Consider the following 288,358-nt stretch of genomic DNA (forward strand, 5'->3'; position numbering starts at 1 on the left):
ATGAGGTTCTGGTTTGACCTTATTTCTAAGTCCCGTATTCTCACAAACTACAAACGGAGATTAGTGCTAAATTACAAGGCTAATTCGATCAAATAAAATTGTCTCATTCTTAGATATGCATCTGAAGAAAATGTTTAACTACCAGGTATGTATTCACATGCAAACAATCACAGATACCCATCTGGAAGAAACAGTTCATAGAGGGAGCAGATAGTGGTCGAAGGGAGACTGTACAAACATTTTCCTTAAGGTGTCTGTTAAAAAAAAATTCTCTGCTAAATCCAACCAACTACAAACAACACTTACTTAAAGGCTGTTATGCAGATGGATGGTTTTAAAATATCAAAGGTTTATTTTGAAAATTTACGAACAGCAGTAACATCTCTGCTATTGAAACCTCCACTAACAGAAAGTGACCACAGCTTAGAAACCAACGGCTTGATTCAAAAATGTATTCAGGATTATAGAGGAATTTAATCCCAAACTCCTCGACGATGTCTGACATTAATTCTCATTAGAAAATAACAAAACCAACAGCTTACTAACATTACTCCAAGCAGCATTACAGCTAATGCTGAACATTAAAAAAATTTTCCTTTGCTTGCTTGCTTCTGGTGTGAAGGAGAAATTTTTACTTTGACCCACGTTTCATTTCAGTTCTCATATCCTCCAATGCAGAAAAGCCATATTTACACTGTTATTGGTTTTTAAGGCTCCTTCAAATATAATCTCACTCGAGCATAACTACACCCTGTGAGATAGAGAGAACAAGGCTACTGGTATTTTGCAGGCGAGGAAACTTATTCTAGGGCACGATGCATTCAAGAACCGAAACTAGAATTTTGATTGACTCCAATTCCAGTGGTCTTCCTACGGCCTACTCTCAGCTGAACACCACTGGTACAGCTCTGTTCCCAGTTTCCTAAAGGGATAGGGGTCCTCCAGCTTCCAGAATTATGTTTTACCATAATTGGCAGCAACTCTGTAAAAAAGATGTTCACATTACACACACAGCTCTTTGGTTCCCCTCACAATTCAGTAGCTACAAGCATTTCAGAAATTTTCTAAAAATCAATCTTTTCATCTGATCCAACCCTGAAACGCTTGCACCTGCCTTCCCCTCTGCACATTAAAAGACCCAAATATGAGAAAGGATCCCCAGTTTGTTTCCTAGGTTCAGATGTAACAAAATCAGAGAACCTTTTATGTCCTGGGACACTGCTAGTGATTGAACTTGCTAAGAATCACACAAAGGGGAGGCTACCTGGGGCTGTTCCTTTCCTGAGTTTATGTCTTGTCTATTTCACTTAGACTATGAGTCGGCTTGGCAAAGACTGTGTTGAATTCTATGTTTGAAATGCCCTTAGCACACTGTTGGCACTTAAATGTAATTATTCAAAATGGAATCATTTAATTAGATAGGAAGAGAAATAGCAAGCCCTGAGATAATAAAGAATAAAGCAAATATGCTGACCGACTGAAGCAAAGCAGCAGATAGATACTGATGCACACTCACAAGATAGCTCTTTCAGTTTTCCAATTCAGGGTGCATGTAAGGGGATAAACACATTGTTATATACCTTGCTTTTGCTGGGTTCACAGAAAACACAGACCACGACTAATATCCATAACTTCGTAGAGGGATAAGAATTAGCTGTCTCATGCCTCATATGACTTAACTCCTTGGGAAAGCTGGAGGAGGGGGGAAATGGTGGAAGGTGATGGAAGAGGGAGTGACTGAGACTCCACAGACCACAAGTGAGTTGTGTATCCATCTGGATGGGACAGGTTATTTACACCAATGAAATCTACTTGGTGGGCAGCTGAAGATCAGGACAATGTGAACTCATTCACTCCGTCCTTTAGAAGCATGATATTCTGAGTGCCAGGCATGGAAGCCTACTCTACAGAATGAAATGCTCCTTGGAAATTGACCCTCAGTGCACCTTCTACTTTTGGGCTATAAAATGGCCAATACTTCAGGGTGTACTTTAGACCACGAGAGGGCCCAATCTTACCCCTCCTCTGGCTAAATTCCAGAGCTCCCTAATGAATGTTAGTTCTTACTTATCTTCTGTTCCCTCCACCCCCGACCCCTACCAGTCTCCAACCACTGAGGTACAAAACTTGAAAAATTTTTTTTGTTCAAGAAACACAACAGAAGACTTTCATGTTAAGGAGCCTTGTACAAGGCACCATTGTAGATGCCCAAGGAATAAGACCTCATACTCAGAGGCCAGATATTACAATAAAGGTTCTCCTTAAACAAATTCTTATCTCAACAAGCAAAAACAGTCTTAGGTCAGACATTGCCATCACTCAGTTACAAAATTATGTAAGTTTTATACTGAAGTTTGCTCACTGATTGTAAAGGGCTGACAATTTAATAATACTCTTTTAAACTGGTTTTTAAAAAAACCTATCCATTTAGACGCCACCCCCAAAAAACAACTAATTGAAAACTTTGGAAAAAAAAAAAGAAAACTCTTTGAGACAGAAGCAGCCAGCTTTGAAGTCCTCTCCAAGACTTCCTTGCCTGGTCAGTGTCCTTGGGCTTGACTTGAGGAGATCGAAGGAACAGAAAACGTTGTTCAGAAAGGGTCCCTTTGGCACTGTGTCCTCTCTCGACTCTCTGCTGCCTTGACTGACTTGAGCTATTCTTTTCACAGGCTCCAGACTATTTTATAAGAATGGTGTCATCATCAGTGGTCAAAAAGCTTTTATTGAGTGCCTACTATATGCAAAGATTAGAATTAAGTACCTGGTCTGAATTCGTTACAGTACTGGGAAGCAAAATGGTACTGAATTCAAGGAAGGGAGGCTGGGTAACATTACTCCTAGACCTTGGGACAAATTATTTAACCTCAGTTTCCTAATCAGGAAAATGGGAATAAACAACAGAACTTACCTTATTATAGGGCTGTAGAAGGACGGAATGAAAAGTACACAGCATAACAAGTAGTAAACACTCGGTTAATATTAGTTATTGCTATCACTATCTTAAATTGTTATCATCATTTTGACATGACAGTGAAAGAACACAAGGTTTTCTAAATGGTCTCCCATGGGAGCTGGGAGGGGGAGACAGCGTATGGGAATCTGTTTATTTGTGGAATTTTCTCCTCCTCTAAAGCAGTCACTTTTAATTGGCGTTACATTGGTGCCATTAATTTTCTCCTTTGAGAGTACCTGTGTGACACTTTCCTCAAAAAAGAGCTGAACTGCTGCTCAAGCCACAAAATGGCACCTGCTTTTACTCTAGCAGGAGTGATATTTTTATATTACAAAGCTGAGGCCAATAAACTGAAAACAGACAAGTGCTGTTCTATATTACCTCTCTGAGTAATGGATAATAAAAAAGAAAATGGTGAAAACAGAAAGAGAGAATCCTGAGGAAACACTTTCCAAGGTTCCAACATTAAGAAAGACACTTATGAGATGGGCTTTTGGGGCAATTTCTATTTTCACACCTTTGAACATATTCACAAGACTGCTCAACCTCCAGCCCCTTTCCCAACCTTACAGACCTAAGCTGAGCACTGGTATGACTACAGCTACTTCCTGCACTTATGGTTCCTTTCATCTTGGGACTCAAAGCACCCAAGTTAACATAACTATACAACTTCAAAGAAATAGGAAATGAAAGTTTTAAAAAAGACAAAAATTGAATTATGGTTGGATTTAGCAACAACTGTGAAACTTTCCACTTTCAGATATTTCTTTTTGATCCATCCAAGGCCACAGCTAGAATGCTTCCAAGATCAGAAGTCTTCTCTGTTATTGCCCAGGTGGAACGCAGGACAACAGTGATTTGGGATGTACTGGAAGTATAACTAGATCACTTGCCCCAAGCTGCTTGAGTCACCTTTGCCTTCTCTGAAAGAGTGACAACACTGCACTCAGGAAAGGAAGGGAGGAAACATCTAAAGACTGGCTGCCACATTCAACTTTCCTGTTATTCACAATGTCACTCAATTCTGTTACCAACAATCCATTCCACTTGTTGATGGTATTATGAGGATGATGAAACTGCTTTTAAAGACTCGGTAAAGTGGACTGATTTTTTTTTTTTTTTTTTTTTTGACTAAGAGAACACTGTCAGTCAGAAAGCTGATGAACTAAATGATAAAGAGATTTTCTCTACCAGGTATAGAGAAGTCAAACTCTTTTCTTCTTAAATCTCAGATACTGTAGGATGCCACATCAGATAATTAATAAATATTTACTGGATACACACCATATACTCTGAAGTACCATGCTGGCAATAAATCATGTTTCTGATCAAGCAGTGATAGAGCAGATTCTACTAAGGAAAATAAGAAAAAGCCCCTGGAAAATAACATTAATGAAATGTCATTCCAGGTTACAAAATTACAAATAAAATAATTCTGTAAGTATTTACCTCATCACAAGCAAGATGTTACACTATTAGAGGTTCTAACAAATATTCCAGAAGAATTCAACTACAAGGCAGTGGATGGTAATGTTGGCGGAAGCTGAGGATGTCCAGAAATTTCTTGTTCCCAATCCAGAGGATCAATGGTTTAAGTTATGCATTTGAGTGTAGGTTAGGTTTGTAGAAAGATACTTTAATAATATACTACTTATTTGTTTCTCTGAATTTCAGAATACTCAGGATTTTACTAACAAACTAGGCCATTTTAACAAATATTTTTATGTTACATATTAATTATATTCCTTCAAGCTCTGAGTGAATCGGTGTTCTCTATGGTATGATCATGTTTTAATCTCTACCATCTCTTTCTTTACCATATGGACTGCTTTTCAATATACTTGAGTTTACTGAACTCCAAAGAAGTAAAAGTGACCTCTATACAGTTTATAATTCCATTCAACAATGAAATATAAACATTGATTTATCTGAAATGTAGAAGTACTTTGCTTGATTTAAAAATCCTCACAATGCTTTACTCAGTCTCACTGATGACGTTCCAGATTTTCAACTACATGTATGTTAGGGTAAGTTTTCTTATAGTGGCTGAACTACAAATCTGGATCTCTAATATATAGCTCAGCTCTGGGTTCTGTTTTTAATTATGACCCTGGAGGGTACCAGAATCTATGAAGTGAGTAGCAATAGGTTAGACTGGAGAAATTATAGGAAAAGTGGGATCATAAGAACTAAGAGAGAGTCTTGAGTAGAAACATTTTAGAAACAACTGAATAGAATCTCTACTCTTTGTGAAAGGCTATATTCAACAGTAATAGCAAAAAACCTCCACATACAGAGATTTCACCTACAGATGGTTGAACAGTGATTTTCTAGGATCCCATAATACTTTATATAATCATCTGTAATTAAATTAGCACAAGATAAAAATAATCTACTTAAAATAATATAAAGTATTCAAAACAATTGCTACGCTAAACAACATTCTTTTTCATAAAAGAAACTGTCATAGACAACCAAGTGGCAAAAACAGAATGGAGTGAGCTGTGGTTGAGTGTAAATCCTACAGCAATGAAAGTCATTTGTATTATCCTTACTTCTTTGAATAAATTCAGATGACAGCCCTGTTTCATTTCTTCATTCGGTTTGGAGGCCAGATGGCATTAGAATCATTTACTTCACCTTGTTGTGCTTAATTACTACAATAAACACACTATTTTCCAAATTAATCATAACAAAGTAATTTCATTAGTAACACAGCAGGCTGTTGAATTATTAGCATCATAACAGTTTGCAAACAATTAAACTTTATTTGAACCTTAAAAATTTGCAGAGTGGAACATTATTGTAACATCTAATGGCAATAGAGTACAAATTCAGTACAGGGCAAATAATCAAGCAAAACGCTATGTAAAATATGACTTACAATCACCTTTGAAAAAAATTAGCTCTCTGTTCATAGAAAAACAAATAAAAGCTACGCAAACATAATGAGAACATAGCAATTAGCATATTTTCTAACAAGCCATGTTGTTTAAATTCACATTAATGATTACTATTATGATCTTGAAGAGTGTGTGATATATTGTCAAGGGTGTAAAGAAAACTTTCTACCTCCTAGTATACAGATGATTTCACCAAATGAATACAAAGTAGTCATGCGTTGAAATTAATGATTGTTTTTCCTGTCAGTCCAATGAAAAATTTTTTGTTTCCTTTCTCATCTCCCACCTATATTCAAGTGAAAAAGAACAAAGGCCAGAGGAGCTCTGGACAAAAGTTAATACTTTTTTTCTGTACTGTCACCATTCCAGAGACTATCTGGCATCAGTTGGCAAAGGACTCCCTCTCCTGGATTAACTGTAAAAAGAGGCAATAATCTTCTAAATACTTTACGTTTGGAGTGAGTCTGTGCCTGAGTGGAGGAGGGGTTTCCAAGTGGGTTCCTGTGCAATGAAAAGCTGCTGCCATCTACTGGCCCAAGACTAAAATCTTCATTTAGGCCAGAAGCACAAAATCTGTGTCCACAAGGAAGTCTACATTTTCGGTGGAACCCACAACTGCTTTCACTTTTCAATCTCTCAGGCTTTGAAAACCAATCCACTAAATCCATCTCGAGTTGTCTCACTTTTGCCAAGATGATTTCAATCTATTCCAATGGCTCTATACTAGGAAAATTTAACAAGTGCATAAATTAATTTCTGAAAGCTTTAACTTGACATGGTCTAATCTATATCAACTAGAATTCACTCACAATCCCCCAAATTAATATATATTTTTTACATGTGAAATCTGATAATCACAGTACAGAGGGGATAACAGTAAAACATATACTCTGAAATATTGCTTGTAGATAGTTTTTATAAATAATGGAGGTTTTTAAACATTATCGGCTCCTCTGCATGGTTAGAATCTTTATCTTTAATGCAAAGATCTGAAAAGTTCAACAAAAGTAGTACCTTCTAATCAAGGATTCAATATTAGCAGATTATATTTACTTCAAATAATTATCCAATCAGCAGTATATTTTGATATATATATACCATAGTGGTACCTTGTAGACATTTAAAATACCTTTGATTTCAAACATACATGAAAAAGTAATAATATAACTCCACAAACCTTGCTCTGGAGTACAACGTACACCTCCAATATCAGACTAACACTACCCTTCCATTCACCTGTACCTGGGTACATGTTCCCACCGGATTTCTACACCCTCCTCTCTGAGCCTTCCTTCTCTTCTCATTGCTTTCAGAGGTGCAGAGTGGGCCCAAATCTGGACTTTCACTGTTTTGTGGTGTGACTTTAATAGCACAGTAACAATCAGGCAGGGTAAGAGTACTCAGTTATGTCTTCTGACTTTGAGAATACATTGAGATTCTTTATGCCATGACATTAGTGGCAGAATGGGACCTCTCACCCAATTTTTGTTTCATTAAATTTAAAGAAAACTACAGTAGAAAATGTTGGCAAGCCCATTATATAACCGGGGTATTTATTATTGGTAAAGGGCTTTGCACAAACCATGGTTCTGGTCCTCACGTGTGTTGCAGAGGGTGACAGTATACTCCCCATTTGCCATTCTATTGTTTTTCTTTCTTGTGGCTATATTTAACATAAAGTAAATTCACCAATCAGTAAAAGTTCTTTCATGAAAACATGTTACTACTGTTTGAAAAATAAATACTAAGATAACTCACCTACAAAGTTTTAACAAAGCTACATTCTTTAGACAGCATCTACCAAAAACTTGCATGATACATTCAATTGAAATTTTTATGAAATTATATATTACATTCTAAAAAATAACTGATATCCAGTATTAAGAGAAATCACAACTCTTACTAGAAGTAGCAATGGTTATGTGATACATATAAAATAGTGCTGAATTTTTCACACAAATCAAATGAGTAAATAAACCTATGATTATTTCTTTGAAAAACAGCAACAGGTATAACTTTACTGCTTGCATCTAATTTACATTAATATCCTTCATTTAATTTCACATCAGAGGAATATTATAATGAATGCATAAAACAACAAAGACAAACGATGCTCAACAAAACAAAGAAAGGTTATGAGCTGTCACTCATGCTTTCTCGATGATTCTCAATCCAAAGCATTTGCACACTAGCAGAGGAATCTTCCTTTTCTGCAGGCAGAAAGGGAAAGTTGCATTTTAATTTTTTTCTTCAGGCAAAATGTTGATTTTCCCTGCTTAGAAAAATGTTACATTTTTAGCCAAGGAAAAAAATGAATGTTTACGCAATATTTTGTCAATTCAGCTCCTCAGAAAGGCCATAAAAGTGGTATTTTACTAAAGAGGAGGAGGTTTGGGAAAACAGCTGGTTATTATCAAAGGGATTTTCTCTAAATAATCTATTTATTTCCAAAGTAAATTCTATGAAGTTATTTTTAAAACTAAACTAGATTTTTTTTTTAAAGAAGAAGATGATTTGGGAGCATAATCTTTGTGCTATCAGAAAACTACAAAGACTTTTAAAAAGGCAAAGACTAATAATGCAGAGACCAAGAGAACATATGAGCTATTACAGAATATTGGATTAAAATGTACTTACCCAGGACTCTCAAATATCATACATCTCCATTATGTAGGCTTTCGGCACCAAGCCAATGGCTCCCTTCATTTCTCCTACCCACCAGCCATATCTATTGTATTCCTAATTGAAAACAATATGCAATATTAACCTTCAGACTGGGTGTAAGTACAATGTTGTTTGTACGCAACTTCTTAGAAATGTTATTTCTTTTTATAAAGTTATAGGAGCTTGAGCTGCAAATTGAAACATTTTAATCTTTTTTTGTTTCTGAACACTTTAAAAATGCTGTTAGGCAAAGATTTAAATTAATGTATAAGACAAAGCCTGTTTATTTCACAGTGTAGAACACAGAAACAGTCACTTAGGACAGAAACCTAGCAAATGAAACTACATAAGGAAGTCCGCTCTCTGGGCCCCTTTCCCTCTCTCTCCCCCATCTCTCTCTCTTACACACACTCACACACACACACAGACACACACACAGACACACAGCCTGGGGGACACCTTTTATTATGCAAACACCAGTGTTAGAGGCTCCGGAGATCATAGCCAGGATCCTTAGGATACTATCTTTGCCTTCAAGGAGCTTATCATCTAGCAAGGATAGACTTTTTTTTTTTTTCACAATAAACTACTTAATTCCTAGTTAAACTCATATGACTGAAAATGATTTAGGATGTAGAGGTATGCCCCTTCTTAGGAAAATCTAAAAATGAGTATAGACGTTTTAAACAGATAAATTAGAGAATAAGGAAACACTAATAATGCTTCCCCCAACTGGCTTTCCAAAATAATTCACAAAAGGGCTCCTTTTCAAAAGCTTCCCAAAGGCATTTATTGTTCCTCTGATTGATCACAAACAACATTAGGTAAAGGATGAATGGAAGGAATTTAAAGGTGGTATTAGATTCACTCTTATGGGGGAAGATCAATAGGAAATAAAAGTATCTCAAATTATAAGGCAAAATATTAATCTAGCTGTAAAAAAAGACTGATTGATGAGTCACTTTTGCGTTCATTTTGCAGCGTGAGCTAATCCTGTGCCTCCTTTTCTTCCCTTTGCTCCGCTGACAGACACACCACTGCTCTAGGCATAGTGAACACTGTACCCGGTCTCATTTGTCTGCCAGATTGCCTAATGTATTTTTATCTCAAATTTATTTATGTTTAGTGAGATACAAACAAAGTAAAATGAATTACAAGTTTCAAGAATAATATCTCCCAAAAGCAATACTCTGAAAAAGCACTGTAGGACCCAAATTTAATTTTTCATATAAGATAAATTTTTAAAATCAATCCCCAAAGTAATTCAATAGGCTATGATTTCCAACATCTGAGTCACAGATAAATGTGCATATGCATACCGAGTTACATGTGGGGAGGGAATGTTAATACCAGTACAGATTTAACATTTGTACTGATGACTAACCAGGCTACTCACCATCAGAAAGGAAAATAATACAATTTTTCCATACAAATGTAGCAACATTCCCAGGTGTGTACTGATATGTAGTCTATCAATAGAGAGCTTACAAGATTAAAATCTATAAGTACTTTTTTAAACAATGGGATGTATCAGAATTAAGTTTTTCGTAAGAATAAGATGGAAGGAAAATGGGGGTGGAGGAGAAAGGCCTGATTCTAATGAGGGCACAGCTCTGGCTTATGAGGCAGTCGACTCAAGATTTTAAAAGTTTCCTGATAGTGTGAACTTAGTGGACAAAGTTCTCTAAGCAACGAAAATAGCCTGATGCCCAGAACTCAGTGAAGATGACTCTAATCTGTGTAGAATATATTTGTCAGAAGAAAATACCAACTTACTGAAAGCTATGATTAGTAACCATTATATCCTAATAGGTACCTAATAAAACTGCCCTTTTCAATTTTTTAAGGCAATGAATACAATTAGTGCCTAATGCTTAACAAAACAAATGTATTTCACCTTGCAGAGGCCAAAGGCCCACAGTGTAAGATTTCAAAATGGATACTTAACGAAGTAAGCCTAAGTGTGAAAGCTCTTATCCAATGCCCATCTAAGATTTTTTTCAGCTGATTACTTGGAAAGGGTAAAGGAACTAGGCCCCCAAAGGCTAGGAAAACAGAATACATTTAGTGAGAGGGCATATTATGACCCAAACCTGCTTTCAGAGAAGAGCCTGCAATCTGGGTTTCAACGTTTAGATTCAAGTTACAAACCAGAAAGTTCATATTACTTTATAATATTCTGTTTTGAAATTATAATCTACACTCTAAATTAAGGGCACATTATTGTTCTCAAAAAGCTCACTCACATCCAAATTTAAGAAATTGATTTCCAACAAATCACTTCAACAAAGGACCAATGACATACTTCACACATGGAGAGAATTTTGCATGATGGCAACTGAGAAGATTCATTAAACAGAAAGTACAGTAATAAACAGCAGAGGAGTTTATTCAGCTGTAAACAAATCCCTTAAAAGTAACATTCTTGGAAAAAATTAAGTTTTAGGCTAAAATAATCTTAAATGTTTCACTAAATTAATTTAAAATAATTGAAAGGCATACGAAACACACACCTCATAAAAGTACTCTAAAATATAACGGGTTTAAATCAGAAAAGAGTAAAAATAAAAAACCAGAATGTTTATTACTTTACATTTGTAAAGAATTCCATATAGCACTCCTGTGTGGAATTAAGAGGTAAGATAAAACATAGTGAGGTAAAAATCTAGTAGGCAAATTTATGGATTTACACTGCAGCCATTAGAGTATGTCAGCAAGACTGCAAACACAGAAGCTTTTACTTTTATCATTACTATCCTCTGTATGAGCCTCCTGAGCAACATGAATCCCAATTAAACCATTTGCAGCCTATAAATTGGAATGAAGATGCATCTTGGAGTACGGTATTCTAAACTCCAGCCTGAAGGTTCAATAGCATACACGCTTTCCTTTGGAGGAAGAAAATCTGCCTTCCTTTGCTTTCCCTGTTTGCTGTCCCCAAACAAATGTGATTATGAATGATATATTACTTACAGTGGAAAATAATGCAATCCATACAATGTTGTCTCGCTGTCCACATACTAATTGTAGTATTGGTCTAAAAGTCAAGGGTGGGTCATTAAAAAAAAAAAAAACCCTCACACCTTATCTTGTTAATAAACAAAAAATAAAGAGACAAAAGTCCTACCAGGCTGCCATCTAAATCTCTGAAAGGTTAGGAAGCATCATGTCATCTTGATGGCACACGAGATCTCAGGTACAAGAAGCTCTGCCATCTGGTATTCTTCACCCCACTCGGCTCTTAACATCAACTGAAATGCTAACATAGGCAAGTGACTGTACTTCAGGAGGACTGATAAAATAATGAAGAGTCCTTTAATCTACAGGAAACCATTCTAGTCAATTTATAAGAAATATTGCATCCCTTTGTAGGACGTGTAATTATTTTCTATTAATCATGTGCTATAAAGCTACATTATGCAGTTATTCTGTTATCACTAGAAAGAGGCCTGCAGTCAGCTTCTGACAATGTTAGGTAATTACTAACACAAAGCTTCTTTCTCCTCCCGTAGTAATGCTATCAAGATCTAGAGGTATAGTGATGCTTAGTGTATAAAAATAGTACTCAAAAGAAATTTAATATCTGCAAAATGGATGGCTTCAAGGCAAAATGTAATGTGGCAGTCAAAGAAGCAAGAAAGCTGAACTTGCCCAATAATCTGAGAAAATAATCATAAAGCAGCACTGAACAGTTGTGATCTAACTCCTCTGTTTTCAATTTTTATATCATTAAAATAGTTTTTGTTTTATTTTATAGTTAAAATTTTAGGCCTCAATTAATCATTATTAAGCAATAAATTAAAGTGATTATGTAAAAAGGCAGGAAAAAAAGGGCTAGTTTTGATAAAGTGAAACAGAGACTTTATCCAACACAATAGCAAACATATGTCCACATTTACTTACTAACTAAATCTTCTCTCTCTGCCAGTGTATTATTTTACACTTAAATAAGATGCCAACATTTACTTAAATCCTTTTCAGCACCACGATTCTCATTTCTCAAGTATGTTAATCCACTTTCTACAAACCATATGGTAAAAGAATGCTGCCTTAACAGAAACTTGAAACATTAGTAAGATTTTGTGATGTACCACCCCTTTCAGAAAGTAGTTACCAATCTGTTTGAAAGCAACAGGTGTTAGAAAGGTTAAAAGACTATATTCTTTTCTACAAACGTATATCTGTGCTTCAAAACATACCAGCCTTGTGCAGAAATAAAGGTAATTTTATTCACAAAATATAAACTACATTGAGTTTCAGAACCAGTGGACTTTACCATTGTTTTCCAACTATTCACTGTGATATGTTCGATTTTTCAAATTGTTCATAAACATTGTAGTAGCATGAAAACTAGACAACTATTTAAAATATGGAAATGCTTTCTTCAAGGCTACCTCTTCAATCTCTTCCTTTTTACTATCTCCAATTAGAACCTTTGTAAGAAGCGTTTCTTATACAACCATCGTTTCAAAAGTTGTCTTAAAATGCACAACAGGTACTTGACAACTTCGTTTTTTTTACTATTATTATCTACACTTTAACTGCTTGAATCTTAGTCTCCTAACTCATTCCTTAAATGAGGAAATGGACACTAACAATTTCTAAGATCCTCCCTGATGTTTGAATACCACCATCACGAACCTGCTTTACCAACCTAAGTCTCTTAGCAGCTCATGGAAATCAACCTCACTACTTTATAATTTACTATGCAAATGTGACTTTGAGTTACTCTAATTCAAAGAATTACTATTTTTTTCCTCCGTGCACTGGATCTTCCCAGACCGGGGCATGAACCCGTGTCCCCTGCATCAGCAGGTGGACTCTCAACCACTGCACCAGCAGGGAAGCCCCGCACTCCATTTTTAAAGCGAGAGAGACAAAAGACGAGCAAGGAAGGTGATAGTAAGAACTTAATTCCTGTAACAAATTTTAGTTTATATTCCAGAGTCAAGATACACTTAATTCAAATTTCTACACTGTCAACATTTACAATGGCATAAAGTAAAAACTGATTTGCAGACTGATGATTCTTAGATATTGTTAGGCAAAGAAAGATCAAATCATGCTCAGTAGTGGGTGGCCTTGGTACTCAGTGTATTTCACCAACCAGTACATGACTGATAACTGTTCCAGTTCAGACCTTCATCGCCTCACCCTGGATTTTTGCATCATCCACTCTGCCTCTCTGTACTTCCCGGAAACGGCCTTTGTCAGTTTACTCGGCTGCTCAGGAATGTATACTAGCCCCCCAGTGCTTTAACTACAAGCTCCTCTCACTGCTCTGGTCCCACAGCCCAACCTTCTGTGCTGCACTCATTCCTGCCTCTGTATGTCGCACTCCTTCCCCAAGGGGTATCTCCCCTCCCTCATCCAAAGCCTATCTAGTAACTAAGACTCGACTCAGGTTACCCAGCTTTCATGAATTTTTCTCTCAATTATCTAATCCATACTTACATCTCCCATTTCAAGCTGAGTATTTATTCCTCAGTGGAGTTTATGTACTTTAGTTTTGTCCGTTCAACTAAAATAAAGTAGAAACTCACTGAGATCATGGCAATGTCTTACACTCAAACTGTATGCCCCACACTCCAGGATGTGTAAAAGATGTTCAATAAATATGCACTTCATGACGAAACAAACATAGTTTTTCTTCATTTTGGATGATGCACCAGATGACCCTCCTAAATGTTTTCTTAAGAAGGGTAATTTCCAATAGGAATATATTTTCTATGTGTATATTGGACATACTTGAAGAATTTTAGTAATGACTAAACAAACATTTGTTCTGAAGTATGTTTAGCTTCACAATATGAAGTGTGCTGCTCCTCGACATGGCTGGCTGCGGCCCGTCACGTTTTCCAATGTGCTGTATAGCATACCTTGTCTAAAGAGCCTAAATTCCACTTGCAGAAAGAAAGATACCTGCCCCCTGAAGAACTGGGACCAAATAATTCTAGTTCTTCGAAGAAATGGCTTCAGTTGAATTTACTGTAAGTACGGAAGAGGTTAAGACAGAACTCTGCAAAGGCAGAAACAGTGTGGCAGGTCTAGGGGAAAATCTGCTAGTTTTTCAGCTGCTGCTTCTTATTCTTGTGATTATTTTCTCAGAAGATTGAGAGTCTCCAGCTTGCTACTAACTAGGTATGTGACCTTGGGCAATCCCCAAGTTCTTTAGGGGTGATTTTTTTTTTTACATTTATATCACTCTTTGAGACTCCACAATAATCCAGTTACGTACTTAACATAAATCAGTAAGTCTAATTATTATACATTTGGACCCTCACAGAATTACCTATATGAAATCTCTTGTTATATGTACTATAAATTTTTTGTTGTTGAGGGTAATATCTGCCACTGTTCTTATTATATAAAGTTGTTGAGGTCAGATAATCAGCGAAGATTCTAGAAATTCACGTGAGATTTTTTTTTTTTTTTAAGTAGCCAGTGCTGGGAAAAGCCAAGCTTCCTCCTTTATGATTAAAAAGAATTATTAGCTCCTTGTCTCTCCCTTTTTCAGTTTGGCTGCCAAGAAGCTCAGGAAGTTCAAGCGTAGAAACTCCATTGTCTTTTAAGGTCTCCAGAGGCAGTCCTTTTTTCCATTAGCCTTTTATTTATTTTTCCCCAAGTATGTGGAGCCTCAAGATCTTCTCACCTATAAAGAGAAGAGCTAGCACTAAGGTCCCCTACCTCCACAACTCGACCATCTAAATTCCTTTAAGAAGTTCAGGATTATTTCCTTTTTTTTTTAAATGTAAATTTATTTATTTATTTTTGGCTGCATTGGGTCTTCCTTACTGCGCGCAGGCTTTCTCTGGTTGTTGCGGAGCACGGGCTCTAGGCTCGCGGGCTTTAGTAGTTGCAGCACGCAGGCTCAGTACTTGTGGCTTGCAGGCTCTAGAGCACAGGCTCAGTAGTTGTGGCACATGGGCTCTAGAGCGCAGGCTCAGTAGCTGTGGCGCAAGGGATTAGTTGCTCCACGGCATGTGGGATCTTCCCGGACCGGGGCTCGAACCCATGTCCCCTGCATTGGCAGGAGGATTCTAACCACTGCACCACCAGGGAAGTCCCAATTATTTCCTATTTTTAACTATATTTTCATAAACATATATTAAACATCTATCTGCCATAATGTTAGATATTGGGGATTCAAAAATACTTAAGACACAGTGTCTACCTCAAGGAATTGAGACAGGGAAACGGATAATCCTGGTCATGGCCCACGTAGGTATAGCAAAATGGAAAGAGAAAAGCCTTTGGGCTCAGATCTGCGTTGAGTCCAGGAGAAGGTACTTCCTAGCTGGTATCCTCAGGTGATTTACATAATAAGCTTACATAAGCATCAGTTTTCTTACCTGCAAAATTATATTGATAGTACCATATCCTTTGTAGGGTTACCTTAAGAATCAGAGGAATGAAAGCACATTGAGTACCTAGAACAAGGTATGCAATAAATACTTTTTCATCCCTTCCCTCTGCCTTCCCACTAACTGGTGTAGCAAAATACCAGGGCAACAAAAAAAAAACAGAGCATTTTGGAGTGCACCATAAGGCAACCTGATTATTACGGGCTGTTCCAAAGGGAATCTGATCTTTAAAGGGATAAGAAAGGAGACATCTCAAAAGAGTGAGAATGTGCCATGTATACATTGAGGGAGCTCCTGATTTTTGTGGGGGGCGGTCAGGGGAGAGCAGAAGGGCATAAAAAAATCATGGATTTTTCCATTTAAGATTTTTTTTTTTTTTACTTACCAACATGGTGCTTTTCTTTAAGGTTGTTTTGGTTTGCTCCTGGAAAACCTTTGCTTACTCCATGCAGAATTACACCGTGTAGGCTCTGCAGCCATAGCAGCCCATTCACTGCCACCTCTGCGTAACTTGCCTCTCTGACACTGCCTTCTGGTTTCTCCTTTACTTCTCAAGCCACTGCAGGGGCTCAGCCTGACAGCCTGTCTTCTGTAGGCACCTTCCCCCTTCATCTGTCAACATTTTCCTGGAATGCTCCCTCCATTTTATGTAAGAGAAAATCGGGAAGTACTAGAGCATGGTTTTTGCAAATAGGTAACAAGAGTCCCATGAGTGGAATGAGAACATCTTCTGACGTAGTGCTGTTTCCATACACTGCTTATCACCACCAGGGAGAGATTATAAGCATAGCATAGGTCTGCCCACTATGCTTCACCGTGGGCATTTAGCATAGAAACTAAATGCCGTCAGACCCAAACAACCGCAGTGACAAGTACAAACACTCCTCCTCCTTCCCAAAAGACTACAAGATGTGATAACATTTAGGGAACTAGCGTAGTATCATCAAGGTATGTCCTATATTGAGGTGTCCTGGTTACTCTTCAGCAGGTGGTTTTGCTGTATGTGGCACATGGAGTCAGATGGTCACAAAGGAAAAACTAAGAGAGCTAAAAAGGAACTCTTTATTTCCCTCTGCCAGTAGAGCTCAGCAAGACTTTCATTTTATTTGTTTTTCTGGTAAGTCTGAAGCCAAAAAAGCCTTAGTAACAGAATTTTTACATTTTCACAATGAGAAGCAAATGATCAGTGACAGTTACATTTCACCAATCACTGGAAAAAGTCACAGCTACAAAGGGAAGCAATGCTCGAAACTCCAAACAACACACACTAAAAAAATGCCCTTTTACTGTATATTAGTGAACACTGTCAACCCACATTTCCTGTTTTTGACTTAATAAAAAATGTCTCAAAAAGCTGCAAAGCCCAAGTCACATGTGTCCTAGACTAGATGAAATATTCCAGGATTCTTAACTCTCTTATTTTTCTGTTAATAGCAGACAAGCAGCATGCCTCTTTCCTGCTGAAGCATAGCTCTTCTGTCATTAAGCCTCTAAAAATAATTTATTGCCTTAAAAGTAAGAATAGGAATGTGGTTAGCAATTTACTGGTGAGTACAGATTGAAGGATAAACTAATAGACAATGTAAATCCAGAACAGCAAATAGAATAAAATAGCCAAAGAGCTATGTGGGACTATAATATGCCTGTAGCTATATAACCTGGATCCTGCCATGAAAATTATAAAACTCCATAAACACGGTTCTAGGACAATACTATTAACTATGATATTGTGTCCATGTTTAAGGTGGTAATAAAATTGAAATGCAAACCAGTAAAAGAATTTAGCATGATTTTAAACAACCTGATTCCTCATAAATAAATAAATAAATAAATAAAAATAAAAGATTTGCAATCTCAAATATGAATTTCCCCATCAAATAAATCTGAAAGTAGGCCTTGTGTTTCATAATAACTTCACTAACAAGGCAGCTGTCATAAAAATCACATATTCCTGGAGACCTCCCTGGTGGAGCAGTGGTTAAGAATCCACCTGCCAATGCAGGGGACTCAGGTTCGAGTCCTGGTCCGGGAAGATCCCACATGCCACGGAGCAACTAAGCCCATGCACCACAACTACTGAGCCTGCGCTCTAGAGCCCGTGTGCCACAACTACTGAGCCTGCGCTCTAGAGCCCGTGTGCCACAACTACTGAGCCTGTGTGCCACAACTACTGAAGCCCGCACGCCTAGAGCCCATGCTCCGCCACAGGAGAAGCCCCTGCAGTGAGAAGCCCCTGCACCACAATGAAGAGTAGCTCCTGCTGTCCACAACTAGAGAAAGTCCCTGTGCGGCAATGAAGACCCAACGCAGCCAAAAATAAATTTTTTAAAAAAAGGTAATTGTACCTTGTTTAAAAAGAAAAAATCACATATTTCACTTTCATCCCTCCCTATAAATACCTTCCATCTTTGTGTGTGTGTGTGTGGGGGGGAATTTCTAAATCTCCACTGAACTATTGAAGTATATAAAATGTTTTAACACATAAAAAAACAGCAGCAATGTTATATGAAAAGACCTGTAAGCAAAAAGTTACAGGCTTGCATTTTTAGGCAAGTAGTATTTAGATTTATTATTAGTAAGGTTCAAAGGTTAAAACCAAGAAAATGCCAGACACTTTGAAGGAGGGGCTAGCTCAGCCAGGGGTCACATGGCAGCTGCTAATTGGAAAATGTTAAAAAGGGAAGGGGAAGGGCAGGGTAGCTGCCTTCTCTTCCTTCTTTATTGTAACATTTGATTTTCACTAAAAAAAGAAAGAAAGAAAGAAAGAAAAAAGTAAAGAAAGAAAGAAAAGCTAAGATCTGTATAACTCAAAAGAGGCTTAAAATAAATAAATCACCCCCAGGCAGACTGAGCACAGCTGACACCCCATCAAGGCTTCCTTGCAAAAATAGAAAAAAAAAGACTGAATTTTAAAATCAAACTATATTTCTATAGTGAATTTTAATACAGAGAGCCTAATCATCAAACTAGCTAAATCTTTTTGTCATTATATTTACAAAATTAAAATATTCTTTATTATAGTACATGCCATTTTATTTCTTGATTTGTCTAAAGGTTTATTTATATTGAAAAGAATGTATCTCTTCTTAAACTATCTTGTGTTGCCTTTTTTAAAAAGATTATTTTCAGAACTAACAAGCTTCTAGAAGGTAAGTCAAATTAACGATAATTAAATACTGCAAACTATAGATCAGTTAATTATAAAAAGCAAGTTGTGTTTCTTTGAAATCTTTTAAATGGCATTTTTTATTAGAAAAGTTGTGGCACTAATTTTTTTTTTACTAAGTACACATTTTTTATGTCTCTATAAATACTGTTAGACTCCTTAAAATGCATTTTTCCTTAAGTATACAATTTTTACATTTAATTCAGAATGATGAAAAGAATTTTCATGATTAATGCTTATACTTCATTGACATGAGATAGGAAAGTAATAACCCATAGCTAAATTTAAAGTTGGATTTATGACATCATTTTGATTGTGCACATTAGCTGCAATTACCTGCACCACTCATTCTGAGCCACTAGATGGTGTAAAAAATAAATTTAAACGGTAAATTTTCATTCCATCACCATGGAATCTAAATATAACTCTGAGAAAGATTAAACAAATTTCTAGGCATATAACAATGCTAGTGATTTCTATATTTATTGCACTTAAAAAAAATCAATACATACCATCAGCTCTACCTTGATCTAGAAACAAGTCCTTTTGAGCAATTCTTTGCTCTCTTCTTCTAAGGGCCTTGAGTTCTGAATTTATAAAGATACTCATCATTCAAACTGCTGTCATCATTCACATATTAAATAAATTTATGATATTAACTTATGGTCTATGTTTGCCAAAATTTTTATAAAAACTGGAAGACCAAGCAAATATAAAATTAAAGAATCATCAGAGGTTCCTATCTGAACTCACCCAAAGCCAAGTGGGGAAGTAAGAGTCTTCATAAATATATCCTGAACCCCAAAGCAACCTGACAACAAATAGCCAAGATGCTCATCAACAGCCCAGAATTTGTCCAAATTCCATCAAGAGAAAACTAACTGTCCTCCTTTCACCCTCACTGAGATCAACCTGGTTGATTCTACTAGGTCCGCAGCTGGGTAAATATGGGTATTTACTCATCCAGCCAATGGTGATAATGTGCTAACAAAGCCTTGTCTCTTCTTTTAAAAACCAAAATGAGCTCCAGATAAAATGCCCATCTCTAGAAGGCCTCTCATGAAATGCTGCCGGTGGAAATTTAAACCTTGTGAAAGGTTGATAAAGGAAGTATTTTCAGGCAGCCCATACCCAAATAACAGCATTTAGAAATTTTAGATAGGAGTATATTCTTCCTGTGAGGTGGACTACCACCCTTAGCTCTATGACAGGCTTCACATATAAAATTACAATCATCACAAAACAGGTTTGGGAGAAAAGGAATGACTTCCCGCAGAATCCTAGAAATATGGTACACACCTATGATTGTACTTTCAATTTCATATTCACAGAAAATGATTTTCTGAGGCAATGGCAGAAATAAGACAAGCCTATGGGAACGCTGCTTGCGCCACAGCCTGTCCCAGAGGCTGGTACTCTGAGGCTTTCAGCAACAAAGACAACTTGAAAAAAAACCCAAAAAAAACCAAAGACAACTTGATTCATAAAGAAGGCTTCAAGAACAAACCCACATGGGCTTTGTAAGTTTCATATTTTACCATACAAACATACTGGCTACATGCCATTTATCCCTATAGTCTGAAGTTCCAAGTGGAAGCTAATCAACCTTTTAATTTTATATGCAATTTTACACACAATTTAATTTTATGCAGCTAAATTGGTGAAAGAAACTGTGAGCTAAGTAAATTTGAGGAATGATTCCAAGAAAGTTTCTTTTCAAGAACTGAAACTAATCAGTTTGCTTTCTATATTAAGTAACTGGCTCAAAAAGCTGTCATTTTAACACAGGACTATTGAATGCTCTGTAATGGGCTTAATCCAAGAGTTGTGATATGGCAATCTATAGCTTCCAAGAACTGTATCTTTCTTAAAAAAAAAAAAATACACTAGCAAGCAGAGGACTGAGAAATAAGGGACAAGTCTTATTTGGGCACCTCAACCAGCAATGATCACAGTAGGCTGTATTTACTTACTATTTTCCTCCAATCTACAAGGGCTTATCTCTCTCTCTTTTTTTTTTTTTTCTTTGGATTCCTGGTGCCTAGAATGGGTCCTTGCACATTTTAGGCACTTTACGACAGTTACAAGTTAAATACAAGTAAGGAAAGAAGGGGGGGGAGGAGGGGGGGGGAAGAAGAGAGGGAAAAGGAAGGAAGACAGATACAGGCATAAGAAAAAAACAGAGCAGAAAGCTCTGACCTGGGAGTCAAAACACCTTGTTAAGTACTGGCTCTGGCACTTTCTTGACCCAAATTCCCTCATCTGTAAAACCAAGGATAGATAGATGAGCCCTAAGATCTCTCACTCAAATGTTCTATGATTTTCTGTGTATGATTTTATGCACCAGTCAACTAGTGTTTGAATTCAATAAGTGACCTTATTTCCAAATTCTCTTCTGTATCTAATAAGTCATATTATCTTTCTGAATAAGTCATAATCTTTCCAAAATATTTCTCTAATCAACAAAGCACATTAAACTCCTAGACTTATGATTTATGTAACATTTCTTTACTCATAGTTAAATAGTCTCCATACATCATTTGTTTCTAATGTGGCCTCATGAAGTAGACTGAGGGAGATATTTTTTAACCCCCATATTACAGTAGGCAAAGTTAAAATATGAAAGTTAAAGGAGCTCAGGCATGTCATTAGAAGTATAATCAATTAAGAATCTTGACTTTTAGATCTAAGGCCAGAAGCATTTTGAATAATCCAGTATCTTAAGAGGCAGAAACAATGATTTTGTATACATAAGGATGAGTTCATAGCAATATACTCTGCTATTATGTTTACAAATACAATTCTGTTAAACTTTAAAAAAATTACCTAAACCTGTCTGAATAGAAAAGTATTGCTTTTAAATTGTCGGAACACCCAATGTATTTACATAAAGATGAAAAACTTGTTCTATAAACACAGTGTTACCAGTAGTGAATGGCAGACAAAATCAGAATAAGCACACAGAAGAATAAAAAGGAAGAGGAAAGAAAAACATAATAAATAACCTAATACCTTACAATGTTAACTTTCACATAAGTATATTGTTTCTGGAGAAGGCAGTGTGTGGATGTGAGCCAAAGGCTGAAGTGATAGGTAAACACACTGTTAAGTTGAATCCTGTTATCTGATTGTGTTTAAAATTTGATTACATTTCACTTGACAAAATAATTATTGTGAACTCCCAATTGTTAACAAGGACCTAGAAGAATTCCAGTTGGCATTTTTTCCCTAGTGTTGTAGATCCAAATGCATAAAAATGCAGCTTTGCATTCGTGCTTTACAGTTGTCATTTTGGGGTATCTGCTTACCTTGCTAAGAATGTAAATCACATCACCACGTTTAAATGACAATTCATCAGAAAGAGCTCCTGTGCAGTCCCACAAACCCTGGTAAAAATTAGCATAATCGGTGCTTTTATCTCCTAGGAAGAAGACAGAGAAAACAAGAGTTAGATCTTTCATGTAATGGCCCCTCACTTAAAAATGAACAAATAGCAATTAAAGGGCCACTCCAAACCACCAAAAAGTCTAAAAAAATTCTGCCCTCATTCAAAGAACACTTTATAACATCCACACAAGAATCCTACTTCTTACTCTCATCTAATTAAGGACCATTTTCAAAAAGATCTAATTTTGAATGTCTTTTCTTTCCTCTCTCCTTTTCTTGTTTTTACCTAAAACTTGTAATTGAACATGTTTCTTCAAACCAGCACCTAAGTTACTTCCCACTTATTTTCTATAACAAACCTAAGCCCACTTGCAACATGTTTTGAAGATGAGTCAGCCTCCCTGTATAATGAGCAATATCCATGAGATGTGATAAACACGTTGTGAAATAAGCACCGTACAGAATTTAGGACACATCATAAAAATAATAATAATAATAAAGGAGCTAAGGTACAAATATAACCAAACAAGGTAACAAAAAAACTTTTTGAAATTTAAACTTCAAAAAAAAAATGCCTCAATGGCATATATATATATATATATATATACTTTGATATGGACCATTTTTAAAGTCTTTATTGAATTTGTTACAATATTGCTTCTGCTTTTTTTATGTTTTGTTTTTCTGGTCGCGAGGTATGTGGGATCTTAACTCCCCAGACCAGGGATCGAACCTGCACCCCCTGCATTGGAAGGCGAAGTCTTAACCCCTGGACCGCCAGGGAAGTCCCTAAATTTAAACTTTTTCAAAACATAAAGCTGGTTAAAGGAAGAGAATAAAATGAAAGTAATCTAAAGGATAATTCCAGCTCTTATCTTTAGGGACTTTTGTACCCAAAGCTTCTCAAAGTTATTTCTAAAATATTTTAGCAACTTTGAAACTGCCAGTGCTAAAGCTGCATTTTCCAAGATTTCTGTCAGCCCTAGTTTAGGACATTAGGCTCTGAATAAACATGCAACATACACTGGAGTTATCAGCTCATCCTTCTAACAGCATAAGCACAATGGATGTGATGTGTTCAAACTGCCATACAGACCATTAACTGATTGATTATTTAGCGCTCTCCGCTCTATAATACCACAATAAACCGGGTAATAAATGCTTTGTCACTTATACAATGTGGGTCGCCTGAAACACAGCACAGAGTTAAATACACTGGCTGCTTTTGTTACACTGAGAACTGTTTCCTGTTTTTAATTTCATGATAATTGAGTTTTGATGAGTTAATGCAAAAAGAATGCAAGCAATATCAATAAGATGTCCCTGTATTCACTAACCAGGCAGAACATACACGTGCTGACAACTTCCATCATTGGAATGTCATCTTTGAATTCTGAGGGGATAACTGTGGAGACACATGCTGGATCAGGGTTGTCATCTTAGTTTTGTTATATGGCTCTCAAACAGCAGGCTCCTTGGCAATTCCAACACAACCGGTCACATTAGCGTGTCAGGAGGGCGTTCATCTTATTACACGTAGTTTGTGATTTATTCAAAGTGTTAGGTTTATTAGAAATTTTAAAAATTCTCTTTAGTGTCTGAAACATTTTTTAAAGCCAAAAAGAAAATCTGAATAATATGGAGTCTGACATTTAAGAAGTAAGACGCGACTTTTCCATTATACTTTTAAGAAAATAAACAAGGACAATCCTCCTATTAAAGTTTTTCCGCTTGTTTTCTAAGAACTCAAGAAAAGAGGGGGGACGGGGGAAAGGAGGGATAGAAGGAGGGAGGGAGACAGAGAGACAGACACCTTATTGACTTTCCCTCTCTAGCATTTGAACACTCATCACAGAAGCTAGCAGGGATGTACACAAGCCTGGGAATCCAACCAAGAACTAACAATGCTTGTGGCCACCCTTCATTACATTTTCCCCTCAAAGCATGTATTATGGAAATTCTATGAATGGGCACTAGAGGGCACTCTGGCTGGACAGATTTCTCCAAACATTGTCAAATTTTTTTAAGAAAAAAATTACTTAATAATAAAGTGACTGATTTCCTTTAAAAACCACTTATTTAGACAAATAGGGATTTAGAAGTTGAAACATTCTAGTCAGATTAAATCAACTGCTAACTGGGTCAAATGTTGTGCCCCATGCAGTCCGTCAGTGTCAGTTTAAAAGTCAAGGAATTAGAGCAAAGAGAGGATGACATCATTTCACACGCAAGGCCCTCCCCCATAGTCACTGGCCAGGAGGTAAAAGGATCTAAAGAGCTGGTTTCCCCAGTCGAGGCTCCTGTGTGTTCCCCATGCTGCTCAGCCTTAGGCTTGATCCTAAAAGGCTGAAGAAAGAAAACCTGGGTTAAAAACTAGAGAAGTTTTGGCTTGGCTGGAGCATCCCAGTGGGTTCTGCAGCTGTTCAGCCTGCTGCTTGCTCTTTCCTTTTTCAGATTCTCTCACAATAGTTTTTCATTCAGTAGATTTTCAAACGCAGGGGAGAGGGAAGAAGGAAGAGGAGAGTATACGGTGATTTCTAACACATAATCCTGACCACTTTGGGGGTCTCTCCTCCCCTCGATGCGCTTAGTGAAACTCCCATTAACACTAATGGGAGTTACAGGAGCACAGGAGGGGAAGAGAGACCCCAACCGTGTGCAAGATGCATCTCTCCCTAGATGCGCATCATGGGCATTTCATTAAATCTCACTGCTGTAAAAAGGCAACAGAGCTAGCGATCTGGCAGTCCTGGGAACAAGACACATTTTCTACTGTGCTTTCTGCAATCTTGATGATGATGTTACCCAAAGACCAACCTCATTCCTGTGTCCCATATGTGAGCCCTGTTAAAGAACAGTAAGTTGTTTATGTCACATGGCTACCTGTACACACAAACTGACTATTCTATTTCAGCATGCAATATTAGTTATGATGTAGAACATTGGTCCCCAACCTTTTTGGCACCAGGGACCGGTTTCATGGAGGACAATTTTTCCACGGACGGGGGGTGGTGGAGCATGGGGTTGGGGGGATCGTGGGAATGGTTCAGGTGGTAATGCGAGCAATGGGGAGCGGCACATGAAGCTTGGCTCGCTCGCCCACCGCTCACCTCCTGCTGTGCGGCCCGGTTCCTAACAAGCTGCGGACCGGTACCAGTCCGAGGCCCAGGGGTTAGAGACCCCTGATGTAGAAGAATCACAACGGGGGAGAAAACCTGGCAGTCTATGTTTATTATTAGCCTTAGTCTCCTTTGGAAAGTAATGTCAAAATTCTTAAAATGAATTCCAGACATAAAAATTAAGAATTATCTTGTTCCTCAGAGAGCAGCAAGCTCCTCTGGTTTACTTTTCTAAATTTTAAGTGTGTTTAAACATACACAAAAAATTATGCATCGATATCCTTGGAAGCACTGTGGGTTCACAGAAGTTAACACTGTTCACTTATACACTGAAAAAATAATCCCTGTGAGATGTGTTTTTTAAACACAACAACAACAACAAAAAAAATGGGATGGAGCATAATGTCATAAACCACCGATAAGCTTACATTCTGAATACAAATTAAATCGGTTTAGTTGTCTTTATTATATGAATTAATTTTCCTATTCTATCCACATCGTGATCTGTTTTCAAAATTATCAAAAAAAAAAACACATCTCATTATGTTTCTGTCCTAAGAAGCATATATGGTTAAAAAAGAAGGTAAAGAAAGAAAGAAAATAACGTTCTAAATTAGCTGGCTTGTGAAAGATTTAAACAATGTATTTGCTTTTGTAAGTTAAACATGCAAAAACAGATCACTGAGCAAGAATAACAGAATTGTTACGGAAGTACAAGCTAAACATTGGAGATATTTACTTTTGCAAAAATGAAAAGATTTTTAAAACATGATGACAATGGGTAAAACACAATAATAAGATAATGGAGAATCTCTCCTTGGCTAGTGTTATAGGTGTAAAAACTATTTTAGAAAGGTAAGCATTTTGTATAATGTTCAAAAAAATCAAATGGAATCTTTATTTTTTTATATGTAAAAATATATGCAAGCTACATAAGCTTAAACATGAAATAACTTGTAAGAAATACATGCTTAATTTTGTTTTTGCTTACATATTTTACATTAGAGTAGTCTGAAAAAAGAATTTTTCCTTTAGTAAAATCAGTCAATGTGAAAAATATAACATTCTTGAGTAAGGTTAGAAGTTCACATCATGTGATGCTCAGCAAGATAGGAATACCCTTGTCAACTCACTGCCCTGCCCAGCAAACAAACTTCTAATGTTACATCTTTGACAGCCTGGGGAGAACAAAGGTCACTGGTATGCAAAAGCATTAAAAGTGTTGCTTGAAAAGAATTTCATGTCACTGAAGATAAGAATTATTGCAGCGCTTTATAGCAATTGCATGAAAAGGTAGATCTCCTTATTGCATTCCTTTGAGGAAAAACTGATTTGTTCTTCCTTCCCTCAAAGGCAAAAATTTGGGAGATAGTTACTTTAAAAGGGTTTTGGAAAAACACAATTGTTTTAAGCCAAAACACTCATATTTGTGGAAAGAAGATCTGTATGTGTCCGCCTTCTATACCTGCACAGAAATTAAAAAAAAAAGAAAACGACATGCTTTTGGCAGAAGCTTTATGATAATAACAAAACGTATGTACTTAAAATGGCCAGTGAACATTGTCCTCAAGGCTTTGCTCAGCCTTGGTGTTTATAGCTGCATCTAATGACTTGTTCCTCACTTCCCTTCTGAAAAAAGCAAACCCAAACCTTTTGCAGCAACCTGCTCCTGCTTTCCTGTCCAGGTCCGGAAATCAGGCCTCTGTTTCCTTTCTACATGCCACAGTAGGAAGGACTCGGGAAGGCTACTTCCTGAACACACACTGCTTGACCACCCTGCCCCTGACAGCTTGAAAGAGTGATGTATGGACATATCAGAGAGGGGAGGTGACTCCCAACTATAGCTCTTTGCAGGACATGGGATGATATGGCAGACCTTGCCCCAGCTGACATGTGGCTATGAAGAGGTGTAAAGTCCTGATAAGAAGGCAGTCCTTCTCTTCTCTCTGTGTAAAATAATTGCTGGTTTATCAAAACTAACCTCATGCTTGCACTACAGATACGGTTTATCTCCTGCTATTTGGAAATAACAAGCAGCAAGAAAAGTTGCCTTTATCATGTGATTCCGTACACAGCACGTGCAATTATTTTTCCAGTCTTAGTCATAATTAGTAGCTGGGGCCACGTGCCAAGTGGAAAGGGATAAGGGGAATATCCTTCTTAGCCTTCCAGGCCACCACTGTCCTTTTCCCACTTGTAACCTGCTGTCACTGGACTCTGGCATTTCTTACCCAATTCATTTGCTTTCTGTGTTAATCATATGCAATGAAGATATGCATGGCCAACATTTAAACAGGCTGCAGATCAATTAGTGGTCTTAAGTTTATCTGATTTTTATCAAAGAAGACAGAGCTGTGGGTCGATTGTCAGAGCCTGTGTCAAGTTGACCTTTTCAGAGATGTCTACATTGCCAGTCCCCTGGGCAACTTGTTGTCCCCTGTTAGTCTCTGAATGGCAGAAGTCTGTTCTGCTCAAGCACAAAGTATACACAGATGTCTATATTACATTCTTATAGGTTTGACAGCAACTGCATGTTGTATCTATAAACTGTCCTTTAGCAGTGACACTTCCTCAATGATGCTAAGCTAATTTATGCAACTAAATCTCCTTTGCGCAGAAATGAAAGCTAATTGAGTCGTTACAAAGTAATTCAGAAAGGAATACCTTGTATAAATTGGCTTACTTTATAAATCCTTCTCAAGTGGTTTTCATGCATCCTAAATGGGTCTAAGAAGCTTATCAGCCATAAGAGGTCCAGACCCAAGGAGACAACCTCGGGGAGCTGAGGACACATCTTTAGAGCAGTAAGAAAGTGACGAAGAGGAAAGTGAACAAAACCAAAATAAGCTTTCCCAGAAAGCTGCACAACTCATTACCTGTGGTGTGGTGAATGCTGTCCTGACTCATCTTCCTTTGCCCCTCCACTTTCATCGGAGCTCCATCCTCTTCCTCTTCTGTAAATAAACAACATAAATGGGACACTGAAGGCTTTCCTCAGGGAGAAAGACACAGTACTCACCCAATCTTAAGAGCAAAACTAAAAGTGTATAACACATAAGTATTCCTTTTCAAAGAATGAAACCACACAACATTCGCATCCCCCTTTCAATAATCTAAAGCTGAACAAAGAAACCTCTAGCTATTTCCAAATAGCAACCTGACCAGTTGGCTTGATAAAATTTAAGGTATGTACTAACGTTTCACATATTTTGTTTTAAATATTCACAGAAACTCATCTGGAATAATCTTAAATCCAGAAAAGCCCTAAAAATGCAGTAAGATGACACCCGGCATTATACGGATTGACCACATTATACTGTGGCATGAGTACCACAGATAAAATCATGGTCCCTAAAACAACAGCAGAGCAAAGAGAAAATGTGTGATATAAAATACAGTTAACCTAGAAGTCATTTACTGAGCATCAGATACTTCATGTTTTCTCAATTGATCATCACAGGAAGATACTAGAAGCATCCTCACCCTTCAAGGTAATACCCCCCAAATTATACTGAGGAACTACTATGTGTCATACACTACAGCAGATGTTAAGACTTCATAGGTAAACCATTTTAAATCCTCATTTTACAGAGAAATAAACTGAGACTCAAAAAGGTAAAGAAACTTCCAATGTTTGCTATTCAAACTTAGGTTTATGATGACAAAATCCATGTCCTTTATCCTGCATATATTCATATATATCTTCATATTATTTCTACACTCTCCCATCACACTCCTTTCCCAAGTTATAGGAAGAAAAATGATGAGATTAAATAAGAAGGGTTTTTAAACAGAGTCAATAGGCTAGTTAATCCTTTTACATCAAAGAAATACTTACTACATGACCACTTGCCCCACCTAAGAAGGATTAATATACAATTTAGAAATATTTAAGGCAGGACATATGAACAAAATGGCATGACAAGGAAAAACTGGGATCAAAAAGAATCGTAATTCCAAGAAAATAAACAACTTTAAAGAACAGTATGCAAAAAATACAAACACAGTCATTATGACTATTAAATAATTCAACTCATGGATTTTCATTGAGCATTAACTATCTGTAAGAGAGAGAGGTTCTACCAGAAAGGCAAGGGTAGTAGGAAGCTTCTGCCTTCAGGAAGTTACAGCCTAGAGGGGACAGAAGACAGAACCTAGAGGAAAGTGGGATAAGGGGCATAAAACCTGACCTGTGAGGTACAAGGTACTGAAGGAGTGCAGAGGAGAAACCACCCAACTGGGGAAATACCATAAAGGCTCTGAGGGATGGAGAGAATCTGAATAAGGAGAGATGGGAAGGAGGAAGTTTCCAGACAAGGAAAGGCATGAACAAAAGAACAAGGCATGAGCATATTCATTTTGGCTAAAGAATGTGGTTCTCTTGGGACTTCCCTGGCAGTCCGGTGGTTAAAGCTTCGCCTTCCAATGCAGGGGGTGCTGGTTCGATCCGTGGTCAGAGAGCTAAGATCCCACATGCCTCACAGCCAAACAAACCAAAACATAGAAAAAAACCAGAAGCCATATTGTAATGAATTCAATAAAGATTTTTTAAATGGTCCATGTCAAACAAAATAAATAAAGAAAGGCGGGGGCTGTTCTTGTAGAAGAAGAGCAGGATGGGAGATAATGCTAGTCATTTGGGCAAACTGTTGAAGAGCCGTGGACATCCTGCTATGGACTTCAGACTTTTACATGTTTGGTGAGGAATACGAGTCCCCCCAAAATTTCTGAGGCGAGAAAGGGCAGGACTGAAACTGCTTGAGGAATGACTATCACATCCCATTGTCCCAGACAGCCTAGATGAGGGGTGTGGGGAGAGAGACCACTCCTAGTCTAGCTAAAGGGGAAGTTAGCCCTGAACTGAAGGGGCGGAGGAAATGGAACGGAGATGGTTATGAGAGGGAAAGGAACTAGAATAGACAAACTCTGCCTGACTGGATGTGGAGGGCTACAGGAAAAGAATGAGCAACCAAGGATGACTCAGGTTTTGAGCTTAGTTAACTGAGAAATGGGAACATCATTACTAAAAAGAGAATAGCCAAGATCAGCTACTCAAGGGGTTGTGTTTCTGATACGGGAGATTTAATATACTGGTGGGGCAACCCAGAGGAAATGGCCAGGGGCAACTGGAAAGCTTGGTAGACAGGTCAAGAATGCAGATGTAAATTTAGAAGTCTCAGGCAAATTTTTAAGTGGTGATTAATAAAAACCAGCATTTCAGTCAAGCTTGAGAGTTACTGTACTTACAAGATAATTATAACTGTTTCAAATTTTTGTAACTCAATTCAAACAAAAGAATGAAAGCTCCAATATAAGGAACAGCTGGAAATCATTGGCACTTTATACACATTAAGTTAAACATAATATTGGCAATTTAATATAGTTCAGTCAAATAGTAAAGAATACATAGAAGACCTAATAAAAAGTCTAATACTAAATGCTGTCTCTTTTCTCTTCAACAATTATCTCACTTATGTTAAATCTCAAGGACTAGTTATCATAAATGGGTCAATAGGGTGTTTTCATACAAATTGTAAAGGTATTAGGGACATTTACCGTCATTTAGTCCAAGCTACTCGTTTTACAAATCACTAATTTTTTTTGAGGTGAAGGAGAAAGCTTTCTTTACTTTTCATACTTTCTCTTTCCCCAGCACTCCCTCTCTTCCAATTTGGTCACAAATTCAATAGTAAGAAGTAAATTCAAAAAGTTAAGGGCACTTGTCCTGAAGTCAAAAGCTTTAACCACAACAATATAGAAAGCACTATTCCTGGCTCTTAAGAAGAGACTATGGGATTTAGTCTCACCACCCAAAGTCAGTGTCAATATCATTAAAACTATTAATAATTACAAGGGGGCTCCCCTGGTGGTGCAGTGGTTGAGAGTCAGCCTGCCGACGCAGGGGACACGGGTTCGTGCCCCGGTCTGGGAAGATCCCACATGCCGCGGAGCAGCTGCACCCGTGAGCCATGGCCGCTGCGCCTGCGCGTCCGGAGCCTGTGCTCCGCAATGGGTGAGGCCACAACAGTGAGAGGCCCGCGTACCGCAAAAAAAAAAAAAAAAAAAAAAAAAAAAAAAAAATTAATAATAATAATAATAATTACAAGAATTAAGTGGGAAAAACTCCATTCTTGGCAAAGTTGTCAATGAATTTAGAATTTATTACTAAGAATTTTATTATTTTATTAAATTTTAAGTACCTATTATATGCACAATGTATTCTTAAACTATCAGAATGATATTAAAAATATTTACTGTGAAGTATCCAAATTGAAATCCATGTGAGATGCTTAATAAGAAGTATTTTAGAGGATAAGATGCTCATTAAAAACACTTCCTTTCTCCTTTTCAAACCTAGAACTGCTATCTTTAGGTCAAAGCCTTCTGTGTTTCAAATATCAATTTTTCTTAACAATAGTAAAACAACCCATTTTATCTTGGGCTAACAGTACAAACAGCTTCCATATAAAAGACAACAAAATCAAATTTGGTGTGTGCTTTTTTAATCTTAGGAAGAAAAGAACTCAACCTGAATCTTGAATAGACTCTGGTACAAGGGAGATGTTCAATAAATACTAGGTGAACAAATGGATTCCAAAATCATGAAAATAAATCCTACTACTATATTCATTTACTAACAGAGCAAACCTCTCCACATCATTCAAAAAAAAAATATATATATATATAAGGACAAGTGACCAAAATTCTAGGCAATAATCACCTTCACAATATATTAGAAACATACACATGTTGTTTTATTTAGGTTTATTTTATTTGGAGGCTGAGGCATGATGTCATTATACGATACTAATTAATACCTCAAATAGTCAATGTGTGTGGGTTAATATATTCCATTCAACATTTTAATAACAGTAAACAAAAACAGCTCAGCTATGCAATAAAATCCATCAAACCATACAGATGGTTATAAGGTTTTCATTATGTGGTTTCCATAGCAATCATATTGCAAATCTGGAAGCTTCTTGCAAACAAGCAGCTTGTATTTACATGCCTCTCAGCTGCAGCACAAAACTCTTCAACAATGTGAAGTTATTATTCCAATCACACATTGTTAGGAGAATCATCGGGAGATTTTTTTTTTGATCATACAAGATGAAAATAACAATAAAGTGAACTAATTGCAGAAGATAACTCAAGCATAGTTATACATTTACTAAACTAACCAGTGAGTATTAAAAATGTTCTTATAGTCATTGAAAGGTTTTTAACATTAAACCCTTTTAACCATTAAACATCAAAAATATGAGACCTCCAGGAACAACCAGACCCTAGAGAATCTAAAAGCTTGAACTCTACTTTCACTCTTTTTTGGATACATATTAAGCCTTTTTTCTGAGTTGAGCAAAGAGAAAAAGAATAGCAGAAAATTGAGTCTTCCCAGATTTTTTTAGAATGACTACCATTTGAGGAAATGCTTCCTGTGGGAAAAGTCAAGACCTTTCTTTTTCCCTGCTAGATTAATCAATTTAATTTACAAATTGATCCAGTTCCATAACAGATGGATTATTACCCTAATAAGGATCAAAGATCTGTCTAGCTACGCAGTTTTTACAAAATGGCTATTTCTGACTTACTAACATTCTTTTTTAAGGATAAATAACCGAAAACACAAAAGTGATAAGTAACTGACATGTGTAGCTGACATTGCTTGGAAAAGGCTAAAGACAACTTGTTAGCACCAAAACAGGATGTGTGAAGTTCACATCATGGCCGAGGACTGATATTATCATGTCTTCCAGGGAGAAGAGGACGACAACACGAGAAAATCCTTGACTCACACGATGATTACCTTTCTCACTAAACACCTTCAGAAAACAGCTCTCCTGAATTACAATGTAATTTTAAAAAGAATAAAACACAGAATCAAAAGTTATGCTCTGAAATAAGTCTTGGGTTTAGATCTCTACCTGCCCAGGCTTCATCTGATTATGAGACTATATATTTATCTCAAGAAACGTTAATATGTGTTGCTTCAATGTTCACACTATATGCATTTATATCCATTATGTAACTAAATCCTCATAACAATTCTATGAGGTGATAACAGGAACTTTTTTCCTCTTTATGGACACAAAAGTGACATTTACAGAGCTTGAATAATTAGTCCAGAATCACACAGCCAGTTAGAACAAGAGCTGGGATTTAAACTTTCACATCTGTCACTGAAGCCCCAGCTCTAAGCCATGGTGCCATTTCCTTGATTTTCAGTTTATAGATACAGTTTTTGCTAAAATTTCTCGTGAATATTGGCTGTCTGTGGACTTGGAAAACATTTTCACATAAGTGGGTAGGTTCTATCCTACCACAGCACTGTATTTGAGGTACGTCTTAGGTTAAGCAATCCTTTCAGCGACGATTTAGAAACAGAATTTCCCGTCTGGCTGTCCCAAACGTACATCTTCTCCTTTCTCTTCTCCATTTCTCCTTCCCCACCTTTAATGTTCTACACACTCAACTGCCCCTAAAGCCAGCACACAGTATTTGATAGTTTGTAAAGGTCTCTAATGCAACTCATAATTGAAAACGGATTTATTTCTGAGGCCAGTCAGCTTTACCTTCTCACTTTATTTCAGTAAGGAAAACACGGCTAAATGGAGATGGTAAAGAGGAGCCTTTCTACACACAAAGATCTGAACGAGGTTCACCTACATTTCAGAACAACAGACTATCCTTCACATTTCATCAAGGGTTCAGGCTCCAGGGAGTCGCAAGCAAGATGCCCCTGAGCAGGAGGAGATGGAACAGACGGGATAGGGAACTGAGGACACCTCCAGCTAGTCCTAGCAGTAAGATGAAAAAGAGGGAGAAACACAGGAAGGATTTATACAAATGGTACCTCACCTCCTCTTCTCTCTCAACACCTGGGGCAAGCTCTGAAGCTGGTGGAAGGGTTAGAGAAGTGGAAGAGTAAAGTCAAAGGGATATGGGTGAGGGAATTCAAAATTATGACAATGAAGAAAAGTGAGTTCCTTAACGGCCTATAAATCCTGGACTACTGGGAACTTAAAATATGGCACTTCTAAAGGTTTCTTCTATCTATTTAATAGCCTGACATATAGTTTATAGCAATAAAAGATACATTTTTATAAAGATATAAGCATGTGCCTTTTAGTATTATGCTAACTTCAAAATGAAAAGAAAGAAAGATACCTGAAATGGCAGTCACGTTTACTCTCCTGGAAATTAGGCAAACCGAGTCCTATTGTTAAAGGTCTAGTTACTCATGCAACCTCGACACTGTTTCTAATTCTCAGTGTCTTCTCTGTAAAGCAGAAAGAATAATGTCTATCCCATAGCACTTTGAACAGGATTTGGAGAAGACAATGAGAGAATCAGATTTCTCAGGGGGAAAAAAAAAGCACAATTAGCACGCAGTATCAAGTTCACTACCTGAGGAGCTGGGTGTTTTGCAACAACTTATTAATTTAGCAACTGAGAAGGTTAATGTGATATAAAAGGCAATAAAATAAGCAATAGTTGTTCAATCATACAAGCTAATTTTCAACCTGGACATTCTATTCTTACAGGGTTTAATATGAAAAGGTTATCACTGCAAAAAGAAATGCCTTTAGAACACAGTGAATTTCTGTACTATAATATTAAAATTCATAATTTATACACAAACATGAGAATGCAAAAATAATGATTTTTCACAGACATTAAACTTGTTAACATCATGGCTGGGATGTTGGGAAAAAACTCAAATTCAAGCAAGGATCTCATTTGACAGAATTGGGAGAAGTCTTAGAAGGGAAAGACACCTTAGCTATCATCCAGTTCAACTTCCTTCTTTCATTAAAGGGGAACTGAACTGGGGTGTTGAATGACTGGACCAAGGTCATGGCACTTCCACCCTGCTCTTCTCTCCCTGCACTGCCTTCTATGCAACATGCACTGCAGACATTTCTGCTACTCTAGATGTACTTCTCTATTAAGTAGCAGGAGCAGTCTTACATACACTTGATCATCTACAGGCAATGATGGCAGGCAAAGAAAGCACATAGGTTAAAAATAAGGTTTTATGGGCTTCCCTGGTGGCACAGTGGTTGGGAGTCTGCCTGCCGATGCAGGGGACACGGGTTCGTGCCCCGGTCCGGGAAGGTCCCACGTGCTGTGGAGCGGCTGGGCCCTTGAGCCATGGCCGCTGAGCCTGCGTGTCCGGAGCCCGTGCTCCGCAACGGGAGAGGCCACAACAGTGAGAGTCCCGTGTACCGCAAAAAAATAAAAAAATAAATTTAAAAATAAGGTTTTACTAGGCCAGATTCCATCAGTCAGAAGCAACTGTGAGTCTGCAAATGATCCCACTCCTAAAGAATACTAGACATGGGGAAATTATGAAATGTGACTCCGCCTTGCCCCAGTGTATTCTAGTCAGTGTATGCTATAATATGACATTCTTCTAACTATTTCACAAAGCTCAAATTCTCAGCTTTTTAATTAAAGTGTATAATAAATTCTGTAATTTTAAAATTAAATTATTTCTCAGTTATAGTAACCTCTACTTGGCTCTGGGTTTCTGGTACAATTATACTTTGCTACATGTAAGTTCTTTTTTCAATTTAAATTAAACTTTTTTCTTATTTTTCTTGTTACAAAAGCAGTATCTGTTCATTGCTGGAAGCCAGAAAATAGAGATAAGCAAAAAAGAAAAAAAATTTTCCGTCACAGAAGACCTATCCATAAACACTATTAACATCTCCTTCTAGACAACCCTTATTCAGTTTCTGGTTTTTCTTTATTCTCACTTTTAATAAGAATATCCCAAATGTATATGTATTTCATTGTAAACTATTTTGAATCCATCCCATTTTTAGAAAGTAAAATATTTCATCTTAGATTTTGGTTTAAGTTTCATTCTGTAAAAAATACTACCTAATATACATAAGTTGGTGATAAGATCATTTAATTGTAACATGGCTGTTTTATAAGGAACTGTCTACCATAGCCTTAGGAAAAAGGCAGATCTACAAATGCAGAGCTCGTTTGTTATAGGCTTTGACTCTGTTTCCGATGCCTGCTTCTGCAAATACACTCAGCCTCTTCACGTGCGGTGCACCTTAACCTCACTCAACAGTCAAAGAAAGAAAAATCACAGGCCCCTAAGAGGAACCATCACCCATTTGACTTATTGGTTCTATAATCCCTTATACCAGCAGTGGTTTCCAAGACCCTTTCGGGGCATAGAGGGTCTATGAGGTCAAAACTATTTTCATAATAAAATTAAGATATTTGCCTTTTTCATTGTGTTAACATTTGCACTGATGCTGCAGAGCAATGACGGGTAAACTGCTGACACTTCAGCGTAAACCAACACAGTGGCACCAAACTGTCACTGTATTCTTCACTGCCCTGCAGTAGCATTAAAAACAAACAAGCCAGTTTCACCTAAGAGTGTCCTTGATGACAAATTATTATTTTCATTTAAACAACCTTGAATACCTGTCTCTTTAATATTCTGTGAGACAAAATCAGAAGAATGCATAAAGCATAGCCGCTGCGGCTCCAGGTGTGTGGGAGATTGAGTGGTAAACTGAACTAGCTGCTTTTTTCATGGAACACCATTTTTACTTGAATGAATGACTGACAAACTATGGTTACTCAGACTTAAGAATCTGGCAGACATTTTCTTAAAAATGAATTAAGTGAACTTGTTATTTTAACAAGAACAACTGACATTTATTGCCCATGATAAAATTTAAGCTTTCAAGCAAAAATTAGAATTTTAGAAACTTACATCTTAGGATATAAGCTTGATAACTCCTCAGCATTTAAGGACTTTTCTAATGAGATCAGTGCTGATATTAATGAATGTGATGTTTTAATTGTACCATAACTGTGTCAATATTTAGAAGTTCTACATAATGTAATGAATCAATATTTTCCAACTGACCAATGCATGATGTTACAAAAGCATGCATGGGTAAAACATCCATTCAAAGTACAAGACGGTCTCCTGAATTTTGCTGTAATACTGTATGGAAAGTTCATTGATACGGTTTTGGATTCCACACTGCAACTAGCCTTTAACTAACACTTGTCAAGTTTGGGTACAGTATCAAAGAAGAATATCCACCATTACCTGCAAGGATTATTAAAATACTTCCTTTTCCTATTAGTACATATGTGTATGAGGCTGGATTTTCTTCACATGCTGACTGTACTTAAACTAAACAACATATAACAACAGAGTAAAGGCAGAAGCAGATATGAGAGTCTAAATGTCTCCTGTTAAGATACACATTCAAGGGCTTCCCTGGTGGCGCAGTGGTTGGGAGTCCACCTGCCAATGCAGGGGACCGGGTTCGAGCCCTGGCCTGGGAGGATCCCACATGCCGCGGAGCAACTGAGCCCGTGCCCCGTGCTCTGCGGCAAGAGAGGCCACAGCAATGAGAAGCCCGCACGCCACAACGAAGAGTAGCCCCCGCTCGCTGCAACTAGAGAAAGACCACGCACAGTAACGGAGACACAATTCAGCCAAAAATAAATAAAAGAAAAAAAAAAGATACACATTCAAGAGATCTGAAAATATGTAAACCATGCCACTCCTCACTCATATTTTGGAAAAATATATCTATTTTTCTAAAAAAATGTTATTTATGTTCACATGTAGTGGGTTTATCATTGTGACTTTTAAATTAATTATTATTATTATTTTTTTTTTTCTTTTTTTTTGCGGTATGCGGGCCTCTCACTGTTGTGGCCTCTCCCGTTGCGGAGCACAGGCTCCGGACGCGCAGGCTCAGCGGCCATGGCTCACGGGCCCAGCCGCTCCGCGGCATATGGGATCCTCCCAGACCGGGGCACGAACCCGTATCCCCTGCATCGGCAGGCGGACTCTCAACCACTGCGCCACCAGGGAGGCCCTTAAATTAATTAATATTTTTAATATTTCTCAGTTTTAATTTCTAACACACTAAATATTAAGAGGCATAACCCACATAAACAAAAGAGTCCTCAATAATTGGGAGTCCTCAATAATTCTGAAGATTGAAAAGGGCTCCTGATTGCAGAGGGCTTGGGTTCGATGCCACAGGCCGTGCGGGAGAGCCAAGAAAAAGAAAAACCCACCACCACAACAAACAAACAAACAAACAAAAAACCCCAGACAAACAGAAAAGGCCTCCTGGGATTAAAAAGTGTGAGAATTGCTGCCCTGTACTTTCTAGGGTAGTTTTAATTAAAAATCTAAATATTGTTGATCCACAACATGAAAATACTGTTATCTTGCTAACCCAGAACGCTGCTTGATAATTATTTTATACTCCCAAAGCACACAATCTGAGGATTGGATCAAATTACTGTTGACTCATATTGAGCTGCTGACCAAAATCCCGTGTTCTTCCCATTTTCTGTGGGGCAAAGTCTTTTCTTTCTCATACTTGGGCAACTAGATTTTTGGGGCAAGTATGATATTCTATCATACTTCATCCTGTTAGATTTGATCCACGATTTTGGTCTATTGAGAGCATAGCCTGTATATATCTACCCAAGGCATTCATGAACATGACAGTATGACAATTCTGAGAACTAAGCCCTAAGGTGATCACAAAATCAATGGGTCAACACCCTTTGGGCACTGTTGTATAGTCAGTTATCCAATGGTCTTTATATCCATAAATATTTCATAAGAATTCTGGCCAAATGCCTCACTGAAGGTATTGTCTTCGTTATATGTCTGTCATTTCCTTGAACCCATGTTGGGTTCTACTCTAGAATCATTATTTCATCTTCTTTATGGCATAAAAGTCTCTCTTGGACACCTTATTTTAGTAGTTTCTCTGGAGTCCACCTCAAAGTCTTATCTGAGTCAGAAGACAAATTAAATTCTACTCATCCTGAAGACAGGGCTCAAATGTCCCCCAACTTAGGATGCTTTTCCCAAATCCCTCCAGGCAGCTGGCCACTCCCCGCTTTCTGCTCTCACAGCCTTAGTTAGTACAGAGCATTATAAATATTTGTCCACTAGTCTACTTGCCTCCAAGTGTGAACTCCCCAAGGGTATATTTACATTACAACAGCCTAACATGGGGGGGCTAGAACAAAAAACTGTTTTCCATGAAAATTTGTTGAATAAAAACTAAACGGATTTGGGTTAGCTGGGTGTTCTATTAGAATCTCTTTGCCCATCCTGGGCTTCTGTTACCTCTTACCAATCTTATCAGTTGGAGGATAATTCTTGACAGAAGGGAGCAAATAAAATAAAAACTAAATTGTTTTCTTTGAATTATTGCCCCTAATAATTTCAAAAGCAAACAAAACCAGATAGCAATTATATACCTTTTGTTGTTTTTAGCATAATTTATAAATTTCAGCTATTTTCATATTTTCTTTGGTTATTTGGCCATTTCAATGGCTAATATATGTCTCTTTAAAAGTTACATTCATTGGATAGATTCTAGCACAATGATATATTTTAGTTTCTCTCCCTTTTTTTTCCCCATTGAGATCCTTTGATATTAAATGGTATTTTAAAACACTTGTCTTTAACACCATACATTGTGCCTATTCTTTCCCTGAGTTTTCTGAAATCTGCCTTCCTAAGGTCTAGGCAAACATGTCTGGCGGAGGCCAGTTTTTTTCCTCACTGGCTATGATGTATTCTAAGATGACAACTGCTTTTGTCTAATTTTTTCCACAATTAACTCTGGGTATAGCAGCAGTTTCACTATTTATTTCCTATGTCCTTCAGTCTCACTCATTTTTAAATATGTTACTTCCACACTTAAACTATATCAAATAGTAGAAAGAAAAAGAGGCAATGGTAATGACTGTTTATTGCTTTTTCTGCCCTCTCCATATTCTCAGTGTCAGTTACTCTTAGTTGAATATTCCTTGTTGCTAAGTACTAAAAAAAAACCTAACTATCCTGATCCCTGGCTCTGTGTGTCCCAGACATAAGAAGCTGAGAGGGTGGGAAGAGAGTCACTCTCAATTCCCCCGTCCTTTGTCTTCAAATATCACTTGCCTTTTAAACTTCTAAATATAGGCATACTTCACCAAATAATACTAAATAATAATATAATTAATAAAATCAATCATAATGGAATCAGAAATTAATCCCATATTAATCCCAAAAGATACAATGGAACTACAGAAATGCAAATAAAATTCATATTCCTGAAGTTCACATTATCCTCTTTCACCAGCTGTATAAACTTAGACAAGCTAATTAAACTCTCTGAGCCTCAATTTTCAATCTGGAAAACAGAAATACAAAATCTACTTTAGATAATTATTGTGAGAATGAAAAAGTTGAATGCCCAGTGCATAGAAGATTTTTAACAACAGTGATTATCATGATAATCTAAGAATGTACTGTGTACCAAGCACCATGCTAGCCATGACACTATACAGTGAAATCTTACTCAATCCTCAAAACCCTATGAGGAAGGTATTGCTGTTATTCCCATTTTCAGATGAAGAAACACAGACATAGAAACATTTAAGTAACTTGCTCAGCAAAACACAGCTATAAGAAGTAGTGTCGGGCTTCCCTGGTGGCGCAGTGGTTGAGAGTCCGCCTGCCGATGCAGGGGACACGGGTTCGTGCCCCGGTCCGGGAGGATCCCACATGCTGCGGAGTGGCTAGGCCCGTGAGCCATGGCCGCTGAGCCTGCGCGTCCGGAGCCTGTGCTCCGCAACGGGAGAGGCCACAACAGTGAGAGGCCCGCGTACAGCAAAAAAAAAAAAAAAAAAAAAGAAGTAGTGTCAGGATTTGAATCCAGGCAGTCTTCCTCCAGAGCCCAAGTTCAGAAGCACTACACTTTTTCTTCTCATTCAATGTAAGACCTTGCATAGATCACTTATTTGTTAATTAAACAGCACTTTAACATATTGCCATAACATTCAACTTATGAGAAAGTTAATATTCACGATATCAGATAGACATATATTCTTACTTTTAACACTCTTCAATGACAAAATAACTTGGCTAATTCTGACAGTCTAAAAAAAAAAAACTTTCCTTGAAAAATAGTGTACACTGCTGAAAAAGAGGAGAAGAGTCACGTTTGTAATGGCCACAGAAAGTGAAAAGCTTGGCTTTTGCCCCCTCCATCTTCCTTTCAGTTGGAAGGCAGCTTGCAAATGGAAAAATCATCTCCCATCACCTCCCTCTCAGAGACCGAATATGATGAGAAAACAGAATAAGGCCAAGCCCTGAAGCAAGCAGAGCCCGGAGCAGCTTCTGTCCTAGCCAGGAGCCCAAGAAGATTGATTAATCCTGAATAAAACAGCTACAGTTCCTCACTAGATCTGACTGCGATAAGACATGAAAAATGCAGCAAATTAAAAACACTTTACATAGTACAAAAGAATGGCATTCTCAAAATACAAATTTCCATGTACCTATGAGGGACTATACAGAGACTTTCAGAATTATGTTTTTAAAGCATTTTCAATTCTAAGGTGAGAGGTATTTTTTTGACACACAAATTTATGATAAAATATGTTACAGGGCCTAGAAAATGAGAGATCTTGTAAAACTAGAATATTTCTATAGAGAGGAGTTGCCAAAAGAAGCAAGGTAGAACCTGTAGGGGAAAAAAGGGGAGGTTAGGCACACAAAGTTCATCTGATGGAGCTCTTGATGTTCGTTCCTGCAAAACAGTACTTGATGTTCTTCAAAGTACATAAGAATAAAAATTTGAGCTTAAAAAAACAACACACTTGCTCTGTTTTGGGACCCTAAAGGTACGGATGAACTCTCATTTGCAAAGTGTCTCTTATTGAGATTGCAAATATAAGGCCAACATAAACGAAATGTCTGCTCTTGTGTAGAAGAGCCAGGGTATTTTTAATGTACATGGTGGACAAACCAGATCTTACTTTCTTAAGATCTCACGCAACAGCGTCCCAGGGTAGCAGATGAAATAACCTTATCCATTCTGGAAAGACAAATCCCTGTCACCTTAGGAGCCTAGAGTCCAGGCAGTGTCTGTGCTCCAAGACTAATAACCCCTAGCCTATTTTCCAGTGTGACAACGTATTCTTGTTTTCTCATCCCCAATCCACAACTACTCAGATATTTCTTTAAAGTTAAATATGACATTTTACAAACTTTTCCTGATAATTTTTAGTTAAGACTGATGTTATGGTATAATTATATATATTAAGAATGCAATTTAGGGTTTATTTCTATCTAATTAAAAACCACAATCAAACATGTAAATTTAACGGCATGCCCATCTATAGTACCTAAAGGGGCATTCAATGTCTATTTGTCCTTCCTTAGAGTAAATCACTGATTTAAAGAGAATACATGAAATGACAGGTGAACCTTCTAGAATGGTCTAATTAGGAGAATAATGTTAACTATCTGAATGTAGTTTAACTGAATGACTTACTTATACCTACTCTAACTAAATAAAAGTAATTCTTGACCAGCTATTATAGAATTCAGGTAGTTATAAACAGTTTTATCATATGATCTTCCCCTAGCTTGGAAAATAATTTCTAAATTTAAAAAACTCAAGAAGAAAAATTATCTCAGTATAGTTCACTTCAGTGAAGAAATACAATACACTACTTGGCATGTGTCCACAGGAAAAGTCTGGCTCCCAGATGCTTCTTGCCAGGCCACAGTGGATTCAACAATGTTTAAACAACTGACAATGTGCACTCATAGCACTGATGACACAGTGACCAAAAATTCAGCAAGAGCCTGTCTCATGGGTATATTCATATATTGAAAAGTAATATCAAAACAAAACAAATCGTAGACACACATCACAAACGTGAAAGATTCAACTCAATTCAGTTAGGCTTTTTAAAAATATATGTCACTAAAATTACATAAAAATTTACTAATAAGACTTTTTATGCCACTGCAAGAAACATAAATAAACATACCGATTTTTTTCATTGTATTAGTGTTCTTGAGAATGAGGAATATAAACTCTAATTTGCTTCCTCTATCAAAAGTCCAACAACTCTTTCCAGCAATCAATTAGCTGTTTCCAAAGCTTATTCATTATAATCACACAATTTATATTAATATCCATGATTTCCTAAAGCCATGCCTGTTGATAACAACTGTTTCTATTAGTTTGTACCAAATGAAATTCCCAATAACTTACCACTTCTGATCTCCCAAAACAGTAACTTTATAGGATTCAAGGGTAAAATAAAACTTCAAAATTTTGACACCAAAGTGGTAGCCCAATTTTCTTAGATACATAATATCTATGGTCTTTATAACTGGGTCACAAGTGTATAATTTACTGGAATGATACACTTTGTAACCAGAAAGGTTCTGAGTAAAATCTACATCCTACTGTAGCACATTCGAGCATAAACAAAATTCTGTTAATATTTAATATGAAATCAGCTGTCACAAATGTAGCCAACAGTGAAAAAGCCATGATACAAACAAAATTACTTTGTGTGACTTCCCCTATTTCCAGATGACAAGTTTCTGTGAGGTGATATCCTCTCTCTTAGTAACAAACAACTTCTGTCACATAATGTTTATGTCATGTAAGTTTTGCAAATCAATAGTGCAAAAACTGGTTTGACTTTCTGGGAGAGAAAATGATTGATCGGCATAGGGAATAAAATACATTATTTAAATTAGAAGGACTTCATTTGATTAGAATGCCAACTCCATTTTTAAGACATACTCTCATATAACCAAGTTAACCTCATCTGACATGACCTCAAATGCAAATATGTATCATTGTTAGCTTGTAAAACCAAAGTATACATTTGGATCTGGATAGATCTCTACTTTGAGTAATTCTCTACATATACAAATGTCATTTTTTCCCTAAATAGGAATAGGATCATTTACTTCATAAATTCAGCAGCCATTTAAGATCTCTTCTGTCATAAATTCAACAAAATTTCTTGTCAAGAAGTAATTAATATTGAGTATAAAGCCCATTAGTACTCAGAAGACAGGATATTAGACGCCCAACATGAAATCTTGCCTATAGTATATACTCAAATTTTTGTGTATTTGACTTGAATTCGTTTATAAATCAAACACTTAAAATTAAGCTAAGTCTCCACTGCGGTGGTTTTGTAGTAACTGATTACTTATAACTAGGAATTCAACCTTTAACAATATGGCCAACCAGGCTGAAACAGACCTGTCTCTCTCCACTTACTCAAAGGGGAATACTGACCATTTACAGGGTGAGGTTGAGGCTGGAGGTTTAACATCTTCACAGATACAGGAGACATGGCCTTGGGCCCATCAGAAGCAAGGAGCTGGAAGCAAGAGCCCCACCAGCCTAGGGAAGCCACAAGGAAGCTTTTTGTCTTCCCAGAGCTCTGGATGGTGGTGGTCAGAGGGGGAGGGGAAGGGTTTCCTGTGAGAAATCAAAACCCCATGCCTGTACAATGTGAGATCCAAATATATACTATCCTCAAGTGGTATTTTCAAGCCAAGAAATTTAACATAAAAATTGTAAAACTCCTGGGGCTCTGGCAGAAGCAAATGCAAAACCATTGTGCAGGAGCATTTCCAGAACCCAGGGCACACAGCACTCCTGCAGGGGCAGGAAGAAAACCTGATAAACTCGCAATACTTGGAGCTAGCAGAAGAGACGCGCAAGTAAACAGGCAATCCCGGTGTTGCCAGCTCTAATACAAGTCAACACAGAGTGCTGTGAGAGCACAGAGGAGAGCTAAGAAATTAAGGAAAAGTTCAAGGAAAAGTAAATCTTTATTTTCCTAGCACTGCTAAGCTAGAGGTTCAAAACACAAATTGCACTGGTCTGGTTCCTTTGCTTTCACCCAGTGAAGGATTGATCCCACGTGAATATTTTCTGGGGCTTTGGACCATCTGGTTTTTAATGTCTCAAGCAATGGGGTTTCTTCTACCATTTCCTTTGGAAAGTCTTTTTTTGTTGTTGTTGGGGGAAAAAAAAAAAGAAGAAATAGGTTTAAATGCTGAGGGGACTTGGCAGTTGTTAAAAGTCTTTCTTGTTAACTCTTTCTTAAATCCTTTCATGAATACAAATTCCCCTCTTTCCCCATGACATGAATATGTTATAATCTGGCCTCTTCCAAATATACCAAGTTACCTCATCTAAACATTTTTTTAAGGGTCTTCATTCAAGGTCTCCCTGACCTTAATCATTTTACTTTCATCTTCAGAATGCTCTTTAGGTGGTGTTCAGAACCACATTTTGCTCATTGAGTATGGGTAGCACTGAATGAAGGGGTCTTTTCAGATATCTCATCTACTGGCATAGACTTGGCTTTGATCTTTGTTTCTCATCAGTCTCTTTTTAGTCTCCAATTACTTTTCAAAACTATTCCTTATTGAGTATCTGTTATATTTTATATTTCTATTTAACAAACTCTGAGTTATATTGGTCAACCCTGCATTCCCCAGTGCCTAGCACAGTGCCTGACATATAATAGCTGCCTAATAAATATCTGCCACATGAATAATTAATACTAATTGTTGCATGAATAATGAATTGCTTACATAAAAGTTGGGTTTTTTTCTTTTTTCTCATTTCATGTTGCATTTGCTTCATCCTTTTCAGTTCATTTATTAAAAATTTAAATGATTGCTTCAGAATACCTTCAAATTAATGCTGGGCTCTCAGGAAATATTAAATAAACAACTAGGCTCCAAATGCACATATTTTAAAGTGCCTACACATGTATATCTACATGTTTGGGGGTTACTGTCTCTTACAGTTATGTCTTAAGCAATATTGGGAGAGATTATATTTTATCATGAGTATAGATGACCTTCACCTTGACCCACTTAATCAAGCTAGGTTTCCAGGAAGAACTGAGATGTAAGGTAATTTGTGAAAGAAAACATAGGCTACCCAGGGAGGTGAAATGAGGTTATCTGGTGTATGACAGAGCGTAATAGGCAATGTGAAATCAGGAGCAGGACATGTAAACAGTGGGCTGAGCAAAGGAGCTCGCTTAATTGAAGGAAAGGGTGTGGAGTGGAGAAGGAAACAAAGGGATAATGTAAGTCACAGCTGGGACTGGGAGTGAGCGAGCTGAATCTTGACCACACAGCCTTCCTCTGTCCTAGACCTCCAGTGACTCCTCCAATGCCCACTGAATCCAAGGAGTGGCTTGAAAGAGCATTTTTAAACGCTTTCCCCAAGCATCTATGTAATCATTAATTCTTAACCTTTGTTTCACCGTCCTTTAAGCTGCTTGTGCAACTTTCCAGATCTGAGTTTATTTTTAAACATGAAGCTCATCATTTTCTTACCAGTTACTTTAAGTCCTCTGGTTTTTGTCCTTGCAGATGTCAGCTTTTAAAAAATCATAGTTATGATCCTGTGCTCTTTAGACCTACTCTACCTGTGGTCTTTAATGAATGAGTGGAAGCAAAGGAGAATGTCATTTCCTGGGAAATGTCTTGCTTAAGATGACTAACCTACCATAGGGAACTGGTAACTCAAGTTGGTCCTGTTGCTCACAGTAGATGATCTATCTTTAATGGCACAGAAGACTGATGATATTAGAGCTTTTCATCACTCAATGTATTACATTTCACAAGTTTATTTACTTGAGATTATGCTCACTGGAAAAGTAATGTTAGATTTTAATGAGGTTTTGGAAGATCAGTCATACTTCAATATACCACTGATAGTATTCTGTTTAGTACAATCATTCTTTTAGGATTCTCTAGTAATTGGTATTATTAGGAAAAGAATCATCATAGAGAAAGGATTTCTCTGACTTTAACTAACAGGCCCCTCTAACTAAAGACTACATTATTCAGGTATTATTTATTGACTTCGTATGAGGAAGGCACTTGTCTAAGTATTCTGGAGGTGTCAAGAAACACGAGGTTTGATCCCTGCCCTTGAGGAGCTTGTAAATATAATGAAGATAAGTTATAATGATCCATCCATTTGCTTGTTTGCTGAATAATCCCATGAAAAGTAAAATATGAATATAAGATTTACAGAACAGTAGATAACAACATAAAAAATGACACCAAGCTGTGTGTCATTAATTTTCAAATATATGGTGCTACAGAAGTTCAGAGAAGCAGAGGTCACTTCATGCTGAGATGGGCAGAAGAGGCTTTCTGGGGAGATGGGATCTGATGTGGGCCTGGAAAGTGGGAAGGAACTGGTTAGAAACTGAACTGAGAGCACTCCACAGAGATGGAGTGTATGAACAAAAACGTGAGGCTGGAAAAGGAGTGGATGTCTGGGGAGAATGAAGAGTAAAAGTCAGTTTGTTGAAATTGGAGAGTTGGTGCAGTGTAATAGGGATGACCTAGAATGTTTCAGTCAGCATGTAGAAGACCGTTGATGCCAAAGTATGGTGTTTGGTCTTTATCCTATAGGCAGTAGAGAGCTATTCAACTTCTGAATTCTGTTTTTCTTGAAAATACTTTCCCCATTAAATGAAAAAGTATTAATCAGCTTATACAGGAGGTTTTTGAATTCTTTCATATATATATATATTGTCTCAACATCAGATGAGATATTCCTGATAAAAGTGATAACACTCAGAATGGTAGAGGACATGTTAATACTATACTGTGTTTAGTAATATACCATTCTATACCTATAAAAATACTGTACTGTGCCCAATAGATACACATAACCTTCAAGGGTATTTTAATTGTTTATAATGGAATAACCGTAAATAATTCACCTAAACAGGTTTAGAGAAAACACTATTTATTTATTTATTTATTTATTTATTTATTTATTTATCTCTTTATTTATTTTGCGGTATGTGGGCCTCTCACTGTTGTGGCCTCTCCCGTTGTGGAGCACAGGCTCCGGACGCGCAGGCTCAACGGCCATGGCTCACGGGCCCAGCCGCTCCGCGGCATGTGGGATCCTCCCAGACCAGGGCACGAACCCGTGTCCCCTGCATTGGCAGGTGGACTCTCAACCACCAGGGAAGCCCCGAGAAAACACTATTTAAACCAATACAATACAATGGTGTAAGGAATATACAGAATCAACAAAGGTATTTTCATTGTTCCTGATGGGTGACTATAAAGGTTCTACATAAGTGTGGATAGGGAAAATATGGACAAGGTATACAGTAATACTACTGGACTTTGGGATTGGTACGAGTGTGGGATAGACAGATAGATAATGTTGATAGATCTTTCTATCTATATATGTTTAGTTTGGGGTTCTTCTATAGTTAGATATTCATATACCCATTTCTCTGATTAAATTATAGCATATTTGATGACAAGGGCTATTCACCATCTCAGTATCCACTCTGTATCTTGTAGATAATGCAATATATTAGAAAATATGTTAGAGCTGATTGTGAACTTTATGGATAGAAAAATGAAAAACTTAATCAACCAAAAGTTTTATCTATATGCTATTTGACTGAATTTTTGTCCTTTAATTACTTCATTAGCTCAACATATTGATTTAGTACAAGGCACCTAGTGCAATGTAAGTGATGAAGGCACTGAGGCGAGGCACAGAGCAGGAGTAAAGAGTGGTTAAGAGTTCAGTCTGTCCGGCGTAAGGGGTCTAAGCGGCACAAATGTGACTGGAAAGGTAAATGTGAGTCAGATCATGGAAGGGGTTTGGGACTGACCAAACTCGGCAATGGTGACCCATAAAGGTTATTGAGCATGGAATTAATTTGACTATGCTGTGTTTTAGGAAGATCAATCTGCTGGCAGTGTGTAGAACAGATTATTAGGTTGTTTGATGAGAGAGACACACACACAGGAAGTAGGGAGAGCACTTAGGAGCTCTTGTAATGTTGCAGGTAAGAAATCATCAAAGACTGAGTGAGTAGAGAGCTGGCGATGGATGAGGATTTAGAGGCAGAATCACTAGCTACTGAGTGAAGATGTTTTACTTTGCTCCAACTATATGCCTGTATATGTAATCATACTTGAAGGTACAAAGTTGCCCCGGAGAGAGTGTAAAGAGAGAAAGAGCTTTCAAATCCAAATTTTTCATCACATAGGAACATTGAATAGCTTTTGATGTACATGGGCAACCTCACATACTTAAACAAGTCAGCTTCACTTTAGTAACTCAGCACACATTTTTCAGGTGTCATTTATGCACACAAGACTGCATAAACATCACTTCTGGCCTGCAGAGGTCCTGCTTGACCTGGCTTTTGCCTAGCTCTACAATTTCATTCTAACCTCTCTCTGCATGGCTACCTTTGGCCCTCCTTTCTGGTTCCTGAACACCTCAGCATTCTCCAGCCTCAGGGCCTTGGTACTCGGTGTCCCCTGTGCCTAGAAGGTGCTTCATTTGGCTTTTTGCATTTATGTACCAGTTTTAGCCAAGAGGTTTCAGTTTAAATGTCACCTCTTCCTTGACTACAGAGTATAAAATAGTCGCTCTTTTCCCATCATCCACTTATCTTTGTAGCACTTACTATGATCTGTCCTTTTTACGCCTAAACTCCCAACAGCTAGAACAGAATCTAGCATGTAATAGGTTTTCAAAAAATATTTTTTCAATCAATTAATTAGATGCATAATAATAAGAACATATAATGAGAAAATAAGAAAAGATAAAGTAGAAACCAAAAGCTCTACCATTAAAGAAATAAAGGGTAAATAGGAAAACAATCTGAAACAATCAGCAAGCATCAGGAAATGAGGAAATCTAAAACAGGGCCAAGATGCTTATTTATAAATATTACATGTAACAACTAAAAATGGGAAAGGCCAAAGAAGGAGACAGTTTCCAAAAGAAAGGGGTGTCCAGTAAAACAAAATTTCCAGTAATGAATTTGAGGATAGAGACTGATGACTGGGAGAGACTGGTGACTCTGAGGGAGCTGTTTTAGGTAAGGGATCAGGAGAGAAAATCAACTTGCCAGGGCTTCGGAGCGAGCTGGTGAAGAGACAACGGAAACAGAGACCAAAGAGAGCTCTCCCAAGAATTTTTATGCAAAAGATAAAGAAGCAAAGTTAAGCTGCGGCTCCTTGAACTGTGATCAGGAATGTGGAAAGAGGCCCAGACGAGGAGGCAGGAGAGTTGGGATCTGGTTCCAATGAGAGTTCCAAAATACCACTCTGCAAATGAATTTTCTTATCCGTCTATGAGAAAAATTTTCCACCCCATCTCAACTCCTGTAATAGGGGACAAAGGGACTAACGGATAAGTAGGTATAAGGAGTTGTCATTTCTTTGTAAGAATTCTAAAGAAGTTCTAATAAAGAGCGACAAATCTATAGAAGAATGTTTTATTTGAAACAAAATCAAGGTCAAATTTCACTTGAGCTTAATGAAGTTGGACTGGATTTTTTCCCCCACTTTGTTGAAGGCTTTTCATTGCTCAGCTGCAGCACTTGCTGAGGCCAGATATGAAGAGTGCTTATATTTATCACTGACATTTTGTTGAACCTGTCCATTCTTATTAATCACTGCTTTAAACTAAGCAGCTTGAAGACTCTTAGGAAGCTAATATTCCCAGCTGACCTATCTGCAAAAATAGTGAAGCTGGATGCTCTCCTGCTGCAGACTGTCGCTATAGATGTATGTTCATGTAGGTATACGCATGTGCGTGTGTGTGTGTGTGTGTGTGAGAGGGAGAGAGAGATTTTGGGGGGGGACCTAAAGAAGAAAATGACTTTCTGTGAAACTACAACAAACTTGATCATATTCTATCTGACGAAAGCATAGAAGAATTAAAAACAAAGGCGGGCTCTGATCTGTTTATACTCTACATGGGAGGCAAATCATATCGGCAGAATGAAGACTCCAGTTAAAAAGTCTGATACAAAGGTGATGAGAAGCTATGCCTTGAAAATAATTATTGAGATTTCTCGATGTTAAAAGGTAAAGTACTCACTTATGTATAGATACAAAACCTATAGTGTGAATACCTGACCTTCTGGCACACTTTTAGGATTCTTCACCTAAGGTTCACAGAAAAATCTTAATAGCCCAGCTCCATTAGTGTGATTTTTCTCCTTGTTTTATAAATGTTAGCATTTTAATATGACTAGAGTGGTTGACATTTGCTTACCTTCTGGTTCATAATTTTTAATATGTATTCTAATGGTTCCATAGGCAATGTAAACATAAATATGTGAGTCTGAAAATTTAGAATTTGGTGGTTAAATACTCCAAACCATCAATAATTTCTAGTGATTCTATTTGGTTCATTAGAAAAGAAATCTGGTCCTTTTTCCATAGGATCTTTTTCTCTTGTTAAAGCTTCTGTTCTTTCCTTTATCTTTTTAATCATTTAAACGTATTTATTTTATAGTCTTTTTTTCAAATTGTTCTCTCATCTCAAGTTCATTAGGGATTAATTTTCTCATTTGTCTTATTCCTCACCATATCTCTCTAGATATGGTTCAAAGTACCATGCCACAAGTTTTTATCTGTACTATTTTCATTGTCTTTCAGAACTACATATTTTGTAATTTCCTTTGTGATTTCTTCTTTTAACTCATGAGCTATTCAGAAATTTATTTTTTAGCTCCAAACAGGAGCTTGGGTATTTTAAACTATCTTTTTAGTGCTGGCTTCTAACTAAATTTCATTGTAGTTAAGGAACATAGTCTGTATAATATAGATTCATTGAAATTTGTTGATATTTCAGTTATGAACTTATATACTATAGTCAATTTCCATGAATATTCTGTGTGCACTGAAAAGAACATGTATCTTTTTAGATAGATTAAATCAATTTTTAAAATTTTTTGGGGTTTCCCTGGTGGCGCAGTGATTGAGAGTCCGCCTGCCGATGCAGGGGACACAGGTTTGTGCCCCAGTCCGGGAAGATCCCACATGCTGCAGAGCGGCTGGGCCTGTGAGCCATGGCCGCTGAGCCTGTGGGTCCGGAGCCTGTGCTCCGCAAAGGGAGAGGCCACAACGGTGAGAGGCCCGTGTACCACAAAAAAAAAAAAAAAAAATTTTGGTTCAAATCTTCCATATAGTTATTAATTTTTTGCCTCCTTGGTTTATCAGTTTCTAAAAGTGGTATGTGAAAATCTCCCATGGTGATTGAGGATTTCTCAAACTTGTCTTATGAGTTTTTTCTTTATAGGCTTCAAAGTTATATAGTTAGATGCATTTAAACTTTATCTTCTTTTACTATTATTATATACTGACATTCTGTAGTCCTATTATTGCTTTATGCCTTACATTCTACATTATCTGATGTTAACACTGCTATAGTAGCTTTCTTTGAATAGCGTTGTGTGGTGTATCTATTTTCATTCCCTTACTCTGAAAATTTCTATGTGGTTTAGTTTCAGGACTATCTCTTCTAAGAATGCTGCTAGATTTTTTTTAAAAAATCCAATGTGATAATTTATGTCTTTTAATAGATTATTTTAATCAAGTTACATTTACTGTAATTATTTTTATATTTGGGCTTTTTTTAAACTATATTTTCCCTTTGCTCCTTTTTCTTACTTCCTGCCTTCTTTTGGATTTAAAATTTTTTCTGTGATCATCTTTTATTTCCCTTCTGCTGCTTTGGGAACCCTAAGATTGCATTCCTACTTATTTAGTACTTACTCTAAAATTTTAACATGCATTTCCTAACAAAGACTACAATTACTCAGCATTTCTCTCCTCCTTCCTCCTGAATAAGACAACACTTGGCATACTAGCACTACCCCACATCTCCATCTTGCCCCAGCTAATTTTTAAAATTATAAGCTAAATTTAGTGTTAACTCTTTTTAAAATTAAAAAAAAAAAGCTCATTGAAAAATAATCAAAATTAACATTACTGACATATTTTACCTATTTCTATGTTCACTATTGTTTCTTGGACTCTCCACCTTACCTCTGTGTTCACTTTTCTTTTGGCTAAAGTACATAGTGAGGAGCAGAACTGGGATTCAAAGCAATGCGTGTTTGCCTCCAAAGTCCTTGCTCAGCCACAATTTACTGGTCACGGATACAGAGAAAGGTATTCTGTATGGGTCAGCGAGAGGAGCCAGTAGATAAGAGACAGATGGAGAGGAAGAGGGGAAGTGGAGGGTGCCTTGAGAGAAGGTGTCACGATAGTTTTGACACCGTCTGCCAGAAGACAGGATTCATGTATCAGAAAAACAAAAACAACTAATTCATGTCATGAGACACGAATAATATATATATGTATATGTACATATATATGTATATGACATAAATAAACATGGGGAATTAAGGATGTAGTCATAAGTCAAGGGGTTTGGGCCAGAAAGGAAAGGTGTAGCTGCACCCATTTAGGGCCTGTGTAAGAATGCAGAGGGATTTCTAGCACCTAGGTACAATGCCTGCCACATAACAGGTGCTCAAAAATATTTGTGGAATGAAAGAAGTAAAAGCAAGGAAGAAAAGAAAGAATGGAAACAGAAAAGGGAAGGGAGGAAAATAACAGAATGAGAAAAGGAAGAAAGTAATAAGGAAGCAGGAAGAAAATGAAAGGAAAGGAATTAAAAGAAAAGGCAGAAGAAAGTAAATGAAAAGAAGGATCCCTTTTTTTTAAGTATAAACATTGCATATTTGTAAATGGGCTAAAAAAAAGACAAAAGATTTATATCAAACTGTTAACAATGCTTACTTAGAGTAGAAGGTGAATGACTTTCACTTATTAACTTTATGTCCATCAGCGATATTTAAGGTTCTTCCAGTGAGCATCTATAGTTTGTAAGTAAAGATTTAAAAATTAAGATTCAGAAACAGCAAAAGGGAAATGTGCAGAGAATAATAAAGAACCACCTGATGTGGCATGGTGTGACGTACCCTCAGGTGAGTGCATCTTCACTGATCCCCCTAGTAGGGCCCCTCGGGGACTCCCTGTTGACCTTCAGGAGCAGAGACCATTTTTCCTGCCATCTCAGCCCCATTAATCTCCTCAAAATCCAGGCCCCAAAAGGAAGAGAAACCCCATTATTGGATTTCCTCTCCTCTTAGAGCCACCTGTCAAATTCCAGGTGGCCTTGGAATTGCTTGGCCCTGCATTGTCCCAGGTGGCCTGACTCCCTTTAAGAAGATCCAATCCTTCATCCATAGGTCTTTCACTTCAGTCTGAAATGAACAACCCTATCAGAATAGGATAAGCCAAGTGTCTATACAAGAAAGACACATATTTACAATATTAAAAAAAACTCTCCCTTCACAGATCGCAGCTCATTAAAATGGAGAAAATGCTTCCCTCCTTTTTTCTTCTTTCTCTTTTTTTTTTTTTTTTCTTTGCAGTATGCGGGCCTCTCACCGTTGTGGCCTCTCCCGTTGCGGAGCACAGGCTCTGGACGCGCAGGCTCAGCGGCCATGGCTCACGGGCCCAGCCACTTAGCAGCATGTGGGATCTTCCCGGACCGGAGCACGAAGCCGTGTCCCCTGCATCGGCAGGCGGACTCTCAACCACTGCGCCACCAGGGAAGCCCTCTTTTTTTCTTTTTCATCTTTCATGGGTTTCTCATTTCTCTAAGACTCCTCAGTCCCTTGAAGTAAATAGTGACAGACAAGTCCAGCTGGTCCCTTATGACCTAGAGCCATTCTATGTATTCCTAGCTTTACTTATATAAGAAAACCTATGTTTTGTCCATAAAAATAAACTCATACGAAGCATGGGTTATGGGTTTTTACAACTCAAGAGACACAGATAAAAAGGTGATAAACCCTGGGCAATGTCTAAAGGCTTTTTTGGTTGTCACATTATAGAGGTGTTACGAGCATCTAGTGGCGTAGACCAGGGATGCTGCTAAACATTTACAATGCACAAGTCAGCCCCTACACGAAGAATTTTCTGGCCCAGAATGTCAACAGTGCTGAGGTTGAGAAACCCTGCGCTAAACCATCCTAATCACTCTTTAAAGGAGGAATTATCGGCCTCGTTATAGAGCAGGAAACTGAGAGCTGTAATGTCCCACAACCCAAGTCATATCGCCAGCATCTGGATCGGATCTGTTTCACTCCCTTAAACCCATGTATCTGCTATATTATCTTGAAGATGGAAATGACCTCCTCATTTCATAAATAAGGAAATTGAGGCTCAGATGCCAAGTCTCTTGCTCTGTATCTCACTGCTACTGGTGATTCTTTGTCCCTTCACAGTTCAAGGTCTGTGATGATGACTAATCACAAATGACTTCACCTCAAACCATGAAGCTGCCAACAAATGTCTCTTTCTCTTGTCCGTTAACCATTACACCCCTAGTAATTAACTTCTTGTTTCTGCTCCTTTAACACTGTAATCTAGTGGTTTTATTGCTCGCATCTAATTCACTAGCTTAATCAATCATTATTAAGCTCCTTCTGTATGCTAAGCACTGTAAAGGTGCGGGATATAAATGGGTCAGAAGGCAAATGGAAGAGAACTGCAAGTTCAGGGGTTGGCAAACTATAGCTCAAGGAGTGCCTGTTTTTGTATATAAAGTTTTACGGGAACACACACACACAACAGGTGATAAACCAAAAGCCATCTATTATACCTATATAACAGAGTTTCTCAACCTCGGCACTACTGACATTTTGGGTCAGATAATTCTTTGTAGTGGTGGCCGTCCTGTGCTTTGCAGGATGTTTAGCAGCATCCCTGGCACCTACCCATTAGATGCTGCAACATACACACACACACACACACAACCAGCTGTGGCAACCAAAAATGCCTCCAGGAGTTCAGTCATTAAATGCACCCTGGGGACCAAAATCTCCCGTGGTTGAGAACCACAGAGGTAGCGCCAAGTTGCAAAAATAGGCTAGTTTATTTCTCTACAGTTAGAAATATATGTTTTGCATGCACACAGGTATTTCGGGTTTTAATATGTATTAAACCATCTCTTGTAATGAAGAGAATTTGTTTGCAATGCCAACGGCAAAGTAGAGAAAAGCAACATGACAAGCAAAATTACATCTCAAAGCTTCATGCTGTATTATGAAAGAGGCAACATTGAAGAACCCTAAAATCACATTTATATTCAGCAAAGATAAAACTATAATTAGATGTGTGCGGTCACTCTAATTTATGGATGTTTTCCTTATATTCTATAACTTCAGATAACCTTCTCAGCAGAGTTCAGAGCTGAAACCATCCAAAAAATGATAATCTAGTTATCTATCATACCATATAACAGGACACCATATCACCACACTTTATAATTCAGTACCATAGTTTAAGGAAAAGGAATGCCAGCAGGCTGCCTGGACTAACAATATTAAAAGGCTGAATATGTGTGATTCTGTGAAAGTCAACTGGCATCTTTCCACGGCATTCCAAAGAAGGAATGTGAAAAAAAAATTGTTTGGTAAAATCAGGAATGATGTTAATACCAGAGACTCCAGGGTCTTCTATAATCTTGTTATTAACTTGGTAATATGAGTGATAATTACTCAGTAAGAAAATAAAGCTAAAATGTATTTTGGGGGGGGTTGTAACTATTTATTAAGTTGGCTTTCATGTCATTTGCTGGAGATTGCTTCAAATTTAAGTGCTCAAACTCTGTTCTTTTTTATGGGTATATATATATATATATATATATATATATATATATATATAGAATAGTTTCATGGAAAAAATTTATAGCTGCAATTTACTTTATATTCCATTTTAGATGCAGATAGTTGGACTGAATAAATTTAAAATGTAATTGAATGACCAAAGAATAAAAACATCCTTTTCTGGCTTAGAATGGTTCAATCTATCATTACAATATTAAAAAAAAAGAAAAGAATGAATTAACACTTAAAAAAATAGGTTAATGGGATTAGAAATTTGTTGACCTATTTTATGCTACCCTCTCTCCTCCTGTCCACTTGCCAGAAGAATTTCAAAGGCAATTCCCCTGAAATCTACAAATTTAATAGGCTAAACAGGCAGTTACCACTCTTGATACTAGGCCGATTTTATTGAGCCTACATCTTAAAAAATCTTTTTGTTGTGTTATTTCTGCAGAATTTCCTGACATTATAGAAAAAAATTACAGGTGACATGGTAACTAGAAGAGAAGAGCAAGCTAGGTTGGTTTCTGCAGCAATTTACCAAGTATTGCTTTCCCCTTTCGAGATTCAAATTCAAACAAAAACCTTCTTCTGTATTTCTAATGAAAAAATGAGTAATAACGTCTGAAATTTGTGCTAAGCCAAATGAACTCATTACTGTGTTATGAAACAGTTTAACACACTTTGATCAAAATATTAGCTTTGCAAACACAAATATGCAATAGTAATATCACCACGTAATCAAACATGACTGACCTATGCTAATAGGTACTAAGATATGAAAGATGTCAAAGCATTAGGATATTTGAAGAAAAGCCAAATGTCTTTAATATTCCCCAGAAATGTCATTGTCTCAATTCTTCTCTACATATGTATAAATACCCTAAATGCAAAGAACCTTACAAATTTATTCCTATTCTTTTGTGAAGTTAGTTAAAATTTAATGAACAAGAAATTAAAGAGAAGCTGCTGTAATAGTTAGAATATTCTAACTGAAAAACAATGAAAACAATGAAACTATTTACACTCCCATAAAATTATAAACATTTTTCAAGGGATATTTTATAATACAATTTTTAAACAATGTTTTCTTCTTATTATTCTTGAGACTTAAAACACTGCAAGTTTATTTCGCATTTTAAAAATACATTTATTTGAGTAAGAGCTCTGCTTTCTCAGAAAAATAACTTTGTGCTTTAAAGTAACATGTTGAATGCTTAGATTTTTCTTCAAGCACATTTTATGCTTCATCTTTCAACTAAGAGAATTAATTTTCAACTACATGTAATGGACAGAAAATCGTGTTGAAATGATAGTATTAATTAATTCTGGGAATTTAACCAGTAAGATTTCTGATATACACAGTTATTTGTACAGAACTGGAAAAATACCAACAGTTTATAAGTATGTTCACTGCTTTTCCACTGTTTTCACCTCCTCTCAAAATTATATTCATATTTCACAGAAGTGAAAGCAATTAGCTTAACTCTTCTCCTGAGAGAGCATTTCTGAAAGAAAAAAGTTGCTGTTCTAGTTTTAGATATTTGATCAAACAAAACCTCTAACTCTAAGAGCCAACTTCAGGGTTTTCACCAAAAAAAAATCCCCTCTCTAGTGGGTGGCTCAAACTCGACCACCCTGAACTGTGCAGGCACTGAAGTGGCTCTCGGTTACACTGGGGAAGAAAGAAGAACTAGACATTCCACAGCTGCCTACACCAGCTTCCTTCCCAGGGGCACAGTTGCAGGCTCTATCAAACTCAATCACTTTGTACAGCAACTGGGATCCCAGGCAGGGGCAAGGAATACCAGAGCAGCTTAGATTTCTTCCAGTACCACAGAAAGAAGTAAGACTACTTCAAGAGTAACCAGTTATTTACAATGATTATGTGGCCCCAGGCCAAAACAAGTGATGAAGAAGAACATCTGCAGTGAGAGAAAATAAAAGATGTTTCACATTTTTAAGATTTCAAGCTACTTACAGGCACTCTTCCTTAGATCTTTAGTATGAAAGTGCTATAAATATGTGCTCTTTATTCCTGACCAATTTTTTATTTGGGGGGACGGGGAGAGGATGAGCAAGTTGAAGAAACACAGAACTTAATTAACAGTCAATTCAGCAATTGTAATGTAACCCATTCACTGCAGTGTTTTAAAGGAATGAAGTGTCTATTGCAGTAATATCATATTTAAAGGTACGACACTCTTCCATTTTACATCAGTATACTTTCTCACAAGCTCTTCTGAACATAAAGACTAAAATAACTGTATTAGTGGTATGGTGTGACTAAAGACAAGCAGTCAGGGAATATTCTTCCCTACTTGAGGATAACCAAGGCTATGGTAGATGGCATTTCCTTGAGATAAATCAGAAAGGAAGGAGCTATAAACATATAGTTCTATTAAAATAATAGAAATACACAGATTACCATTCCCCACAAAATCATGCTTTTATAGTAATCATCTTCTGGTAGGGTAGTAAAAGACAACATGTAGATGTATATTTTGAGTAATTTTTATAATATCTTGGATTTATAATCCCATTACAATCATTAATTCTTACTTGGTCAGAAAACCATTATTATAACTCCATACAATCACTTGCAGAATTTACCAGATATAATAATGAAAATAACAATGATGATGTGACAATTTACTGTGGGTGTGCTATGACTCAATGGTGAAAAAATGAAACCATTTCCTCTAAAATCAGGAACAAGACAAGGATGCCCACTCTCACCACTCTTATTCAACATAGTTTTGGAAGTTTTAGCCACAACAATCAAACCAGAAAAAGAAATAAAAGGAATCCAAACCAGAAAAGAAGAAGTAAAGCTGTCACTGTTTGCAGATGACATGATACTATACATAGAGAATCCTAAAGATGCTACCAGAAAACTACTAGAGCTAATCAATGAATGTGGTAAAGTAACAGGATTCAAAATTAATGTGCAGAAATCTCTGGCATTCCTATATACTAATGATGAAAAATCTGAAAGAGAAATTAAGGAAACACTCCCATTTACCATTGCAACAAAAAGAATAAAATACCTAGGAATAAATCTACCTAAGGAGACAAAAGACCTGCATGCAGAAAACTATAAGACACTGATGAAAGAAATTAAAGATGATACAAACAGATGGAGAGATATACCATGTTCCTGGATTGGAAGAATCAACACTGTGAAAATGACTATACTACCCAAAGCAATCTACAGATTCAATGCAATCCCTATCAACTTACCAATGGCATTTTTCACAGAACTAGAACAAAAAAATTTCACAGTTTGTATGGAAACACAAAAGACCCCGAATAGCCAAAGCAATCTTGAGAAAGAAAAATGGAGCTGGAGGAATCAGGCTCCCTGACTTCAGACTATACTACAAAGCTACAGTAATCAAGACAGTATGGTACTGGCACAAAAACAGAAATATAGATCAATGGAACAGGATTGAAAGCCCAGAGATAAAACCACACACATACAGTCAACTTATCTTTTACAGAGGAGGCAAGAATATACAGTGGAGAAAAGACAGCCTCATCAATAAGTGGTGCTGGGAAAACTGTACAGCTACATGTAAAAGAATGAAATTAGAACACTCCCTAACACCATACACAAAAATAAACTCAAAATGGATTAAAGACCTAAATGTAAGGCCAGACACTCTTAAAACTCTTAGAAGAAAACACAGGAAGAACACTCTTTGACATAAATCACAGCAAGATCCTTTTTGACCCACCTCCTAGAGAAATGGAAATAAAAACAAAAATAAACAAATGGGACCTAATGAAACTTCAAAGCTTTTGCACAGCAAAGCAGACTATAAACAAGACGAAAAGACAACCCTCAGAATGGGAGAAAATATTTGCAAACAAATCAATGGACAAAGGATTAATCTCCAAAATATACAAGCAGCTCATGAAGCTCAATATCAAAAAAACAAACAACCCAATCCAAAAATGCACAGAAGATCTAAATAGACATTTCTCCAAAGAAGATATACAGATTGCCAACAAACACATGAAAGGATGCTCAACATCACTAATCATTAGAGAAATGCAAATCAAAAGTACATAAGGTATCACCTCACACTAGTCAGAATGGCCATCATCAAAAAATCTACAGGGCTTCCCTGGTGGCGCAGTGGTTGGGAGTCCGCCTGCCGATGCAGGGGACACGGGTTCATGCCCCGGTCTGGGAGGATCCCACATGCCGCGGAGCGGCTGGGCCCGTGAGCCATGGCCGCTGAGCCTGCGCGTCCAGAGCCTGTGCTCCGCAAGGGGAGAGGCCACAACGGTGAGAGGCCCGCGTACCACAAAAAAAAAAAAAAAAAAAAAAAAAAAATCTACAAACAATAAATGCTGGAGGGGGTATGGAGAAAAGGGAACCCTCTTGCACTGTTGGTAGGAATGTAAATTGATACAGCCACTATGGAGAACAGTATGGAGGTTCTTTAAAAAACTAAAAACAGAACTACCATACAACCCAGCAATCCCACTACTGGGCAGATACCCTGAGAAAACCATAATTCAAAAAGAGTCATGTACCACAATGTTCATTGAAGCATTATTTACAATAGCCAGGACATGGAAGCAACCTAAGTGTCCAACGACAGATGAATGGATAAAGAAGATGTGGCACAGGGGCTTCCCTGGGGGTGCAGTGGTTGAGAGTCTGCCTGCCAATGCAGGGGACATGGGTTCGTGCCCCGGTCCGGGAAGATTCCCCATGCCACAGAGCAGCTGGGCCCGTGAGCCATGGCCACTGGGCCTGCACGTCCAGAGCTTGTGCTCCGCAATGGGAGAGGCCACAACAGTGAGAGGCCCGCGTACCGAAAAAAAAAAAAAAAAAAAAGAAGATGTGGCAGATATATACGATAGAATACTACTCAGCCATAAAAAGAAATGAAATTGAGTTATTTGTAGTGAGGTGGATGGACCTAGAGTCTGTCATACAGAGTGAAGTAAGTCAGAAAGAGAAAAACAAATACCGTATGCTAACACATATATATGGAATCTAAAAAAAAAAAAGGTTCTGATGAACCTAGGAACAGGACAGGAATAAAGACACAGACGTACAGAATGGACTTGAGGACATGGGGAGGGGGAAGGGTAAGCTGGGACGAAGTGAGAGAGTGGCATGGACATACATATACACTACCAAATGTAAAATAGATAGGTAGTGGGAAGCAGCTGCATAGCACAGGGAGATCAGCTCGGTGCTTTGTGACCACCTAGAGGGGTGGGATAGGGAGGGTGGAAGGGAGACGCAAGAGGGAGGCGATATGGGGATATATGTTTATATATAGCTGATTCACTTTGTTATACAGCAGAAACTGACACAACATTGTAAAACTATTATACTCCAATAAAGATGTTAAAAAAAAGAATATGTAGATGCATATTTTGAGCAATTTTTTTAATATCTTGGGTTTATAATCCCATTACAATCATTAATTCTTACTTGGTCAGAAAACCATTATTATAACTCCATATAAGCATGTGCAGAATTTACCAGATATAATAATGAAAATAATAATGATGATGTGACACGTTATTGTGGGTGTGCTATGACTCAAGCACTGTGCTGAGGGCTGTAGATCTATGACGTCAATTACTACCACCCCCTTCATGAAATTATCATTATTTTATAGAGGAAAAAACTGACTTTTAAGGTCACTGAGCTAGTAAATGGTATAGTCAGAATTTAAACTTTTTCACTCTAAAGTCCATGTGCTAGTTATTATGCTCTGCTTACTACACTGAACATCATATTTGTATGTTAATTTTGAACATTTTAGGTATTGTTAAATCATTTGTAAAGGTTTATACTGTTGTTAAATCATTCTATTCAAAGAAAAATAGCCTTTCTACATGAGATGTCAGTTAAATATCATACATATTACTTATAATCCCTTTTCCTTCTCTAATGGCTGATTTTTTTAATAACCAGAAAAAGGCTCATTTCAACCTAGAGTAGTAGTAACGTAATAATCCCCTAAATGTTCTTTCTGTTTTAGGTTGACCCTCAAAACTACAAGCCAAAGAGCTAATAGACAATTAAATTTATGTTACATAACGGATACTGAGGCATATAAACACTAAACCATGCCTGAAAATGTAGAATGATAAAATATCAAGTACGAAAACTTCAAGCCTCAAAAGGCCTTTGTTTATAGTTCAACGATATTCCTCCAAGACAATGCAATACACTACAGCAAGGAGGAATATATGAGGCAGAAGTTGTTGACATATGGGGTGTGCATAGAACTTCTGGTTAATGGAAGTTCCAAGATGTATAAATAAAAAATGATGTGTGAGTTGCTGGAAAAAACTGTAAGGCAAGTCAGTTTTTTAATTAAAAAATTATGTAGCATAAACAATGTTAATGAGCCAAAAGTCCCATGAGATTAGGACTGTATCTGCTTCATTTTAACATTCCATTCACTTTTCATAAAAGTATATCCACTCACTTGAAATACCTCAAGCAGAGCCCTTTTCGTGAAACAGAGTTTTGAAGATTTTCTTTGTCCTTGTTTTTAATAGCTCACCATTTTCTTCTCTTGATGATATATGACATTAAAAAAAATCCCTAAAATCCTTAAATGAATCACCATAAATAAATACCTGGAAGTTCTTCATAAATTTCATCATCAATTGGCTGGCTGCTTGCTGGTGAACTGCTGATTGGTAGAGAATGATCAACATCATCATATAAGTCCCCTCTTTCATCATCATCCTCAGGAATAACATCAGACCCCATATCTACAAAACATGTTTCAGGAAGCAGAATTTTAAAGAATGCAAAAGAGGTTTTCAAAACCCTATTACCTAAATTAATGCAGCCCTACAAAGTCGCAATATTGTTATATGCTATATCCTTAACTTAAACATTTAAAAAAATTGATTGTGGTGTAAGTATGTGAATTTCAAAGTTGCCAAATGGTACTTACAGAAAAGATGCTTTTATTAATCTGAAGCAAATGGTATGTATTAATACCAGTCATGTTCTTTTAGTCATTTCTCACAGAAGTCAATAAGTTTCTTTGTATGAAACTCCAACTTATTCAGTTATCCAGTACTTAAAGACTGTAATAACTTGTTCAATTGATTGCTCTTACCTTGTAATACAAATTTCAGCTGCTGTACCCATTCTTCAGCATCTTTGGGAGAAGCTGCTGTGAACTAATAAAAAACAAACGATAGCAATAAAGAGCACCACCGTAATGAAAGGTATATGTTGCATTCTTTCCATTTCTTTAAGACCATTAGCAATTCTCTTCATGTCCAGTACTACTTTCCTTGCAAGGATGCTTCTTATAATGTACAGTTAATTTTGACAAATTTACGTAATTGAAGCAGAGGATGATGGATTTGAAACTGTGATCAGCAGCTGGCAGCTGTGCAGGAAAAAAAGCTGCTTCTCTTCATCAATGTCAAAGACAGAACTGATGAACAAAATTTGCCCTTGACAATTAGAAGACACCCATGAATTTCTTTAGACTGCTGGGTACAGCTTTCTTAAAAATGTTCTTGTCCGATTCCAACACACTACCTGACAACTTAATTAACTGGCTTTCAACTGCAATCTCAGATATTTGAAACTTATTAAACATGCATTCCATATTGATGCTGGCTGATAGCTCTTGAATTGCAGAGCTGATGCGTGCCTTTGCCTTCCTTTTCTCCCACAAGCCTAAGCAATACAATATGCATGAACATTCTGATATTTTTCTTTTGATAATTTTATTCTTTCTGCCATGTAATCCTTTTAAGAAATCACATAGTTCCATTAAAATAGACATAAAACGCAACATGTGAAGTAATTGATAAATTACATATCTCCTGTTCTCTCAAGAAGATATCACTTGAACTAATCTGGAATTTTTAAAAACTTGATTTCCCCTTATACAAATGTTTAATGTATAAAACCCAGTATTTTTTATGATTATTAACTTGTCAGAAAGAGTTGTTTGAACAAAATGTTAATGTCTTTAAAAATGAAATCAGCAAGTTTTATCAACTTAATTTCAAGGCAACATAAAAACTCCAACCTGATAGATACGTTTATCGGGAGCAGAGATTTCGAAACAGCAATCTTTCTTTCCATCCTTCCTAAGAGTGTTATTCATTCTGACATTGTAGCCTTCTATTGCAAATTCACCTTTCTGTTGTTTGTCTGTTGAAGATAAAATGAAAGTTAGAATTTCATTTACTATAGTGAATATAAATATTCAGTTGATTAACTTTTATTTAGATTTTTTTGATAAATTTTTGGATAGAATATTTTTGGTCATATTACTTTCACAGTATAATATTTAAGTAACATTTCTAGGTATTACTTTTAATTCTAAAATTACAGAGTTATTTGGAATGGTTGGTTTTAAAAAGGACATCTAAGGGAACCAAAAGAAGAGGTCTGCAGATAATGGTCTTATTCAGAAGGAAGTATGGAAATATGACAGTTTCATGTAGGGAAAATCCAAGAATTGGAACTTTGAACTTGCTAGACAAACCCACTACAAATCCGTGGCTCTTTCAGATGTGGTAAGCCAGTGGGAAAACCCGTCTAGTTGAAAGCTTGCTGGGCTTTTATTTACTACTATCTCCTCTCATCACCACCCTCCAACCTCCCCACCCCGCAAAAGCCCCTAAAACACAACTTTTCTTTTTTAAAAATCTCCTAAATTGGTACAAATCAAACTCTAAATTTAAAAAGCAAAGCAAAACAAAACTGCTAATTATAAAAAGATGTGAGGGGAAAACAAAGTATTTGAATGGAGAGGAGTGGTAAAGCAAGTACAGAAGCATTTCTTACCAAAACAAAACAAAAGTAGGTTTCTTAACCAGTCAGTGAACAGTTAAACTAGTAAAGCACATTTGAATCCCATATGATGAAAAGTCAAAAGAAAAGATGACTTCAGTTTTAGTCAGATTACTTTAAAGACAATAAAGTAGGAATAAAACAAAGGATTTAATACCGAAACTAAAAATAAAATTAGTCGCCTTTCCTACTTTATCCAGTTATACAATTTTGAGAGAAAAGAGGCACTGCTATAGGTTTACTTCCTAGATTAACATACAATATTAAAATCATGAGTAAGGACGACTGTCTCTTTTACTGAGCTCAGGGGAAATATAGAAATGCTTCCATATCATGGGGTACAGGGCTCTCTCAGCTTAGTGTGCCCGTAAAATATGTATCTCCTTTTCTTAAATGTACTAATTTAATGCCTGAAGTAACAGGTATTTTTAAAAGGTCATCAAGATCATATCTGGTTCAAAACATCAAAGGCAAAAACTCTGAGTTAGTAATTCCTGACTTAAATCTGGACATTCTAATCATATTTAGTCATAATTTACATCTCTTTGGATGATTGAAAAAACAATTCAAAATTTGAAGTTTGCTTTGTGGAAAACATCTGCAATAAACTCTATGAGATGAAAACTGTAAAAATCAGAGCAGCATTTCCCAAAGTGTGTTTATGGGATATTAACAGGTTTCCATGATCAAATAAGTTTGGGAAATGTTGAATTAAACAAAGTTAAACAGGTTTTGTTAGTCCAGCCTTCTTGAGGCCCTTAATATATTTGATCAAATTTCTATGAGAAAGACTTAGTGTGCAGCATTTCCCCAAATCATTTGTCAATGGAACCCTTTTTTAACAGAATATTTTATGGAACTGGTACTCACAGAACACATTTTGCAAAATACCTAACTACAGAAATAATACTGGGGAAAAGGTGTTAAAATAACAATGGTTAGGCACTGTTGGTTCTTCTAAAATTCTCAAAGAAAACTAAGTCATTCATTCAACAAATTTACGCTGAGCACTTAAAACAAACAAGGGAGCATTATAGGTATGGTGAGACAAAAGCTAGTAACACTGTACCAGACCTTTCCCCCTTTGCCACTGAAACAGACACCCCACACACCTTCCCACACACCCAGTACAGATATAAGTGCTCCAGGAATATTAGTCAGTGATTCACTACACTGCAAAAGGATTTAATTTTCATGATAAAAAATGGAAGTAGTTGGAAGCAAATATCAAAGCCATACAGGATACTTCTGAGAGATTTCCTTAAACTTCTCAGGAAAAAAACAGGATTTTCAAGGACCAGTTGGAGGAAAGGAAAATTCATAACTCTCAGTAGCTTTTGCAAATCCATAACCATAAAGTAGCCATATTTCCAGTTAGCCAACGTGAGGTAGGAAGTTCACGACACAAAATGGGCAGACATGGGTATGCTAAGACTCTGCCCTTCTCCATTTACAGTAGCTTCTCTTCAAGGCACAGAAGAAAGAGAAAACCTTAGCATCACATGGCAATCTATAGCAATTTACATATAGGCTAGTTCGACAGTGCTTTCTGGGGTAGTTTCAAAGACACTTGTTGACTTAAAAATAGTTACATGCCAATCAAATGGGAAGTAAGGTCATATAAGTTCATTTATCCAGAGCTATAGTAGACTAATAAAGTAATTTATCTAAGTGAACTTCTCAAATCGCAGAAGTTTATTTCTTTTAAGTGCCAAAAACTCTCTAAAATGTTGGTTTTTATAACTGAAATCATTCTGGAATATATACTTCCCTGACTTTTCAAACAATTCTGTTAAACATAACTTTTTCTTGATGATCGAGTAGTATTAATCTGAGTATTAGTTTTTATAGTATATTACAACACGTTGATACCCTCAGGATTTTTGAGGTGTCTGTCCCTCTATTCAATTTTCCTCAGCTTCTATTTCACACTTTAACTTTGCCTATATCAATGTTGTTCGAATTTAATGTCTACAGCACCGAAGGCTGCCAGGAGAAACTAGATAATGAAATCTATTAAATCAGTAACTTAATTTTACACAATTCTAATTCAGTAGGTTCGAGGTAAAAAGCAGTTGGCTCTGATCTCTTACAAAACAAAATGTATGAGGTTAATGATGCTATTTCCTCCTACTTTTTCATTGGCTTTAGGTTTACAGCTGTGTTCTGTGCCAAAAAGACAGATCTTTTTTTTTTCTTTTTTTAAAAATGCAGAGCGCCGGCTCTAGGTGCATGGGCTTCAGTAGTTGTGGCGCACCGACTTAGTTGCTCCGCAGCATGTGGGATCTTCCTGGACCAGGGCTTGAACCCGTGTGCCCTGCATTGGCAGGTGGATTCTTAACCACTGCGCCACCAGAGAAGCCCAAAAAGACAGATCTTATTTGCTGAACTCCTTCTATATGCCAGAAATTTAATACAGCAATCTCATATATACCTTGTAATAATTCTAAGACAAAGAAGTTATTTATTATATCCCCAGCACTGACGGGGAAAAAAAAAACTTAAACAACTTGCTTACAGCCACACAACCAAAGTAGTAAAAGCCAGGACCCTAACATAAGTCTGATTCTAAAACCTTGCTTTTTCAACCATTTCACATTGTCTCCTAGAAAGGTGTTTCTCAAAGTGTATTTCATGAACCACCTATGTTAGAATCATCTTGGATGCCTGTTAAAAACATAGAAATGGCTACCACTCTGAACTTGCTGTATAGGATTCCCTGGGGGTGAGTCCACAAAACTAAGTTTTTAGCAAACACCCCAGGTGATTTTGATACACACTAATGTTTGAAAAACCACTGTTTTAGAACATGTAATTTATGAAGTCTCAGTAGAGATGATAAGCGTTATAGCTTGCATTTCCTCCTGCAACTTGGGCCCAACTTTCTCAGCTTGCTTTATGGGCTCCGGTACCTTTGCCTATCTCTTAAACAGCCATGATGGGTTATGTTCTAAATCCTGTTCTTTTCCTGCTTTACAGTTTTCACTGGGCAACCTCATCCAATCCCAGGGATTAAATTCCTATCAATATGCTTGTGACTCATAATTCTCTATTTTCAGTCCAGCTTCAGAACTTAATATCCAAATCTTCACCTGCTCACTATACATGTTTCATCTCTTGAATGTCCTATAGGCACAATGAATATAACTTGCCCACACTGGAGATCATCTTATCCCCACTCCCACTCTATTTGTGATCTTTCTTGTCATGTCCTCCTTCTCAATAAGCAGTACCTCCATTAATTGAAACCCCCAAACCAGAAAATTGAGCATCATTCTTAATTTCTCCCTTTTCTTCATCAACTGACACCACATTCTCTCCCTCCACCCCACTGCCATCTTCCTAAACCCAGTCAGTCCTAGTTTCATTGCAAATATGCTTGCTTTTTCTCTTTTTTGCTGGCTGTCAGAAAATATGCTTAAAACACCAACCACTCTCTTATCATTTAAAATACAGTATAAAGATAGCAACTAAATAATTCTAAATCATTTAGCATCCCTATGAGTTGTGAGCATTTGTCATTTGAGGATCCCCAGCATCTAAGTATCTTTCCTATTTTAGTCCTGAGATCATCAGGGGGCAGAACCAACTTCCCACCACAGAAGCTGGAGGGAGGTTTAGATTTTCCCTGTTCCAGATCAGTCAAGTAGATGCTCCAGCCTGGGACCTAAATCTGAACTGAATAACAAAAGAATCAGGGGAGAGCTCAGAATCCACTTCTGTTAGCAGTGGCATTCACTGATTGGTGGCAGTGCACAAAGGCAACATCACGAGTCCTGGCTTGGCAGGGCCAGCAGTGTGTCCCAGTCAGACTGTCCCTGGAGGTGTGGATTGGGCTGAAGTTCCAGCCACCTCACCTCCCTTAGTCCTTGACTGCTTTTCTGAGCCTGGCTGTTTAGCCTTCCCATCAACTCTGTCTGAGAGTTGATATTCTCCCAATAATTTCCTTTCCTGCATAAACAAAGTTGGTTTCTGTTGTTTATACCAATAATGCTAATTTGGCACAAATGGCTAGCAAACAGAAAGATATGAAATGTGTTCAGAAATTTTTAATAACATCTGCTTCTTATATTTAAAAAGGCCTTTCCCTCTTAGTGAATAACTCATGCTATTTCCATAAGTATTAATGCTCACTAGTAAGAAAGAGGGAAACATGCCCGTTAATACTAAACCTCCCACTAAACTTTATCCAACTGATTAGTAAGTTATTCTAGGCCCTCAGTTAAAGACACATGAACATTTTCCTTGTTTATATAGCTCACAGAAATACAGCTGCCAATGCTAATTCAGTCACTTGAAATATACTTCCAGTGTTCCAAGTTATACCATGAGGAAATATCAAATTATTACTATTTTAAGTGAAAAATACTGTATGCCATATATATTTATTACTTAAGGGCCCCAAAGGGCTCTGAATAACAAACATAGGCAATATGTATGGGTCCAAAGGGAAGCACTTTAGTTAGAATTAAAAGTTTCGCTCATACAGTCTGGCGGCAGGAAATTTTAGGTATTTATAAAACCTTTTTTTTTTTTCTTTAAAATAAAAGTACACTGCAAGTGGGAATTCCCTGGTGGTCCAGTGGTTAGGACTCCACACTTTCACTGTCAAAAGCCTGGATTCAATCCCTGGTCAGGGAACTAAGATCCTGCAAAACACAGCAGCCAGGGGCTTCCCTGGTGGCGCAGTGGTTGAGAGTCCGCCTGCCAATGGAGGGGACACGGGTTCATGCCCCGGTCTGGGAAGATCCCACATGCCGCGGAGCTGCTGAGCCCGTGAGCCATGGCCGCTGAGCCTGCGCGTCTAGAGCCTGTGCTCCGCAACGGGAGAGGCCACAACAGTGAGAGGCTTGCGTACTGCAAAAAAAAAAAACAAAAAAAAACACAGCAGCCAAAAAAAAAAAAAAAAAAGTACACTGCAAGCATAAGAACCAAGTGGTTTTTGTATACCGCCACACACTTTCAACTATAGGAATAAACTTGATTTAAAAAACAGTGAAGGGCTTCCCTGGTGGCGCAGTGGTTGAGAGTCCGCCTGCCGATGCAGGGGACGTGGGTTCGTGCCCCGGTCCGGGAAGATTCCACATGCTGCGGAGCGGCTGGGCCCGTGAGCCATGGCCGCTGAGCCTGCACGTCCTGAGCCTGTGCTCCGCAACGGGAGGGGCCACAACAGTGAGAGGCCCGCGTACCAAAACAAAAAAAAACAAAACAAAAAAAACAGTGAAGTATGAAGTAGCTGTGAATGGAGAACAAATAAATTGTAAGAAATTAAATTTCTCGTAGACCGGAATTTAAAACCATGTTTCTAGTTTTTTTGGCTATACTTACTGTTTTCCTCCACAACTGAAATTCAGATAATAATTATGATATGGTCTATTAGACTATACATACAGCTATTGTTAAGATAAACATTATATAGGGGCTTCCCTGGTGGCACAGTGGTTAAGAATCTGCCTGCCAATGCAGGGGACATGGTTTCGATCCCTGGTCCGGAAGATCCCACATGCCACGGAGCAACTAAGCCCGCACACCACAACTAAGAGCAGCCCCCGCTCGTCGCAACTAGAGAAACCCACGCGCAGCAACAAAGACCCAATACAGCCAAAAATAAATAAACTAATTTAAAAAAAATGATAAACATTATACAGAGAATATCTTAATATCCTATACATGTTATCCTCTTAGGGCCTCCTATGATAATTACAGAATTAATGACACTGCTGCTACCCATGCAATGTCATGCAACGTGAGAATGGCTAAAAACATAACCTGCGGCTCCTCCATGCACTTAAGGTGCTAAACAACTCTCTGGATTCCCAGCCACTCCCAGCTTCAAAACACATCTTGCCTCTAGTCTTACCTTCTTCTGACAGCTGTCAACATGATCCTTCCAACATCCAAAGTTTGTCATGCCATCTACTTACCTGCAATGCTTAGAAACATTAACTGTCCCTTAGACAAAAAAGGCCAAACTCCTGACCAGGGAATCTACCAGCTTGGCTCCACCTCTTCCAGTCTCACCAGCCCTCACTCACCTACTGCCCCAGTGAGCCAGCTCCTGCATATTATACTGTTTCATGGGTCCTCTGTGCCCACTCCTCTGAGCCAGTGTATGATACCACTTAGCATTAATAATACCCGGCACATAGATTTTCAAAGTATATTTACTGCTACACATGTTGCTGTATCTATTACACACAGATAGATACAGTAACATCTATACATCTATGTACAGCAGTGCAGATCTATTGAAAATATATTACTTTCAATCTATCTATGTATACACACACACACACATCTCTTCAATCTATAAACAGATGTATAGATATATTTTAAATCAAACTGTGTCCTGGTTTATTGCAAACCAACAGGACTCATCGTCATGAGACCTTTAAATAGGACTTAGATTGTACATGAATATTTCCTCATGCTGATGAAGTCCTTCTAAGTATCAGATGTACATTTTAACTTCTCTGTACTGCTACACGGTAATAAAGGTCTTTTATTTAACATTTATTTTGATAGAGTTTAAAGTTAGTATTTGCATATCAGAATTATTTCATTTCTATCATGTCAGAATTATTTCTATTTCTTAAGGAATAACAAAGATATTATCCTTCTTTACACAAACAAAATTATAGTATGATATTTAATATCAGATTTAATTTACATATTTTGTATATATTCATGATATAATTATAAAATGCTGATGCCCTGACCCAGGAATTTGCCTCTATCAAATGAACCAGGAAAAAAGGTAAGCTTTTATGGCTGTTACTAAAGTTGTTGTTATAAAACAACAGAACTTCCAATTATACAAACACTGTCACTTTAACAATAATTTTAAATATTAAAAGAGAACTATGATGCTATTTCAACATCAAAACACTTTATAATTGTCATCCACACTGAAGAGCTATGTCCTATTTTTCCTATCAGTGGTGAAATAATGAGGGAAGTGAGAGAGCAGAGAGGTCAATCTCAATGAAAAATTTTACTTCCCCGCCAACGTACAAGTTTTGTTAGTTTAAATTATCTGTATTAAGCCCAATTTTCTACTGACTTTTTTTTTTTTTTTTTTTTTTTTTTTTGCGTTACGTGGGCCTCTCACTGCTGTGGCCTCTCCCGTTGCGGAGCACAGGCTCCGGACGCGCAGGCTCAGCGGCCATGGCTCACGGGCCCAGCCGCTCCACGGCACGTGGGATCTTCCCGGACCAGGGCATGAACCCGCGTCCCCTGCATCGGCAGGCGGACTCTCAACCACTGCGCCACGAGGGAAGCCCTACTGACTTTTATTATACATTGAAAAGATACTACAATGAAAAAGTTACAACCATGTGATATAATAAATAACTTTTGATATACATTTAGAATGACTCTTGGTAGGACCAAGGCTACTTGCAGCTGCCACATACTAGGTGGCACTAGAATTTTCTTTAATTGGGGACTTGGGGTAGGGGCAGCAAAACTCCTTAAGTGGGAAGGAAGGAGGTACTACAAACTAACTACTCCCCCCTAAAAGTGGGAGGAGATAAGTTTCATAATGCTGATTCAAGATCATATGGAGGTTAAACAGAAAAACAAAAAACAAAACCCTGAAAACATGAGTTTGGAACAGGTTCCTAAATGGGCCATCATTTACAGGTGTGTTGGAAGGCCTGCCAACTACCAAGTTGTGGAAAGAACATGGCTTTGGAGCCGGAGGGGCCTGCACTAAATCCTCCATGTGCCTCTCAGCTTCCTGTGAAGCTTCCTCTCTTGCATAGACTAGTTCAGTGTCCCCCTAAATGATCCTGCTGACCCAGTTTCTATCCATTCCAATCCATGCCCCACAATATTATCACAATTACTTCCTAAAAACCAATTCTGGTCATAGAGCCCTATGCTTAAAAGCCATATTCAAGATAAAATAGTTAGCAAGGACCTTATTCTCATAAGCCACTTGTTAATCTGATCTTAACCCACTTTTTTAGCCTTTTATACACCCTCCCCTCATTCACTGTATGCTCTGCCTTGATTCCAATTCTGATCTCATCCAAGGCCTTTTGAAACTCAGAATCTTTGCCATTCTGCTGCCTGGAATGCCCATTTTACCCTTTTTCATCCAACAAACTCCTCATTCTTTAAGGCCCAATGAAGGGTCCTCTCCACTAGGAAGTATTCCTTAACTCCCCCAGGAAATTACCCACCCCCACTTTGTGATCCAAAGATATTTTATTTAAATCACTTATTGTACCACACTGAAATTACCTGCCCAGCCCCGAGTGATCCCATGACTTCCTCTCTTCTCTTACTGATACCTACAAAACTCCAACTGTGAGTACCTGTAAGGCAGGATTATCTTTGGATCCCCCATGCCCAGGATCTATCAAGTACCCAATAAACGTTTACCAAATTAAAAAATGAATAAATCAGTGAGTGAAGGACAACCTTGATGGCAGTCTGAGCATCTAGGACCCAAGAAGTTTGATAAATGAGATTCATGACAATGAGATTCAAATGAAGAGGAAAGAGATGAAAGGAAGGATGTGATTTCAGAAAGTGATAAAGTATGTTATGTTAAGATATATATGTGTGTGTGTATAAAACTTAAAGTCCCCAAATGGCCATGAATAATAAATACAGATAATATTTAGGGGTACAAAGGTAAGAGTATTATTTACCCTACAGGCTGGAACTACTCTTTCTAAGCCATTATTATCTTAATGGGTCAAAATGTTTTTTGGCACATACCGTAAGTTAGAAAATGTGAACTATGTATCTGTCAAACAGTAACAAAGTACAGTTTAACCTAGTAAGTGGTATCAACTCCTCTGTGCCTCTACAATCCATTTATCTAAATCCTACTTAGTTGAAGGATTATAGTTCTCATATATCTAAAGAGCTCTTTCCAAAGTTTAGGTAAAGTGGTTCACATATACAGTAAACAATGTTGTACAAATCAGCTATCTGATTTCACAAAAGAAAATAAAAATTTCATGTGACATGTACATTTTCTTGGAAAGAAAAGGACACAAAGGAAGGAAATTAAAATCATGCCAAACAAGCAGTTAAAAACTGTCTAAATATAGATTTTTGCCCCCTCCAAGTCCCGAAAAGCAGAACTGGCCAAGAATTCCAAAGAACCACTAAAAACAGATCTGAAATCTCAGTGGAAACAGGAGGCTTCATAGTGGCAGATAGGGAAGAGTTTAAGGAAATATAAACCAGATCCTCAAAGATCCACGTAAAAAGGGAATGCGAGAATAGTAATTTTTTAAAAGCTGCACTGGTAGAGTGGCTAAATGGATCACAAAGTACTTAAAATACAAATTACAAAGAATGTTATTACCACAAGGCCTCATCAAGTAAGAATAGAAATGGGAATTTAACTAGTATCTCCCCCAAATAACTAGAATTTATTTATTAGTCTTTGAAATAAATATAAACATTCCCTAGATTTTGGGAAAACTCTTGCTAATCTTTGACTTAACTGTTGGTATTTACCAGTTAGGACTAGGAGTGAAGGAAACAGACATTAGTATTCATTGATTTTTAAAGAAATTAGAAATGAGAAGACTAACTGAACCAAAGTCACAAGGATTTTAAACCTCCCTCCCCTGGTCTTATGAAATAGAAGACATGTCTTTATGAAAAAGCAAAATCTTGATCTCAATTCACAATACTGTACAAAATTTTATTTCTATAATAGTAACATGTGTTTATGACCTATGATAATCATAATTGAACTTGGACTGTAAATTTTCTGATAAAATCACCTGCTTAAGCCTTAGCAGAAGAAAGAAGGCTACCTGTTGATAGCTGTTTATAGCTTACACTTCACTGACTCCATTTCTACTTATGAACATATTGTAAACTAGTGACAGAATGCAAACTAGCCACTAAATTAATTCTCAACTTGATAATCCCATTAACCAAAAGGTGAGACCAACTTCTAGCATCATGCATGTATTTAAAATTTATCTGAAATACAATAATCATATCTGCCTGATTTTATAATAAGGAAAAAACCCCTAAAAACTGCAAATAATGTCAAATGAAATATAAACTTCCAAACAACACTGATAAACATTTTGATGGGAAAGTTTATATTCAGTGATATTGGACTTTTACATCTTTTTTTCTCCTTATGTGTCCTTTCTGGAAATGAATGTCAGCTATTTATATACAACCCTTACTTTATAAGATTCAACTTCTGACCTGCTTTTCCTTGATAAAAGCAAAACTAAGAAAGCTTATATTCTTTAAATTTCAGTATTTTACGGCTTTATTTGTTCAAATAATGAACTTAAAATTATGTGAACTATGAGTAAGTTATTAATTAGCAAGTGAAGTTACAAAATGTATCATTGTTTCTAAATTAACATAGTGATAATAGTAGTTAAGAGCATGGACTCTAACCATTATGTCTCGGTTCAAATCCCCAAACTGCCATTACCAGCTCTGTGACCTTGAACAAGTTACTTAACCTCCTTGTCCTCAGTTTTCCAAACAGTAAAATAAGTGGGACTAATGATGGTACCTACCTCACAAAGCTGTAGTTAACCAAGTTAATATAGCTAAAGTGCTTAGACAGCTAAGGTGCTTAGAACAGTAACCTGGATAGATGTTTGCTGTTACTTAAGTCCATAAAGGAAGCTGAGAAAGGTGTTGCACATGTTTCATTTTATCTAAATTATTCTTTTAAAATATTTGAAGGAGAAAACATCTTTTCCTCCCTTCAAAACTCCCACAACCCTAAAGAAATTCTACAACTACAGCCTGGATGATAAGTATCAATAATTCCTGAGGTAAAAAGCCACACGGATGAAAGTTATTTTTCTCTTTCCTAATTCAATAAAAGACAATTGTGTTAACTTTTAGGGCATTCTGGAATTTGGAGCATTTGTCAAATAACAGAATTATTAATTACCCTTAGGCTATAATATTAAAATTTTTAGTTATTCTTTCTCCATTTGTCTTCAGCTTATTCTGCACCCAAAAGGTAGGGGGGTGGAGTAAAATGCCCCCCCAAAACCCTCATGCAATAGAAGCTGATATAACTGAACGCCAATACTACCTTTATCACTTCCATAATAATAGAACACTGTTTTACTGAGAGCACACCACCGTTTCTGCCATTCAAATCCCAGAAAGCTGTGATCTACAATAAAGAGGGAAAAGGAACAGTTTAGATAATATATATTACCTTTATAAATATAATGCAATTCCCTTATTGTAAAAGGAAAAGTTAGTTAATATGATTTCTAAGGCTCCTTTTAGCTGTAAAATTCTATGACTAAATAATTTGTATCTTCTTTTCCAAGAGACAAACAAAAAACAAAACATAAAACAAAGCTAAAAGGAATACACTAGGAATGTAAATAGATACAGCCACTATGAAGAACAGTACGGGGGTTCCTAAAAAAACTAAAATTAGAACTACCATACGACCCAGCAATCCCAATACTGGGCATATACCCTGAGAAAACCATCATTCAAAAAGAGTCGTGTACCACAATGTTCATTGCAGCCCTATTTACAATAGCCAGGACATGGAAGCAACCTAAGTGTCCATCGACAGATGAGTGGATAAAGAAGATGTGGCACATATATACAATGGAATATTACTCAGCCATAAAAAGAAACGAAATTGAGTTATTTGTAGTGAGGTGGATGGACCTAGAGTCTGTCATACAGAGTGAAGTAAGTCTGAAAGACAAAAACAAATACCGTATGTTAACACATATATATGGAATCTAAAAAAAAAAAAATGTCATGAAGAACCTAGGGGCAAGACGGGAATAAAGACACAGACCTACTAGAGAATGGACTTGAGGATACAGGGAGGGGGAAGGGTAAGCTGGGACAAAGTGAGAGAGTGGCATGGACATATATACAGTACCAAATGTAAAATAGCTAGTGGGAAGCAGCCGCATAGCACAGGGAGATCAGCTCAGTGCTTTGTGACCACCTAGAGGGGTGGGATATGGAGGGTGGGAGGGGAGGAGATGCAAGAGATATGGGGATATATGTATATGTATAACTGATTCACTTTGTTACAAAGCAGAAACTAACACACCATTGTAAAGCAATTATACTCCAATAAAGATGTTAAAAAAAAAAGAAAAAAGGAATACACTACAGCAAAGATAGGGCTGCTACATTTATGGGATCAGCTACATGGCTAACAAACTTTCCTGACAGGAAACACTCAGAAAGGTATTTGCCTATAAAGCCTTAAGATAATTGATTCAGCAGGGTCTCATTTTCTCATCTGTCATAAAAAACAGGGAGGAGGAGTTGACCTAGATTTCTATTATCTCTTTCAGCTTTAAAATTCAGCTAAGAAAGCTAAGAAAAGCAAATGGAATATAAATAGGAAGGCCCAAAGGGACTACCTGAGAGATAAGCAGAATGGTAATGAAGAGACTTTCTGCTTTTCATTTCCTGTATCATAACACCACCTCCATATTTCATTTTCATTATATATTGGGGTTGAAAGAGTGAGACCATATGGTCAACTCCCGATTATCATAGTCAATGGAAAGGAACACTGTATGAATAACAGAAAATGGCAGACAATATGCTAAGCTTGATCTGAACCGTGGCAAACATGGCATATGCCAGGTCAGGTACAGATAACCCACTGCTCAGCTGGGTGGGATAAGTGGGAGAAATCCCATCCTTGAGAGTACAGTCATGGCCCACAGCTCTCCTCCAAGAGGCAGGAAACAGCTCCTGAATCATCTACAAATAACCAAGGTTGACAACAAAAAACCTGACCAAATGTTTTATTTTGTTATTAAAAATTATTTAGAGCTAAAAGCTGTATTTTGTGGTTTGGATAATATCATCAGGTTTTCTTAGAGTCTTAGATTTTTAGGTTTTTCATTAGATTCATATGATTTACCTTTTCTGCGTTTTTCAAGGTAGCCAGCCTTTAACACAAAAGGAAGGTCCTGTGCTGCAACTGGAGGGAACTGGTTCCCTATGGAAAGTAAAGGGGAAAAAGCAGTGAGTAATCCATTTTAGAAAAATCAAGTATCAGATCTCATAGATTCAGTATACTTTTAATTACCCAAATTAATTAAATCCAAGTCTATCAGCTTTGTTTCAGATTCATTCCATAGATTAGTCCCTCTTCTCCTTCTGTGAATCTCAAGAGCAAAAAACTGTTCTGTATCGTTATATCTTAATATATTATGTTCCCAAATACACAGTAATATTATGTAACAGAATGAACTCTAAAGGGCAATATTTTTTGACCTACATTCTATAATGAATGGACTAGGAAACTGTTATAAATAAGTGCAATAAACCCCTGAAAGAGAAGTTAGGAATATCAAATAAATCATATAAGCTTCTTTACATTGGATTAACTCTTCAAGAATTTTGATGCCTATTGATTCTTGCCTACATAAGAATGCCTATCCCTATTTGTACCTAGTAAAACATAAAATGACTTTTCCCCCAAATCAAATGCTATAATTTGAGTACATAGCAAATATTCTCTCTTCCTGGTTATACTCACAGAGAAATCTTGTGAATGAGTATGCCTTAGGGTTTTCTAGGGCATTTGAGAGTCTAAAACTAGGTAGATAGATCTGATAGAACTATCATAAACAAATATTAGATACTTACAAAAAATTTATAGATTAAGCCAAAAGTTAAGTCAATTAGAAATCATATATTCATGATCATGATGGTAGGTTGCTCAATAATTTCACAGAGTTCAATATTTTTACAGACTTCATTAGAAATATACTACAGTTGCCTCAGCATTTTACTAGAACTCCAACAAGTGAAAATAACCAATCTAATGAAAGTTTCTATGGAATACACCAACAGAAATAGTTTTAATATAGTTTATGATAAAAAACTGTTTTGATAGGAAGTTTATTATATACAAATTCATCACAGAATTACCAACTGGGTTTTTAAAAAATATCCAGTAGTTATAAAATCATAGTTATTTTTCCTTAAGAAATAAAGCTTCAAATTAAAGCACTAATTTCAGTTCCGTGGTGGATCAATTTTGCTCAGTAAACACAAAACAATATCATTAAAATATATTTAAAATGGGGACTAATTTTGAAATACGTATAAAATTTTAGGGAAAGCCAGTGTAAATGTTTGAATAGTTGTTCAATCAATGTATCCATCTGATCCATTGAAAGTAAAAGTTATATAGTATAATTTTTTTGTACATAAAATTAAAATCACATAAAGAAATCTCATCTATGTGAACAAGTCCTAGTTAACCACTAAATTAAAGAGGGTGACTGTAGTTTGATTTGTTTTTTTAAAAGAAAAGAAAAACAATGATGAATAGCACTTTTTAAATTAAACTAGGTTACACTGACAAAAAATAAACATAGAAATAGTGTATCACACAGAAATATGAAATTTTAGCTAATATAAAACCATTTGGGAAAGTTTTCTTTCTAAATAAGATTCCTGAAAACAAAGTATTTACTTCTTCAACTAAGTAAGACCATAGTTTAGTTTCTGTGGAAGTATGCTTGTGCTCAGTCTTTTATATAACTGGCACATAGAGTTCTTAAGTGAACTACACAAAATTTCTTTGTGAAAAGCATCATTTGGATGACATTTCAGAATGAGAAAGCAAACATATTAATTAAATACTTTAACATGATTGTTGTATGTCATGAAAAAATTTCCAAGTGGTTTGTCCACAGTGGTAAAAATAAGAAGATTCACTGCAAACATCCTATAAATAATTTTGTATCTTTCAGATGATGGAAACAAACTCTTAAGCACTGTCCATTCTGGATGAAATTAAACTACACAAGGAAGAGGCAACTTTTCAGTCTTCAGGTCTGATGTAATTGGGCATGGGGAGGCATTAATTACCTCTACTTGGCTAGATAAGGCTCGTTGAGAAGTCCCATGACCCTCTCATATCCATTGAGGCATAATAAATGTTCTTTACATATAAAATAAATGCTCTAAATCTTAAGAAGAAACTTTATATTCTGAAGAGAAATGGGTACCTTTAGCATAGCTTTCAACTTTAAAAAGTTACTGGTCAAAAGAAAAAAAAAGGAGGGGGAGAAGTGGAAGAGGAGGAGCAGGAAAGGAATTAGAATTTACAAAGGTGAATATATACATAACCTGAAGCTTTTGCTTTAAGAAAAATGTTGATTAAATTTCTACCTGATAAATCAATAAAATCTGATGTCACAAGCAACACTTATTCTGAATTCTAAATTCATGTTTCTAATATAAAATCTTTTATTTGATTCCTAGAGGGAAAAAAGGCAAATTTTCAGACTGAAATTTTGTTTTTCTAAACCTCTTTTGCTATTTGTCCAACATCTAGGATTTGTTTAATATACATGTGAATTTTTTTTAAAAAGTGTATTAATAGTAATCCCTTTAGATACTTCAGATTTTAAGTTCTTAGAAGAACCATTTGACTTGTTTAACACCATAAACATATAAACAATACTTCTTGATGATAGAAATTGAAAATTTGTAACAAGATATAAAAAGTAGTAAATTATCTTTAAAAAACATGAACTCTCACATCATTTAGACCTCATACCACTATACCTACAATGATCAACAGTATGTCAGCATTTAACAATATTCACATTGATTCAAAGAATTAAGACTACAAATGCAGGTATAATAATACATGAAGAAAAGAAAGGTTAAGGCTAATATAAACCTATCTGGCAGGCATCAACAAAGAGCTGCTGAACATTTGCCAAACACAATTATATTATCTCACTATTTACAACATTCCAACAAATTCACAATTATATTATCAGCTCTGTTTCACTATCAAAATTCACACCCTTGTCCCAAAAATAAGTTTAGCACTGAGCCTTAATCCTTTGGCACATAGTAGGCATTCAGTAAATGTTGGCTTTTATTAATTATAATTAAATATTATTATATTTAGTATATCTAAATATTAATTCAAATGAATGGATGCCAATGCCAATGTAATGTTGCTTAGGGAATTTTAATCAGAAAAATGGAAAAACGTATGATTTGGTAACTGCATGAGTTAAGCATTGTAGTTATTTTAAAAGCAGCTCAAAGATTTCCTTTTGGTTACATGAAAGTGGTTGATGAAGAAATTATATCCTAACTCAGAGGAGAAAAAATAATTAACCTATAATCCAGGACAGCTTATTTATACTGCAGACGGTTACTGATACATGGCTTCCTTAAGTGGCCACAAATGTTCACTACCCTGAGGAAATAAACACATACTGAATAGACTAGTCTTCTTTTTATAAAATGAGCATGTATTTCTTATATAATAGTCCTACTTTTCTAAAGAAGATCGATATTACACATTAAAACTAACATCCTACAAGAGCAGACAAGGAATGGGTCTTCTTCCAATTGGACATTTGGGAATCTGAAATATACAAAATGGTAACAAGGTAAAAAAAATTCAAATAAACAAGTGTCATGTGCCTACTATATTCCTATTAACTCAGTAGGAGAAAGGAAGTAGTGGAGTCCAAATTTCTTATAGTTAGGTAGGTATTTTATTCACAAGACAACTGTTTTTAAAAGATAACTCAAGAATTCTATACTGTGTCCAGAAACTTTTGCCTTAAAATCAAACTGTGTATATAATGGACATAGTCCACCAGCAAGCTAAAAGAATGGAGTCTAGAATCTGAAAAATGGAGAAGAGTCCAAAATATGAAAATAAAAAACAAATTACCTAAAACCTAAGTAAGGTATTACCCAATTTTAGCAATTTTATTAATCTATTGTTTTAACTTTTTCCCTTGAATCAGGGGTAAAAAATACTGGAATGCTTAAATATATCCAACGTATTTAAGAAATAAGTTTTATCTTTAAAAATGTTTTAAATATTAAAAATAATTATTTCAAAATGAAAAATAATTATTTCAACTTCAGAGAAAAATATAAACTGTCTTAGGCAAGAAGTATCTATCACTTAGGCTTATTTCAGATGTTAAGTCGGTTGGGTATAAAACAACCAATCTTGGCATTAACAAGGTATGCAGTTTCATTCCTGTATGCAGGACAGGGAAAGGTAGAAAAATAGGTCCAGATCACAGAATGCTTTAGTTGGAAGAAAAGGCCTAGAACAGCATGGAAACCCCTTGAGTAAAAGAGGAAGTTAGGGTAGGGAAGAGAGAGAGTTAAGAGTTGGGGGAAGAAAGAATTAGAATTGAGGGGAGAAAGAGGTCTTATCATCCTTTCTTTTTTGTACCTCTTTTCTTAAAATAATCTAAAGAAATAAACTTTGTTTAATTCACAGTTTTATCCAGCATTGGGTGTCTCAATGCCACATTCCTGAGCCTTCTCCAACACTGACATGTCTTCTAATCCACTCCTCCCCTGCCACACACACAAACCCATATTAACTGTATCCCACTCAGTCTGACACCTCTTTAAACGCATTTATTTTTCTAAGACTTAGAGTGAGGCATCACTTCCAAAGTGCAACTTAAAAGTGAAGATTTTTTAAAAATCTGTACAAGTTTTAACTACTGAGTTCTGGAATTAACTTTTTTTTTTTTTTTTTTTTTTTTTGCGGTATGTGGGCCTCTCACTATTGTGGCCTCTCCCGTTGCGGAGCACAGGCTCCGGACGCACAGGCTCAACAGCCATGGCTCACGGGCCTAGCCGCTCCGCGGCACGTGGGATCTTCCCAGACCGGGGCATGAACCCGTGTCCCCTGCATCGGCAGGCAGACTCTCAACCACTGCGCCACCAGGGAAGCCCTAAAAAAATATATATTATATAAGTAAAAAATTAAGACAAAACTAGGAGTGAGGGTAGAACACAAAACAAGTTGGAACTACAAAGCCACCACTTAACAGAAGTGGGCAAAAAATTCAGTTACAAGCTTTATAACAACCAACATGAAGCAAGAAATAATAAAGCATGTGATTCACTGCCCATTAAGATAAATACAGGTCATTGCTCAGGGAGAAACAATTCAGCAACTATTCTTGGTTCCTAGCACTGAAAAGAGAAAGAAATTTCTCCCATGTGTTCTCAATATCCTGAATAACATTTTTACAGTAAGTAAAATAAAAGTTTCATAGGGTTGCTTTGTATAACATCACATGACTCACATTGAGTCAACAGCATAATGCCAAAGTGAGATTCAGTAAAAGCGGTTCTACAGAGTACAAAACCAGGTAGCCCAAGTATACAACTCCGAAACAGCTCTGTTAAACTTAAGGATAAAATCATAGAATGCCTATAGGAATAGACACCCTGCACATTTTTCAGACAATCCTTCCAAAATACTATTTGTTTTGATCAAACTTTTGGTAAACATTGAATCCCAGGCAGAAGATATGATCCCTGCAAGAAGCTAACACAGCTCTTTTTTGTTATTGCTTAAGAGCCATATCCCTTAACAAGCAGCCAAGCTGGGGGTAATGTTGATACATACTCTTATTTATAAATTTACAAGGTTTAATAGCTTTGCAGGGCCTAGATGAAGATCACCTTAACACAAAAACAAATCATCCGTTGCCCTTAAAGTTCTAACTCAGTGCCAGAATAATTCTAGCTTGCAAAAAGTTTAAGCACATGCCTACTACACATAAATAAAACATCCACAGAACATGTTACTGAGAATAATAAAAGCCCTGAGTCTACTCTTCAGTATGAACTGGTAATTTTATGTACACCTAGGTGACTAAAAGAATTAGAAAGCATTGTTATTTATGTAACTTAGTAAACTACTACAGAATACAAATTAAAACTTCAATATTAGAACAGTTAATGTGTAGCATTTTTTTCTCTAGTACCTGAAAATAAAAGCATTTCACATGCATAATTCTTTTTCTGGTCCTCAGCTTCAGAGTACTATTAACAGCCATATGTGGGACTGGCTCAGGAGAGAGACATTCACATGGTACCTACAGTATTAGGATAAAATAATGTGTTCATAAGTTTGTCTTTTCTACTGGACTTTGAGTAAGGAATCATGACAGTGATTCTCAAACTTGAGTGTGCATCAAAATAACTAAGGATACTTATTTAAAATGTAGAAGTACGATATTGAAGTATACGATATTGTTCTTGGTGGTGTATTTTAAAACCTCTTTTAACACTTGTTTATAGGATTTGTAAAATATGCTCTAAAGATAATATTTAATAGAAAATCAAAAGAACATCAATAAGTAGATAAAATATACTTCTGCAGTCACAATTGAAAACAGAAGGAAAATGCCAGACATATAAATGATCATGAGGATGATGATTTTTATTTATAGAGTATCTAACTTTTGAGTCATTAAAATAAGTTTATAAAAATTTAATATATGTTAACCACTGCCCGTGCAGTCTCCCACTGATGAAGACCAGAGGAAGAGGAAAGTGACAGGAAACACAGGAGTGTTTAAATAGCAAGGTAGCAAGAAAGGGCTATCACAACTGCAGAGCAAAGAGAACATCCTTCTGGTATTTCTTTCCATCTTAATACCCATTTTCACAGTTAATAACACTCTAATTCAGTTCCAAACTTCATAACAACCAACATAAAGTAAGAATTACAGTGCAAAGGAAAAAAATAAATTGGGACTGAACATATAGTATTTAAAAAGTGCTCATTTTTAACCATGTGATTCTAGCATGTTGTTCAAAAATTAGTATCCATGATATAAAAAAAATCAACTGCCAAATATTAAAACTGATATTTACTATGAGTTACACATCATAAGGCAATCCAGGAATCTGTTCACTGTGTGGACTGTCTCAGCCCTGGATTCACAGACCTGACACAGCCCAATTGTCCATGGCTTCCTTTTCTCTTTATTAAGAGTTGTCACTACCAGAACAATTTCACTACTAAAGTTTTTGATTCAAATTAAAACTCAAAATTAAAACTTCAAAAAACAAGCCCATCGAATATTTAATGGAATAAAATGTTTGTCAGCAACATGCAACAACGGATGCAACTTCATGTGACAAACAGTGCTTTTTAGCCACACATGAACATCCCACCAAGGTAAGTTCAGCTGTGGTCTCTCAATGAAATGTAAGGTGCTGGCAGTTACCTCAGGGGAGTTTAAGGCAGTAAAACAGTCTGAACTCTGAATCTGTAGTTGGCTCATGAATGTCTGAAATACACAATGACCTCTTAAAAACGTGGTAAAGACTTAAAATCTACAGGATATACATCCTACTCAAACTCCATATGAATAAATGATCAAACAACTTATTCAAAATAAATCCAGATATGGTAAGCTCTTATGATAAGATATTCCATTACATGTTTTTCTACGAATTCAGTCTGTAATTAAATCATATCTGAATAGATCATGATGTATATTCTCACTGAAAAAAAATTATATATATAATATTATATCTACCTCCCTAAGAATAAAATTATAGTTAGTAACTAGATTAATTAATTCGATTAAGTTCCCTTCATCTGGATAGCCTCAAGTCTCATGCAAGACTCAAAGTTCTAATTTACTCTTAAAAATTACCAAAATACATTAAATTAGAGAAAAGAAATAACTCTTAAAAATCACTCAGAGGATGGAAAATTATGGAAATTTGACACTTGGTCCAATGATCTCTTATCAGCCAAAGAAGTCAGGTATGATATTACAAATCCATACATGGATAAGAATTAGTACAATCATTAATTTATCAAAGGATGACTTTTTCAAGGGGTGAATGGGGAAAATATTTGCATGGATGTCACAACAGACAATGAACTCCTGCAAATCAGTAAGAAAAAGATAACAGTTTAACAGAAAAGCAGGTCAAAAATATGAACCAGGCAAGTCACAAAATAAATACAAAGGCCAATAAACATAAGAAAAGATGAATGTTTACTGATTTATTGTCTTTCCCCAGCTGTCCTTACCTTCACTAGAATGTAAGTTCCATGAACTCAGAGACTTACATTGTCTTATCCACTGTGTATCTCCAGTGCCTAGATTAGTGCCTGGGACACAGTAAGTACTCATTAAATTTTGCTGAATAAATAAACAAACCTCACTAAAAACAAAAAATAACAAACTAAAACAAGATACTACTTTTTAACTTATAAGACTGGCAAAAACTAAAAAGATTAATGACATCAAATAGCAGGGAAGGTGGGAAGAGATGGTTCTCTCATAAACTGCTTTGGGGAATGTAACTTCCTACGGCTCTATGGTAGAATCTGACAATACTCTAAGAATTCAGCTCTTAAGAATCCATCCTACAAAAAATAAAGCGCAGGTTCACAATGGTGTGTGCCACAACAGTCACTGAAATACTACTTGTGACAGCAGAAAAATGGAAAATGTCCAGCAATGGGGATATTATAAAACCATTTTAAATAATGTATATTATTTAAATATGCATATGTAGATCTATGTGTAGTAATGTGGAAAGATAGGTACTAGTGTAGTACTAATGATGTTCATCATACTCAGGTGAAAAACATAAGTTGTAGAATAATATGTATAGTGATATCCCATTAATTTAAAAAGTCTGATTCCATATTTATTCTAGCACAAATACATTTGTACAATTGAGGGGGGGAAAGTCTGTAAGGACACATTCAGTACTGTTAACGATTCTTACTGCTAGGGAGTTTTTTTAGGTGGGAAAAACAATTTTTTCTTTGTTATAAGCATGTATTATGTTTAAAATTTTACATAATAGAATTTTTAAATGAAAAACAAAAAAGACAGTCTACAGGTTTTTAAGTAATTTAAATTAAGTCAATTTATATTATTTAAATCATAGCCAGAAAAACTTCAACCACTGATCTAGAAGATTTAGTTTAATCAATACAAGTGTACAACTTGAAAAACAACCCCCTCAATAATATGAAGATATAACCTTAAGAATGTTCACATACCTGGCTATTTTCAAATAGGCCAAGTCTCATGTATCCACACAAGTGTTCACTCTGTCTGGAACGTGTTTCTCCTCACCTTTCCTCACTTTACCACCCCTCTCCACCCTCACTGCCTAGAAAGCATCTAGCTTATCCTTCAGGATACAACTCAGCTCTTTGAAATGCTTTCCTACTGTGACATAATAAAAACATTTGTAAGAAAGAAAACCAAGTTCTTAAAAAGATTAAAGGAAGCTATTTTCTCTGTTATAAATAATTCTGATTTTTTACTACTGATTTTTTAGTATTCTAAAAAGTCACTTAAGGGAAACAAAATAGTCTGATTTTTAACTATCCAGATATTTCTATAGTTTCTAAAATTCTCCATCTGATTATAGAAACAACAAAAGTCTTCAAGATAAACCATATTCTGGGAAAAATACTGATGAATTTTTAGAAGTCCACATGGATTAGGCATGTTCTTGGTTGGAAAACAAGCATTTATGATAAATTAATTTTTTTTCAAAGTGAAATAAATCTAAAGTTTTTGACATTACAAAACTAACAATGCATTTTTTGTTCTATGTCAATTTAAATGCTTTCAAACTGATTCATGTAAAAATATGCACAAAAATAATTGTGCCAGGCTATAAATGGTATTCCAACTTCCACCTGGGAAATAAATTTTATGGCTATACTATAAACTTCCAAAATCCTGAAGTTTTAATAGATATGCTGACACAACCTTAACCATAACAGTTCTAGCAACTGCTATAATAAATCTGTCAGTTTCTATAATGCCTATGACAAATCCATTAATATGAATGATGTTCACTTCACATAGCACACCACACAGCAACTGCACAAGTATGTCATCTCCATTCTGAGTAGCAAATCAGTAATCAATATTTGTAAAAGCAGCAGCTAATCCTTTGTAAAATCACTGGTTCAGTGATTGAAGAGTTTGCTCAATCCACACAGTTAATCCCTCTTCATCTGCTTGAGCCCTGTATTTATCCCGGCCTCTTACAGTGCTAGCTATGGCCGATTAATATATCTCCACACGTTAAACATGACCTGACAATTGACACAGGATATTGCTGACAGCATAAGCTCTACAAACACTGGCCTTTTAAAAAGGAAGCTTAAAATTAACATTCAGAAGCCCAAAGTTTACAAATAGGTTCAGCACTATCCCTTCCCAACTCCAGTCACCTGATTTATTGAGCTCACACTCCTTAGGAAATACATCCTTATTTTTGGTTTGAAAAGTCTTCTGGCAGATTCTAGAATGCCTGTTCATAAAGTATGTCTTGTTATTAACTTAAGTCAAGGTAAATAGAAATTTTGTGGCCAAGAGGCTCATATGTACAAAGCCATTTGGAGAATTCTTATATATGAAGTAAAAGTCCCTGTTCTTGGCTAATGGTACTTTGAAGTTCTACATCTGAAGAAATACCTCAGAAAAGCATTTTAATACTTAAGGCTTTGAATGGGAAAAAAAAAGATTCATTTTCATACTGAAAAGTGATTGACAATATTATAAGTGCTCTGTGCTAACAGAAACAGATACTGTACAACTATAAAATAAAAAATAGTTTAATCATCCTTAACAATTAGATGATATGACAGATTCTTCTTTAGGAATATATTAAATTTTATTTAAAGACCTCATATAAATTTCCTTAACAAAGTTATTGCAATTCAGATAGTCTATGCATCCTTAATTGAGACTACTTGAAGAAAAAGCAAATGCAAATTTTCATGTCAAATTAAGAGTAAAGAATAGGCATAGAAAAAAATTCTTTCCTAACCCAATATATTGAATGAAATTAATTTTTTAAAAGACAACATGAACTCCTGTACATGTACAACTTCTGGTTAGCTGTATCTAAAAAGGAATATCAACCAAACTATTAAATCTTTTTTTTTTTTTTTTGGCTGTGTTGGGTCTTTGTTGCTGCCTGCAGGCTTTCTCTAGTTGTGGTCAGTGGGGGCTACTCATCCTTGTGGTGCACAGGCTTCTCACTGCGGTGTCTTCTCTTGTTGTGGAGCACAGGATCTAGGCATGCGGGCTTCAGTAGTTGTGGCACGTGGGCTCAGTAGTTGTGGCTCACAGGCTGTAGAGCACAGGCTCCATAGTTGTGGCACACGGGCTTCGTTGCTCCACCGCATGTGGGATCTTCCCGGACCAGGGCTCGAACCCGTGTCCCCTGCCTTGGCAGGCAGATTCTTAACCACTGCGCCACCAGGGAAGTCCCAAACTATTAAATCTTACACTTTTCATTCCTCCTGAGAGGAATAGGAGGCCACAGAAATGCTGAGAAGAAACAATACGAGAAGACCAGGAAAGAATGGTCTGACCAGAAGCCAAAAGAGAACAGAATTTTAAGAGAGGAATGAATGAACGATCAGCAGTATCAACTGTTTCAGAAAAGCCGAGAAGAAGAAATGCTAAAACTTGTTCACTGAATATGGAAATCAGGAGGCTGCAATGGCCTTGCTGTCAGGGAGGAGGTATTGTGGGCAGAAACCAGTAGTAATTAAGAAATAAAATGGGAGAAAGGGGAACAAGGAAAAGAGAATTGGCCTTTTCAAAACCTCAGTGGTGAAGGGGGAGACGAGAGGGAACAACAGCCAAGGAAGAAACGGATTTCCAGTTTACTTTCTAATCCAATATTTGTAGAAATATTCCCTTTTCAATATCAAATTCCACTGTAATGCAACATCTAGTCTTCAAAGTAACTAAAAGCCAACACTGCAATTTCAAAAGTCTGATCATTTTAACCTATTTAGTCAATACATTCATATGTAATGTTTAAAAATGAATGATAATAGGTTAAAAATGATAACTAGCATTTGAAAATTTAGGGTGACATCTGTAATGCAGAGCTAAAATGTTTCATATGGTATGTTGCATATTTTAAGAATGCAATCTTAAAATCTAACAGCTTTTCAGATAGTAAGCAAAATGATTTGCTAGTTAGTTGCATTCGCTATAAAAAGAATTATACACATCACCAAATCTTACAAGATAACTGGTTCTAATTAGCCTTACTGAAAGAAGCTAAGAATAAAAAGACAGCAATACTAGTTCAATATTATAGGTGATCTGTCCATGTCAAGAATATAGCACATTAGATAACTAGAGAAGTTTGCCAACAGCCAAGAAAAATAAATTTCAAAACTCTTTTGAACCATAAAAATTACTTATAGTCCAGAGTCACCAATGCCATCTCATACCATCTTGAAATAGTGGTATTTCTCTAGTACTTTTAAGTTATGATATTGCAAAGCTCAGTTTATACATAACTTAAAAAAAAAGCATCTACTGTGCAAACTATACATTTACTCGTGTTGAAATCTTTTAGGCCTACTGTTAGTTGTCTTTAAACATCCTAATGAAATTCTTTAAGACTCTGCACATGTCATTATTTTAATGTTCTCTCTCATACAAACACATATACACATGTAAAATGTGTGTATATGTATGCATGTATGTAAAATACACACACACGATGCTGCCCAATATATCCCAGAGAAGCTAATATTTGACTTATTTTTCAAATCACAGTAATGTTCATTAACAGCTTATATTTTTAAATACAACTGAAATCATCCTCTAAGAAACAGTATTTTTTAAGGTGAAGGTAACTGAATGTTTCAAAGGAAGGCAATTTATAACTTCTCTCAAAAACCTTTCACACTCTTACTTAAAACATCCAAGTAACTAAAATCATAAACTTGCAAGCCAATTTGCCAATGTTACATGCCATAGCCAGAGAACAAAATAACACCCACATAAGATCAAACCTGTAACACTGGCCTCTTAACAATGAATTTTAACTGAACTAACTTGCTAGTCCAGCATTAGTTGCTTCTTTAGGACATAATGAGGAGGCAGCAGTGTGTGTCATTGACCAACTGAAGTCACATGTTCTGAAGAAAGTGTTATCTAAGTCTGAGACTTTAGATTTCTTTAAATATTTTCATTTATATTTTAATAATAGCAAGTATTTACTTTCTGGAGTGTCAATAGAGCCATTTTTCTTGTATTTTTTTAGTCACATTAATAAAACCATATAAGAAAATCTCAAAAAAAGAAAATTAGTGGTCATACTGAAAGTGATCTAGTAATACCATGCATTTCTTTGTAGATTCAGACATAAAAGATATAAAGTCTAAATTTTTTTATTCTAAGGAATTCAAAAAATACAAAGGCGAAAAAGATTATTTTTTTCAAAACTCATCCCATTATTCTGGCTCAGCACACCATATCAAGAGGTGCATGATGTCGATTTGTCCCATTATAGATGATGTTACTTTTCATTGCCTATGTAAGGTGGTATCTGCCACATTTCTCCACTGCCACATTACTATTTTTCACTTTACAGTTAATAAGTATCTTATGGAGATTCTTTGTGATGATGGAAATGTCCTATTCTTCCTCAAACTTTCCACCCATGAGTTTTAACATTCATTTATGATTCTTGCCTGAATTAACTATTTCTATCATGACTGCAAATGGTGATGTTTCTAATTTTGTTTTCAACTTTCTTTTTAATAAATGAAAATGTTGGTGGGATAGGGAGGATGGAAGGGAGATGAAAGAGGGAGGGGATATGGGGATATATGTATACGTATAGCTGATTCACTTTGTTATAAAGCAGAAACTAACACAACATTGTAAAGCAATTATACTCCAATAAAGATGTTAAAAAAAAAGAAAAGAAAATGTTGAATACTCATTTCGTATGAGAAAGCTGAAAGCTAGACAAAAGAATACAATTTGGGGATTGAATATTTAGTAAAGAGAAATCGCTGATTCTTGCCTGGTAGACTCTGCAAACATGACATGTGTGCGTATGTGTGTGTGTGCGCAACATTTTTGTAACTGTACAGCAACCAGGTATAGTACCTCATAATGCACATAAACTGTGTAATAAAAAAATAGCAATAGCATAGTCATCCTTAGTAGAAGAAGAAGAAAAAAATAAATTAGGAGTCAGAAGACTACTCTATCAGCCCCTAAACTTCACAGTGGGTACCTAGAAGATTCAATCTTTCTAGACCTCACCTGTGGAATGAGAAACATAGACTAGATCATTTATAAGCCTCCTTTCAACTCTAGTATTCTGCATTCTAATAATACTCAGATATATTGATTTATGCAAAGGTGTTTTTTAAAATCTTTACCACACACCTTGTATACCCAATCAAAAATAGAGAAATAAATAACACTAAAACTGGAGGAAAGTATAATAACTGTTTAGGTAAGGCTTACCTAATAATATTCCAAAGGAAGTAAAATCACAGCTCCTTTCAGGAAAATTCTGGTTACAACTTATAACACAGCAGTCATTATTCTATTATTTATATTAGATGGTATAAATTTCCTCCAACAAAGAGAAAGATGGAACTGTTTCTGCAAGATAAGCGTTACAACCTGTTAATATGCCAACTTACCCTTAGGTATAGCTAGTGATAATAAGGGTTTTAAATAATAATCAATCCGGGACCCGAGGATTCAAACCAAAAGACTTGCCAACGTATTCTAATCAAAAAGCCTGGTTTCTAAATCTCTTCTCTCAGACTTGACAGAGAAAACAAATCTGAACTGTTGTCCAAACTTGCCTTGATGATTTAAAGGGAAGGGAAATCAATAAGTAGAGTTCAAGAATAAAACAGACCTCCTATACATCTAATGACAAGTAGGTGATGTAACTGATATTCACAAAGTTACAGTGAACTTGTAATAATAGGTACAAAATCTAGGCTGAAGTTGGATGTGCGTATGTACATTTTATATACAATATATAGGAATATGAATGCTTGTGTGTATAATTAGTAGAAATGTATAGATATTTATAGAATAAATATTTATTTACTAAAATGGAATAAATATATAGCTGGCTTTCTTTATATTTGTGACTTAATATTACTTTCAGGCTTCCTTGGTGGTGCAGTGGTTGAGAGTCCACCTGCCGATGCAGGGGACACGGGTTCGTGCCCCGGTCCGGGAAGATCCCACATGCCGCGGAGCGGCTGGGCCCGTGAGCCATGGCCGCTGAGCCTGCACGTCCGGAGCCTGTGCTCCGCAACAGGAGAGGCCACAACAGTGAGAGGCCCGCGTACCGCAAAAAAAAAAAAAAAAATTACTTTCTACAGCTATAAAATGGGAATTAACAGGCTAGTTATCAGTAAATGTACAAATCTGACAAAACTACCATAGATTTAGTAAATTCTGAAAACAATGCATAAGTACTGTGCATAAAGCAAAAGTCAGTATTTGTATTAAAATAATTTAAATGATCATAGTAAAAGCTGAATCACTTTTATGCAGGTCATTTTTTCAATATGTGCCTAAAAGATGACACAGAAAACCAGCAAAGAGAAAGTTGTATTTGAAAACAAACAGGTTTGGGAAGATGCAGGTTTGGGCATAAGCTACTTGAGGGCTAGACCACAGAAGTTTTATTCATCTTCTTTTTCCCACTGCACAGTGCTTGAAACATAATCATTTAATAAATGCAGGTTGAATAAATAAACTTATTAAGTAAAGATATACAGTATGGGATCATCCTTTATATCCAAAGATTAACTTTTACATTTTGTGTTGAAATTTAGTAACTATGGTGGGCCATAAAGCCAAAGTATGCCCTCCAAAAGAAGTAAAACTCTAATTTAAGTCAGCAAGCACTACATAAATATCAGAAAATCCAAGGCCTACTGAATTTTTTGTATGCAGTACTTTATAAAGAAGTTGGCAAACATTCAGCCAGCCAGAGGAAATTCCAAGTGAAACTAAACCCATGTGTGTGTTTGTTTTGTGGGAACCGATTATTTTCACGGCATGTAACTTTAATTGGTGGCAGATATAAAATGTCACTTTATAGTTACACTACATGTTCATTCAGTTATGCATAGAATCTAGAATAGTTGATTACTAAACTTTTAACACTAACAGGAAACTTCACTTCCTTATGCTAATGCTGGGTACAATGATAATGCTTAGCCTGTTGGACCCAGCCTGGATGTAGTCTCTGATGTAAATCCACTGATGGTCTTGGTGACTGTCTGTCACCTATCAAAAACACCCCTGTTGGATAAGAATGATATTCTCCAGAAATACACTTGGTGTGATCGGAAAACTAGACTCATTTTAAACGCCCCAAAACAAAGGGGCTAATTCAAGTATGTAATCATGTAGGTCCACAAAAACTAGCAGCCGCAAACATCACCTCCTGCCCCCTCATATGGCTGTTCCTTACAGATTGGCCCAGGGCACCAGAAAAATGGAATGAGGTGCCATTTTACATTTCTCTCTTCCTGTCTCCCACTGAGGATATAAAAGCAAAAAGCCTCCTTTTTTTCTACTTCAGATTATATGAACTGAGATTTATTGAACTCCCGAGGACGCAGGCAAGATAATTTGTATTAAGTTGGCATTCTCCTTAGGTGTTTCTTGGCATGCTGCAGGCTCTTCTCTGGCCCATTTATTCTGCCTCTTCAAGCTAATACATTTGCAAAGGAGCATAAACAAACATCAGTTTAACACAGTGATTCTGCAGTTGGACACCAGGGTAAAGTGCTGGCACCTCCCAACAATGTCTCCCTTTCCTTCTCCCTCTAAACCTCATAACTTCAATTGTGAAATGTTATTTCAAAATAAAATATTTCTCACATAGTTTATATTCCATATTGATAGTGCATGATAGTCATTATTCAGTGAAAAATAAACATTTATTATAAATCTGGCATATGTCAAGAACCATACTATAACCTGGGGAGGTATAAAGACAACACAGGTTCTGCTTTTAAAGGGCTCATATCTTTCACCTGAAAAACAACAACATGTGATGAAACAATACGTTATTGTATAAGCTTAATACATAAACCAAATAAAATGCAACTGAAGCAGTAGTTCTTGGGGTAAGGCTACTGTAAGGTAGGACATGCGAAACGCAGTGCCACTGAAAAAGGCAGAGTTGGAGAATTATCACTGGTACACCTCTCCTCTTTCTCCTCACATCCCAATCTTTTTTATAGGTAAAAATGTTTTAAAGCCCATCAGGAGCAACTCTGAAGAGAGAAAGTCTTCCAAAAGAGCAATACGCATCTTGAAAGGCAGAAAGGAGGGGAGAAATAACTGCAGCTTCTTTGTCTTGCTGAAGTGCATTTTGGTGGAGAAAAGGACAAGATGGAGTGGTAGGTGTGTATACAGATGCCTACGTATGCTACCCGTCAAGATGCTCTCTCCCAGTGAGTAGCCAACCAGTCCCTTAACTTCTCAAAGCCCCCTTAGTTCAGGGTGACCAAACGAATTCACTCTTTCTCCGAATGAATGTGCATTATGTCACTGCTTCTTTTGCCAAAGCCTGGTAAGCAAGCAATACCATTCTAAAACTTTCGATTTCAAGATATGCTATAGATAGTAAAACATACTGTGGCACCGATTCAAATCACAGCTCAAAAAGAATATGGATAGCACCAAGAATCTGTATAGAATTTTTAACACTGTTGAAAATATGTTGGGTTAGATTAGACTGCAGCTGCAATAGAAAAAAAAAAAACAAAGAGCAGGGTATTGCTAACATAAACTAACAAACACCTTATTCGTTACTGCCTCTAATGGATAAATGGCATCACAGCACACGTGTTGATTTGGAATAAGGAGTTACTAAATATTACTCTGAAGGGACCTTTTGAAAGTTAGGGTTCCCAAGTCTGTCACAGTCATTGAGCAAAAAATTAATTTGCAATGATTAGAGTCTTTTTTTATAAATTACATGGAGAGAAGGGAAGAAAGAGAGAGACAGACAGACACTATTGAGAGGGAACTCTCTCAGATTTCCACATATACACACATTTATATTCACACCCATCCTTATACCTTCCCTCCTGATTCACAGAAAGTTCTCTCTCCCTTGAATCTTGAATCTATCCCTCTCCACTGCTGCCTCCTCTGCTACATATAAACATGATCAAGTCCCAAAATTAACTTTGCATCTCTCTCTGGCTATTGTGCCCTTTCCTCCCCTTCACTACTTGAACATTTTAAAATTTTCTGTTGAGACAAATATAGATTCACATGCAGTTGTAAGAAATAATACAGAGAGTCCCTTGTACACTTTGCCCAGTTTCCCCCAATGGTAACATTTCACAAAACTAGTATAATATCACAACCTTATTGACATTGATACAACTCACCAATCTTGTTCAGATATTCCTAGTTTTACCTGTGTTCATTTGAGTGTGTGTATTTAGTTTTATACTATTTTATCACCTGTGTAGGTTAATATACATACTACAGTTAAGACACTGAACAGGTCCAATACCACAAGGGTCCCTCATGTCATCCTTTCATAACTAGAACCTCCCCCTTCCCTAAATTCTGGTAGCCACTACTCTGTCCACCATTTCTATAACTCTGTCATTTCAAAACTGTTATATAAATGGAATCATACAGTATGTAACCTTTAGGGGTTGGCTGTTTTCACTCAGTGGAATTGCCTGGAGATTCATCTAAGTTGCCATGTGTATCAACAGTTCATTCCTTTGTGTTGCTGAGTCCTATTCCAAGGTATGTGTGTACCACAATTTGTCACTACCTAGCTTTTTAAAAAAGCAGTTTGCTTCTCTAATTCTCACTTCTCATTCCTCAATCCACTACAATTTGACTTCTGCCCATATTGCTCCATAGCTATCTCATAAAATCACCACGACTTCCTAATTTCTATTCAAGAGGCAATTTTTGGCCTTTATCTTTCTTGGTCTTTCTGAAGCAACTGATACTACTGACCACTCATCCCTCCTCTAAAAATCTCTTCTCCCTTGGCTTCTAGTCAAACAATTCTCTCTTGGTCCTCTTATACTGGTCATTTCCAGTCTACTTTCGTGGACCCTTATCCTCCTCACCACAGTCCTCACTGTGATATCCTCCCAGAATTCCACTGTTAGTGTTTTCACTTCCAAAATTCTACACACCCTCCCAGTGTAATTTCACCCACACATATAACTTCCACTGCTCCCTATATGATGAAGACTCTAGCCAAGACCTTTCTCCTAAACTCCAAATCCACATTTTCAGATGACAATTTTTCAACTTCTAGATTTCACGTGTCCAAAACTGAACTAACACGTTACCCCCTTTCTGGTCACTGTGACTAACCTAATTCCAACCATTTCCTCTCTTTCCGGTAGCCCAGCGGTCCCCAACCTTTCTGGCACCAGGGACCAGTTTCGTGGAAGACAATTTTTCAACGGACTCGGTGGGTGGGGTAGTGGATGGTCCAGGCGGTAATGGGAGCAATGGGGAGTGACTGTAAATAAAGATGAAGCTTCGCTCCCTCGCCTGCCACTCACCTCCTGCTGTGTGGCCTGGTTCCTAACAGACCGTGGACCGTTACCAGTCTGTGGCCTGGGGCTTGGGGACCCCTGCTGTAACCCCTACCTCAATGAATGGTACCACATTTATTTGGTCACCGCAAAGCTTCAGACTCATTTCAACTTCTTTCCTTTCACTTTCACATCCCTACACTTATCAACTCGATCCCTGAAATATTTCTTGAATTTATTCCCTCCTCTACTCCCCACACCATTCCTTTAGTCTCAGCTTTTATCATTTCTCACTTGCATCATCACAACAGCTTCTCCCTACTTCTGGTCTTTCCAGACCATGCTCTAAACTTCTGCTAAGTGCTCTTACCTGGGTACAAATCTGATATGTCATTTCTGTACTAAGATCTTACAATGGCTCCATGATGTCCATATGATAAAGCCTAACTTCTTAGCATGACACACAAGCCCTTCAAAACCTATCCCTTGCCTACCTCTCCATCTTCTTCACCTTTCATACATCTGCATCCTAGGCTCTCACCATTCCAAACCACTTGCAATTCCCAAATGTGCTGCCTCACAAACCAGTGATTCAGGTCTCCAATGAATCTGGAGTGCTCTATGCAGGAACCAAAATGGTAGCTGGGACTTCTAGGAGGTCAAAGGGTTGAAATCACTAATTGATTTGATATTCAGAGGCAAAGCAATTTTAAATGTTTAGAACTGTTCTACATTTAAAGAAAAGAACAAATATTTCAAACATTTAACATAAAATATCTTTTCTGGAGATGGTAGCCATTTGGTTCCTTCAACTCCAGAGGGTTAAATTCAAATGCCCTCCTAAACAGGCCTGAAAAAGAAGTAAGGTGGTTGATAAAATCTTTCTAGACACTGAATATAATACAAAATAAAGTCTAAATTATAGATTTTTCAGAGATATAATAAGATATTTTGCTCTCCAAAGAAACTAAATGCTAACAGAAAAAAAGGAAATAAAATTTGCTTCTGGTGAAATTTGCTAAATATTAAATTGTACACATTAACAGTTCTTTGGCTATTAGACATGTCCTCAGATGTGCAGGACTCCCAATGATTTAGTTTTAACCTTCTTTCATTATTCATGTGACACATTTAAGCACCGATAACAGACTGATCAATCCACACCCCCAGGTAGTGTATTCTTCTTCTTATTCACAGGGTAGCAGTGTGTTTCAAAATGAGGTCACCACTGGGAACATAAATGAGTACTCAAAATGTCTGCAGAAAGCAGTTGTTCTTTTTTTGTACACACACAAACATAAGAATGCTAAATAATTAGGGTAACAGGCTGCCACAACAGTCCAGAGTGTGGTGTCAAGACTAGCAAACAACGATAAGATACGTAGCTGTAGGGAGGAGTAATAAAGATGTCAGAGAGACACATGAATGGTATTTTGAAGTAAAAAAAGGAAAATAGACTAAGTTCCTGGTAAAATATTACATACCCATTGCTTTACAACTCCACGTCTATAAATGAACTGATTTGTATGTATCTAAACTAATAAAATTCTAGAAATATACAAATGTATGAGCTGTAAATTTTGACATGGCAATCCCATTAATTACATTTTACATAAGTTTTACAATAACAAAAGATAATACAGAATCCTTTTGATGACCCTGAATTGATCTCTAAACACTGAGACCTAACTCAGAACACTGCCAAGCTAAAAGAATTGTAGTGACAAGTATAAAGTTGTTTGTTATAGAAAAATCACTACTGGTGAATAAGAAAGCCCTTATTTTTAAATGCTTGGGGAAAAAACATTTCAGGGAAGCAGAATTCATAGTGCTTAGAAGAAAACTACAGGGCTGGGTTTAGTGTAGGCTCCCTGGGGAATAAGCTATTTAACCTCTATTTAGCCTCAGTTTCCTAAGCTGAAGAAGTAAATAATAACAGCAAAGATCTCATAGAATTGTTTTGAAGATTAAATGATACAATTTATGTAAAGCGCTTAGAACAATATTTGACAATTTTCCAGGCCCTTCTGGTTCCATATTCTATGATTCTGCTAACAATTAGTGCTACACACATACTCAGACTTTTAAGTTCATAAAAAGGACATTAAGAATGGCAAATAACTTTGAGTCGATGGGCATATTTTTATCACTGCATTCATTATTTTGCACTGTGATCATCTGTATGTCTGTGAAGAGCATAGCACACTGGTCAAAGTCATGGGCTCAGGAGCCAGACAGGGCTGTTTCCCAGTTCAGGTTCTTCTACTCAATAGCTGGATGACCTCAGGCAAGTTACTTTTCTGGGAAAGTAGGTAACACTTTATATCAAACACATATATTTCTTAATGGCTCTAAATGGAATATATTTTGTGCTTAAGTAATATAAACATAATTTAAGGATAGTATATATGCTACAGTATATAAAATAAATTTAAAGTAAAAATAAATTTATTTCCTCTCCTTCAAATATTTGATATGATAAGAAAAGCAAATAATGATTTGCCTTGTCAATGTCAAAAGCAGCTAAAAAGATAATTTTTTCAGACTGTAATATCTGCCTTAATAGCTGAGACATTCTAAACTTAAGTCTAGAATTTCAAAAAACTCAGAAAGTTAAATACACCAATTGAAATTAATTAGGAGACAAATTTGAATGGGTAACAAAATAGAATTTTTTAAAAAAATTTATAAAACACAGTGATGTTAAGTGTTCTTAATTTTATTGTGACTAGAAATGTGAATCTATCAATAATTCCAAATAAAGTTCTGATGGGGACATCCTGCTTTTAAAACTTATTCGGGGTTACTTGTAATTGCTGTCACTGAATGCTGTTTATAAAATACAAGAATGATTCTAATAATAATGAAATAAGAACTTTACACTATATTATAAATAAATATATAATAATTATAAATACATATTATAATTTTTATAATAATAATTTTCTCTACAACTTCTTTTAAATATTTATTTATTTATTTATTTGGCTGCACCAGGTCTTAGTTGCAGCATGAAGGTTCTTTAGTTGCAGCATGCGGGATCTAGTTCCCTGATTGGGGATCAAACCCAGGCTCCCTGCATTGGGAGCACGGACTCTTAACCACTGGACCACCAGGGAAGTCCCTACAACGTTTTTTGCACAGTGAATAAACTCACTTTTTCTTACAGAGAGAATACGACCTCCTGCCCTTATACCAAACAAATTCTGAACTAGGGCTTCCCTGGTGGCGCAGTGGTTGAGAGTCCGCCTGCCGATGCGGGGGACACGGGTTCGTGCCCCGGTCTGGGAGGATCCCGCGTGCCGCGGAGCGGCTGGGCCCGTGAGCCATGGCCGCTGAGCCTGCGCGTCCGGAGCCTGTGCTCCGCATTGGGAGAGGCCACGGCAGTAAGAGGCCCGCGTACCACAAAAAAAAAAAAAAAAAAAAAAAAATTCTGAACTAAAGGAATGGAATGCCATTAATTTTATAAGCAGCTCTCTATATGCCATAGATCAGAAAAATCTGAAGACTAACTATACTCAAATAAATTTAATAAAAATAAATGCAACTTTGTTCATTGACATCAAATATCCTAATTAATATCCAAGATAGAAATGGTATAATTTTAGTATTTCACTAATCCCCAAATTGACAACCATACAAAAAAGCACCTCGATTCATATCATTCTATAAAATACATTCTGCTGAAGTTCGAATTAGCTTATTGGATATTGAGGCAAGACTTTCACAATGGATATCCAATATCACTGTACAAACAGGACTTACATTGGAGAATCCATTCAAGTACACATTCAAGATGTTCTAAGTGTGGGTCAGGCAATAGTTACAATGGGACTTTAGGGATGAAGGACTGGGTTTATTGGAAAATGCACGGAAGCTGTAGGGCTTCTTCTATGACTATTGGAAGACGGCAGCATAAAGGACAAATGCTGATGGCTTATAAAAGAAGCCAGCCTAATAAAAGCAAAGGGTTATGGGAAAGAAGTTGAGGATTATGATTATGAAGAGCTTTAGAACACAAGCAAAGGAATTTGGACTTGATTCAGTAGGCAATCTGTAACTGCTGTAGAATCTTGAGGAAGGGAATGATACTATCAATGTAGCATTTTTATAAAAGCAATCTGGCAGGATGGAATTGGGAATATAAAAGGAACTTAAGAGATTTTTTAGTTTAGGAGGCAGCCACAGTAATTCTTTATGATGAGGTCTCAGACTAAACAGTAGCATTGACGGTAGATCTCCTTCATTCACTCCTTTCACAGAGAGAGCCTGTTATATGTTGGGTACTGTGCTAAGCATGGAGATTACAATGGTAAATAAGATTCATGGTCCCTTCTTTTGTGAAGCTTACAGTATATAGTGAGGGAGGTGAACAGAAAAACAAGCAACAAAAAAATCACAAACATTACAAATTGTGATAAGTGCTATTAGGAAACAAACAGGGATGGAGAATAATGCAGAGGGTAAAAAGGGAGACTCATTTTAGAAAGGAGGCTCAAGGAAGCCTCTGAGGAGATGATTTTTAAGCTGAAACCTAAACAATGTGGAGGAACAAAGAACAGCATGTGTCAAAGCAGAAAGAAGTTTGGTTTGTTCAAGGCACTTAAATAAGGCCAATGTAGCTCTAGCACATTGAGGGAAGGGAAGTCTGACATATTAAGAGAATGGAGAGGAAGCAGAGACTGAGCATGCAACACATTATGGTAGCCTTGTTAAGAAACTGCAACTTGACTTTAAGTGCAATGGGAAACAACTGGAGGATTTTGATCAGGAAAGTGACATAAAATGTTTTTAAAAAAAGAGAAAAAACTGGTCTTAAATTAGATATAAACAAAAGAAAAAAAACTTGAAGTTCATTTTTTAAAAAACAAGTAGTTTGTGTTTTAAGACTGGAGAACCTGTTGTACAAGAATCCAATCTACTAAAATTGTCACTACAAACAGGTTGAAATAATTTCAATTTGAAGTTAGGTGAATTGCACTGATTAAGCTCTTACTAGTACAAATATGTTACAACCCAGGAGTCTCCTGAATGAGAATAAGCAATTGGCATCAACCTAAGGAAAACACCTCTTACTCAAGAAATTTAATACCAATTGAAAATATTTACAAGATACGTACTGGTAAGAAAACCACTGAGATAAACTTGAAAGCGCTCGGGCTTCCCTGGTGGCACAGTGGTTGAGAGATCCCACATGCCGCGAAGCGGCTGGGCCCGTGAGCCATGGCTGCTGAGCCTGCGTGTCCGGAGCCTGTGCTCCGCAACGGGAGAGGCACAACAGTGAGAGGCCCGTGTACCGGAAAAAAAAAAAAATTTGAAAGCATTCAACTAGCCTGTTTTCAGCACTGACTGACTTTGGACAAGTTGCTTAATCTCCGTATGCTGTTTCCTATAAAATGAGACACACTAACAGCCTGTAGAGGAGTCAACGTGTATAGAGAACTCAAGAGTACTGGGCACAAAGCAAATGCTCAATAAGTATTAGCTGCTGCAATTATTACTGTGGTAGAGATGTTTTATTCTGCTTGGTTCAATTCATACTTCTGTCATCCCTCACAATTTGTTTTCAATGACCTAAATAATTTCCATTCTTGCTTAGGGGCTATCTATACCAGGATGGATAGTAAATATTTTAGGCTTTTTGGGCCAAGGCTCTGTCACAGCTACTCAATCTACTGCTGCAACTCAAAAGTAGCCATAGATAATACATAAATTAATGAGCATGATTGTGTCCCACAAACTGGGCACCTAAATTTGAATTTCATATTATTTTCATGTTTCAAAATATTATTCTTTTGATTTTTTTCATTCATTAAAAAATATAAAAACCACTCTTAGCTTACAAACTATATAAAAACAGGTGGCAGGCCATACTTTGCCAATCTAGACACTTATAAATATATGACCCTTTCAGTCATAATTTCTCCATATATAAAACCAAAGCGAATATAATCAGGTTTCCTAACTTCTCAATGTTGAAATAACAATATTTATTTTCACATGAGGAATAATATCTAGCTGATGGGCTCAATTTTTCTCCAATTTGCTCCAGGGCAACATAACACATCAAAAATCATGGCTAAAACAGTGCAAAAGGCTGTTATACTAAGTTTCTTTTGAGTTTGAAGCTGAACTGTATTAAGGATATGGTTACACATTGAAAGTTTATAGAGATCATTGTAACATAAAAATTTCTATTATGATGTTAACTTTATCAATGCTTATTTTACAAGACAACTAGAGCTGTTGCCAGTTTTAACACAACAAAACAAGTTATTTATCCAGTCTCACTAAATCCCTGCCAACAGACATACTTTTAATAAAAGAGGAAGATGGAAGCTTATCCTTCAGCAACATAGTCCATACAAACGTGATCCTCTTACAGTGTGTAAAACAGTATAGCTTACATATTAACATTAGCTCTGAACCGAGTAAGGTACATCAAAAACCCAACGGAAAAATAATGTTTTGTGGGGGTTTCTCCTTAATAAAAAAGATAAAGTCTTTCTGGAAAAAAAAGAAAAGCATATTTGCTCATTTTGCATATAATTAAAATTCACATCAGTAAAAATTCCATGTATCTGTCAAAAGAAGATGGAACTGCAAATGCTAACCTGGCTGCTAATGCTCCTGGCAGAGATATTTGCATATTTACCTGCTTCTAAAATAGTCAATGAATCAATTTTGCAACAAATCCTTAGTTCAAAAGGAGACTTATCAATGTGGACCTTTTAAAAGGAAGTTAGGGATCCCTAGGCTTTGTGTAGCTGCCATTTTGGTTTCATTTAAATACCGAATCAGTGACAACTCCTAAATAAAACACAGGACTTTAAATCAAAAGCTAAGACTCCACTTTTGACACCTCCCTGTCTGCTCATCCATCACCAAGCCCCATGATTTGACCTCCGAAGGATCTCCATCTCTTCTGCCGTGGTCACTTCTCGACATCACTTCTCTACATCAAGCTACTGTCATCTTTCTCCCAAACCTCTGAAACAGCTCTTAGCAGTATCTGCTCTGACCACTCTCCTCCACACTGTTCTTCATTCACAATACAGCCACTCCCCAAACCTCAGCCCAACTGTCTCTTTCTCAGGGAAGCCTCCCTGACCTTCCTGACTAAGTCAGATTCTCCTGTTAGCATCATGTACCTCTTTGCTCATAAGGTGTGCAAATAGTTTTCACCTTCGTTAAAAACCTGTTAAACCCTTTCAATATACACAAGTTCTGGGAAAAGGACCAGGCCTTTAGGATCCTGAGGAAGCTAAGTTTTAGATACAACACTCAAACCTTCCCCACACATCTGTGGGCCTAGAACAAGAGTACACATGGAGGCCCGCATAGCATATGTCTAAATATTAAGAAGTTATCTATCAAGCTAATAAAACTATTAACTAAGACATGGTCTATCCTTCTAACTTGACACATATACACCATGATGATAACGTGTAAGATCAGGGTTGAATTTAGAATCTTGATTCCTAAGAGCTCTATAACTTTTTTCTTCCCACTCCTGGCTCTATCCTACACCCTCAAGAAGCCTTGTGCACATACCCACCTTTCCATGCTCTGTCCACACTCCGTGCACAAACCCATGGCTACTTCCTATGCCTGTGGGTGCTCACACTGGTAATATGACCCATCTACCAGAGGACAAACCCAGGGAAGAGGCCCACACAGGCCCTGGAAACAAGCTTGGGGCCATCTGGGCAGGGATTTCAGGGACCCTGGGTACCCAGAGCATGGTTTAGAAGGTAAGGTGGGGTGAAATGAGATGTATACAAGAGTTGGGCGGCTCCCCTTGAGCCCAATGACTGGACCTGTGACAGGGGATGGGTACAACTAGAGAAGGGCCCAATTAGGGTCCTCTAGAGTATAGGATCCAAAGCAGAGTCCCCTCTTGCCTGGGTCTAAGGACTGTACTGGCAATACCATACAAACTATTTAGTAATCATGACAGGAGAAACATTCTCCCCAAAGTGACAGTTCTAGAACATCTTGTTTCCATGAACATGTAATTCTTTGACTTTTTCTTGCTATGAAGTTCTCTTTTTTTTAAGGTTAAGAAAATATCTTTCTTCTTTCTACAGATCATGCTTTTTTAGAGAGCCATTATCTAATATGTAATTAACTCAATACTTTGTATCTCTTTTCCCCATAACTAATTAATTTTTAATCATGTGAACACTTATCATATACCTCATGGGACAGGAAATGAAGTAAAAGTAGAAATCCAAGGCCTTCAAGTAACCAATTGTGCTAATGTTTTGTTGTCATGTACTCAATGTCCAGCTATTCCAGATTAGCACACAGATTAGAATGAAGCCAACTTCTTTGGTTTGAGCTCAGAATTTTGCTCTAATTTACAACCATAAATAACTTTTAACCACCACTTTTCAAACTCCTAGTAACTCAAAAATTTATATTAGTCAAAAAAGATTACTATGTGTAGACAGAAAAAAACAGAATCATCATAGCTTCAAGGAACAAAAAAAGAAAACGGTCTATTTATACTATTAAAGATGTTGTATTAGATTTCATGAAAGCTGAACTGTGACTATTTTATATTGTTAAAAGTCATAGTAACAGAAGAGTAGGTAGATAATTAGATGCAAGTCCTGCTTTCTTACAACAGCTTTTCTTACAACAGCTGTATTCACTGGCTGTGCTCCAGAATAAGCCACAGAACCTTTGTATCCCTCAGCCTTCCCAGGGGTTAAGAGAAAAAAAGAAAAGAAAAGATGTTATAGGAGAAATCAGAAGCACTTAGAATTCTTAAGAAAAAAAGTTGTTATATAAATCCAGGTAATAATTAGCATATCTTTCTTACATTACAAATTAAGAAAAAGTGTAGACGTGTCAAAAATTAAGTGATTAACCCAAAACTTTCAGCATTTAAATTGGCCCTATCTGTTTCTAACTGTCAATAAAGGGGCATAGAAATACCAAGCTGCATATTAGTCTTAGATCCCTTTTTTTTTTTTTTTTTTGCGGTATGTGGGCCTCTCACTGTTGTGGCCTCTCCCGTTGCGGAGCACAGGCTCCGGATGCGCAGGCTCAGCGGCCATGGCTCACGGGCCCAGCCGCTCTGCGGCATGTGGGATCTCCCCGGACCGGGGCACGAACCCGTGTCCCCTGCATCGGCAGGCGGATTCTCAACCACTGAGCCACCAGGGAAGCCCTAGATCCCTTTTTAATGATTTAGAAGTAAGAAAAATCAGGTAAGAAAACTGACTTTTTATTACCATGAGTACAAAATGCAACTCCAGCTCTAATCAAGTGTGTAAGTTGGAGAAATAAAATTCGATTCATATAAATTTCTTGGAGTTTCTTCCAAATCTTCTCACACCCCCAAAACATATGCTTAATGCCATGTACACATACATATATGCATACATATACATGCAGATATTTTGGAAATAATTATAAAGTTATATAGTACACTCAAAGACCTTGACAACTTTACGAATGTAGCCTCTTTGGAGTAATTATGAACGGAATGTACAGTGACTGAGCACAGCTAACACTGGTGTAGAAAAAGTAAAATATGTACACTGCGAACTAAATGCCAGTACTTCAAATGCAATATGAACCACTGTTAGTTAAGTAGTATTATGAAAACCAAAGACCGCAATATATATACATTCATCTCTATTAGAGTATATAGACTTTAATTTATGAAAAAGCTAGAAAGTTGGGAAATGATTTTTCCCCATTATGCTGACATAATTAACATAAGGGAGACTAATTTACATATCTAAAGATTCCAAAGTAAAAGTTTTAGATTAAAATTTTCTTAACTCAATTTTTTCTATATAGTTAAATTCTTAATAATAGTTGATATCTGACAAACTTTTTATTCTAGCAGGATTTATAAGTGGCATTAAAAGTAAGGTGAGGCCCAGTAAATATCATAAAGTAAAAACATATCATATTAAAGTAAACTTCATGTAACCAATTTTGCTTTAAACAGGATCTGCTTTAAATAGATGTATATTGTATTAATAATAAAGATCATTCACACAAAGATATTCAATTGTTTGTGTTACAGATATTTATAGAGTTGTCACACTGAATAGTCTAACAGATTGGTGTATTTTAAATGTGATTTTACATCATATTACTTAATCTTTTTTTTTTTTAAGTAGCCACTGTTCACTTTCAAGCTTTTTCATTTTCTCAGCAAAATAATAACTCTTGGTCATCATAGGCAGCCAAATATCAGGCCTTAACCATCTGTCAACTGGCTTGAATTCAGCAAGCATGCTCCTGTAGTTTTAGTTCTAATTGTGTTTAATGCTGCACTAATTATTTCAATGGGGAATAATTTTGTACAGTCAAAGTTGACTCATTTTATAAACTGGAAGCTCCTCAGCTATAAATTGGCAGGTCTCATCCTTCATTCCTCCTAAGCGCTGTGCCAAAGGGGAATAAGTATATGGTTGCTCTGTGACCAAATGTCATGTGCTGGGCAGAAACATTGATCCTGGCTATTAATCACTCTGCAAGCCCTCCCAGTAATCAAAGGGCACAGCTGCAATGATATATGACCAGTGTCAGAGTAGAAAGCCCTTTACAAGACTGCATGCTTACCAGCTGATGGCCAGTATGTACTACTGCATGCACACTGGCGAGCCCAAAGTGCCCAGGCTAATGAATCATCACCTCTAACTGTTCACTCTATCATTAAACACCTTTATTGGCTGAATTATCAGAGGATAATTTAGGTCTAGAAGTGAAGAACCTTCTCACCTGGATACAAAAAGTTGCCTATTACCTGTTTCAGACCAGTTTGCCCTTTCATTCTCTTCTCCATAAGTTTGCTGACCTAGCAGTGAACTAGAGACCAGGAGAAAATTGGATGTTATTGAGACTGATTTTGGTGAGGTTCACATCAGATGACTGATAGAAGACCTACATAACGTGAAATCAACTAAATTTAATAAGGTGAACTTCTAGAAATCTCACATGTGAATTTCACAACATGAGTTACAAAACATTTTGATACAGTTAACTATGAGGTACAGTTATTTAAGAGAAAACCAGTTTTCAGAAGAAATACTAAGAAAAGGTTTTACCAGTTATAATTACTGATGTGATTTAATACACTGTTCTATTTGGTACTATCTTCTACCTCAATAAGAGCCTTCAGATATTAGTTAATAAAACACGTTGTGTTTCATATTTGCCTTTGATACTTATATCCTAGCATTTCTCTGTTTTTTAAAGTATCCAGGATAAAACAATTAATGCTATGGTGATTGTAAAGAAATCTTAGAACACCACTCACGCACCCTTAATTTTTATGTAAATAATTATCTCCTTTTCAAAACAGTGCCAATCCAGGTAGAGAAGCAGGAACCACTATCGGCAGGACCTTAAAATTATTACTAAATAGTGATGCTATATAAAAAAAACCTTGAGTATAGCAACACTTTCCATTGTGCTAAGACACCAGAGGGCTTCAAAGTAGAGAACTATCAATATTTTAATAATTAAATATGGTAAAAGTCTTCCTTAAAGAAATACATTTAAGCAGTAGAATGGTATAACCCTTGAACATTACCTTGAGACTTTAAAAATTATTGTCTTAATTTTTTTAAATTTCAGCATATATAGCTGCCAAGGAAATTCAATAAAATATTTCTTAACAGGGCAAACTTCAAGAGATGAAGAGTCATGTGTTGCTTCAACCAGCATTATCATGTCACATGTTTAGGAACATGACCAATATACTTGATAATAATGGCTTTATTCCTATAATAACATAAATGATTACAATGCACTGAATTCAATACAAGATTTTTTTAAAACTGAGATGATTATAATTGGTTTTAGAATCATGAATCAAACCAATCTAGTATTTTTTAAACAGATTAAAATAATAAGCAGGTAGATGCTATGTTTTAGTTCTTTCTGACTTTAAATTCTTAGGGTTCAAGGATTAAAATAGAGATAAGTAGGTAGTAAAATTAAAAGGTAGTACAATCATTAACATATCTACTTGAAGGACTAAAATGAAAAGACAGACAATACCAAGTGCTGGTGAGGATGCAAAGCAACTGCTACTCTCATGGCTAGTGGGAATGCAAAATGGTGTGACAACTATGGAAAACAATCTGGGAGTTTCTTGTAGTTAAACATACATGTATCACAGGACCCAACAATCCTACTCCTAAGAGAAATGAAAACATACCACAAAGACTTGTCGCAAACATTTATAGCAGTTTTATTCGTATTAGTCAAAACCGAAAAGAACCAAAATATCCATCATTAGTGAATGGATAAACAAGTTGTAGTACATCCATATAATGGACTACTACTCAATAATAAAATAGAATGAACTACAGATACATGTAACAAGATAGATAAATTATAAAAGCATTATGCTAAATGCAAGAAGCCAAACTTCCCTGGCTTCATACTGTATTATTCCATTCATTTGACCTTCTGGAAAAGGCAAAACTATAAGAGCAGAAATTAGATCAGTGGTTGCCAGAAGCTGGAAATGTAGGCAAGGGATTGACTGCAAAGGGGGGTGAGGGAATGCTTTGCAGTGATGGAAATGTTCTGTATCTTATTTCGATTGTGACTGTGGTCGTGGTTACCCAGCTGCATACATCTGTCAAAACTCATCAAACTACTATACTTAAAATAATGAAATTTATTATTTCATTATTTTACCTCAATAATGAATGTAAATTATCCCTCAATAAATTTGAATTAAATTATATCTCAGGGCTTCCCAGGTGGCGCAGTGGTTGAGAGTCCGCCTGCCGATGCAGGGGACACGGGTTCGTGCCCCGGTCCGGGAAGATCCCACATGCCGCGGAGCGGCTGGGCCCGTGAGTCATGGCCACTGAGCCTGCGCATCCGGAGCCTGTGCTCCGCAACGGGAGAGGCCACAACAGTGAGAGGCCCACATACCGCAAAAAAAAAAAAAAAAAAAAAAATTATATCTCAATAAATTTGAATTAAAAATAAAACAAAAAAGAGTGAAAGTGGGGAAAGATCTCAAGAGCAAATTAGGTGACTCATTTCTACAGAAGTCACAAACATTTATTTTGGAACCACTGACCTGTATAACCCAAACTCCTTAATAATTTAGTCTAGTGAACTGAAACCCTTTTTATCTGAAAATAAGACTTTAGTCTACATTTTGAGAACCATCAATTTTAACTCTGGTAAAAATGGAAAACTATGAAACACCAAAATACCTTGGATTACTTTTAACATTTTATCATTCATAGAGTTGAAAAAATTATCTGATATAAATTATATAATCTGAAGATAAGAGTGAGTGAGCTGCTCCAAGATCTACAGAAATAAGGCACTTTAGTTCAATTAAGTGATTTCCCTGCAGGCAATGTCTTTTCAATCTGAGCTAATGACATCATTTAAGGAGGATAGTCCATTTAACTAAAAGGATCTTTTACAAGGCAGACAGACAGAAGGCAATCTAAGAATATTTGCAAGGACTTTCCATATTTCAAAATCATAATAGTGAAATGTCTACATAAAATTCTTAAAGTTACATATTAATCAATACACTGCAGAAGTAAGTTCATGAAAAAGAATGTAATAAAGCTCTTAAGACGTTTTCCCCATTATTTTTCTCTTTAAAGAAACCAATTCTTCTCTAATGGCGATTAGACTACTTCAGACTAGCAGTGACATGGAGTTTCTAGAAATTAGGACCTTATTTCTGAAATGCTAAACTTCTTTAACTACCTGCTATTTCTAGGATAACCCTCCCCAAGTCCTACAGGCTTACTTTTACCTGACTTTAAACTTCTGCATGTGAAACAGGCAAAAGGACAACTGCCAACTATCTATCCTTAACTAAACTAAACTAGGTTGACCAGAAATTAAACTGTTCTCTGAGATGAGAAAAAGTTTCAGGAATCCTCCAGAGGGCTCTAGAGGGCTCTTTCCTTAACCCTGTGCCCTAGAATCAGAAATTGAAAGTCTTAAGTGGACCACCCTTACATAAAAATTCCTCACAGTTCAGGATCCAGACAAGAAAAACCACTTTGCCACCATAGCCTGGGGAGAAGACAGATGACTTAAATCATACAGTAGATGAAATCAACCAAATTCTCTAGGAAAGGTTTCTTTTTCCTAATTCTGGGTTTTTAAATTATTTTTCACTTAACAATATAAAGTGATTACTATCGTGTATGACTTGACAAGTAAGTTAAAATAAGGGCAAGAGATAGATAGTCTTAGCCCTAAATGAGGGACATATAATCTAAGTTATAGAAGCATTTCTGCCACTAACAGTTGTGTGACCTTGGATGAGTCATTAATACTCATTGGTTTCCTCATCTGTAAAATAATCTCTGAGGCTACATTCAACTCTCACAGTTGATAATTCTCTCACATATCAGAATAAAAATGATTTTTTTTTTTTTTTTTTTTGCAGTACACGGGCCTTTCACTGTTGTGGCCTCTCCCGCTGCGGAGCACAGGCTCCGGACGTGCAGGCTCAGCCGCTCTGCAGCACGTGGGATCTTCCCGGACCGGGGCACGAACCCACGTCCCCTGCGTCGGCAGGCAGACCCTCAACCACTGTGCCACCAGGGAAGCCCCTAAAATGATTCATTTTTTAAAGCAGATGAGTGAAATATAGAGCTACTATTAAGTGAGTCAAATTTTACACTTGCTAATTTTGACAGATTTTTAAAGCCGTAAAATCTAGGCTTTAAAAACAATTAATTTGCCTGGCTGTAAGGAAATGTGCCTGCCCTAGGAAATTAGAGCTCAAAAGAAACCAAGAACAGAGTAAGAACAAGAACAAGAACAAGTAAGCAGTTAAGTATCTAAGAAGAATTTGATATATTAGCTGAAGCTACTTCATCCAATCTTTCTATTCAGAAATGATCATAATAAGTTAAAAGAAAAGAAGAAAATTCCCTAAAGTCATCTGGTTCTCTAATCAATTGAGCTGCTATCCCCAGAAAAAGCCCAATTTTTAAAAATTGACCATTTTTTTCTTTTTGGGGGGAAATGGTATAATTCATATTCTTTTCTATTTTTTAATACAGGCATTAGTAAAATCTGTATTTTCATTTATAGAAACTACAAAGCCAACACATATCATCTATAATAATTTGCCTCATACAATCCTAGGTGTACGGAGAAGTAGGTAAAGGAGTAGACAAAACAAGTTGATCGTAAGTAGATAAATGTTTGTGTCCAAATTAAAGATATTTTACCATATAAACAGAAAAAGTCCTAAAGGCTTATAAGATAAGAGCCACAGAAATTCAATGTTATTCTTCCTACATAGCATTTGCAATCAAATTCCCCCATCTTTGAAACCTGGGCCAAGTTCCTTATCACTTGTGATAGATACACTTCAGTAATTATATACAGCCAAAGAGGACAAATGTAAAGATTCAGATGTTGGTTCCAGTAAATAATTTATTCCTTTTGATGAATATTCTAATAGTAAGGCATACCACTTTTTCCCACCAGAAAGCTCTAAGCTTTTTAATAAGATTAAATTATCTAAGTATTAAATACTTCAACCTTATCTTAGATCACAAAATGGATAAACTCATAAGTAGATTTTTGAATTTTTCTTCCTATTATAAGTATTTCGTTTTGATAACTTTAGAAGTAGTGTGATTAATCAACATTTATTAGCAAAATACAATTCTCAGCACTCTAAGTGAAATAACAAAATTCTAGTCACCTCAAATCCATTTTGGAAAGAGATGAAGTATAAACAATGGTGTGTCATTTAAGCTCCCATGTTCTGTTTAGATTTACTGGGCAACAACCAGATAATCAAGACATGGTCCCATAAAAAGACAGAGGAAGCAGTCACCTATAGAGTACCATTGGAAAAACCTAGGAAGTTACTTAAGTCATAAAACCAAAATCTCTCCCACTACCTGATGGCTCTTACCTTATATACATCATCTGTCCTTAATTGTTCAGGGTTATTAAGGAATGCTTCTTTGTTAAATATAAATAGCAACTAATCAACCTTATCCTTTATTCATTTACCATGAGCAGAACACAAAATACATGGGCAAGTGAGATAATAGGTTAAGATTTAGTGGGAGGAGGTTAGAAAAAGGTCTGGAGGGATGGAGAGAAAATAAGGTATTTTCATCTATGTCAGAAGTGTTAGACTAGATTTCCCTTATTCCCTTCTAACTCTAAAATTCTACAATTTATTTTTCTTAAATCAATAATACAAATGATTAACAAGGAAGAAATATTTACAACACACATGATGTTTTAGAATCCTTAAACTATAATGGATGTTTAATAAAGAAAAGAACATGCTAATGTTAAAAACAAGCAAATACATGAAAAGGCAATTTACAAAACATACAAATAATTAAGAAATATATGAAAAAAATTCACCATCACTAGTAATAAAAGAAATACAATGTTATATATGTCAATTATATCCAAAAAAAACTGGAAAAAAGAAATGCAAATTAAAACAACAATGAAACACTATTTTTGGCAAATATTTGAAAAACTAACAACCAGTGTATAAAAAAACCCACAATATCATGGAAAGATGTTCCCAGTACATAATATGGAAAAATCAGATTATAAAATGGCATATAGAATATGAGGTCAGATATGCACAGAAAATGTCTCTAGACTGATATATACCAGAATTTTAGCAGGGATTATTTCTATTACTGATGATTATGTTCTTCTTTATGCTTATCAGTTGTGGTGATCTTAAAATATGTTCACAAATTCTTTGACACTGCTCCCTTCAAAAGGTAGAGACTAATCCCTTTCCCCTTGAATGCGAGTCAAATTCAATGATTTGTTTCTAATGAACAGAATGTAGCTGGAGTGATGTTATGTGACTTCTGAGGATAGGTCATAAAATAGCTTCCACTTGGCTCTTTCTTGAATCACTGGCTCTGGGGGAAGCAGTCCACTGTGTTATGAGAATGTAGCTGGAGTGATGTTATGTGACTTCTGAGGATAGGTCATAAAATAGCTTCCACTTGGCTCTTTCTTGAATCACTGGCTCTGGGGGAAGCAGTCCACTGTGTTATGAGGATACCCAAACAGCCAACGGAAAGGCCCACGTGAGAAGGAACTAAGGCCTCCTGACAACAGTGAGCACCAACTTGTAGCCAAGTGAGTGAGTCACCTTGAAAATGGATTCTCTACCTCCAGCCAACTTTCAGATGACTGTGCCCCCAGCTAACATTTTGACTACAATCTTATGAGAGACCCCAAGCCAAAAACACAGTGCTAAACTGTTCCCACATTCCTGACCCACAGAGAATGTGAGAATAATAAAATGCTTATTGTTTAATAAGTAAATAATAATAAAATAATATATAGGTTTTAGGTAATTTGCTATGTAGCAATAAATAACTATACATCTCTATAGGGTTGTGATTAAAAGTGCAGACTTTGCCTTCATAAATAATCAAAAAGGTGGAAACAACTCAAGAGTCTATCAATAAATAGATAAGCATTTATTGGTATAGGTTACCAATTCCGAAACTACTTTCTTTGAATTATGGGCTTGAGCAAATGAGTAAATACATTGAGAATGATGGAAGCTTAGTTTCTCACTACTAGAGAAGGGAGTTACAAATATGCAAAGGAAGAAGACCAGAATGTAGCCTGTGGTGTTGGATTGGAATTGGGGTTACCAGAGTGAATTAATAGTTATTGGTAGGTAAACAGGTAGGTAGATGGATAGGTGGATGGATAGGTAAATGAATGTTTAGATACCTACTGTGCACAGCAAGCTTAAAATTTAGTAGCTTAAAACAACAACCATTTCATTATCTCTCATAATTGTGTTACTCACGTCTTTTTATTTTCTGTGTTTTTTGATGTTTTGACATCTGGGGCCTTGCTGATTCTAGAGAGTGTGCCCCTCAGGGCTAGCCAATTCCTGGAGATAGTAAAGAACTCTCCAGCAGTGTGCCTTTTATATGCAATCCAACCAATCCAATCTCCTAATACCACCTCCTTTATCTAGCTCATATACTTCATCCAGGCCACTAATGATCCACCTTAATCACGTCAGGGCTATTGGACAAATAGGAATCAAGTTGATTCCTGTGTCCTTATATAATATATTCCTATTATTTTTTGAGCACTACATATAACAGATGTTTTAAGCTCATTTGTACCCCAGTCCTGAATCAGCCTTTTCTCTAAGAAGCCTTGGTTCTTTTTAGTGGAAAATGGTACTTAGAAACCAAGATCTAGGTGCTCAGCATGCTCATGTTACTGGTGTATCATTGCTTCTAGACTTGTAGTGGACAGAGCTGGGAAATACTGTACATAATATATCCCTATTGGACTCTGGTTAATAATAATGCATCAAAAAATAATTTGAATTGCTTTAAGATTAATAACATATAAAAAACAAACTGTTTTAATGTCTTCCATGTTAAATCTAATAAATTTTTTTCAATTCTCATATTTAGTGACCTCTCTGTTGCTTCTGATTGTTATTCTCTTAACTGAATCTGTCTCCCTCTTCTCTATGACACTATGCCATACTAATTCCCCCTCTAATCATCCTTACTCTTTTGCAGCTTTTTCTTTCCTTCTCTCATTTAACAGACAGTTTCTTCTTCCATTTCCATTTCTTCAATGAGTTCACAACGTAACCTCAAATTTTATATAAATGTCTTCATATTTTATAACTCTACTTCTGTCTTCTCATATTCTCTCTAATCTCATACCATAGTTCCAAGACTCTAAGGAACATCTTTACATGCATACACTACCAAGATTATACTACCTTTTCCATGATCTAATAATCCTTCCTAACATCCCTACTAGTTTCAATAACTGTTTATCCTTTCCAAGTTGTGTCTCCAGCAGTTAAAATAGGAATTATTGAGCACAGTAGGTGCTACCTTAATATTTGTTGAATGACTGAATGCCAAAATTAATTTCCCTGTTATTGTACTTAAAAATTGAATTCTCTATGATCCCTCCTTCTTCTGTGTCAGTTACCTAGTCCATTCATCTTCCTCTATCCCATTTCTAATATTTGACATTCTGCCCTCCAAAATCAAAATGCAAAACTCAGGTCTTTCTCATCTTCGTTCTTATTTCAAGAGCCTCCCAACTGATGACTGGACCACCTTTATGTTCTTCCTTCAAAGTCCACTTTTCCTTCTTCCCCCCCACCCCAGTTTTATTGAGATATAACTGATATACAGTACTAGGTAAATTTAAGATGTACATCATAATGACTTGACATAAATATAGTGTGAAATGATTACCACAATAAGTTTAGTTAACATCCACCACCTGTTGCCAAAAAAAAAAGGTTTTTTCCTTGTGATGAGAACTTTTGGGATCTACTCTCTTAGCAGCTTTCATATATACCATACAGCAGTGTTAACTATAGTCATCATGTTGTATATTACATTCCCAGGACTTAATTATCTTATAGCTGGAAGTATGTAGCTTTTGACCATCTTCATCCAATTCCTCCAACTTCTGATAACCACAAATCTGATCTCTTTTTCAATGAGCTTTTGTTTTTGTTTTTTAGATTCTGCATGTAGGTGAAATCATACAGTATTTATCTTTCTCTTTGTCTGGCTTATTTCACTTAGCATAACGTCCTCAACATCCATCCAAGGTTGCAAATGGCAGGATTTCCTTCTTTTTACAGTTGAATAGTATTATATATAATATATACTATATATATTTCATACATTTTTTATGCATTCATCTGTCAATGGACACTTAGGTTGTTTCCATGTCTTGGTTATTGTAAATAATGCTGAAATGAACACAGGGGTACAGATATCTCTTAGACATAGTGATTTCATTTCCTTCAGATATATACCCAGAAGTGGAATTGCTGGATCATATGGTAGTTCTATTTTTCAAATTTTTGAAGAACCTCCATACTGTTTTCCACAGTGTGGCTGTACTCATTCACATTCCCACCTACAGTACACAAGGGTTCCCTTTGCTCCACATCCTTGCCAGTATTTGTTATTTCTTGTTTTGATGATAGCCATTCTAATAGGTGTGAGTTGATATCTTATTGTGGCTTTGATTTGCATTTCCCTAATGATTAGCAATGTTAAGCACCTCTTCATCTTCTTGTTGGCCATTAGAATATCTTTGGGAAAATACCTATTCAGGTCCTTTGCCCATTTTTAAATTGGGTTATTTGGGTTTTTTGCTACTGAGTTGGTTGAGTTCTTTATATATTTCAGATATCAATCCCTTATCAGACATATGATTTGCAAGTATTTTCTCCCATTCAGTAGGTTGCCTTTTAATTTTGTTGATGGTTTCCTTTGCTGTGCAGAAGCTTTTCAGTTTGATGTAGTCCAAATTGTTTTTTTTATATTTTATTGCTTGTGAACAGTCCACGTTTCATAAAAATACCAGATTATCTTCCCACATCATGATTTTTATCCTCTCTTCTGCGTGAATCTAAACAAGGTCTAGGATTTGAAGTCATCTATTGATGACTGGCTAATTCACATGGTAGTACCTTATATCTCAAGCTTTACTGAATCCCTTTTTTGCAGCCCCATCATACTCATGGATAACTCCAAACTTTTGCTCATGCTGTTGTATCTCCATATAAAGTCTACCAGCACACTGTATTTTTATATTTCTAGATCTTACAGTGTCTCTGAGTCCTGATTATGAATGCAAATATTATACTAAACTATGCTTTCACAATAAATGGTCTTAGCTATTGAGCTGACTATACACAAATCCCAGGCTAGACCCAACAGAGAGTTTTAAAAAACGTACTTATATGAATTTGTCTTTTCACCTAAAAGTGGTATTGAAAAGAGAAACTGGTTAACTGACTTTTGGTTAAACAAAGGTTAACCATATATGTTATAGTTTATATTACATCACCATTAGCTTTTGTTCTATAGTTTCTAATGTATATGACCACAGGCAGGGACCTTGTCTTATTTTGTGTTTCCCTAACAGGATAAACATTAATACTTATTAGCAACCTTATGTATTCTGGACACATTTTCCTTGAAATAGTCACATATTCTAGGTTTTATTTTATTTTTCTTAATTTATCTCAAAATTTTGTTACTATACTATACTATAAAACTATACTATAAAATAATAAAATAAAATGTCTACTATAAATGTACAATTTTATATACAATTATATAATACTCTACCCTGATTAAAACACTATTAACTATAAAATAAAATTCATTCATTAAAAGGCAGATGATGTTAGATATCAGAAAAAGAGATTTAGTTACTGAAGTAACAAAAGAACATCCTTATAAAGGAATCTCACTGTAAGGTAGCCCCATTGTATAGGCCCCTAAACATGTATTATCACAAGATACCAGTTTACTATTTTTGAAGGAGAAATTATAATGCCATTTTAGAAAAACAAATCAACCCACAATTAGGTGTTTATTGTCTTACCCATTTTTAAAATATTTTATACTGGCCAGTTTCTCCCAGTGCACTGAATATCATGAAGTTGCCATCACCCATTCCCCAGGCATTTTGTACTTTTGATATACAAACTGATTTCACTATTAATCTAAGCAAAATTATGTTGAGAAATTTTCCATGGAGAAAATAAAAATTATCTACTTCATCCTACTAGTTTTAGAATAGTTCACTGTATAGATTGCCACTATTCCCTTCTTTAAGAAAAACAATAAATGGTGACTATAGCTTTAAAATGAAATTTATTTTACTAATATCTATGTCAACTAATATGTTTTTGTACCTATCCTTCCAAAAGGATTCCATCAAAAAAAACCAACATATGATTCCTATCACTTTAGAATTCTCTCACATAACTGAAAAAAATTTTTTTCTAAAGCAGATAAAGAAAAGAATCTTAAATGATTCAAATCTTACAGTTGTTAATACTAACAGACTCTTCACAGAAAATATAGATGTGGTGTGAGGAGATCACACTTCACTAACTGGAGTCAGGAGGCTAACGTTTGGGATTGGGTGTTAGGGAGGCAGATGACATTGTACTAGGAACACAGACACTGGAGTCAGAGAGATTCTGGTGTGAATTCTCGTATTCCCACTTCTTAGCCATGTGATCATCCTAAATTTCAGTTTCTTTATCAGCAAAATGGATATAATACTTCCTACACCAGGATGTTATGAGGATTCAAAATAAAACATGGGAAACACCCAGCACAGTGCCTGGCCCATAAAAGTCCAGTAAACAGTGCTAGTAGTAGTGATGAGATAATGACCTTGAGAAGCCAACTAAGCATTCTAAGTCTTAAGTGTTCACCTGCAAGATGAGGAAGTAGCATACTCAATGACTTTCTAAGTCCCTTACAGAACTAAAAAGACTACATGATTCCCATGGTTAAAAATCAACAAACATGAATTCGACTTCTTCAAACCATCTAGACCGTAGATGCGCCATTAAATTAGGAAAACAATAATTCTTTAAAGTATTTTCAGATTTATAAAGAAAATTCACATTGATTATCTCATTTGGGCCTCAAATAACTCCATGGGCTTCAAATAACCCCATGATATTATTGTCCTTGTGTCAATCTAACTATAAAATGAACTTTAAAGTGACTATTTCTTCAATCTAACTATAAAATGAACTTTAAAGAAGCCAAGTGGTTTGGTCAGGTCACAAAGCTAGTATCAGAGATTTCAACTCTGTTTGTCAGCATCCAAAGCAACAGAGATTTCATCTCCTGTCTGTCGGCATCCAAAGCAAATGTTCCTAAACACTACTAGCCTGCAGGACAGGTATTAGTGCCCCACGAGAGAAAGATCATAGGTTTTGGAGGAAAAAATACCTAAATTTCCTCCTCAGCTTCACCATTACTTGCTTTGTGGCATTGGACAAATCATCTCATCTCTCTGGACCATAGCTTCTTCAATAATAAAACAATAATTCACCATGCATGCCACTGAAATTTATTCTCATATATTTCTCTAGAGATTTTACCTTAAAGATCTAAGGAAGCCACATGAGTACTAAAATTTCTGATGAACAGATAATAAAATCCCATCATTTTCCTCAACCCCGCCAATTGCTCCTTCCTTACTCCTATATCCTCCTTACCTAAAGAAGAGCACCAGAAACCTCTCATTGTCCCTGTTTATCTTCTTCCCCAACAAATGAACCTATGTGTAAAAACTGAAGTCCAAAAAGATATAACTTTGTACTTCTTATATTTGCAAGGAGATGGAGGGAAGAACCTAGTTAATAATACAAGAGATGCCCCCATCTGCAGGTGACAATTGTTATAAGTCCCACTAAGAAAACTAACTTTTACTATGTACCCCCAAATGAGAAATCATTAATAGGGGAAAGGACACTTGGCAATAAATGCCACCTAATTATATAGACTAATAAATACAAGTGATTTTAATGTAGTAGATTAGAGTTTTAAAATCCCATTTTTGCAACTAGGATTTGCAAGAGAGTTTAGTAATTTAGAGAACATTTTCCTTATTACATCAAAGTCCTATAATTTACCTTATAAATAAAATGTTCATAAAAGCTATAATCTTAATTCATATAACTCAATCCTAACTTTGGCAATTTACTTGAAGGCATGTTAATTTTTAAACAATTTAAAACCATTCTTAAAAGTATTTTCCATTTCCTCCTAGAGCTCCAATTTGTTTTTGAAGAAATTGTTCCAAAGATGTTAACTGAAACTGCAAAGGGACAGCTGCTTGATACGATGGGGCATATTACTGCTTTGCAATATCAAATCACTCAACCTCACTCCTTTTCCCTTTTTTGGGCTCTAGGTTGCCACTAAAGTGGCTATTTATTAGTAAGTAAATACAGTGATGGTCATATTGTGCATACTGATATGCCCTAAGGCCCTTTTATTGGGAAATGAGAGTATTTGCCCATACACACTTAATGTCTGCACTTGCTTTAACTTTCCCTAAATCCCAAAACACGTTTCAAGATTTGTTAACTGGAAAATTTCACACCACTACACTTTTTCGTTGTTCATTTTAAATTATGGAAACTCTCATATCTGTCATGAACCTTAGGAGACAAAAATAGAAAAAACATTCCTTAAGTTGGAACAAAAGGTAATATGGTCTAAATATAATATCACAGAGTGTAATCTTATATTAATCTTAAAAATTTAACCTTATATTAATCTTACATATGCATTACCATGAATTATGTCAACAATTTATACAAAACAATGGATTTAAATTATATATATCAAAATATATAGGTTCAAATGGTTTTTGCATTTTTCCTTTAAAGTATAGTAGGTATTTTTTAATTATCAGAAAATAATGCAAGAGTAAAATTAACATTATCTATGGTCGTATCACCCTTTACATCATCTTCCTTAAAATCTTGAAACTCAAGTCCTAACCATATAGTTTGAGATAATCCATAAAACCATGTTTTTTTAAAAAAAGGATTTTCTGGTCCTGGTTTCCCAGGGTCATAAAACTCAGACTGGCCTCCCCAAATTTATCTTTTCTCACTTGTTTCTTAACTGCTGGGTTATAAATACCTTTGTTTATTATTAAAGACACATTTTCTTCTGCAGATTCATTCCTGTGAGAAATATGTTCCAAGTTCTATATACCCACATTGTATTAGAATTTTAAATTTCACTTATTTAACTTTATATAAAGAATAGTCTTTAAATTTGACAAAGCCATTTAAAACTCTACTAACAATTTATCTTTCAACACTATTTGTTAAATTTTTCCCTAGCATTAATTCTACTTGGGAGATACAAACACTCAGAGTATGGATATATGTAATACATACACTAGGGTCAGAATTGATTTCCTATCTTTGAACCTGCTGGGCAAAAAAGTAACAGTATGCAACTGTACTCATGGTGTGCAAACCTCCATGCTAATATGCCTATTAAAATTCTAACACATTGGGGTTTTCTATGCCTATTTATACTATGCATACATTTATTCTATACTTTTTCAAAAAATGTTATGTGTAGGTGCAAAATTTTAAAGCCAACAACAACAACAAAAATGGTTATCAGCTTGCCTTGTATTAGAATCTCTTTTGTCCGCCAATCAACAATAAAGTATTATTCCACCATCACAAAAGGAAAACCTTTGGAGGCAGTAGAGGACTATGGGTTGTGCAAATGTGCAGTTGCTAAGTAGCAAATATGCCTCTCTTCTAATCAAATAGCCCCAGCTCAGCGATGCCGCTGGCTTGGAGCAAGAAGCAAATTCCACCAGCCACAAACTTAGAAACAGTCTTGAATTATTTGTTGCTGACCGCTGGCTGAACCCTTCCTGATGAGCACCATCACCATTAGCCACTACTCAGTGTATTCCATCAACCAATGGCAATAGCAGCATGCTACAGCTCAGGCTACAAGAAATTGATCAAACAGGGTAATGAGACTATTTCTTCACAGAGGTTATTTTAAATGAATATAAATATTTTCTTTCTACATAATTTGCCACAGAAAGGTCACTGAACTCCCTGTGATTCCAAAGAAAAATGCTTTACTGTCCCCCTTTACATATTTAAGTTAAGATAAAGCCAACAAACAATTCAGGGCATTTTTTGATATTAGGGGCAAATTCTAATGAGCTGGCATTTGTGACAACAGATTAGCTGTAATATTTTAGCTTCACATTAACTTATAGCTAAAAACTGATCAAATAATGCTACTCTATAAAGATAAAACTGATCATGATTTACCAATTAAAAACATTTATAAGAGTACATTTCTGTTTGAAGAAAGCACAATTAATCTCTAATGTAGGTGATAGTGAGGACATGAATCATACATATGCCTTCTTAGCTGAAGTTATTAAAATTTGATATAATTGTTGTAAATTATTTAGTGAAGCATTCATTTTTCTATAGCCCACCTCCTCCTGCTAGACAGTAGAATAAGATGCATGTTAACTATCCCAGTTAGCACATGAATCATTTCACTGACAACTGATTTAGTTCTTCTTACAGAGTGACATTTATTGCTCCTTTTCTCCTTTTCTCTATATACTTTAAACTAAAACAATTATAAACAACATGACCAAATTACAGCAATTTAGCTGTATATTTTATCTAACATAAAATGCAAATGTTCTGCAAAGTTCAGTTTTCAGTTAGTAGACTTCCCCTATAGTGGTATTAAAATAATCCCAGCTGAATCACTATTTAAGAACTTTAAACGCCCACATACCAGCAACAATAAGAATTTGAAGTAAATATTTCTAACATATCAGCATTCTGTAATTATTATAACCAACATAGATTATGTAACATCTAATTAAAAGTTTCAACTCAGTAGAAACACTTTTATATGAATGGACACCTCTAAAAACATTCTAAAAGATGTGTCTTGTGTCATTAAAAATGAATGTGAGGGCTTCCCTGGTGGCGCAGTGGTTGAGAGTCCGCCTGCCGATGCAGGGGACACGGGTTCGTGCCCCGGTTCGGGAAGATCCCACATGCTGTGGAGCAGCTGGGCCCGTGAGCCATGGCCGCTGAGCCTGGCGTCCGGAGCCTGTGCTCCACAAGGGGAGAGGCCACAACAGTGAGAGGCCCACATACAGCCAAAAAAAAAAAAAAAAAAAAAAAAAAAAAAAAAAAAAAAAAAAAAAAAAATGAATGTGATCTAATATGATACAGTAAATATTTGTCAAAATGAACTGCTTTACATGCAGATTCTTTGAGAGTTAGTTTCAGTAATAATTTATTTTTGTTTATGATCTTTATATCAGAAAACAAATAGGTCAGATAATTCTTTGCCTTCATCAAAAATGTCTAGTTTACTATGTAATATGAAAAAAGAAATGTTTCAGTGTATAGAACTGTGTGCTTAGGCAAGTTTTTAAAATTACTGAAACTCAGATGTGCTTTTAATAACTATTTTTTAAAACTGTTTATGGATGTTATTACGGATGACAGTAAAACCACCTCACCTACCAAAAAAACCACAAGATATACGCAAATGGCCACTTTTTTTAAGAAGGGGATAAAGTATTGCTGGAGGTTAGAAGGTTATTTGTGCCACTGATAGGGATTTCTAAATATTCATTATTGGAAAATGGTGGCAGTCATAATAGGATTTTAAATACACATTCAAGTAACTTTTACCCAGAGATACAAGGCTTTGAATGAAACAGAAAACCTCCACAATTAATTTTAAATTAATCTCTCTTGAAAGGGAGGGCCACTGAAGAACTAGACAGAATACAATACAGAGAGGAGAAGCTCAAGGCTTACACACAGTATTTGTTTAGGTGCATTCTATTCCTTTCACAATAAAATTCTTCCATGCTTTAAGAAATGGCTAAAGGAGAGTCTCTAAATAAAAATCAATAATTAGTTAAAAGAAAATTAGGATCAAATAGCAAGAAGCATCCCATCAGCTGTCTAACAATATGACAAATTCAGCAGCAACCACAAAGAACCAATATAACTTCTGGTGCCAAGGAGCCAGATGGTACTGCTGGAAGAAATTAAGTCTACAGATTGGCAGTTCGACCCTGTGATTATTGCCCAAGGGAGGACAAAGTGGAAGAAGAGCTGGAGGTTCAGTACGATGGGGATAAATCAATTACCACCAACTCACCACATCCTTCCTATCATAGCCTAATAACGGATTCTAAATACCATCCCAGTGAACTGTCAAAGGTTTAAATAGTCCCAATCTTAGTTGGGAATGATAAACTTATATATAGTAAAAAGTAAAAGATAATCTCAGCTTTTCATCATAGGCCCTAGCAAAGTACACCAATAACTTTATCCACAGACAACAAATACTAAAGTATTTTAGTCATAGCTTTGTTGTGAAAAATAAAGCTATCTTCTTCTATTTTTTATTTTGTGTTACATTCAACCATGACATTTGTTAAAATTCTGCATGTTTTCCAAAAAGAGAATTACGGAGAGATAATGGTTACATATAATGGTCTCATGACTAAACAACTGACATACATGTTTTATAAAAAATTATTTCACTTATATTTTTGGACACACACAAAGAAAGTACTTCCCACTTGTGATATCTAAAGAATGCTAAAGAAACAGTAACACCTCAAGACATGTTCAAAGTCAAATCATGATAGGGAAAAGATAATACACATTGTCAATTTATGCAATTATGAGAAATTCAATATCAGTTAAGTCATACTTTTGAAATGTAAGACAGTTATACACTTAGTAACGTCTGGCAAAGCTTATGCTGAGGGAGCTTTTTTGGTTTTTTATTACCATCCTTCCTTGGCCTATCATCACCTATGAATATATACAGCTGCTTTGTATTACTCTAGCTTGAGTAGGTCAGAAAATTAGATAAGAAAAAAAGAATATTAAAATATTAAAGATAAAAAATTAAGAGTATTGACATTTTTAAATCCTAAGAATATACAATTTTACAATATAAATATGTGTTGATTCATTTAATATATTAGCAATTACACTGATAGATAGATGGCCTTTGGATTTAGTCTCATAACCCAATCAGCAACAGATCAATTACATTGCATTAAAAATAAATCTGATAAAGCAAAAATGTTTTTTGGTTAATTAGTTTGTAAGTATAAAAGCAAGGACTGAATTTACTGAATTCCAGAAAAGGATTAGTCAAATCACAGGTACACACTAATTTGATCGATGTTCACCGAAACCTTTTCTAATACGTTTTCTAGCAGATTGCAGAAGGCTAGGAAATGAACTGCTAACATGAATTGCTCAGTGCACTATCTGAATCCCTGTTGTGGGCACTGACAGCCACAGTGATAGAAAAATTAATCACAGAGGATATGCCATATCTAAACTATACTGAACTCACTTTTCCTCATCTAACTAAACTTGTGTTTGTATACTTCCAATAGCTTGTTTGAAATACTGTTATAAAACTTAAAATGTACATCAGCATTTCAACCTCTTAGGACACATTCCCTCCTGTAATTTTGGGATAAATAGCTGTTAAACCTTCATATTTCTGAACTAAATAACAGACCAGCAATGTTTTAAAAGCCTCAGAGGAGGGCAGCTAGTTCACAGAAGTGTCTGTATTCACACAGGTCAATAGGTTCCAGTATCCATAAAGATTCATAAAAATACATTAAAATGTATTTCAATGTTAGTCACAAAAATATCAACAGAAAAAAAATGATGAGAGATACCTTATAAAAGCTCAGTGGATAGTAAAACAGAGCAGGACAAAATTTATTGGGGAAATTTTTTAAACTAAAGAAACTACTAGTAAATAAAATCCAAATATTTTACATATAATAAAAACACTAACTGTTATTGGGTGATACATTTTTATCACCCAAAGGATAACTTTGCAAATACCAGTATCAGAATTCTAGTTGACATAGTTCAAGACAGCAATATTAAGACTTTAATTGTACTCAATTATGAAACATGTAGTTATATGATACAGGTTTATTTCTTTGGAAAAAATGAAATATTTAACAACCTGATTTTAAAAACAGGGAATGACTGTCACAAAAAAGAATTCATCCATCTAAAAAATAGGATCCACTAGCAAGTATTCTTAAAATTTGGGATTTGAAGATATAAACTACTATATATAAAATAGATAAACAACAAGGCCCTACTGTATAGCACAGGGAATTATATCAGTATCTTATAATAAACTATAATGGAAAAGAAAAACAAGAAAAAATTCCAGAGAAAATATATACTAAAACAAAGTTATTCATCTAATCACTTGATCATCTTGTGACATTACAATAGCCAAGAGCTAACAATGGGCAAGTCCTATGTGCCAGGCACTTATCCTTACAATAATCCTATAAGATACTACAATTATCCCTATTTTTATAAACCCAGAAACTAAGGCTTAGAGAGAAAATAATTTTTCCAAAGTCAAAATGTCAAACAAGGATTGAACCCAGGTACATGTAATACCATAGTCCATGCACTTAACCACAATACAATTTGATCCTTGATATGATGAAGTACAAATTTTACCCTCTTTAAAGCCCTTCAAAATTTAGTTTTCGGATACCAGAAGTATATCCCGTCTGCCTTGACTAATGCTTAATATTGGTTAGACTGCCAGGGCAAAACACAGTTAATAAATATGATTCCTTAATTACAAGGAGAAATATGATTAGACAGTAAAAACAAAGAGAAAAGAAAAGCCTAAGAATATAACCAGGATTCAAATAAATGCTGAAGAAAACTCAAGATAAAATGTATCCCCGTATGTATATAATCATATTAAGGAATGAAAGTAATTAATGGCTTCTAAAATTCTATAAATTAAGAGCATATGTTTAGAAGCAAAAGCAACAATTTTCCTGGTTTACCTGTGAGGAAACTTGGGGCAGATGTCTCTATTCTGAACCTCCTAATCTATCTCTTTACAATCTCTGGCAAGTCTTATCATTCTCATGACATTCAACATGTTTAGGCAAATAAATCAATGATTCTCCATATCTCTATCCCATATCTCAGACTCCCTCTTAAATTTCTTTGACTAAATTTCTCAATACTCCTTCAAGCTCAACAGACTTGATGCTTCTTATCCTATATATAGATGGCCTCACCTCCTTGAGAAAAGAATCTAAATGTCAGGGTTCACCTTAGGTCTCATGGTGAAATCTACCGTTGGTCCTTCCCCATATCCCCTCTGGGTACTTACTCTCCCTTGTCCCTTGCCTCCAACGTCAAGGTGACCAACAAGCCTCTAGTCAGGTCCTTCTTATGCGTGCGCTCCCCAGAAGGGTGCCCATCCCTGTCTCTCTTTCCCACTTCAGCTCCCCTCCCACAGCAAAGCAAATTTTTATTTGTCTTCTGAGACATTCCTCACAGCTCTTATCTCTACTTGCTTAATCCATTATCTACTTGCTTTACCCATTATTACCTCTGTTAAATATGACAATTGATGACCCAAAGTAGCAGTAAGCTGGTCCTCAACTCTCTTTCCTCTGCTCGTCTTAAAAGCAGTGACATGTCTTATTGATACCCCAGTCTAACAAAACAAACTGTAAAATTTGTTGAATTAAACTTTTATTCCATGTAGCACTCTGACTAAAGCATACAACATTGTTACCCTCTCTCACTACTTATATTAAAAAAATCAATTCTTCACCTCCTAAAAGACACATTTTCTTTTATAAAGAAATCCTATTGTAAGCATATTATAAGTTTATGGCATACATTTATCCCAGAACATAGGTCCCAGGACACCAATACCAAAACAAGTCCTATTCAATGAAAGAAATATATGTGTATTTTTCCCCATGGTAAGACATTTTACTATTTTTGATATTAAATATTAATATTAAATAGTAATAGTAATATAAATATTAAAATATTATTTTTTATTTAAAATGTTTTTTAAAAAGTGATGAGCATGTTCAAAATAGCGTGGCTTACAGGTGGTATTAGAAAGTGAGGAGGAGCTTTTGAAGACATTTAAACAAATTGACACCAAAGCACATCTCTGAGATGAAATTACTTTTCTGAGAGTTTTTAAATATTACACTATCTTTTTCTGCTTTTTACGCATGGAAAATAACTAGACGGTATGCAAATTACATTAACACTTTCTCTAGATATTCCATATGAAGAGCTTCGAGGCAGCATCTTTGCTTCAATGACAGCCAAACTTGGAGACTGCTCTCAGAGCTTTCATATAAACTATAATTAAATATCTCATTATGACATTGGAACTTGAAAGTATATCAAGAAAAATGGAATTAGAATCCCTAAAATTTCCTCAATAGTGAAAATAGACCTAATATATAAATTAAAACATGACTGTGACTATGGATGAAGATATAGAGAAAGATATAAGATATAAGAAAGATATAAGACTTCCAAAAAAGTAACCAAAAATCAGAAGGATGGGAGATGAAGATACTGAGACTACTGTAATTAATTCTCTCTCTGACCCTAGATCAATTCTTCTAACTGTGATAAAGGACCAGTTTCCCCCCCAAGACATCACAACATCACAAATTAATACTTTGGTTAAAAATATGTATATACATATAGGGATATATGCATGTATTTTATATATAATATGAATTACTAGAAAAAATAATGATCACGTATTTGGATAATGCAGGAATGTCAAAATGCTATAAACATTTCTAAGTGCTTAATCTCAATTTCTGTACTTATATTGTTGCAGACCAGTAGCAAACAGATCACAGACTCAGATCAGTCTGCAGACGACACACTGAGTAGCACTACTTAGATAATTCATGTTGCTCCCTCATGTCTCAGTTCCCTTATCTGGCAAGACTACTAGGTTTAGTGACTGACATATAGGAAGAAAAACAACACAAAACACACACACACACACACACACACACACGTCCTTACAAAGGAGAAGAAACAAATTCAAAGAAACAAACCAACTTCTTTCTTGAAAGCTAAAAATAGTGACCATTTTTCTGAGATGATCACCCCAGCACCCCTTAGATCCCACCACCATAACTATGCACTGACAAAATCTAGCCCAAAAAAGTCAGAATATCAACGAAGTAATTTACTTGGACTGTATGTTCTCTGAAATAATTTGTTAAAGTAAAACTGATGTGAAAGAAGAGCCATATGATTATTCATTTATATGTGTAATGCAGCAAACCTTACTGCATTTACATTTCAAAAGGCATAGATGATATTGCTAAATGAGGGGATTGATATCTTCTGCAACAACACAAAGCAAGAATTCTTTTTTAAATTATGTTAAAGGCTACAGAATTCGAGAGTTCACTGAGCTGAAAAAAGCACAGCAAGAAAATTACTTTTTGCCATCTGCACAGTTTCTAAAGTATCCACTAAGCAACAATAACATTAAAGGTAGGCTAGGATATGTCCCTGTTTTAATTAGTATATTAATCTCCCAATTCTTTAAAGAACTCAGTATTTTGAGAAATAACTTAGCCTCAAGTTAAGAACACCTTAAGAACTTACACCTTAAGGTATAAGAACTTAAGTTCTTACAGAACTGGAGAAAATATTTACAAATCATATATCTCATAAGAGACTGGTAGCTAGAGTTCTCTTAGAACTTAACAATAAAAAGACAGCCCAGGGCTTCCCTGGTGGTGCAGTGGTTGAGAGTCCGCCTGCCGATGCGGGGGACACGGGTTCGTGCCCCGGTCCGGGAAGATCCCACATGCCGCCGAGCGGCTGGGCCCGTGAGCCATGGCCACTGAGCCTGCGCGTCTGGAGCCTGTGCTCCGCAATGGGAGAGGCCACAACAGTGAGAGGCCCACATACCGCAAAAAAAAAAAAAAAAAAAAAAAAAAACAGATACAGTGTTCTGCAACAGCCAAAAATATCTTTACTATTGGCCCAGTGCTGATACCTAAAGATCTGTGAGTGGGACTTGACCTCCCTTGGGTTAAGGTATTCCTCTATTAACATGCAAACTTTCCTAGGGGTAATTTATCAAAGCCTCTCCAATGTACTTAATTGAGAATTTGATTTGAGAGGGGAAACAGATTCAAAAATGGGACAACTACCCACAGACAGTAGTGTCGGGAAGGGGCCCTGTGCAGTGTGCTGAGGGACCACAGAAGAGTGCAGTAAGTAAAGAATATTTTTTACCTACTTCAAGGGATTGCTTAGCGCTCTGCCTAGTACACATCTGCACATTCAGCCCAAGTGCAATGGCTCACCTTTCTTTTCAGCCACAAAGGCCAAGGTAATAAATACAATTAGAACAGAGCTTCTCAAACTTTAATGTGTACATAGGGATCTTGTTTAAATGTTAACTCAGATTCAGTAGGTATGGGTGGGGACAGAGATTTAGCATTTTGAACAAGCTCCCAGGTGACACTGTTGCAGTTGGTCTGCAGTCCATACTTTGGGTAGGAAGGGGCTAAAAGAATCCCTTCCTTTTCAATGCAATGCCTACTACTCTAACCCTGGCTCTTATCAACACCCTCTGAACCAAAAGCAACAGTATCTCAGCTGGGGAAGAGGCAAAATATAGTGGTTTTGAGAGCAGAGCCTGGTCCTTGGAGTCAGACAGACATGAATTCAAATTTCAGTTCTGCCACTTATATGACCTTCATTTGACCTCTCTATCCCTGAATTTCCTCCGTTGTCAAATAGTGATGATATCTACCTCACAGAGAGGCTGTCAAGATTCAGAATAATGTAGCAAGGCACTTAGCTTGCTGCCTCCACTGGATGGTCTCTTTGCCTTGATTCATCCAACAATTAACTGCCAGGACAATCTCCCTCAAATATGCACTCATCACATCAATCTATTGCTTCAGGGATCTCTTAATGACTACCAAATCAAAGGTAAACTCCTTAACTTGGTATTCAGCTCTTACTGTCCCTCATTTGCTTACCTCTAAGACCCACTGCGCTCCTTCCTGTTCAACATCACCTCTGGTTATTACCTTCTCCAGGCAAATCACCTCTGTGCCACCATTAAATTTACTAATTCTGAAATGTGGACACAAGCATTTGGAGATCTAGGGAACTTCTAATCAATCAACTGGTCCAAACTCTTCATTTCACAAATCAGAAAATAAAAATCCAGAGAGGCTAAGTGACTTGACCTTGACAACAAAATGATTACCAATCAGTACGAAAACCTGGTTTTTGGACTTCTACTCTAAATGTTCTTTTCAGCAGATTTTCCAACTTTCCCTCTAGCAAACTTCAGGAACCATGCAAAACTCACTTTTAAAAAAAGGCCCTCCGTTTACAATTCACTCTACAACCTCTCAGAATGTAGGCATAAAGTTTATGTTTTGGTTTATTCAACATGATGCCAAAACATATGATTGACTCAGTCAACAAGGGAAGAAAATCAATGATACCAATTATTTGCCTTGGTACACACCAAATCAATTAAATATTTTAACACATACTAGTTACTATTTTTGGAATCTGCCTTGTTAGAACTTAGATTGCTGATAGGTGGCTATCTTCTCTTTCCAACTGGATTACAAGTCTCTTGAAAACAGGAATTTTTTTCTTCATCTTTGAACTCCCCATTACCTTGCCAAGGTACCTTGTTCCTTTCTTCATGAATTGTGTAAATAACTGCTAATTTACTGTATTAAAGATGCATTATTTTTCATAATTTGAGTTTTATTACCTTTGCAATATTTCTTATCTAGCCCACTTTGTTATAGTCTTATTTGCCCACTTTGTTTTATAGTGATGTATTTTCCCATTCAATGGCATAAAAATTAAAAAGATGATTCTCAATGGCTATGTGTTTTTATTTTATTCATATATGCCTTTGTAATCATAAAAATATTTTACATCTGTGTATACTTTATATCTCCAATCACACAATATATATCTTGAGTATAAAAACATGTTTTCTACTTTTTTATCATTTCCCCAAACTATAACCCCTCACTTCTACCAAGGTACCTGAAGCTAGGCTATACACATTACAGAAGGACTAAAATAATCATTGTTCTTATACTGCTATAACACAAGCTAGCAATTGGTATATTAAAAGAACCAAAAAAAAAAGTTAAAAAAAAAAACCCACACAAGTGCAACAATATGTTATGTATACAAAGATATGTATAAGTTGCAAACTAATCTAAATTCTCAGAATAAAATACAAAAATATGATTTTTATTATCAAAAACCACAGGATACTATAGTTGGTTACCCTAAATGGTAAGTAATTGAAAGAACCTTGTTTTTCCTGGTTTTAAATATTATTTCACATTCTACTGGAGCCCAGAGAAAAGTAAAACATCTATTGCTTGGCTTTTACTAGAACTGATTAGTGCTACACCTAACTTTACACACAAAAATATCTTCCTCAAAAGTCGGTGTCTATCATAAAGCAGAAACTAACACACCATTGTAAAGCAGTTATACCCAATAAAGATGTTTAAAAAAATGTGTAATGTGTAAAAATTTACCCATTAAATTTATGTTTATGCACATGGATGGATTTATATCTAAGCTTGTTGTAGATGCATTATAAGAGTTCATTATTTATAGGCATCATGGAGATAATCCTTAAAGTAATCCTTTGGAATAAGTGATTTACATATTTTATAAGTTCAAGTTTTCATATATTGGATTCCTTAAAGAAAACGAATACCAAAAAAGAAAAAAAAACATCTACTATTATAAATTATGATCAAAAGAGCATAGTCTTTTTTCTTCATCTCAAACTTTAAAAATAGTTCCATACGTAAACCAGTATTTTTTCATACAAACCTATGTTCTTGTAATGCTCACAGTTTTTAGTAACCTATATTACTTGGGAATTTTTAGTTAAGAAGATACCAGGACAATAAATGACTGTTTTATATCTTTAGCTTCATTTTAGTCTTCCTATATTCACGCCCTAGAGGTTCCAGATTCTCATCCACAAAGTGATTCTGGTCTAGGACTGAATCAGATTTGCAACAAATGTCTACTGTGATCCTTCAACCTATCATCGATGGGCAGAGCCAATATATGTCTTCTAGCTCACTGAATCATTTCACCTTACCTTAGGGACTTTCCACAATGCTATACGGTTAGATGTTTGCTTTTACAAATAACGAAAATGAATGCAAAATGATTTCAAAATAGGAAAATGGAAACCCAAATCATTATATAGTATCTAAAAGCTACTCTGCATCTACCATCTTAGTGCCTAAACAAACATTCTAACATGTATGACAAGGGATATTCTTTAAGGTTTTGAGTTTCATTATCTCTAATTTTATCTGATTACTGACACGCACCATTTCTACTAACACTTCAATATATCCAGCCATACAATAGCATAAAACTTCTAATAGTGGTCTACAATAGTCTAGACACCATTAAGATTTGCTTTAAGTTTTTCAGTAAAAAATAAAAGCACAAAGCTAATAAAATGAAATTTCTATTAAACATAATTTTTATAAATTTACCAAATCACAATGAAACTAACAGCAGTCATACAATCATTTATAAAATGTATTTTCCCTCAAAAAATAAAAACAAAAAAATGTTTCCAAAGAGAGATGAGAAAAAATTACAAAGTACAATATTTTTAAGCTACAAGCTTTACAAAAATCTGTCACCATCTATGTTACAATTCTAGTCATCAATAAGGTACTTTTTTTTAATGCACTATTCAAAAATCAATTATATCAACTCTTTTGTATAGAAAAGCAGCACACCTTTCAGGCTACTAGTATTAATGAGTAGACGTGACTACAGAACCTCCATCTGTTTCTCTGACAAAGCTGTGGCTACTCTAGTCACTCATTGAAATTCCATTAATCTGGTGTACCAAGGTCCAATGCGAAAATCAAAACTCCATCTAACCCTTTATCAGTTCACAATAACCTACAAGTGAACTCTGCCTGTTAGCATGCAGCAAGTTATGATTTTGCTATCAATCAGGCAGTTGGCCAATAAAAAAAAAAAAAAAAAAAAAGGCAGGCTGGAAACAGCGTGTCTGGCAGGGTTTGAAGACTTTGTTTTTGTTTTCTGTTTTCATTCCCTTTCAATTTCTATAGGGTGTCTGGACCTTGTGAGATTATGCATTATTCTCCTTGGCTGTGATTTAATTGCTACCAGCAATCAAGTCGAAGCATCACTGAAGTGTGCTTGAATTTCATTAGAAGATATAACTTATGCTACTTTCCTACAGTACCTAATAAACCATAAAGAAACCAAAACACATATGGCTTGAGGGAATAACTGGAAAATTAGGTAGCCATTTGGGAACTGAATGAACTTTTGAACCAGAGGAACAGAGAAAAAGAAATATTAAACGAAAAGACAAACTTAGAATGCACACAGAGATGTGCAGGTTTGACCTTTTTAGTACCTTGAAAATTACATTAGCATTACAAAAAATACATATCATGTTTGTAGTTTATAATTCATCAAAGTTCAGATACTTTGTTAGTGCCTACCATAAGGTAAAAGTCAAAAGGACAAAACAACAATCTGATTTGACAAAAGGCCTTTTGGTGACCTGTGCTAATTTAGTTATACTTGCTGTTAAATGCATTATCATTTTATAATTAATATATCATTAGACTAAGGTCACACAATGAAGGAAAATTTACTCAGCAAAGGAAAGAGAACACATATAACAATCAAGCTGCAGGAAGAAAAACTAATATGACTAGATGACATTTTAGAGTAGAAATTAAAAGTTCAAGTGGTAGTTTAAAAATTAATTTAGAGTATTCTTAGAAGAAAATGTAAAATTATCAAAAACAGCACTATTTATATACCAAAAATGAATAATACTAAAAGTTAAATTTTCAATCTAAGAATTGCTCACATAAACACTGATGAAAATGCAACATTTAACAAAAATTTAAATGTTACACATAAATATAATTTATTAAATAATATTCAAATATTGATAATGTTTTAGCAATAAATCTTTTTCATGCTATTAATGTATTTTATTTATCTTTGGTTATGAAAACAAACATATAATAAATTATTTACTCATAAGAAAAAAACAATAGTCCTGTAAATGATTATTGACAGGATTATTTACATGAAATAGAATAGCAATTCACCTTTCCTAACAAATCACTGGCTCTCACATATATTTAATTGTTGGATTTCTTAGGTTGTAATTTTTTCAAGATAGCACATAATGCTTCCTGGTACATCAAAATATCTATGCTATTTTGAGAAATCCTGAGCATATATATTCTACGAATATATTCTATATGTGTAAGTATCCATATCTATATATTATCATGAGTACAAGTACTCTCTATATATGTATACATACAAACATACTCATTTCTATTTACCAATGTTTTCCAGAGAAGCAAAACAAACCATTGTAATATGTCTGAAAAGTAGTTCAACTCAAATAATAATTCATCGTTTTGCCTAAAAATATTACTTCATCGATTATAAAACATTTTCTAGTAGAAATGCTTTTGAAGATCAGGTTAGAAAGGGTAATGCTCTGCTTCAGATAATAAGTGTTACTGAAGAAAAATGTGCATCTTTTAAAAAAATAGAGAATATAAGAGAAAGAAACTCTTTCCTTTTAAAAATAGATATTAAATGTTTGCCAAAATGTAAAATTCAACATAAAATGGATATGATTATTGTTGCTACACACTGTACAAAGTTCTGAATATAAAAAAAAAGATTGTGTTGTTCTGAATCAGTGGTTAGAATGTTTATCACTTATGCATGTACTTGACTTATCCCTGTTCTGCAGTAGACATAATTTTATACCTCATAAAAGCAATTTATGTTTCCAAAGGGAATAATCTGGATAACATAAAATGTGGAGTACTCTGTTGCAGGAGGCATATTTTCATTCAGCAATTGTATTTAGAGATGGAACTGCACAGTTTGATCATCATATAGCGGCAGAAGGCATTATTCATTTCTATGCCTACGTGAAGCTTTGAGTGCCACAAATTAATATGCATGGCTAATTTATCAATACACATTCTTAATTTGTAGCTATATATCACCCTTATAGGTCTCTATAATTCAGATGCACTCAACTGGGTGGCATAACAGAGAAAGCACATGCTACACTAAAAACCAGTTTCATAACTTTGGCAAGTTTTTAAAAATTAATAAGAAATAAATAATCAATTTTATTACCATTTCAATTAATATAAAAAACTATAATATTACTGTGTAATATAGGATACTTTTAGATGACCATCAGAAAAATGAAAATGTATTATTAAAAGAAGCATTTGATAGAAACCTGTCTCAATGAGAGAAGGCAATGTAGGAATAATTAATTTAATATTTTATGAACTCATTTTGTATGAAGTTTTCAGGAAAAAAGAGATCAAAAACCTTTTTCATTATTTATAAAATAATGAAATACAACAAGCCATTAAGCAGCACAATAAAATTAAGCAAGAATCTGATAATATCAGATTAACCAACATACTTACTGATAATATTCATATGATGATGCAAGCACTCTCCTAAAAATTCAAGTAAAGAAAATTTCCTAGGAAAAGAAAGAACTACATACTTAGGAAAACCACTAGAGAGAGCTCTTCTGTTCCTTAAAAGGTTCTGGTAAAGGTAAGTTAACTGAAGCCTCTGTGTTTATCTGCTTTCTGACAAGACCACCACCTTTACACATTGCACTGTTTTGTGTTAGAGTGTCAAGAGGTATATTCTATAGGAAAATGTCACATACCATCAGAGGGGGCCTCATCATCTTTATCATATCTTTCTGAGGCTAATGAAATAGTGTCTGGAGGCCCAGCAAAAGGGTCATCATATTCTTCTCCATCTTCTATATCACCTATAAAAGAATCAGAGAAGAAAAGAATGGATATATGTATACCTGAACCACTTTGCTGTACACCTGAAACTAACACAACATTGTAAATCAACTATGCCCCAATATAAAGTAAAAATTAAACTTAAAAATATTATTAAAAAACAAAAACTAATCAGAGAAAAGTCTTTTATAATTTAGCCATCTTTAAAAGTGTTACTTTGTCAAAGAGGTAAATTTTACTATTAAATTCAGTCACTTTCATGGAAAACCAAAGAAAAATTTTTGAACTAGATTAAAAACAGATCCTATTTTAATGTATATTTGCTGTAACTTAGCTAAAGTAAGTTTTTGAAAGTCAGTACACAACTGCTTCTTTCTGTTACAAAAGGATACAAGTTCCAAAATTATGATGGTCTCTACAAAGATGAATTCAAAAAAGTGGAAGCAGGTTAAAACATAACATGTAACCAAAACAAACAAAACCAAAATAACAATAACAGCAACCAAAAAAAGCATGGGAAGCACAACAGAGAAAATAATTCAAGTTAATTCCATATACCTACTCAATAATTGGAAAAATGATGATGAGAAATTGATAATTCAAAGCCATATGAACATTTTACGTTTTCATTAAAAATCACAGATTACATTAGAATAGATTAAAAATACTCAGTTGTGTTTTCAGAGCAGGAATCTTTTACGGAAAAACTGCTTTAAAACTCATATAAACCTTTTAAATTCAAACAAGGTGATTTACAAACTAGACACTTTCGATTTTGCATTCAGTAATATGTTACTCTATTTTTTCTTGTGTTCTGGCTAGTTTTCTAGATGATTTCCAAATCTTAGGCTGATTGGTTGGCTTGAAGTCATTTAATCCCCACAATAAAACCTTGTGGTTTGGGTTTTTTCCATATACTCATTTAGAATAATTTTTTAAAAGAGTGAATCAAACATTTGCTATATCCCAGTTATATCTAAGCACTCATTCTTCATCCATATTGAACAACAAGGAAAAAGGTATGCTTAATAACATATAAATGATCTGTTAACAATTCAAGTTACTTGTTAAAATTTTGTTAAAATTTGTTAAAAATTCAAGAGAAAACCAACCACCTCAGGTATTACCTAAAAATCATAGTGAAAAATCTCCATAGGAATCCTAGAGTGCCTATAGTATTACTTTTAGATCATAGTTGCTGGGCAGATCCAGATTAAAGCTACCTGGCTCTCCAAAAGGATATCTGTATCCTCTGACATGTATCTGATGGGTTGCACCCTACTTTCACCATATTTTTGGTAAAGAGCCTCTTTCAAGACAACACTTTCAAAATAATAAAAACCAATATTCATATCTACTTTTTAAAATTTTGATATTTTATCAGCATTCATCATCCCTACCCTGAAAGTAAAGATATCTCCCATCAAGACAGTAAGAGCAGAATATAAAGATGACTATCTTATTGTCCTTAGTGATTATACCATTATGTGTACCATACATGGTGATGTTTCTTCCCCAATTAAAATCCCAAGAAACATGTACAAATACTACTCATTCTTCGGATCTTAATTTCTCTTTCTTTCAAGATGTTCAAAGTACTTCTCAGAACACTCAATGATCCCTTATAATATTTCTCTTATGGAAAGAAGAGTGGTCTGATTTAAAATATGAGGTAAGAGAGAACCTCATAAAAAGTGCTAGTAAACATATGTTTGAGCATAAAATGACAGCTCATGGAATACACAGTAGTAAAGATCACAAAATTCTCAACTGCTCAAAATTGCTAGAATATCCTTATATTCTTAATAAAGTAAGAATTTTTATGTTATGAATTTTCTAAGGCTATTTCAAATCATGAACTATAAATCTTGCTATGAAAAAAAAGTATTAGCACACTTCGACTACATCACCATAACTTAGCACTTAGCATATTACACTATTAAGAATACAGAAATACAACAATAAAGCTATTGATTCTATGGAAAGGATTTTGAAAAAAATTCAGATGCTCATGCTTAAATCTATTAAACTCTGTGTGGAAATAAACAAAAAATTTTTAAGTTTTGAAAATCAGAATTAGTTTATTATCCTTTGATAATATCCATTATATACTTTTGTATATATATATATCCATGTATGTACACATACACACACAGAGCAAAAACATTATTATTAAAGCTATAAATTCAATAATATTTAATATAAGTTAAGACCGTTCTATGCAAATTAGTTACTGACATGTTAAAGACCTCTGTGGTTTTTGGTTTTGTTCAAAAAAAAAAGAACACTTTTTGGATTATAGAGTAAAGTGAAATTGTCTTCAATTTACCCATTCTAAGAACTGCAGTTCATTTCAAATGTTGGTTTTTTTAAAAAAAAATACTGTGATATTTATATTTAGCTAAGACAAAATAAATTAAGTACTGCTACTGGCCTCATTTCTCCCCTCCCCGCCCCTCCTTTTTTAAAGCTTTCCTTGAATTTAACTCAGAAAGTAAAGAATAAGCATCCCTGTGGCATCTGTATAGGGTTATTCCCTTTTTAACTTGCATTAAGTTGAAAAAACACATCATTTTTCAAAATAGTCTTTTTCATTTTACTGTTGTTCCAGTGATGATCCACCCCTTTTCCCCCCTCCCTAATTATATTTTTCAACTCAACAAAGAGCTGCTATATTATAAGGAGCTTTAATTGAACACAGGGGTCGCTGTTGAGCAGTGCAAAGCATTTTTTCTCCCCAGGGGCTGAGTACTTGCAACTATACCTGCAAAGACTTCGATAAATTAAAAGGAAAATGTTCAACTTGTGTTTATGTAATAGAAAACTGAACTCCAAAGCAACAATGGGCATCAGGTAAACGTATCCAATACAATTTACAGACATAATTGAAAGCATTACAGCCTAATCAGACATCTAAAAGAAAAGCATGCTCAAATGAAATGTCTACAGAATCATTAGTTGGCAGCCATTCTATTACCATCACACATAATGTCAGTGGTGCCTTGAGCCTGTGCCAATGACAACAGCATAAATTTTGCATCTCATTTCTATGGTCATAAAATTAATGATCAGTTTAAAAATACTTCTTTGTAAAAGTTATTGCGCAAAGAAAAGACATGAATGTGTCCCTGTTATGTACTCAGAAGGATAATTATGGGGTTGTTGCTCATTAATACTGTTTCTTGTTTCCCTAGAAAAGCGTTTGATTTATCCCACAACTTTCAAAAGTTTAATTAATGATACAAAGTTAACAGTCTAAAAGACAATGATCCAAGACTTCTTGTCCTGTAATTTCATTGGCAAGTTAAATAACACATCAAAATCAAGTCTTAGGCGTATCACAGCAGCATATTTCTTTGAAAAATATTTTTAAATTTTTAATAGTTGGGTTCAAATTACTATTATCCCTTCTTTTTTATATGGCTCACGGTCAATTAACATTTCCTAAATGCCTGGAGATAAAGCCCAACAGCAATTGAACAGTCATGATCCCACCACTGAAGGTGATTTAACCAATCTACTGCTTGTTTTAGCAAATACAGTTCTATTTTGAATGCAATCAGGTAAACAGTAAACTAAATAATATATCTAAAATTCAGATGATAGCCATTCCCTTTTACAGAGAATGAAATGTAAACTTGGTGGGGAAAATTACTTGAGTGAAAAATATTAATTTCTAATTTTCTACTCAGTTCACTTGTCCAAAATAATTTCTCAAGTGATAATATACAGCTATGGATGGACATAAACATTTAACTTATCATTTCTTAAGGGAACCTGTAGTTTAATTCTTAAAAATTTGAAAGATTTGAGTCACCACAAATAAGATTCTCTTCGTAACTCTTCTACCATAGAAGGGCTAATTTACAGCATGCAAACATGAGGCAGAATTTTAAAGGAAGGACACCATTCCTCAAGTACTACTTTTGAAACAGGCTTCTACTACTATAGGCCCCATAATCTCAAACATGCTTAACACATTTGTACAAGGCCAGAGATGGGGGGTAGGGGTAAGGGAGCTGCAAGTTATTTGCTCAGATTTCACTGGGGAGCTAACTTTCAACAGAACATATACTGTGTTAGGAAGAGAATATGTTCTGTTAGGAAGAGTAAAGGAAACGAAGTTAAACGTCATCCAAACTTCTGACTTTTCTGCTGTTCTCAAGGATTCTATCAGAACAAACTAAAATGGGTCCCTTCTTATCTAACAGCCTTGTTACTCAAAAAACTAGTTTAGTCCATAAATAAACTTAATAATGCCAATGAGGTCAAAGGAAATTGCTTTCTAAGTAAACCTATTCATATTTAACAATATCAATGGAGTTTTAGGATAAAATCTGCTAAATAAATGTTTTAATTTAGAGGAAAAATATTTTAAAGGAGAAAATGAGAGCTTTTTAGTTATGACATCTAAAGAGAATTGAAAACAATATATTCACATTTTTTAAAGCTGTAGACACCCATATTTGAAAAATATTCTCTTGAAATATTTGTCTCATGTTAATATGCATACCCTTCCTTTAGTAATTTATGGTTTCCTCAAAATTTATTTGAAAACTGAATTATAAATCAAGATTTACTAAATCCTCTTGATAAATGAACTTGAATCTGAGAATACACATTAATATAACACTTATTGAACACTGACTATGTGTCATGCATAGGTATCTTCACATTATCTTATTCTATAAAGAAAATAATAATACCAAAATCATCACTGGAGTAAAACAAGCCTAATATAAGGGCAAGATACAACTACAAGTAAAACTTTTTTATCATATACCTAATATATATTAGAAAATTCTATTTTATACTCAGTCAGTAACACCTTTACTCAAGTAGTAATATATTTTCATCCCCAAAATAATTATTTCAAGTCACATTTAAGAGCGCTATGACCTTATGATGTGACAGAGAACAAATTCTGAAATAATCATAATTGTAAAATAATTCTAAAATGAGCATAATTCTAGTGCATGAAGCCTGTATTTAGGAGTATACTTTATATTACTAGGCTACATTGTAACTAAGAATAAAAAACTAGGGTTAGATAGTTATTCTGTCATGTACAATATCTAAAGACTATAAGAAGAGTTGTGAGAGGAAAGGAAGGAAGGATAACAGACATCTGTGAACATTAAAGTAACTAATAACTCACTTATTTGAAAAAAATAAATGTGAATTAATTCATTTTATTTAAGAACTCTCTTCCAGGTCCTTTTTTCTCCCAATAATGATATTAAAATGGTACTTAACCATCATGTAAAAAAAAAAAAAGTATGTGAAACAAATAGGAGTATAAAGGTAAAAAGCAGGAAAATAGCCTCTGGTCACTTCATTGTGACCCTATATTGACCTGAGAGAGAGAAAGAGAGAGAGGGGAAACAGCCAAAAGGATTTCTGCCCAGGTCTCCTTGGATGAAGACAATCCAAAAACCCCAAGAAGAAAATGTAAGAAAAAAAAGAAAAGCAGCATTATCAAAATATACTTAGATGAATTCAATTTATTCAATGTAGAGACCTGATTATTAATAAATTCCTGTTTTTAAAAAATATGTCTTTTGAGCAATTGCTTATTCAGCTATTAAGCCTGTACTAACTTCCCTTTACTATTTCTAACAAACTACAGAAATAGTCTTTTTAGAACAGTCGAATTATACTTTGAGGGTAGAATGGCATAAAATTACTCAGCTTCTCATATTTCTCCAAGGTATACATCTAATTTATCCACAGGCTTACTTTTGAGCAGGCACTCTTGGTGATTAGTTAACTCAATACAGCAGTATTGAAATACAAATGACTTATTCAGAGGAAAATGATTATGGGGAATCTCTGAATTCTGTGTTATTTGAACTCTTATTCTAGGCTCATTTTTCAGTTTCTACCAAATACTATATAAACTTCCATTCTCCTTAGAGACAAAGAATGTATCTCAGTAATGTAATTTTAATATCCACACACCTGAACAAGTCCTAAACCAGAATATCAAAGGGCAAGTTCCTACCCTATTATTGAATCATATGCAATTCTACATATATGACTTTATACTATCACGTTTTCTTAGCTTAAAAATGTTTAATGTACAAATAATTAAGTCACAATGAGAGTCCAATAAGTAACCACTAGAACAAAATGTGTCTTTTAAGAAAAAAGGCAGAATCTGATACGCAATATTTCCCCTATAAACAGTGCACTGTATAAAAGTTATCATAATTCAAATGCATAAACTCATTATTTCTATACTCAACTAAGCAAAATACAACATGATTAAACCCACAGTTTAGATTCATTATAGAGAACAAAGAAGTAGGTACTTGTGGAGAGGAGGAGTTTCCTGCTCTTCCCTTTATTTAACAGTGTTAAAAAGTTTAATACGGAAAAAAATCTCTTATTTCCTCTAATCACAGCAATTGTGATGACTTAATGTGAAAAGAAACTGTGGTTTCCTTTTAACTGATTTTAGGTTTGTCTGGTTAAGTAGCTGGTTTACTGAAACCGTCATTACTCTCTCACTTATCAGTTGGCAGAGATATGAGTTACTCTGTGGTATCTGCTAACCCCAGTTAGAAGATGCCACACTGCTTCCCCCAAACTCAGAGCCTAGCTTCACATAGTTAACTGACCTCATGTTGTGACCCTCATACCAGCATCCACAGGCTTCAGGTCATGACCTATGAATTAGCATCATGGAAGTAAGGGCCATACCAAGTTTCCCTTGCAGAACTGAAGACATGAAATAGTAGAAACTTCCTACGCCTTTCTGGATTTGGTTTTCAGTACGCTAAGCAGCTGTCTCTCAAATCTAAAGGAAGACAATCAGCTTACCAGCATTCTCACGTGTTTCGAAAAATGAAACTGAATCCCCTTCTTTGAAAATGCCTATGGCATACATTTATTCATATCAAAAGAATCACAAGAATAATAAAAACCAGCATTTGAAAAAGATTTTACTCATGCTCCCAAACAAAAATTGATACTGTTTTTAAACCAATTACGTTTTAGAAACATTACCTATGAGCACCCAGCCATAGGCCCTCCTGCTCCCATGACCACTATAAGGTAATCTCTACAGGGTTAAATGGTGTTAGGTTGGTATCTCGCCTCTGCCTCACAAAATTCTTCCATGTGTAACTGCACGTATATACCTTTCTTAACAAACTTCTGCCACAATGAACTCTAAGAACCATAAAACCTAAGAATGTTAAACACAGATTTCTGCATGAAAGATTGTACAAAAGAAGATTGTGCAGAGTAGATTCTAGATATGTTTTTTAATTTTATTCTCAGCAGGGGGAGCTAGCACTCTCATCTTTAATGTCTAAGTATACAACATAGAAATTTAAATTTTGACTCCAACTATCAAATTTCAGTATGTGTTAGATTTTCCTATTGAAAATCTCTGCAAGGAAAAAAAATGTCAAGCTTGACAAAACTTGAAAATTTACCTTTGTCTTGAAATTCCTGAAGATAGCTGCAAGATAAAGCAAGAACATTATATTTTAAAATAAAGGTTGACAAATCAAAACAAGATATAATCAATGGCAATAATTCAAGTCTATTTTAAAATCTATATTGTAAATATAGATTTACAGAAAAAACTACTTCCTATCCTGAAATGATAATTCCAAAAGGCTTATCCATTTATAATAAAGGTATTTTTAAAGACTTAAGTTACAGTAGTAAAACCAGAATATATCTTTAATACATACAACTTAAATTACATTTATTCATTTGAGTATCTGGAGGAATCTTCAGTATTTATGTTAAAAGTCTCAACCTACCTATGTCTTATCAGTTAAACCAAATATATCCTCAAATAATCAAAATAAACAGTTGGATTTTGCTAGCATGCTTAGAAAAATACATAATCAATAGGCTTCACAGAAAACAGTATTATGATAAGCCTGTCTGTTTTTAAAAACTATTATAGTAGAAATATAGTTTGTCCTTTAAAAATACTTCAAACCAATTAAATGAGAACATAAAAATTTAATCCCACAATAATCAGTCCTTCATTAAAATGTTAATTACAATGTTTCTTATAAGTAAGAAATAAGTAATAAAAGGCAAGTAAGTGACTTACATAGACTTCACATCTTTTATCTTCTTAATAAGGGAGTCTCTCTTTTCCTTTGCTCTCTTGGATAAATTTTCCCCTCTCAGTACGTCTGCTACAAATGTTTCAACATCTAAACCATGAAATATAAGAAAAAGGATACAAATTATAGGAAAGAATCATTTTTTTGTGAAGACAAATAGGACAATGATTGTTTCTACCCGTAAGTGTTAATATCTGTACAATTTGTTACAGTTATTTATCAATCCAAAGCATAACAGTTGAAGTATGTTTCAAATACTAAATTGGACAAATCTTCACCACTTAGCTAATAAAATGTGTATGCTCTACTTATGCTTAACACAGCGAATGCTATTTGAATGTTTGGCATCATTAAACCAGGAAGAAGCATGCAAGTTTTAATAAACTATGGTGCCCCATAAACAAATTCTCTGTATAAAAGCAAGTGCAGAGCTTTCATGCATGCTACTATCATTTTTTAGTATTTTGTAAGTTCCTGTATGAACAGGTCATTCACAATAGTATATCAATATAAGCTAATGTCTCTGGCAAAGGCATCCTTTTCCCAGTGTAACCAATTTTCAGGTATATGCAGCGCTTAATGCTTTAGAGGAAAAACAAATCCCTTTTTCTAGCCAAGATTCCCAAGTCAAACCCTCCTCTTTCCTACCTGCCCCACCTACTCTGGCCAGCTATTCTCAAATAAAAAAGATAACCAGTTGTGTGGTTTTGTGTCCTCTTGCTTCCTGCCTTGGCATTACTACCTGGAAATATTTCTTTAAATAAAGGAAAGAGTGGCAAAATAGATTTAGCCACTATTTTAAAATATAGTAACCAAGAGATAAGACTTCTATGGCCTCATATAACATTTTCACAAAGCTTCTTTTTTTTTTAATTCAGTAAACTTCTAAATTATTCTGCTTTCTAATTCTCTCTGGTATACAATTCCACCAAATCCTTATTGGTTTGATTTTACAATAGCACCACTCTTATTGTTCATGTAATACTGTACAAGTTTAAATTAACTTTATATTCAGAATTTCAAGTGTCACTTTGAGATATCTAATATAGAAGATACCATTAAAATTTTTTCAGTAGGTATGACTATAAACCACCCATATTTCATATTGAAGAGATGTGTATATGTTTTACTTTCTTTTTATTTAACTAATTTGTCTCCTAATTCACACTGATAAAAAGATGGTATCAAAACATACAATAATATTATACTTAATTCAAAGCAGTATAGCAAATAGTCTTTCAACTGTACTTATAATTAGCAACTTAAAACCTAGTGTTTGAAATAGAATGTTATAACTGATTTTAAATTCTTGATTACAAAAGTATGTTGATCCAAGGAGTGAAGCTGATTAAACTGTTATTCTATCCATTCATAATAAATTGTGTAAAAGTGATTCTTCACTAAATCAATGTAAGTGAAATAATTAAAATTTCGTCTTGGAATAATTTTAAGTAGCTTTCTGGTTTGAAGTCCATTACTGACTAATGTTAAAAGTAACTATCAAAATGAAACAAAAGCAAAATGTCACAGCTTCTCTTTCCTTGAGCTGTCCCTATTTTGAAGAGAGGGACACAGAGACATAATCCAGTACCAGTGCAAATTGGACCCACACTTCTAAAGTGAGTTCAAAATAATGAGACTTATAAAAAAGCACTCTTCTCTCAACTCTAAATTCTGTACGCACCCAGAGGAGCAAGGCAACCTCTGGACATTCAGATATTAGTTGAAATGGAAAAGATCATTGGCTTCTCTGAGATGGCTCCAATAAATCCACTAAGAAACTGGAGTAAGAGAAGGAGTAGCACCTCTACTGCTGATTCTTTCTTCCAACCAGACTCAATACTTGGGAGAATCACTGGCATAACGATTGGTAGCTTGCTTAATGTTACTTTCACTCAGTGTTTGTCTTTAATTCCCTCATCCACACGAGTATTTAATTGCCTATTTTACATTTTCATTATACAATACAAGTTTAAACAAACAGGATCTCTTTTCTATCTCCGGAAGCAATAACAGAACGAATTACAGCCCGAGTTATTTCTTTAAAAGGTCTTTTCAGTTGTATAAAAACTCAGAAACAAAAAGCTGTAATGCTCTATATAGTGTTTCCTAACAGTGCCAAAAATATTTTTAAATTATTGAGCTATGCTATTTTGTGAGGAAATACTTGTTGAAGGAGTGTGAGACTGCAGGAAGAATCTGTTGTTTGTTTTCTGAGTGGGAGGAGATTCAGAGATTGCGCAAGGGAACATTTCTATATGTTTAGAGTAGTCTTAATGTATTTATTCCTAAACTTCTGCCACAAAAGGGGTTTAAGGCAACTGAAAAGATTTAATAAACATTGATTTTTAAAAATTATTTCACAAACGAGATGTGGAAAGCGTACAACCTGCTTTCTGGTTTTTTTTTTTTTTTAACAAATAAGAACTTCATAGTGGAAGCGATTCCTGCAATAGTCTTCGTTTGTTGTTGCCCACAGACTCAATTGGTTTTCAAGTTTTTGAAATCCGGGTTTTTCCTTAAAATCCATACTGTGCCCATTTATTTTGAAATCGAACGAAACCAGCCTCTCCTAGGCACAGGAGACCCTCTAGACGTGCCCGCGGCCTTCTCCGAGCCCCTGCGCAGAGCCCCGACCCCGTTTCCCCAGCGCAAAGACGTAGCGGGTGCTGGAAAGTTACTCGGCCTTCACCGGGAGATGCTCGGGCTCCGCCGTCCGAGACACTGGGAGTGTTAAACCCCAGGGTTCCCGTCATTGGAGCTGTGAGCAGGGAGCACTGGTTTGGGGCAGCGCCCACGCCAGACAAATGGGACTGGATCTGCGGCTTTGTAGCTCAGAGCCAGGGTAATATTTCAAAAGCGAGCAATAAAAGTCCTGGGCGACTCAAGCACTCCCCTGGCTGGTTGGAAAAGAGATCTGAAGCTTTTTATTGTGCTCTGAATAGCCCTGCAAACGGTAAACTAGCGAGCGCTTTAGCCCTCTTCTACCTTCCTTTAGGGGTCATGTCCCTCTGTTAATATGTAGATTTCACCGACTCCAGACTGCCTGTAATTCGGGGAACAACCGTAATTCGATTACAAGAAAAGGTCAGCCTGCCTCCTCGCTGGCCTCTTGGCCTGGTGAGTTAGACAGAATTCCTCTTTCTCACAGGAGGGATCTCGGCTCGCCCGCATCCTCCACGGGAGAGGAGAAGCTTAAGGACCCACCCGGCCACGTGGAGAAAGCGCAGTTCCGGCGCCCTCTAAGCACCAGGTCTAATCCCTACCGCCGCTCCGCGCTTCGTCACGTAGACCGCAGGTCAGCGCCGGCCGCATTTAACCCCAGAATTGGCCCCATCTCCATCCGCCTCTGCCCCCAAATCATCACCAAGGAAAAAGTTACTCAGCGAATACAAATGTGGTGGTGATTTTTGCTCCTGTTACACCTTAGCATTGTCAGAGCAAACCTGATCTCCCCGTACAACTGTAAAGATCTGGGGGAGAAGGCCTCTGGAAAGATCTGATTTACAACGCTCTGTAGATAAACGTTAAGGTCTGAAAACAACATTAAAAGATGACATCATGTCTTGGCTCAGCAATCCTCAAGCAGTTTAAGTTAGAAACTTCTCAATAGCCATCGCAACCCCTAAGAGGCAAATACTTAGCACACACTAAATCACCTAGTGGTACTCAAATTTTCTTTTTTCTTCTTTTCCTGTACATATGGACCCCCTAGAAAAACTGCCACTCATCTCCCCCTAGAGCCCGAGAGGCTAGGACAGGTATCTAACACACACAAGCTAACAGCTTTCTACCAATTTCCATACTAATTGCAGTTTCAAGGTGAAACCACACAAGGTTACGACAGTTTTTAAATTCTTGCAAACTATAAACTGTCGGCTTCTCCAAGCTGAGTACATAGCACAGGTTCCAACTCTTTAAGAAAGCCGGGGTTTGACCACTTGCCCTCACCATCCTCCACCATGGAATATGACTTCCAGGCTGGAGGTTGTAAACAAGTCACAGAGGTAACACCTGGTGTCTTCTGCCTAGTCCTCCAACCAACCAGTACCTCACCTCCCTGCGCAGGCATGCAAGTGTGCAGGCACAGGCGTGCGCGCGCACACACACACACACACACACAGAGAGCCTCTGTGATGGCCTGAATTGTACAGGAGAGGGGGGCAAGAATTAGAATGAATCCACTACCACATGCTCAGCCCCAGACCAATGAATAAGTGTAAAACCAGTCAAACCATACCCCAAATGGCTTTACGACTTAATTCCACATCTTTCTCTACTTTATGAATTGGGCCAAGTTGCACTTTGTATTCACTGAGGTGCTATCACTAAACTTAACAAGAATCTCAGCCTAGAATTTAAGTTGGCATCAGAACAAAAAGAGAAGCTTTTCTTCTCTGTTGAAGGAGGGTATGGTCGGACCAAATACCTACTGGTGAAAACATAAAAATCAGTTAAACTGGGCACATGTAGACCAATTAAGCTAAATGCCCAAATTTGGAAAATGGCTAATTAAAAAGTTATTGATAGCTCTAATAAATGTCTTTCTCTTGATTACCCAGCACCTTTACAGGTTATGGTTGAACTGTGGACTTTTCAAACATGGAAAAAGAGACAGGAACAAGCACAAGGAGTTCTCAAAGTATGATAGGAGAAACGTATCTGAGTCTTACAATCCAATCATCTGATTACATTTGCAAAATTGGCTTTGGAGGTGAAATGACTTATTTTGGTGGAAAACTGGACTGTTGAAGGATAGAGATGAGTATTTTTCACCTCTAAAAGATGACTCGATGAATAGCACCTTATAATCATCAAAATCTCTTTACCACACATTTTCAAAGGAGCCACAGTGAATAAAACATTAGTCTGAGATTTACACTATATTCACTGTTAGGTATCATGTATTGTAATGTGTTCACTATGTGATTGAAAAAGAAATGTAAACTCAGCGGAATGAAAAAGATAGACTTGGCTTTAATTGAAAAAGACAAACTAAGTGAATAATGAGTATATAAAAACTAGCCTATGCCACTTTTATCACCCATATATGACACTTAATCGTAAATTTATGAGAGACAACTGAACTGTGTTTCAAATCACCCGAGGCTTTTCCCACTCTGATGTTTCTGTCTTCTTTATGGTAATACTTTAATGCTGATAAAGTAAAGCTAAGCTCATTAGGAAATTTTTTATATACTTCTCTTTTTTTAGAATATTTAGATTTCTTTTTTAAAAGGAAACCAGTGATAATTTGGATTGGGTAACTATAAAATTGTGCATACTAGCATATTATCAAGAGCTTTATTTAGTAATCTGAGATGAAAATACTTTAAAAGGAAAGTCATGAAAAAAAAACAAGACAGCCAAAGATCCTCTCCCAAGAAAAAACAGAATATTGTATGCTTAACACAGGCAAATAATTTTCCTAACACCACATCTTAAGTCATCTATGTTATTTGACCCATACAAGACACTATAACTTTCTGGTCCCTTGATTTACAAACATATATTCCTATTTCTAGAAGAGAAAAATCTTAGAGGTGTCATGGACTGATTTCACTGTAAGATCAAAGGTTCTCATATCAACTTTAAACTCATTAGTTATTACTGCCAAAATGGGGCAGGTTTGTTCTTGCTCTATAGGAAAATCCAGGTGCTAAAGAAGTAGGTGACTACTGATGACTCAGTAGGTGGCACTCTTCCCTTTACATACTCAGCCAATGCCCCAGAAGGAAGTTATGGGACACTAGATACACCATAAATGATTCTCAAAAGAAAAATAAAACTGAAATGTTGACCAAATTATAAATGGAACTTTGGAAGGGTGGAAATCAAACCACACTATTCTCAGCATTGAAAAAAATTCTACCTCTATCTCAACTGAATTCCGTTCTTTACCTAGTGTCCCTAAAGGGATTATCAATTATGTGTGAAGGTTTTTTAAAATGTCCTGGAAATCCTCAATAGAGGAAAATGCAATATTTCTAATCAAGACTGCCAAGTGAACAAAATCTCAGGGTCACTTTGCAGACACCACTCTGTTTATTGTTTGTTTGGTTTGGGTTTGATTTTTCAGAGTATACTAACAACCATCATTTTCTTCAACACTGGTTTCATTTTCTAACTCAATAAAAAGAAACTAACATTTTCTTACAGCTTTCCTTTTTAAATATGTTGTCCTAAAACAAATGAATGAGAATATCTAACTGCAAACCACCAAGAGTCCAGTATTCAAAGGGCGATTAAACAAATCAAGGGGATTGGGGGTGGGGAGTGGCGAGCAGTGGTTCTAATTCCTCTCACTTTCTTGCCTGCCTGGAGGAAAAACTCACATAAATCAAGATTATTCTTGCTGTTCATCCCAGTCAAAATATTTGGATGTGGGAGAAGATTAAATGGACAAGATTTGGGATAATCCTTTGATTCTAATTATCCCAGCTAAACCTGTTCTTCCATTGTGGTGAAAAAAAATTAAAGGTTGCCTGTAGTGCATATGGCAGTCCCCAATTTACTTTGAACAACAAATATCTGTAAATCTTTTTCTATTCATGGGACAAGAAAATAATTCAACACTTTCATAAAAAGTATAGGCTATCAATATTTAATATACTGATTCCACAGAAATAAAAATAACTAATGGTCAAACTATATAGCCACTTTTTCAAGAGCATCATTAAATGTGAGGTAAGAATGATAACCTCTATGGATTTTTGCATTTCTAAAGAATTTTTTTTAAAGGGAAGGAATCAGAAGGAGGGGGGAACAAATATTGAAAAGGAAGCCTCAAACAGATATAATCAGAGGAAAAAATAAAGAGAAGAGAATAATAAATTGATAAGAATACATTTGAGCACCTACCTCTATCAAGCAGTTGAAACGTCAAACATTTAACACATATGGCATAATGATTCGGATAAAGGGAACATGGAACGCAAGGGGAAATGTCCAAAACAGTTTTTTTAATAGGCATTATCTTTTGACTTTATATTCTTTTTTTCTGGAGGAATTTTAATGCCTGAAAAGTTTAGTTCCTTATCTTCTCTACCCTGGAATTCTAGCATAGCGCCATGCATTCTAAGAGTGCTCAACTGTTAACTACAATCACCACTGCCAATATCTCCTTCTTACTTTCAAAGAAAGAACTAGGTAAGCCAGCAATATCTTTAAAATTCAAACCAATGTCAACTCTTCCTCTATAGTTTTAACAATTTTAAATCTAACCATGTCCTATTACCCAAACACTTGAATAATGCAAATGATCATGCACAATCCAACAGAATTTTTTGGATAAAAAATGTGAAAAAAAATTCCTCAGAGCACTTATTCTTGAAACCTTTCCTACCTCAAAAAAAGATTTTAATTAAAATCAACCATAAAATGTTAACCATTTTCTTTGAATGATTAGTTTAAAAAGAAAACTGAAAAACACTGGTTCACTTGTTTCATTTCTTTACAATTTATATCATATATATTTCCTCATAGCCATACCTCTTGAAAATATCCTCTGAAAATAAAGTATAAGTCAAATTTGTAATCAACAAAATTTTAATGTTTTATTATTTGTTTTTAATACTTCATGTGTTTTAATATGTGATTTGCTTTAAAAATGTGAAATACTGAAAATGTCAATAAAATGATTTTTAAAACGCTGATTTCAGACATTATGCAAGTATTATTATCTGATTAAAGAGAGAGAGATGGCTAAAGTATATAGGAAGTTAACAATGGCAGATAATTTAAATATTATTTAATTCTGAGCTTTCAATTAAATTACGCAAATAAGGGCTACATGAAATATTTGTAATCTATGGGGATCAGAGAATAAAGAATCTCATAACCCATATATCATACTATCTGCAAATGTATGACTATGGATCCAGATAGCAAACTGTCTACTGTGGAGCTGTCAAGCTTCAAAAGCATGTACCCAGAGGTCTACACTTTACTTCTTAAACTCAAAAATTCACACCTAGAATATCCTGAAAATGGTGACATCTATTTTTAGAGTTATGATAAACAGTTCTCTGACCTGGTGACTAAAATAATATTCTAAGCAAGGAATTCCAGCATATTAACAACAAAAATGTTAACTGCAGTAAAACAAAATCAGCATTCACTTGAAACTCTCATAGAATGGAATAAAAGCTGCCTTAACTCAGCCCCTACAGTTCTCTCAATATTCCCCTTAGTGGTACCCATTAATGACAACAAGCATTTCTTAGAGTAAAACACTGTCCCACCACAAATGCATTCATCACACTGCAATCATGTTCACATAAACATGTCTGCATTCATACACTATTGGTTTCATTTTCTCTATCATATTCAAGATGCTAACCACCAAAATAGTGTAACAGCATATAAGATTTGGTCTCACAGTGCTCTAACAGTAACTTACTACTTAAAATGTCACATTTTAAACACTGCTTTAAGAGTTAAAATAAGCAAATTGTAACACAGGCATCTAAGAGAAACTCTTTTAATCCAGTTATTCATGACCAATATTGAAGGATACTAAAGAAACAACTAAAGAAAAGTAAAAATTTTTAATCAAAATTCAGTATTCAGAATTCTGATGTACACATGACAAAGTGAATAATGGGAAGAATTCCAGAGCATCAGGATAGGTAAGATTTGTGCTACCCTAAAACAGATGTATTGTCTTTTCTACCTTGTGCAGAAATACAAATTTTTTAACAGCCCTTAGTGAAAATACACATCTCCATATCAAGTATATTAATGAACTAGCAGTGGATTCATAACAGCTTTGAAGAATGCACCTTTAATTCCTAAGTTCCTATAAATGGTAAGTTAAAACTGAAAAGGGGAAGATGAGAGTGCAAAGATGAAGTACTGTACTTTAATCGTGTGACACAGGAAGTTGGACTTTTAACACATCCTTCCTTTTTTGTTTTAACATGTTACTCAGGCTGAAGACAAGTGGCCATTTGAGTGTCAGGCTCTCTTCGAAGGTCTCAAATATGGGTGGACTGAATGTTGAAGAAAAATGGGAGTTTTAGAAATGACAAGAAAAATACTCTCACTGAAGAGAAAGTAAGAAAAAAGATTAAAAATCCCCTGTAATGCCCAGTCATAAAAAAAAAAAAAAAGAAATGACAAACCTTTTGGTCCCATAACCCCAAACTCCTAACCCCTGTAGCTCAGAAATCTCTTTCTCCTCCATCGGCCAGCCAACCGAAAACTACTTCTTTGACTTCTCTCCCTCTCCCTCCCTCTCTCTCTCTCCCTCTCCCTCCCTCTCTCTCTCTCTCTTGCTCACGCTCTCTCTCTATCGCTCTCTCTCTCTCTCTCTCGCTCACACTCACACACTCACACACACACACACACACACACACGGCGTCTTCACGACGTATACAGAATTGTCCTGATCGCGTTAGTGTAGCCGACCAAGAAGGGCTTCCCCACCATCCTCGCACCAAATTTCAACACACACGCCCACTCCCATTCTCAGACCCCACTTCCCCACTCCCAGTCCCACTCCCACTGGGCAGGAGGCGTGGGGAGAGCGGAGAAGGAGGAGAGAGACTCCGAACGCTTCTGTCCCCACCGGCTCGCCGTCCCCGCGCCCCCGCCCCCGCCGCGTTACCCGCCCCCTTCCCGCTTTTTACCTGCCAACAGGTTCCTAATTTCCTCGGGGAGGGGGTAGGGAGAGGAGGTGCTGCCGGGGTTGGGCATGTTAGGGAGCGCGGGGCGTGCGGGGAAAGGACCTGCGCTGAAAGGGGACCCGACCGGCTGGGGTTGCGGCTGCGACCTAGACTCGGGCTAGCGGTCCCGGTAAGGACAGCTACGAGTCCGGACACTGCCGGGCCGAGGCTCACAACAAGGAAGTCACTGAAACCCCAGCCACGGCTGCTGGACTCTCGGCCCAGCCCCGCCCGGCAATTCGGGGCGGGGCGGTGGGCGGGGAGGAGGCCAGAAGGGCCAGAGAGGCCTTAACTGCGCATGTGTAACCCTTGGGTTTCCTTGCCTCCGAAAAAGAGCCCCTGGGCAGGCCACACCCACCGCTACGTAGGGGCGCGGGAGGGGGAGCGGCTGGTGGGAAGGGAGTGGAGTGCGGCTGCATCACCTGATCCAGCGCCTGAGGTGCCTTGCGGCCATTTTTATCACTGGTACCCCCGCAACTGCTGACCATTTCTCCACGGTCCCGGAAAATAGGGTATCCGTAGTGCCTCCAGGTTTTCCGATCGAGAGACTTTCTGGACCTTAATCAGCCCCGCCAAGGTGTAACACCTCGCCCAGTACCCCACATGGAATTTTCGACCACCCTAAACTATTATGGCCTTCTTTATCCCATTGCATGATGGCAACAAAGTCCCATCTTCAGCCAGTCCTCCTTCAGAAGCCAGTCTGGAGCTGCTCCAGAGAGCGCTCTGATTGGCTCTTATACTACTTTTCTACCTAATTTAGATTTTTGGGGTGACTGATTTCCCCCACTACGAAGAGCAGGGAGGTCTAGTTACAAACACAAAGCTAAATAGACACAGATACCACTGTCTACCTATAAGCATCAAAAAGAAAATTGCTGGTGATTAGTAGAATGGAATTATAAAATCTGTTCACTCCAACCTGATCGTTTAATCAGCACATACTTATTGTCTCCTATCTCCAAATCTTCTTACAGGTTTTCTCTAAAAGATACGTTCTGGTGCTTTTAAAGGGGTGTTTGTGTGTGTGTGTGTGTGTGTGTGTGTAAGAAAATAAATAAATAAACACACTTTTTTTCTTCAGATAGGAACCGCCATGGCAAACGCCTTTCCTAGATGCCACTATTGTATTTTGAAGATTGTATTGCAGCTCCAATAACAATGGAAATTGTTTATTCCTCTACCCTCCAACTCTTACTAGATCAATGCTCCTTAAACTTTAGTTTGCTAGAATCACATTGAGAACCTATTAACAATGCAGATTCTAAAGTCCCACTCCCAGAAATTCTGATTCTGTCTGTTTAGGATGGGACGTTACTGATTGCGTTTTAAACAAGCCCCATAGGTGATTCCTTCTTGCTCCTGTAGGGCACAAAATTTATCATAACTTTCATCCCCACCTGGAACCCAAAACATGACACACAGCAATGGCTCCATTAATATTTCACACCAAAAAATCTTAGACAGTAATAGTAAAAAATTAAGTAGTCAAGTACAAGTCATTTTTGTATAATTCTCTAAGAAATACACCAAACACTAATTGTAAAAGGAAAAATTAGAACATTTTGGAGTTCTCTCAAAACAAAACAAAAAAGTCAAAAACTTTACAATTGAAGTAAAACGTGCAAAATAACAACAAAAAAGACACCCCAAAACAAACCTATTCCCTAAAATGGAATCTGAAATTCCTACTCAGATTTAGAACTGTGATGAATTATAGAAAAATTGCTGAAAATCAGAATTCTTTTGGTGGAGGTAAAAGTGAATAAAGAGTCATTTTACAAGGTAAGTCCTCCAACTTCAAAGAATTGAGAATTATTATTCTTAAACTACAAAATTATCTTCCTAAAGAAGGAAGAAACTATTTTATGGACATACCATATTAGTGAGGATTCTTCCTCCCTTTACAGCTATCACATACAATTCTTCATCTTGTCACACCTTTTATTAAGCCAGGCCTCCAAATGTTCCTATCCTTTGTTTCTTTCTGATAGAACTGACCAGATTTTTAAGAATTCTTACGTCTCATTTATTTATTTACACTCCACTCATTCCACAAAGGAACTAAGGTGATTTACTCTTGTATCAAATAGACAGCTTTCTGCAGTGGATCAAATGGACACTGTCTCCACTGTTCATTATGACAAGTCATTCTTGTTAGTGAGAGACAGGAAACTATTAGGATTGCCTTACAATATATAGCATCTAGTAGTCCAAATAAAAAAGGCAATAACAGGTCTCCCCTGGTGGCACAGTGGTTGAGAGTCTGCCTGCCGATGCAGGGGACACAGGTTCGTGCCCCAGTCTGGGAAGATCCCACATGCCGCAGAGCAGCTGGGCCTGTGAGCCATGGCTGCTGAGCCTGTGCGTCCGGAGCCTGTGCCCCGCAACGGGAGAGGCCACAGAAATGAGAGGCCCGCGTACCGCAAAAAAATAAATAAATAAATAAATAAAAATTTAAAAGGCAATAACAGAAAATGGACTCTTTGTATGAAACACATTTCCCCTATTTAGGAAACCATTCTCAGACACAGGTTCATGATGGATTTACTTGGGCAATGCTTTGTATACTCTATCATTTTTACTGTTTATTGTTAAAGTTACTGAAATTGATTATAAGACACAAAGAGAAATAGAGAGAGGCTAGAAGAAATATATTCTTATTTCTCATTTCCAAATGTTTCCATAATAAAAAGTAGGAAGGAAATCAAATCATACCTTACATTTTAAACTAGTCATATTAGGTAAAAAGGAATAATCAATGACACTTTAAATCTCAGCCTGAGAGAGATAGCAGCTTCCCTACCATTATGCACAGACTAGATTCTGGAAAAATCTCATGATTTGACTTCTCAAAAGTAAATCCTTTAGTTCAAAGAAGATGTGTGTGTGTAAACATATATATTTTCTTATTACTAAAGCTAACCTCCTTCCTTACATCTTTCAAATTTAGCTTAGCTGAATAAGTATTTGCCCACAGGCTTAGTTTTAAAAGAATCTGAACACTGAAGAAAAAACAAGACAGTGAGCTAAAACAATTTACTTTTCTCTACCTCTCTTATCTTTATTTGGCTTTCATAGGCATGTGGAAGAAAGATTATATTTATACTTAGGCACTGTATTAGTTATCTGTTGCTACATTACAAAACTTAGCTTAAAACAAACATTTAGTATCTCACACAGTTTCTCATGGTCAGGAATCCATGATCAGTTAAGCTGGATGGCTTTGGCTCAGAGTCTCTCAGGCTACAGTCAAGCTATAGGCTGGGTTGCAGTCATCTAAAGACTCGACCATAGCTAGAGGATCAGCTTTGAAGAACGTTCACCCACCGTACTGTTGGCTGGAGCTCTCCATCCCCTTTGCTATTGGCAAAAGGCATCAGTTCCTCACTACATGGACTTCGCAGGGCTGCTTGAGTGTCTTCTTAACATGGCAAGAGCAAGTGATCTAAAAGGTATCCAAAACCAAGACAGAAGCTGCAATGTCTTTATGACTTAATATCAGAAGAGGCATAATTTACTAATGCCATATTCTACTGGTCACACAAACCAAGCCTGGTATACAGAGGGAAGGGACTGCATAAGGCTGTGAACACCAGGAGGTAAGAATCACTGGAGCCATATTGGAAGCTGGCTATCATAGTCAGCCCTTTGGTTCCCAATGATTCTATCCCAGTGCAAAATACACCCATCCCCTCCCAAAGCTATGTGCAAGGTCTCATCCCATTATGGCATCAGCTCAAAGTCCAGAATCTCATCATCTAAATCAAGTCCAAGTGTGGATGATGCTTCTTAAATAAAGCTCCTTGAGTACAGTTCTCTCAATCTAAAGACCTATCAAGTGAAAAGACAAGTTATCTGCTCCCCATATAACACACAACAGTGGGACAGGCATAGGATAACCACTATAGACATTCCTGTTCAGAGAGGACAGGAACAATGAGAAGTACACAGAGGTTACTGATTCATAGCAATTCTGAAATCCAATGTCGCAGGTTCTTTGATTAGGACAAAATTATACTCCCACCTGGAATAACTTCTCCACAGATCTCAGTTCTGCACTCTGAGTCATCCTTCCTTTTCTGTGAAAGGTAGTCTATGTTTTCATTTGAATAGTTCTCTTGACCTGCTTCCTGCCAATGGCCTTAGGGGATCAGAAGACCTCTTTTCATTTTGTCCTGTCACTATCCCAGTTTCTGTCAGGGTTCAATCAGAGAAGCAAAACCACTAGAATGGAAATAGAGATAGATAGATAATATAAAGGAATTTGTTACAGCGATTTGACCCTACACAATTGCGGAAGGTGGTTAAACTGTCTCTGTAAGGCTGTTATCTTTGCATCTGATGTTGGAGCTTGAAGTCCAACAGAGCAGAGTCAGGAAGGGAAGATGAAGGAGATTCATGACAAGCTGGAATGCAGAAGCATAGTTCATGAGGACAACATAAAACCCAAATTAGCTCTTGCTGCCTCTGACCTTGGTAGTACTTACGCCCTGCAGAAGCTGGGGTCCTTCATTGCAGAGTTAAACACATACTGGACTCATGATTCAGAGACCTGAAAGGAGGATCTAGCAAAAGGTGGAGTAGTTGCAGTTCTGGCTGTTGCCTCAAGCCAATGAAGTGAGCCAGAAGATAAGCAACAATGTATGTGAGCTACAAAATGACTGCTGCTTCACTTCTGCAAATCTCACACAAGAATCTCTTTTGTGGCCTACCCTAACCGGAAATAGACAGAAAAAGGAATTCCAGAAAATATAGGTTGACAGATTGCAAAGCCACCAAGCATACACTTGTATTATAAGAGTGGATTAGATAAAGGAAGCAGTTGAAATTTTGTATTTATTTTGCAGCCTAATACATTTTTAAAACTTTTAAAACCTATTATGTCTTTTAAGTCATCTAGTAAGAGCTCTTTACAAAGTTTTTAGAAATGAAGACGTGTTTTTACTTTCTAAATTTTTATCCCTTTCTTCATTTGAATATTCTAGGACTGGTAGGTATGCGTTTATCATTGTGTGGCATCAGCAGGAAAAAAATCATATTCTCACTGGAATTCTGGAATGTGAAGTCATTTACCCTTAAAAGATGTGGGGACTTCCCTGGCAGTCCAGTGGTTGAGGCTCTGTGCTTCCACTGCAGGGGGCACGGGTTCTATCCCTGGTCAGGGAACTAAGATCCTGCAAGCCGCGCGGCTCGGCCAAAAATAAAATAAAATATTTTTTTAAAAAAAGATGTGAAACAGAACCCAACCTGTATCAACAGGTTCTTGTAGATATGGCTCACTAACTTGTCTTTTGAGTTTTTAGGTCATAGTTACTAATCCTATTAGTATAATTTATGAATTTAGTGAGATAAGGAAACTCATTCTCTTTTGCTTTTCGTCTCATTTGCATACACACAAACATATACTCAGGCATTTTGCTGCTCCAGTCAATCATTTTAAAATAAGAATAATAAGAATTCAGTGTAGACTGAATTTGAGTTCTTAACAAAATGCTGTATATCTTTAGGGTTCTACAAATTAGGAATAAGGTAAGAGATCTGTCCATCACATTTTGGGCTTGTCAGAAGCTACCGGGTTCTCTGCCCAGGTAACAGCTCTCTTCTCGATTTAACTGAAATTGGTTCCCCTATCCAGACTCTCAATACTCAGAGACCTTACCATTGTAAGGTCAGTCCTGATAATCTGACTCTGATCTTATATCCTAGTTCTAGTAACTGAGTTTCTCCTGCCTGGGTTCTGAGACCAAGCCTTTTATCTTGCCTACTTTTAGTAAAGGGACATACTTGTTTTGATTCCTTCTAGCCTTCTTGGACTATGGCTTCTGCCTTACTCTTGTAGTGTTGATTTATAGGCTGGTATTATATTCTAGGTGGATCTCCAGAGAAGAGATGGACCCAAATCCGTCTTGCCTTCTACTTATCAGGCTTGATCCTCAGAGTATGGGCTCTAGGAACATGCCAAGAAAATGCTCATTCTTTTTTACTATATAAAATTGAAAACAGACCCTCTTCTCTCCTGTTTTACTCATCTGTGGTTTGGTACGGTTACTCTGTGAGCAGGTACATAAAAAAGACAAGAACTTTTTATTCTCTCCCTTCATTCTCATCATCAGAATCTCTACTTTCTACTCAGAGGCCCGAGTGAGTGACCCTGAAGATTCTATTTTATTCTTGGCTCATAATAGACTTAGGGAGAGTTATCCTCATGCTTAACCTGAGAGATAATATGCAAAGTCACTGGTGTAATTTAAGCATCCCCAGTTCACCCTATTCCCCAGGATGATCCTGACCTACACTTCCTGAAATTGTACTAATTAGAGACTTGGGAGAGTGGACAGATGACTCTCTCCCTTTGCACCTCAGTCTAGATTGGTTTGAGAAGTCAGGTCTTGTATAATACCTGGATTAAGCACAATGTGGTTTTGGATGAATGATAACTGAGACAGTATTTTAGAATTTCAAATATCCTGAGAGAGGGCAGGCTGCATGGACCTACCAAGGAATGGTTTTGGGACTAGCCATGTAAAGCAAGCAAGGTGTTCACGGGCATATTTCACGCTGTGTTCCCTCCAGTTTCTTTAGGGTACCTCTGGCCCCCACAACAGCCTTACCAACATTTACTGAGAAGATAGTCTTCTAGAAGGCTGAAACTGAAGAGCATAACTGCCTTATTATTTAAACTTTGATGGACTCACATTTGAGCTCTGATTGAACTAAGAGTTCAATCATTGACTCCACATGAACTATTTACTCAATTTTCCCTACCCTTACCTATAATAATTATTTTTGTTACCAGAATTTATTTTATTTTTGTTATGTTATTGTAGTTATTAAAAACATGACTTTAGATGAAGCATAATTTTCTAATACATTTCTAGACATCATTTTATAGCCAAGTTGGCAGAGATTTTAGAACATTAAACAATTAGAAATAGGTCTAGGTTTCTTTCTATATGTAAAGACTCGGAGTGTCTCGAGTCTTTATTGTGCTCGGAGTCCTTCTGCTTATTATAGTACATCTATTCTCACTAGGCAATTTTAAAATACCAAGCTGTCTTCAGCAACAGAATTCAGTGGGTTTGTGCCTAATATATTCATGAAGGGATTTGATGGATTTGGTAACCATAAGCAGCTGTTAACATTAAACTGCCATTTAAGTTTTTTCAGTGACTTTCAAAGTTGTCAATATTAAACAGGAGTGTTTTGCAAATGATTACTTTAAGACCGATAAGAATAAAATTAAATAAAATTTAAAAGGCTCAAACAAATTCTCCCTTTTTTCTATAGTGTCCCTCTACTAGCAACAAATAAAAAAATTTTTACAGAATTTTAAGCACTACCTTATATAGTTGCCAAGAATTTGCTTGTATATTACTATACTCAGATATTCTTCCATTCCTTTCCCACCTCCCCCCCCCATTTAATTTTTGTCCTTTTTTCATATATCTCAGCTTTGGTTGAAAAAAAAAAACTGACCTGGAAAACTACTGGGTAGATCCACATAAGTATAAATGACCTTCACTATAGTGACAAAAAATTAAGTATATTTGTCCTTATTCTCCTACAATCAGGTAAAGCTTGTGGAGTTTTGCTATTGTTGTTGTTTTAATTTTTCCAACTTTAATAAGATATAATTGAGATAACATTGGATAGGTTTAAAATGTATGTATGTATACATACATGTATATATGTATATAATGTAAAATAGTTACCACAATAAGATTAGTTAACATCAAGGCATGTGCTTCTTAATAATCTAGGCACACCAAAAAAGCAATTATTTATCTATCAGTAAAATAACCATAGGTGGAGAATAAGAACAGGAAAGAGGAAAATCCAAGATCTCTACTGTATCAGTTAGCTATTGCCACAAAAATGAAGCATAAATTCTCTCAAAATTCACTGACTTAACAATAATTTTCAGAGATCTGTGGGGTGGCCAATGATCAGATGAAGGTTAACTAATCCAGGACGGGCTGGATTCAGCTCTACTGCACTTGACTCTGACTTGGGTATGTTCTTGTCATGGCAATGACAGAGGTGCAAGAGAGCATGCCCAGTCACATTAGCACTTTTCAAGCCTTTGATTGCATCACAACTGCTAAGATCTCATTGGCCAAAGCAAGTAACATGGTCAATCCCAGAGCCCAGGGGTGGGGAAATACTCCTTAACCGAAAGAGGACAATGCAAAATTACTGCAAAGGATATGGATGTATAGTCCTATTTCAGGGGAAGAATGAAGAGTTGGAACAGTAATTCAGTCTACCACAATGCAGTAGGCCAAATAATGGCTGTCCCCCAAAGATGTCCACATCCTAATCCTCAGAACCTGTAAATATGTTACCTGTAAATATTTTAAAATAGAAAAAAAGTTATAAAGTTTTTTATATGAAAATTTAATTCAGTGCTCACTGATAAAGGACGATTTAGGCCTTTAGCATACTCAAAGTTAAAGCAGAATTTTTCAGCATGAAGTATTTTCAGAGAACAAAATTGAAGCAGAGATTTAAACATTTTATTACTGCCATATTGCTAAAGCTGGTCCTTTCTTGGGTTGGTTTTAATTTTTTCTTTTTTTTCCCTCTCCCCGTCAAGATTTTCCAAAAATTCCTGTAATAGTAGATACTTTCAGAAGGTTATTTATCACTGCACTAATGAAGATTTGGAAGTAGTTTTTGCTCTGATTCTCCTTGTTGCTCTCCCTGACATTAGCAGTTAGAGTGCAACTTGAAGAAATCTGAGAAGGAAAGACACAGACATTTGAGAATTTCTTGAAAGTGCTTTTAGGCTGACCAGAAGCATTATTTGAACTTTCATATCCTATGCTCAGAATACAGAATATGATAGTCTATGTTGAAGCTGTTATCATGGGACACTGAGCCATTAATATGTTACCATTCTAAAATAAAAATTAATACTGAAATATGTAACTGGTTGGTCTCCAACTGCCCTAAGTAATAAAGACAAACTTTAATGATTCACTTCCCTTTAAGCATTCCTTCTTTAAAAATAGCACAGTAGGGCTTCCCTGGTGGCGCAGTGGTTGAGAATCTGCCTGCCAATGCAGGGGACACAGGTTCAAGCCCTGGTCTGGGAGGATCCCACATGCCGCGGAGCAACTAGACCCGTGAGCCACAACTACTGAGCCTGCGCGTCTGGAGCCTGTGCTCCACAACAAGAGAGGCCGTGACAGTGAGAGGCCCGCGCACCGCGATGAAGAGTGGCCCGCGCTCGCCGCAACTGGAGAAAGCCCTTGCACAGAAACGAAGACCCAACACAGCCAAAAAATAAAAATAAAATAAAATAAAATAAAAATAGCACAGTATTCTTTATTTTAAATTATTTAGTTAAAAAATAATGTAACCCATTCTCATGCAAAAAACAGTATCAAACTGGTATAAAGTGAAAAGTAAAAGTGCCTTTCCCTTTCCCTAATATTATTACTCTGAATTTTAATAGGGATTTCCAAAATGCCTTCTAAAAGGTTTGTACTAATTTACATTCCAGTATTCCTTAAACACAGTTATAACCAAATATACTTAACAACTCTTTGTTCATTTGCTCAGAGCCTTTCCATATTTACTGGTTATTAATCTAATTTACTTTCACAGCCTTCCTATGAGATCAAGATATTAATCTTCCAATTTTATAAATCAAAAAACAAAAAGAGACTTTAAGTTGCTCAACAGTAACTCCATGTTGTGCTATGAACTGAACTTAAACTTCCTACCTTGTGGTAACATTATCTAGCCACTGACTCTCAAGCTAATGGGGGAAGAAAAAAAGTAAAGCCTATAGGAAATTATTTTTAAATGTTTGAATATTGAGAACCTGGTAAGCATCAAATGTCAGCCAACTATTCTGGTCACCTAATTTTTTCTCTGACTTAGAGTAAAAGTCATATTTATGACCAATTTGGTATCCTTTCTATATATGTGTCAATTGGGACTTATTAGCCTACAGTTATGAAGGCTAATAAAGGTATTCGCTAATAAGAGGCATATCACACTGGAAGAAATGCAGTTCCTATATCTTAGATATTCTAGGAAATGCTTTGTCTTTAGTTTCACATCTCATCACAAAATCTCTGTGGTACCTGGGTAGCCACTTTGTCTAGTTGTGCGTTATTACTTGAGAGACAAAAAAGCAACTGTGGTGCAGAGCAGCTCTGGCTCTGGAAATCTCAGTCCTGAACTTCAGTGTGACAGTCACTCTATAGAGTATCCAAAAACTAGTTGAAGCTTATATGAGAATTAAAGTTACATCTCTGCTCTACCATAAAAATCTGACGGCCAGAACTGTCTCTCCTAATGTCCCTTAGGCTGTCAAATCAAATTGGACCCATAGTTCTCACTCAAGGGTTTTAAAAGAGGCTTTTTCCTGGCTGCTGTTACCACTTATGTTCACAGTTGGCCTTCACAAGAGTGACTTAGGACAGGAATTTATAGTACAGGGACACAGTTGAGTAAGAAAAATGTATGTCCTCTTTGTTGAACTAAATAATAACCCTGTTCTAGTAATAGCTTTAGAGCTAGGTTGTCAGATTCCCATCAAATTTAATTTTCTACGTCTAAACCTACAGGACTGGAATTGTCTTTATTCAACTGATGTTCATAGTTTTCTGCAAAGGCTGTCTCTGGATGAGAAGTGAAAATGTTAGGTAAACATATCGAAGGCTAAAAATAAATCTGGTTATTTTGGGAATATTCAGGTAACAAAGTCAAATTCACTTTGAAACTGAAAGTTTTTTTTTTTGCGGTTCGCGGGCCTCTCACTGTCGTGGCCTCTCCCGTTGCAGAGCACAGGCTCCGGACGCGCAGGCCCAGCGGCCATGGCTCACAGGCCCAGCCACTCCGCGGCATGTGGGATCTTCCCGGACCGGGGCACAAACCCGTGTCCCCTGCATCGGCAGGCGGACTCTCAACCACTGCGCCACCAGGGAAGCCCTGAAACTGAAAGTTTGAGGTCATGTAGGCAAAACCTCTATATACTATGAATATGTAAGTAACAAGAAAAAGACTGAATTTAGAGGCTGAGCTCTCATACCAATTTTGTTTACCCTATGAAATTTTTCTCATTAACAGCTCTGTATTCTCCCATTTTGATGCTTCTCAATCCCTGTTATTAAATCCTAATGGTTTCTGATGGTTTCTGCAGAATTGGATTGGGCTGGATTCAAGGTATCTAATGCAGATTTGGCTTTTTTGTTTGTTTGTTTAATTGTACATTTCGATGAGAAGTAGCTTTTCTGGTAGAGCTTGGAATAAAGTCATAATAGACTGATGTGTGGATGAGCAGATGGGAATCTGATCTTGTCCAGATGAGCTAAAAAAACAAACAAATAAAACCAAAACAGTACCCTGATATCTAGCCTCTGTCGCTATGCTATTTTCCGCTTTAACCCTGTCCTGTATGGCTTTGGATAGAAACAGAGCAAGTCTGGAATTTCAGCTCTGTCAACTTATGGAGGAACTTGGGCAAGCTATTTACCCTGAGTACCAGTTTACTCGTCTGAAAGATAAGAATGAGATGATTGTTGGGCTTCCCTGGTGGCGCAGTGGTTGAGAGTCCGCCTGCCAATGCAGGGGACACGGGTTCGTGCCCTGGTCCGGGAAGATCCCACATGCCGCAGAGTGGCTGGGCCCGTGAGCCATGGCCGCTGGGCCTGCGTGTCCAGAGCCTGTGCTCCGCGGCGGGAGAGGCCACAGCAGTGAGAGGCCCGTGTATCACCAAAAAAAAAAAAAAAAAAAAAGAATGAGATGATTGTTGTAGCAATTACGGATTATATTTGTATGTCTGGCAGACAACAGGTATTCAGTACAGGTATACCTCACTTTATTGCACTTTGCTATATTGCACTTCACAGACAGTGGGTTTTTTACAAATTGCAGGTTTGTAGCAATCCTATGATGAGCAAGTCTGTCAGCACCATTTTCCCAACAGCATTTGCTCACTTTGTGTTTTGTATCACATTGTGGTAATTCTCACAATATTTCAAACTTTTTCATTACTATTATATTTTTTATGGTGATCTGTGATCAGAGATCTTTGATGTTACTACTGCAAAAAGATTTCAACTTGCTGAAGGCTCAGATGATGGTTAACATTTTTTAGCAATAAAGTATTTTTAAATTAATGTATATACATTGGTTTTTAAGACATAATGATATTGCACACTTAATAGACTACAGTATAATGTAAACATAACTTTTAATGCCCTGGGGAACCAAAAAATTCATGTCACTCACTTTATCATGGTGGTCTGGAACCAAACCCGCAATATCTCCAAGGTATGCCTGTAAATAGTAACTGTGGAACTAGTCAGAAAATAATTAAACATTATCACGCTGCCAGCTGAGACATGAGACATTTTTATCACCAGTCCCTCCTATTAGACTTTTACAAGTGGTCTGGAACCACAGAAACATGCAGAACTAAAGTTCATAAGAAGAAGAATCTGGGAAGTTCATTCATCCATTCAACAAATATAAGCAAAGAGGAGGATGCAAAGATGTCAGTCTATAAGGTAAGTGGCATACATACATCACCATATTGCACAGTAGAACAAGATATATGCCACATGATAAATTGAGTTAAAGTGCTATGGATCTTTGATAAACATAATATTTCTTCCAGCTCAATTATGAGAAAATATTACAGGATTCCCTTGCTATGCAAGAGTAGAGTGTTCCTATGAAACCCTTCCTAAGCCACAGTTGTGTAAAGCAAAGAAGCAATTACCTTAGGACACATCTTGCTAATGGAGGCACAAAATAAATTGAGATAAAGCACAGATGTTCACAGACACAGTTGAAGCTATGGTGGCCTGATGCTGAGATGCTGAGTGTAGTTCCTGGGGAACTCTCACTGCCTGGGGTATGCACTGCCTCTATAACAGCTGACTATGAAACACATGCTTTAACACTATTTTTGCTTTTTGTCTTTTTTTAGTAAAAAGCAAAAATCCCCTTTGGATTTCTTTCAGTTAGCTAAAACAGGTACTAATGTAAGTCTTTCATAAAAACAAAGTGCCATAAAGTGAACTTTCAAAATGTAGGGGATACCTGTATATGTAAAAGGTAAGCTTAAGCAGAGTGTTAATGGGTAAATAGGCAAAGTGTGTTTATGATATCATGACTAATTCAATTTGACTAAAGCATGGAGTGAATAAAAGAGGAAAGTGTGAGATAAGACAAAAAAAAGTAGATTTGGACCGTATACTGTACAGGCATTAGAAGACCAGGCAAAGGAATTTGAGATTTTTTAGTAAAGGGATAATATTACTGATATGATAATAGTTTTACTAAGAGACAGTTCATTTGGAAGCTTTGTGAAAGAGAGTGCAGGGAAGAAATACCAAACCCAGCTAGGAGACTCCACAATGACACTGGTGAAAGATTGTAATGTGCTGATTTAAGGTAAGAACAGTGGAATAGAGGGAAAGGAGTGGATTCAAGAGTTGGGGCAACTAGAATGTACAAAGATTAGCAAACATGCTGTTAATTAGTAAAGAAAGGAGGGCAATATGGTACAGGTATTCCTCGTTCCTTATTTTTGTTATCACCGTAAAAATGTACGTTGTCTGATTCTGCCTTTATTATCATTAAAATAATGATTATTTTTAGCTTTATGTTAATTAAGTGCTTAATAAATGTGAGATGTTTATTATGATGACAACGATGATGATTATCTCATTAGGAATTTAAATAAAACTTACTCTTATGTTTGACTTCTCTGGTTTATTCTTCCTAAGAGTACTGGACTTCTTTCATTCCTAGAAGATGGTTCTCAGTCCTGGCTACTCATTAGAATCCCCTGAAGAACATTTTTGAAATTCTAATATCTGGACTCCAGCCTTGGACAAATGAATCAGAATCTCTGAGAATTGGACTCAGGCATCAGTATTTTCAATTTTAATCTCCCCAGTGATTCCAATGTGCAGCTAAAGTTGACCCTGCACTCCTGATCTTAAACAAGATATACTGCGGTCTCTAAAAAAACACACTTGCTCACATTGCTCTCTGTCCAGTCATTGTAAAGGTCATCAGGTGCACACATGGTGGTTCATTCCCGAGTCTCAACTGAGGGGCAGTTCCCCAGAGTTCCTTGATGTTCAGTATTCCTTGCTGGCCTCTCTCCACTCCACACCACTCCATCTCAGAAAAGTGAATAATCCCAGTTCCTATGGGAAGTACAGATATGAGAAAAATCAACCTGAAGTTAATGTAGACATCACTGGTAGCAGAGAGCAAAGACAGAAAGAACATGGATCCTTGTTGAGCTGAATTATTATATCAATCAATCCAGAAGCCTAATCTATCACTGGACTTCGAGTTACATGAACCAAGAAATTTTACATATCATTTAAGCCACTTTGAGTTGAGGTTTCTGTTACAGGCAAGAGTATCATATTATATTATCAGCCCTTTATGCTCTTAAAATAAATGATTTTAAATTTTAACTGTTGATATCAGACTTCAGAAATGACAAAGTGCCAACCTGAAATGTGACATCTTTTATAGGATAGCCAGCAACAATATTCGTGCCTTAGTGACATACACACTTGGGCTGTAAGTACTGCACAGCTGTGAAAACCTGGACTTTGAAATCTGACACATTTTCCAGCTGTACCCTGACCATTTGACTGTGTTCTTTTGTTTTAGCGCATAAAGTACATCATGTGAAATTTCCTTATAGTGTTATTTCCATGAACTTTCAAAGAAGAAAATAATTCCAAATTCTAGGCTCTGAATATGCCCTTGAAATAGTATCACACCTATAATATTACCAGAAACTACTTTTATCTATTAAACTTTATGCGTTGAAAATACACTGAAAATCTATTTCTTCAAAAGATGCTTCTTATGATACAGAAGAGTGTGAAAAAAAGAGGGAAAATATATTTATATTTGCTTATATATACATCAGGAAACTCTGTAGGGGAGAAAAGTATGAACAATGGTTCATTACAAGGGGAGTAGAGGGACTGGACAGATGAGAATGTTCGGGGGAGACATCGCTACATGCGTTTTTATACTCTTTGGTCTTTGAAATAATGTGATTATATTACCTACATACAATGTTAATTAAAATATCACTCTAACAAAAATAAATTTATTATTTATTTTTGTGGTACATGGGCCTCTCACTGTTGTGGCCTCTCCCGTTGTGGAGCACAGGCTCTGGACGCGCAGGCTCAGCGGCTATGGCTCACGGGCCCAGCCACTCCACGGCACGTGGGATCCTCCCAGACCGGGGCACGAACCCGTGTCCCCTGCATGGGCAGGCGGACTCTCAACCACTGAGCCACCAGGGAAGCCCTAAATTTAGTTTTAAAATTCTAAAATATATTTTTACCAGAAATACTCCCAAATTAATTGATTATTCTACCATCAAGAACTCACCAACATGAGAAACCCTATAATCTCCACTCAATGCCATATTAGACTGTTAGCTAAAACAATATTAAATGAGAAATTTAAAAGATTTTTTGTGAAATGCTCTTCTTAGTGTTCCATTTCTATTAGGACACCCAAAACTCTAAGCAAGCTCACAGATCTCCTGAAACCACACAGAGGAAACACTGAATGTCCAAGACGGGGTAAAGCAATTCAAGTAAAGGGAGAGGAGACAGGGTTAAAGTTAACAGAGGGAGGCTTGGCACTGGGATGGCACTGCAGCCCAGAACATCTGAAGAATGAGCACAACGTATAAATTTTACAACTAACAACTAGATGTCTTACAAATGGCAAACAAGTATTGATTGGTTACAGCTCATTAAAGTTTGTTTGCATCATGTTCCTCCAACTCACCCCGCCTGCCATCGCAAACCAGATCTTGTTCTTGACTTTCCCATCTCTAGGGATAGACAATGGAGTCCAATCCTAATAACAATAATAATAATGCCAGCTAACATTTATTGTTTATTCTACTTATCTCCTACCAGGTATACGTTTCAGGCTCAAACTAAGCATTTAAGAGACTCTCAAAGACCAAACCAGATTCATCAAAAAATCAACAACTAGATTACTAATAAACCTAATTTTTAAAAATGTATCCCTTGAATGGATTTGTAAATTATAGTACAGCAACACTTTATAATGGTATAAAGCTGCTAAAAATAACTAAGACAACTATGTTAAAACAGAGAAGAGGGCTTCCCTGGTGGCGCAGTGGTTGAGAGTCCGCCTGCCGATGCAGGGGACACGGGTTCGTGCCCCGGTCCGGGAAGATCCCACATGCCACAGAGCGGCTGGGCCCGTGAGCCATGGCCACTGGGCCTGCGCGTCTGGAGCCTGTGCTCCGCGGCGGGAGAGGCCACAACAGTGAGAGGCCCGCGTACCGCAAAAGAAAAAAGAAACAAAAAACAGAGAAGAATATGTAACATATAGGATTAAATCTGAAAAAGCAGAACATCAAATGGTATGTAAATTCATTACAATTATGTTAAAATGTGCATGTGGATGAGTCTCGGAAGATAAAATACAAGTTTTAAGATAGTTGTATTTAAAAAGTTGGTTGACAAGTGGGATTTTTTTCCTTTTCTCAAAATTTCTTTCAATCTTATCGCTACCCTATGCATTATTTTAACCTACTGTATATTAGGCAGCACATAGATCACATGCATAACACAATCCAACATACTGGCAAATTTTAAAAGATTGCAGTTTATTTCTCTCTCATATTACAGTCCCAATATAAGCCATGCAGAGCTAAACTATGTGTCTACCTAGAAATTCTGTTACCAAGAATAGGAGAAGGGGTGTTGTTTTTTGCTTCACTACTCCCTATTTTCCCTAAGGGAATGGAAACAGTTGTTTGAATGTAGTTTATGCTTTAAATCCGTATTAACTGCAAGCTCTCCACCCATCCTTATCTAGTAACTAGTTCCTCACATCAGTGATGTGCTGCCTCTTAACCAAGTACATACTACTGCTCTTGTCACCAAATTAAGTTTTTATATTTCCCCAGATGCTCATATGACTGGCTCCTTCTTCTTCAGGTCTCTGCTCAAATGTTGCCTCCTCAGATAATGCCATTCCTGAATTTCCTATCTAAAGCAGCCTCTTATCCAATCACTATCTCTTACTTTGTTTTATTTTTTTTTCATAGTATTTAAAAGTATTTATTTGATTTTGTAATTTGCCTTCCCCCAATAGAATTTAAGTTCCATGAGAGCAGAGAACTTTTTAAGCTCTGTATCCTCAGCACCTGGTTTATAGCACCCAGCACAGTGCCTCACACACAGGAAGAGGACAAAAAATGTTGAATGAATGAATGAGTGACCAATCCTGCAGTAACTCTAGCGTTGAAAGGGCCCAACAGGGAAACAAAACGTAATTGACAATTATCAGATATAGGCCTCTGACGTTTTCTTACTGACCTTAGAAATACCGGGGTGGGGCTTCCCTGGTGGCGCAGTGGTTGAGAGTCCGCCTGCCGATGCAGGGGGCGCGGGTTCGTGCCCCGGTCTGGGGGGATCCCGCATGCCGCGGAGCGGTTGGGCCCGTGAGCCATGGCCGTTGGGCCTGCGCGTCCGGAGCCTGTGCTCCGCAGCGGAAGAGGCCACAACAGTGAGAGGCCCGCATACAGAAAAAAAAAAAAAAAAAAAAAAGAAATACCGGGGTGGAGCAGGGGAAGTAAGCTGTTTTGCAAGCTGGTGGGAAAATATCTGATCGTTACCTAAACTCATTTAATCTTGGAGGACTGACTCAAGGTGCAGGCAAATGCTTCTTAAAAGGAATGTTGTGGGCTTCCCTGGTGGCACAGTGGTTGAGAGTCCGCCTGCCGATGCAGGGGACACGGGTTCGTGCCCCGGTCCGGGAAGATCCCACGTGCCGCGGAGCAGCTGGGCCCGTGAGCCATGGCCGTTGAGCCTGCGCGTCCGGAGCCTGTGCTCCGCAACGGGAGAGGCCACGACAGTGAGAGGCCCACATACCGCAAAAAAAAAAAAAAAAAAAAAAAAAAAAAAGGAATGTTGTACCACTCAGCTCCATTAAATCCCTTCATCCAAATTCCTGGTCAGCTCATCTTCTTTTAGCACTCTAGGTCACAGTTGATGGTGTTAACAGAAATCACCTAACTGGGTCTCTGTAATAATAAATATCAAAAAGAATTGTAAGTGAATTGGTATTTCCCTTTCTTCCAGCCTGAGGCATGTGCAATACCCACTGAATTCAAGGGTACATCCCAGGGTGAATCTATGAGTGAGAATAAAAGTGCAGCCATCCAAAAGGGAGATCTTGTTCTATATTCAATTTGCTGACTTTCAACCAAATTTAGCATTATGTGAATGCTTAATAACAGTTCTTGATGCATGCCTTATACATAAGCCAATAACAAGTTCTTTAAATATGCATAGGAGGTAACTCTAGCAAATGGAAAGCTAAATAAACACAAGTGTGAAGAGATATTCTTCCTGCTAAATTATCAGCAATCATATCTTAGATGCTACACTTCCTGCTAAGGTATGAGGGGATGCTGAAGGGTTGTAGAGAGTGTCTAACATGTTAATATTGCTAATGGATTCTTGTGTTGAAAGTATACAACATAATTCATTACATATTATATGACTTCCTGGCATGGCACGTAGGCTACTTGAAAGTCAAATTATTCATATGTTATTGCCTCTGAGGCTACACAAAACTCTAGCTTTCATATAATCATATAATCATTGATTTAAGAAATCTTTTCTTGAGAAAATAATTTTTTAATGAGCTTGAGAACTAAAACAATCATCAATTTCTAAAACAGAAGTCATTATTTTCCTTGTAAACCAGATGTTCCTCTAGGGTTCCACCTTAGCTAATGGCAAGACAATCCTCCCAGGCACTTGGTGGTATCCAGTTTTTCCCACATTCCCGATGTCCACAGAAAAGCACACAAGTGCCCTCCTCATCTCCTCTCAACTAGGTAACAACTAAGAGCTTCTTAACTTTTATCTCTACCAGCCGCATAAAATTTGAATGCCTTTCTTATGGCATTCCAGGTACAGCCCAATTTGGATTCATTTCACTTTCTAACATTACCCCTCACTACAAATCCCCCAAGCAAACCTGATTCCTAAATAAGTTAAAAACGTTCATATCTCTGTGTCATTGTTCATACTGTTCCCTGATTCTGAAATGCTGAAATACTATCCCCTTCCATCTGTTCTTTCTTCCTGTTCATCCTCTAGTGCTCAGCTCAGTTGCCACTTCCTTAGTAAACTATCCCAATAGCAACTCCTTCAGTAGGAGTAGAAACTCCTTCCACCTTGCTCCCATGACATTTTGCTTGTTTATAATAAAATTATTATTATTATTATAAAGGCCTTACTAGGTGCCAGACACTTTGCTAAGCAAGCATTAACTCATTTAATCATCACCATTATTATTCCATCTTATAGAGGCCTCTACAAGATTAACTTGTTTAAAGCCAGGCAGTTAGTAAGTGGGGAATTGAAATCCAGATCCTGTAACCCCACAGACATGCTCTTCTTGAGCATTCTGCCTGATACTATAATTAGTATTCATAACTCTGTCTCTCCACCGAAACTGTACACTCCTTGAGGTGTGGGGTTGTGTCTCTGTAGCTCTGCATCCCCAGTCTAGCACTGTGTTTTGTGCATAACAGCTGCTCGAATTCTTTAATGAAGTAACAGAAAAGAGGATGCAGAAGTCTGACAACTCTTTTTTCTTACACTACTCCTTTCTCTCCTACCATCCACCTCCCCAGCTTATTAGTACAGATTACAAAAACTGCATACAATCCGTAAAGCAGAAGCTGCAGCCATCTCAGAGCTCTGAGATCCACATTAGCTGAGCTGCCCTGAGAAGAAAAGCGGTAGAAGCACCACATGATGAGCAGCCTAACACAGGCACAACACTTGAGAGTCAGCTAGAAATATGACTGCAGTTTGAGCTAATTTCCACACAACTGGCAACGGTTTTGTCCAAGATGCAAGCATCCCAGCCCTCCAAGCATTACTACTATAATATTTATTGAGCAATAACAATTGTTAGATGCAATTCAGAATGTTGAACTGGACATCATCTTTACTCAGGAGACTGTGAATTTAAATTCTACAGACCTACAGAAATATCTCCCACCCATACATGTATTCAATAAGCAATGCAGCAATATTCCTCCAGTGGGTCAAAGTACCCCTGGATACTGAATGAGACACTCACCTAAGATGCAATAGCTTACCCAGGCTGAGACAATAGCATTTAGTGTGCTAGAGTAGTAACTTGTTATACAGACCATAGTGTCCCATACAAGTTAGTACAGCTTCTTTTTTTTTTTTTTTTTTTTTTTGCGGTACGCAGGCCTCTCACTGTTGTGGCCTCTCCCGTTGCGGAGCACAGGCTCTGGACGCGCAGGCTCAGCGGCCATGGCTCACGGGCCCAGCCGCTCTGCGGCATGTGGGATCTTCCCAGACCGGGGCACAAACCCGTGTCCCCTGCATCGGCAGGCGGACTCTCAACCACTGTGCCACCAGGGAAGCCCAGTACAGCTTCTAAATGTACTAAATATTCAACTAACATAGTTTATGATATGAGATCAAAGATGTGGCCAAGACTGGCCCTGGAAAAAAAAAATGTACAAGAGCTAGAAATATAAATCTCACCTCTCCTAATGGCATCACCTTCTGCTTTCTGGTATGTGCCTTTATTACACTAGGTCCATCCCATTTCTAATTTAACTAATCTCTGCTAAACATTTAACTGGTGATGGGCCAATAAATGCATTACATTTTAAAGTTCAATTTAATTTTGATCAAAGTAATTCATGCACATCCTTTTAAAAGTAAAACATGACAAAAAGTCCTCTAGCCCACCCTTTCCCAATCCCTACTTCTGTTTCCTTGTGGTAACCACTTTCAGTTCTTTTAGCTATTTCTTTTGGTGTTTACATCAACTTTATAAATAATGTGCTGATAGTTATTTCTTGATTTTTAAATTTTAAACATTATTTGCTTCCTTCTGGAAAAGAAATTACCTGACAACACATCCTCCACACTCCCCCAAAAAGCATACACATATTTCCCCTTCGCTATCTTCCCAACATAACTACAGCATACTTTTAGGTTAAATCTATAATTGAAGTTTCCATAATTATGAATCTATTAACATTGTTACAAGCTCAGTCACGTAATATAATTAGAGTTCTTGAACAGCATTTTATTTCCTAAAAGTTTATACTTCCTCTGTTTTATGGGTTGCTTGATTTTCTATATACCTATCGTCAATTCATTCTCAAACTCTCCATTAGAAGTGAAAACTCCTAGGGGCTTCCCTGGTGGCGCAGTGGTTGAGAGTCCACCTGCCGATGCAGGGGACACGGGTTCGTGCCCCGGTCTGGGAAGATCCCACATGCCGCGGAGCGGCTGGGCCCGTGAGCCATGGCCGCTGAGCCTGCGCGTCCAGAGCCTGTGCTCCGCAATGGGAGAGGCCACAACAGTGACAGGCCCACATACCGCAAAAAAAAAAAAAAAAAAAAATTAGAACTGAAAACTCCTCTCAGTGTAGTCAAATACCTCAGGCGATCTGTCAGTTTAATTTGTTTCTTGGAGACCTCCCTGTGGACTCCTCTGTCCTTCCACTATAATCTGGACTAATTGTTTTTGAGGCTGCTGGATACCTACCACTGTGGGGCTCCCCTCTGCCATCATCCTGAGAATTCCCTTTGCCTCCCTCCTGTGTTAGACTCATCTTTTTTATTTCATGCCTTCCTCTTTCTTATTTTACTTATTCGCTTTCATGGAGTATATCCTTCCATGGTTTTTTTTGAAAAAAGGTGCAGGGACACTTATGCTGTTGAGACCTCACATATCTGTTAACACATTTACCCTCATGTTTAAATAGGTATAAAACTTTAGTTTGGTATGCATTTTCTCTCAGAATTTTTATAACATTTCTCCACTGTTTTCTAGTTTTTGGATAGAGAAACTGAGGGTCAGTGTAGTCAGTGGTAAAATCAGGCCTCAAGATCACATCTCTCTAATTCTAAGCCCAGGAATATTCATCCCCTACAATACCCAGTTTCTATTTACTAAAGTATGGAGGGATAAAATGGAACTACTTCCAGGTATTTGTCATTAGATAAAGGGCTCATTTGTAGACCTAAAGCTTGAGTCAAAGGAGTGAAGTTATAATGGTAAAACAATCAATGATACATAGTTAATTTGAGGGACAGGATCCCTCAAATCACAGGGCATAACTTCTAATTCTACCCAATGTGTCAAGCTGGTAGCATGCCCTGAAGTTTCTTGGGACTCCAGAAATTAAGTTTTGGAAGACAATACTCCATGGGTCGCTCACATTTCTACACATCTTTTAAGTAGAAGCACTGACTGCCTTTGTTCCTAACTATCTTTTCCAGGATGTATGTGTAATAAACAGCCATGGGAGATATAGATAATGTATTGCTCTGGAGCAAAGGGCAGATTTGCTTTCAGCCCTGGAAGTTAGAAATAATGTCTCCTGGAGGAAAAGGCAGACGTGCCTACTACCCATTATAAACAATTTGGGTTCCCTAAGCTCAGGGTTCCTCACCTACGATACTCCTCATTGCATGTGTGAATATCACCTGATCCTCTTCACATTGCCCAGCAAGAGTCGAGGCTCAAAGAATTGACACAAATGCTGATACTCTGGCTACTGCTAGTGCTATGAGTCATATAAACTGTCCTTGGTTTCTGATCCAGGAATATCATGTCTTCTGCCAGCACCAGTGAAACTGGCAGACTAAATTGTTGGCTTCCAAGTAGGATAAAATTCAGACCCTTTTCAGTTCTTGAGAGAGAGAGATCCAAAAATATACAGGAGAAACATTTGGGGGAATATATGGATTTAAAAGAGTTTCCTATTAAACAAAAGTTTTGGCTTGGGAATATAGAATTCAAACCCAACTATAGTGTAGGAGTCTGGAAATTAAATATACCTGAAGTTTGGCTTCAACAAGCTAATTATTTTTGCAATGCACCTGAAGTGCCTATGTGTTTCTTATTAGTATTCACTATTTCTGTGATCAAGTATTCTCTATGTTTGCAGAGCTCGTCACAAAATATTTATTCTCTAAGATATGACCATTTGGGAGGTGGCAGGAAAAAGGGTCCCTTACAATGAACGGAAGTCTTTAAGGGCTATTTCAATTATTTCCGTATACCCCCAACACAATGAAATCTCTGAAATGTCTTAGAAACCCTTAACTTACGCTAAGCTGTAATACCAGGAAGTATCTTCTGAACACATGGCCTGATCTGCTTTTGGTATCATTGGCAACACCACTGAATGCATTGAAGAATGTGAACTCTGACCTTATAAAGTGCTTTGTGTTCAGTATTACTGCAAGTTAATCGTCATCATCGCATCAGATGAAGAATACCCGGAATGAAAAATAGTGTCAGTAAGAAAATACCTGTTTGCCATCACGCAATCTGCAGCTCTGATCCAATGAGAAAGAACAGTTCAGAGCCTAGCGTATATGAAAGCAAGTCCCTGAAACACTGTAATTCTAAGCAGTTCATTTATTGTGCTGTCACCTCCCAAAGTCACCCTAGTGTAGAGACCACCCAAGAGAACCACAGGAAGGTTCTGTGATGGATCAAAACAGCAGTATGATGAACTTCTGCTAGAGCTGTGGTAAAGGGGAAAGAACACAGATTACAGAGTCAGGAGAACGCTATTCAAATTCTGGCTCCACTCTGACCCATCATGAAGCTTTGGGTATATATTTTTTTCCTGAGCTCGACTTCCTTATCTGAAAACTGTCTGTGGTTATACCCAACACGGTTGTTTTCAGGATCACAAGGCAATGTTATGTGTGAATGTCTGGCACATAAAAGCCTCCTAATAAATGAGACCTGGAGCAGTGCTAGGCTTTCCAGATTAAAATGATACAGAATCCTCAGGCTCTGTCTACTTAAGAGATCATTTTTCTTTATGTTATATAAAGTGTTTTGTTTTGGGTTTTTTTTTGCGGTACGCGGGCTTCTCACTGCTGTGGCCTCTCCCGTTGCGGAGCACAGGCTCCGGACGCGCAGGCTCAGCGGCCATGGCTCCCGGGCCCAGCCGCTCCGCGGCACGTGGGATCTTCCCGGACCGGGGCACGAACCCGTGTCCCCTGCATCGGCAGGTGGACTCTCAACCACTGCGCCACGAGGGAAGCCCTATAAAGTGGTTTTTCTTAAGAAAAGTTAACCTCTTTTCTGAGATTACTGTGTCAAGACGAAAGTGGAAATAGACGAGATACCTGCTAATAGAGAGCCTTGAGTATCAAGTAGGGAATTGGGGCTTTATTCCGTAGGCTATGAGGAAATAGTTAATGTTTCTAAACTAGGGAATGACAGCTTAAGGAAAATTACTCTGATAGCAATGAATAAAATGAGTCGGTGGCAGTACAGCAAGAAAGGCCAGTTAGGAGGCAATTTAAATATTCCAGAGCAGAGGCATCAGACGTTCAAGTAATGGTGATAGTATTGACAGATCTGATATGAAGTCAAAAAAACTCTTACTGGTGATAAACTGCTCATGTAAAGAGAGTTTACCCTTCAGATCATAGTGTGTTTATCATACACTTCACAAAATGATTCTTTCAGGTAGATAAGTTGATATTTTTACATACTGTTCTTAATAACATGTATCTAAAAGTGCATCTTGGTTTAAAACAGACACTTTTAAGTAAGGTATATATATTTATTATAACACAAACTCCTCAGTCTTGAGGGAGGGGGATAGAAAAATTATCTTGAAACAAGATATGAATTTGAGAGTTTAGTAAACAAAGTCAAGGTTCTGGCTTCAGCTTTTGGTTTATAAACATGTTAATAATTTTTTTATGCAATTAGAATAGGAAATAGACTAAGAATAGGAAAACACTGAGTATTCTGTTACAGGTTTGTGTGACTGCAGAAGGCCCCCCAGTTGCAGGGAATTGTGGCTAACATTTCAGGTTATGCAGGACAGAAGAAATCATCTCATTATTTGTGTTCCATTTATGACTGGAAACTCATCCTCTCAAATATTGCCATGATTTTCAGCAAGCAAGATCATTTAGGTTTGCCATCTCAGGGGCTATTAAGAAATATTGGGTGGATATTACTAGGTTCATGTGCTTGTTTACTTCTTTCATTTTCCCCTTTGCCGACCAAAGGCAATCACAAACCATTATGTGCAACTGTGCCATCATTACAGATTTATGAGAGAAATAAATGACTTCTTTGATGGATATAAAAATGCAGAAGCCTTAAGTAGATGCTTTCCTCAAAACATAATTCTATTCCCATTCCCAAATCTGATCTCTCTCAAACTCCCTCTTCCTTTGGAACAACTAATCATGATGCAGAGAAAACAGAATTTTTTAAAAAAAATGTCATATAACCTACCACTATAGTACTCAATTCTTCAAACAAATCATAATTGTACTTGACATTCATTTTCTTAAGGGCAAGGTAAGTTTCATAGAAAATGTCAGTTCCCTAACGATTAAGTAAGGAGTATAAAAGCTCATGAGTGGTAAACCATGCCCCCCAAAGTTTGACAGTTTTAGTCAACTACATCTCAAATAGTGAGGAATAACTGAACATTTTAAAATATGGAATTCTCAAATAGAAACTGGGAAGAGTTAAACTTGACAAGGAGATCTAAAGAAACATAGTTCAATTAGGTGTTGAACAACTATTATGCCAAATGCACGGTTGTAGTAAATTTTCACACAGACTTTATCAGGTAGCATAAGGAAGCCAGTGAGTGGTAAGGCAACCAATCAAGCTTGCCAACAAAGCCAAGTCCTCTCAGTACTAGAATAAAGAAGATGAGAGAACTGAAGTGAAAAGAGGAGTGTGGTAGACTGCAAAAGGTGGCACACAAACTCCTCCCATTCCTGTATGTGTGCACTCTATGTGCACTATTCCTGTATGTGTGCAAACTCCTCCCCTGTGCACTCTGACTTTGTGACCTGTGGATGAGCCTGGGTGAGCCTACTGATGAAGACAGAAGTGTAGCCTCGCTCCCAACAGACACAGAGCCACCAGGCATGTATAGAGTCATCCTAGACCTTCTAGCCCAAGCTGAGCAAGTTTTGATGATAAAAAAAAACACACAGCCAACCCACAAAACTGTGAGAAATATAGATATTATTGTTTTAATCCAAAGCTATGGACAGTTTGCTATATAGCAAAGGCTAACTGATATAGAAAGTAGTACTAAGACAGGAGCACTGCTGTAACAGCAACTTAAGATATGTAGCATTCACTTTAGGACAAGGTGGTAGACAGAGACTGGAAAAGTGGCAAAAAAAAAAAAATGTTAGCCAAAATTGGGAAAATGGTAAATAAATTGTTAGCAGAGTCTAGAAAATGGGTAAAGAAACTGCTACAGCACCCTGGAAAAATGGTAATCTCTGTTATATAGCAGTGAAACAATGGCCAAACTGTTGTCTATGATAAATTATAAGACAGAAAATTTTCCTAAAGAATTTGTTAATTTGCTACAGCAGAGTCCCAGGGAAAATGCTGAAGGAGTATTTATTGCATAAGATAAGGGACAAAAAAGGAGAGGTGAGTTAAAGAAAGAACTGTGCAGTTTTCTTGCAGAATTCATAGGCAACATAAAGGAGCCAGGACTTGAGAACTCAGAAAATAAAACTATTTCATATCGCTGGTCTCTCTTGCCGTTAAAGATTCTCAAAGTAAGAACTGACTTCAAGGTAAAGATCCAAATCAAGGGTGTGGCTGAAAGACCCTCTGTTAAACCATTCAAGAGTGTAAGGTAGTGCCTAGAGCCTTAAGGATGTCTGATCACAGCAGCCTAACATGCCACCCAAAGTTGAAAGTGGCCTTCTCAAAAAGAGTTGGTGATGTGGCCTTTAGGGCATAGAGTAGGCCCAAATTAGATTCACAGGAAGCCCACAAGTTTTTAACAGAGCTGGACTAAAACAAAGAATTCAAAATGAAAAGATTTACGTGGGCCCCCAATTTTCTACATGCAAGAAGCAGACTAAGAAAGCAGCCCAACTACAAACATGAGCTATAAAGGAGGGAGGAAAGAGCTCAGAGGGCCATAAACTCCCTTCCTCTGAGAAGAATCTCAAAGGACAATAAGCCAGGGAGTCAATTCTAGGAAGAAGAACTGGGCCCTCAGCAAGAAAGTTTACCTGCTTCTTGAGTAAAGGGAATCTTGCAACATGTGCCAGGCTACACTTCAGAACTGCTATGGACAATTATTTTTCAGGTGTTAGAAAAAGTTTATTACCCTGATTATTACTTCCTTAAGAACTTTGGTATATAAAGTGTTCCAGGGGTGATGGCTTTGTTCCCTAGTGATTGAAGCTAGAACCACAACAAAACGGTACACGCAAAATAGCAGTTATATTCTTTCTTGGATCTTAGAAAGGTGCCAGTTTTCCACATTAGAAACTATGTTAGCTTACCCATTTAAATCAGTAACCTTTGAATTATAGATTATCAGAATTATAAGCTTAGATGAAAATCTTGCTAGTTTCACTAATTTGAATTTCAGTTTTTTCTTCCCTGACCAGATCTATATATTCTAGTGTTTATGCCCCAAATCCTCATCTGGGTTTACCACTTTATCTTTTTTTATATATGTATATAAATTTTACTAAAGCTTACGGATAAAGTTTATAATAAACTGCACGTTTAAAGTGTACAATTTTTACACGTGTACACACCCATGATATCATCACTACAATCAAAATAGTGAAAATATCTATTATCTTGCAGAGCTTTCACTTGCGCTTTTGTAATCCCTCCATCCCAAGCAGTCATCAATCTCTCCTTTCTATCACTATAGATTAGTTTTGAATTTTCTAGTTCAGTCATATATACTCTTTTTTGGCTGGCTTCTTTCACTCCACATGATAATTTTAAATTCATCTGTGTTGTTATAGGTTCATTTTTTAAAACTGCTGAGTAGTATTTCATTTTGTGGATATGCCAAAGCTACTTCATCTTTTATATTGAATAGAAAGGGATTTGTGCAAGTAGTTCCTGGGGTGCAGGCGGTTGGGCAATAGGCTCTTTAAAATTAGTGTTTACTAACTATAAACAGAAATATCTCAGTTCTTCCTGGAATTGTACCTCCCTAATTTTTTTTAAGTCACTTCCATTGTACACTTCAAAGGGCCATTGAGAAAGAAGCAGCAAATCATGTTAATCTGGCCAGGTATGAGAGCACAAGTTCAGGCCCAGTGTCCTTAACAATACAATTAAGGATACAAGTAGTGAGGAAGGTGGGACTTCAAATCGGAATGTTTACTGCAATGACCCTGTCCCTGTATCTCTATTTTATGTAGGGTGTGAGGCCAGATAACTTCCAGAGGAACTGCACCTGAGAAGGGAACCTCATCGACATCTGGACCAGTTACATATCAAAGATCCTGTAATTCAATCCTGACACCTTAGGGTAAAAATTTGGGGGAGGGAAGGTCCTGTGATACGAGTGAGCATATTTTACAAGAAGGAAAAATGTGAATGACTTGTGGCCAGAAGGCAGATTGGTAAACTAAAAAATGGCCACATATCCCTCCCATCCCTAAATGGAGGCCCTTTTGCTATTTGACTTTACAGCTCAGCCCATCAAAAGGTGGAATCTATTTTTCTACCCATCAGATCTGAGCTTGACCACGTGACTTGCTTTAGCAAATAGCACACTGACAAGCAAGATATAAATGCAGGCTTAAAAGTGCTTGTACATGGGGGCTTGCCCTCTGTTGTTGCTTGAAATCTCTCTGCCACCATGTGAAGGAGCCTGGGCTAGCCTGCTGGATGATGACAGACATGTGGCTGTCATCCCAGCTGACACAGAGCAACCCCGAGTCATGGGATGGAGGCTATCTTAGACCACATCAAGCTTGGCCAAGCCAGTTCAGACCAGAAGAACCTCCCAGTCCCCAGCAGAACCATGAAAAATAATAGATGTTGTTTAATCCACTAAGTTTGGGTATGGTTTTTACCCCCCAACAGTAAATGGATAAAAGGGGTTCTTCCTAAAGAAACCTCTTTAGAAAGACTGCAGCAAGAGCAGAAAAGATAAAGGAACCTATAAGCCAGAACAAGATTTCGCAGAAAAGTTTCTAAAAGAAAATGGAAAGAGTAAAGCAGAGAAGAAATGAAGGAGAAGAAAAGAAAAGACAATATAATTGACACGTGCCAAATTTGATTTTTAAATTCCCAGAATCCATCTGGGAATCTATACAGATTCAGTTCATGCATCGATAGTTTTAATGCTACAGTAATGGACAACTTGGAATCTTCAACCCCAATCTAAGGTGAGTAGATCTGTGCATTGTTAGAATCTGTGTGCCTTGTTCTACAATACTAAGGCCAGGAAGATTATCTCATAAATTTAGAAAATTTTTCTTCAGCAAGAAGGGAAAAAATAAAAAAGGTTGTAGCATTTTAAACAACAATAAAAAATTAATCAGATTATGTCATTTCCCTGAGTCTTTCAATGAATCAAGAATATATTTTAAGTAATAGGTTACTTTCAGCAGGCCTCAGGACCTTTCTACTTGCTTTTCTGTCTGTCTGGAACACTCTTCTCCCACATATTTCCATGCTTTAAATGTCGCCTTGTGATTATGCCCTTCCTGACCACTCTTTTTAAATTATAAAACCATTTCCTTTTCCTTTCTCTGCTCCATACTTAAAACCTTCGAATGTACTATATAACTTACTTATTGTTTGGCTTATTATCTCCCTTGCCCTACTAGAATGTAAGTTTCATAAAAGCAGGGATTTTTCTCTGTTTTTCTCATTGTTGTATCCAAACACCCAAAAGAGTGAAAGGCACTTGGTAGGCCCTCAATAAACTTTCGTTAACTGGGGGAATAAATTATTTTGTTGTTTCATTGTTCTTTGGTATTGTATTAGCAGACACTCGTGGTTTTCATTGCCAAAAAATAAACAAAAAATGTGACCTAAATGTGTTATCCTGTTCACAGCAGTACTCAATACTGCCAGAGAGAGGTAAAACTTCAATATGAGTCAAGCCACTTGCTCAGAGCATCTTAAGGAAATACAAGAACTCCTGCAAAGCTCCTAAGATGATCAGCTTGTGCCCTGAAACATGAGATTCCATTACCTTTATCTTAGTATGCATAACTACAGTATTATGACTGGCCATAAAATTATCTACCTATCTTTCTAATTCATCCCTGGACTAAATCTATGACCTTGCAAGGTACAAGGTAGTAAATTCCACAGGTTGGCCATACAGTGGGTGAAGAACTCTTTTCTTTATACTTTTTTTATACTAAATTTATATCAGCCATTAATTCTGCAGAATGAGTGACCCTTGTCATAATAGTTGGAAGACACGAAATTAAGTAAATTGAGCCTGCAATAAGGATATGTCATTTTAGTCTCTTTGTATGGTCATGCTCCATTTGTCATGTGAACATGTGGCTGTGTTAGAAAGTATGAATATCTACTTATTTTCTTTTTAGGTTTTTACCTTCATGGGAGGATAGAAAGGAAAGGTCAAGATAGAGATAAAGGGAAAAGGAAGAAAGCATAAACAAACAAGGGACATATGAGACTGTCCAGATCATGGAGTGCTATCATTCTACTTGGGTTTTTTTTTTTAATTGCTATGGCCTAAGATAATAAGATAAAGGAAATTGATTCAATCAATTTTAAGGCCAAATTTTTCCTGGGTAATGGTAACAAGCATTTGACTACTTCTATCCCTTAGGTTGGAAGCCAATGAAAGAAGAAAGATTTGCTCTTGACAGAATCTTATTCTTAAGGCTAAGGTTATCTTTAAAACCTGTTAACAGAGTACTTTCTAATATAATTACTGCATGGGATTTGGGCATGTGTGTCATTTTTCACAGGCTGCAGTCCATTTCATTGAGTGTCTAAGGTCAGCTAATAGGGGCAGTTTACTGCCTGCTGCATGATTAATCAGGTTGGAGGCCTCGGTAGGATTAAGCCTTGGAATAAATTGGGATTGTTTGTTTGTTTGTTTGTTTAGCTTTAGTGATTCAGGAGAGCGTTACTCATTGTACTAATTACAAATTTTGGTAAGAGCACAAGATGCTCCATTATTTAAGGTTAGACTTCCAATTAACTCTTTTAAGGATAATACACAGTTTTAATACAGAGCAAGAAATGGGGGACATAAGGTGTGAAACAGAAAAGCCTTTTTTCCACCTGCGGTTTTTAGGGAATGAAAAGTGTACACGCTGATAAGCAATTAATATTGCAAATTGTAATATATTTATCAACATCTACACATGTTGGCATACATGCATTAGGAAAAAAATCATCATAGCTGTGAAGGGATTTTCCAGTCATATAGTAAAACATGAACATTCTACAGAAGAAATGCAACCCTGAGAAGTGATATGCGAAGTGAAGTGAAGGTAATAGAGCCACTCAGTGGAAGACAGGTCAGGCAATCGTCCTGGCTCTCATCAATGGCCAACGATTCTGCCTAGGTTATAACATCTTGAAAGAGGAGGAGCCTCTAACGTGTGACCAAAGGCTGGTCACTCTAAGCTTTCATTCCAGGTCTTATTTGCTCAAGCCCAGAGAAATCTCTTCCTCTTTCTCCAGATCTGGAAAACTAGAAAGACTATTTCACCTTAGGCATGATCAAGGGAAAGCAAGTTACGAATTTACAAGGAAAGGGTTGCAGTGGTGCCCCTTCCTCCGCGATTCCCTGGCTGAAAGGTTAGTAGAATAACTAAAGTCTTTTCAGCAGTGTACCCTTTGAAGCATATGACAACACTGATGAGGATGTTGATCTAATATATACTAAAATATTATTTCCCAAAACATATGATTCCAGTTTTTTTATATTATGACACATAATTATAACTTTAGGTCACATATTATCGGTCTGGCCTGAGGCATGGAATCATGCCACTATTGCTTCTACCATTACTAATTCTCTATTCTTTAGAGATATTTTTATGCTTTGTGTGTCATTCTGTTAAATGGAGTATGTTGTAATGAGTATATTTATGAGTCCAGCCATTGGCAGTGGGAACTGATATACTATGTAGCCTTACACCTCATGTGTAACTGAATTATAACATAGACCTTAACAGCCAAGAGGTCTGTGTTCAGCGAAAAAAAGAATTTCAAAACATAAACCATGTTCTTGGAACTAGCCTCGAATACTGGACATTCATAACCCACAAATGCCCAGACTATAAATTTGCAAGTTGCATTAATATGGCAGTAAAAGTCACTCTTCTGAAAGCTGCACTTGTAAAATATTTATAATTTCACATGGTGTTCCTGGCAAATAACTACATCTGTCAGCTCTGTCCTTTTGTTCCTAAAGCAGCAGGGTTGGTGCCCTGTGTAATTCACAATATGTTCATAAAAAATTACTTTGAAAAAAGCAAGATGGAAGATATTTTGTTCTAGGGGGAAATATATCTGCTCCTCCAATGGTTTGGTGTTACTATTTGATCTCCTGAGAATTTTTTTCCCAACCAGGCTTTTTCTCTCAACAACTTTTCCTTTTATTGGATTTATCTAGTTTCCAAATTAGCAAGTTAACTCCTATGGGGTTGTCTTAAAAATTGCACATTGGTATGTACGACATAGTGGACTTTTCCAGTCTCAAGGTCAATATATATCAATGTCACACCATGAAGGAATTTTCTATGTATATTGCTATCTCCCTATAATATTTAGGAGACCCTTTCCATAGGGGGCTCTCTAGATAGACCTATCTAGACAGTTTATTTTTTAAATGGGAGAAAAATTTAAAAAGATAAGACACCAGATTACATTTTCCTATAGATGTATGTCATCTAGGGTTATTCTTTTAGCCTACTGTTTCTGAAAAACACAAACAAACAAAAAACTTTCCCCCCAAAATCATACCTACTAACAAACAGGCTGAGTACTTGACAACAAAATGTGCTGCTTTATTTAGGTTTATATAATTTTTACTGCCATCTAGGTTTTCCTTCCCTTTCCCCCCACAAAAAAGGACTCAGATTGTTTATAGTTGAAATGTATTTGTTATACAGACAGAAGAGTTAAAGGTGAGACCAAAGATATAAAACACCACATAGTACTATGGTCCTTAACTTTTTCTGAGTAATTCATCCCTTTGAGAATCTGATGAAAACTTTGGGTTCTTTCGCCAGAAAAATGAAAGTGAGTATACATACACACACAATACACACTTTTGCATACAAATCCATGTTCAGAAACTACCAATACCATTTCACAGACCTCCACACAGGAAGGGGAAAGAAAAAGTATATCAGGAAACTAGAATAAAATTATCAATATAGTTAAGCAGGGAATTTAGCTCTAATTTTTGTAGCCAAAGGAAAAGAGAGAATTCCATGGGTTGTATAGATCTCAAAGTTTAATAGACAAACACACACCAGCTTTTCAGGAGACATATTTTAAGAGGAATTTGTCAGGTGAATGGATCTCTGATTAATTATTAAATATTCAATGAGCAATATCTTTAACAGCAGTTTTGCAAAGGTGCAAAACTATTTTTCACATGGCCATTTTTACATTGGTCCCTTAATAAATCCTGAGGATGTCCTTATTAAATAGTAATTTTTATGAGCAGTTACACCAACTGAGAACCTAGGTATCTGGCTTCTGTATCTGACCTGACATAGTAGCAAATGATTTTCCTCTAGAGAAAGCTCCACTATTCATAATGCACAATGTGCCTGCAGTGGCCTTGTCTGAACTACAACTAAGAAGCTGCAACATCAGCGGGGCCTCCTGGGAAATTGTGCAGACTCACTCACCCACACACCTGGTGGGCTTCACGTGGAAAGAAGCGGACTCTAAGCAAGGCACCAAGAAATCCATGACTTTAAGAGGCAGAACTAAAAACTATAAATAGATTAGGTTGGGACTGAAGTCTTGCCTGATTTGATTTCCACAAACTGTGGAGAATCCTTTGGTTTATGTGTTGATCTTTTTTCAACCATAAAGTTGTTCTGGTCAGGCATATCACCTGGGAATGGGAAGAAATTGATTCCATACCAACTAGTCCATAACAGAGGAAAAGAAGAACTGATGAGGGAAACCCAAAGCTAAGGAAAGAAGAGTATTATTAGATCACTAGATAGAAATGGATTGCCTAATTATTTTGATCCACAAAATGCTATTCTGGTGATTAGCAGCCCAAATCATATACCTTTTTTTTTTCCAAAGAAACTGTCATATAAGCTTCATTAAAGCATTATGGAATGATTTCTTACCAAGCCAGAAGAACTAAATTTCTTGTTAAGTTGCTCAGGACAGAAAGACCTGGCATCATTTGTATAAATAATGTCAAAAATAGCCATTGTTTACCTCCACAAATGGAGGAGGGAGACTGGGGATTTACTTCTGGGATTCAGTTAATTTTGCACTTGGCATACATAGTATATGAAAAGAGTTTCCAACATTTGGGCTTGTAAGACCTGGACTGTATATTTATACCATTGGCTGGGACATATTCGGTGGCTAGAAAATTCTAAGCATGGCAGTCTTTCTCCAGAACTTTCTTTTGAGTGACATCTGGGGTGAATTAAGTTTCTGTTCAGTCCCGGCTTTAGCTACAGATGTGGAGGTGTAAATGTGCTTTCCAGGAACTGTAGATTATATGGTTATGATGTAGACCACTTTTATTAGGAGCGCAAGTACCACATTTCCAGAAATATGAAGAATGGCAGCAAGGAAAAAGGCCTTTAGAGCTTAAATTACAACCACAACTAATGAACTCAGAGGTGTTTTTCACTTACTAGGGTATTGCTTTTCAACTCCTATAGCTTAAATGAACCTACTGATCATAGCAGTAAATATGGGTTCCAAAGGTATCCCAAGAGGTATCATTAGTCACATATTACATCCTTTTCTAATTTGTACACTTTCCATGTTTCAGGGTTTCACAGGACTGCTGAAACCTCCAGAATTTCATGTTTCCCTCAGCAGTCTACAATAACCCTTAGTCTGAATGACATGTATTATTTCCTCAGCAAACATGTGATGTGGGAAGCTTAGTAAAAGATTTATTATAAGAAACGGCTCAATGTTTTATTTCCTCCCTTAATTGAATACATTATTGCTCTGTGTTTAGAAATGCTGTGTTGATGTATGACACCTCAGAACAACCATGCACATGCTTTCTGCAGCAGGAAGGTTTATTAGACTACAAATCAGGATACAGATGTTGGAGGGAAAGCTATGGATACTAAGTCACAATACATTACAGCACATTTTAAATCTATAAATCATGATGGTCCAGCAGGTTTTTACTTTCAAAAATTAGATATTTGTACTCATGAAAATGAAGGAACTAGAAGCCCTCTCTTTCATCACATGTATATGATAGGTAAAGTGATAAGCTGCTAAGGTGGTAGTTATGTCCCTGCAGATGGGAAAAAGGATGACATAACCTGAAAAGAAAAATCTCACCTTCTTATTCTTTAGTACTAGTGTACAAGACCCATATTTAAAGTCAGCACTCTGAAGCAAATAAGCAGATAAATCTTCTGGGAGTGTAAATGATCACATCTTTATTGATCTATTTCACAAATGTAGATTTCCATTCATTTATTCAAAGAGCATTTATTGAGTACCTGTTACTTACTAGATGATACTGTGTTCTAGGGTTTTATTAAAATGAGACCCACTTGTATTATTTTGATGCAAGATGAGCTGCTGAATTTTCCTTTCCTTCTCCAACTATTTCAAGTTCAGGCCTAATAATGGACAAACTGTCTCCAGAAAGTTTACAAGAATATACCAACGACTTCATTGGTCAAAGAGGATTAACAGATGAAGCTTGGCTGGTGCAACTGAGAGGGCTGCTTTCCTGAAAGATGATGTGATTTTCTTCCATTAGATTCTCAAATATATAACTCAATTGTATCAATCTTAAATAAATAAAATCCAGGATGTTCACACCTTCAAGAGGGATTAGTGTTCTGCAGATCTATTGATCTTCTGTACTCATCTTAATGCATCCAGGAGAATCATTAACAACACTTCGTTCTGATCTACTTGCCTGTCATCCAAGGTTCTCCCAGCTCTCTACAAATATATTTGCGCTTTATTCATCATGCTTATTCTATAGATAAAGACCTAAAATTACTGGCATTTACAACTGGGAGGCTTAAGATTTTTAAAAAATTAGATTAGCTATGTCTTTTAAATAGGGTGTAGGTTTTCAAGACAAAGTGGTCTCTTTTCCTGAAAATATTCAGAAAACAGTCTGCCACCAGGAAAAGGAAAACATCTTTCTTCCTATTAAGCAGAGTCAAACAGGTAATTTTTATTAACTACATACCATATTTGTATGACAATTAAGTTGCATGGCACCATCACATACACTGTCTCATTTGCCATAGGAAGGAGGAGTATGTACTCACTCATTCCTCAAATATTTCATGAATGCCTACTAGGGGCCAGGCAGCTTACTCTGTACTAAGGACACGAAGGTAAGTAAGACGTACTCTCAGCAAGCTAACTTTCTAGTTGAAGAGTAAGATGTAAGCCATTAGATCATTCTAACATGTTGTAATGCAGACATGAGGAAGTACTGAGGCAACATGGGGTTGCTCAGATGACTGGTATCGAAGCCTCATTTTACAGAAAAGGGAACTGTTCAGTAGTATTCATATTAATAGTATAGGGTAGTTTTAACAGTTAAGTAAAAAACTGTATTAAAATTCTTAGTACCATGTCAGCCCACAGTAAGAACTCCATAAATGTTATTACTGAATAGATAGCAGAGAGGACAGTTAGAAGCATGGACTCTGTCAAACTTTTTGGCTTGGATCCTAGCTCTAATACTTCGTAGTTGTGTGGCCTTGGGAGAGTAATATGATCAAGCTAAGTCTCAGATTCCCCAGGACTAAGATGGTAATACCAATTGCAACCATTTCCTAGAGTTGCTATTCTGAGAATTAATTTGACATACATATTCAAAAAACATTATCCATGGTAAAGAACAAAGCTGGGAGGAAGTCTGAAAACTTTTTTTTTTTCTTGGCCATGCTGCGCAGGTTGTGGGATCCTTGTTCCCCGACGGGATTGAAGCCAGGCCCTCGGCAGTGAAAACTCAAGAGTCTTAACCACTGCATCGCCAGGGAATTCCCTGAAAACTTTAAATAACACCAAACTTTAGTTGACTTCTCATAAAATAGAGATACTGTAGCCTGAAGAGTGAGATGCCCTTGATTTTCATATGGGGAAAACAGCCCGCCGCAAAGAGTTCAAGGTAGGAGAAGGCCAACAAGGTTTTTTGGCATCTTGGAGAATAGGGGGAAACTAGCCCAAAAGGAGGGGGCCCGAGCGAGGAAGATCATGGAGACTGGTGGGGGTGAGGGAGTGGGGCTCGGACAGGGCTGGAGTGAACAATGGCTTTGAGAAGAGAGGAGGGATGCGTCATCCACACATGTTGTACTTTTTCTAGCACTAGGTGAGAGATAATCTTTCCAATACATCTGACCCACATTTTGCTAAATGGAGGGGTTATTTTTGTTAAATAATTCCTAAAATGTTATGAATAGAACTTAACTAAGTAAGAGTATCCAAAGTAGTCCAATAATGACATCTGAAGATGTTTGGTAGAAACATATGCTCTTCTCCCTCACGGTGAAATTGTTGGACCTGAAACTGAGGCAGCTATTGCTCCATATTATATCTTATGATACTGAGAGAGTTTTCATATTTACTATTTTTCATTCACTTTTTTGAATGAGTATTTAAATGTTCTTTCTGTACATAATGGGATAGGAAGTGGCTGAAAACAGAGTCCATATATGGTCCTAAAAGTGAACATGACCTAAGCACATTACTAATAAGAGCAGTAGTAATATAACTAAGAGAGAATTCCATTGTCTCCTCAGCAGTGGCTACTATGATAAACCCCCAAAACACCTGACTATGTTATTTTTTAAATATGTCTTCTTTTGGTCACTGAGCAATAAAGAAACATAGATTTGGGGTTGAAAGAGGAGTTCCAATAATTTAATCCAACCCCCTCCTTTTAGAGTTGACAAAACTAAGGCCTTTAAACACTTATTGACTTGACAGTATTTAACAGCCAGATACAGTAAAGGGCATTTCTGTCTTAATTCAGAAACAAGGGAACAATGATACTTGCAAACTGTTACTGAACATTCACAACGGGTCAAGCACTAGTTGTTCCACAGGATTATTTCTTTCTTCCCTTACAACAACCCTGTAAGAAAAGTTCTACTGTAAGAAATTCCTATTGTAAGAAAAGTCCCCGTTTTGCCAAGAAGGAAACAGCCTTAGAGATGTTATTTAACTCACCCTAGATTGCACAGATAAAAGAGACAGAAATTAATAAAAATCCTAGGTCTGCATGAAATCAAAGCCCAAGCCCCTAATTACTAACATCGCCTGTGGTGACACAGTGGAAAGGATGCTTGGGCTCTAGTGCCAACTTTATTAATAACTTGAAACACAGTCTTAGAAAGTCACCATCTTTCTGGTTCTCAATTTCCTAATACTAGAAAGAGGCATCATTGCTGTCCTGTTCGTCGTACAAGATAATTGTGTGAGTAAGATGAGATAATAGAGTTATTTTTTAAGTATTTTACAAATGTAAGGAGGTATCTAAAACTGGAGAATAAAACAGTGGTGTACAGGGCTTCCCTGGTGGCGCAGTGGTTGAGAGTCCACCTGCCAATGCACGGGACATGGGTTCGTGCCCCAGTCCGGGAGGATCCCACATGTTGCGGAGCGGCTGGGCCCCTGAGCCATGGCCGCTGAGCCTGCACATCCGGAGCCTGTGCTCCGCAATGGGAGAGGCCACAGCAGTGAGAGGCCCACATACCGCAAACAAAACAAAACAAAACAAAACAAAAAAACAGTGGTGTACAAACAGACATTTCTCTTTCTACAAGCAAAAACTATAGGTTAAAAATATACAAACAGCTCATACAACTCAACAACAAAAAAACAAACAACCCAATCAAAAAATGGGCAGAAGACCCAAAGAGACATTTCTCCAAAGAAGAACTACGGAGGACCAATAGGCACATGAAAAGATGCTCAACATCACTAATTATTAGAGAAATGCAAATCAAAACCACAATGAGGTATCACCTCACACCGGTCAGAATGGCCATCATTAAAAAGTTTACAAATAACAAATGCTGGAGAGGGCGTGGAGAAAAGGAAACCCTCTTGCACCGTTAGTGGGAATGTAAATGGACACAGCCACTATGGAGAACAGTATGGAGGTTCCTTAAAAAACTAAAAATAGAATTACCATATCACCCAGCAGTCCCACTCCTGGGCATATAGCCAGACAAAACTATAATTCAAAAAGATACATGCACACCTATATTCATAGCAGCACTATTCACAATTGCCAAGACATGGAAACAACTATTCACAATGCAACTAGAGATTATCATGCTAAGTGAAATAAGTCAGAGAGAGAAAGACAAGTACCATATGATATCATTTATATGTGGAATCTAAAATATAACACAAATGAACCTATCTATGAAACAGAGAGAGACTCACGGACATAGAGAACAGACTTGTGGTTGCCAAGGGGGTGGAGGGTGGGAGAGGAATGGATTGGGAGTTTGGGATTAGCAGGTGCAAACTGGTATATATAGAATGGATAAACAACAAGGTCTTACTATATAGCACAGGGAACTATATTCAATGTCTTGTGATAAACCATAATAGAAAAGAATATGTAAAGGAATGTATATATATATATATAAAACTGAGTCACTTTGCTGTACAGAAGTAATTAACACAGCATTGTAAATCACCTATACTTCAATTTAAAAAAAAAAAAAAGGGGGTGGGGGAGGGCTTCCCTGGTGGCGCAGTGGTTGAGAGTCTGCCTGCCGATGCAGGGGACACGGGTTCGTGCCCCGGTCCGGGAGGATCCCACATGCCGCGGAGCGGCTGGGCCCGTGAGCCATGGCCGCTGAGCCTGTGTGTCCAGAGCCTGTGCTCCGCAACGGGAGAGGCCGCAACAGTGAGAGGCCCGCATACCGCAAAAAAAATAAATAAACAAAATAAAATAAAAAATAAAAAAAATAAAAAAGGGGGAAAAGAAGAAGTATAGGTTAATAAGAGAAAGTCAATCCATTTGCTCAGTAACATTTTTACTCATGAGTGGGCATGGAAATATCATCTGTGACCCCAGAATAAAAGCTGTTGTCAAGTGAGGAGGGGGAGCTTGATTTTCTGGATAACTAAGCTACTCCATGACAGAGTTCAGAATTAGGCCTCAGTTTATCCACAACACAAATAGCTCAAGCTAGCTTCCCTACAGTAGGGTTCCTCAACCTCAGCACTACTGACATTTTGGACTAGATAATCCTTTGTTGTGGGAAGCTGCCCTGTGCAACACAGGACGTTGAGCAGTATCCCTGACGTCTACCCACTCCATGCCAGCAGTACCCCACACACAAATTTCAACAATCAGAAATGTCTTCAGATAATGACACTACCCCACCCCCGCAGTTGAGAACCACTGCACTAGGACATTATTTTAAAGTAACTCCACATTAATGAATGTGAACTGAGGAAATAAAAGAAATAAGCACATTGTTTTAAATACAAAGAAATGAGGAAGAGAAGAAAACATGCCCCAAATAGCCAGTTAGCACATTATCAACTTCCAAGGTGAAACCAGTCAGTACAAAATTACAGTGTTGCACAGCAGCAATATTAATAAACAGAGATGCAAGGAGAAAAAAGAGAATAGAAGACACCAACATAAAATAGTGACTTCCATTTTGGGAAAAGGAAGGGGGGTTTTTAAACAAATTTATTAAGGTACAATTAACATACCATACAACTCACTCATTTGAAATGTGCAATTCAATGGTTTTTAGTGTATTCATAGAGTTGTACAACCAGCACCACAATCCAATTTTAAAAGTTTCAGAGAATGAAGGAGTTTTAACCTGTGATTTAAATGCTACCAGTTTAATGGGACTCTGTTCCCATTAAACTAGAGATTACCAAAGCCTCTCGCCAGAAGTAAACATCCCAACCAGCAGTCACCAAGTGGCTGATTAAAATGTGAGCATAGTTTACTCTTCGGGTAGATTCCTGTGAAAGAATGTATACATTGCCTCTCCTCTTTTATTACCCTTCTAATAATATTGGTTATGTTGTAGGCCAATTTATTATATTTGAGAGTATTTGGATGAAAAAGTTCTTTAAATTAAAGCTCTTTATGTATAATTTCTTCTGTACATCATTATCACTAAAATGACTCATATCTATAGTAGCATGTCTAAGCCAGTTCAGATCCTTGGCAGTAATAACACAATTCCTTTAATACCCAAGCTCCAAAACGTAACCCTTAGACAAAGGCATTTATTGTTTGTTCTGTTAGCAGCTGAACCAGTCTTTGCATACTTGGAGGCATAACCATGCAAAATGGAAATTTTTATTCTAAGTTATGTGCTATACTTTGCATACGGAACAAAAGTTGTTAAAATATATGTGGGGAATTCAAATGTATTTCCTCCCTAAAGAAAGTTAATCTGTAAACAAAGGTCTAATTTGAGATTGTATAGAAAAGGTAATGACATCCCTCTGATATGCTGCTCTGCCCTGTTCCCCACTGCACCCCATCCCAATCCCCTCGTTAATAAAACATTGTCACAGTACTTAAACATGATGGAATAAGAATGGTATTTCAGGGCTTCCCTGGTGGCGCAGTGGTTGAGAGTCTGCCTGCCGATGCAGGGGACACGGGTTCGTGCCCCGGTCCGGGAAGATCCCACGTGCCATAGAGCGGCTGGGCCCGTGAGCCATGACCGCTGGGCCTGCGCATCCAGAGCCTGTGCTCCGCAACAGGAGAGACCACAACAGTGAGAGGCCCGCGTACCGCAAAAAAAAAAAAAAAAAAAAAAGGTATTTCAGCAAAAGATGAAATACTAAGAAATTCCCTCCAAAAGAACAGGTTATTCATTTATTCCTAAGTCAATAAGCCAGCAAAAACAAGATAATATTTGATCTAGCAAAACCTCCTGTGCTTTTAGATTCTATGAAAAAGGAAAAGGAAAAAAGAATTCTTCTATATTCTTTATGTATAACAAGAGCACTCATTAAATGATGTTTATATGTGATGATGACACAGTGTTTAGATTGGTTCATTGCTTGGCATTGGAAGGGCAGTGCCCTCGAGTCTTCCCCCAGTTCAGTCTTAAATAAACAACAGTCTTTTTAGTTTTCAATGCACTAACTTGGCTCAAACCATGCCATGAATTACTTTCGTATGAAGGCTGCCACAAAAAAAAAAATTATTACAGAACACTCCACTGGCAGCTAGAGCCAGTACAAGCTAATGCAAGCATGTTACACATTTTTAAATAAACAGCAGAAAATTGGGTGTGAAAAAGTAGTAATCAGGTATGTCGATCTGACCGCTATAACTTTAAAACATCTGCAGAGTAAAGCCAGTTTTTGTCAAGGTCACTTACTATTCAGAAAAAGCTTTTCAGCTTCAACAAAAATATCCAAGAAACAAAATGAGGGCAAAAGTAACATTCAAATAGGTGTGTTTCACTTTATGCCACTTGTAAGAGGCAGGGTTTTCAATCTAATGTGATTCCTAGGTCTTTATCCTTCTTTAGAGGCACTATACTGATAAGTTCGAGGACTTCAGACAAAGAAGATACAGGACTCCCCCACTACCCAAAAGTAGAGCATTCCTATGAAACCCTTCCTAAGCTGAAACGGTGTAAACTGAAGAAGCAATTACTTTAGGACACATCTTGCACAGAGGCACAAAATAAATCAAGATCAAGCACAAATGCGCAGAGACACAGTTCGAAGCTATGGCAGCTTGACGATGAGTGTAGTTCCTGGGGAAGGAGCTTGGCGGTGCTGCTCTCACTGATCAGGGTGGGTGCTGCCTCTGTAACGGTTCACTGCAAAACAAATGCTGAACGCTAGTTTTGCTTTTTGCCTTTCTTGTAAAAGCAAAAATCCTCTTGGATTTCTTTTGATGAGCAAAAATGCGTGCTCATGTAGGTCTTTCATAAAAGTGAAGTGGTGTAAAGCAAACTTTCAACAGTGGCGGATACCTGTATTTAGAAAATGAATGATCACCCATATCATCAACATTTCTTTGAGAGCTAATACACCATTATTGGAAGACATCGCTGCCCCACAAGAATGCCTCAGAATATGGAAAGTCTTCTATTTATATTAAAGTGGGGCAATATGTAAATCAAAACTACAAAGAGGTAACACTTCACGCTGGTCAGAATGGTCATGATTAAAATGTCTACAAATAACAAATGCTGGAGAGGGTGTGGAAAAAAGAGAACCCCCCTACACTGTTGGTGTGAATGTAAGTTGGTGCAGCCACTATGGAAAACAGTATGGAGGTTCCTCAAAAAACTAAAAATAGGATTCAAAAAGATACATGAACCCCTATGTTCATGGCAGCACTATTCACAATAGCCAAAACATGGAAACAACCTAAATGTCCATCAACAGATGAATGGATAAAGAAGATGTGGTACATTTATACAATGTAATACTACTCAGCCATAAAAAAAGAATGAAATAATGCCATTTGAAGCAACATGGATGGACTTAGAGATTATCATACTAAGTGAAATCAGACAAAGACAAATACCATATGGTATCACTTATATGTGGAACCTAAAATATGACACAAATGAACTTATCTACAAACAGAAACATACAGACATAGAAAACATACCTATAGTTACCAAAGGGTGGGGTCAGGGGAGGGACGGAGTGGGAGTTTGAGGTTAGCAGATGCAAACCAGAATATAGAGAGTGGATAAACAACAAGGTCCTACTGCAGAGCACAGGGAACTGTATTCAATTTCCTGTGATAAAGCATAATGGAAAAGAATATAAAAAAGAATGTATAGGGACTTCTCTGGCAGTCCAGCAGTTAAGACTCCATGCTTCCACTGCAGGGGACATGGGTTTGATCCCTGGTCAGGGAACTAAGTTCCCGAATGCCGCACAATGTGGCCCACCCCAAAAGAAAGAAAAAAAAAAAAAAGAACGTATATAGATGTATAGATGAATCACTTTACTGTACAGCAGAAATTAACACAACATTGTAAACCAACTATACTTCAATAAAAACCCCAAATAAACTGGGGCATTATGTCTTCAGAAAGCCCTTGTTAAATATACATATGCTGTTCTATAAGGATTATCATCACATGCTAGATATTTAGTCGAGCCCTCTCAATCTCCATTTTACTCACCTTCTACTTGGGGAGATTAGAGAGCTAATCACATTGCTTCAGAGCACAGACTCTGGAGTCAAAACTTGGCCCGGCCACTTACTAGTTGTGTGACTTTGGTCAGTTTACACTTACATAGTAGCATTTTCCAGGACACTGTGAGAAATACCATAAAAAGGACAGACACAGAAATCGAGTTTACTGGAAATGGAAGAACAAAATGATGGGCTGGTGGACTCTAACCAGGGAATTTCCGTGGTCCACAGTTTCTGGGTATTTGTGGCCCTAGGCTAGGAGCGTCAATTTACAGTTTCTCAACCACAAAATAAGGATGATACTCACAGTACCTCCTTCCAAGGGCTTTTAGGAGGATTCAATTAGATAAAGCATATAAAGTGCTCAGCACATGCCTGGCACACAATAAGAGCCTGACAGCTATTTTTTTCCTCTAGGTCCCTGTGAGGCTCTGACAGCAGAGAGAGAGAATGAAAAAGGGGTAGGAGGCCACCCAAGGCAGTGGGGTGTGTACTGGCTGAAGAACCCTTTATCCCTAATTTATAGTGAGAAGGAAAAGAACCACATAGGACTCTACAGTGAAGGCACCAGAGCACAAGGTTGTCCAGGGACACCCCTCTAGTCTAATGTGGCAAAGTTCTGTGGATCTTTCTGCATTAAGTTTCCAGGAGTACCCCCACCCCCGTCACCAATCTGGGTGTGCAGTCACTTTTGGACCCACTGGCACATGGGCCAGGTACTGAGCCTGTTTATGCTACAGCTGTATCTTCTCTGGTAGTAAAACTATTAACTTGTATTCAGGTTGTTGGCAGAGATCCTTTGATTTCAGGAAGGTTAGGCCCCTACCTCAGCCACAAGGAATGAGCTGAACTCGTCTAAATCACTCATAACAATCTCCTTCCCCTTCTTCAGGGATTGGCCAAAAAGTGAGCACATGATGCAATCCTGGCCAGTGAGACATTGTGTAAGTTCGCTAAGGAAGGCTCTTCTCCTAAATAAAAAGACCATACTTCACAAGGAGAAAGTCTCCGCCTGTCTACCTTTTTCTGTCCTAAACATTGATGTGGTGGCTAGAACCACAGCAGCTATATTCTGGTCAGGAAAATGACAAAGAAGTTGGCCCAGAAATCATTAGATCAACAGTCAACTGCCTACCTCCAGACTTCTTGTTAGGTAAGAAATATGAAATCCCATTTGTTTAGGTCTCCACAGATGAGTTTTCTATTTCTTACAGTCAGATGCATTCTGATACAGTGCTTCCTCTGCTTATTATTTCTTAACTCTGCCTGAACCATCTGAGAGATGAGACCCACTCCAGTTTTCTTGGCTTTATTTGAACAAAGATTTTAATAATCAACCAGAAGAAACTAGTTTCTGTTACTCCAGAAAGGAAAAATCATGTCCTGTAATAAGAATTTTGCATCCAACTGGTTTAAAAGTTGAAAACACAGATTAAGCAAAAAGATAAAAACTAAATAGTCTCTTATCTACTTGTTTCTCATGTCTCCTTCTGCAACATTTAGCATCGAAGAGACAGAAAGGGATGCCACTCCCTCATTTTTTTTAAGTAGGTCTTTATTGGAGTATAATTGCTTCACAATACTGTGTTAGTTTCTGCTGCACAACAAAGTGAATCAGCCATACGCATACACATGTCCCCATATCCCCTGCCTCTTGAGCCTCCCTCCCATCCTCCCTATCCCACCCCTCTAGGTCATCGCAAAGTATCAAGCCAATCTCCCTGTGCTATGCTGCTGCTTCCCACCAGCCAACTATTTTACATTCAGTAGTGTGTATATGTCGCTGCTGGACTCTCACTTTCCCCTGGCTTCGCCCTCCCACCCCATGTCCTCAAGTCCATTTTCTATGTCTACCTCTTTATCCCTGCCCTGCAACTAGGTTCATCAGTACCTTTTTTTTTTTTTTTTTAGATTCCATATATATGCATTAGCAAATAGTATTTGTTTTTCTCTTTCTGACTTACTTCACTCCGTATGACAGACTCTAGGTCCATCCACCTCACTACAGATAACTCAATTTCGTTTCTTTTTATGGCTGAGTAATATCCCATTGTATATATGTGCCACATCTTCTTTATACATTCATCTGTCGATGGTCATTTACATTGATTCCATGTCCTGGCTATTGTAAATAGTGCTGCAATGAATGTTGTGGTGCATGTCTCTTTTTGAATTATAGTTTTCTCAGGGTATATGCCCAGTAGTGGGATTGCTGGGTCATGTGGTAGTTCTATTTTTAGTTTTTTAAGGAACCTCCATACTGTTTTCCATAGTGGTTGTATCAATTTACATTCCCACCAACAGTGCAGGAGGGTTCCATGGTACAAGATAGAATGTCCAGAGATAAACCCATGCACATATGGGCACCGAATTTACCACAAAGGAGGCAAGAACATACAATGGAGAAAAGACAGCCTCTTCAATAAGTGGTGCTGGGAAAACTGGACAGCTACATGTAAAAGAATGAAATTAGAACACTACCTAACACCATACACAAAAATAAACTCCAGATGGATTAAAGACTTAAATGTAAGACCGAACACTATAAAACTCTTAGAGGAAAAACACTCTCTGACATAAACCACAGCAAGATCTTTTTTGATCCACCTCCTAGAGTAACAGAAATTAAAACAAAAATAAACAACTGGGACTTAATTAAACCTAAAAGCTTTTGCACAGCAAAGGAAACCATAAGTAACACAAAAAGACAACCCTTAGAATGGGAGAAAATATTTGCAAATGAAACAACAGACAAAGGATTAAAAGGATTAATCTCCAAAATATAAACAGCTCGTGGAGCTCAATATCAAAAAAAACAAACAATCCAGTTAAAAAATGGGAGGAAGATCTAAATAGACATTTCACCAAGGAAGACATACAGATGGCCAAGAGGCACATGAAAAGACACTCAACATCACTAATTATTAGAGAAATGAAAATCAAAACTACAATGAGGTATCACCTCACACCAGTCAGAATGGCCATCATCAAAAAATCTAGAAACAATAAATACTGGAGAGGGTGTGGTGAAAAGGGAACACTCCATCATTTTTGACAGAACCACATTTGTGGTACAAAAAGTATGCTGAAATTTTGTAACTGTTTGGGTTCCTTGATCAGGAATGGGATGAGTCACTTGTGTGTCTATGGTCTCCTCTCCTCTGTATCACCTGCCACCAGCATAATCTGATGCCCTCTCAGACATTAGTAGCTACAAGCAATAATTATCATTATTATTCTAATACCTTATATACTGGTGTTGTTTGACAATATTTCAGAGTGCTTTCACATAAATTCTCTCCCTGAAAGCTTACAACTCTGCCACCTACCAGCTATATCATCCTCATAAAAAGTACTACAGAGACTCTGAGGGGGAGGGGGAATCTTCATTTTAGAGGAAAGGTGCCGTTTTCCTTCTCCCCTAAGTCTAGCTCTGCTGCAGGCACTAATGACCTCCTACTATCTACTCAGCACCACTCCTCCACTCCTGAACCAATCATGACCCAGTAGCAAGAGGCCTAGCCCCTAAGCTGCCAGGTTGCGGAATTAGTCTTGTTGCCTATAGCAAAGTAGGAATTCATATGCCCACATATGGTCCTCCGATCCTTCATCCCAGCGTGGGGTGTTTTTCCTCTGTGATCAGGCCTCTGCTGCAGTTTTCTGAAGTGGCATCTAAATTCCATGTTGGAAGGAGAGTTCCATTCAAATCCTGAGCCTCTCCCATTGCCCAGCCTTTTCCAATCTCTTATGCCCACAGACTGAATTTCTATTCTAAACTGAATTGATCCTCCACTAGAACATAAGTGATAGGAAGTCAGGGAACTTAACTGCTATTTATCAGGCTATCTGTAGCATATAAAACAGATTCTGGTTGGTTCACAGCAACTGCTTCAATAAATATTTGTTGAATTAATAACTCTGAGAACTGTCCCTAACTAGAGATTTCTGCTATTGCGACTTGATCACCAGATCAGACTCTTTGGGTACTAACATCCACCTAGCCCCAGTTATAGTTTCCTCACCTCTTTAAATGAAACAGTATAGACTGTTGGACACCCTCTCACCACTGGCCTCCTATTTCCACCTTCTCTCCTTTACCCTACTGGCCCAGACAGGTAAGGTCTCAGGATACTGAGCTCTCAGCTGAGCCTGCCTAAAATACACCTTGATACATGAGACTGTAAAGAGATTATTATACCATAAAAGGGTAGAAGCCCTCAAAAAATAGAAGAACACTAAAAATAAACCATGTCCTTTCATTTCTCCAAATCCAAAAAGTAGCCCACATGAAAAGGTGATCCACATCATTAGCTAACAAGGAAATACAAATCAAGACTGCAATGAGATACCACTTCACACCCACTAGGATGGCTACAATCATAAAGGCTGAAAATAACAAGTGTTGATGAGGAAGTAGAGAAATTGGAACCCTCAAACATTGTTGATGGGAATGTAAAATGGTGTAGCCACTTTGGATAACAGTTTGGCAGTTCCTCAAAATGTTGAACCTAGACTTACCATATGACCCAGCAATTCCACTACTAGGTATATACTCAAGAGAAATGAAAACATGTGTCCACATAAACTTTGCACAAATGTTTGTAGCAGCATTGTTCATAATTACCTAAAAGTGGAAACAACAAAAATGTCTATCAACTGATGGATAGATAAACAAAATGAGGTCTACCCATAAATGGAATGTTATTCAGCAATAAAAAGGAAGGAAGGCAGCTTCTGGGAAGAAAACAGAGTAGGAGGCACCAGAAATCTGTCCTCTCCCCACCTAGACAACAATTAAACTGGCACAATCTACCTGATATTAACTATTTTGGAACTCTGGAGTCTATGGAAGGCTTGCAACACCCAGGAGAAGACTGGAATTATTTGGATGGTAAATTGCAGTTAATTTCAGCTCTTAGCACAGTAGTAGCTACCCATTCAACACCTCTCAGCTCACTGGCAGGCAGCTGTGTGTTACTAGAGAAGCTTGCCCACAGCTTGTTGGGTTCAAGATGGGCAAAAGAACCTTGTCCTCCAAATATCAGGGATCTGTGCTCTGATCACTAATCACTGCTTCTGATCACAGGGGTGCAAAGAGGTGGTTACCAATGTTGTTGCACCTTCCTCCGCTGTTGTAAGCACCTTCCCCCTGGCTGAAGTGACTTCCTGGGGGGTGGGCGGTTAAAGCCAGTGCCATTTTCCCCCCTTCATTTTTCTCTTTTTCCCTTTTTGGGAGCCGAACATTGAAGAGTAGGTCATTCAAAAGCAACTGCATATACAGGTGAAATTAGGAAGTCACCATGCATGCCTGGGGAAGGCATAGGCTCAGAAGAGACCTGAGAAGGGGCACCTTCAAGATGGCGGAGGAGTAAGACGTGGAGATCACCTTCCTCCCCACAAATACAACAAAACTACATCTACACGTGGAACAACTCCTACAGAATACCTACTGAACGTTGGCAGAAGACCTCAGACTCCCCAAAAGATGCCCTCAGGCGACCGACACGCAGAGGCAGGGCTAAATCCAAAGCTGAACCCCAGGTGCTGTGCAAAGAAAGAAGAGACAGGGAAATCTCTCCCAGCAGTCTCAGGAGCAGTGGATTAAATCTCCACAATCAACTTGATGTACCCTGCATCTGTGGAATACCTGAACAGACAACGAATCATCCCAAATTGAGGAGGTCGACTTTGGGAGCAACTGTAGACTTGGGGTTTGCTTTCTGCATCTAATTTGTTTCTGGTTGTATGTTTATCTTAGTTTAGTATTTAGAGGTTATTATCATTGGTAGATTTGTTTATTGATTTGGTTGCTCTCTTCCTTTTTTTATTTATATATATATATTTTTTTCTTTCTTCTCTTTTTGTGAGTGTGTATGTGTATGCTTCTTTGTGTGATTTTGTCTGTATAGCTCTGCTTTTGCCATTTGTCCTAGGGTTCTCACTGTCCATTTTTTGTTTTGTTTTGTTTTGTTTTGTTTTAGTGTAGTTTTTAGTGCTTGTTATCATTGGTGGATTTGTTTTTTTGGTTTAGTTGCTCTCTCTTCTTTCTTTCTCTCTTTCTTTTTTTTTAACTATTTTTAAATTTTTAATAATTTTTTTCTATTTTAATAACTTTATTTTATTTATTTATTTATTTATTTATTTTCTTTTTTTTTCTCCGTTTTCTTCTGAGCTGTGTGGCTGACAGGGTCTTGGTGCTCTGGCCGGGTGTCAGGCCTAAGCCTCTGAGGTGGGAGAGCCAAGTTCAGGACATTGGTCCACCAGCGACCTCCTAGCCCCATGTAATATCAAATGGCAAAAGCTCTCCCAGAGATCTCTATCTCAATGCTAAGACGCAGCTCCACTCAACGACCAGAGAGCTACAGTGCTGGACACCCTCTGCCAAACGACTAGCAAGACAGGAACACAACCCCACGCATTAGCAGAGAGGCAGCCTAAAATAATAAGTTCACAGTCACCCCAAAACACACCACTGGACATGGCCCTGCCCACCAGAAAGACAAGATCCACCCTCATCCACGAGAACACAGGCACCAGTCCCTTCCACCAGGAAGCCTACACAACCCACTGAACCAACCTGACCCACTAGAAGCAGACACCAAAAACAACAGGAACTATGAATCTGCAGCCTGCAAAACAGAGACCCCAAACACAGTAAGTTAACCAAAATGAGAAGACAGAGAAATACACAGCAGCTGAAGGAGCAAGGTAAAAATCCACCAGACCAAACAAATGAAGAGGAAATAGACAGTCTACCTGAAAAAGAATTCAGAGTAATGATAGTAAAGATGATCCAAATTCTTGGGAATAGAATGGAGAAAATACAAGAAATGTTTAACAAGGACCTAGAAGAACTAAAGGGCAAACAAACAATGATGAACAACACAATAAATGAAATTAAAAATTCTCTAGAAGGAATCAACATCAGAATAACTGAGGCAGAAGAACGGATAAGTGACCTGGAAGATAAAATAGTGGAAATAACTACTGCAGAGCAGAATAAAGAAAAAAGAATGAAAAGAATTGAGGACAATCTCAGAGACTTCTGGGACAACATAAACGCACCAATATTCGAATTGTAGGGGTCCCAGAAGAAGAAGAGAAAAAAAAAGGGACTGAGAAAATATTTGAAGAGATTATAGTTTAAAACTTCCCTAATACGGGTAAGGAAATAGTCAATCAAGTCCAGGAAGCACAGAGAGTCCCATACAGGATAAATCCAAGAAGAAACATGCCAAGACGCATATTAATCAAACTATCAAAAATTAAATACAAAGAAAAAGTATTAAAAGCAGCAAGGGAAAAGCAACAATTAACATACAAGGGAATCCCCATAAGGTTAACAGCTGATCTTTCAGCAGAAACTCTGCAAGTGGAAGGGAGGGGCAGGACATATTTAAAGTGATGAAAGGGAAAAAAAACTACAACCAAGGTTACTCTACCCAGCAAGGATCTCATTCAGTTTCAGTGGAGAAATTAAAACCTTTACAGACAAGCAAAAGCTAAGAGAATTCAGCACCACCAAACCAGCTCTACAACAAATGCTAAAGGAACTTCTCTAGGCAGGAAACACAAGAGAAGGAAAAGACTTACAATAACAAACCAAAAACAATTAAGAAAATGGTAATGGGAACATACATATCAATAACTACCTTAAATGTAAATGGATTAAATTTTTCAACCATAAGACAAAGACTGGCTTAATGGATACAAAAACAAGACCCGTACACATGCTGTCTGCAAGAGACCCACTTCAGACCTAGGGACACATACAGACTGAAAGTGAGGGGATGGAAAAAGATATTCCATGCAAATGGAAATCAAAAGAAAGCTGGAGTAGCAATTCTCATATCAGACAAAATAGACTTTAAGAGACAAAGACTTTAATAGACTACAAGAGACAAAGAAGGACAGTACATAATGATCAAGGGATCAATCCACGAAGAAGACATAACAATTGTAAATATTTATGTACCCAGCACAGGAGCACCTCAATATATGAGGCAAATGCTAACAGCCATAAAAGGGGAAATCGACAGTAACACAATAATAGTGGGGGACTTTAACACCCCACTTTCACCAATGAAAAGATCATCCAAAATGAAAATAAATAAGGAAACACAAGCTTTAAATGATACATTAAAAAAGATGGACTTAATTGATATTTATAGGACATTCCATCCAAAAACAACAGAATACACTTTTCTAGCAAGTGCTCATGGAACATTCTCCAGGATAGATCATATCTTGGGTCACAAATCAAGCCTTGGTAAATTTAAGAAACTTGAAATCGTATCAAGTATCTTTTCTGACCAAAACGCTATGAGAGTAGATATCAATTACAGGAAAAAAATCTGTAAAAAATACAAACACATGAAGGTTAAACAATACACTACTAAATAACCACGAGATCACTGAAGAAATCAAAGAGGAAATCAAAACATACCTAGAAACAAATGACAATGAAAACACGATGACCCAAAACCTATGGGATGCAGCAAAAGCAGTTCTAAGAGGGAAGTTTATAGCAATACAATCCTACCTCAAGAAACAAGAAACATCTCAAATAAACAACCTAACCTTACACTTAAAGCAATTAGAGAAAGAAGAACAAAAAACCCCCAAAGTTAGCAGAAGGAAAGAAATCATAAAGATCAGATCAAAAAGAAATGAAGGAAACAATAGCAAAGATCAATAAAACTAATAGCTGGTTCTTTGAGAAGATAAACAAAATTGATAAACCATTAGCCAGACTCATCAAGAAAAAAAGGGAGAAGACTCAAATCAATAGAATTAGAAATGAAAAGGGAGAAGGAACAATTGACACTGCAGAAATACAAAAGATCATGAGAAATTACTACAAGCAACTATATGCCAATAAAATGGACAACCTGGAAGAAATGGACAAATTCTTAGAAAAGCACAACCTTCCGAGACTGAACCAGGAAGAAACAGAAGATATAAACAGACCAATCACAAGCACTGAAATTGAAACTGTGATTAAAAATATTCCAACAGGGCTTCCCTGGTGGCACAGTGGTTGAGAGTCCGCCTGCTGATGCAGGGGACATGGGTTTGTGCCCCGGTCCAGGAAGATCCCACATGCTGCAGAGCGGCTGGGCCCGTGAACCATGGCCACTGAGCCTGTGTGTCCGGAGCCTGTGCTCCGCAACCGGAGAGGCCACAACAGTGAGAGGCCCGCGTACCGCAAAAAAAACAAACAAACCATGATTCAACTCTATGCTGTGTACAAGAGACAAAGGAGTTACAGTTTAATTGTATAGAGTTCCAGTTTTGAAGATAAAGAGTTTGGAGATATATGGTGGCAATGGTTGCACCCCAATAAGAATGTACTTAATACCACTGAAATGTATACTTAAAAATGGTTAAGATAGTAAATTTTATGTTATGTGTATTTTACCACAAAAAGAAAAAACTGGGGAAAAAAAGAAATAAAGTACTGATATAGAATACTGCAACATGGATGAACCCTGAAAACATTGTGCTAAGTGAAAAAAGTCAAACACAATCAACCACAGCTTGTATGATTCTGTTCGTATGAAATGTCTATCATAGGCAAATCCATAGAGGCAAAAAATAAATTAGTGGTTGTCAGGCTCTGGAGGGAGGAGGAATGAAGAATGACTACTAATGGGTACAAGATTTCTTTTCAGGGTGACAGAAATGTTCTTAAACTAGACAGTGATGATTGCTGCATAACTGTAAATATACTGAACACCACTAACTGTACTCTTTAAAAGGGTTAATTTTATGGCATGTGAACTATATCTCAACAAATCTGTTACATTAATACAAAAAAACAAACAAAAAAATTCTCCCTTTACAACATTTTTAGGACTGGAAGACTCTTATAAGATGAGGCTGAGACGAAAACCTGGGTCTTCTGCTTCCTCCCCCAGTGGTTTTCCTACTATTCAACTACTCTGTCACTGCTGCTCCCAGGAACTCACCTGCTCCATCAACCCGTAGAAAGAGTAACAGATACAAAGGCAGCAGAAAATCAAGTAACCACTAGAGACAAAGTCTGCCTGCTCCCAGAACTGCTGCCTCTGACTTGACTAGGACAGCATTCTCCTCATAAATTACAGTAATGCAAATAGGAAATACAAATTTTTTCATCTTGTCCATGAACTAAAACAAAAAAACGAAAGTTTTTTTTCATTTGACCTTTTAATACATTCTTAAAGACAAGGGCAATCTGAATTATGAATTTTTTACTTTCTTACCATTTAAACCATATAGCTTCCGTTTTCTTTCTTATTGCTGAACAGTGAAAATTCCTTTCTTACAAAATATAAATAAGTGTCATTGCAATGTTCCTTGGATATCCTACGTTTCTGAGCCACTATATACCCCATCTTTGCTTTTCAACCACTAATCCCCAGTCTAAAGGGGGAAAACAAGATAATCCCTTATTTAAATGATCAATGGGAAGGAATCAGTACAGAATAGCAGAAAACTCTCACAACTCTATCATTCAGAACTTGCACAATTTTTTAAATAATACTTCAGAAACAGAAATATCTTAATTTTTTATAAGATATTTTACACACATATTTTTAAAATTTAGTTATATTTATTTGTGGCTGCATTGGGTCTTCGTTTCTGCACGTGGGCTTCCTCTAGTTGCGGCGAGCGGGGGCTACTCTTTGTTGTGGTGTGAGGGCTTCTCACTGAGGTGGCTTCTCTTGTTGTGGAGCACGGGCTCTAGGCGCGTGGGCTTCAGTAGTTGTGGCACACGGGCTTAGTTGTTCCGCGGCATGTGGGATCTTCCCAGACCAGGACTCGAACCCATGTCCCCTGCATTGGCAGGCGGATTCTTAACCACTATGCCACGAGGGAAGCCCTGCGCTACCAGGGAAGCCCTTAATTTTAAAAAATATTTATTTAGGCTGTGCCGGGTCTTAGTTGCGGCACATGGGATCTTCGTTGCGGCATATTTAGTTGCAGCATGCAGGATCTTTAGTTGTAGCATGCAGACTTCTTAGTTGCGGCATGCACTTAGGACCTAGTTCTCCAACCAGGGATCAAACCAGGCCCCCTGCATTGGGAGCACAGAGTCTTACCCACTGGACCACCAGGGAAGTCCCAGAAATATGTTAATTTTTTAAAAGCAAGTTTTCCTGCCTCTCCTAGGCTTCTGGCATATATATATCTGTTGTTGAGCCTTACTGCAAGCCAGGCACTATGCAGGCACCTCACAATATATTTTCTCATTTCATTCTCATTACAATTCTCTCTGTACCTTAGGAGACTTCTAGACTGGGACAAGAGCCAACAGTAGAAACAGAGGGTGGTTAACTGAGGAATTGAGTTAAGGGTGCCTGCCCCAAAATACCTGTCTTTTGGTTTGTTACACTGCCTGAAATTCCACCATTAGGTTTTGAAAGCTCTTTTGTCCGGTTTTAGAAAGTAGAGCCTCCTTAAGTCACAATCAAACATGACCTCAGTCTTTACTAGGGTAAAAGTGGCTAAATTGCTGGCTTTCCCAGAACATCTTCAGTTTAATAGAAACCAGTATTTTAAACTAAAACAATGAAAATCTAATCTTAGAATTTCAAGTATTATTGAGGATGGAGGCTAGTCCCAAGAATGACTAAGTGGATTTAGAAGAAATATCTTAATCTTGGAAAATATGAAAGACCCTTCAGCAAACTGAAACATGTTTTCAGCATTATATTCCTATAAATAGAACTGTGGCTCGAAGAGGATCCTAATGCAAATCAACAAATGAACAGTTTCAAGTCCCCATAACACAGACCATTTGATGGGATATTTTATCAAAAATGTGAAAAATAACATTGCTATGATGCTTCAAAAGGGGACATAAAAAGAATGGTTGCTAGCTGAAGGTTTTATTCTCGATTTAAAGAAAAGAGAGGGGGGGGGAAAGCCCTGCTTTTTAAATTCTTCTCAGGCTACTTCCCTGACAAACCTGTTTGATGGGCATCAGGGACCTGAAGCAGAGCTTCCAGGGAAAAAGTAGCCATCATTCATGCTTCATTGGATTTCTATGACAGAATGATCACATTCTGTAGAAACGGGCATAAGCACATCATTATTAAGCCTTGCTTTAGCATTTCTTAACTGATCATGGATGCTGTCGTCCTTGGTGGCTCCTCTCTGCTGGCACTGTTTGTAGTTATTTGACCTTTTCTCAGTGGATAATCCACACAAAAAGCCCTAATTACTTCCCCAGCTTTGACCAGCCAGCAGTGTGAATAATCAATGACACTCATTTAGGTATTGCACAATCAGATGCTTATGGTGTTTAAAGAACATTTTTCCATTGACCTGCCACAGCTGTAGGACAATTACAAGCGGTAAAGCTGCTGTTGTAATCACAAGATGACCAAGTGACCTTGTGGGTTTAAAGTTGATGACTGGGGCCTTGACTGGGGCATAGTCATGATACAGAACATACTTTGGGAGAGAAAGGAGGCTTCATTGTATGCTAATGTGACATGCTGAGCCCCAAGAGCAATGTTCTGAAATATTGACAAATCAGAAGCTCATATTGGCAGGTAAAATTCAGTATTTGTACCCATGGCTTCAGTTACTTCTTCCTATTGTACATAAAATAGTAAATATATAATACTAGGGAAAAAAATTGAACTCTAGCCACATTGCTCTCCACACTTTTTCTTAAGGTAAACATGAAAATAAAACTGAAGAAAGAAGGTTTCCTATCTAAATAGATATATAAAGATTCCTAGGATATTAAAAATTTTTAACATATTAAAGTTACAATAAATCCTTATCTACTCTCAGGCCAAATTTCCCACAGAAAAATCACTACTAATAAAAAGGTCCCAAAGATCACTATTAAAAAGTCTGTGGGGGCTTCCCTGGTGGCGCAGTGGTTGAGAGTCCGCCTGCCGATGCAGGGGAAACGGGTTCGTGCCCTGGTCTGGGAGTATCCCACATGCCGCGGAGCGGCTGGGCCCGTGAGCCATGGCCGCTGGGCCTGTGTGTCCGGAGACTGTGCTCCGCAACGGGAGAGGCCACAACAGTGAGAGGCCCACATACCACAAAAAAAAAAAAAAAAAAAAAAAAAAAAGTCTGTGGTTCTTTGAAATTATGATTAGTTACTAAATTACATATAAAGCTGAATTATAAAATAAGTTGAATGAAAAGGGAATATGACAGCATTTCCAAGAGAGTGTGTTCTTGGAAACGCTCCACTGAAAATCCTTTGCAAACAAGGATTCATCATCTAATAAGTTCAGGAAATGCAGTTTACAATCTTCTCTTGGAGATTTAAAATGCGTGTTAGCATATCAAAGTTTCTGGAATATATTTCTCAGAACAACTTTGGGGGGGCTTCCCTGGTGGCGCAGTGGTTGAGGGTCTGCCTGCCGATGCAGGGGACACGGGTTCGTGCCCTAGTCCGGGAAGATCCCACATGCCGCGGAGTGGCTGGGCCCGTGAGCCATGGCCGCTGAGCCTGCGCGACCGGAGCCTGTGCTCTGCAACGGGAGAGGCCACAACAGTGAGAGGCCCACGTACCGCAAAAAAAAAAAAAAAAAACTTTGGGTAATTATAACATACAGGGTTTTTTTTTCCGTTATCACCATTTTATATGAAAATTGAATTTGTAAATATTGGTTCTTCAGAATGTCAATGAATAGACTTTTTTAGCTATTTTATTTTATTTATTTATTTTTAAAAATTTATTTATTTTTGGCTGCACTGGGTCTTTGTTGCTGCATACAGGCTTTCTCTAGCTGTGTCGAGCGGAGGCTACTCTTCATTGTGGTGCGCAGCCTTCTCATTGTGGTGGCTTCTCTTGTTGCGGAGCATGGGCTCCAGGCGTGCAAGCTTAGCTGTGGCTCGTGGGCTGTAGAGCACAGTCTCAGTAGTTGTGGCACACAGCTTAGTTGCTCCACAGCATGTGGGATCTTCCCGGACCAGGGATTGAACCCATGACCGCTGCATTGGCAGGCAGATTCTTAACCACTGCACCACCAGGGAAGTCCCTGAGTAGACTTTTTACTTTTGAACTCCCTTAAAACTTTCATAAGATTGCATACTTATTTATTAAAAGGAACACAAAGTAAAGTCAGTAAAAACAGCAAGAAAACAAATTGGCAGGACAATGAAACAGTTATGCTCCTGGCAGAAAAGATGAAGGAAAGGAAGTATCCTAAATTGAGGACATAACAGAAGAGAGTTTGGTTGTGGAAAAAGTCCGAGATAAAAAGAGAAGAAAGGAAAGGTCAGAAGTAATGGCACAGACCATCCTCTCCTTTTCCAAACTTGAAGGCTGTCCTGATTTAATCTGGCAAAAGGAGGGAAACCAGCTCATCAGCATGCAATTGATGATTTACTCAGCCTGCTGTCAGTGACAGCACTGTCTAAAGACACAGTGGAGAGTGAGGAAAAACAGGCAAAATCCAGTGGGTAAGCCAAGAAGGCAAATCACTGAAAAAACATATACAGCAAAAAGACTGCACATTTGATGGTGTGATCTTGATTAATCCTAAGATCGCTAAAGCTTTCATGTTTGGGGCTCCTGGGATGTATGATCCAAGTTTCTACTGCTATTGGAAGAATCCAATTCATAATATTTGTAGAGAATGAGCTGTTTTTCAAACATTACTTTTAGTTTCAGCAGGCATCTCTGTGTTTTCCTTTAATGGAAGGCATGCTGGGGTGATACTTAAAACTCTTTCCTTATGCATGTTTATTGCTTTGTTAGAAACTGAGACCTATATTTTTCTGGGTTCTGCAGTATCCCAGGATTAGGGCAGATCTTGCCCCTTATTCTGCAGTACTCTCTTTCAAGTACCCAGAAACCCTGTGCAACTGGTTCCAGCTTGTAATACGTCTGGAAATTTTTCAGGCTTTCAGGATCCACTAATTTTCTCCCAAATCATTAATTTTTACATGTTTCTAAATTGTCAAGGACATGAGGTTATTACTAAGGTCAGTAGTGATAGGCAGTTAGAAATATAAGGGGGAGGGGGTTGGGAGACAGGGGTAGAGCAGTAGCAAGAACATTCCCCCATGTAAATTGCTGAGTAAGAAATTTTTTCTGCAGTTCTAAAAACTCAGTCTTTTAATTAAAGGCATACCAGTGAGGGTGGCGAACAGTATGGGGGATGTATTCAGACAGATGGCTAACCCTAGTCATACATTTCACCTTTTTCAACCTCATCATGCGTGTATAGGGCCTTTATATAACTTGAAGCACTTTAGATCCCATTCTAAATTTAAGCTATAAATTTCTAGAATAAACTAAGAAGAAAAGGGTTGAGAAAGAACGCACCCAGGAAGTAAAATACATGAATATCTGGCTTCATATTGAATCCCTGAGTACTAAGAATGTGAAACTTTGAGACTTGGTAACTGGGATATGTACTATATGCAGCCAATTTTTAATGCTTTGTAGATGAGGAAACTAAGGCACAGAGAAGGTAAATGACTTGACAAAGACCATAGCTAGTATATAACAAAGTAGACCATAAAGAAGTGATCTTCTTTTTTTTGCCTTACCACGCAGCTTGCAGGACCTCAGTTCCCCAACCAGGGATTGAACCCAGGACCTCAGCAGTAAAAGCACAGAGTCCTAACCACTAGACCGCCAGGGAATTCCCTAGAAGTGATCTTCTAAACTGAGTGCTTTGTATTTCCACTGTAACATATCTGTCCTTTAAAAATTGTGTATTCAGTATAGGGTATATAAACGTGTCACACATGTAACAAGGTATCTGCAGATATATCAATTAAACTTTCATGTCATTCTCTCTAGTACAAGAAAATATCAGGTTTACTATAAGTATCAAAAAACATAGACATCTCAGGAAAAACTAAAATTATAATTAAAGTTATAAGTGAGAAACATCAGCTGAACCCAATTAATGTATAATAAAAATTCATCTTAGCCACACTGATTCAACTGAGAAAAGAATTCCAACCCAGAATCAAAAGAGCGGGATAGTTGATGTTGATGTTGAAAGCATTTGCCCTATATACCCTGAGAAAACCATAATTCAAAAAGAGTTATGTATCACAAAGTTCACTGCAGCTCTATTTACAATGGCCAGGACATGGAAGCAACCTAAGTGTCCATCGACAGATGAATGGATAAAGAAGATGTGGCACATATATACAATGGAATATTACTCAGCCATAAAAAGAAACGAAATTGAGTTATCTGTAGTGAGGTGGATGGACCTAGAGTCTGTCATACAGAGTGAAGTAAGTCAGAAAGAGAAAAGCAAATACCATATGCTAACACATATATAAGGAATCTAAAAAAAAAAAAAAAAGGTTCTGAAGAACCTAGGGGCAGGACAGGAATAAAGACGCAGAAGTAGAGAATGGACTTGAGGACACAGGGAGGGGGAAGGGTAAGCTGGGATGGAGTGAGAGAGTGGCATGGACAAATATACACTACCAAATGTAAAACAGATAGCTAGTGGGAAGCAGCCACATAGCACAGGGAGATCAGCTCGTGCTTTGTGATCAGCTAGAGGGGTGGGATAGGGAGGGTGGGAGGGAGATGCAAGAGGGAGGGGATATGGGGATATATGTATATGTATAGCTGATTCACTTTGTTATACAGCAGAAACGAACACACCATTGTTAAGCAATTATACTCCAATAAAGATGTTAAAAAAAAAGACAGGCAATTCTCATACTTTTTTTAATAGTTCATTTGTTTGTATTACTAAGCAGTATTCCATTGTACATATACCAAAATTTTTTTATCCATTCACTTGTTGATGAATATCTGAGTTGTTTACAGGTTTGTGCTATTACAAACAAAGCTACCGTGAACACTTGTGTATGAGACAATGTGGCAAATGTTAGCTAACATTTGGTGAATTTAGGTGTTGGGTATGTGGGTTCACTACACTATTCTTGCAACTTTTTTTATGTTTGAAATTGTTTCAAAATAAAAACATACAAAATGGGGAAAAAAAGAAAAAGAAAGTATTTGCCCTGCATTTGTGTCTTCATAGTGTTGCACCATCCAAATCTGCTGGACGTTATTTGGATAATCTGGAAAAGGACACCTAATTTCATTTTTTCTTCTTTGATTAAACTGCTGTATACAAGAGAACAGCTTCTACATTCAGGATGAGTTCCCGCATGATTGAGAAACCAATTCAGAGGAATGCTTCTTAAACTTACAGCAACTTAGCAACTCATTATTGTTAATATTCTCTTTCAAGCCATTCAAAACTTTCTTGACATAAACAAAATTTCCTTTTTCTAATCAGTCAGCATATCTGAACATTAAAGCTTGTTTGATTTTCCCAGAGTTTTGATTGGTTGTTTGCTCTGGGGATTTGGCCACTTTTATAAAGTTAATAGAGTTTGGGAAAGGTGCTGTAAGAAAGCTTCTGATGATGCAATGAGTTTGTTTACTAAGTATTTCCAGGAAAAGATTTTGGTCAGTCATTTGGGTGTTTTATCTAAGGATGCCAAAAATCTGAATGTCACAAATACATTCTTGCACATTTGATAAATGCTAAAAATTGGACTGGTTAAACTATATAAAATATTCATAACATTGTTCCTTATAAAACTGAATTCCAAGTTCCAGTTTAGCTTGCCAGAAACAAACCTCTGCTCAGCCTTTTGGCTGAGAATCTATCTCATGACCCAGTAAGGCAGCTCCCTCAGCAAAAGGTAGATACACTTAAGAGCCAGTAACCTAACTCTAAATTTGAAAATGAGAAGGAAAATCTTTAGGGCATGTACTCTCCTAAGATAATACAAAAAAGAATAAATAATAGCCCCATTTATTAAGTAGCTAGGCCCAAACACTTAATAACTATTTATTTCCTTAAAAAGTAGTAGCTGTTTTGTTAAATATACAAATTAAAAGAAAATCATATTTTTATTTAATTCTTAAACAACCACAATTACTTCCAAATGAGATGTGTGTACCTGTTCGGCACTGTACATCTCAAACCTTGGAATCAAACTGGACACCATCACCCTCCTTTCCTGTTCTACACTGATTTTCACATAGTACTTGCTTTTTATGACAATAATATACAAAAACCCAGCTTTACAAAGATATGAAATCAAAATAAATGTAGCATGAGCTAATGTGTGAATTATCTCAAGCTAGCATTTTGCCTGGTGTCTGAAAGATGTCAAGTAGCACTGTACTTCCCTTAAAAATTTAAGATATCCTACAACTCTCCTGTGAGTTTACTGCAGCATCCCAAGGCACCTTAGTGCATGGTTTGGGAACTGTCAGACTATACTAATAACCCATTTCATGAATTATCAAAGTGAGATAAAAAATAGTTAAAGAACTTTTCCAAGGTTATAAATCTAATTATAAACTAAGTCAAAACAAGAAGTTGTGTTTAAAATGCTGAGAATTTAGCCCATGTTCTTAAATTTAACTAAATGCCACAGATCTTGAATCTACAGAGTAAGCCTATGTGTATGGAACTACCTCCCAGGACATTCCTATCTTTGCATTTACTACTAAACGATCTTCAACATATTGATAAAGAAACAAGGCCTGAAGAGGTAAGGGACTTGCCTAAGAGAACAGAAATAATTAAAGGACCAAAAGTAGCACCTTGTCTCCAGACCTATTGTCCGGGGCTTTTTTACTGTGCTATCTAAAATAAGGGTTACATTTTCCAGACTCCTCTGCAACTAGATATAGCCATATGACTAATTTCTGGCCAATGGGATATAATTAGAAGTAATGTATGTAATTTCTGGCAAGTGTCCTTAAAGAGAGGGTATGTGCCCTTCTACCTGCTGGCTTAAATGAGAACATGAAGACTGGTGTTCAAGTTGCTGTCTTGGACCATTAGGAGGAAGACACATATTGAGGGTGATGAAACAACAATATAGAAGGATCTGGTGGATTCCTGTTGCTCTTGGGCCTCCTTATAAACTCTGGACTTCATTTATATAAGAAGGAAATACCGGGCCTCCCTGGTGGCGCAGTGGTTGAGAGTCCGCCTGCCGATGCAGGGGATACGGGTTCGTGCCCCGGTCTGGGAGGATCCCATATGGCGCGGAGCGGCTGGGCCCGTGAGCCATGGCCGCTGGGCCTGCGCGTCCGGAGCCTGTGCTCCGCAGCGGGAGAGGCCACAACAGTGAGAGGCCCGCATACCGAAAAAAAAAAAAAAAAAAAAAAAAAAAAAAAGAAGGAAATACCTTCATATTTATTTAAGCCATTATTATTTGAGGGTTTTTGTCAATATATCAACTAAACCTAGTACTAATTAATACAGACTATCTTTACAACAATATAATAACACATAATATGCTTTAGAACAACTCATAGATTTCCACATTATGCATTTTGAATATGTAAAAAACTTAGGACACATAACTCTAGACAGCTGTCAGAAATACATGCAGTCGGGGCTTCCCTGGTGGCGCAGTGGTTGAGAGTCCGCCTGCCAATGCAGGGGATGTGGGTTCGTGCCCCAGTCCGGGAAGATCCCACATGCTGCGGAGTGGCTAGGCCCATGAGCCATGGCCACTGGTCCTTGCATCTGGAGCCTGTGCTCCGCAACGGGAGAGGCCACAACAGTGAGAGGCCGCGTACCACAAAAAAAAAAAAAAAAAAAAAAAAAGAAATACATGCAATCACTCACTACCTTCTTGAGAATTAACATATTTCTTCACACCCTATGCCTCACATGGAGATATATTTTATAAATCCAAATGATATCTGACTAAAATATATAAATAAGTTAATATGTTTTCAAAAGGGGAGACCTTCTCACATAAAATTGGTCCAGTTTAAAATGACAAATTGAACACTTTCATTTATCTCCACTCCCTCCCCAAACCCACTAATGAAGGTAGAGAGTTTTAAAGACAAACCCACAAGGAGAACAACAATAAGGGGAAGGGTGAAGTTGCAAAATTTTGGAATCTAGAGAGCAGATAAACACGCTGAAACTCCAAAAAGCTGAATCCTTAACTGTCAGGGGGGGCTAGCTAAGAAGCAACCTAATTGCTTCTAAGAACCCCCAAAAGGCCCAGGAATTGACATCACAAGCTGCTATGGAAGTGAAGAGGTGAATGTAGAGCTATTCCTTCCTCAATTCCATGCAACTGGACAATTTCCCCTTCCCAATCTCAGTAGAAGACAGGAGATTTATTCTCTGGAGAGGGTAAAATAGAGGGACAGTGGACTGGAGGAATCCAGGCACAGTTAGAGAGAAGTATCATACTAAAAACAGGGAGATTAATTAAAAGTTTGTATATTGAACTTTAAAACTCTTAGCCTTCTTGCCCTATTCTACTCCCAGAATTCAGAAGCCAGATTTATATCTTCTAAGAAGGAAATGCATGTTTCTTTTGGGGGAACTATGACCAGCCCAAGATGACAGACATAAAGATTCTGATACTGGGTGTTCTCCTACAAACAGCCTACAGTCAAGAGATCAACCTACAGAAAAGCGCAAAGTCAACAAGCTCTACTCACATGCTCAGAGCTTCCAACCATAATCTCACCATTCTTAATCACCAAAAGATGGCCAAGACATGAAAAAAAATCTCTAACATGAAAGTCAAGTACCAAAACAAAGAGAAAAAAGCAAGTTGGAAGAAACAGAGACTATGCTTAGAGAAGAAAACTTCCAAAACAGAAACAAGATATCTTCTCTTATCAGACCTCAGAAAGATATGAGAATTTATTACATACATAAAAGAAAAATAGAATGCTTTTTTTTTAATCAGAAAAAAAAGAGACCTTAGAAATTAAAAATTGAAAAAAATCCATGGAGGGGTTGAGATCATATCCAAGAAAGGAGAGAAAAAAGACAAATAGATTTTTTTTAAGTGAGGAAAGATGAAAAGTGGAAGAGCACCAATTCAGGAAGTTCAAAATCTGCCAACAGAAGTTCCAAAAAGAGACTGGAGGAAATCGTTAAAGAAATAGTACAAGAAACTTCTCAGCACTAGAGGACATGAGTTTCCAGAATGAAAAGATCCATGGAGTACCTAGCACAATGGATAAAAATAGACCCACACCTTTATTTTAAAATATCATTATGAAATTTCAGAACCCTAGCGCAAAGAAAGAGAATTTTTAAGATTTCAGATTTAAAAAAAAAAACATATACATAAGATTAAGAATCAGAATGGTATCAGACTTCTCAATAACAATAATGCAAGCTAGCAAACAATGAAGAAATGCCTTCAAATTTTTAAATTTCAGACATTTAAATATGAAGGTGGAATAACGGATTTCAGTAATTCAAGTTCTCAAAATGTTTTAGGAAGCTGTTAGAAGATATGATCTATCAAAATAAGAATGTGAAACAGAAAAAAGACATGAAATCCAGGAAACCAGAGGATCCAATGCAGATGACAAGCAAAGAGAATTTCCTGAAACAGGGGTCAGCAAACCATAGCCCATGGCTGAATCCATCACAACACCTGTTTTTGTACGGCGCATGAGCTAAAAATGGTTTTTACATTTTCAAGCGTTTTTAAAAATTAAAAGAATATTTTATGACACATAAGAATTATATGAAATTCAAATTTTAGTGTCCATAAAGTTTCATTAGAACACAGTCATGCTCATTTGTGTATTGTCTATGACTGCTTTTGTGCTTGAATGACAAAGTTGAGTAAATGTGCGCAAGGCCATCTGGCCTAAAAAACCCAAAATGTTTATTATCTGGCTCTTTATAGAAAAAGTTGACTTGCACTGGAGGATGGTTAAGAAAGATACTGGAATAATAGCTAAACAGCGAGTGTAGACAGCAAATGGCCCAAGCTAGAACAAGTCGGAAGGCCATAAGAGAGAGGTCTTCAAAAAAATAAAATTAATAAAATTGCTGAAGCGCTTCAATGTGCTCAAAGAAGATTTGTACAACTTGAGAAGGCTTAGGGGATAAATTGATTATATGTGCACAGAAAATTAAATGAAAAAAGAGCATTATTTAAAAAATTATTTTTTTAATACTGGTAGAGGAAGAAAAATTATAATAGTTTACTACACAGTTCAGCTGAACTACATGGTTCAGCATTTATGTAGTCATAATAATGAGAGTACTGCATTAAACAAAATTACAATATAATTATATGAGGAAAATGGAGAAAGTAGAAAGGTACCAGGCAGGAATGAGAAGACTGATGGCAAGAAGAGTGAAAGATAAATTCTTATTTTCCACAAGGGGATGTCAATACATAGTGCCTAAAAATTAAGAGTCAAGAAGTATCAGTATGAGAATAAGTGACATAGGGGTAAATACCAAGAGAAACAGCCAACAGCATTAAAAGTGGTTGCCTCTAGTAATTGGGAAATGGAGTTATGGTAGTAGAAAGGGAGGGACAGACCTGCCATCAAAGTAAGGCTTGCAGAACTATTTAATTTTTTTAAACTATGTGCATATATAACCTTGATTCAAATTAAAACTAAGTTTGATATATAACCCCCCAAAAGAAAATTTCTCACATAGACTTCTGATTGTTTGGCTTGTTTTACCAGTTAAGCTTTTCAAATAATGTTATGGACACACATGATTTGAAAATTTTAAACTGTTTAAGAAATAATGATCATATTTTACTTACCAACCTAGGGTGGTAAGTAAAAGTGAAGAGATTTTTTAAAAATTATTATTTTTAAAGTGTTCAAACTTCCTTCATGCTGTTCTACTCTGTTTAGATCATTACTACTGAGAACTTATGTAAATATTAACCACTTCACTTGATCACATAAAACTACTTAAAAGATCTAATGGAAGGATGTTTATATTGTAAAGGATAATATGGTCAGATACTTTATGTATGTAAGAATAAGCTATCTTATTAAATAGGTATTCCAAAGAAGGACATGCACTAAGTACTTCTGGGTACTAGCTAAAAAATTTAAACAAATGTAAAATGAACACATTAATGTTACAATTATAAATAAATTAAGCAACGAAAATATTGCTAGTAATTAGACACTCAATATATCCCAAATTTGTTTCTCAATATTATCATTCAAAGTCACTCAAATTTGGCACATATTTTTTAAATGTCCTAGGTTTTGTATGAATTGTACACAGGGCTTTTATTTGAGGATTTATACTGATACTTGACAACCAATCTAAAGCTGGCTTAATTCATAATTTTATTCCCTAATACACTTACCTTGGTATTCTCTGTTTTTCAGTTTTAACACTCTTCATCTAAACCATGATCAGTTTGGAGCAACTAGCATTTTAGCCAGGGAAATGGCTTACAAACTATTCCCTCTTACATCCGCTTTCTAAAGAGAAAAAAATGCTATTTAGTTTAATACTAACTGTATTTTAAAATTGTTCCTTGAATTCATTTAGAAAATAACTTTGAAAAATCAGAATGGCTAGGGGTGTGTACTGCATCCCTAATTAGACTAGAATGGCTTTCTCTAAGGAGACAGCAGACACTCTCCCTGTGCTAAATGAAATGTAGCAATTGCTTCTCAAATCACCATCAAGAGAGCATTACACAATTTTATCTGTCTATATTCTATTTCTGCTTTATGTTGTTGTTATATGGGAGCTATACAGGAGTGTATATTCTATCACTGCAAAGGCCAGATAAAATAGTTTAACTACTACATCAAATTGGGGCATTATACATATAAATTGTCTGCTGCTGTCTGTAGATTATGTCTGTAAAAGATAAAAGCATTTTTCTCCTTTTAGAGAGAACACTCCCAATGACTTCTTTGCCCCACATATAAATTATCTTTTAAGGGACCAGGTGCAATAGGCAAGGAATTGGCTGTCTTCCCAACCCAGCTTTGAGTTTTGATTTCTAAATGTACTTGTCAGAGTTAGGAATCACAGAAATGCAGAATTTAGAGTTTAAAGACCAAGTCAAGATTTGTTTCCCTGCACCTTTTGCCTTAGGGGACAGAAAAGGGTGGGGGATAGCGCTTTGGGAGAAGTCATCTGAATTTAAATGAACTTAATTGCTTTTAGCGTGATCTCTCTGCCTGAACAGGTGGCTCTGAGAATCCTCAGTGTCCCCCGTGATCCATGTCAGTGTGAACATAAGAGAAACCTATAATTTGGAAATCAGGTTAGACATGCACGCAACTCTCCAGCTTTGGTCCAGATGCAGGATGAACATGATTCCACTGGAAGCATTTGTGTGGCGTGATTAAATTATTAATATCCAGTAGAACACCAGTGCAACAGTGGCCCATACTTCTCAAATCATCTAGGCGGCAACCCCTGAAAGTGTAGGTCCACATTGGCTTGGGACCTTTGGGTAGAATTGACAATCCAGAAGTATTTTTTCGTTGACACAATTTTGAACTCTGAGAGGCCTGCTCCAGAGTATTCTTGAGAGGACAAGAAATTTCTAACTACCTAGGAAATGCTTAGTAGGGGAGCTGGTTGGGATATTGCTCAGAGAATATCTACCCTTTACTCTGGTTTGTGAACTTGCCACCATTATCCCTTCTTCATTCCTATGCTTAGCATGCTATAACCCAATGAGAAGATGCTTTTTAGATTCTGCTCTATTTAAGGAAGGCAGTGCAATCCCATGCTTTACTGATGGGTTAAACTCGGGTCTATCTCCTGAAGTGACTTATAGCACAATCTCTCAGAATACTATTATCTTTTAGATACTGGTCAAGCTGGAAGTTGAAGAATGAGACAGAACCTTTGCATTTGTTGTTCACTGACCTAGAATGCTCTTCCTATAGTTAGCTTCTCATTCTTCAGGTCTTTGTTTAAATGTCACCTTCTTAAAGATATCTATCATTACCATGCTTTATAAAGTAGATTCCTTCAACCTCCATCTCTAGTTATTATTTCATAGCACTCTGTTTATCTCCTTTATGAAATTATTACAGCCATAGTTATTTTAATTGTGTGCTTTTATCTCTGTCTCTCTCCCACGCTGAAACCTTCCCTACCGGAAGCGTCATGAAGTATTGTATCTCCAGAACCTAGCAAGTACCTGGAACACGAAAGGTACTGAATAAAATTTATGAATGAATGACTACTGAAGATTACAAAGTAACTTTAGTTAAAGTTTAAAATTTAAAATATTTTTTGATCAGTGTTATCAGTTAGCTTTTACCATATTATTCAGCAATAACATCTCCAAAAAATTTCAGGACTTAAAAGAAGAAAGAGTATTTCTTGCTCAGTTTTTATGTGAGCTGCAGATTGGTTGTGGCTTTGCCCCAACCTCATGCCAAGGCCTCGGTTGAGGCGGTGGCTCCTATCTGATAATGCCCTGGGTCATCTCATTTTCAAGGCAAAGGGAAAAGAGCAAGAGCTACTGGAAATATATTATACAGTGTCTTTTTTCTTTTACTTTATTTATTTACTTTTACTGAAGTACGGTTGATTTACCATATTGTGTTAGTTTCAGGTGTACAGCAAAGTGATTCTGTTATATATATATTTTTTCAGATTATTTTCCACTATAGGTTATTACAAGATATTGAATATAGTTCCCTGTGCTATACAGTAAGTCCTTGTTGTTTATCTATATACAGGGTGTCTTAAACTAGGATCTAGCATATAGCACTTCTGCTTATAGGAAGATGTTCTCTTATAATAGAAGTTACCATGAAAAATAATACAATCTACCACAATACTATATTACTCAGAAATGTACTTACTAATAATCTGTAAACTAACTTTGTTTATATTGCTGTCCTTTCACTCTTTATTCACTGGTTTTCTTGAATTACAAACAGTCTCATCAGAGATCACCTATATGCTAAAAAATAAGACTTGTAGATGAGTAGTACTTTTATTCTCTTCTCTTGCCGGATTATCCCTTTGCAATTCCTAGGTCATGGCCTGAGTATTTCCTAGGTATTTACATCTGTATAATAGAAAGTCAAAGGTCTCAAACTCCTGAGTGACTTCCGTCTGCCAGTATCAAAGGAAGCTGGCATGAGACGTTCCTTCCCCAGAAAAATGTTCTTCCCCAGTCACAGTAAATGACTGCGATGGATGAAGAGAGGCCAAATCCTTAAGGGTACATTTAAGTAGTAAGCCTCATCCTATACACAATGCAGTAACGTGAGGCTCCTTACTTAGTCATAAACTAGTATGTGTTCAATTTGGACTGCTAACTTAGGTATCTGTCTACCTCTACTTTCTAATTTCAATATTTATAATAGACTCTGCTAAAACTTTTCAGCATTACATTGGTAACAATAAAATTATTGGGAATACCTGTTTAAGATGAAAATTTTCAACGGTGGTATTAACCAAGGTTAAAAAGAAAATTATACCAAAAATAATTCTCAACTGAGAACTTCTATGTTGAAAGGGTTTTTTTGTTTTGTTTTGTCCTTTTTCCAAAGTGGTATCATGTGGAATTGTACCCTGTAAAATACTGTAGATGGTGTTTTTTTACAATTTGCAAGAAATTTTCTTTTAGAAATTATTTACAATGTAAATCAACATTGCAAGATTTTATGTGTGTAGTTTTTAAAATTGAAGATACATGTATGGATGGGAAAGATTTTTCAAAATATGTAAATTCTATCTATTTTGCATTGTAAATGTTATCAATTATGTCATCCAGAAGAATGGGTACAGAACTTAAGATCAAAACCTCTCCAGTTCCACAGAGGTCTCCTATAGGCCCAAGCCAAAGAGAGTGATTACCATCTCACTGAGAATTTCCCTCTGTTTACGCTTCTAGCCTCTTCCCAGATATTATTATCAGTTGCCTTATTTCCTTATTTTTTTTTTTTTTTTTTTTTTTTCTTTTTGCGGTATGCGGGCCTTTCACTGTTGTGGCCTCTCCCGTTGTGGAGCACAGGCTCCGGACGCGCAGGCCCAGCGGCCATGGCTCACGGGCCCAGCCGCTCCGCGGCATATGGGATCCTCCCAGACCGGGGCACGAACCCGTATCCCCTGCATCGGCAGGCGGACTCTCAACCACTGCGCCACCAGGGAGGCCCGCCTTATTTCCTTATAAATCTCATTTTCCACATTTTTAGTTACTTTTATTACCCACCACTGAGCCTGGGAAAGTCTTCCCTTCAGTTTAGACATCAAGGCTTATAAAAGGAACAAACGTATGCATTCAGCATATAAACAAAACATGCTCCTTTTCACAAGGTTTTTATATTGAAATTAAAGAAAAATCTCAAGTTTCATATATTTGGATTTGTGTAAATTCCTTGGGGAACTCCAAAGAGGAACTATCTCTTCACTAAGTTTCATTTTCCTCAGTATTTAAAACATTCAAGGAAAGAAAGCAACAATAACCCCTAGTATAAAAGAAACAGGATCAGTTTCATTTTCTGTTCTTCTTTAGAGACAACTGCATCCATTTCTGATCATTTTAGTACCTGCCATGGTTCAATCAACTTCTCTAATAGTTGTGGAATGTGAAATGTCTACATAAGATTGTAGGAGACCTTTTTTCTTCCTAGAGTCTCTACCAGATGCAAACAAGGTGATATGTCCCTGCATGCTACTGTTGCTAAACTGTGAGCAAAGTAAAAGAAAAAGACCGATTTAGATAATACATCTAAGATGCTTGTTGAGTGAAATGTCAAGTAGATTCATGTCTTGCCTTGTCCATCATCAGCCAATCAATGACACTTGAACCTGGGATGACCAGGTCAACTCGCTACCACTGCTACTAAGTGGGAGAGAGAATGCATAGATCACCTCTCAGAATGACAATTACTATGTGAAGCTATGGTAATTCCACAAGCCCTAGTCATTGTCCTGCTTAGCAAGAGGCTTCCTATGCTCCCACAGCTAAATACCAGCTCACTCAGATCTTGACAAAAGGGAAACAAAAAGACCTTTGGGATATCAACTCCCTGGTGACCCAGGTCTGATCAGAATTAAATTTCACTCTGCTTAGAAAAAGTTTGAAAAAGAAAGGAAGAAAGCAAGAAAGAAAGGAGGGAAGGAAGGAAGGAAGGACGGAAAGAAGGAAGGAAGGAAAGAAGGGAGAAAGGGAGAAAGAAAGAAAAAGAAAGGAAGAAAGGAATTAAAGTAAATGAAGCCTTTGAGTGAGCTGTGTTCTTTCTTTTGCATATAAATGAATATGAATACAGTCAATAGACAGACTTGCCATCTTCCTCCCACTCCCACCCATCCTGGTGACATTTATTTTTTTAGTCACTCAGACTAGAATGCCGTCATAATAAATAAATCCATCATATTCCTGTTTGGGATCAATACTAGATATTTACCGTTAATTTGTCATGCTTTCATACGTGTACTTGTTATAGCCTGTAATCCTTAAATTTGCTCTGGAGATTTGGAGATTTCATCAAATCCCCAAGATCAAAAGCCTAAAAATTTTTGTTTGCATTTACATGTAAAGCTTACTAAGTTCTCCAGGGGAAATGGTGGTAAGAGCATTCTTCAAACTCTTGTTAACTGTTAACTGTCAAAGCCTGAGGGTGAAATCTCAGAGGTTTGTTTTAACAGGAGGAAAAAACATGACGTTAATTTTAAGTTTTCTTAAAAACTCATGAACATGAACATTTTTTCTCATCAGCTCATTTAAAATATAAGTGTAATTGTTAGTCAAAGCTAAAAGGGTATATAAAAACATCAACTTGTTTTCTCTCTCTGCAAGATGGATGTAGAGCCTGCCTGCAGGCTCATAACTGAGGCAAACTAAGTGGGAAAGTTGGTATTTTAGGTACATTATTTTAAATCAATCAAGACCCCAGAGAAACAGCTGTTACTTTGATCATCCCAATAGCGTTGAAAAGTAATATGTAAAATTATGCTACTTCATATTTATCCCTAAAATTAGCAATGAGCTGAAAGACAGAGATATAAATCACATTTTAAAATCTGCCTGTCTCACCAGGGAATGACTTAATTACCAATGATACCATCTGAAAAGACAATGCTAAACCAACTCAATAAAGAGATCTGCTATTTCAGCATTTGAGATCACATGTTCAAGTATAGTATATAGTGTATGTGTGTATTAATATGTTATTTTATATATTATTATTGTTCTTCTATAAAAATAAAATTGAACTAGTCATTTACAAAAAGAATCAAAATTTGCTTTAACTGACTGATTTTCTAAGTAACTATTTTTTTAAAACCTCATTCATATGATAAAAGATGAGAATTATTATAGAGGACTGTTACATGAACACCTCTCAAGAATATTTCAGTCTTTTTATGAGTCTAATGGTAGAGTTCATGTACGATCTATACCTCCAATAGTGATCCTAGATAAGGATGACATTCTCTGTACACACAGGCTTCAGAATTGGCAGGATTTTCGAAGAAACTGACCATATTCTGCCTTAAAATATTCAGTGATAATGATGGCTCTACCATTTTTTACCTCCAGACCAAGTTAATTAAGAAATTAATACTACCGAAGAAGAAAAACATACAGACAATTTTTTAAAATGCAAGTCTTGTTTTGTTTCATTTAGAATAGTATACCCAGAAATATTTACTTTCATTTAGGAGGTAATAAAAAGTGACAGAAAGAGAATTTTGCCTAGATAGTTTACTTTCTAATATTTCCTGTATATAACATGTACGGTTTATTCTAACATTTCCCACTTAATATTTCCTGAAGACACTGAATCAGTGCAATTTCATGCCTACAGATTTCAGTTCCCAACACTCAAAGAGACTAAATGGTGACTGAACAATGCTAAATTGTGCTTTTAGGAGAAATAACTATCCAAAAGGAACTCATTTAGCAACTCACTTTCTGTGTGTACATTTGTCACTTGCTTTCCTTATATTTCCTTCAACTGTTTATTGAAATTAGGAGAAATACTTTTACCATTTCCGTTGTTTTTTCTCTGATTGGCCAGAGCTGTAACATTATTCCTGGAAATGCCAGTCAGGGGAATGAGAACACTTCCAGGAATATAACCACAATGAAGTGATTTGGCCTAAATATAGGCATTTTAATTGAGTATGTATAGGCACAGAACATTTCTTAAAAGCAGTGTGAATATTAGTTTTCTCAAATTGCAATTTCAAATTAAGATGCTATTGAAAATTTACAAGTGTACTTCCTTAGCTCAACTTCACTATTTTAACCCTCGGTGGGGGATGGAGAGGAAGGGAGAAGTCACACAGACCCTGAAAAGGCTAATAATTTTACTTCAATTGCTCTTGTCTTTTGGAGTTTACTATAACCCACATATACTCTTCTCTGAGGAAAGACACCTACATTGATTTAAATTTGTAAGTCATGATAAGGAAATATTTTTCACCATTTGGATTCTTCAGGGCCAATAAGGCACTAATTTTGCTACTGGTGGTGGTGAGGGGCAGAAATGTAAAAAAAGACCTTTTATCTGTACCTCTACAGTTCAGTGATATTTTACGTTCATAACATAAGCCTATATAAGATCTGAATCATGGGAATTTGAATAATTATGTGAAATTTAGCTTCAGCATTAACAGAATTTTAATCTATTATATTCTTTGAAAATCAATTGTTGACATAGAGCTAGTCTCAATCACATAAATACTTTAATAACCAGAACATTCTATTTCTTAATTGCCTATTAGAGTTTATATTAGTAATTAAATGCTCCCTGAAAGTTTGGTAGTTGATACTGCAGTAAAATTCCTCTTTTTCTCTATCATTTTAATGCATTTCTTGAGGTGCTGCTTCTGAGATTATCATTCTTCTTGTACCACAATGCTTGGGATTCTTCTCTGATGAACCACAGAATTTACCAAAGCCTTTTATGCAGCTCCTGATTGCCAAGATTCCAAATAGTATTAAACATCAAGCACTCTGAAGTTTCACTGATAAAAATGCACCAAAAGGTAAGCAAATTAATTATTTTTACTATCCTAAGATAACAAAGGACAAAACAATCAGATCTTCCTTTCTGCTTACCCTTGGTATCCAAGCTATTTTTTTTTTTTTTTTTTTTTTGGCCTCTCGCTGTTGTGGCCTTTCCCGTTGCAGAGCACAGGCTCCAGACGTGCCGGCTCAGCGACCATGGCTCACAGGCCCAGCCACTCCGCAGCATGTGGGATCTTCCTGGACCGGGGCACGAACCCGTGTCCCCTGCATTGGCAGGCGGACTCTCAACCACTGCGCCACCAGGGAAGCCCCAAGCTCTCTATTTTGAATGACTCTCTCAGCACACCCACAAGTGAAGACAAAGTTGTCTCTAAGAGCTGTTGAGAGTAAATCAAAGATATCTTTTCTTCCTAAGACCTCTCTTGAAAAAAATGTAAAATGGTTCTTGTTCTGAGAATGAAGACTGATCACCCAGAGAGAAGCAGTTTTGTTCCCGTGTGTCTGTGAGGACTGGAAAGTGCCAGCAGTGGTCAGGGAGGATGGGACAAGAGGTCTCATGGAGGGGTGCTACTCAGCAACATCCAATCTTGAGAACTCAGAATTGTAATGTAATTGTAATGTCCTGCACTTTGCACTGTGTGCACATTAATTTCTACAGTTACTCCATATAATTGTTGTCTCACGAGACTTAAATTGTAAACTAAATATATTAGTTTCCTACTGCTGCTGTAACAAATTACCACAAATTTAGTATCTTAAAACAACACAAATTTATTCTCTTATAGGTCTGGAGGTCATAAACTGTAAGTCAGTTTCTCTGGGCTAAAGTCAAGGTGTCAGCAGGACTGGTTCCTTCTGTAGGCTCTGAGGGAGAATCTGTTTCCTTGATTTATCAGCTTCTAGTGGCCAACTATATTCCTTAGCCTGTGGCCCCGTCCTTCATCTTTAAAGCACATCACTTCAACTTCTGCTTCTCTCTCTCTCTCTCTCTCTCTCCTGTATCCAATTTATTGACCTTTATGATCACACTGGGCCCACATTGATAATCCAGGATAAGGTCCCCATCTCAAAATCCTTAATTTAATCACATTTACAAAGTCCCTTTTGTCATATAAAGAAACAGTCACAGGTTCCTGGACCAAAGGCATTGGACATATGTGGGGACGATTATTCAACCTACCACACTAGGCTAGCAGTGTCTGAACTGATGTTGAGGCTATGCAGGTGAGCTGGATTCTCCCATATGTGTAGCTCTAAAGCCTTATCAACCATACATGCATGGTTCTGAGTGTGCAAGGGGTAGACACTGGAACAGGCATTTTCTATCCTTGTAATTCATGGTAAATAAACAATGGGATAAGAGGAGCTATGCAGCAAAATACGGCATATTTGAGCTTAAATGAAACTTGGGTCATAGACAGAATATTTTATAATATTGGAATTATTATTCCAATTATTGGAAAGTATAGGCCAGAGACAGGATGAAGTTTTAAATAAGTGGTGGTTTTTTTTTTTTTTTGCGGTACGCGGGCCTCTCGCTGTTGTGGCCTCTCCCGTTGCAGAGCACAGGCTCTGGGCGCGCAGGCTCAGCCGCCATGGCTCACGGGCCCAGCCGCTCCGCGGCATGTGGGATCCTCCCAGACCGGGGCACGAACCCGTGTCCCCTGCATCGGCAGGCGGACTCTCAACCGCTGCGCCACCAGGGAAGCCCCAATAAGTGGTGTTTTAATCACAATGTCTCCTAAAGGAAGAAACTAATCTAAGGAGAAAGATTAGGTGTAGCTCTGATTATTTTAACGATTAAATAAGATAATTTATGTAACACCCTAAGCATAGTGTCTAACTTAGTAAACACTCAAAAATGTTAATTATTATGATTTCTTCCAATACTCTGAGATTAAAACTGTTTTCTTTCCCTTAGCTTGCAATGATGAATCCGCATATAATTCTTTCCTTGTCAGATAACCACTTGCATTACTACCCCCAAAGAGGGTGCTGACAGTGAGCTGAAGGAAATCTCAGAAGACAAGCATCCCCAGCAGACTACCAGCACAATCTCTGACGTGCTTTTCTTTCCTAAACTGACCTTGTTTTCCCGGGTTAAAGTTGAGTATCCAGGCATTAGCTACTACTTGGAAAAGTGCTGAGTGGCTGATGTGTTTTGTCAGCGTTGTCCAAGGCCAGCCGGAGAATGTCGGCGGCTCCTTCCTTTCCACTTGCATTTGGCAAAGACTTACACTGTGATGCTTAGAAAGGTAGAAAGTGATGCAAATGCATAGTTCTTTCTATGCATGTCATATCATACACCCACTTAAAATGCCGTCTTCCCAATAGTTTGTTCAGCTAGTAGAAACAGCAATGAAAATCACAAAAGGAAACCATTATCTATCTGAAGGGAAGTCTAGTTGTGGCAGGCAAATTTAAGAAACAGTCTATCTGTTCCCTATTCTCCCCCTAACTGACCTGTAAAAGGTTAAATGGTACGTATTCCCCATCTGTAAAAAGGGGGTAGTCATAATTATCAAATAAAAACTGCATAAAATATACATTTTTATTAACAAACAGTAAATAACGGGTGATTTCCCTTTGGGAGTCCTACTTTTGTCCTGACCTGACACAGTTTAAGTTCATCACTGGGCGTGATCGACTTGACTTTCTCCTTCTCCCCTCACCATTTTGAACCCCAAGAAGTCTTTGACCTTAACTATCCACTTTCATTTTTTTAAACCTTGTGACACTTTCCAGCAAAGGCAGGAAGAAGCAACAATCTCTCACTCTCGTTCTTCCAAAATCCTTTTTTCGTCTCTCAGAAGACACCTCTGCTTCCCTATAATCCTATAGCCTAGTCCTTTGGTGCTCTGGTTTGCCTCCAGGGCATTGCTTCTCACCCTTGGTTTTAATCTGACGTGTTTTGGGGGGTTGGGGGTTTATTTATTTATGGCTGCACTGGGTCTTCGTTGTTGTGCGTGGGCTTTCTCTAGTTGCAGCGAGCGGTGGCTACTCTTGGTTGCGTTGCACAGGCTTCTCAATGCGGTGGCTTCCCTTGTTGCAGATCACGGGCTGTAGAGCGCAGGCTCAGTAGTTGTGGAGCACGGGCTTAGTTGTTCCGCGGTATGTGGGTTCTTCCCGGACCAGGGCTCGAACCCATGTCTCCTGCATTGGCAGACGGATTCTTAACCACTGCACCACCAGGGAAGCCCAATCTGGCATGTTTTTATGTCAGATAGAATACAGGCAGAATGAGGTGTTTTGTTCTGTTAAACCCCATTGTGAAATGCTCCTAAAATATTTTATAAATAAGACTAAATGTTTTATCCTCTAAATGGTGTTGAGTGAAACATCTAAATCTCCACATCTGAATAAGCAAGAATTATAGAGTAGGTCAAAAAAACTAAGATTTGGTCTTCTTACTGAAAATAATGACTCCCTGTTATCTGAACAACTATCACTTGCAGATGGTCAATACAAAATATTCAGACTAAGGCTTAGATGAAAATTGTTAACTACAGAGCTAAGAAAAGGAAGGGGAGAGCAGTCATAAAATATTAAAGAATTTAAAAAGTGAGGATTAGAACTACCTCTTTGAGGTTATCGATTCATTGGAGGTTTGGGGCAAGTTAAACGGCCTCTCTATGAATTATTATCCTTTCAGAGAGTGATTACCATATTAAATAGGTTAACCACCTAATCCAAACTCAGATACAGAAGGATGAATCACAAAGGGGAAAAAATAAATATGTGTAAAAATGAAAATACATATATATATATATGAAAATGTCTAAATTCAGGGTACAAGGGGGTGGGAGAATTAATAAGTAACACAAACACAAAAGGAAAAGGTAAGGGGGACAGTATTTATTATGTCAGTTTAAAGGCAAAGACCTATTAATATTTCCTGCCCAAGGCTTTAAAATTATTCTCACTCGGGCTTCCCTGGTGGCGCAGTGGTTGAGAGTCCACCTGCCGATGCAGGGAATGCAGGTTCGTGCCCCAGTCCAGGAAGATCCCACATGCCGCGGCGCGGCTGGGCCCGTGAGCCATGGCGGCTGAGCCTGCGCGTCCAGAGCCTGTGCTGTGCAGTGGGAGAGGCCACAACGGTGAGAGGACCACGTACCGCAAAAAAAAAAAAAAAAAAATATTATTCTCACTCTCCTATAATCTCCTAGCCTCAGACAATAAGGTTATATGCATGCCACAACTAAGAAGTCCGAATGCCACAACTAAAGATCCTGCATGCCACAACTAAAACCCGGCACAGCCTAAATAAATAAATAAATAAATAATTTTTTTTTAAAGATCACATGTACACACACAATCATCCAGTGAGACAACTGGGCTACATATACCATTTTCCTATTTCCTCTAGGGCTTCCTAGCACTGCTTGAAATCTAATAGGAGCAGAATGTTATGAAGGGGAATGAGTCTGTACAGTCCACTTCTGACTTAATTTCATACAGTATATTTAAAATGCCCTTATAATTTACTTGAATATCTATGTCTACTAGGTAATAAAGAGAATGCTTAATATGTAGAGTCTAAAGAACAGAAAGGGAACTAGCACCCCCAGCCATGACCCCGAGTGGAGTCAACAACCTGCGAGGCAAATCATTAATATTTCCCTGCCCCTGCACAGACAACTTCACACTGAATAATTTTTCTTTTATGTATATTACAAAACGATGCACATATAAGTGTGGTTTCTTAAATAAAATGGCTACCATAGCTGTATGAATGTAGCCTAGTATTCAAAGTCAGGCCCCCATACACAGTCCCAGTCTTTTTTTTCCAACCGTATCTCTCAGCACTTGCTTATAAAAATTCTCTACTCCAATCAGACTAGCATACTCCCTGTCCCCATGCACATTCCCATCTCACTTGCCTCAGGTAACCTGGAAAATAAATGGAATGTCATCCTATCTCAAGCTGTTAGAATCAGAGGAAATGGGGCATCAGGGAGGGGCCTGAATCTAGTTGGAAAACATAGGGGTCCCACTTGCAGAGTAACGTGGGTTCATCTGGGATCCTTCTATAAGTGATTCTTGCACTCCTCCCCATTCCACTCCCAGCCTACTTACATCTTGGTCCTGGTCTCACTCCCAGGAGGACACTACTCATAGACAGGCTACCCTGTGGTTTTAAGGAAAGACAGAGCAAGGGGAAAGTGTTAAGAAGCAGCAGAAATATACTGAAAGCTCTCCCTTCCCTCCTTCCTTCCTTCCTTCCTTCCTTCCTTCCTCCCTCCCTCCCTCCCTCCCTTCCTTCCTTCCTTCATCTTGTCTCCTTCCTGTCTTCTCTTGGGGCAAGATCAGGTAAAATTATCACTCTGAATATTGCAGACGTGAATTAGTCAGAGTTTAATCAGGTAAATAAGCCAACAGGAGTATTTGAAGCAGAGGAATTGGGTAACATAAGTGACAGAAGAGCTGAAATGCGAACTGGAGACAGTGAGACCACCCAAGATAAGCAAAAGCAGGAAGCCCTGCATGACCACCCCTAACCCTAGAAGGCCAAGGGAGGAGGCAGTTACTGGCGCCTTGGGACTGGGGCCACCTCGCAGAAGCTAGCGCCATAGCTGACAAGACTTGCTGCCCGAGGCAGAGAGAAGAGAGAAATAGGGTGGCTTCTTCCTTCCTCTTGCCCTTCAGTCTCCCACTATCACTCAGAAGCCAGAGGAGCGCAGCCTGCACAGGTCTGACAAGCAGAGCAAGGATGGAGACCAATCTGAGGCCATCAGCTCTACACAATAAGCTACCTCTTTAGAGAGGCTATTTCTACTTTCTAAAACAGTTTCTACTATTTCTAGTTTGATGCACAATTAGGTCTGGGCAAAACCAGCAGATTGTTGAGGTTTTTTTACTTGGAATTTTAAAAACCTTTGTTATAAGCACCTATTGTGGTAAACATGGATGATCATTCCCATTTCATAACTAGAAGGTTGAAATAGAGCTGTTTTATGAGATCTGAAAGAAGGTCAGTCACAGGGCTGGGGGAAAGACAGGATCTGTTTCAGTTGCAACACCATTTTCTGTTGCTTCACCTTTTCTCCCTTTTAATTATGCACAGGATCACTGGCAGAGTTGAAACTAAAACTGGGAGCCTAGTGCCTTGTCCAATAAAATTATTCCTCTGCCAAACTTAGCTTTGGAAAAGAGTGGTTTGATTGTTTCCTTTAAAGCCAGGATTTGCTCTAAATGAAGGTTCACACATTCTAAAACAAACAAAGAAACAAAAATTACAAACAGAGGAGCCAATACTTTGTAGTTTCTGCTAATGTTCAGTCACTTTGGAGGCAGGCAGCCAAGACTCAGATGGGAAGATGCCACCAATAAGCAGGTGGAAAGGAAGGAAAGAAAGGAAGGGAGGAAGGAAGGAAGGAAGGAAGGAAGGAAGGAAGGAAGGAAGGGAAAGAAAGAAAGAGAGAAAGAAAAGAAAAGAAAAAGACAGGAAAGAAAGAAAGAAAGAAAAACATTTAGCAACTTTTGAGAATATGTCTTGTCTTTCTAGGAGTCCTGTAGCAACTTAAAGGGTACTTCTATTACCAAGAGAACCCTAGAAATTGAGCAGACCCCAGGGATTGCCACAGCCTTTCGTTCTACGTCTTGTGTTACTGGATCAGCTGGGTTCTGGCTGTCTCAGTGATACTCTGAGAATCCAGGAGGTTTGGAAACTCTTTAATTTGGGGTTGCAACTGCTCTTGTCTGCAGCCACACTGAAAGTTTCACACAGGAGCCTTCTCTACTCTCCTTGGGATCATGGGGAGCTGGACAAAGGGGAATTTGATTGTTCCAAGCATACAGGGACACTGTAATCACAGTGCAGATTTGAAAGGCTATTAGATTCCTGGGGTGCTAAACCAGGGGATAAGGAGTAACAGTGGTGATGGTGGTAGAAACATAACCCCTGGGAAGACAGCATGTCTTACACTTCTAAGGGTTTCTTCCTGTGGTGGTAAATATCTATGTCTCAAAGAACTTAAAATGAAATTAACAGCAGTATTGCAACCCAAACCATAATACTGATCTGGTATAACTCGCACTCTACTACCTCAGATTTAGCCTTCTCAAAACACTGTACTCAGAGCATAAGGTTTAGGAAGAAAATTATGATGAAAACTTAATAAGGAGATATTAATAAGCTTTATGCCTCTCAAGATAGTTTTCAGTTTAATTTCAGAATCACTAAACACCAATGCAAGTTCTGTAAGACTTGAGCTCCATAGATGCAAACAGCAATCTTGCTGAGTACAAGCATTCATGCAAATTACATTGGAGTAAAGCATACAGATTTTCCATCTTATTATGTACAGATGTGGATTAATTTTATTTCATCTAGGCAAAGATAATTGATTACGTTTATCAATGTTACCATTATTGTTTTTTATGAAATTTATCCAACTGCATATCAATCACTTTAACAAGCAGTTTATTTTGTAAATTAAACTTAAACCAAAAGTAAAGTTGCCTTTGAACTTAAAAGCTTTACTAATAAAAGTCTTTTGAAGTGATATAAAAATCACTGCTTCATTATCTTTTTTTCCTGGGGTACTTCCTAAAATGAATAACAGCCTCATTTGCATTTGCAAACAGGAAACTCTGCAAGCTTCACCAAGAGTGAAGCTTAGTTAGGTCAGTTGCTTACAAACATTTTAGAACAAGCATTACTTCAGCATTTCAATATTGGCTAAAACAGCTTTAATATTCAAGACAGGATGTAAGATGCTTAGCTGATCCAAATGCCAGTCTATGGATTTGAAAGACTAAAGATCACATCACTAGAAGGTTGACAGAAGTGACACTTTGCAAAGTGCCAATGATTTATGCCAATGTCTTGCTTGATGATACTGTTATAGACAGCACTGTCATTAAAAAGTCCCTGCTGACTTCCTTCTACATTTATGGTGCACAAATTATAGGTGAGCCCAAAGATCGAACCCTCCCTGCCTTTTAGATTTCAATGACCATGTATTTCTCATTTAGGTTAGTTATTGCATATAACCTCTGTTCTATCTGCTTCTTTATTTCATCTATAAACAATGAGAAGGAAAGGATTTTTATTTATCCTGCTAAGAAATGTGAAAGTTATACACACATTCCCTTCATCTCTCACAACCATAAACTGGAAGGAATATTTTTCAAGTATCAAAAGTCTTTCACAATTTTCTCTTATTATGGAAAAAGACACCAAACACAGTTTTTAAAGATCATATTTGGAAGCAAAGCTCTGGAGTAAACTGTCAGGATTACTATGGCTTGACCTTTAGCAATGTGTATGATATTCCATCACTGCATGGTGACTTGGGCATTTCCAAAACAGCTCTTAAAACAGCAAAGAGCAGATGAGATTATTTTCTTAAGTACTTAATTTTAAATATTTTCTGCTAAACTTCTGCTTCAAATATATAAATATTTATTGGGTAAATAGGAGTGAGTTTTTAGAAATACTCTGAAGGCAATTTTTAAGTGGCATTGTTCTAAAATCCTATTTATAGAGACCAGTCATTTTATCTAGAATTTGGAAAAATATACTCCAAATTTTATTAACTAATCTCAATTTACTAAAGTGAAGTCAAGATTAAAGGATTTCTTTTTGAGAAGGATTATAATAGATCTACAACTTTTTCTCTGAAAAATCTCAAACAAGCCCAGAAACATTTATATGTGGTTAATTTGCTTGAAATGACTGCTTTAAGTTTCTTTATATCTTTACCTCAAAAGAAAATAGATGACTTTGAAAATACAGTGTGAAAAGAGACTGGCCCAAAAGATTTAATTGCAACTCTATTAGTTAGAGTTTATAGTGTTGGTAGTGTCTTTCCTTAGTACGCTAGTAAATATAGACTTATACTAAATAGAGTTCATAAAATACTTTAAAGGCCAAATTTTTCTAAATGAAAACCATCAAAGATGAAATTTATTTGAAAACTAAAATTTATAAAACAAGAACTACCTTTTGATTTTTTGGAAAAAGGTGATGGATAGAAAGCCCAGTCTAAAGTAACCACATCACAGTATTAAATCAAGATGTGCTTTTCAGAAAACCAACCACACTGAGAATTAAAACACACATTGCTTTCTGTTTTGCTGGAGGCCTCAGAGGCTGACAGTAAGGGAACAAAGGAAACAAAGCTTCAACCAAAGGGACTGGAATTTAAGGACAGCTCCAACCCCAATATTTATACCAGTGCCCAGTGGAAAGCTGAGACACCTGTCTAAGCTGGGTCATTGGCTATAAATATCAGAGGTAAGGCAGGTAGACCAGCATATTGTAGGGACGATGGAAGTGGGGACAAATGTCAAATGGCTGCTCCAAAATAAGTGTTATAAAAATGTTTAACTTTTAACTATTGCAGACATGTGAATTACAAATATAATGTACGAATAGTACATTCATATATCCTCCTTATTAAAAAATTAAACATAACAGATAAAGCTAAAACTTACTTCAACCCTCTGGATTCTCCAGACCTCTTTTTAAGTCTATTTACATATTAGAAGTGACCTAAATGCCAAACAACATAGGAGGATGGCTAAACAGACTATGGTATATACATACCAGGAAGTACTATGCAACTTTAGAATGACATAGTTTTCTTTTGTTTGTTTTTTTGGGATTTTTTGGCCATGCCGCGTGGCTTGCAGGATCTTAGTTCCTGCCACCAGGGATTGAACCCAGGCCACTGCAGTGAAAGCACCAAGACCTAACCACTAGACCACCAGGGAATTCCCAACATAGATTTTTTTCTGTACTAACATGGAAAGATCTCTAAGAGATACTGCTGAGTCAAAAAACAAATTACAGAATGACGTATACTTTATGATATTATTTGTGTAAAATAAGTCATTTATGTAAAACAATAATAACACTCATCGTTGGGAAATCTTCTTGTGGATCCCAGCACCTACGATTGCCCCCATCTTTGGCACATAATCATGGACCAACTTGTGACTTGTTTTCTAGTGTCTTACACTATTAGTTAATTTTTCATTTGAGTATACTTGGAAAAACCCTCCACAGCATCAAGTACACCCAAGAAGAAGCACTCAGTGAATTCTATTTAGACATATACCTTTATGCCTAATAAAACTGGAGATAAAGGGTGACAGCTATAATTCTTGTAAGTTTATTTTAATAGGCTTAGAATAATGTGAGATTCAGTGTTAACTGTTAATTCACCTTTTTAAATTATTGTTTTTCCACCTTCTTTTAATAAGAGAAAATCAATTTTTTTATTTGTTTGTTTTACAACCTTCAGAGTTTTCATGAATAAGAAAGGCTGCTGGTCCATTTCCCACTTACTGATAGTTAGTAACAATTTACAGTACTTAGTAAAAATTATTTTAGTGTCTTTTACTCATTTTATTCTCTGTGTTGCATATTCACTATGTGTCCTGGGAGAAAAGAGGGCCAGTTTAAAAACTTCTCAGACTGGTAATTTGTACCTCCTTATAAGTATTTGTCTATGGTTTAAAAGAAAACACACCCTTTACTTTGTCCTAGTTAAAGTATAATTTCACTGCATCCATTAGGAAATGGCACCTGATCAAAGACAGAATCTGAATTAAATCATGGGGTGAGGTTTTTGCCTTAAAAAAAACTTTCTACTTCTTCAAAACACCTCAGCTTTTTCCCTGTTACTGTAACAATCCAAACTTGTAATTATTCTTCTAAACTAAAGGAAAATAAGAGAATGATGTGCTTTGCATCTAAGTCTATAAAGCCTACAATCAATGTTTCACACTGTAATAACTGCAGATAATCTGAAAACATGCAATGAAATGATTCACTTTAATCCAAAAGCATCATGAAAGGTTACCTTGTGTAAATTACCAAATTTTAGTTCTGTTGGATCAGAACTTAACGGATCATCTGCAAACAAATCTCAAGTTTATATTTTCTCTGGCTTTCACATTGTATTACTTCACACGGAATAAAATCAAAATTTCTTAGTCTTAATCAGCCTCTATCTAACTTCGCTGCTGTAACTCCAGCCATTCCCTCAAACACACCACATGCTCCTGCGTACTACGTTTCTCACTTTCTGGGGCACTTTTCCAAAAAAAATGGGTCTTAGCACGTGTTATTCCTTCTACCCAGAGTGCCTTACCTATTGTTTCTTGCAAATTCCCATGGATCCTTTCAGATCTAGCTTTGATGATACCACCACATGGAAGCCTTCCCTATCACCACCAGGCAAGGAATGTTATTACATGCTTTGCACTTTTCTCCTCAGTAGGATTTATCTTACCATATTGTGTTTATCTGATTATTAGATTGATGGCAGGGACTGCATCTTCATATTTGTATTTCCAGAAACTAATCACAACACCTACCTCAAATAGGTGCTCACTAAATGTTTATGGAATTATTAAGTTTCTTTTCATTTCTTTTCAGTGTAACCCTCCCATATTCCTCAGCATATATCATTTGATGGCTACAGACAGAAGGGTGTAGAATGACCCTGCAAGCCATCGGGGCCTAAATGGACACTAATGGGAAGTCTGTCTTGGTCAGGGAGCAGGAAGTTCACAAAAATAATTTGTTTCTTTCAAAATGCAACATTTCTCCACAACACAAAGGGTCTCAGTTAGTTGATAGCCTTAAAGACAAAAGTTCTTTATTCCACATTACATAATTGGCATTGAAAGAAGAATGACCTTAGAATCTTAACCTAAAAAATGTAAGTTTTGCTTTGTTCGTAAAGAAAATAATGGAGAAAACTAAACTGAGGAAGGGAACCAAGAAAAAGAATCTCAAGTTAACTGGGAATTAAACAATTTCAACTTTTCAGACTGCCCGATAACAAACAAAATGCAATAGAACTAGCAGAAAGAGTTCCCCCCTTTTTTCTCTTATGTAGTCCACTCTTAATAAGAATATAAATAAGTTGTCTTCTACACTGGTTCAAATGGAACCTTTCAGTAGCTTGAGTACAGAGAGCTAAGAGTTCACTGCCTGCTTTATTCCCGCATATCACCTACAGGCTCAGATGCTTTTGTTTACAAGTACAGTAACTCCCCAACATACGAACGAGTTCTGTTCCATGAGCACGTTCATAAGTCCGATTTGTTCATAAGTCCAACAAAGTTAGCCTAGGTACCCAACTAACACAATCGGCTATATAGTACTGTACTATAATAGGTTTATAATACTTCTCACACAAATAATATATAAAAAACAAGCCAACACAAAAAATAAAGGAAGCACTTTTTCTTTTTTGCAGTACTTGGGCCTCTCACTGCTGTGGCCCCTCCAACCGCGGAGCACAGGCTCTGGACGCGCAGGCCCAGCGGCCATGGCCCACGGGCCCAGCCGCTCTGCGGCACGTGGGATCCTCCGGGACCAGGGCACGAACCCGTGTCCCCTGCATTGGCAGGCAGACTCCCAACCACTGCGCCACCAGGGAAGCCCAAGGAAACACTTTTAATCTTACAGTACAGTACCTTGAAAAGTACAGTAGTACAGTACAACAGCTGGCATACAGGGGCTGGCATAGAGTGAACAGGCAAAAAGTGTGAGTTACTGACTGGAGGAGGGAGAGGAGGTGGGAGATGGTAGAGCTGAAGGATTGTCAGCAACAGGAGATGGAGGGCAAGATGCAATTTCACTGACGCCTGGCATTAATGGCACAGGTTCTGTTTCCTTGCAGGATTCAATTCTATCTACCTTCTCGAAGAAACGGTCCAGTGGTGTCTGGGTAGTAGCTCTTTTTTTCTCATCATAGATGACATTGTAGCACTGGATCGCATCCTGAACAGCTGCTGCAAACTTCGTGTGCCGTTCTACGTTCGGGTCCTATGCCTCAAAAACTAAAAGTGCCTCCTCAAATAAAGAAAATCCCTTGCCGTTTCCTGCGTTGTGAATCTCTTCAGTTCTTCAGTTACTTCTTCTTCCTCTTGTCTCTCTTCGTCCTTTCTTAGCGCTTGGCACTTCTTAGCAGTACCAGTTACATCACCGCTGCTTTTACACTTGCTTCCAGACATCCTGGGCTTGAAATAAAGATACTGTACTACTGTACTCTATACAGTACTGTACAGTAAAATACACAAAAGCACAACCACTTGTAGAGGATGCACACACGTGACAATGTACGCCAGACATGTGAACTGACTTACGTGATTGGACTTTGAAAGTTCGCAACTTGAAGGTTCGTATGTAGGGGACTTACCGTATGCTCAAAGATCTTCAGGAACACTGGGGAAATCTGCTTTAACCTATTAGCAGGTGCTTAAGGAGTATTTCTGGAAAAAGCACTTCATTAATTTACAGAAAGGAGGTTAGCAGCAGGATCATGATCAAGTTAATTTACCATAAAACTAATGAAGCTTAAGCTTCCAGCAATATGTTTATGATGTCATATGTTTTTGTAAAATTTGCAAAAATAAGATACGTATCTTCAGTAAGGTAACAACCACTGTCTCTTTCCACTCTGACTTTCCTCCCATCACACTTGCTCTCAAATGGAGGTGTCTTAGAGTGGCCACAAACATTTTGAGATCCAAGGGGAAGTTAAGTTAGTGATACATTTAGTGTGGGCTTAGTGAGATATTTCTGTAATTGTAGTCACTTCCTTGTATAAAGTAAGTTATTACCAGCTGTTCCTAACTTAAGAATGACTTTCAAGAATCCATCTATCAACCATGGTGCAAACTAACCCAATATCAGGATATGAAGGTGCTGGGCCAGATGCTGTTTCCCCATATCTTTGAATAGTATGATGGAGGATACTATTACCTGTTCCCCGGTTATGCTTGCATTATGTCCTCTGTGCCTTTGCTCTTGTTATTTCTTCCACCCACCCTTGCCTTCCTACTCCCTCCAATGAAAATTCTACATAAGATCTGATCAAATGCCAACTCCTCAATGAAGCCTTCCCAAGTATAGAATAAATCTCTCCATCTGTTTTCCATTCTATTGCTTTTATTTACATCTCTACTTAAAAACTAACAAACACTAAGTTATAATTTAGTTATTTGTGAACATGACTATCTCTTCCACTAGACTGTAAATTCTTGGAGGCCAGAAAATGTCTTACGTAACTTTGTACTTGCCATGGTGCGGACCATGGTGTCAAACAATGGTGCCTAGAAAATGCTGATGTGAACTTAAATTTTTAAGTTGGTCTGGTCTTTTGTTAACATGAAGCTGAACATATTTATTTGCCTCATGCACTATTTCTGCTATTAGAACAAGCCTCCCCCACAAAGATATAGAGATTGAGACACACATAATACATACATGTCATGGATGTGTAAACAATGAAAAATCTAGTAATCTAAGTCCTAGTGGCTTCATAAAATGAAGTTCTAGGTAGTAAATTAATCTTTGCAAGACTAAGGGCTTAAAAGAAGACAGAAAAGACCACTGAAGGTCACAATTTGCATATTGATCTAACTGTATGCTTATTCTCTTACAAACATAATTAACTTTGCTTTTATTGAATTTTGGTTCTCAACCAATTTTATTAGTCATAGTTTCACTGGTAATTTCAGTGAAATGTGAGAGATAGGTGTTAGTTAAGAAGACAGCATGGATACTAATCTATCTGGATAACAGATTTAATACATACTGAATGTATTGCTTTGTAGGCACTGGATTTGATCAATAGCTGTGCTCCATTCTTATAATATTTCTTGGGGCATGAAGTATTTCACAATTAAGACTAAATATAGTCTAAAGGTTATCATACAGAGGAGATATACAAATAAGCCATAATTAGAAGCACCAATTATCTGGTGTGCAAGCAGGAGAATTAATTGCAGTAATATAATCTCTCCCTAAGTACTGGAGTTTTTTTTAATGTTTTTCCTGTAATTAATGATAGTAGTAGAAAGTGCACTGATTTGGGAATCAGAAGACCTAAGCTGAGTCCTGGCTGTGCCATTTGTTAGTTGCATGACTCTGAGCAAGGTGGTTTAACTCAATAGCTCTCAGTTTTCTTGTGTATGAAATGGGAATAATGACATTCAAATACTAACACTTGTTCTGCCTACCTTATAGGTCTGTTCTGAGTAGTCATTGGAACTCATTCACTGATTCATCAGCATGTATTTAGTACTTATGCCAGCTAATGGATATTAAAGATATTTGTACATTTCAAAGCCCTATAGAAATAAAGGGGATAATCTGAGAAAATATTTTATTTGGGTACTTAACATTAGAGTAAGAAAGATGAGTGCAACTTTTGAGATATCTTACAGAAGAGAAAAATGACTGTCATTTTAATTGGTATAAAGCCCAGCCTCCACAGCTTAGGCAAAAGACAAACATTTCAGCATTTTCTCCCTAACCTAACACCAATGCTGAACTAATTCTACATATGTAGGAAATTCTAAGTGTGTGATAGTATGTGTATGTATGTGTGTATATACAACCATATATGTGTATACACCACACACACACACACACACACACACACAAATATCCAATGTCAAACTCCAAAGCCTCAGGACTTGCACAAGGTTGAATTCTAAGGCACCTGCTGTCATGGAATTAAATCTGTACAAGGATAGCTCCAGTGGGAGAGGAAAGGTCAGAGCCACATCCAGGATGCCCTGGGAAGTCCAGGACATCCGCTAAGTCCAGGACATATTTATATGGCTTACTCATCTGTACAGTCAGCCTTAACTGCTAGAGAGAAAAACAAACAGAAGAAAAAATAGTCCCTAACCTTGAACTGCCCACAGTGGAGCTGAAAATCAGAAAAAACATAAGAAAAAAATCTTCGTAAAACATTCACAGAACCGCCCAAGTACAGATGAATACCGTATTGTGCAGCTTTTCTCTTTTTCTTCAGTATCTCACTTGGGTCCCATCAGAATAGTCCTGAAAATCTACTTTTCTGGGGGAAGAGGGGGATTTACAACATGCCATTCACTAAACTGAATGCTTTATTTGAAGAAACACACTCTTGGCTCTTAAATAAGCTTCCCAAACAAGGTCATAAATCTAGTAAGTAACATAGCAGGTTTCAAACCAAAGTCTGATTCCAATGTTCTTAACCATTACACCATATGGTAATAACACTGGAAACTGTAATAATGTTATTGGGTATATTTTTTGAGAATTCTGAGTAATTGTTAAGAAAATCATATTTAGATTACTTCTATGCCCTACCCATAATACATGAAAACCACTGCAGTAGGTCGAGTGCAAAGGGATTAGACAGTGAAGATGGATCTGAACAGGATCCAAGGGACACTGAGTTTAAGGATGTCAAGAGGTTAAGCTGGGGATAGTTGCCCAAGACCCCCATCTGCTCTTGAAGAGAACCAAGTGAGAGTGCAGGGAAGAACGCTGGGCAGGCTGATGTGGCAAGGAAGAGAAGGCTTAGTGATCACCATACACTACTTAATCTAGAACAGACCCAAACTCCAAGAGTGCCCCAAACCAACTGACATTCTTAGGGTCAAAGGATTTCCCTCTTTTCTAAACAAAATATGCCTCCATGCCTTTGCATATGCTGTTTCCTCTCCCTGCAACACTCTTCCCCACATATCCCTGGCAAAATATATATGTCAAGACTCAGTTCAAATGTCAAATTTGGTTCATGACACTGCCTTCCCTGACTTTCCCAGGCAAACAGAATTACTGGTAATTAGCACCTCCACTATAGAGCTTACTCTGTGTGTGTGCGTGTGTCTGTGTGTGTGTGCCACCATTTTTTTTTTTTTTTTTTTTTTTTTTTTTTTTTGCAGTATGCGGGCCTCTCACTGTTGTGGCCTCTCCCGTTGCGGAGCACAGGCTCCGGACGCGCAGGCTCAGCGGCCATGGCTCACGGGCCCAGCCGCTCCGCGGCATGTGGGATCTTCCCAGACCGGGGCACGAACCCGTGTCCCCTGCATCGGCAGGCGGACTCTCAACCACTGCGCCACCAGGGAAGCCCTGTGCCACCATTTTGATTAGCTAAATTCACTTACGAATTGCTTGGTCTATGCAATAGTCAGTGTTACACAAGACTGCAGGTTGTGTAAACTATTCTCACAGTAAAGTAAGTAACCATTTGTAAAGTCAGGCTATCTAAAAAGTGTGAAATTATATGCACATTTATAAAGTAAAGATGTCACTACTGCAAGCGAACTACATCTTTACTTGAAAGGATGGTGTCTTCTGCCCCTCACAGTAAGCCAGGGGAAATGTTTGTTCTAATCATTTTCGAGTGGTATTCTAGGAAAACTTGTACATATTTGAGTCCCCAGAGGGTTATCTCATTTACCTTAAGACTGAACTACCTATGAATGTGAAACAACGTGGAGAGGCTACATGGTGAAGTAGAAAACCACTAGCCTAGCAATCAGGAAACCTGGATTATAGTCCTCATTCTGCAGGCTTGCAAGTCACTGAAACTTGGGCCTCAGCATTCTTTCTCTAAAATAAGGGAGTTAGTTAGACCAGATATTTTCTCAGGTCCTTTTCTGCTTGACACTATAAGATTCTATTACAAAATGAGGGACTAGAATTCAAGGAGAAGTACAAACTCAGATGTAGGCTTTGTATGCAAGTATGACAATGCAGGGAACCCATCCATGGGCCTATCCCAGGACACAATGGAAGCACAGCAAAGGGTGAGCAAACAGGGCCCTCCTCTTCTACCTTTACCCTTAAAAGTTACCATACTTGAGTTGAAACTTGCTTGAGCCTTTGCTTCTTTGTCTTTTCCTAATTGTCTCCAATCAAACCATTCTTGATTTTTTTCTGGATCATAAGTTCATCATAAAATGACAAATTATATAGGAATTCTGCATTATTATTTTTCCTAGACTTGACAGAGAACAGTGTGTGCCTGAAAGACTTATAAACCATTTCCCCATTGCGTGTGTGTGTATGTGTGTGTGTATGTGTATCTTAAATTTAATGCTGTTCTCTTCAGATACATACACACACACACACATATATTCATAAAACCACAACCTACATTATTTAAATCAATATATGTTGATGACTATTTTATAATCTGAGCTCTATGAAAATACTTATTATTCGTATTTCATCATTTCATGCTTCAGATAAAGATATAATGCTTTTGTAAACTATTCAACTTTGCTATGGAACAAACATCTTTATTAAATGAATACTGGTCAATGATAAAGTACTAACTATAAGGTTTGACTCTTTTAAAGTTACTTATCTATCTCTAGTCAAAATGTTTTAGAAATCCAAAGTTCATAGTCTTCATAAGTCTTCACAGTTTAATTCATAGAGAAGTATTTATATTATATATGAATGTCATGATACCTAGGACTTGCTTTAACATATTTCACCACCACTCCTTCCAAATAGTAGGCCAAAACAAGACTGGCCAAATGTTATAATTTAGTGACGCTGAATGAGGGGTACATAGGGATCCACTATACTATTCTCTCTACCTTTGTTAACATTTGAAGTTTTCCGTGATAAAAGGGTTGTTTTTAATGTAACATCTCTACACAGCGCCTGGCACATCAAAAATTCTTAACAAACATATGCTGAATTAAGTGCATTAATAAGTGGAAACACTTTCAAGTCCCAATGTAAGTTACAGTAACCACTGAAAAATTATATTATCTTCTTGGGGCCCTTTAGTGTTTTTTCCTCTTACATAATTCGTCAACGTTATTGCCTTCTTTTATCTAGAGATCCCATCAAAGGGTGAAAGGAGGTTTGTATATCAACAATTAACATTTACAGAGTGTCCACTGTGTAAACACACAGTGCTCTACTGGGCTCTTTGTAATATGTAAGACAACAGCAGAGAGTTGTTATCTACCTTTAAGAAACATCTTTATGAAACCACAGGTGAAAAACAAGGGTTGTTTGCATACATAGAAAATATATTTCATTACATTTGTGTTTATTATCACACATTCTAATTCTACTACACTTGGTATCATTTGTTTCCTATATTAATCCAAGTGAGCCAGCTGCCACTATATGCAAAACCAAACCACTGAACTATGTATCAACTTTTAGAACTAAATACTACTTTTGAAACGATCTGTCACTCACGACTTTGATTTTTCACCATATTCATAATGTATTCCTTGCATTAATGTGGTCATTCAACTTTCCCTGACTACTTAGTAATACATAAATACCTATATTAGTTATAAGATGAATCAGTTTGGAGACCTGATGTACAGCATGATGACTATAGTTAATAGTAATGAATTATATACTTGAAATTTGCTAAGAGAGTAGATCTCAAGTCTTCTCACCACACACACAAAAAAAGGTAACTATAGGAGTAATATATGTTAATTAGTTTGATTATGGTAATCATTTCACAGTGTATACATATACCAAAACATCATGTTGTATACCTTAAATATGTACAATTTTTATTTATCAAAAATAAAATTTTAAAAATCTATCTAAGGCAGTCTTTTAAGAGTTTTACTTCTTGTCACCATGCACAGATTAAAAAGGAGGTTTGTCCCAAAAAGGAAAATCATTCTTTCCTAAAAGAGTAATAAAGAGGCCTTACTCCAAATTTAAATTTGGTGAGAGTTTCATCAGGTAGAATCTAAATTGCTTTAGACTTCAGTGGGTAGAGTGCGTGTGAACAAAACACTTTAATTGTCTATAATAGAATCTGAGATCAGTATTTCTTTCTTCACTTTTGCCATGCTTTTTGAACATTAAAAAGTTCTTTTGATTTAAGAGACGTAACAATTAGATGTAACACAGTAACCATAAATGGATCCTAGTTTGAAAAAACACTATTGGCATTTGGAGGCCAAATGGAGAAATTAGAATATGGATAGGTTATTAAATAATATTTGAATTTTATTGTTAATTTTCTTAGGTGTAACAATGGTATTGTGGATAGGTAGAAAAATTTCCGTACTTTTAGAAAATGTTTGCAGAATTTATTTAGGGTTGAACTAAATACTTCATGATATCTGAAACTTTATTTGAATTGGTAAATAGATATACGTGAGAAGGCAAAATATTAACAATTAATGAATCTAGGTAGAAGGTATACATTCCTGTATGTTTTTAAATTTTTGAAAATAAAAACTTAAAGAGAAGCTCTTTTTTGCACTTTACTTAGACATGCTAAAAGGGTGACCTAGGAGCATAATGTATGAGGACTGATGTACCCTCTTGACCTAGAAGTGTACTTTTAAAACCAGGTTACTTACTGCCCAAGGGTTCCATAGCTCGGGAATACATAATGAGAAATCAAGCCCATCACAAAGGTATCAGTGATGGTTATCATCACTTCAGCAAATTGCCATACCCTCAGTACACAGTGCCCTCAGCCACCATCCAGATCAATATGGCTATCAATGACGGATGGCCAAAACATCCCCATCCACTCAGGTCATTCTTAGTTCACATGGTCCAAAAGGATTTAGGAGTCTTGTGTCACTAGACTGTCTTTAGAAAACAACCTAGCCATTAAAGGCGGAAGCAGAGTAATGTTGTATGTCAGACAGCACACTGTTGACAGTTTAAATATACTTAGAAAGCTTAAAATGTGTTGATTTTCTGTGTGCTACAATTGCATTTTTACTGGTGGAGAATGTATCATTAAAACGTAAATGCATGTTGAAAGCAAAGCTATAAAAAGACTTTCTGTCACAGACCATTTCTAGACACACCACAGCTAGGAAGAAAAAGTAATATTGTTCAGCATTGATTTGATCAAAATTGTAATTCCTTTGGAAAGGAGCAGGAACTTTTGGTCCAAATATAATTTTTTAATGTGGTTTATACTTCACAGAATCTGATTTGGAATCCATTTAGTTTGGAGACAGAACATAAACAGGTCACCTACCTCAAAAGAACCTTTGCAGTAACATGAGGACAGCAACAATTTTCTAGTCGCCGAAATATTAACATCCTTTTACTAAATAATCTAATATTTTCCCTGTTAATCACTCAGCGCATTCCTTGAGTTACTAAGGTAAGATATCACCACTTCTATCCCAAAAGGCATAAATGCTCAAGCAACACAAGGAAATACTGACGAGGCCCTACGTTTACTACAAATAAATATCTCTTCCCTATTTCAGTCTTTTTTTTTTTTTTTGCGGTACGTGGGCCTCTCACTGTTGTGGCCTCTCCCCCTGCGGAGCACAGGCTCCGGACGCACAGGCCCAGCAGCCATGGCTCACAGGCCCAGCCGCTCCACGGCATGTGGGATCTTCCCGGACCAGGGCACGAACCCGTGTCCCCCGCATCGGCAGGCGGACTCTCAACCACTGCGCCACCAGGGAAGCCCCCCTATTTCAGTCTTTAAATAAAGCTTATGCACAAGTAATTAGGATCTAGGTAAAAATAGTTCTATGAATAGTCACTAAATTAGTTATGGATGCATAGGGAAATCCCTTTAACTAATTTCAAGCAAGACCTTGAAATACATCTAGCCATTTATGTTTATAACATACAAATACAGATTTATTACTACCATGGGGCAAATTACTTCTTACACAAGCACTACTGACTTTGTTATCTGAGGGCTGGACTTGGCCCAAAGTTTATTGACTCACAATATTTTCCTTCATGGCAGGATTTCCATGAACAGTTGCTTTAAACTGAAAAGCAGACCCAGAGTTGTTGAGAGAGGCAGAAGGAAGAGGATTCAGCATTGGTGGCCATGCAGTCACTGAATCCAATGGCCTAGTTCTGGTCAAAGAAAAGCCACAAATACTCCATTTAGAAAGAGAACTTAAATATTTTTTAGAAAGAGAGAAAAATTATTTCTTTAGGGAGAAACTGCCTTTAGGCAAATCTCAAAAATAAACGGTAACATTTTCACAGTAGTTGCTATAATGCTTCCTCACTGACAAGAGAGAATTCAAAAAGAAAAGAATCTTGGCCTCTAGAAAAAGCAATGGGAAACCTCTGGCCCTTAGTTTAATTTCTTCTAGCTAAACCATGAAAAGTCTCCTAAAACCAAGTGTCTTTTGAGCCTCCTTCTCTACCTTTAAGAGCAACAAATACAGCTGTGCAAACAGCAGGAACGTGTTCCTGTGGTAAGATGCAGGCTCTTCCTGGGAGAATTCTCCTGGCAGACATGTGCGCAATCCTCTGAGTCCGCAGGCCCAAAGAGGGGTGAGGAGATGTTGGCAAAGGTAAATTCCAGCCTGAGCCGGTAAGAGAAGGCACAAGGTCAATTGGTGGGAATTCTTGGGCAACTGAAAGGGAAGTTTCTGACAGCTGACAAGAAGGAAGGAAAAGATTGAAAGCCCTACAATTGGAGCTGCAGGGAACACAAGCCGAAAAGGCAAGAAACGCTGCTCTTTCCTTCTTATCCATTTTTATGTCTTTCTCTCTTTTTAGTCCTTTTGCCACCTTCTTTTTTTGCTCGTGAGAACATGGGCTTTGGACCCACTGTCAAGGTATGAATCTCAGTCATGAATTCGTTCTGTGGTTTTGGTAACTTACCTAATATTTCTAAACTTTAGCTTCCTCATCTGTAAAATGGATAGGATGATACTTACGTAATGGAGTTGTTATGAGGTTGGAATAAGATCAACTAAAAATACCCAGCAGGTGTCTGGCTCATAGTGGGTGCTTTAAAATGTGTTAGCACCTTACCTCTCCTCCTTCTTTCATTCCTTTTAGCATATATTTCTTAACTTTCTTCACATCTGCTAGAACTGTGGGCCCTTTACTTCATTATTTATTTTCTATGGGTCAGTGACCTTGGATAGAAAGATTTCCCAATCCCTGAAGTAAATATCCCTGGGATATTCGGTCACAAGGGATGATGGCCTTCATAGTTATGTGAGTCCCAAAAGACTGGGTTTCCTGTTGATCTGATGAATAATCTGATGAATGCAATTTTCATAACAGGAAGTTTTAGGGAATCTGGGAATTAGAAAAGAAGAATACCTGGCTCCTCTTAATCAGAGGGTGTTATAAACTTGGATTCCTTCTCAAAGGATGACAAAGCAGTTAGGCAGAAACTCCAAAGTACTGAACAGGCTTCAGTCCAGCCTGAGCCCTGGTGCAGGCTGTGTATCCCTCCTATGCAACAGTGAGACCTGGGCTCTAGGGGACTGCTTTACTGAAAGCAAGTTTCAAGAGGAGAGAAGAAAGTCTAAACTGCATCCATAGAGAAGAATTAATTCTGCATTCAAAGTGAGATGAATCATAGCTCAAGTTCCAGCATTTTATAGTTTTGAACTAGCAATGCAAGTAATGTAGTATGTTTTGTTTTGGAAGGGAGAATGGAAGGAACCCCAAATTCATTTCAGGAAGCAACCACAATTTAAAAGAAAAGAGTAAAGGGGTAGGAGAGAGGGAGTGAGAGGAAAAAGGAGAGAGAAGGAAATATGTACTCAATGGGAAGTAGTTTCTCTCTCTTCCCAGCCTCCAAAAGAGCACTCCTTCCATGCATAGCCTGGAGAAAAGCACTTCAGGGGTGGTTTGCCTACAGTGGGCAGTGCTACTGACTGCTCCATTTTTCTTGGAACTTCTCCACCCCTTGGCTTTCTGGATACATCTCTATTCTATTCCTCCTTTTCTTGTGCCCTCCCTGATTCATCCCCAGAGTCACTCCTTGGAGCTCTCACGCCAGGAGCTCTATCTGAACAATTTTATTTATTTCTATGGTTTCTCCTACACTTTAAATAATGATGACTCCCAAATACACATCTTTAAACCAATTCTCTCTTCTAAAACCAACAAGCCAAACTGGCATGGCCAGCTGGCTGGTGATCATGTCTAAAATCAAAATTGTTATCTCTATTCTTCCTAAACCTCTTCCTACCATCCAACCCTATCTACCAGTTCTCAAAGTAAAAGCGGCTCCGAAATCATTTTTTATTGTTTCTTCTACTTCAACTCCCAAATCCAATCTATCACCAAGTGCTAGTGATTCTAATTCCTGAAGCTCTCTCTAATCTGTACTCTTCTAATCCTACTGTCACTGTCCTAGATAAAGCTCTCCTCATCTCCCACCTGGATCCTAACTTCTCTGTTTCTGGTATTTTTTCTGGACAATCTTTGTACCAAAGTGATTTTTCTAAAATATAAATCTGATACTTTCTCTTTTAATAACCTTAATAACATCTGATACCTCCTCTCTGCCTCCCAAAATAAAAATCCAAATCCAAACAAGGTCTTCATAACCTTGTCTCAGTCTTCTTCAACATCCCCACTGCATCCCACAACTCTTATTTCAAACCCTACAGCTCAGCCATATCAAGCTGCTTGATATCCGCAAACACATGATCCTTGATTTTTTGCTTTTGCATGTTCTGTTCCCTCTGTCTGAAATGCTTTTCCCTGCCTCCACATTTTTTAATATTAAGCTCAAATGTCACTCTTCTGTAAAGCTTTTCTTCACTCCAAATAAATTACTTACATCTGCCTGTGGTATCCTTGGTCCTTTATCGGGGCACTTTTCAAGATATACTGCAAGTACCAGTTTATATATTTGTCTCCCTGGACAAATGAGACCAAGATTGCAAGCTCCTGTAAGATAGGCATCAGCTCTTATTCATTTTGGTGTCCCCAGCTGTTCACTAAACATTCAATAAATGCTAATGGATATCAAGAGCATCAGCTTTCCACACAAAGAAAGAACCCTAGGACTCTCCAGGAAGTGCTACCCTTTCCCAGAAAGAGCTCTTTGGGCCCATGTAGTCTTGCCCTGTGTATCAGCCCATAGCCCATAGCTGGAATAAGTTCAGAATTTTTCCTTCAGCTTAAAAGAGGGATTGAGAGAGGGTAGCAGAGACAGGAAGAAAGGGAGAGAAAGAGAGATAGATGACCACCCCTTTGATGATTCAGTATATTTACTTTTCCCAGATAGAAAAAGACCTTATTCCTTGTTTACAAAGTTGAGGACTAAACAGAACCTTGCCACAGTGTTCTGTATTTTTAGTACCTACTTTAAAAGCACTTGAACAAATTAATCTACAGGTAAATGCTATCTGGTTGGTAGGAAATTTGCACAAGAAATAAAAAACTGAACTTCTCATTCACTTTAGCTTTTCTTTCTCCAGTCTCTCTCTCTCTCTCTCTCTTTCTCTCCATGTACCTGTGCCTCCCTTTCTCTCTCTTTCTTTATTTAGCTGAGTTCATTTTCAACAAGCACAGAAAAGTTAAAGTGGCCACTGGGAAATATTTCTAGCTTCTGTACTCAAATGCCTTCTGGAAAAATACACTTGATTTACAACCACAATACAACTGTGTATCTTAACTGTAAATCTAATGTGATGATTGTTCCTTTAGATATTTCTTTAATTTTATGTGAGTAATAAATACACCCTTTAATGACTACAGGTTCTAATCATTTCCAAATGACTGATTTGCACTGCATTGCTACTGTACATTTCCTTCATGTAAATAACTAACTATTTCTAAATTGCTCCATTAGCATATAGAAAAAATTTGCTATTTGTTTTTAAATGGCTTTGGGGGATATAAACATATTGCCCAAAAATAAGCTTCATAACAATTCTCTAAGCATTCATGTTTGAAAATGCAATATTTATATGGTAGAAACTATAAGATTAAAACCCAACAGGCTCTATAAATTTGTCCTTTTAAAATATAAACTATTAAAATATTTTAAGAAATGTGAATAGAACTCCTTTAATTCCAATTCCATATCAAAGTTCTCAGGATTTTGCATTTATACAGAGCAGAGTTCATGAACTCCTGCTAACCATGTTAACAATCTACTAGGTTTCTAAAGACTCAGCAGGGGTTAGAATTAGAAGGCTCTGCCATCAACATCAATAACAGAGTCAGTGACACTCAGAGGAGTTTTCCACTGTGCTCTCCAAAGAGGGTTCAGCACACTCAGGGACCGCAGTCCATAAAGGAAAGAGGTCTCCGGTTAGTAATCCCAAGTAAAATTTAGAGGGACACATTATTTCAGATTTTGTTTTTAAACAGTGAGAGTCTTTTTAAAATTACAGCTATGTGTGTATATGTGTATGTGTGTGTGATGTATTTTGTGTGTATTAGTACATACAAAATGTCGTGACAGCCATACTTATTTTACAGAGCCTTACCACTTAAAAGGAATTTGAGTTCAAATTTTTGTTTTGATTCACAGGGGAAAAGATGTGAACAAAATCACAAATGTACCTCTGGGCGGCAAGAAAGTGGCTTAACCCTTAATTTAAGATGGAAGCCTTGGACAGATGACCCAAGCAATTTGGTGTGTCCTAGGTCCAAGGCAGGTGGCAGATCAGAGACACATAAAAACAAAGGGAATACATCTGAGTTTACAGATATACATTAGAAGCTAATTGCAAAGCGTTTTTTGAAATAAAACTTTGTACAATGTGAATTTGTTACCTATGGATTTTCATAGGTAAGAAAACATATTTCCCCTCCTCCCACCTCCTTTTTTAAACAATTCTCACCCAATTCCCTTTCTTCATTCCCTTGTCCAGAAAGGCTGATTTTTTTTGAGCTGGGTTGTTGGGTGTTGGTAAAAAAAAAAAAAAAAAAAAAAAAAAAGGCTCAGGAAAGGGCAGTATTCAAATCTTAAGCCCAAGTCAACCATTAATCTTCTGGTATTTTCTCTTCTTTCTTTTTGGAGGTCCAAATAGTATAGAATATCTGTAATTCTTGTTGCTGCCTCTGGCAGGAAGACAGCATATCACATTCTATCACCTTGTTTTGAAGCTGAAGGAAACATGACAGTGATCTCTAAAGCAGTGCTTTCTATGGTGGAGTCAGCGTTGACTATCTACATACATGATTTGCATTCTAGTCTTCTAGATCTTCAATTTTTAGAAAGCTTAAGCATTATAAATCCAAATATTTATAATACCCAGATTAGTTTTCCTTTCAGCTCATCATCATTGTAGCACTTATTGCACACTAGATAAAGACTTTTGTGAGATTTTATGGGGTTCTTGCTAAGTACTCTCCAATTAGGCTAGAAAATAAACTCAATTTTGGACTCTTTCAGATAAAGCTAATTCAATAAGGCCAAAACTAGTGATTTCATAATAATTTCAATCTTATCTGTCCCTAATTCCAGGAAGCATATCCATGGTATTCATGGCAATTTACACTAGGGAGCTAAATTGTCTCTTTTCTAAATTACCGTATGGACAAATTCTGCCTCTGGGAAAAGTGCTATACTATTTGCATCCATAGACAAGTTATTTATATCTGAAGACATTTAAACTGACAAAGAAGAGAAAGATAAGTTAGATAAGTTAGAAAGATAAGTTAATGGAAATATACAGAAAAAAAATTTACCAGAGCCAGCAATTTTTCCCCATTCATTTCTTTCTGTATTCACTGTGACTGTGGTCACATATTAAACTGACTGTTGTCTGACTCAGTTGTTTGACGATCCCTTTTCTGTTGCAACATCCTCCTTAAGAGGAAGCAGAATATTTTTCCCTTTTAATTTGCTCTTAAAATTGACTTTTTCCCCTTCTTTTAATATTAGTGTTTTAACACAAAAATTTGCTTTACTCAATTATGAGTATTTGCTCAACATTTCTAAAAAAGCACCTTTTATTGTGGTAAACATACTTAACATAAAAGTTATCATTTTAACCATTTTTAAGTATACAGGTTCAGTGGCATTCACACTGCTGTGAAGCCAGCACCTCCATTCATCTCTAGAACTCTTTCCATCTTCCCAAATTGAAATTCTGTATCCATTAAACAGTAACTCTTCGGTCCTCCCTCCCCTCCAGCCCCCCGGCAACCACCATTCCACTTTCTGTCTCTACGAATTGAGGACTCTAGGTACCTCACATCAGTGGAATCATATAGTGTTTGCCTTTCTTGCGATGTAACTGGCTTATTTCTGTTTGCATAATCTCTTCAAAGATCATCCATGTTGTGTAGCATATGTAAGAATGCCCTCCATTTTTAAGGCTGAATAGTATTCAACTGTATGCATACACCACACTTTGTTTGCCATTCATCTGTCAATGGATCCCTGGGTTGCTTTTGGCTACTATGAATAACTGCTATGAACATGGGTCTACAAATAGCTGTTTAAGTCCCTGTTTTCACTTTTGGGTATACACCCAGAAGTGGAATTGCTGGATCATATGGTAATTCTATGTTTAATTGTGATTGGAAACACCATACTGTTTTCCATAGTGGCTGCACCATATTACATTTCCCCCAGCAGTGCACGAGGGTTTCAACCTCTCCACAACCTCATCGACACTCGCCATGGGGCTTTTTTCCTTTTTTAAAAAATAACAATCATTCTAATAGGTGTGAAGTGGTATCTCACTGTGGTTTTGATTCGCATTTCACCAATGATTAGTGATGTCGAGCGGCTCTTCATGTGCTTAGTGGCCATTTATATATCTTCTTCAGAGAAATATCTGTTCAGGTCCTTTGTCCACTTTTCAGTCAGGTTGGTTTTGTGGTTGCTGTTCCTGGGTTGTAGACGTTTTTCACATATTCTGGTCAGCTATATGATCTGCAAATATGTTCTCCCATTCTGAGTGTTGCCTTTTCACTCTGTAGGTGGTGCCCTAATTGTAGTTTTAATAATCTAATGCTACAGGGCTTCCCTGATGGCACAGTGGTGAAGAACGCGCCTGCCAATGCAGGGGACGCAGGTTCGAGCTCTGGTCCGGGGGGATTCCACACGCCACAGAGCAACAAAGCTCGTGCGCCACAACTACTGAACCTGCGCTCTAGAGCCCGGGAGCCACATCTACTGAAGCCCGCGTGCCTAGAACCCGTGCTCTGCAACAAGAGAAGCCACCGCAATGAGAAGCCCGCATGCAGCAACAAAGACCCAACGCAGCTAAAACTAAATAAATAAAATAAATTTATTTTTAAAAAATAATCTAATGCTACAAATTGTTATTATTTGGAAGTTTAATTAGTCCAATTTTTAGAGGTATTTAGTTTTATAAATTTTGACTAATAAACTTTTAATCTTATTTTTTTCTTTTAATCCCTCTGAAGATGCAAAACAAAAAAATTAAAATTCACAACATTAAATAAATGTAAAATCAAATAAATGTTTAAAGTGATATTTTTATGTTTATAGTATTTATACTTCTGAAATTATTAAAGCATAAAACTGCACTAAGACTTTTAGAACACATTGTTTTAATTGTAGAATCTAAGTCGTAGATATATGAGTACACTATACAATTCTTTTGAGTCTTTTGTATGTTTGGAAATTTTCACAAAAACTATTGGAAAAAAATTTGGGTCAAGAGATATAATTTAATTATGGTAAATTAATAAACATGTATTTAAAAAGCTAAGCACATCCTCTTTGGAAAAATGTCTATTCAGACATGCAGATGGCCAACAGGCACATGAAAAGATGCTCAACATCGCTAATCATCAGGGAAATGCAAATCAAAACCACAATGAGTTATCACCTCACACCTGTCAGAATGGCTATCATCAAAAAGAACACAGATAACAAATGTTGGCTAGGACGTGGAGAAGAGGGAACCCTCCTACACTGTTGGTGGGAATGTAAATTGGTGCAGCCACAATGGAAAACAGTATGGACATTTCTCAAAAAACTAAAAATAAAATTCCCATATGACCCAGCAACTCCACTCCTGGGTATATATCTGGAAAAACAAAAACACTAATTCGAAAAGATACATGCACCCCAATGTTCATAGCAGCATTATTTACAATTGCCAAGGTACGGAAGCAACCTAAATGTCCACCAACAGATAGATGGATAAAGAAAACGTGGTACATATATACAATGGAATACTATTCAGTTCCTTAAAAAACTAAAAATAGAGTTACCATGTGATCCACCAATTCCACTCCTGGGCATATATCTAGAAAAGATGAAAACTCTAATTCAAAAAGCTACACACACACCAATGTTCATAGCAGCACTAGCGAAGTTTACAATAGCCAAGACATGGAAACAACCTAAATGTCCACCGACAGATGAATGGATAAAGAAGATGTGGTACATACGTACAATGGAATACTCAGCCATTAAAAGAAAGAATGAAATTTTGCCATTTGCAGCAACATGGATGGACTTGGAGGGCATTATGTTAAGTGAAATAAGTCAGAGAGAGAAAGACAAACACTGTATGATATCACTTATATGTGGAATCTTAAAAATACAACAAACTAGTGAATATAACAAAAAAGAAGCAGGGCTTCCCTGGTGGCGCAGTGGTTGAGAGTCCGCCTGCCGATGCAGGGGACACGGGTTCGTGCCCCGGTCTGGGAAGATCCCACATGCCGCGGAGCGGTTGGGCCCGTGAGCCATGGCCGTTGGGCCTGCGCGTCCGGAGCCTGTGCTCCGCAACGGGAGAGGCCACAACAGTGAGAGGCCCGCATACAGCAAAAAAAAAAAAAAAAAAAAAAAAAAAAAAAAAAAAAAAAAAAAAAAAAGAAGCAGACTCACAGATTTAGAGAACAAACTAGTTGTTACCAGTGGGGAGAGGGAAGGGAAAGGGGCAATATAGGGATAGAGGATTAAGAGGTACAAACTATTCTGTATAAAATAAGCTACAAGTGTATATTGTACAACACAGGGAATATAGCAAGTATTTTATAATAACTATAAATGAAGTAAAACTTTTAAAAATTGTGAATCACTATGTTGTACACCGGTAATTTATATAATATTATACATCAACTATACTTCAGCTGAAAAAAAGACATTCACAAAAATAATCCATTCTCAGCTGAAAGTGAAAAGAAAGCTAATCTATTTACCTGAATATTTCAGTTAGAAGCAGACGTGGTTTTCGTTTTATTTTGTTTCACTTTATGAACCCTTTGAAACTGAATTTTAAAGTTTGACTTATCCAAACACAATAATTACTTTAATTTGCTATTGCTTTCTGTGAATTGAAATAGGCTAATGTGTGGAAAACATGAAATGCATGCATGGATGACATGAATACACTAAATCAGGTGCACAAAGTAACCTTTTACCAGCAGTCCTCAGACTTCAGTGAGCTCAAGTGGACTACATAAATGCCATTTTCTATGTCTCACCCTTGAGATGCTGACTCAGAAGATCTAGGGAGGGACCTAGGAATCTGAATTTTTAACAAGACCACAAGAGATTCTTGTTTTAACTGTTTGCAATGGAAATTTCAAACCATACAAATTTAGAGAATAGTAAAAGATTACTCATATACTCATTACCCAACTTCAATAACTAATCAACACAGATCACACTTGTTTTATCTATATCCCACCCACTTACCCATCATCACTAATTTATTTTGAAGATAATCCCATATATCTTAACATTTTATCGATTAATACTTTAATTTGTGTCTCTAAAAGAAAATGACTTTATTTTTTAATGTGACATAACAATAATCATAACTAAAGATCCAATGTGAGCCTAATGTAACTGGTTCACACTTTCAGAAAAACTGCACTGCTAGCCTGTGGAAGGGTAATAAGTCAGTGTCCAAGTGGACTGCTTAGGAAGACATAACTTGATTTATTTATTTCATCATGGATTCAAAATCTTTAGGTTCAAGAATAAACAAGATATTCAGTTATGTTTCTGAAATTGTCACCCTCAAATAGTCAAAAATTTTTTTTCAAAAGCTATAAAATTATTAAAGTTATTTGAACTTTAAAAAATTTCCCAGAGTTATTGGTCAAATTTTTAAAAGAAAAGAAGTTGCTTTGGTAAATAATATTTTTGAACATTATCAATCTTCACAGAGGAGAAAATAATTTATTCAATTTGCTTTGCTCTAGACTTACTTAGATTTCAGTTACTTAGAATTTTTAAATGTTTTTCTCAGTTAACTTCAGAAAACTTTCCCAAAGTAACAGAGAATACAAAATGAGCCCTGATAAACTCCTTACAATTTCATTAACTCCAAATGTTAAAGAACCTTGATATTTCTAATAATTATATCCATAGAATGAACCTTTAGAAAAGGCTTCTATCGAAAATCAAGGTTAGAGAAATCTGATTGCATGGGATCTCAGTTCCCCGACCAGGGACTGAACCCAGGCCACAGCAGTGAAAGCACTGAATCCTAACCACTAGACCACCAGGGAACTCCCCCTTAGCCTCCTTTTTTATATCTGCCTATTATCATCCTCACTCAGGACCAATATTTATAAACCTGAAGCCAATATGTCCTTGACATTTCTCTCGTTTCATCTGGCTCTTTAAAAACAAAAGAGAATAAACCCCAAAAATAAAGTAAAATTTAAAAAGAAAAGAAAGAAAAATAACCTTTTGAGTTTACATCTGAACATCAACATTAGTAATATTACGTTTTCTTCCTTAAACATGCAAATCTGGAAATTTTTTGCAACAATAATGAGTTAATTGTTGTTATCTTCCATTTCACTATCAATCCATAAAACTGTATTTGTGTAGCACTGAGATAAATTATACATTTGCATTTTCGGGTATATTCCATTTTTTAAGCACAGTGATAATTGGTGATATCAGCTTACAAGCTATTCTTTATTTATTAACAAAGTTAACCATGGATCCATATCAAAGCTAAGACATAAAATCCCACATATATGATTATTAACATTAGAAAGCCTAAGGTTAAATTGCTTCTTGATCTTGTCATCAAAATAAGCATTTAATAAACTCCTACATATATGTTTAAGATATGTCATTTCTATTTTAAATACTTTACCCCTTAATGAGGTTTTTTATTTGACATGTGTCCAAGGTACAAAGATAAATCTTCCCTCTTGCTCTTTGATAAGATGTCAGAGCTTACTTAAAGGTTTAAGAATAGAGCTGTGGGCCTCCCTGGTGGCGCAGTGGTTGAGAGTCCGCCTGCCGATGCAGGGGATACGGGTTCGTGCCCCGGTCTGGGAGGATCCCATATGCCGCGGAGCGGCTGGGCCCGTGAGCCATGGCCGCTGGGCCTGCGCATCCGGAGCCTGTGCTCCGCAACGGGAGAGGCCACAACAGTGAGAGGCCCGCATACCGCAAAAAGAAAAAAAAAAAAAAAAAAAAAAAAAAGAATAGAGCTGTTACTTTTTTTTCTATTGCAAGTTATATATGAGAATTGGTAGCAGCCTGTTGAAAGAACTTTACCTGTGGGTAACAGTCCTTATCTCACCTCTCTCTATCATGTTATCAATTTCTTTATTACAGGAGTTTACCTTTGGGCAGCTCATACACCAGCTGTCAATCTGTCCTCACCCGGAGACTTTGCAGCAAACCAAGCTCAGATGTACTGAAGATTTACAAGAATAAATTGTTTTCCTTCATTCTCTATCTAGGACAGGTGTAGTCAATATGCAAGCCTCTGGCACTCCAGATGTGCTCCATCACAGTGCAGAGTCAGAACTTTTTTATTCCTGCCTCCTAGGTCACAATTTTTTTATCTGGAGATTTTCTAGATTTTACTCTTGTCCTCACTTTTATATTTGTCCCCCATGCCCCCTCACTAAGTCATTTAAAATGGCAGCTTTGAAAAGACTGAAATAACTCAAATATCTATCAATAGTGACTGGTTAAATAAATTATGGCCCTCCGTAAAATGAAGTACTATGAGTTGTTAAAAAAAAAAAGAAAGAAAATGAGGATGTTCTCAAAGTACTAATATGGAGTTATTTCCAGGATATATTAAATTAAAACAGGAAGACACAGAATAGTGGCACTTTTGCATTAAAAAAGAAAAAAAATTCATAATTGCTTTTATATTCATAAAGAAACTCTGAAAAGATACATTAAAAACAAAACATTGGTCACTGGGGCTGGAGGTGTGTGGGAACCAGGCATGATGAAAGGAGAGTGGGAAGAACAATTTTCATGATATATTTTCCTATACTCTATTTTTGAACTATATGACTATATTGCCTATTCAAAACTTTAAATTAAAAAGAAATAGTAGCTGGGGCTTCCCTGGTGGCACAGTGGTTGAGAGTCCACCTGCCGATGCAGGGGACGCGGGTTCGTGCCCCGGTCCGGGAAGATCCCACATGCCGCGGAATGGCTGGGCCCGTGAGCCATGGCTGCTGAGCCTGCGCGTCGGGAGCCTGTGCTCCGCAACGGGAGAGGCCACAACAGTGAGAGGCCCGCGTACCGCAAAAAAAAAAAAAAAAGAAAAGAAATAGTAGCTTTATTCAGTGTAAGGAGACTGAAAGAAAGAAAATACTAAGAAAGCCTCATTCTTAGTCAGGCTATTAGAACAATAGTTTGGTGTAGAGAATAAATTATCAGGAAATAGAAAAATAAAATTTAGAAAAGCATCAGTGAAAGAAGCTAGGGCTCGTTCTGCTTGAAGGACAAGCTAAAAGACCTCCAAAACTATCTACTAATCCTATGGCTTTAGTGATTTGCATCTGTGGTTTAAAAGTGAGCAAAAAGCATTTTGAAGAGGAATTACATTATAGTAGGATCGAATGCTCTCTCCTTAAGCATTTTCCTCAGTTTTCTAAAAGACAACCCATGCACTACCTCTTTCACACCTCTGATTCCAAAGGCAGCCAGTGAAATGTGAAGGCCTAAGCCCTGGAGTAAAGCTGACTAGCCCCAGTGCCAATTCCACCACTTAGTGCTGTATGACCTGAGCACATTATTTAACTGCGTGGTGCCTTGTTTCCTCATCTGTACAGTTGGGATGACAATAGTACCCACCTCATAAGGTCACTGTGAGGATTAATTAATACACAAAAAGCACATAGGACAGTGCCTGGCTCACAGTAAGAACTGTGTAAATGTTTGCTTTTTTTTACCTCCTCTTCAACTGTTTTGCTGTTTATCTTTCTTTAAAAGTGCTGCCTCCCTGGCCTAATACTCACCCTTTACATTAACCCTTGTTCTTTTTTTCTCTGCTTGCCTTCCTCTTTTCTTTTTAATAAAAGGATGCAATCAGTCACTAAAATACTCCCATAGAGTTTCTGAGACAAGATCATCCCAAAGAAAGATATTCATAAAGGAAACAGAAAGTACAGTGTTTGCCAGGAAAATTCAGATTTAAAACAGTGGCATAAAGTTAATTCCTTACATTTCTGTATCACTCTGTAAAACTATATGTCACCTCATTTGATCCTCACAACAACCCTCTGAGAGCATCAGGGCAGATAAAGAATAAAGAGCAAAGGAGGTTAAAAGGCTTGCCTGAGGCTAAAGCACACATTACAAGTTAGTGACGATGTCTGACTAGCTCAGTTCAACAATTTATTGAACACCTGCTAGAGCCTGGGCACTGTGCTGACCTCCACATTCCAAAATGCTTTCCACTTCAAAGAGTTTCCATGGCATAAAGCATCTCTCAAGATGATCATACTACTTAAAAGCTACCATAGCATCATACAGTAGAAAGGACGGGGGATTCCCTGGCAAAAAATCTTGGGCTTTGTGATATCTGGCAAACAACTTAACCTCTCTAAGCCAGTTTTCTCATCCCCAAATGTGTGCATAATACCACCAGGTGACTGTAAGGGTTAAGTGTAAGGCTTAACTGTAGGGGTTAAATGAGAAACTAAATATAAGTTTGTAAACTGTAAAGTTCTATAGCAGATATTAGTTACTGTTATCTGATTTAGCAGTGAATGCAAGATCAAACCTAGATGAAAAAAAAAAAAAAAAAAAGAAGGTCTGATAGAAAAACATCCCTAGGTCCCCAGCCCTTAAAAGACCTCCCAGGGAGAGTAGCAAGATTACAAAAACTCACACTGCCTCCCCTGTGGAGAGTACCCACTGAGCCAACAGGGGTAGGCTGCATGGGTCAGTCCCATTCTAGCAAATGTATTCCTTTCCATTTGCTCCAATTGGTGGTAGGAGGTAAAGGGGGGCAAACCAGGCAGCTGGTGTGACATGAAACAGAAAGATCTATGTTTTACCTTTTAAAAAAAAAACCTGTGGGAAATGGTGGGAGAAGGAAAGAGGCAGGCAAGTGCTTGGGGCATTTCAGCTGATAAGTGAGAGAGAGAAGCTACCCCAAGACAGATGCAATCCACACCCTCCATCTGTAATCAGAGAGAGGCTCACATGTCAGAAAAAAGTTTGTCCTCCCTCAGGGGAATTGTGAAGGCTGTCAATGTTCTAGCCATGAGAAAACAAAAGATCTATATAGAACATCCCAACATGTGGAGGCCTGATAGAGCTCAGAGCGATGTTCTACGGGGGTCTGACTCTTGCAGGCTTCTAACTTGGACTGGGAATGTAGGCAGGAGGCATGCTTCACAGGGTAGGAGAAGTGGTGTCTGAACCTGCTAGGAGACAGGCCCACCGCTTATGATTTAGGAAGGCAGTAGAGCGAGGCAGTTAAGTAAGCCGACTGTCAGTCAAACCTCTTGGGTTCAGATCCCAGTTCCTCTGCTTATGCTCTTAACCTATGTGATTTTGAGCTGCTTAACTTTTGCAGCAAAGTTGCTTAATTTTGCTAAGTTTCGGTTTCCTGATCTATAAAATGGGAGCTAATAAAATAGTACCTTCCTCAGGATGCTGCAATGATTAAATAAGATGTTTATAAAGTAATTAGAAAGTGCCACACATAGTAAGGAGCCAATAAATGTTCGTTATTACAGTATTGTTTCAAAAGACAAGTTTACTAGCTAACCCTGGCTCCTAAGGCTTAGAGGATAGGAAGTCAGAGCGGAAAGAAAGTGAAAACTTTCCTGTAGCATCAAATATAAGAACAGACCTTGCATACTCACTGGTGACTGAGAAAAGTTTCAAATGTTCCTGTTTTGTAGCTATCTAAGATAACAAGTTGAACATCTGAATAGAAAGGCAGCAAATGGCAGTGACTAAATCCCTAGAATCAGAGCTGGGTTTGGATTTCAACTCTACCTCTCCACCTTGGACAAGTCACATAGGCTTTACGCCTCTGCTTCACATTTGTGGATGATAATAAATAAAATAAAATAATGTCTACCTCATAATGTTGGAGTGATGACAAAATGGACAATGCATGTCTTATTACATTCCTCAGTACAGTCCCTGGCACATGAAAAGTGCCTAGTAATTAACAGGTATTACTGCTTCCTTCACTGCAAAAGAAGAATCAGAAGGTTGTTAATTAAATTTAAAGCCCACCTCTCTGAGTAGAGAAAGCAAAATATACTGCCTATTGGGAATCATTTCTTACTCTTATTGAAGTAACTTTCTCTTGTAAGACAATCTGTCTAGCAATCTTTCCTAGGAAAAAGTAATTTACCCAGGGTATCAGAATACTTTCAGATTGGTTCACCATATGGTCTGGCTCTCATTAGTATGCTTTAAGTAAACTAAGCAGAAAATTTATCTGCGATAATTGAAATTTTGAATTTTCTCTGAGAGCTATGATTAATATTCTGCTCATATTTATGTATTGTTACTTCATAATTAAGTCATAGTCCTAAAAGCAATAAGGCAAGTGTCTCAAAAATTCTAGCAGAAATAGGGAATTCCCTGGAGGTCCAGTGGTTAGAACTCTGTGCGGTCACTGCCAAGGGTACAGGTTCAGTCCCTGGTGGGGGAACTAAGATCCCGCAAGCTGCTCGGTGTGGCCAAAAATAAATAAATAAATGAAAAAAAATTCTAGCAAAAATAAAATAAAACACATTTGATTAAAGGTTTATCAGCCTTACAAAAATTCATTCTGCATATTTTTAAAGTTTGCCAGTTCAGTAAAATACAGTAGCAGCAAAATTTTTAAATGTATATTAAGCACATCAGAAAACATAAATACACCATTCATTTATTCAGTCGATAAACATTTCTGAATGCCTACTACATGCCAGACACTGCCATCTGTTTTAAATCAAGTGTATTGTATTCGTTGACTCTTACAAAGTTCTTTCATTTATAGTTATCTACATTTCACTCAAATTTTCCCATGATCTGATATTGCAACCTGATTAAATCAGTTAAATATTAAAAACTCTGTCACTGTAAGAATTTGTAACATTTTCCATTAACATTCCTCTCTAGTTTTATGTACTTGATCTGTGCTGTGGGAGGTAGCATAAATTATCTGCCTTCGGCAAAACAAACAGCTGAAGTGCACTGCTGCTTGACAGCGCTTGTTAGGCTATGAGGTGTTGTGAGCACACACAGTGCTACTGATTGCCTTTCAGCTCTCTCAAGAAAAGTCTTCAAGTGGTTCAAAACATGTGAGTTTGGTCATCCAGTGCCCCAAATGAGCCCAGTATTTTAAAACCATGCTTAGGGGTTAATTAATAAACATGAAGAAAACAATCCTAGGATGTTTATTTTTAAAGAAAAGTACCATTACAAACTATGCTTTGTGCTTTACTAAAAGCCAACAACAAGATAGAATAAACAATATTTTTTAGCAAAATCTTTCTAATAGAGCCTGGGAAGAGGATAAGTTTTTTTTATTTTGTTTTGTTTTATTTTTTAATTAGGGTATAGTTGTTTTACAATGTTGTGTTTCTGCTGTACAGCGAAGTGAATCAGCTATATGTATGCATATATCCCCTCTTTTTTGGATTTCCTTCCCAATTAGGTCACCACAGAGCACTGAGTAGCATTCCCTGTGCTATACAACAGGTTCTCTTTAATTATCTATTTTATACATATAGATATATATACAGATATATATTGATATATATGTATATCAATCCCAATCTCCCACTTCATCCCACCTCCCTTTCCGCCTGGTGCCCATACGTTTGTTTGTAGAAGATAAGTATTTTTTTAAAACACAAAAACCGTTGTTTACTTAGCTAAGATTTGTTCTTCATATATCACCTCTTGCAGTCTCCTCACATCCATTTGCTTGCTCTATCTGGAATACCCTACCTCACCCTTCCACCTCCCCGTCTGTCTCCACACCATGCCTCGTGAAAATCCGTGCCAGCCTTGCAGAGCCTACTCAGGCGCTCCCCTCTCCCACCTCCCCACCCATAACTACCATCCCAGGGTGTTTTCCCATGGCCCTGGCTGGAAGGAATCTGAGCACTACACGTTTTTGGAAAACAATTTGACGATATTCATCGTCTTACATTTTTTCTTAACCACTAATCATACTGCTAGTTATCAACCCTAAGGAAAAAATGTAAACATGGAATTATTAATTTTTTTTGGCCACCCTGTGCGGTTTGCAGGCTCTTAGTTCCCCGACCAGGGATTGCACCCTCACCCTTGGCAGTAAAAGCATGGAGTCCTAACCACTGGACCACCAGGGAATTCCCTACATGGAATAATTTTTAAAACACTGTTCAAATATTATTTATAATAATAATAAAAATATGAAATAATTTAAACTTCCAACAAAGGAGAATGGCTAAGTAAATTACATTTGACTCAATAAAACATTATACACAATTTTTAAATCATAAAAATTATCTCAAAAGATGATGTAATAACAACATGAGAAATGCTTAAGATGTAGTATTAAATAATATGTAGTATTAAAAGTAAAAAAATGAGTACCAAACTGTACATCTGATTTAAGTATGTAAAAAAGAAATATGTTTTCACAAAAAAATTGATTAGAAGGAAATACACCGGGCTTCCCTGGTGGCGCAGTGGTTGAGAGTCCACCTGCCGGTGCAGGGAACACGGGTTCGTGCCCCGGTCCGGGAAGATCCCACATGCCATGGAGCGGCTGGGCCCGTGAGCCATGCCCGCTGAGCCAGCGCGTCCGGAGCCTGTGCTCCGCAACGGGAGAGGCCGTAACGCTGAGAGGCCCGCGTACTGCAAAAAAAAAAAAAAAAAAAAAAAAAAAAAAAAAAAAAAAGAAGGAAATACACCAAAATACTAATAATGGTTATTTGGGAGTAGGACGATAATGAGTATTTTTTCCTTCTTTATATTATTTTGTATTTTCCAAACATTGTACAATAAGTACATATCACTTTAAAAAGAAAAAGAAACTTTGAACAGTAGTTTAAAAGCTACATAAATGCAAGCTGTTCATATTATGTCCTTAGATCACATTACTTCCTTATTGTATATAGGCTCTGGGATTGGTCATTTTCTTAAATAAAAATAAACTAATTAAATAAGGCTATGTTGTATTTTAAGCAGCTTCTTAAACAACCAATACAAAATTTTAATCAGATTTCTCCGGCCTGTACTCAAAAATAACCTGAATAAGTTTAACCAGTGAAGAAGAAGTCACTCCTCTCCTTTTTGTCACTCAGATATGCTGTCAAGCGGTGTGGGGACCTGTCTTCTAGCTCTGAAGGTGAGTCATAAATGCTAATGTTATCTTTAGCGTATTTCAGAATACAAAGCTACCTTTTACTTTCACTTCTGAACCTTATCTTTCTTAAATAAAGTTGTTGTGTTTGAAAGAACCATCTTTGCCCATGTGTTTGGCAAGTTTAAGTGCTTTTCTAGGTCACCACCAAATGCCAAGGTTAACAAGTTTTTCAAATGTAATGCAGCCTACTAAATGTTTCCATACTGGGGAAAACAGTCTTTTAAAGGAGAAGAAGAAGAGGAAAAAAAGAAAGTGTCCAGTTTCTTCGGTCAGAAATGTCATTCCATAAATTTACATTTTGAATGTATGTGATTTTATGTTACCTTAAATATAAAATTCGAAATGTTTGCTTCTCATTTTCGGATACTTTTCATGTACTTTTTAAAGCATATCTCTTACTGAAGGTTGAAATTCCCATTCGTTTTCAAGTAATATCTATACTGATTTAATTTATTTAGAGAATAGTTTTTACCGAAGAAAAAAGAAATCTAAGCCTTAAATTTATTCCAAACCTAAATCTTCCTTTTAGAGCACTTGAATAAGAAAACTACTTTATTTGACGATGCCTTTGCTCCTTCACAAGTTAATTTTATTAACTTACTTTTTCATTGAATTTGTCCACTCACATCTAACTGACCCAAATGCCTTATCAAGTGCCCAAATCAGGTCAAGGATAAGAGCTGCTAGTGATGTTATTTTAAGAGGAAACAAAACGCACTGAAACTGAACCAGCTCCTGTTCTGTCAAAATGCACCCACTTCTTTGGCACACACATGTTATGGTTCACCAAGAGGAGAAATGGTGAAAAGCTGACAAAGTAGCTCATTCTTAGAGAATAGTTCGGCTATTTTCTCTACGGATATGCACCGAAACCTTTTTAAACAAAAATATGGTTAACGTATGAAATTGTATATTTTGATTCACAACTAGGGGATTTAGAAATTATTTGCTAGCTATAGTCATCTATTTATTTCAAGGACAACAAGTATGTCTCTTTTACCTCTTATATCCAGTATCTAGCACACCATCTGCACATAGTAGGCACTCAATAAATATTTGTTAAACTAGTGACACAATAACGTAATTAACTTACTGAAGAGCAACTGCCAAGTTGTATCATACTGCAATAGGCACTGCGGCTAATTAGCTCAGTCTATACGTGTAAAGAGCTGAGGTCAAGGGCTCAATCCCCAAAAAGGTCTTTTGGCCTTGTTCTAGTCAGTTTCATAACTTGTTACAATAAGCCATCTCTCCCATGGATGCAAGAAGAATCAAACAAGCAGAGAGAGAGAGAGAGAAATAGTTTAACACAATTCATCACCATTCTAAAACAGATAATTTATGTAAAGTATTTATTTAGAAATTAAACTGATAATAAATGAGCTGTGTGTCATTTTGATATGGAAAGTTCCAGTATTTCAGTATGTGAGATTTTGTTATAAGAGTAAAATAGTAACATCAACTACTGATCCTTAAACTAATACAAACGAATATTTGACCCCTGTCTCATTTTATTAAAACTGAAATAGTTTGTCACACAGTTCCACTTCTGAGAACAATAATCTTGTGATTGCTATGAAAGAGCATTTAATTCAAAACATTTGGCAAATTAAAGAACTCCTGTTTTTTGGATGAAGGAATTTCAACAATATGCTTTGCAAAATAAATAAGTAATATGAACATATACAAGACATATACCTTTTCCAAGGACCACCAAATAAACTTCTATCATAAATGGAGCCTGTTTCAGAAGTTTGAATACAGAAGAGTTTTAATTTGTATTAAGATCTCACTACTTTAATATCGCAATAAAGTCAACTAGCTCTGTCTGTACATTTTCTCACTGTGAAAGTGGAGACAATGCTACTTACTGCTTCACAGGGGGTGCTGTGTAAATTAATTGTTTAATGTTCTTAAAGCACTGCCTAAGTGCTAAATTTTATCATTAGTGTGCATTGTATATCTCTTTGCAATTATCTGCCACCTTAAAATTCTATGGCTTGTATGGGTGCCTCACCCCTGGAATACTTAGAAAGGTTAAGGAAAGTTCAAGAAGGAATAAAAATGCACTTGGGCTAAGTTAGGGTACAAGAAAGAGAAATTTGGAATTTGGCACGTTTTCTTACATGCTTCAAGTTACATGCTTCTTAGACTAAAAACCACTGAACCATTTTAAATGGGTAAACTTCATGGTATGTAATGATATCTCAACAAAGCTGTTATAAAAATAATAATAAATCCAACTTCATCATCACACCAAAAAAAGTTATATACTCCTTGAAAGTATGGATCATTATTCTAGAAGAAAAACTTCTATCCACATACACTTTGAGATCAAAATATGCTATACAGTTTTAAGAAATCAATTTATAATAGAACTAAGCAGTTTAATTATGCAGTGAGATAGTTATCATTTATTTTTAATAATTTAATTATTAATTATAATAGTTACATATGTAATCTGACTGACTGAAAGAAGATTGAGTCTATCTTGACATAAATAAGGCCAGATCCAATAATGCCTATCTTTGCTTTTGTTTTTTGCTTTTCGTCTTTGAAGAGAAATTCTTAAATGCACAGAATGAAATTTCAGCTGAATTAATAATAACAATAGTAGTAGTAGCAGTAGTAAAAACCTTACATTTGTATAGTGATTTACAATTTTACTGAGTAGCAAGAAATGTGAAGAGTCTGACACTTCACCCAATTTGCACACTAACAATTCAGCCTGCCAGAGCTCATGGTTGCTAGCAGAAGACACAAAACTCTTGGATCAGAGACAAAAGTCAGTTTATTACCACAGAATAGCAGTAGCCAGAGCATCATTTTCTTGTGCCAGTTCTCCAAGCCCCAATTGGGACACAACAAGGGCTAGGAGACACTTGTACACACCGTGGGTTGTGTTAAAAGAAAGGAACCTTGAGCTTAGAAAACCCCAATCTTTTCCTTCTACTTCAGAGGGAGATACTCTCTCTTCCAAGGCTGTTTGCCATAGCACCATTCTTGAAAAAACAGTCCTAAACAAAAGGCTGGCAGTGGCTATACTCACAAGACACACAGAAATGTTAGAGAACCAAGGAGAATTATATGCTAACTCTAGGGTGACCATGTATCTTGGTTTGCTTGGGACAGCCCTAGCTAATACCTGCTGTCCAAGCTGAATACCTGTTGTCCACCCTCTTTCACTCTCACAGTTTAGACAAGAAATAATATGATCACCACAACTTAAAATTCTTAAGAAATTCCTCTGCCTGGTCAGATCACTGATGATCTCACAGTTAAGGTTTAGGTCAACCAAACAAGAATGGAGGCCAACACCATATAAAAAAAATTAACCCAAATCTTGAACATAAGACCTGAAACCATAAAACTCCCGGAAGAAAACATAGGCAGTAAGCCCTTGACACTGGTCTTGGCGATGCTGTTTTTGGATTTGACACCAAAAGCAAAGGCAGCAAAAGCAAAAATATACAAGTGGGACTACATCAAATGAAAAAGCTTCTGCACAGCAACGGAAACCATCAACAAAATGAAAAGGCAACCTACTGAATGGGAGAAAATATTTGCAAATCATATATGTGATAAGGGGTTAATATCTAAAATATATAAAGAACTCATACAACTCAACAGCAAAAAGACAAACAATCCAATTTAAAAATGGGCAGAGGGGGCTTCCCTGGTGGTGCAGTGGTTGAGAGTTTGCCTGCCGATGCAGGGGACACGGGTTCGTGCCCCGGTCTAGGAAGATCCCACATGCCGCGGAGCGGCTGGGCCCGTGAGCCATGGCCGCTGAGCCTGCGGTCCGGAGCCTGAGCTCCGCAACGGGAGAGGCCACAACAGTGAGAGGCCTGCGTACCGCAAATTAATTAATTAATTAATTAATTAATTAATTAATTTTTAAAAATGGGCAGAGGATCTGAACAGACATTTTTCCAAAGGAGACATGCAAATGGCCAGCAGGTACATGAAAATGTGCCCAGCATCCCTAATCATCAAGGAAATGCAAATCAAAACCACAATGAGGTATGACCCCACAACTGTTAGAATGGCTATCATCAAAAAGATAAATAAGTGTTGGCAAGGATGTGGAGAAAAGGAAACCCTGGTGAACTGTTGGTGGAAATGTAAATTGGTGCAGCCACTATAGAAAATGGTATGAAGATTCCTCAAAAATGAAAAAAAAAACTACCATATTATCCAGCAATTCCACTTCTGAGCATTTATCTGAAGGAAACGAAAACACTGACTTAAGATATATGCACCCCATGTTCAATGCAACATTATTTACAATAGCCAAGACAGAAGCAACCTAAGTGTCCATCAGTAGATGAATGGATAAAGATGTTGTGGTATATATATGCAATGAAATGTTATTCAGCCTTAAGAAAGAAGGAAATCTTGCTATTCCTGACAACATGGATAGACCCTGAAGGCACTATGCTAAATAAAATAAGTCAGACAGAGAAAGACAAATACCCTCTGATCTCACTTATATGTGGAATCTTTTAAAACAAAAACAAAAACAAAAAAAACCCTCGTAGAACAGACCGGTGGTTACCAGAGGCGGGGGGAGGGGTAGGAGAAATGGATGAAGGTGGTCAAAAGGTACAAAATTCCAGTTACAAAATAAGTCCTGGGATGTAATGTACAGTATGGTGATGATAATTAATAATACTATATTTTATATTTGAAAGTTGCTAAGAGAGTAAATCTTAACAGTTTTCATCATAAGAAAAAAAAATTGTAACTATGTGTGGAATGAACGTTACTAGACTTATTGCAGTGATCATTTCACAATATATACCAAACCATTATGTTGCACTCCTGAAACTAATATAATGTTATATGTCAATTATATCTCAATTTTAAAAAAAAAGAATGGAGGCCGAAAAGGGGAAAGTCAAATCATGCATATTAGTGATTTTAATAATCACGAAATGAAAGGGACTTCAAGTGCTTATCTAGAAAGAAAGATTATTTCAGGAAAAATTAAAAGCTGGTTTGAACATTAAGACAAGCCAAATAAAAGTGGCAACTGAAGCTTTCACATAGCTGGTATAACATTATATTATTTTGCCTGAATCCTTGTGCATCTTCACTGAAAAATCTCAGGTGATTTTTACCCCCAAGTATCCCTGAAACTAAGAACTAATTTTCTGACCTTCCATTTTGAGTTGTAAAGAATATTAAAAACACCCAGTGTATTTCAGCCCCATCCTTTCAATCCACTCCTGCCAGGTTTCCCTTCCTCTCTCACCCTTCCAGACAGCGCAAGCTGTCTGACTTCAACTGCATTCCACTCTCATCCTCATCCCCTTCCCCTACCTTCTCACCCTTGGGCTCAACTCTGACCCTGTCTCTACAATCAATCCTGACCTTAGACAATAATGATTTAATGAGTTTTAACTCAGTACTATGGAACAAAGCTCAATTTACCCCTTCTGACTGGCCCAACTAGCAACGTTTTGTCAAGTGCACTTTGGTCTTATTCCATAGGTCGGTGTCCATCCAGAGCTCTATTTATGGTGAGTGAATCCTTGATGGTCTCATTCCCTGAATTTGAGTTGGTACTTCAGGGCCTGGGAATTGTGATCCAGCCAGGCTCTTGTCAGGTCCCTGTCAGGGAAGAGAACCCTAAGTCCTGAGGAAAGTGTTTTACAATAACCAACCTGACCATGCAGATTTTCAGACACCACAAGCTGCTGGATTCTCTGTGTTTCACATGCTTGTTGAGGAACACCATGATCCCCACACAGGACTTTCAAGACACATGTAATTTTACTGGTATGTCTTCCACCTCATATACCATGGAGTGCCCATCTGCCTGGCCTTCTTCTCTAGACCCGCCCAGAGTCTCCCGATAATGACCATTTCAAAACCTCAGTTCAATTACAGTCTTGTTCCTTCCCACCTTGCCATTTCTGCCCCAGGTGGCCTGTTTGTGCCTGACTATTCTAAAACATCCTTGAGAATTTCTGCATTGCTATTATCCCTTTACAATTATATCTAAAGAATTGATTACATGATTCCAGCAGGTTCTCAGTATGAAGTCAAGAAGATTTAACAAAATAGTCTGTGTTGCAATATAGTCTCAGTATGTGACAGATTATTAGAATGCCTGGACTTTATGAGTTTATGAATTTTCAATTCATATGGGTCCTTAGGGAATTACTTAAATCTCAATGTAAAATAAAATTATAAAAATCTGTAGTAAAAATTATATGTATATTATGATTGTAATTATGTAGAAAAAATTATGGTGTGAGCAAAGCCTGAAAGACAGTCTACAAACAGCAATGTACTTTATACACAAGAGAATAGATCAGTCAAAATAATGTAATTATGGAATTGTTTTCTTTTAAAAAAAATCCATTTCACATTTTGATAAGAAAAAGGAAATTGTAATATTTATTTACCATGAGATAATACTTCACAAGTATGCTGAGATAACTCAATGAAAAATACTGTAGTTATCAATATTTTCTTTTTCTTTTTTTTAAGCATACTTTATTTTTATTTATTTATTTTTGGCTGCATTGGGTCTTTGTTGCTGTGTGCGGGCTTTCTCTAGTTGCAGCAAGTGGGGCTACTCTTCATTGCAGTGCATGGGCTTCTCATTGCGGTGGCTTCTCTTGTTGCGGAGCACAGGCTCTAGGCATGCGGGCTTCAGCAGTTGTGGCACACAGGCTCAGTAGTTGTGGCGCATGGGCTTAGTTGCTCTGCAGCATGTGCAATCTTCCCGGACCAGGGCTTGAACCCATGTCCCCTGCATCGGCAGGCAGATACTTAACCACTGCACCACCAGGGAAGTCCCAATGCTTCCTTTTTAATGAGCTCTTCCTTAATCAAATCTTGGTTTAGCTGTGTATTGATATAGAACATGCTCCCTTTCATATGCACATGTGTGTCTTCCACAGACTCCAAAAGGTTAACAACTGTTATATACCATTATATACTAACAGTTTGGTCTAATGGATAAGGACTGAATCAGCAATCTTAGTATCTTCCTCTTAACTCTATGACCCTGGCAAGCCAGTAACATCTGTCACCTGAGTTTCTCTTTCAAAATGAATAATAATTATTGAATTAGGAAAGTGCCTATAAAGTTTATTAAGAGCCTTTAGTGAAAATGAAAATGAATGTAAACTAGTATATTATAAAGACCCAGTTCAGCTAGTCTACTTTTCCAATACATGAAATTTTAATTTGATAGAAATGTGTTCTTGGATTATAACTAAGATTATTGGCCATGGAATGTAAATTAGACTATTAGTATATTAAAACACTTCAATAAATATCAGAATAATATTTTGACATAAATTTTCAATGAGAAACATTGAAAATAGTATGACATGTAAAGACATATAATTCTTTGCATGGCCCAAAGATAGGATTTACAATTGTAAAGAAAAGAATTAACTGGTAAAGATGACTCTGTTAATTAGCAAATGGTTATCTCTAATTAAAAATTTTTAGGTTCCTTTCAAGTGTGTAGTAGTAATTCCACAGATCCACATATCATTGTAATGATACCCTTACAAAAATCCTGCTTTTTCACAAGTAACTGAAGAAATATTGCAGCAAAGATTAATTACCATCCCACTGTCTAAAAGTGTACCTTCAAGCTGTTAAATGAGCAAACAGAGATCTATTATGACTTTTACAAGACTGTTACTCTCCATGGGGATTACTGCTATTAACAGCAGGAAATGCATCATTTAAAGACATTAAAATTAAATGGAAATGTTTTCACCCATTTAAATAAAAGTCCTTGTTCTTTACTTCACAATAAAACTTGCTTTCACTAGCTTCTTTATTGTAGGAGTTTATACAAAATTTTCCTGGTCCTGCCATTTCAGATGGCTTTTATACCTTTTAATCTCTATATTCCATTTTCTTTTCTATAGAAACAGTGGTAGAGGTATAATTTAACAATATTTACAATCTGATACATGAGGACTTGGTTCCAACTATAAACATTACTTGTAATATAGCACTATTAGCTACTTATTTCAAATTTAGACAAATTATTTATACTCAAGAATCTTAGATCCTAAATTTGTTAGCTTTCTTCCCTTATATGCTAGATTCTATGCAGGGATTTGATTTTAAAAAAACATAAAATATATGTGTGAATATAAAAAGAACAAGTGGAGAAGAAGAGAACAATCTCTATATTTTAAAATATTAAAAAATGATGACATGCCATCCCCAAAAATCAAATTGGAAAATATTGAAATTTATTTTCATTCTCAATACTAGCCAGAGTGCAATGAAATGGACATTTATGCTCACTTCATATGGGAAAAAATATTGGTCCTTTCTGGAAAGCAATTTGGTCATATGAATCAAGAGCCTTGCATATAACCTCGTCCTTTGACTCAGTATTACTACTTCTGGGAATCCACCCTTAGAAAGTAATGCAGATGTTGACTATTTACCCCTGAAGATGTGCTGGAGTTGTTTATGATAACACAATGCTGGAAACAATCTAAAAGCCCAAAAAAGGGAATGCTTAAAGCAAATATGGTAATAGAAAGAATAGAATATTTTACAACTATTAAAAATTATGTATACAAAATATTGTTAAGTGAAAAGCCAAAATGCTTATGATATAATGTTAAATGAAAAAGGCAAAATATAAAATTGGTTGTGTTGAGACCTCATCAAACTTATAAGCTTTTGCACAGCAAAGGAAACCATAAATAAAACAAAAAGACAATCTACAAACTGGGAGAAAATATTTGCAAATGATGTAACCAACAAAGGCTTAATTTCCAAAATATACAAACAGCTCATACAACTCAATAACAAAACAAAAAAACAAAAAACAACAACCCAATCAAAGAATGGGCAGAAGACATAAGTAGACATTTCTCCAAAGAAGACATACAGATGGCCAATAGGCACATGAAAAGATGATCAACACTGCTAATTATCAGAGAAATGCAAATCAAAACTACAATGAGGCATCACCTCACACGAGTCAGAATGGCCATCATTAACATGTTTACAAATAATAAATGTTGGAGAGGATTTGGAGAAAAGGGAACCCTCCTACACTGTTGGTGTGAATGTAAGTTGGTGCAGCCAGTATGGAAAACATATGGAAGTTTCCTTTAAAAAGCTAAAAATAGAGCTATCAAATGATCCAGCAATCCCACTCCTGGGAACATATCTGGAGAAAATGCTAATTTGAAAAGATACATGCACCCCCTCCAATGTTCACTGCAGCACTATTTACAGTAGTCAAGACATGGAAGCAAACTAAATGTCCATTGACAGATGAATGGATAAAGAAGATATGGTATGTATATACAATGGAATACTACTCAGCCATAAAAAAGAATGAAATACTGCCACTTGCAGCAACATGGATGGATCTAGAGATTATCATACTAAGTGAAGTAAGTCAGACAAAGACAAATACTATATGATATCACTTACATGTGGAATCTAAAATATGATACTAATGAACTTATTTATAAAACAGAAACAAACTCACAGACATAGAAAACAAACTTATGGTTACCAAAGAGGAAAGGGGGTGCAGGAGGGATAAATTAGGAGTTTTGGATTAGCAGATACAAACTACTATATATAAAATAGGTAAACAACAAGGTCCTACTGTATAGCATGAGGAGATATATTCAATATCCTGTAATAAACCATAATAGAAAAGAATGTGAAAAGGAATATATATGTATAACTTAATCCCTTTGCTGTACACCAGAAACTAACACAACATTGTAAATCAACTATACTTCAATAAAAATGATGATAAAATAAAATTGTTATGTATATTATGATCTAAATGGGAATGAAGAGAGGAAAGTGAATTTAAAATAGATCAAAAGGAACTGCGCCAAAATAACAGTAGTGGTAATTTCTAGGTTGAGGAGATTGTAGGTAATTTTTTTCTGGTCCTTAATCATTTTCAGTACTTTCTAAACATTTTATAATGATAATGTAGTATTTTTATAATCATAAGAAATCAATGGGTTGGGAATTGCAAGCAAATTTTACCTTTTAAAAAGTGGGGACATGGGGCTTCCCTGGTGGCGCAGTGGTTGAGAGTCCGCCTGCCGATGGAGGGGACATGGGTTCGTGCCCCGGTCCAGGAAGATCCCACATGCCGCAGAGCGGCTAGGCCCGTGAGCCATGGCCGCTGAGCCTGCGTGTCTGGAGCCTGTGCTCCGCAACGGGAGAGGCCACAACAGTGAGAGGCCCGCGTACCACAAAAAAAAAAAAAAAAAAAAAAAGTGGGGACATGGAAGCAATTTCTTCATAAATGGTCCAATTAAAAAAGCAAATTATCTAATAGTATTTGTACATTGATTCTACTTTTGTTTTTTAAAACAAATTCACAGAAACAGAAAGTAGAATGGTAGTTACTGAGGGGAGGGAGAATTGGGGAGTTGTTGTGCGGGTATAGAGTTCCAGTTTTTCAAGGTGAAAAGTTCTGGAGATCTGTTGCACAATGTGAATATACCTAATACTACTAAACCATACACTTAAAAACAGTTAATGGTAAATCTTATGTTACCTGCTTTTACTGCAACTTTTTAAAAAGCATAATTATATGAAAACTGGTACGTGTGTGGGTGTGTATCAGGATAAAATACAAAACTGTTAGCAAGAGTTTTCCCTTAGAAATAGGGAAAGGGGATGGTCAGGAGGGAACTTTTACTTTAAATACTTCTGTATAATTTGAATATTTTCAGTAAGCCAATACTACGTTTACATCTTTTTTTTTCCCCCATTGGAGTGAAATCTAGATCCATTTGTGGTTTCTTGATCCTAATTGCTATAACTTTCAATAAAAGAGTAATGAGCTAAGTCACTTGTATCCAATTTAGCAGTCAATAGAAGCATGCAGCCTGCAGATCAAAGCAGGATTGGGAAACATTTAAACACATGTATCATTTCCCTCAGAAGTTACCTGAACTTTTACATCAACTCTTCAATGTCAAAGTGTTGTATAGTTAAAGAAAAGATCATAGTACTTAAGGGATAGAATGGAATAAATGAAATATATAAAACTACTGGAGTTAATATCCAACATATATAAACAGCTCATACAACTCAACATCAAAAAAACAAACAACACGATTAAAAAATGGGCAGAAGAACTGAACAGACATTTTTCCAAAGAGGAAATGCAGATGGGCAACAGGCACATGAAAAGATGCTCAACATCGCTAATCATCAAGGAAATGCAAATCAAAACCACAATGAGATATCACCTCACACCTATCAGAATGGCTACCATCAAAAAGAATACAAATAAAAAATGTTGATGAGGATATGGAGAAAAGGGAACCCTCCTACACTGTTGATGGGAATGCAAATTGGTGCAGCCACTGTGGAAAACAGTATGGATGTTGCTCAAAAAATAAAAATAGAACTACCATATGACCCAGCAATTCCACTCCTGGGTATATATCTGAAAAAACCAAAACCCTAATTCGAAAAGATACATGCACCCCAATGTTCATAGCAGCATTGTTTACAATTGCCAAGATACGGAAGCAACTTGTGTCCACCAACAGATGAATGGATAAAGAAGATGTGCGTATTTGGAAATGGTTTGAGCCATTGAAACTTATATATATATAAAATATATATGGATATTATTATATAATATTATATATTATATATAATATCCCATTATACATATTATATATATTAATACTGGGATATATAATAATACCCCATTATATATAATACATATTATCAAAATATATATTATATATATTTAATATTATGATATTTATTATATATATATTAATGGGATATTAGCCATGAAAAAGAATGCAATGTTGCCATTTGCAGCAACGTGGGTAGACTTGGAAGGCATTATGCTAAGTGAAATAAGTCAGACAAATACTGCATGATATCACATACATGTGGAATCTAAAAATACAACAAACTAATGAATAAAACAAAAAAGAAGCAGACTCACAGATATAGAGAACTAGTGGTTACCAGTGGGGAGAGGGAAGGGGAAAGGGGCAATAGAGGGGTAGGGAATTTTTTTTTAAAAAAAGGTTACTATTGGGCTTCCCTGGTGGCGCAGTGGTTGAGAGTCCGCCTGCCGATGCAGGGGACACGGGTTTGTGCCCCAGTCTGGGAGGATCCCACATGCCGTGGAGCGGCTTGGCCCGTGAGCCATGGCCGTTGAGCCTGCGTGTCCGGAGCCTGTGCTCCGCAACGGGAGAGGCCACAACAGTGAGAGGCCCACATACCGCAAAAAATAATAATAATAATAAAAATAAAATAAAATAAAATAAAAAAAGGTTACTATGTGATTATATGAAATCGTGTGTGAAACTTTTGAAAATTGTAAAGCACTATATTAATTAATTTATGTATTTATTTATTTTTGGCTGAGTTGGGTCTTAATTGCTGTGCGTGTGCTTCCTCTAGTTGTGGCGAGAGGGGGCTACTCTTCGTTGCAGTGCATGGGCTTCTCATTGCAGTGGCTCTTGTTGCAGAGCGCGGGCTCTAAGTGTGTGGGCTTCAGTAGTTGTGGCTCGTGGGCTCTAGAGCACAGGCTCAGTAGTTACGGCGCATAGGCTTAGGTGCTCCGTGGTATGTGGGATCTTCCTGGACTAGGGCTTGAACCCGTGTCCCCTGCATTGGCAGGCAGATTCTTAACCACTGCGCCACCAGGGAAGCCCTATAAAGCACTATAGAATTTAAAGTATCTTTCATTCAATTTTTAAAAATTAAATAAGTAAATAAATAACTGCTTACAGGGTTATTGATCAGTTCACAGTCAGCGCAATAAAAATTTAAATGGAAAAATGTTAAGTACTTATTAAAATTACCTATATAAGATGAGCTAATTAATAACAGAACATAACCATTTGTAACCAAAATTTGTATGTCCATTAATTATGGCTATTTACAGCAGCACATTATCTACCTGCTCCAAGTACTGAAAATCAGTGTCTGAAATCTCTGGATGTGCTAACAAAGAACATTCATTCATTTATTCATTGACTCATTCAGTAAACCTTTATGGAGCAGTTACTGCTGTGTCAGACATCATGTTGAGTCTAAAACAAAAAGAAATATCAGTTTTGAAATATTTCCTGGGCACCACCTGTATTTAGCACTGTGCTAAGCATGGTGGCAATTATTACAGAGGAATGTGGACAGGCAACTGTCACCTCTATACAATCAGCATTTAAAATAGAACTTTAGAATTAGAAGGAATATCAAAGCAGTCATTTCTTACTTTTTTGGAGTTAACATTTTTTAATGAACTGATGATTCGATTAGATGGTATTTATTTTCCTTAAAGCCTTAATGGGGAAAATAACACATTTGAAACCACATGAGTTCCAGTGCTTTATTTTAAAATTTTACAAGTGTATGAATCCAAAAGTTTAGAAATCATTGTCCTAAAGGTCATCTAGAAAAAAGTATGTAATTCCATAGGCAATTGGAATGGTCTCTAAGTAATAGAATGGTAAGATTGGAGCAGTATAATTGTGACAGACTAGAGGCTCGTTATTTGTTGACAGCTCCTTACCAGATTCTAGCAAAGGTAATTTAGTGAAATGTAAAAAAATCAAAAATATATAAAAAGTAGAAACTATTACATAGAATAATACAGAAAATATGAAATACAAATAGATATGTTTCAATTGTTCAAACCACTTCCAAACACGCACACGCTCATACACACACACCCATACAACTCAGCAGCAATGAAGTTAGTGTGTGTGCTAAACTGAGATATCAAAATCAGCTCAATATACTATGCATAACCTGTTCGACTCTGCTGTTCACAAAGCCTAAGGAAAACAGTAAGTCTCGAGGTATTGCCTCTAATTTTTTCAAGTCACTGAGATGTAATATTATTTATTTAATATTTTTGTAAATGGAGTAAGCAGTACCCCAATTTTAATTTTTTTAAACTAATAAACTTTATTTTATTTATTTATTTATTTATTTATTTATTTTATTTTGTTTTTTTGCGGTATGCAGGCCTCTCACTGTTGTGGCCTCTCCCGTTGCGGAGCACAGGCTCCAGACACGCAGGCTCAGCGGCCATGGCTCACGGGCCTAGCCGCTCTGCGGCATGTGGGCTCTTCCCGGACTGGGGCACTAACCTGTGTCCCCTGCATCGGCAGGCAGACTCTCATCCACTGTGCCACCAGGGAAGCACCCCCAATTTTAACTTTTGATTATGACACTGACCCAAATATAATTTGTCTCTGCCTTGGCTTTCTCAGAGTACAGAGTAAGAGAAAAAGTCAAGACTGATAAACCCTCTTATTTATTTTGAGTGAATGTACCAAGAACAGTTCTACAAATAATGGGATGAATCACTGCATTGCAGAAGACAGCAGCTGCCAAGGTTCCATTTTAAAAAGCTAGCATTTCTATAGCTCCCTTTGTTCTTCCCTTGCTGTAGGGCAAATGTCTCTATTTAGGGCACACTGTTTATAACATCAAATAGTGGCTAACCATCAGGACTCAATAATTTGATTGTCAAATTGACAGCTTCATTTTTATTTCTCTTCTAAAATATGTATGTTACCTTTTATTTTCTTCTTGTATCACTTTTCTATTGAAAAGCTGCTCTTTTAATTTTTTTTTCTTTACACAACCCTCATCAAGCTACCTGCTCTGGGCTTTGTGATTATCCCCTGAACACATTTCTTTATGAACATGAACTTCTGGACATTATATAAGCTATTTGATTCCAGCCTTGATCTTCAAGGAAACTTTCCAGGGTGCTGTACTTGTGGTTTCTTGAGTAGACCTGCCTGGAAACTACCAACATCTGCCCAATGGAGCCAAGCCTTTGTCCTCAGCAGTAGTTCGCAAACTTGATGGCATTAGAATCACCTATGCAGCTTCTTAAACACATGTAGGCCCAACTTCAGCCCAGTTTGATTAAGATCAGAAATTTTGGTGATGGTACCCAGGCGTGTGTAGTTTCTAACTTTCTCTACCTTGCGAGAACTGAGAAACACTGAAAAGAGGTAGAAATTAACACAGTTAATTATTTCCACAGTTATCTCACTGACTTGTCATTATTTCTCCTCTGCTACACTGTGAACCTCTTGAAGACAGTATTTGGCATAGCAGATTTTCAATAATTTCATTTAAAATAAAAATCCAAACTCTTTACCATGGCTTACATGGCCTGGTGTCATCTTTTCCCTGCCTGTCCATCTCATATGCCCCCCTTGCCCCTGAGTTTCTTGCAAACATGCCAAATTTATTCCTATTTCCTGGGCTTTGCAGTTGCTGTCCCCTCAACCAGAAAAACTCTTCCCCCAGTCCTTTCTTTATCTGGCTCTTTCTCATCATAAAGGTCTTTGCTGTGTCCTTAGAAAGTCCTTTCCTGAGCAGCCTATATAAAATAACCACTCCCCCTGCAGTCTCTATCATCTTTCACTGTCTTTTTTTCTTCTTGTTACTCACCTCTATAAAAAATTCACTTTTTTATTATGTACTTATTTACTGTCTATTTCCACCCCCCTGCATCCCATCCTCTCCCACACTAGATTGAAAATTCCAAGAGACTCAGAACTTTGACTTCTTTGCCATTACAACCCCAGGGCTTGCTTACTGGGCTTGGAATGGATAATAAAATAATAAATTTTTTTTTTTTTTTTTGCGGTACGCGGGCCTCTCACTGTTGTGGCCTCTCCCGTTGCAGAGCACAGGCTCCGGACGCGCAGGCTCAGCGGCCATGGCTCACGGGCCTAGCCGCTCCGCGGCATGTGGGATCTTCCCGGACCAGGGCACGAACCCGTGTCCCCTGCATCGGCAGGCGGACTCTCAACCACTGCGCCACCAGGGAAGCCCAATAAATATTTTTGAATGAACATTGAATAAGCATTTGAATGAATGAATGACAGCATCAACCCAGCAGACTGTTCAAAAGTTCAGGACTTCTTGGCTTATGTTTTAGTAACATCTTTTTTTTTTTAATTTTTATTGGGGTATATAGTTGATTTACAATGTTGTGTTAGTTTCAGGTGTACAGCAAAGTGAATCTGTTATACATATACATATATCCATTCTTTTTTAGCTTCTTTTCCCGTATAGGCCATCATAAAGTACTGAGCAGAGTTCCCTGTGCTAAGCAATAGGTCCTTATTTGTTATCTATTTTCAACAACTTTTTTTTAAATTAATTAATTAATTTAATTTATTTATTTTTGGCTGCATTGGGTCTTCGTTGCTGTGCGCAGGCGTTCTCTAGTTGCGGCGAGCAGGGGCTACTCTTCGTTGCGGTGCGCGGGCTTCTCATTGCGGTGGCTTCTCGTTGTGGAGCATGGGCTCTTGGCACGCGGGCTCAGTAGTTGTGGCGCACAGGCTTAGTTGCTCCGTGGCATGTGGGATCTTCCCGGGCCAAGGATCAAACCCGTGCTCCCTGCATTGGCAGGCGGATTCTTAACCACTGCGCCACCAGGGAAGCCCCTCAACATCTTTTTTTTTTTTTTTTTTTTTTCTTTTTGCGGTATGCGGGCCTCTCACTGCTGTGGCCTCTCCCGTTGCGGAGCACAGGCTCTGGATGCGCAGGCCCAGCGGCCATGGCTCACGGGCCCAGCCGCCCCGCGGCACATGGGATCCTCCCAGACCGGGGCACGAACCCGTATCCCCTGCATCAGCAGGCGGACTCTCAACCACTGCGCCACCAGGGAGGCCCAACATCTTTTTGATGTTACTTTCTTGTCACTCTGTTTCCCTTTAAAAAAGTGTCAATAAATGTACTATTCCATTTATTAAATTCATTGTTGATTGTAAATCATTGTATTGCATTTTTCTGTAAGTTACTCCCTCTTTTGTCCAAATTAGCTTGTGTTTCCTAAAGTCACCAAGAAACAGAATATGAAAACCACATGCCATCCTGCTGTAGATTATTGAGATTTGAAGGTTGATAATTATGGAGATTATTGATTATGCTGTATTATATTCAATCAAGTCGTTGGCATCTTTATAGGATGATCTTTATTCCATTGTCTTAAAAATAGAAATAATCCTGGGGCTTCCCTGGTGGCGCAGTGGTTGAGAGTCCGCCTGCCGATGCAGGGGACACAGGTTCGTGCCCCGGTCCGGGAAGATCCCACATGCCACAGAGCACCTGGGCCCGTGAGCCATGGCCGCTGAGCCTGCGCGTCCAGAGCCTGTGCTCCGCAACGGAAGAGGCCACAACAGTGAGAGGCCCGCATACCGCAAAAAAATAAAATTAAATTTAAAAAATAGAAATAATCCTAACTTATTTACATTTATACATTAAATATACATAAATGTATATATTAAAACTTAATATAGTATTTCCTTTCAACAGATAATGTTTGAAAGCTAAAACTTTTAAATCTTAAAGTCAACAGTCCTTACAGAAGGGTCAGTTTCTAATTCTATAATGAGATCTGATATGGAAAGGACTTAAAATGCAGAAATTCACTTTACAGAGGAAAGAATTCATCTATTCCATAAAGTAAACTTCAGCTAAATAGCTCATGTAAGAAACAGGATAAGAAAAATATTAAACAAAATATGCTCAGTAAATGTATCATCATGTGG

General features: G+C 37.0%; 1 protein-coding gene across 1 annotated transcript; it reads right to left on the reverse strand.

The window, feature by feature from the left end:
* Positions 1-5,701: 5,701 nt before the first annotated feature.
* Positions 5,702-156,042, reverse strand: SKAP2 (src kinase associated phosphoprotein 2). Its single transcript, XM_081243739.1, has 13 exons — positions 155,787-156,042; positions 146,139-146,244; positions 145,501-145,526; positions 137,968-138,075; positions 78,644-78,721; positions 76,811-76,894; positions 64,982-65,106; positions 64,049-64,112; positions 63,555-63,692; positions 28,433-28,510; positions 22,359-22,471; positions 8,494-8,595; positions 5,702-8,066 (listed from the first exon to the last, which is right to left on the reverse strand). The coding sequence occupies exons 1-12, from the start codon at positions 155,851-155,853 to the stop codon at positions 8,503-8,505; spliced, it is 1,080 nt and encodes a 359-aa protein (XP_081099865.1). The 5' UTR covers positions 155,854-156,042; the 3' UTR covers positions 5,702-8,066; positions 8,494-8,502.
* Between the last annotated feature and the right edge of the window lie 132,316 nt (positions 156,043-288,358).

This window comes from Mesoplodon bidens (genome assembly GCF_964165515.1).
Source record: "Mesoplodon bidens genome assembly, chromosome: 9".
Classification (NCBI taxonomy): domain Eukaryota; kingdom Metazoa; phylum Chordata; class Mammalia; order Artiodactyla; family Ziphiidae; genus Mesoplodon; species Mesoplodon bidens.

Coding starts and splice junctions, on each gene's coding strand:
- SKAP2 (XM_081243739.1), bottom strand. CDS start 155,853: ATGCCCAACCCCGGCAGCACCTCCTCTCCCTACCCCCTCCCCGAGGAA. Junction 76,895..78,643: donor CCTTGAAAAACGCAGAAAAG/GTAAATCATATG, acceptor TCTTTATTGTAG/ATCACAGCTTTCTGGGATTT. Junction 8,596..22,358: donor TGATTTACATTCTTAGCAAG/GTAAGCAGATAC, acceptor GTTTTCAATTAG/GAATACAATAGATATGGCTG.